The sequence below is a fragment of the Seriola aureovittata genome, chromosome 14 (assembly GCF_021018895.1).
Source record: "Seriola aureovittata isolate HTS-2021-v1 ecotype China chromosome 14, ASM2101889v1, whole genome shotgun sequence".
NCBI classification, from domain to species: Eukaryota; Metazoa; Chordata; class Actinopteri; order Carangiformes; family Carangidae; genus Seriola; species Seriola aureovittata.
The window spans coordinates 147,867-436,224 of NC_079377.1; the positions used below are offsets into that span (position 1 = coordinate 147,867).

General features: G+C 40.0%; 8 protein-coding genes and 1 long non-coding RNA gene across 12 annotated transcripts; 5 read left to right on the forward strand and 4 right to left on the reverse strand.

Annotated features, from left to right (window-relative positions):
* Positions 1-1,829: 1,829 nt before the first annotated feature.
* Positions 1,830-6,319, reverse strand: zic2b (zic family member 2 (odd-paired homolog, Drosophila) b). Its single transcript, XM_056394573.1, has 2 exons — positions 5,544-6,319; positions 1,830-3,296 (listed from the first exon to the last, which is right to left on the reverse strand). The coding sequence occupies exons 1-2, from the start codon at positions 6,064-6,066 to the stop codon at positions 2,665-2,667; spliced, it is 1,155 nt and encodes a 384-aa protein (XP_056250548.1). The 5' UTR covers positions 6,067-6,319; the 3' UTR covers positions 1,830-2,664.
* Positions 6,320-8,087: 1,768 nt separating this feature from the next.
* Positions 8,088-90,549, forward strand: vps8 (VPS8 subunit of CORVET complex). Of its 3 annotated transcripts, none has more exons than XM_056394569.1 (45): positions 8,088-8,209; positions 14,140-14,208; positions 18,266-18,396; positions 18,567-18,663; positions 18,808-18,840; positions 20,424-20,478; positions 28,012-28,136; positions 29,105-29,191; positions 29,385-29,452; positions 30,957-31,110; positions 31,199-31,258; positions 31,937-32,044; positions 38,922-39,002; positions 39,413-39,583; positions 40,364-40,438; positions 43,453-43,488; positions 45,977-46,067; positions 47,446-47,492; positions 47,581-47,670; positions 52,494-52,540; positions 55,398-55,620; positions 55,898-55,987; positions 56,304-56,355; positions 56,454-56,496; positions 57,197-57,269; positions 57,775-57,894; positions 58,934-59,005; positions 59,406-59,525; positions 60,337-60,393; positions 60,497-60,579; positions 61,351-61,435; positions 61,574-61,672; positions 62,064-62,153; positions 63,650-63,696; positions 63,823-63,967; positions 64,348-64,437; positions 72,948-73,124; positions 73,264-73,345; positions 73,476-73,558; positions 74,719-74,799; positions 75,257-75,426; positions 75,924-76,092; positions 82,966-83,019; positions 83,554-83,634; positions 87,171-90,549. In XM_056394569.1, the coding sequence occupies exons 1-45, from the start codon at positions 8,138-8,140 to the stop codon at positions 87,294-87,296; spliced, it is 4,209 nt and encodes a 1,402-aa protein (XP_056250544.1). In that variant the 5' UTR covers positions 8,088-8,137; the 3' UTR covers positions 87,297-90,549. The 3 variants fall into 3 exon arrangements, with proteins under 3 accessions (XP_056250544.1, XP_056250545.1, XP_056250546.1); XM_056394570.1 differs by having other exon boundaries at positions 39,413-39,514; XM_056394571.1 differs by lacking the exons at positions 8,088-8,209; positions 14,140-14,208; positions 18,266-18,396; ... (1 more) ...; positions 18,808-18,840; positions 20,424-20,478 and adding an exon at positions 24,308-26,330.
* Positions 21,190-24,152, reverse strand: LOC130180917 (DELTA-stichotoxin-Hmg2b-like). The gene is made up of 3 exons (XM_056394572.1): positions 24,022-24,152; positions 22,728-22,831; positions 21,190-21,800 (listed from the first exon to the last, which is right to left on the reverse strand). The coding sequence occupies exons 2-3, from the start codon at positions 22,793-22,795 to the stop codon at positions 21,374-21,376; spliced, it is 495 nt and encodes a 164-aa protein (XP_056250547.1). The 5' UTR covers positions 22,796-22,831; positions 24,022-24,152; the 3' UTR covers positions 21,190-21,373.
* LOC130180918 (uncharacterized) lies at positions 76,105-77,902 on the forward strand. The gene is made up of 3 exons (XR_008829495.1): positions 76,105-76,764; positions 77,176-77,230; positions 77,671-77,902. It is a non-coding gene; the product is annotated as an uncharacterized LOC130180918 (long non-coding RNA).
* A 16,923-nt stretch (positions 90,550-107,472) lies between the features above and the next one.
* On the forward strand, positions 107,473-109,373 carry LOC130181527 (heme-binding protein 2-like). The gene is made up of 4 exons (XM_056395789.1): positions 107,473-107,631; positions 107,718-107,844; positions 108,481-108,649; positions 108,977-109,373. Exons 1-4 carry the CDS (start codon positions 107,509-107,511, stop codon positions 109,146-109,148), a joined length of 591 nt encoding a protein of 196 aa, XP_056251764.1. The 5' UTR covers positions 107,473-107,508; the 3' UTR covers positions 109,149-109,373.
* A 2,996-nt stretch (positions 109,374-112,369) lies between these two features.
* On the forward strand, positions 112,370-116,655 carry LOC130181028 (uncharacterized). Of its 2 annotated transcripts, none has more exons than XM_056394759.1 (4): positions 112,370-112,530; positions 112,617-112,798; positions 113,380-113,548; positions 113,876-116,655. In XM_056394759.1, exon 4 carries the CDS (start codon positions 115,173-115,175, stop codon positions 116,634-116,636), a length of 1,464 nt encoding a protein of 487 aa, XP_056250734.1. In that variant the 5' UTR covers positions 112,370-112,530; positions 112,617-112,798; positions 113,380-113,548; positions 113,876-115,172; the 3' UTR covers positions 116,637-116,655. The 2 variants fall into 2 exon arrangements, with proteins under 2 accessions (XP_056250734.1, XP_056250733.1); XM_056394758.1 differs by having other exon boundaries at positions 112,617-112,743.
* On the forward strand, positions 112,408-114,047 carry LOC130181651 (heme-binding protein 2-like). Its single transcript, XM_056396015.1, has 4 exons — positions 112,408-112,530; positions 112,617-112,743; positions 113,380-113,548; positions 113,876-114,047. The coding sequence occupies exons 1-4, from the start codon at positions 112,408-112,410 to the stop codon at positions 114,045-114,047; spliced, it is 591 nt and encodes a 196-aa protein (XP_056251990.1).
* Positions 116,656-124,638: 7,983 nt separating the features above from the next.
* Positions 124,639-177,285, reverse strand: LOC130181137 (collagen alpha-1(XIII) chain-like). The gene is made up of 37 exons (XM_056394959.1): positions 177,264-177,285; positions 174,904-174,954; positions 172,769-172,804; positions 172,393-172,419; positions 172,173-172,199; positions 171,547-171,573; positions 171,440-171,466; positions 171,040-171,066; positions 169,598-169,669; positions 164,838-164,930; positions 164,364-164,405; positions 164,238-164,255; positions 163,825-163,851; positions 162,484-162,528; positions 159,393-159,419; positions 158,092-158,136; positions 154,179-154,214; positions 154,037-154,090; positions 152,791-152,877; positions 152,643-152,669; positions 151,712-151,747; positions 151,541-151,597; positions 151,439-151,462; positions 151,309-151,362; positions 149,921-149,965; positions 149,598-149,705; positions 147,060-147,101; positions 146,895-146,945; positions 146,630-146,656; positions 146,404-146,490; positions 142,311-142,346; positions 140,590-140,643; positions 140,339-140,392; positions 140,113-140,148; positions 134,027-134,113; positions 130,700-130,738; positions 124,639-127,697 (listed from the first exon to the last, which is right to left on the reverse strand). Exons 5-37 carry the CDS (start codon positions 172,173-172,175, stop codon positions 127,665-127,667), a joined length of 1,527 nt encoding a protein of 508 aa, XP_056250934.1. The 5' UTR covers positions 172,176-172,199; positions 172,393-172,419; positions 172,769-172,804; positions 174,904-174,954; positions 177,264-177,285; the 3' UTR covers positions 124,639-127,664.
* Positions 177,286-254,736: 77,451 nt separating this feature from the next.
* LOC130181652 (collagen alpha-1(XXIII) chain-like) lies at positions 254,737-269,954 on the reverse strand. The gene is made up of 3 exons (XM_056396016.1): positions 269,199-269,954; positions 261,059-261,128; positions 254,737-254,807 (listed from the first exon to the last, which is right to left on the reverse strand). The coding sequence occupies exons 1-3, from the start codon at positions 269,508-269,510 to the stop codon at positions 254,737-254,739; spliced, it is 453 nt and encodes a 150-aa protein (XP_056251991.1). The 5' UTR covers positions 269,511-269,954.
* Between the last annotated feature and the right edge of the window lie 18,404 nt (positions 269,955-288,358).

Here is a 288,358-nt window from a genome sequence, read left to right on the forward strand (position 1 = left end):
TTCATGTCTATTCATGTCACGTTCACGTGTGGATTTTTAGCTAAATAAACCTGCGTTCACCGTCTCCCAATAGTTGACTGCATTTGGGTCCAACTTACCTCGCAAATCCTGACAGAACGAACCAACCCAGACAAAGGGAAGCACAAGGACTATATAGACAAGGGAGGCAAGGGTGATTGAACACAGGTGAAACACATTAGGGCGGGGCAGACAATCACAGACACAGGACCAAGACAGGAAGCAAAAACACTGACACATGGAAACCAATTACAAAATAAAACAGGAAGTGCAAAAACTCCAAAACAAAACTAACAAAAAGTGTCTGCCATAGCAAACCATGACACTTATAACCTGATGTTAGAGTCATGTAGAAAAATAAAACCACAAAACTGAAAGTAAAATTAACAAAAAACGGTTGATAACATGATCAACGTGAAACTTCAGATGGTCTACTCATCTATTTTAATCACTCAATGACTGAGTTAGTGTAGCTTCATCAGGGTGTTAAAGGAAGGGGTTCATGTCAGCTGACGGTATCTCACACTTCATCTTTGTTTATTTAAAGTATTGTTTTCTCATCAGTGATAAACTACTCACCAAGCTAAAGTAATAACCACAGATAAAATGATTGTCTAAACTACTTTGTAAGAGTTTACAGACCCAGAACCAGATAAAGAGAAGGTCTATACCTTCTCTATATTGGAAAGTGCCTTGAGATAACGTATGTTGTGAATTGGCGCTATACAAATAAAAATTGACTTGACTTGACACTTCCTGTGTGAACTTTGTAAGATTTCAGCTCATTCAAAACTTTACAGCTTGGCTGTGAACCAGAACCAAGAGGAGAGACCACATCAGTCCAGTTTTAGCTGCTCTGCACTGGCTTCCTGTTACATTTAGAATTGATTTTAACATCCTCCTCCTTATATACAAAGGCCTTAATGAGCGAGGACCAATCTACACTGTAAACTCCATTGTCAGCTATATACCTCCAAGAACACTGAGTTCATACTGGTGGTTTATTGAAGCTTCCCAGTAACAGCCATAGGGAAATTGGGGATGCAGCCCTTGTCAGTTATGGCAATTAAGTATTTTTATAATGAAACTTCAAACTTATCTTATAGTTTGCACTTTGCTCAGCACTCCTTTTAAATGCTGTAATAATTACTGATGTCTTACTGATTTTATGGTTTCTATGTAATACATTTTTTACTTATTTCATTATTTATTTCATTTTTTCTGTTATTATTATTCCATCTCATTTTACATCAGTGTTTTAACATAAACATTTTATGTCTTCTCATGTGATGCACTTGTGGTGAATGTAATTTATTAGTTGTAAAGCACTGTGCTGCATTTCTTGTATGAAATGTGCATACAAATAAAGTTTATTATTATTATTACTGCACTTTCTGTAGATATGTGCCAGTGTAATGAGGTATCATTGAGACATTTCAGGTGCTCACCTTCAGTTTTACATGGTCTGTTAAGACCAAGGTGATAACACACTAATTTTAATCAGGTATCTCTGTACGTTCATCTTTTTCATTATTATTACTTCACTTTCTGTAGATATGTGCCATTGTAATGAGGGATCATTGAGACATTTCAGGTGCTCACCTTCAGTTTTACCTGGTCTATTAAGACCAAGGTGATAACACAGTAATTTAAATCAGGTATCTCTGTACGTTAATCTTTTTCAGGTTGGGTTCATCGTGTCCCAGGTTCACGTCTAGGTTGAAATGAACTACTAGTGGCTGGATATTGTACGAGTCACTAGTTAACCATTTTAGCACAGACACACACAAACTTCTCACACGACACATTGGACTGATTCATTGATTCATTGATTGGTTTGTGGATCATTTAATACACATTCGATGTTAAATGAATCTGTGTATGACAGAGGTCATTGTGGAAACCTGGGGTCTGAACTAAAGGTTAAATGGAGTGTAAACATTCACGGTTAACTTACTGACAGGTCCATAGAGTTGAAGAGGTTAAGGAGACACTTGATGATCAGTCCCATAGCTGACTGCTCTGTTGGATTAGACTGTGGTCACATCAACAAGTCCCTACCAGGGTTCATTAGTGAAGGCCTCAGTCTGCACCAAACACCTGAAACCCTCCGACAGCACAATCAGCTGATTCCAGTCATGATACTGAGGCCTTAACAGGCACACACTCACTGCTCTGTTACCATGTGTACAATATTACTGTGAGCTCAGCAACCACCTTCCTTCAGTGTCAGTTTAGCCCTTGAAATTGCTTCATTTAGGAGGAGCTCTCATATAAACTGTAATCATATGCACACCTCTTCATCTTTACAGGAGAGCAGTCACCAACATTCACTGGTCCATCTGTACAAAGTTATCCCTTCTGTTAGCTCAGGTTAGTGCGCTAACACTGATCAGATAACTGGCAGTTTTTTGTTTAGTTCAACAGAAATGAAATTCCTCTGATGCATCATGTGAGCTGTTGTTTTTGGTCCACAGATGGTGACAAGTGAAGTAGCCCTCCGTCTGAGCCCCATCTCAGAGGGACCACTGATGTTGAATCATACAACTGCTCGAACTATGATTCCACAGAGCATTGTCTGACCTGACCTGGTCTGATAATGTATGAGGTCTGTTGTTCACCTCCAGTTTCACCAAGCCCTCCATCCTACGTGACGTACTCCTCATCATCACTAGGTTCTGATTTAATGTGGTCTGGGTGAAGTAGAGGGAAGTGTGGTGCTGTAGTCCTGGTACAGACATACCACTCTTTAATGTTAGACAACTGAGGTAAGGCTGGGTTGACTGAACGCTGACTCCTCCGAGGGGTCCTGCTGCTCTGCTGCTTCTGGGCCAGCTGACTCTTCAGGCCTGACAGAGACAGATCTAGAGGCATCGCCATCGGAGATGAGCTCCGCAGCAGCAGCTTGTGGTCTACATCGCTCGCAGAGCTGATGTCCAACTCATGGTTAGACAGAAGTGGAAAATTAGTGTTTTTGTCGGCAAGTGAAGGAGAGAGGCGGTTCATTTTCAGGTCAAGGGGCTCAAGGAGTGCCAGGTGAGGTTGTTGGAGTTGATGAGGGATGGAGTCGTATGAGTCCTGGGGTTCAGAGGTAGGTGACGACTTGATGTGAACCTTCATATGTTTGCGCAGGGAGCTGGGGTGGGTGTAGGACTTGGTGCAGCCCAGGGCCTTGCAGTCATAGGGCTTTGAGGCCGTGTGGACCTGTGAGTGCTTCTTCCGGTCACTGCTGTTGGCAAAGCGTCGCTCGCAGAACTCACACTGGAACGGCTTCTCACCTGCAACACACACACAGCACTCACTATAATAAAAGTCATGAATGGGCCCTAACTGCTGCTTGTTAGTGATAATCCCATAATTTAATCTCACTGTGAAGGACTTGTTGTTTTAAATTATAGGGCACATTCTGTAAATGTGCTCTATGATTTACTTTCTTCTCCACAACCAATATATGTACACATCTGTAATCTGACCTAAACTGTCAGAAGGTTTACTGTATGAGGGGCTGTGTTCAGGTAAATGTTCCTGTGGCATAGTTTTTTCTTCAGACCAGTCAGATCTTAATCTAAGAAGAGTTTAATTTGTGAATAACAGTTATTTATTCCCTGATAACAGACATCTCAAAAAACAACACTGAGTGTTTATGAAGAAATTATACTGGGAACCTTCTCCTGTTGAATCACTGGGGGATGTTTAAACATAAATACAATGATTTACCTTGTAGGAAGTAGAAGTATTATTTTTTTATTTAGGTTAAAACTGGTCCATATCTGTTTCTGTTTTATTTCTGAACATAAAATGTTATTTTAAATGTAATTTCTATAATGTCACTGTAACAGGTGATATGAAATGTTTCTCTGATGTCTGAAAGTGGACGATGGAGGATTACATGTGTATAATGTATATTTTTTATATTATTAGATATTATATTATTATTATAAACCATAAGAAAATTTTTATTTCCCACATATATGTCTGTGTGTATACGCAATATGAGTGTTGTACCTTGGATCTAAAGTGGATTAGTTTTTTGTGGTCACTCTGCTTTGTTTGTATATTGGAAGTTGTTTTATGTCTTTTGTGTTTAAATACATAATAGAAATATTATCAAAAAGAACTCACTCTCAGACAGAGTAAGTTAAAAGTCGTGGGACCCTAAGGGGGATTTGGTGACTGATTAAAGGACAAACCATCATAAAGAGTCTCAGTCAGGTGTTCTTCCTCCAGAGCAGCTTCACTGCTCCAAGTCTCTGAACTCTACTGGAGGATGAACACCATTCTTCATAAACATATACCCTCATTAGTGTTTTGATGATGGTGGTGGAGGAGAGTTCTGTCAAACATGTAACTTTCAAATCTACCATAGTTCAACTGGACTGAGATCATGTGATTGTGAACATGATTCATATCACATCATCTTCATCCTGATCAAACCATCAGTGACCCCTGTGACCTGAGGATGGAAACAGTTGTCACATTCCTAAACTCATTGTTCAAAGTTTGCCTTTCTATTTGTCACATATGTGTATATATGTATGTGTGTCATTATTGTGCAATTACTGACTATATTTAAGCACTGTCCCTTTATGGTTTATTTGTGGTCCTTGTGACCTTGTGAGATCAACCAGGTAGTTCTGCCCCTGACTCATCTGATACTCATCCTCCTCCATGATTACATATGCTTTATCTTTTCAGTTGGATTTCTAGTTCAACTGATTTCTCACTTTGTGATAAACCACCTGTCCAGGTGTGAGTATGTCAACTGACATTAGATTGGTTGGGTCTTAAGATAATGAAGTCTTCAGTTGTTAATGAATGGATTTCAGTGAGAGGTTAACACTGAGCCTGATCAGAGACCATTCTGAGTATCATCTCGGTTCTCACACTAAATAATAGATAATGTAAAGCAATAATTGTTAACCAACCTGGCAACACAAGAGATGTTCTTATAAATATCCTATAACTGATTTATAAACAATTAGAAAAATGTTTATTAACCATTAATAAAGTCATTAGTTATGATTTATTATTATTTACCCTTCGTAAAGACTGTCTGAATACTGGGTCTCACTGATAAAACGGTTAGTTTAAACTGCTCATTATCTGATTATGGGTTAAAACAATTTAATTTCTGTAAACTCTATATTTATAAAATAATCAATAACCACGTGTGTCTGCTGTGTTCAACACGTTCATTCTGACTCTCCAGCTGCTATCTGCTGCTTCCTGTCACCTTACATGACTCCTGCAGCTCACAGCCGCGATCTTTCTAGGAAACAAGGGAGCAGTGAAGGACGGAGTGAACTGGAGCTGAACCAGGCCGACGTAAACATGGAGGGGATTCCTTGCAGACTGGGGACAGTCTGTGTGAACCTCTTTATTTTCAGTGTCAGGAAATGCTGTCTTGGTGGCTGACATGAGTTAAAGACTACAGTGACCGTGTTAAGCTGTGTGTGTGTGTGTGTGTGTGTGTGTGTGTGTGTGTGTGTGTGTGTGTATGTGTTCAGACAATCATGAAACCATACCAGTGTGCGTGCGTGTGTGAATCTTGAGGTTCTCGGAGCGTGCGAACATCTTGCCGCAGTTGGGAAATGCGCATGAAAAAGGCTTTTCCCCGGTGTGCACGCGAATGTGGTTGATGAGTTTGTATTTGGCTTTGAACGCCTTCCCGCCGCGCATGCACTCGTCCCACATGCAGACATGACTGAGGGTCTCGAGCCCCGCTGCTACATGCTCGGTGGTGACGTGGTCCACCAGCTCGTGCATGGAGCTGAAAGTTTGGTCGCAGACGGATGTCGCCGTCCGCCCCAGCCTATGTCTCGGTGAAATTCGGTCAATCCATTTGCAGACCAGTTCGGTTTTGACGACGGGGCCTTTGGAGAAATCCAGCAGGCCGTCCACCCCGCCGCCGGCACCACCGTCGGCAGAAGCGGAGATGCTAGTGGCTCTCGGCTGGGGCGGCGAGACGATGCTCGAAGCTCCAGAGTTGTTGTTCCCCAGCGGAGAGACGAGGCCATTGTGCCTGGCCACTACAGCCGTCCGCTTCATGCTCGGCACGGCGGGCTGCCCCGCTCCCGACGCGAACCACAGTCTTCCTTCCTCCCCAAAATCAGTTAAATCAAAGAGGCAGAGCGTCCCCACTTCCTTTCTGCGTGTTTTTGGTGGAAGGAAGAGCGCATGCGGCAGTGTCTTTACCCCCCGCTGCTCGGTGTTAGATCCCGAGAGTCGGAGCCTCCATGCTTTTATTTACTGTGTGAATGGAGGTGAACGGAGTCGAAGGAATACAGCCTGCCGCGACCCAACACTGTGCGTTGGTGTCCTTGTCTCCTTTCCTCTTTAACTCCTATCTTCACCCCTTGTTTTTCCAACAGACTCACACATACGTCTTTGGTCAAACACACATAAACATGACAGACTCATGCTCTTCTACAAACCGACTTCATGGACATCTGTGTTGAAATGACACATTTTAAAATAAATGTCATATTTACAGGAAAGATTCTGTCTAACATGAATTAAACTGGCTCCCACGTTTTTAGTGTCACTTAGAAAATAACAGATTTTTACCAAAGAGGTCTAAAATATTCTCATCAATTAGGAAAACAACTTACCTTGCTGTCATTGTAATTATTACTATAATAATAATAATAATGACAGCAATGTTAATAATAATAATGATAGTTCTCCTGAAGAGATGCCAATGAGTGTTTGGTTATACAGATAGAGAAAATTACTAAAAATAATTAATCAGCTATCAAAACAGTTGATGATTCCTTTACTATCAGTTGACTATTAATGTAGTAATTGTTTCAGCTGTTAAAACCACAGCTTAGAGTCACAGTATAAAAAGTCTGGGACCAGACTGAAGACCAAAGACAGAACAGTACAACACATCAAGACTGATCTCAAATCGAAGCAGGGGAAGAACTGGATTGTAATGGCTGCCATGAAATACTGTCCCTCATTAATTAATTACACTGTACTGAACTGTGTAATACCTGTCCCACCTGTACCTGAGTTGGGGTCTGCTGACTTTATCCTGAAGAAGACAATGTAATGAAACATCGACTTGTAGAACTAAAAATATAAATATAAATATTTATATAAATAATTTTCTACTCCTTTCTGTGATGTCTGTCTCTGAGCCAGTACCTCACCAGTGCAGGGTGTGTCTGTCAGCCGTTCCCATTTAAAACTTGGGGGAGAGATAACCCCAAGACAGTAAATTCAGTACTGATGTAATCACAACTTCGCTTATTGTCATCCACATTCACTTAACTTAAGATCTTAGGGTGTTTAAACGCAGTTTGTGTTACTGTCACAGAAAGTGTGGTTTGCACTGTTCTGATGAAAAGGAACGTTGTTTCTTTTGTGTTGACATATTTTCAATATCACTCAAGGGGCACATCAGGTTAGTTTGTTGGTATTTGCCAAAAGTGGAACCAAAAAGAGAAACATGGGGATGATGTAGAGGTGTGTGAATTAATAATTAGGAAAAATCAGTGGAGGAACAACTTTTGTCTTTGTCATATTTTATGTTGTTAAGTGCTTTGAGATCACAATCCATCTAACTTGGGTTGGGGTTAGGCACCAGACCAATATTATTCACCTCATTTACCCGAAGTGATGCTTCAGATGGAACTGACTCTCCCCAGCTGCCGCAGAATGTATGTCTGAACCCAACTCTCTTCCTCACATGTTTTCCTGTGGTCTGCTGGGATGTGAACTTTAATCATCCAGTTCCTGAGATGGTTTTGACACAGTTTTATTAAAGCATGTGCTCAACCCAGTAGTAAACCCAGAGTGCAGAGAGATGTATGGTTGTACATTAGTTTTAGTGATGACAAACAACAGTGTTTGAAATGAACAGATTATAATATCACTGAATGTAGCGTGAAACGGTACATTTTGTCATGTTTCAGGGACTGTCACGAGTTTTTTTTCTTTACTATTATGATCATCGTGCCGTCATCAACATAATACATTAACTTAATGTCGGTTCTCAGCCCGCTTAAGTATATTTAGAAACTTTACTCTGAAATTCAAACGGAAGCTGTGATTAACTGGTTCCTGCCACAAACGGACACAGACGATCTTCTCAGTCCGGGCAGACCCAGTCATGTCGGAGTCTCCGGACGCCCGCAGCCTGCTCTCTGCCTCCTCCCAACTCAACCTGATGGAGGTAGACGTGGTGAGAGAATCTACTTTTTCAAATGTGTTCTAATGTGGAGATTTGACTATTGTTTTCCCACCGTTGATACACCGTGAGATGTGGCTAAGCACACAGACGCACTGCTCCAGAGCCTGATCTTACTGAAACTTTCCTCAGCTACCAAAGGAAACACGTAATAACGTTAATGCGTGATCATCGAAGCTGGTCGTTGTAAGGAAAACAACATGTTATTAAAGTGTAAAACAGCCTGATGGATTCTGGCTTCAGCTGGACCCACTAGAGCTTCCTGTTTGAGGTTGAGCCTTATGTTTTACATCACACCACTTCAGAGTCTGGACTCTGTCACGTGATCCAGTATTCATCATGCAGCTCGGTGAACAGGAAGTGTTGGCTCTGTGCCTCAGACAGTGACCTAATTCCAACCCGGCCCCTAAACACTCCCCCTACCCACTCTCACTCAGTTTGCGCGTGCGTGTGAAGGGTCTGCCACATTGAGTGTCGTTCCAGCTAATGACCCTTAAGTGGGAGTGGGTTATAAAGCCCTCCAACACCTAGTCTGCATCGATGCAGATTTACAAGCCACACTCCCAGACGAGTGCAGCATCGCTTTGAGTCCGGGATGGATGAAATGCCATATACCCACAAATGTGAGTTCCGTGTATTTATTTCCAAAGGACAGGTCATAAATTACCTCGCCTCAAACAAACATTTGACGGACTATTTCACGCACACATGACGCAATAAGAGGTTACATTGTATTTTGGAATGGACATGGTGCTGTGTGCCCAATCAAACATTTTTTTATTTGACTTGATATTTGAAGATTAAACTGTAAAAAATTATAAATAGATTAAGACAGCAATCTTAACTACAATTAACTTGTTGATTTCGTTGCTGTTCTCACCTAGGAACTGATATATCTGGTAGCCTAAAGATGTCCTTTAATTTTATATTTTTATCATATATTATTATTATCACCCTATAACATGTTTGACCCCTCCATCCCCATAAGCAGTAACACCACCATAATGCGTTACGCATTAACACCTTTACTCAGAAACATTTTAACTGACTTACTTTCTTGTTTTATCTGAGAACATTTTTACACAGTGATTTACTTTTACTTTTGTCTTTTCACTTATAGTAGTGAGGACGTTCACGTGGTTACATGGTGACGTGCTGATGTCAGTTTGGTGTCCTATCTAAAGTCACTTTCTGTTACTGGTAGAGTTTATTGCTGCTCTATCTGAACACAGTTAATGTTGCTGTTTTCTTCATCACAGTGTCTAACTACCTGCTGTTCTGCTCCAGCACCCAGAGCTGTCTGCTTCTTTTAGTGACTTTCACTTATTCAGCAGTTGTTTACATGCTGTTCAGATCTGCTAGTTACCCTAGCTTAGCAGTTAGCACTAGCTTCTCATTCTCTCCCTCTTTCTCCCTTGCTTGGTTTGATGTTGTTGTAACTTCAGTGTAGATGATTGTGATATTTATAACATATTCAACGATGTCTGCTGTCTTTAGGCACAGCTCCACTCGCTAACTGGAGCTAACTGTGCAGTCTAACTGCCATCCCTGAACATTTTCCTCAAAAAAGTCAGACAATTCTAAATCCCGCAATTTTCAACCTTCATTAACAATTTTTATATGAAAAATGTAGAGATTTTTTGTCCTGTGTCACCCAGTTTTGCTCTCATTCTGATATCTTCTACTGTTTTTGAGGAGGTGATGGTACCCTCCACCTCTTCCATCGAGTGCAATACAAATTCAGGAGCAGGTGTTACTGGGCAGAAATGGGCAAAGCTGATTCTGACTGGCTAATTAAACTTATTGATTCTTAGACTTTTACATTGGGTATGAGAGCAACTCTAAGATAAATCAACATGGTGTATTTGCATGTACTTGTGTGTGTGCGTGTTGATGTGTGGTTCTTTGCATGTGTGTGCATGTCTTTCTATAATTTTGAGGACAAATTTGGTTAAAAACCATTACTGTGAGACAATTTTGGCCAGTCGTGACAACTTGAAAGGGCTGTTTGAAGGTTAGAAGACACATAAACTCTATCACCACGACTCAACCTGGTAACTAGCACAAGCTTTTTGGAGGCTCTATGGTAGACAGCTTTACTGCCACAAACAACAATATACACAAGCATTTTGACAGACACACACATAATACTATCTTACTTTTTTGATATTTGCCTTCAAAATAAGAATCTCAACCAGATAAAAAGAACTTACTGGAGTTTCTGTTGGACAGCTCTACCACTACATAAAAACAAACACACACACACACACACACACACACACACACACACACACACACACATATATTGACAGAAACGCACAAATACCATCTCCACCCATTGGATTAACCTTCAAAATAAAAGTCTCAACATGGTAAAAGGGAATTATTGGCTCTGTTGTACAAAACCTTATGCAATTTATACTGCCAAACACAGAAGCACAGACACTTTAAAATAAGAATCTCAAAAAGGTAAGAGGCAAGGTAGGTCATAAAAGTTAAATATTAGAAGCTATTGTCTATATGGGGATATAGCGGTAAAGCTTTATTGCAGAGCAACTTCTGTTAGGGCATGTACATGTGTGTATACATGTCTTGCTATGGTTGTGGGGACAAATTTGGGTTTGAAACCATCAGTGTGAGGTTATTTTGGCCAGTCATGACAGCTTTAAAAAGCTTTAAAAGACACCTGCAGTGACTGAGGTTAGTGTCAGGATAAGTCTCTACGACATGAATGAAACTGAAAGTAACGCCCTTCTTACAGATTGAAACGTGAGGAGTGAAGTACACAATTTCTCAAGAAATTTATTAGTTACTAAAAACCTCCCTTGACTCTTGTATCCCCTGCAGATCTTGAAAGCTGTTTCCCTAAAACATTGAAAATAATATCTTGCTTCTCCTACAAACGAAAAAAAGAGGAGTGAGTGTAGGGAGTATGATGATTAAAATAATTTGAGCCAGATTCAATGACATGTATTTCCCCTGAGATCTGGATTTTATTTGAAATATCAAAGTTTTAGTATTTTTTATGTTTACTGCCAGGGCCCAGATACGGCGGTCCTGTTCCAGCAGGTCCAGGTTCTGCTGTAGCCCCTGTTCAGTGAGAGACAGCAGAACCAGATCATCTACATAGAACAGGAGTTTGATGTCAGTGTCATGTAGAGTAAGACTGGGTACTATTGATCTCTAGGACAGTGGCCAGTTCATTGATATAGATGTTGGATAGAGTTGGACTCAAACAGCGGCCTTCTCTCACTCCATGTCTCTGAATGAAGAATTTTGTCCTTCAGTTGCAAATTTTTATCACACACTTGTTGTTTGTGTACATTGATTTAATAACATCATATGTTTTACCCCTTTATAAAGAGACCATTGTACCAAATAGAATCAAAAGAAATCTATGAAACAAGCAAATATTTTATTATTGTCTTGGTGGATGTGTTTGTTGATTAAGCGTGTAGGGTGTAGATATGATCTGAAGTGTGGCGTTTTGGTATGAATCCAATCCAAGACATTGTGTTTAGTAAGGAAGTTTATGAGTCTTGAATTTATAATGCTACAAAGAACCTTCCCCAGATTACTGTTTACACAGATACCTCTAATTATTTGGGTCAAATTTATCTTTTGAAAATTGGTGTGATGAGACCGTGATTTCAGATGTCGGGGAAGTAACCTACTCCCAGAATCAAATTGAATAGTTTCAGGATGGCCAATATTTCAGCAACTCATCCATGATGCAATCAAGAAGCCTGCTGGCTTTTTTGGGTTTTAGGGCTGAGAATTTTTCTCTCAGTTCCTGCTCAGTACTGGGGGGTCTAGGGGATTATGATTTTCTTTTATTGCCAGTTTGAGTTCATTTAATTTTTCTATTATTTGGATTTGGATTTGATTCTGAGTTGTTTGGTAATTTTTCATACAGTGTTTCGAAATGATCAACCCATATGTCTCAAATCTATTTTCAAATTTGGATTTCTTAATATTATTCATATTTTCCCCAAAACAGTGGTATTTATGGATTCCTCAATTAATGTAAGTTGTTTGTGTGTGTGTACTGTGCTTTTTTGATTGTGTGTATGTTTGTATTTTTCAAGTGTGTCACAGTAAAGAAGACGCTTCCGGGATCTCTGTTTTTGATTGGATAATCTACTAAACTTTTCTTCCTAATTTCTTTATATTAACCATATATATAACCAATTATCATATTTGGGCTTTCTAAATTTATTTTTTGATTGTTTCTATTGGATTTTTTTTGTAGTCTGCATGATAATGTGCTTGACGTGTCTATCTGCATCATTAATGGCTTCTTTGCTCTGAGTGTATGTGATGTCCAGAAAGGGGTCTAATAGTGTTTGGATTTTGGGGGTGCTTATTGCCTTCTGGACCTCTTCTGTGCTGTTTTCGGCCCATCTGTATAATTTCCTAATGTGATACAGCTTATTGGGCTGTAGAGGTGTGGTGTTGTTAGTTTCTGTCCTGTTCATAAACACGGCAATCTGGCTGTGGTCAGATAGAGGGGTCAATTGTTTAACTATGAATGCACTGAGAGAGAAAGGCTTTAGATCTATGTAATCAACTGTGCTGTTGCCAAGAGATGAGAAAAAAGTATGTCTTCCTGAAGAATCCCCTTGCAACCTACAGTTTACAATGTACAGACCCAGGCTTTGACAGCTGCAGGAGGTCTCTTCCATTCTTGTTGACCTGGATGTCAGAGTTCGCAAGGAAGATTAGTTATGCTTTGTGGGTAATTTAGTCCAAATACTGTATATGAATGTTACCTACTGTGGACTGTAGTCAGTACTGATACACAGCAGAGACACAATTGAGACATGATGAGACATGACTGCGACACAGCTAAGACAAAGCTGAGACACGTTTTGAGACATGACTGAGACAAAACAGAGACACAGCTAAGACAAAGCTGAGACACAGCAGAGAAAGCTGAGGCACAGCTGGTACACAACTGAATCAAAGCTTAGACACAATAGAGACAAAGCTGAAACAGCAGAGACAAGACTGAGACACAGCAGAGACACAGCAGAACTATTAAAGTTTAGATATTTTCTAATGAAGGTGTTACCTGTAAATAATTGAAGGGAACACGGATGAACTATTTCTGGCTTCTTACTTTTTACATTTGGAACTGTTGAAATCAAACCACACATTACTTGACATGAAATCATCTTGAGAAAAGGTTAAAAAGTGTGTAAAGTTTCAAAATAAAAAGCTGTTTCCCTAAAACATTGAAAATAATATCTTGCTTCTCCTACAAACGAAAAAAAGTGTGATCGCGATTGTGTGATGTTATTGGTGGTGTTGCCTTTGGTCTTTGAAACAGTTTTTCTGCTTTTTGACAAACTGTCCAAACAACAGACATGTCCTCTTTTAGGTTTAAGGTGCTCAGGTTCAGGCTCAGTGTGCTCGTCTCATCCACATCACCAGCTTCACTTTGTGTCAACACAGACTAACATTAGTTGGACAGGGCAGAGACACATGGGCGAACACCAACTAGTATTTTATTAAGGGGACAGATCATGAACGCAGCATTGAGTACATTATGAACTGAATGAACCGACATGAGAAGGATAAAGTCATGAGACGTTTTAAATGTTGGTTTGATAATTTTTCAGTTAACTGTGGAAGCTCTAGTTCCTACTCTCAACAATGGACTCTCAGTCTCATTAGGTCTCATTATGTTCCACTCAGGAGGGTCTGCTGAGCCAAGTGCGACGCTTAGTGGTGTAATTCTGTACACCTTTCTGGTCCAGTGTTTGGTTTAATATGAAACTATTTTTACATCTGCCCAAACCTGAAGGTTTCTTTGTTAATGTTAAAAGACCTGCTGTCTGCAGGAGGCAGGGAGGAGTGTCGGATATGACAATGAGAATAAATTCTGATTTCTAACTTTCTGTTTTCATTTTACTTCTCAGATCGATGATAAGGAGTTTGATATTCCCCAAGTGGACACACCCCCCACACTGGAGAGCATCCTCAATGAGGTCAAGTACATGTTACTCTTTGGCTTTGAATCTGATTTCATCTTTGAGAAATTGCTTCACTTCTCCACGGTCTAAACTGTACAGTGGTGTACTGAAGTTACCTCTGGACTAATGCTATGTTTAGTTGATTTTTGAGGTGACATGAATTTTCCTTATGAATTATCAGCTGACACTCAACAACTATGAGCTCCTCTCAGCAACCGACTGATGATCTGAAAATGAAGCTACAGGGTATCTGCCAGAGAAGTTTTTTGCCCCGGTGGCTGGACATTTACGTTAGGGGGTGGGGTTAAAAAGAAAGCTCACAATTTCCATTGTCTGACATGCAGAAATGGCAGTTAAGAGGAACTGTGGAGTCAACACAAGATCCAGAAAACCAAGAGAAGTTTCAGATAAAACAACACCAGGCCTGTGACTTGTTATTTTATTTATTTTTGAGTTCCTCCAGTCATGTTTTAAACTCTGTAAAGAATCCTCAGATATGATTTATGTTGTGTTTAATGTAGCGTGGTGCAGAATGAAGCTGCCCTCCACTACACATTTAATTTGAAGTCTTTTATTTACTCCTGTAAAGAGCAAACATATACTTTATTATCACCGTTCGCCACACACACGCACAGTGATTTCGGACTCAAGTGTGTGCTCTCGTTCTCGGAACGTGTTCGATTTGAACACAGAAAAATGATGAACATTTACACTAACATCCAAACGGTAAATCACGTCCGTTGTATGGCTAATCCGGACCATTTTCATCATGTACATTCAATATCAACTTGTTTTTCGAATACACAGTCAGCTAATCATGTATACCAAACATTGTCAAATTAATCAAATCAACCATGTATCTATTTTAAGTTATTTATGTACTCTCCATCCTCCCACTCGCTTGCGGTAACTAAGCAACCAGTCCCAACAGCCGTTTTCGGTACGTTACTTTCGCTGACCAATTAACGTTTATAAACAATACCACATATAACGGAACCGGGACCATAAACTACGACACAACATATTCACCCCTCACTTATACAATTCTAACTCTCCCTTCTTACCTGTAAAGAGCAAACATATACTTTATTATCACCATTCGCCACACACACGCACAGTGATTTCGGACTCAAGTGTGTGCTCTCGTTCTCGGAACGTGTTCACGCGAGACTTCCCTTGTCCCTGAACACACACAGTGTAGCGAACGCGCTCATCCTGCTGGTCGGAGTTAGACACATACTGCTACATTCATATACATTTTTCAAACAATAAACAAACCTTTTCTTACCATAAAACACAGACAATTTTAACCACACTCTGAACCTGAGCTGTACCAAACGGAAACCATGTCAAAGATGCAAACAATAACAATAATAATGTAAGTATATTAACCCACTGATGGCTCTGTATGCCACATTTAACATGGTTTTCACACATAAAAAGTGAAAGAAAAATTCAAAAACTGGTCTGAAGCTCATCCACTCTTACTTCCTGATTGAGAAATCTGGATCAGGCCTTGCCCACCACCTGTTTGCTCCAGGTTGACAGGTGAAAGAGCAGAAAGTATCAAGATGGTTAGAGGAGAAAACATCAGAGAGACTACATGTTTGAGCCTTAGTCAGATCTAGACTCAGATGAGGAGTCTGTTGAGACTAGCAGATGTATCTGTTAGTAACTGTTATTACCAATGAGCTACTGGACACATGAACTTCCCATAGTGGATAAATAAAGTATCTATCCATCTATCCATCCATCCATCCATCCATCCATCCATCCATCCATCCATCCACCCATCCATCCACCCATCCATCCATCAGCACGATTGTCGTATTTAGCATCTCTTACTTGTTTATGTTGTTTGTTAGCTTGTAACTGGCAGTGGCTGACACAGTGTTAGTGGTTATGCTAATGCTAACTCTGGCTCTCTGTACTGACAAGGTTTCATGTTTATTTAGCCCTGCCCCTCATCCCCACAAGTTGACAGGATTGGTTCCTTAAATACTCAGTCATGGTGTTGACTGATTATTTCACCCATCATATGTCTTGTATTATATAACTAGAATAACCACCTTGTGATTGTATGCCTCTACCACTGAGACTACTTTCAGTCAGTTTTAGTTTCAGTTTCATAATTTCTGTGTGACATCTTGAATAATGGCTAAAAAGTGTTTTCTGAGGTCACCATGACCTTAACCTTTGACCCTTGAACACCAAAGTCTAATCAGTTCGTTCTTTAGTCCAAGTAGACATTTTTGCAAAATTTGAAGGGATTCCCTTGAAGAGTTAAGGAGATGTTGCATTCACAAGATCAAGATCATGTTTTGTGAGGACACTATCACCTTGACCTTTGACTTTTAGCCACCAAAATCTAATCAGTTCATCCTTGAGTCTTGTGAATGTTTGTGCCAAATTTGAAAAGTTCCTTCAGAGCGTTATAGAGATATTGAGTGTTTTGTGAGGTCACCGTAGCCTTCAACTTTGACCTTTGACCTTTGATCAACAAAATCTAATCAGTTCATCCTTGAGTCCAAGTGAATATTTGTGCCAAATTTGAAGTTTCCTTCACTGCAACTGAGTGTCGGGGACCAAGCAGTCAAAAGACAAGCGAGCACAGGTTCACTTTTCAAAAGAAGAGTTTTATTTCACCAACAACACGTCCAAAAATACAAATGAATGAAAATACGCAACTTTAGTAAATAACTGGGCCCTTAAAAGAGGTCAACCAAACAGAAATATACTCAAAAAATACTGCAAACAAAACACAACCTTAACTCAACCAACGGACCTAACAAAATGAGACAGAAGGGAAACATATATTGTATACTGGCGGATCAGCCCATTAGAAACAAAAAGGGGGAAAACAACACAAGCAGTAACTAAACCTAATACCCAGAAATAACATTTCTCCCCCAGGGTCTAAATTTGGTTCCGGGGTAATTGATCGACCCTCAAAAAAGTCCCTGGTTGGGAGGTAGTACTTTCCAAAGGTTCAGGAACTTTGGGGGGTGTGGTCTGCAGTGCTGAACATTTCTGACTAGTGGAGTACTTGCTGCATTTTATTTCACCTGCGATGTTTAAAAGTCCGCAGTGAGCGAGTGAGCAAACACATTTTCCACACCGTATAACAGGTCTGGGAGAAGGTTAAAAAAAAAAACTGAAACAGGACTTCAAAAAAAATAAAGGACTACAACAACTGAAGTGGCTAGGGTTGCCACCCGTCACATATAGTACGGGATTGTCCCGTATTTGAAAATAAAATGCTGCCCACGACCATGACCTTTGACCTATGACCCCCTAATCGGTTCATCCTCGAGCCCTAGTGAATGTTGGTGCCAAATTTGATATTGTGTCCATGAGAATGGGAGGGACGGACAACCCGAAAACAATATGCCTCCGGCATAAAAACACCATATGGATGTTGACAAGGTTAAACACTCTATTTTCATCAGAGGGGTCTTTAAAAATTGAAAACCTTTAAAAGAATCGCACTGTCCACACAAAACCATACGTGCTGTAACGACACACCACTTCAGTCAGAAGTACTAAATGAGCCCTGAAAGATGGACCAGTCTATGCAGTTATAGCACCAGTGCATAACAAACACTACGCTCACTCCACGTGTTTACTCTTTGTCTTTTTGAAGCATAGTCCTGTATGTGGGGGCAGATGTAGACCCTTGAATGGGACTGTAGCAGAATCAGTGGTAGGAGCAGCAGGAAGTGATGGTGCTGTGCTGTGTTTATTGGATTTAACTTGTGGTTTGAAATACTTTGAGATGAAAAGATCAACAGGTAGAATATAACAGACGGGTTGGTGATCCCTGATTATTACTGTGTTTAAAAACTACAGATGATGCCTTTAACTTTGATGATCCTGTAAGACATTGATTTATTTTCTTGGTCATGTTATTGATGTGGTTATTGTCATACAGTCACACAGTATCACCGTGATACTACCCTCATCATCCTCACATCACTTCAATGTCAGTTTGAAAACAGCCGAAACTGACAAATTCAATGATCTGACATGAACCTTACAGCTGAGGTGTGTTTATAATCCTGTGTGTCTGCAGCTGGAGGATGAGGAGGAGCCATTCGTGTTGGAGGACACCTGTGTGCTCAGCACGGACAACATGGATGCTCACTCCTGTGACACGTCCTCTCTGGCCAGCTCTGACAGTGGAGACCCAACACACCTTAAACGGCATGCACACACACACACGCACGCACGCACGCACGCACGCACGCACGCACGCACAGTAACTGTGCAGACCTCATTGTCTTTGTATGTACAAGGTAGTAAAATGGAAAATCTCTTCTGTGTGTGTGTTTTGTGTGTGTGTTCATGTGTGTCTGTGTGTGTGACGTGTAAAGAAAACGGAGGACAGTGGATCTGAACACCACAGTTCATGGGTCTGTTCTTCGACACAGTCTTTTGAAAGGAATCTCTGCTCAGATCGTCTCTGCTGCTGTAAGTCTCTCTCGCTCACTCACTCACTCACACACACACACACACACACACACACACACACACACACACACACACACACACACACACACACACACACACACAGTTTGTGTTCCATCATAATGAAAATCTGTGTCTCCCTCTCAGGACAAAGTGGACGCAGGACTGCCGACTGCTATAGTGAGTATAATTTATTTAGCTAGAGTATTTATTTATTTAGCTGTGAATCAGCTGTGAATAAACTAAGCACAGAGAGGTGACATTACTCTGTATGTGATATAATGGCTGACCCTGTGTGACCTCATGATGCATGCAGTTCAATTTCTTTGCAGTTCATAAAAGTGTCTATAAACACTGAAGCTGCTGTTGTAATGTTGCTGTTATCAGCAGATGATAGTTGACATGCAGACAGGAACAGGAGGATGTTGCAGATATTAGATTAGATTAGATTAACTTTATTAATCCCACAACTGGGAAATTCATTTACCACAGCAGAAAAGTAAACATCTATAGAATAAACATCTATGGAAATATACAACAAAAATATACCAAATATACACTAATAAATACAATATACACAATACACACGATATGTACATGAAAAAGTGCAAGTTTGCACATGGTCAGGAAGAGCAGGAGTTGTGGAGTCTGACAGCTGCTGGAATGAAGGACGTTGTGATCTGAGTGTCCCAGCGGGGGAGGGGGATGAGGTGTATGCATTTCTGATATTAGCATACAACAAGTCCAAAGTTTTATTCCTGTCCGCCCGTACCAGTTGAAATCCGTCCAGTGTGACTTGTGAGTCGGGAGAAAGTTCACTCAGCCACGTCTCCGTGAAGCACATGATGCTACACTCGCGAAACTCTCTCTGAAGCCGGGTTAGCGCAGTAAGCTCTTCCATCTTGTTTGGGTGTAATCTCACGTTCCCCATGACGACAGACGGTAAACATGGTTTATACCGTTTTTTCCGCTGTCTGCGCTTCACTCCAGCTCTACAGCCTCTCCTCCTTCTCCGGATCTCCACAGGGATCTCTGGCCGCCCAGCATAGTGAAGGGGTGTGTGGGATATAGCTAACAGCTGGTCCCGAGTGTAAACAATGGGTCCGTGGTAGAGTGAGTCTCTCGACGTTGCATCAAAAAGTTCAAAAAATAGCAAGAGGCAAAAACACGACTGTAAAAGTATAAACACCCATAGTTACACTTGCTTAAAGTGGCGGTGTAGTACGAGAAGAAATCACAATAAGTAGTAAAAGAAAAAAAATCACACTAAAGAGTAAAAAAGAGTAAAAGAGTACAGAGCTGCTGTGGCAGGCTGCCACTCATGCGGCGCCATGGCAACAGATACAGGCCATAACCATTAGTTCACCTGTGTATTCTAAACTAATGGGTTTTAATTTTATCTCTATGATAACTTCTATCAACTACAAACAAAACTGCAGAGCTGTTTTATACAACAGAAAATTTAAGACATCATACATAGCTGCAACAGTGTTCACACCCAGCTTTATTCTTGGCTGTTAAAACAGGAAATATAGAGGAGAGAGAAGGTGAGGGTGCACACCTGTGTGAGAGGTCATCGCAGTTTATAAACTACCAACAGCTGCTGGTATTATTTAGTATCTGTTGTATGATGTTGACACACAGGTGTGTCTGTGGACACCTGTGTGGTGGAGACAGGAAGTGTGATGTGGTTTTCAGGTGTTTGTTTCTGTCCTCTCCTGACTTCCTCTAATCAAACTTAAGTTGTATATCTTTGTGTTCAGACAGTGTCTGGTGTGATTGCTGTGGGGACGTCTCATGGTCTGGCTCTGGTCTTTGGTGAGTCTGAACCTGATAACCATCTTTACATGTAAAGTGATGGAAAAGATATTTAAAACTTTTAAAGGTATAGATGAATCATAAACAGAGCAGCTTGAACTGAACTTGAAGTGTAATTATACTATGTTATATTACCAGTTACTTTGAATTAAAATAAGTTGTTATAGACTGCTGGTTTAACTAGTTACAGATAGAAACTGTTTCCTGTTCATACATTTTGCATCATCACACACACTCATCCACAGACTCAGACTGACCATAGACATGCTAACTCTTCTGCCCTCTACTGTTTGTCCCTCTCACATACACCTGAACACAGGTTTACTGTATCATTAATAACAAGAGAAAGGCCTCCCTTCAACATCAAGATTTTCACAGAGGGGTTTATTTTGGGACTGTGTGGTTCAACCGCTCACTTCATTACATATGAATCATGTCTAGTCATGAACTTGTATTTTGATAGAGGTTGAGAGCAGATCCAGTCTGACGTCCTCTGTCAAATGTTATAAGATACATCCCTGTAAAGAAGCAGGTTATGTTCTTAATGCAGAGATAAAACTGAACTGCTGCACTAATGTTAATGCAGACTATATGTGTGCTGTAAATAGTGGTTAGAAGTAAGATGAATGTTGGGTGGTAAAATGTGAGGACATTAGGGATGTGAAGGAGTCACAGATGTTTATCTGGAATAAATACTCTGGACAAAGAGGACATGATCTAATGGACACATCAGTCTTTATTTGTAGGACATCAGTTCACACTGTGATGACCAGTACCTATGGACATTGATTAATAAGCAGCATTCAGACTGTTACCAACTCTGTCAGTTGATTGAGCTTATTGATACTTTTAAAAGGCTTAGTGTGATCATGTACTAACAGTTGGACTGAATACATTAATACATGCCAGTGTCACTGATGTTTACCCTCAGGACCGCTTCCCCTGAGTCTGACATGGAGCCACTGACAATAACATAGTCTCCTTCATAAGAAATGCAGGAGCCGTCAGCTTTTGCTCTCACAAAGTTGTTTTCATTTCCGTTGTACATGATATCATAGAGGTTGTAGTCGCAGTTGTTCCCTCTGTCAAAGATTCCCACGGCAAACCAGTTGGAGTAGAGGTTCCGGTCATAGGGCACGGAGAACATGACAGCCATGACGTGGCTGTAGTCGTTCAGGTCGGCATTAAAGAGGTCATAGGTGAAGACGCCGACAGCTCCAGTCGCAGCACCAGTGGTCTTGTTGAACATCGCACTGACAAAGGAGCAGGGACCCACCATGGGTGGTAGAGGGACCTCACAGCAGCCACTCTCAGTGAAAACCCTAAGGACAGAGACAGCATATTAGAATCCAACCAGAGGGTTTACATTCACCAGGGGTCACCTGAATCCAACCACATGGAGTCAGAACATCAGTTACTAATATCACATGACTATTATAACACCACATGTCCAAAAGTATGTGGACACCTGAACAGTCCAGCCCCCTCATATGTGATGTGTTAACCTGCCCTTTTTGCCTACAAGAGCATCATTGATGTCAACCAGTCCCAATCCAGTTCACTCCAAGATCTTGGATGGGGTCTTCCAGACCACTGAACTCAAAGACCACTTAGTCTGACTGTTCCCTGAATCTGGCCCTGACCCTGAGCCTAACACATGTGGGTGTCCACTTTGTATCTTTCCAAACTTAACCTCTGTGTACATGTTTCTCATGTGGCCATTGATCTTTATATCAATTCTTCTTCTTCCCTGTCATAAAAACTAAATAGGTCTGTGAAGCTTCTCAGTATTCCAGGTCAGGGTTTTCTTAAATCTGAGGGCCCTCTTCAAGTTTCCTTTTCTTCAACTGGCATATTCTTCTTTAATGTTAACCTGGTCTGTCCAGACTGTAGATTCCTGCCTACACAGCTGGATACTACAGTTTGTGGGTTGTTGGCTTTATATTTATCTATGTACTGGAAGAAACGGTGAACAATGAGCAGACACATGTTCCTGACATTCTCCTTCTCTTTAATATCTGACTGTTGTGGTTTTAGTAAAAATGCAAATACAGGACAAATTCGTCAAAATGTGCTGTTTGCTTTTTTTTTTTTTTTGTGGTGATGCTTTCATCTTAATGGACTTCTCTCTCATGTCTTTTGTTGTTGTTGTTGTACTGGGCATGTTGGACATGATTATTCAAATTTCTAAACCATAACTATTGGGTTTAAAGCTGTAGAAGAAGATGAGTAGAAAAGCAACAGGTAACCTTGGGTTGGCCAGGGTGTAGCAGCTAGAGCTGTTGTTAATCTCAACAGAGCAGTTACGATGAGGCATTGTGGAGCGCTGTGGGGGAGGGGGGGCAGCTGTGAACTGGAGACAAGACAGAATCAGTTCAGTTAGTGCAGCATCAGTTACTGATGTGTGTCAGACCAGGCCTCACTGTGAGATCATCTGACTAAAGTCTGAGCTTTTCTACATCACTTCAGGATGTAGAGAAAAAAACATAGGTGTAAATCACAGTGAGTTTGTGTTGATCATCAGGCTGAGTACTAAACCACCAGTCTCTAATAAAAACATTGGACAAACAGTAGAGGTGGTTGGAATTACCTGTACTGTCATAGGTCACATGGTAAATGTATGTTCACACTAAACTAATTCATGAGTACACCAACAGAGTCCTGGCACCACCCAGTGACTCTTTAACACAAATACTATTCTCATTAGGTAGAAGGTGACTCTGCTACTAACCCATGTAACCACTGATAAGAACTAACTTGCCTATGTAGATCAATGTTATTACTGAGACTAGTGTACATCTACTCCTCATTTCCAACAGTGCAAAGGGTGGAAAATGACTTATTTTATTTTTCTTATGTGGCCTCTGGTGTCATACAGTGCATCATCTACACTGTAGATGATGCACTGTATGACACTATATGACACTGTATGACTCCTGTAGATTCTACAGGCACTTCAGAAACTAGGGGCCTCATTTATAACCTTTGATTACACACGAAACAGAACCTGTCAGACGTGTATCACCTCCCACACAAAAGTCATCTCCCAAGATCACATCAAACATCATTAAAGAACTGCAGAACAGGGTGTCAGTAGTTTTTATATTTTCTAATACAGTGCATTCACCAGAGTATGATTTTAGTTTTCATACAGTGTTTCTGTGTAAAACCGCTGCAGTGAACACAACTGTGCAGCTGTCAGTCACAGAGACACTGGAGACACAAAATAAAATTTGATGGTTTTCTGTGACTGAAATAAAAATGCTGAAGTTGACCAAGTGTGAGTTTTAATCACATTTAGTCAATTTCGTTATTTTTATTTCATTTTTATTTTTATTTTACTACAAATAAATCTGAAATTAGCCAACACAATTACAATAGATCGACTAATAGGTTGACTGATGAGAAGTGGTGTAGAAAATCTGCAGACGAGTAAAGAAAGAAAATATGTAAAACAGTTTAAACAGTATCAGCAGCATCAGCTTGCACTAGTAAAGACAAGCTGTGAACAGTCAGTAAGCATGTGAATATAGGAGAACTCACCTTCTTCTGCTCAGCAAAGGTAAAAAGTCTGAAGCTGTTTAAGCTGAGACTGCTGGTCCAGGTTTCAGATGTGGTTCTGAGTCACACTGCATATGAAACAGTGGGTTTTTATTGACTCAGGTAATCAAGACCTTTAGGCACCAGTTCACTCCCTCCTTATCTGTCCTGTATCAGTTGCTCACTCACCTTACCGGACCTGGCCACTGCCTTATCACCATGAAAGGAGTGGATTAGACTGATTACATCAGCCTATGCTTTTGTTTGGACTTTTTAAAATGGGCATCCATTCTTTGTACAGGGCAGGACATGAGGAGGGTAAGTACTCACTGGTGTGTCATGTTCACAGGGTAACACCAAAGCAGAGGGGATAAGGAGGATCAACACTGACCATGAATGAGACTGGTGAACAGTGGTTTTAGTAAAATGGCTACTTTTTAGAAATTAACAATCAAACCAACAGCAGGAATCTCAACAGTTCCTCATTTCAGAGACGTGCAAACAGTGAATGAGTGTTTACACAAGCACAGTTCAGAAATACATTACCTACTGTGTGCACAAGCGCAGACATTAGTGTATGTCAGATAATAAGGTTGATTTGATCCCTTCGGACTGTGGCCATATGCCAGTGGACTGAATTCAGTTAGTGTGCTGGTTTTAGTTTAACAGGAAGAAAAGTGTTAAATGAGCCTCTAAAGAGTTCAAACCTCTTAAAAGAGGAATTATTTTAAGTTTTAATCACTGCATAACGGACAGATGAACTGTATTTAGCAGGTGTTTGCAGCAGTCACAGTGGTAATATGATAAAATAACAGTTAATGTAGAAACAGTTTAAGAGGCAAAAGGAGCAGTACCAGTTACAGTAACAAGGACAGTAACTGCCGTGCCAACAGTAGTTTTATTACTTGTGTTAATGTTATGAGCTGTAAGCAGCAGTACTAACAATAACAACATAAGTCTGTGTAACAGAGTGTGTATCAGCAGTCATAACAGTCATGTGAGGAGTCTCTGCAGTAATAGTCTCACTGATTGTTTGAACTGGAACAGAGAAGGTGTCAGAGCTGTGAACCAGCAGCATGAATACAGTGGAGGTGAAGAAGGGGGGTGAACCAGGTCCTGAGGACCAGGATCTGTAATCAGAGAACCACACTGCAGCTTTGTGAGTGATCAACAGAGACACATACTTCATACCGCGTGTACCAGTCAGTCTAGACATGCATGATTCTGCTGTTATTCAACGGGTCCCTGTACTGATCCTGGATCAAGACTCGGTGAACAACCGTAAAATCTGTGATACAGTCAGAATAATTAAACGGCTAACAACATATGTTAGGTAAGAGTTTTCATCAGGCCAGCAGCTGAAAGTCATTTCAACAGAGAAATGTAGACAAAAAGTGTTTATAGGAGGGATGCCAGGGTGAAATTGGTCAGGGGGCCAGATTTTTTTCAAGTGAGACCTCAGCGGGCCGAATTACACTTTCGGATTGAAAAGACCAAACACTGACTCAACATCACTGTTTGAAATTATTCATTAAGGCCTACACATCAAAAAGAAATTGCATTGGCACCACAATAGCCTCACAATGAGGCCTACAATTACATAGAAGCCTAAAGCAAGTTACAGTACCCTCTCAAAACGTTACATTGTCCTATCCATGCTAGGGCTGTCAAAATTGCTCAAAAATGACGTTCGAATATTCCCTCTAAAAAACACACATATTCAAACTATTTGAATATCTATTTGCGCATTTTTCAATGACGCGCATCACATCAATACCAGGACAAACTAATACAACGAGACATAACTACTGTATAGGTAGGCTAGTTTATTTAAGTTTAAACATATTTGACAACATATTACCTTCATAAAAATAACATGAACTAATGGCCAAGACCGCAGAGCTCTCTCTCTCTCTCTCTCTCTCTCTATAAAACATAAAACATTAGATTTAAATAAAAATAAAACATTAGATTTAAAAAATTTAATAAAAAAAAATAAAAATAAAACATTAAATAAAAAAAAAAAAAAAGCTCTCCCATATCAACCCACGGGCCGGATGTGATGTTCAATCGGTCCGGGTCCAGCCCGCGGGCCATAACCATGGCATCCCTGGTTTATAGCATGTTTTATAGTATTACTGTAATTTCCAGGGGTAAATGTGAAAACATGCAAAGAACTGCTCATTTCCACAGATATAAAATGATTCTGAAGTTTTGACTGTGATGTGTTTGGGGTTTGACTGTGGTTTAACTGGGGCTGACCCATGTCTCTTTATACTGTACTGCTGACAATGATGCCCGGGCAGGAAAAGGTATGACCATCCTGTTGTTCATGTTGTGTTCAGCCTGACTCTGAGACGCCATGTCCATTTTGTTTTGGCTGAGCTGGTCTGGTGCATGCTTTGTTCTTTGATTTCTGCAGTTGTTAATGAAGGGTCCAAGCTCAATGGGGCTGCCGACCATGCACGCAAGGTAGCGTGGTTCCCAGTGAACCCTATAATATTTATAAAGATTTGTATTTATTTATTTATTTGTTTTTCCGTTGAAAAAGTTTTGGCTTCTAACTCCCACATAGTACATCACACATTCAAAAATATTTAAATATTTATATGGGTGTGTTCAGTGAAAGTAGCTGAATCTTGTGGTTTAGGCCACACCCATTTGTGTTTTAAAATGTTTTCACAAAATCATAAAATATGCAAAACCTACTTTTATGAACTCCTCCTAGGCCTCCAGCCCAATCGGCACGAAACTTTGCAGTTAGAATCTATAGACAATGATGACAAAAATTTATGAAAGGATTTTCATTTCTCCAAGAAATGCGAAAGTTACATCGGAACAACTTTGTGTAGCTAGCAGTCAAAATGGGATGCATATCTTTGGGAAAATACTTTCTACTGATGCAGAGGATAGCTACAAAATTTGGTGCTAATCGGCCACTAGGAGGTGCCACAATAAGAAAGTTTTATATCTCGCAATAGGCTGCATGAATTTGTACGAAATTTGGTGTGCTAGATCAATATTCTTTCCTTAGTCCATGAATTCGGTAATGATTGAATAAAGTTGCGTGGCCTATTATGGAAAATCAAAATTTGTCCATGTTCACCCTCCAAACTTCAAAAATTCATAATAAAACACCCTTAGGTACTACAGAGTTTTGTTCTGCTTATTCACTGAATTGTGACAAATGTTTGCCTAATTGCAACCTGTGGCCAATATTAAGTCTGTCACTCAACAATAATCAAAATACGCGGATCAATTCACATCAATATATCTATATGCTTTGTTTTAAATGCTGCTATTTTGGCCTATAACCCCCACATAGTACATTACACATACAAAAAGCTTATATGGACATGTTCAATAAAAGGAGCTGAATCTCGTGATTTAAGCCACACCCATTTGTGCCAATAAAATTTTTTCACAAAATCATCAAAGATGGACTAGGGGGCGCCACATACCTGATAAGTGCATGGATTCTTATTTAATTTGGTGGACATGATCTATGTTCGTTACTCCATGGTTAAAATTTGGTAATGATTCATTAAAGTGGTCATGGCCTATCACGGAAAATCATAATTCCTTCACATTTCACCTTCCAAACTCCTAAAATTCAACATTAATCACTTGTATATCCTATAGACCTAAACTCTTTCCAATATGCAGCTGAGTATGGCAAGAGTTTTCCTCAGACTTGCCTTGCACCATAGGACCTGCAGTGGTCTGACTTGCCTGGCCTCGACGGGTGGCAAGGGGCCATTTGGACCCTGTTCATACCTGCTTGCAGGTCAAATTTTTATTGTGTTTGCGTTGTTGCCGGTGTGTGGTGTTTTTGTATTGATGTTGTTTGATTCTGTTTTTCAACTCTTAAACTTGAGGACTGGGAAAACCTTGATCTCTTTTAAACTAATTTTACCCTCCATACTTTTTCTAAGTCTGTACCCCTGCATAGTTAACTGTCCTTTTCATCCTCCTCCTCCTCCTCCTCTTAAGATACCAACCAGGCCCTGCGGCTCTGTTTGGGTACCAAGATGACGGGGGCTGAGTTTGGAGCTGTGTCCGCTCTCAGCATCAACCACGACTGCTCACGACTTCTCTGTGGGTTTGCCAAAGGACAGGTACAGTCTACTGAGACACACACAAACACAAGCTCATTTATCCAGCAGGGTGGATACAGGACCCTGATTAATCTAACAAAGGTGAAAAGAAGCAAAACAAACAACAAACACCAGAAAGTATCATCATGTTGTGATGACTGTAGCTAATGTTACTACCCACCAACATCTTTATCAGGGGTTTGCAGTTAAAATTCAAAGAGATCCAGTTAGACAACATTTCAACACAGGGTTGGAGGTGGTGGAGGGGAGGTAGGGTGCAGAGGGTGGAGGGGGTGGAGTCGACGCTGCAGCTGCACATCAGTACAGTCTTGGTATCCACTGTGTTTATGATGAGTCTATGTGGTTGTAGTTGTTGGAATCTCACACTATGATGGCTGTATGTAGACAAACTAACTTATTGTCCTCATCTGAAACTCCTAAAGGAGTTTTAAATCGAAAAAAAAAAACAAACAAAAACAAAACAACTTGATTATTTGTCTGGGAAGACGTTTCACCTCTCATCCAAGAGGCTTCATCAGTTCATGTACGCATCTGACCAGGCTGGGACTGGTCCTGCCTGGTCAGATGCGTACATGAACTGATGAAGCCTCTTGGATGAGAGGTGAAACGTCTTCCCAGACAAATAATCAAGTCCAGGTGTTTTTTCGATTTAAAACTCCTTTAGGATACTATGACCTGGACAAATGAGAATATGCACAGCCTCATCTGAAACTGTAACTGTAGGTTGTTATGATTATGGTAGGAGCTTGTAGTTGAGCTCAAGTCACGTTAACTGAGCTGGATTCAACAGACTCATCCTCTCCTCACTGTATTTAAACTGTGATATGATTGTTTATGTAACTTGAGACAAATATAATGAACAAACCTATCAGCTGTCTGTCTGTCTGTCTCTCTTTCTCTGTCTGACTGTCTCTCTCTCTGTCTATCTCTGTCTGTCTGTCTGTCTCTCTCTTCCTCTCTCTCTATAGATTACCATGTGGGATCTAGCCAATGGGAAACTTCTGAGGACTATCAGTGATGCTCACCCTCCAGGGACAGCCATATTACATGTGAAGGTATACACACATACACACACACACACACACACACACACACACACACACACACACACACACACACACACACACACACACACACACACACAGCTGTATGGTGTACTCATACATGACCATAACAGACCTGATTCACTCTTTGTTACATCACTGATCATGTTCACCTGGGTTCTGTGCCTCTGTTGTTGTTGTGTAGTTCACAGATGACCCAACTCTTGCCGTGTGTAATGACAGTGGAGGATCAGTGTTCGAGTTGGCCTTCAGGTAAATGACTCACTTTACATCAACAATAATGAACCTAATAGATAAAAGATACATAGAAATATACCAAAGTCAATTTAGAGACAAGTTTGATGAGAGCAACTGTGTGATACATGACATTTACAGTGAGTATTGACAGATGAGTTCTCCTCTTAACTGGTTTACTTCCTGTTTAATAGTGACGATGTCTGATTGATCTGTGACTAAATACCTGAAACCTGACAGATAAAGTGTATTTAACCAGAGCAGTAACTAACATGAGACACACAGTGAGACAGTCCATAGTGAGCCAGTTCACAGTGAGTGAGACAGGGAGACAGTTCACAGTGAGACAGTCCAGTTCACAGTGAGACGTGAGACAGTTCACAGTGAAGTATATAATTTTCTAAATCTGTTCCAGTTTTATTTGGCTTGATGAACAGGCCTAGTGTCCACTACAAAGGACAATGTCCACAACAGAGGACTGTGTGTTTGAAAAGGTTTGACATGTTTTCCTGTGGTTCTTGTCTTTAACTTGAGCAGCAGCATCTAAAACATCAGCTTTGTTTTAAAGTATATATTTTTTGGGGGCTTTTGCACCTTTATTGGACAGTATAGTAGAGAGAGACAGGAAATGGGGAGGCAGAGAGAGGGGGAATGGCATGCAGCAAGGGCCGTCCGATGCGGGACTCGAACCGGGGCCAACTGCAGCGAGGAGTGTAGCCTCTACGCCTGCTTAGACCACTACGCCACACGACGCCCCCATCAGCTTTGTTTCAAACACTGTTTATGACTTGTCACCTGAACACTCTCCCCTTGACTTGTCATCTTGTCATGAAATGGGACACAGTTCCGTTCTCTCAAGTGGGCGCTGTCCCCCAACCCCTCCCTCGCAAGGCAACTGGAATGAAATATGACAGTAGCTAATATAAAAATCTATCCCTGTCTAGACTTACCTCTCTGCATCCTTTAGGAAAGAAAAGACAGATATTTTTTTCATGTTATTACAACACGGATACAGTACAAATCTGCACCTTTTTTGCCGCTGCTTTTATCTACTAACGGCATCTGATCAGCCCAGTACAAAGTCATGTCAGTTTAATAGGCTAATACTCTGTTTTAGCAATTGATAAGCAATGAAACAAGTTTAATCCATGGTTTCATGTATAAGTACCTCAATCCAAAAATAACTCTGGTCCATTTAAATATCTAGTTATTGGTTGGTTAAGGATGTCGGCAGTTGACAGATCTCACGGGAGTATGGCACTCAGACAGAGGTAGGTCTCAGATAAAGTAAATTTTTTCCTGATCTGCTCATCCGAAAAATGTCATTTTGATGTCAGAATGCTCTGAAGATGTATGGGTCCAATATTTTTCTTCAGTGACTGTGGAGCGAAAGAATCTGTTATGAAAATAATCAGAAATGAAGCGTTTCGGTTTGTCTACTGTCTCTGCTATGGCCTTCATATGTGAAGTTGAGTTGTTCCTTCCTCTGTGATTGTGTTAATGTTTTCGTCTTTGTTTCCAGGAGGGTGATGGGGATGCGATCCTGTGACTCTCGGTGTCTCTTCAGTGGCTCTAAAGGGGAGGTCTGCTGTATTGAACCACTGCGTGCTCCTCCAGACATCAGAGACCATCCCATCACACACTACTCATTGCTGGCTATGGCCTCTCTCACTAAAGTACACAAACACAGACAGCTCACAGTGCAGCCTCCACCAAACTCTGTGTAAAGTTTGTAAAATTTTTTCTTTTGGTTTGTTTCTCCAGATTCTGGTCATTGGACTAAAGCCCTCCCTGAAAGTCTGGATGACCTTTCCCCACAGTAAGGTCTGTACTGTTTGACTTGTTAAACAATGACAAGGTTCAGGTTGTGTTTGTTACTGTATCAGTTAGTTTAAAACCCTCTTATCAAAGCTGTGGCTAGAGAGTAAAACACTGATTCATAATGATGAGCAGTTAAAATATCAGACAGAAACATGTCAGTGTGTGTGGTCAGGTCAATAGTTTTAAATCTTCTTCAGCTGAGGTTATGGAGGATGGTGGAGGTCCTGTTGTGACACTGTCATTCACAACATGGAAGCAGGAGAGGATCAGGTCAAAAAACAACAAAACCCTTTTGTTGTGAATCAGTAAATAAACTGGACCAGTTTCTACCCTCTCACCACTCTGTCCTTACATCTAGTGACTTCTTCCTCACTAACAGCTGAACTTCTCTATGATGACTGAAAATGTCTGATACTGAGGTTTAACATGTGCGAGGCACAGTGGATATTTTCATTCATTAGACTCAGGTGAAGGTGGTTTCAGGTGAAGCTACCTTAGCAGTTACCTTAGTTTATGTTCATGTCAGCTGTCCAACAATGTAGTACCACACAGAAGCAGAGTGTTCAGCCTTAATAACAGTGAGCATTTGGGATATTGAGGTTAATTAAGAGGTTAATTATTCACCTGATGTAATGTGATGTAATATGATGTGATTTGATGTGCTATGTTCTCTCTTTCTAGTCTGACCCGTCCAGTGTTCCTCAGCTGGCCTGGCAGTTTGTTCCTGTCCAGAAGACAGTCAACCCAGTCCTGGCATTCTGTAAAGGAGACACAGTCCACTTCCTCCTGGTATCTTTCAGTTTGTTATAATGCTGCTGTCTGAACTTGGACATTGTTTTCAGTTGATATAAAACCAGTTGTATTTATGAGCGGTTTTCTGTCTTTACCACCGAGAACCTCATTCACGTGGGGGTGAATATAAGTAATATAAAATCATTTCTGCAGTTTAATCAGTTTCAGTATCAGTGTGCTCTCACTCACAGTCTTTAGCTTTAAGATCTGAAATGTGTGTCTGCAGCCTCACGTGTAAACACAGGTTTAATGACTGCCAGAATGAGGTGACAGGTGGTCATCATTATGTAGTCTGATTCTTGGTCCAGTTCAGGTCCCAGTTTACATCCCAGCCTCTCCACATGGCATTTCTCTACATGGAAAAAATTTTAATTTGTTGTATCACAGTTTAATACACAAACTGTGTTTGTTTATGTCACTGAGCTGAAATCAACCAGTTTAACAGAAACTGATACAGTACTGATGTCCAACATGACTGAAGCTCTGCCTGGTCTTTATCACTGTACTGACACATCCAGCTGCACGGATCACTAATACATACATGATGACAGAGGTTTTAATATTTTATTATAATATATGTTTAATATATTATTATCCTGCATACTTATTTGTGTTATTCATCTTCCGTAATGAAATTTCGTGGTGTAACTAGTCCCGCAGACAATATATATACAGTATATCTATGCGTGCGGCTCGATCGGGGATCGTGTGCTATAATTGTTCTTATCGATTTGAGTAATCATGCCGACGTAAATGCCTATAAAAGCTGCGTCATATTTCAGCGTAGAAAAATTTTTGAAACGTTAAACGGGTCACAAGACTTGAGACTGTTTTGGGTTAAATCGGTTTTTGGTAACTATTACGGTTTACACAAAATCAGTTTACGTTTTGTATAAGCTTTTGACCATTTCAGATTTTATAATGGGTGTGTATTGGACGGAAACTGACTTACTTTGTTCTTTTATCTGAGAACATTGTTACACAGTGATTTACTTCTACTGATGTCTTTTCACCAATAGTAGTGATGCCATTCACTTGTTGAAATGCTGACATCAGTGTGGTGTCCCATCACCAGTCAGTTTATTGCTGCTCTGTCTGAACACAATTTTGTTGCTGTTGGATCCATTTATTTGTTTATTGTTGTTTATAGGTTACGTCAGGCCATATCACGGGTGGTAGTGTCAGTGGTAGGTGGTAATGGTTGGTGGAGTCTATATGTGACATGGGTGCAACAGACCAGGTAATGGCATGGGTGACGATTGCACGGTTTTTTACCGCTTACACGCCAGACACAGGAAGCTAAGGCCAGCCATCACATCAAATTTCACCTTTGCAATAGAAAGTACTGTTACCCGAACTCTTTAATAAATGAGAACTTAATCTAACAGTAAACATTGCCTGGACCTCCATTCTTTGAAGCGCGTTAGACCAAGGTGTTCTCCCGCACCGAGCTGGGTCGCTTAAATCAGGTCGGGATAGTCACCACATAAACCGGCATCACTTGGAGCACACACACTTAAGGCCGTTTGTTGTCTTCTCAATTAATGTGGAAGCATCCCAACAGGAAAGAAAAGTTACGATCGCTGACACGATTAACATAAATCAAAAGACGTCCCCGGTTAGTGCATACACATGTGTTGATGTGTGATCGCTTGTTGGAAGCAGCGATGCCTTGTGTATGCGGCAGTGGGCCGCTTTTAGGATTGTGGTGTGTTGCATTAAAGTCCTTATCGGCTGTACCGACTTTCAATGGACTCATGAAAACCGAAAGTAAGAGATTATCGCTCAACCCTTGATGTGTCTACGAATGTATTGTTTGGAGAAGTTGCAAGTGCACAGGTTGTGCGCAAGCCCTCGACATGGCACAGCACCTGTGTCTTACTTACGGCTTCTCTTAAAATAACAACATAGATATGTGGAAAATGAATGATATGCACCATGTTACTGTTGAAACTCAGTCCACAGAAATGCAATGTCATGGCACTAAATTAAAAAACAATAAAACCTACTCTTCAAGCAGAAGAAGTCATTCTCATATATCATCTGCTTCTAGTATTTCCCCTGCACATGTAAAAGCAAAGGCAGTGAAAGCAGCTTTGATGGAACAAGCTGTTGCTCTGCAAAGGAGACGTGAACTACAGACACAAGAGGAGAAACTCAGACAAGAAAGAAACAAGCTGAGGAAAATAAAGGAGCAACTGGAGCTTGATACACAAATAGCTGCTGCTTCTACAAGACTGTCAGTCCTCGAAGGCAGTGATGTTGGAGGAAAAGCCAATTCAAATGGGATGAATTCCTATGTCAGCAAAGGACCTAAGGGGCAAAGACTTGAATTCAATCCAAATGCAAATGAGTTTGTGCCCAAAGGGAGCAACCCAACTTCGGATCAAGGCTCAAAAGTGTCACAGGTTTTATCTACACACAATGGGAATCCAAAAGTGAATACACAAGTACAACATCATGTGTAAATGATCAAGGGCAAAATGTCTTTAGAAAGAACACTTTGGCAATGAACACAGAATTGCAACAGCATATGTACAGTTGTGGTCAAAAGTTTACATACACTTGTAAAGAACATAATGTCATGGCTCTCTTGAGTTTCCTGTTATTTCTACAAGTCTGATTTTTCTCTGATAGAGTGATTGGAACAGATAATTCTTTGTCACAAAAAACATTCATGAAATTTGGTTCTTTTATGACTTTATTATGGGTTAACAGAAAAAGTGACAAAATCTGCTGGGTCAAAAATATACATACAGCAGTGCTAATATTTGGTTACATGTCCCTTGGCCATTTTCACTTCAATTAGGCGCTTTTGGTAGCCATCCACAAGTTTCTGGCAAGCTTCTCGTTGAATCTTTGACCACTCCTCTTGACAGAATTGGTGCAGTTCAGTTAAATTTGATGGCTTTATGACATGGACTTGTTTCTTCAGCATTGTCCACATGTTCTCAATGGGATTTAAGTCAGGACTTTGGGAAGGCCATTCTAAAACCCTAATTCTAGCCTGATTTATTCCATTACTACTTTTGATGTGTGTTTGGGGTCATTGTCCTGTTGGAACACCCAACTGCGCCCAAGATCCAAACTTCGGGCTGATGATTTTAGGTTATCTTGAAGAATTTGAAGGTAATCCTCCTTCTTCATTATCCCATTTACTCTCTGTAAAGCACCAGTTCCATTGGCAGCAAAACAGCCCCACAGCATAATACTACCACCACCGTGCTTGACGGTAGGCATGGTGTACTTGGGGTTAAAGGCCTCACCTTTTCTCCTCCAAACATATTGCTGGGCATTGTGGCCAAACAGCTCGACTTTTGTTTCATCTGACCACAGAACTTCCCTCCAGAAGGTCTTATCTTTGTCCATGTGATCAGCAGCAAACTTCAGTCGAGCCTTAAGGTGGCGCTTTTGGAGCAAGGGCTTCCTTCTTGCACGGCAGCCTCTCAGTCCATGGAGATGCAAAACACGCTTGACTGTGGACACTGGCACCTGTGTTCCAGCAGCTTCTAATTCTTGGCAGATCTGCTTTTTGGTGGTTCTCGGTTGACTCTTCACCCTCCTGACCAATTTTCTCTCAGCAGCAGGTGATAGCTTGCGTTTTCTTCCTGATCGTGGCAGTGACAAAACAGTGCCATGCACTTTATACTTACAAACAATTGTTTGCACTGTTGCTCTTGGGACCTGCAGCTGCTTTGAAATAGCTCCAAGTGACTTTCCTGACTTGTTCAAGTCAATGATTCGCTTTTTCAGCTCCATGCTGAGCTCCTTTGACTTTCCCATTGTAGCGTTTGTGGGCGTTTGTATCCAATGAGCCCTATTTATATGGCCTCAGAGAAGTCACCAGCTGTAGTGACTCATAATCACTCACAAGAAGTTAAGAGGCCATGCTATGAAGCTCATTTCATTGACACAACTTTCTAAGTCACCAAAATTGCTAATTCATATTGCTGTATGTATATTTTTGACCCAGCAGATTTTGTCACTTTTTCTGTTAACCCATAATAAAGTCACAAAAGAACCAAACTTCATGAATGTTTTTTGTGACAAAGAAGTATCTGTTCCAATCACTCTATCAGAGAAAAATCAGAGTTGTAGAAATAACTGGAAACTCAAGAGAGCCATGACATTATGTTCTTTACAAGTGTATGTAAACTTTTGACCACAAATGTAGATAAAGCATTTGGATGGCCTGTTATTAAAGCAGAGGATGTTCAGGCACTGCAGGAATTTGCATTATTTCTAAGAGGTTGCTGCAACGCTATGACAGAAATACAATACAGGAGGAGATGATTGTTCCATCAAATATGAGGCATGTTGTAATGAAGTGGCCATACAAGTTGCGGGAAAGATGGCGGTCTAAAGTCTGTGAGATACAAGAACAACGAGGCTACAGGGATACATTTCCAGATATGGTAAACTTTCTGGAGAATCAAGTCAAGATCCTGTCTCATCCACTTTTTGGTAATATATCAGATGCACGACCAAGCACATTAATAAAGGCTGTAAGTAGGAGCAAACTGCTACCTAGAAGTAACAACAAAGGAAGCAGCTTTGCAACAACCATTGCTGCTACCGACCATACTTTAACTCCTAAGCCCACAGTGCACGAGATGCTGAAGCAGCCCAAAGGGTCTAAAGAGTTGTCTTTAGAATCCTGTCTTTATTGTGAAGAATCACATCCTTTACTTAGATGTTCAAAGTTAAATAAAGTTTCTCAAAAGGGGAAAATTGAATTCCTGAAAGGAAAAGGAATTTGTTTTGGATGCTTGAAGCTTGGCCACATGAGCAAGGAATGCAGAAATTGTCTGACCTGTGATGAATGTAATTTAAAACATCCAACTGTTCTCCATGTCCATAACAAAGTGATCAAATCGCAGGAAATACAGGTCAATAGTGCATTTGTCTCTCTTCAAGCATGTGGTCTTACTGGGGCCAGAGACGAAGACCACCCGTTCTATTGTGCCAGTACATGTGAAATTTAAGAAAGGAAATAAGGTGCTGCAGACCTATGTCTTCTTAGACCTTGGAAGTACAGCAACCTTTTGTACCAACCATTTCACGAAGAAGCTGAATCTACAGGGTACAAAGACCAAAATTCTGCTGTGCACTATGGGCCAAATCCTTAAAGCACTGGAGGTATCCATATTGGAAGATCATCAATTCATGGAGCTCCCAGATACATTTACACAGGATTTTCCCTGTCTCAAAGCACAACATCCCTACTCAGCGAGATATTGTAAAATGTGAATATCTGAAAGATATCAGGATGCCAGAATTGGACGCTGATGTTGAAATTTTGATTGGGACTGATGCACCAAAACTCATGGAACCCTGGGAAATAATCAACAGCCAAGGTGATGGACCTTACACCATGAGGACTCTATTGGGGTGGGTCATCAACGGTCCTTTGAGGGGCAGTAGTGGTTGTTGTCAGAGAAGCTGCTCAACCGTCTATGCCAATAGGATATCCATCGTTAAACTAGAGGAGCTGTTGGTCTCTCAGTATAATCAAGATTTCAATGAGAAGTTATTGGAGGAGAAGCAGTACATGACAAGGGAGGATTTGAGGTTCATGGAGATGTTGGACAAGTCTACATAAAATAAAGATAAAATCCTAACGATACCCACCCATCCCTACAGCTGGTTAATGTCTGACTTTGGAAGGATGAGCACATCACAGTTCAAATCCCTTCACTCTAAGTCTTGTTTAACCAGTGTTATTTTGTGATTATTATTTTTTATAGCGCACAGTGAGATCAGTCACAAGCATGTGAAAGATTACTTGATGTAATTGTTGTCTATTCATTAGTAGACAGAGCTTTTTTTTAATATCTTTTGTCCTTGTAGCTGATAAATACTCTCAAAGTTGTAAAGTTGTCTGCTGCCACCTGAGAATTTACACTGAATAAGTGTTTGAGAAAATGTTTAGGCCTGAATCTGGGATTATTGATCATGCCAGCATGTCATTTAGATTTTCTGGAGGAAAATTAATTGTTTAGATTGTTTAGATAGATTGATGTAAAGATAGTCGTTAGTGACAGCCCTAGTTCTTTGCGTGTGTGTACATGTCTTTCTATAATTATGGGGACAGATTTAGTTAACAAACATTATTGTGAGGTCATTTTGGCTGGCCCTGACAACTTCAACCTTTTTAAAGGTTAAGCTTATGTAGTTTCTAACACCATGCACACACACACACATTGACAGACACACAAACCATCTCCACCTTTGGATATTAACTGTATATGTGTCTCAATGTGGTAACACAAGCTTTTTGGAGGCTCTATGGTAGACAGCTCTACTTCCACACACAACAATACACACATTGCAATACACGCACATTGACAGACACACACAAGTGCCCAAGTGCAGTTCCTGCCCAAACTTTCACACAACTGGCTAGTTAGACTGATTAACTCAGGGCATTTTTTACTGTTGTCCATGTTGGTCTGTTCTAGCAGGAGAAATCACAGTAGCTTTATTGCAGATCAACTTTTGTTAAGGCATGTACATGTGTGTATACATGTCTTGCTATGGTTGTGGGGACAAATTTAGGTTCAAAACCATCATTGTGAGGTCACTTTGGCCAGTCCTTGTAGTTTCAAAGAGCTTTTTGATGGATACCTGCAGAGACTGAGGTCAGAGTTAGGATAATTCTCTATAACATGAATGAAATTCAAAGTAACTTCCTCTGTAGAGATTGAAATATGTGTGATGGATACGCACAAAGCAGCAGACACAGAAAAATTTCTTCAGGAATTTTCTAGTTTTTAATTAATATTTCCCTGGTGCTTCACAGTGCATATTGGGAGAAATTATGTCAGCGGTCTGCAGTGTTTGAATGTTCTCCTCTGTTCTGCTGGTTATTCAGGTGAAGAAGGAGGAGTCGGGGACCATTCATGTCATCAAGCAAAGACAGCTCCACCTCAGCTGTGACATCATCAGCCTGAGTGTAAGTACCTGACTCTAGCAACCCCCCTTAAACACTAACTCTGTCCATTAGGGCTCAGGACTGTCCCACTGTATACTCAGCGTTTGAGGGCTCACCATCTCCCATGGTCCACCAACCAGACTGTGGATATTCTTCTCTGAGACTTTAAAATCGATCTGGAACTGGGATTTGGACAGGTAAACAGCAGGCCCTGAAGATTCCTAGTATTTAGCACCTTTCAACCTGAGCTGGTTGGAAAATGAGGCAAGTTCCTTAACCCTAACCCTAACCCTTTCAGTGTCTTGTGTTTTCTTTGATGTCTGCCATGCAGGCTTTTCTCAGTCCTACCTGGCCGAGGTGTGAAAAAATGCAAATATTTGCTGTAGTGCACAGTCGGTGACTTGTTCTTTCATGTCTCTGTGTCTCTGCAGTGGATTAACAGTCGCACACTGGTCCTGGTGGACAGCCATGAAAAACTGCACATTGTGGACCGTCCCAGTCAGGAGGTTTTGGAGACTCTGGACTTGGAGCAGGTGCAACTGGTCTATAACAGCCGACATTTCAAATCGCTGGCCACTGGAGGGAATGTCTCCCAGGCTCTGGTGAGGGATTAGCTGATCGGGGACAGGATCAGAGGTTGTGTAACAGTCTTCACTTTAAAGTGACAGTGATATTGAACTGGATGGAAAGATACGAGAAGATATGAAGATAAATTACTTGTGAGTTTGGCAGCAGTGTTGGGCTGAGATGACGAGTTGAAGCTTGAGTTTAGCCTTTTAGACAGTCCAGTCCAGGTCCTATACTGTGGTAAATTGTCCCTTGAAAAAGAAGCACGCGACACGTACTGTATATATTGAATCTGCACGATTAATACATTCACATACAGACTTGAGCATCCAACATGCCGCAGGGCAGATGGCTAAATCGGCTCACACATACACACCTGAGCCCAAGGCCCCGGAGGTACTCTTCCTCGCTCCTTGAAAGCTCATGAACACGTCAACTCTGTATCCACAGTGTCCCCTAGCGGTTCCATATGCTCAACACATTAACACATTTTAATGCTGTCCCATTACAACATATACTTTCCAAAAAAAGTCCAAAAAGTTCCAATAGCTGTGAGACCAGAGGATCTAAACTACGATCTGGGGCATCATTAATGAGACTGAAAACTCCAGTGTGACACTTTGCTGAGGTTGATTTCCATCCTGCACTCACTTATTCCCTCTTCACACTTTCTTTCTTCACCATGCTGTCTCTCCCATTCACTCACTACCTGGCTTGACCACCAGGCTCTGTCAGTCTATCTGATACTGAAACCTTCACGTATGAACTTGTTCCACTTGTCTTCCTGGAAGTTTAACAGTGTGTCTGTGTTTCAGGCTTTAGTTGGAGAAAAGGCCTGTTACCAGTCCGTCTCAAGCTACGCAGGACAGATCGTCTATCTGGGCACCAAGGTACTGTGTGCGTCTCCTCATTGACCAATCATCAATTACACAGACACATAGACAGAAAAAAAAGGTTGCTTTCCCACCCACCCAGAAAAGAGGGGAAAGAAAATTCTACAGTGCAGATAGTAAAACATAAGAGACAATAAGGCAGCAATGGCATCTCCTCAAGAGAGGTCTTTAGTTATTCACAGATGGTTTGTTATGGTGGTGTCAGTGATGTTCCTTTGTACTGTAGATAAGGCTGTCAGATTTTCATAAGGTTGTTGTATCCTTTTCTTAGGCTATATGTGATCTCAAGAGGAATACAACTATTCATGTCTGACATCCATCTATCAATGAGGAGAGGGGAATCAGAATTCCATGTCACTGCTATGCATTTCCTGGCCACACACAGAGCAATCTTCATAAATTTAATTTGGGGACCAGTTAAGAATTTGTTGATTTCTGTAAAATTCCCCAGTAAGCAAAGTTCAGGATCTAATGAGACGGTAACTCCAGTGATCTTGGTCAAGGTTTCACAGAAGTCATGCTAGAAGGGTCTCACCTTAGTACAGAGCCAGGTACAGTGTAGGAAAGAGCCAACCTCTATACCACATCTGAAGCATATTTCTGATAATTCCGGTTTGGATTTATGTAATTTCTGTAGGGTGAGGTATAGCTGATGAAGAAAGTTATAATGAACTAGTCTATACCTGGCATTAATAGGAGCTGAAAGACTATCTTGGCATAAATCTGACCAGAGCTCTTCATCAATCGTTATGTTCAAATCCGATTCACTGAGGTAGGTCATCTTCAGTTCTACTAAGCAACGGGAGGTGATTAAGTTTGTAAAAATTTTTAAGGTCATTATGTACAATTATTCCCAGGTATTTTATCCCATTCGGAACCCACTTAGTTTGTAGATATTCATTATAATCAAAACTTGTTAGTGGAATAATTTAACTTTTTTCCCAGTTTACCTTGTATCCTGAAATAATACCATAAGCATTTATAGAGTCTGTAATTGGGAGAGGGAGTTACTTGGATCTATTAAGTACAAAATTACATTATCTGCCAGGGGATTTATTTTATGATTTGTCTGACCCATTTTGAAGCCCTTTATATCAGGATCCTGTCTAATTGCTTCAGCTAAGGGCTCAGTAGCTAAGACAAAAAGTCCTGGAGACAATGGACAGCCCTGTCGACTCGATCTATTCAAGGGGAAATGCTCTTTGGTCTGTCCACCAGTGGTAATTTTGGCCTGTGGCTCTTGATAAAGAGTTTTTACCCAGTTAATGAACGACTGGCCAAACCCAAACCTGGCCAAGATTTAAATAAGTACTATACGGGATTCAGGGGAGAAGCCATCTTCCCTCGCTGATATATTAGATTTTAATGAGCCTAAGGCCTTTTCAATTTCTTTTTGAGTTAGGGAAAGGTCAAGATTCTTTTAGTCATCTTGATCAAGTTTGGGAAGTTCAATAGTGGACAGAAACTTGTCAATTTTAGTCACATCTTCTGGCAATTGTGATGTATATAAATCTGTAAGAAAACCTTTAGCGTGTCCCATAATATAAAACTATTGGGAGAGGAGGGACAATTTATCTCGCAGAATTAATCTGGTCCCTGACAAAAATCTGTTTTTTGAGGAAGGTTAGGGTTTAGACACCACGTGGGAGCTCAGCTTGTCTAGCATAGTTTTCAGTCCAGAGATAGACTGATTAATTTCTGCAGTTTTACAGTCAAGTTTGCTGGAGAGGGCTTGGGTACCATTTCTCTAAGAATGAGCGAATCGCTCCCGTCCAGGTGTTCCTGTGTCATTATACTTCTTGGTCGTTGCTCTTGAGAGTAGTTTTCTGTACAGTTGTTAATATTTGCTCCTTAGACAAATTTAGTTATTTGTTCCGGGATCTCAGGTCCATAATGCAGCTGTCCGACCAGAGTAGAAATAGGTTTGGGTATTTTTTAGAGGATTCACAATGGATTCATTTGGTCTAGTGCATGTTCAACTTGTCGCTTCAGAAGGTGGAGAAACATACGCTCCAGGGTCTTCATGATGTGTGATGTGAGGGGCCACCGGTCTGTAGTCATTTATCTCAGCTGGTCGTCCTGCTTTAGGTACCAGAACAAGACATGATGTTTTTCACAGGACCGGGACCCTCCCTGTTTGAAGGCTTAAGTTGAAGATCCTCTGGAGAGGCTCAGCCAGCTGGGCTGCACAGTCCTTTTAAAGCCTCGGAAACACACCATCCGGGCCTGTTGCCTTTGCAAGAAGTAGCCTCTTGAGCTTTGCCCTCACCTCCTCTGTTGTAAAGTACAGGAAACTTGACCCCAGTGTGGAGGGAGTTGCAGCTACAGTGTCAGGTTGTGGAGGAGATACCGTAGGAGAAGCTGCAGCTGAAGTAGTGGGAGAGAGAACAGGTGAGGCGGTGTCAAACCTGTTGTAGAACAGCTTGAACTCATTGGCCGTGTCCACATTACCTGATGTTGCCTGGTTGTTCTTCTCTTTATAGCCAGTGATGTTCCTCATCCCCTTCCACATCTCTCTGGTGTTGTTGTGCTTCAGCTTCCTCTTTACTTTCTTTTTGTAGTCCTCCTTCGCCTGCTTCAATCTCCTCTTCAGTTCATGTTGCACACACCTGAGTTTCTCCCTGTCTCCATCCCTGAAGGGCTCCTTTTTCTGGATGTGGAGGGTCTTGATGTTACTGGTGATCCAGGGTTTGTTGTTTGGAAAGCAGTGCACAGTCCTTGCTGGTATTAGCGTCCATACAGAAGTTAATGTTGTCTGTTGTACATTCAACCATTCTGTCAAGGTCAGGGTCCTTGCTGTTAACGTTTTCCTGTGACTCCAACAATACATTTCAATCAGTGCACTCAAAACAGTCCTTTAGAGACTCACTGGTCTCTGGAGTCCAGTGCCTGAATGACTGGGTGGTGAGTGACTGTGTGAAGACAAAGTTTCTGCTGTTGGATTTTATTCTGTAACATATATTTATTCTATAAATTATTCTTTAACAGTGTGATATTGTCTTGTCTTGCAGTCGGCTCACATCATGACTCTAAGGAACTGGAGAGAGGTATGAATGAATGATTCACTGTCTCATTGTGGTTACATAACACTGATGTCACAGGATGACTGCATCTTTGTTTAAGGAAGGATCTATAAACTAAATGTAAATCAAAGGAAGTAAAACACTGTTTACAGATCAAATCTGTCACTACAAGAACCAAGGGACATATATGAACATACAGTCTATCTATACGGTACATATACATACATATTACAGGTGATCTGAGGTATTCTGTCACACAAGCATCAGCAGATGAATAGCTTGAAGTCAGTAAGAAACATGATCAGAATTAACTTTTTATCCAGTAGCTACATGTTTGTGTTCAAACACAAAACACAGTTGGCTACATGGAGCAACAAGGATTGTGCTACAGAGACTATGTGCACCACAATGCACACACAGGTTTCAGAACTGTGTGTGTGTTTTGACAAACAACACAGTAAGAACTTGGTCAGATCACAGTTAAGTGACAAATCAATTACAGACTAGGGCTGAACAATTTGGGAAAACAATCTAATTGCGATTTATTTTACCAATATTGCGACTGCGATTTAATATGCGATTAAGTTCCTTATCTTCTGTATTATTCATCAAACACAAGCAATAAATCATTCTATATTATGACTAACACAATATTAGATAGATTAATAAATATAAACTGTTCTTTCCTGTAGGCCAGGCCTATATGCTATGGTGAAATAAGATGATGCATGAATTTATATGAATGACATATTTTTGTTTAACTACTAACTATTGACTGATTTGTTTAACTTTAACTTGTAAGCATGTAAAATTGTCCGTAGTTATGCAGACATGGTTCTCTTCATGGAGATCCCAGCTGGTCGAAGTCATTCATTAATGACATGAACCGTAAGACTCTGATAGGGCTCCATGTACGGCTTGACCACAGGTCAGTTGTAGTAGTGAAAAGCTACTCTGCTGCGACTCTCAGCTTGCATTGTTTATATAGCTCCGGTATGGCAACCTGGCTAAAATATGTGTGGGAGAGCATGCTGTACCACTTATCCAGTGTATATATCAAAGCCATAAACCCAGGCTTGGTCATTGTGCTGAGAGGCATTGTATCTTTCCCTATGAACTCTGTTATTATTTGAGTAATTTCCCCGTGCCCCGTGAATTACGTTCATTTGGAGTTATGCTTTATAACATTTCAGTCAGTCATTCTTGTCAGGTGGTATTTGGCTTACTTGACACGCTGGTGGTCGGCATTTTAGCCATGCAACTATCGTACATGGCTTTGTTGTGCTGATAGAGGTTTAGTAGTGTTTCCCCATGAGGTCACAACGGTAGCAAGGCAGATACTGCACAATACCTGACGCTGTGCAGCGTCTTCTTTTTTAAAGCCAAAATAGTTCCACATAGGGGTGGGCGATATGGCAAAAATATCATATCACGATTTTTTAAAAATAAAATCACGATTTTGATTTTATCACGATCTTAAATTGGAAAAAGAAAAACAGACAATTTAGACCAAAGAGCCTTTCTTAACAGATTTTATTTCAGATAGTCGCAGTTTTGCCTGCATGTGCAAACAACGTAAAGTTTAAGGTAAACAACAACAACAACATTCTAATAAAGTGCACTCAAAAGTAGTAACAGAAAGTAAAATATCAATCAAAGACATTACTGACAGTCATTTCTGTGCAAACTTTGTAAATTACATTTGCTCGCGCTTGATCAGTTGCGGAAAATCCAAACCAATTCCATATAATGGAGGTGGAATTTCTTTTAGCGATCAACTACGTTTGCGTTTCAGCCATCGCTCTTCCTGTGCTACCGCTACACACACAAACAAGGAGGCGGGTAGGTGAGGGTTGGATCAAGTGAGAGCCTTCAGGCTCAGCTCTCCCTTCACCACAGCGGTGAAGCCAACCAAGCCTGAAAGGCTTCCTACTTTAGCTAGATGGCCTCCCTCACCACTGATGTTGACCAACAGGGTCTCAGGTTGCTGCCACGAAAGACACCTATGACCGTAAACCCCAATTCAGAGTATCCACCTCCTCAATGGACTCTCGAAGCTATAGCTAGTTATACTACTTATAAATAAATACATTTTGTATATCAGTAAAGCAATAATGATGATATATCTTTTATGTGAAGAAATAAGGGACCCGTCAGTGTACTCCTCATAGATAAACTTCTCCAATCCACTTGTAGGCTATAACTGGTTTGGTTCTACTTGACATTACATTATTCACAGCACTTTGAGGACATGATATCTGCAAATATAAGGGACAAATTGCATCATGTATAGATTCAATGCAGGACGCAGCATTTAATTTTCACATACAGGACAGTCCCGTATTATACGGGACGGGTGGCATCCCTACTGGGTATACAATGTGTATTTGTTAAAAATCCATGAATATGAAGGAGGATTTTAATAGAAGAGTTTCTTGCTGAGCTCCTAACCCTAACCATAACTGAGCTGACTCAGTATGATCCAGATCCTCCTCCTTGTCTCTGTGTCCAGCGTATAGACTGTCTGCTGAAGCAGGAGCACTTCGTTGAGGCACTCTCTTTGGCCTGGTCCTTCCATGAGGGAACTGCTAAGGCTGTGGTTGGTGAGTATAAGGCACATCACACAGTTCACATTAAGACATGTAGTAATATGCTCTGTTTCTGACTGTGTTAGTCCACTGAAAACAAGAGTATTGTTGTAATTTCTGTTATGACGTATTGTTATAAAAACATAAAAAAAACCACAAATCCCAACACATTCTGACCATGACTATTCAGTTACATGACCAACTGAGATCGGGTCTAATTACCTGTAGTGTGTAGTGCTGGATGTTCCAGAGCAGCTCCTGCAGCCTGTGTTTTTTCTGTCAGATACACAGTCAAGCTCATAACCGGCAGCAGTCGTCCACCGGCTCTGAGCAACAAGTTAAGACAAACAGTTGAGTCACACATGAGGTCAATACAACCACCTGTTATTATGGGACCAAAGATCTATACTTCGGTCATTTCCATGGCAACGGAGTAACTCTCATCTGCTGATTAAGACCATAACATGTGGTTGTAAGTGTCCGAAAAGATTTGTCAATAATTTATTCATATTTCATATTCACATTTTAAGGATAAGTTATTCTCTTCATTAATGAAACCCTCTGATCTTCTGAGACTTTGAATTAGAAAAGTGAAACAAAACTTGGATTTTAGTGGCTCTTCAGCTGCTCACTGGACAGGCATGGCTGTGTTGGACTGAATATTGAATGATGAATATTTGATAATTATGCAATTGCAGTTTGATTGGTTACTTTTTTGTTTTGGAGTCTTTATGTAGCTTTGACTGATTAAACACAGAATTGTTTTTCATGAAATTTCAATACATGCTTCAGTATGTGCTTAAACAGAGATATTATGTATAGAGAAATATTGATGTTGTTGAAGAAAATTCACTCAAGTCCTTAGTTTGAAGTTTGCTGTAGAGAAGTGACTTTAATGGTATCCCAGGATACCGGGAGCCAACTGACACAGAGCGGGTCTGAGGCAGTAGACTGACCCAGAGTATAGGGCAGGGGGACAGTTATACAGTTCAAGACAATGGGATGGATGTTACAGACATTTGGTCAGACAGGAAAGGAAGTTACAACAAAAGGTAATGTTTATCAAGAGGTCTTGTAGTGTAGCACCTAGGTTCAAGTTATCAGGGGGTAGAAGGGGCTCTTAGGCTGGATCAGCATATGCATGGATAGGGCAGGCGGGGCCCCTAGACTGAATCAACATATGCACAGGTAAGATATTGCTATTAAGACGATAAAGCGTTGGTGATGTAAGGGGGAAGAAGGGGTGTTCTCCTTGATGAAAGGATCAAGGGGCCAACTCAGTAGGGTTATAGGGTTGTTCGTAGGTGTCAGCAAGTCTACACTGAATACACTGAAATCTGTGTATATTCTTCCTCAATGTAAACCAGTTATTGTTGATGTGTGTTTGTTTCAGGCCTTTTTGGAGATCCCATAAAAAGGAAGGGAGTGGTAGATGACAAGGTAAGAACAGGAGGCCACTGTCTCTTATATTAAATCTCTCTGCCCTGAATGTGCTCACCTTTGAACATGTACCTTTCTCTGTGTACAGATGGTAGAGATCCTTTGCCAATTTGCAGAGCATTCTTTGAAGAAATGTCCGGAACAAGGCAAGATCCAAGTGATGGAGCAACATTTCCACGTAAGCTAACACACCTGACATTATCCAGTCTCCTGCAGAGTGAGCACAGTAACAGACCAGTAACAACCATCAGCTGAAATACAGTGAATGGTGTGCTGATGACGTGCTATTACCCTCAGTAACCCAACTCGCTGCTGGTTACCTGGAGTGCTGCTGTGTCTCTCAAGGCTCTTGCCTGGCTTCTCTGTGATAGATGGAATCTGGACACCTCCAGGGAGAAGCCGGACTTTTCTGTCACTTTTCCCTTTCTCACAAGACTTAACTCGCTTGAACTCCATTCAGGCCCAGTTGAGTGGCTCAAGGCCTTCCATCTGCACCCCGGTATAGATGTTGTGGTCACTTTCAGACCATCCATAAATTCTCTTATGGGAGGCTGCCATGTACCTGACTTGGTAAGGAGCTCTCTGCATCATACTAGCATGGCCAATATGAACAAGATCACTGACACGGTGTATACGGTGATTGTGACCTTCTCCAGTGGATGCCATGCTGATGTTAATGTTCCAGAGGTGACTCTCAGACTGAAGCTGCTGTAATAGTCAGCAGAATGAGGTCCCCGATCTTCCTTGAAACATGATGTAGGTAGATTGAGGTTTCTACAAGTGGGATTTACTCTCAGGCACTGACAACATCAAGCCACAAGGCTGCTAGGTCTCCTTTCCCTTTCTTTGCTTCCCAGATCAGCTGGGTGACCACTCCTGCGTGCTCAGTGCATCCCAACACTCTTGGGACCCCCTTCTGCACAGATGTATCAATGTATGCATTCCTCAGGATGAACTCTGACATCTTTCGGCAACAATTCTGAAAAATGTCTTCAAAACTGAGGGGTGAGATGGTCCTGAACTGCTGGATTATACTTGAGCTCTCCTCCTTTGGACTCCAAATGCCCTCTGCACATGTCCACTGCCGGGCAACCTTTCCCCGTCTTCCAGATGACCTTGATGACTTTCCATAGTCACCGCAAGGGTTTCTGAAAACATATGACACTCCTCTGGGTCCAGGTGCTGAGCTGGGTCTTGTGGAAAGCCTCCTCAACCTCTTTCAGGTTGGGCTCCTTCCTTTCCTTAGGTCTTTTGTACATGTCTGTGTGTTAAGATGAAGATTCTGAGGGTGGTTATTTGGCTGTTACCTGGTGGATTGAGCAGCAAGCTGTCTATATTGACGTGGTTTTAGCTGGTTGTAGTTAGATAGCATGCTGTTAACTGGTAATATTTTAGACAAAAGGGAATATAACCTGTTACAGAGAATTTTGTGTTGAGCATGTGGGTGCAGTTAAACAGGGCGGTTGTTCCGGGACACTGGAACACTGCCCTCTGTGTCGTGGGCCTAACTCAACAAAATACCAGTAACTCAGAGGGTGCCCACCTGATGACCCTATTGACCTGCTAGTGCTCCTACATTCACACGCACATTAATTTTTAAACATGTTCCTTTATCTAGTAAGATAAATCTGGTCAAAGAACATAATTCATACCAGAGGGGTTGCTAATTAGTGGCTACTGGTAAGACGAGTGGAACCAGTTATACTGTGATGGACAATTGAGCGGTGGATGAGTAGTGTTAAAGTAGGAGTTAAAGATGCCTTAAAGGTATGTTAGTTCAGGGTCAAGAATGGGGTTGCCTGTCAATGGGCCCAGTACATATATCTCAGCACAGACTGATACCCACTGCAGGGCCTAATGATAGGCCATTGAACATGAAAAGTGGGCTTCCAGTGGAATGCTCACCCAACTTGTAGTTCATATATAATCATATATAATATGAATATAAGTAGCAAACAAAGTATAAGTATTTCAAATCTAATAATATAATATAATATAATATAATTAATATAATATAATATATATAAAAAATAAAATACCTCCTTAGGCCAAATTATATGCTAACATGGCTTCTCATATCACTACTATACAGAGGACACGCAACTATGCCTGTTGTTCCCACTAGACACCCCCAGAGTCTCTGTGTGGATCTGTGCCTGTTTCTCTGACATATCCATAATGATGAAGGAGCACCGTCTTCAGCTAAATCTCTCTAAGACTGAACTTCTAGTCATCCTGCCAATCAGTCTCTTCATGACGATATCTATATCAAAATCTCCTCTTCACCTATTCATCTCCTCCATCACATCCTTCTCCACCGACCGTCTGCCTTGACTGGTGGGACTGGTATTATATCTATTGGTAATGGTGTTATTGTATCTGCTGGTAATTGTTAATTGCTGTAGTGGAAATCATACTAACACCTATAGGTACTAGTGTTATCAATACTACTACTACCACTACTACTGCCACTACTAATACTACTACTACTATTACTACTAATAATAATAATAAATGGTAACAATTAATTTTGTAGTGGCACATCTGGATCCTGCTGCTCCAAAACAGAGATACATGCAGAATGAAGACAGAGAGAGAGACACACAGAGAAGCACAAACTACGTTTGTGATGTAGTACCATATAAATGGAGAAAGAGAGAGAATGCGCTCAATGCATCATGGGAATCCCCTAGCAGTCTATTTCTATAGCAGCATAACCAATGGAGCCCACCCTAACTATTAGCCCTATCAAAGAGGACAGTTTTCAGTCTGATCCTAAATGTAGAGAAGTGTGTCTGCCTCCCAAACCCAGACTGGGAGCTGGTTCCACAGGAGAGGAGCACGGTAGCTGAAGGCTTTACCTCCCATTCTAGTCTTAGAAGCTCTAGGAACCACAAGTAGGCAGGCATTTTGCAGAGTGTTCTGTTGGGATAACAGGTCAGCTCTTTAAGATATGATGGTGCCTGACCATCAATGGCTTTGTAGGCGAGGAGGCGGATTTTGAATTCTATTCTGGATTTTACCAGGAGTGAATGCAGAGAAGCCATCACAGGAGAGATGTGGTCTCTTTTCCTAGTTCCTGTCAGTACTTGCGCTGCAGCATTTTGAATCAGGTACAGGCTTTTCACTGAGTTATTTGGACATCATGACAATAAAGAATTACAGTAGTCCAGTCTAGAGGTAACAAATGCATGGACTAGTTTTTCAGCATCCTTTTGAGACAGGATGTTTCTAATTTTCATAATGTTGTGCAGGTGGAAAAAGGCTGTCCTAGAGACTTGTTTTTTGTGTGAAGTACAAGACATGTCCTTGTCAAAAATGACCCCAAGGTTTCTTACTGCCATCCAGACTAAGTATATTATCAGATAATGTGTTTCTGATGTGTTTAGGGCCAAGTACAATAACTTCAGTTTTGTCTGAGTTGGGAGGTAAGAAATTGCTGGTCATCCTGATCTCTATGTCTTTAAGACACGCCTGAAGTTTGACCAACTGGTTAGACTCACCTGGCTTCATAGATAAGTACAGCTGGGTGTCATTTGTGTAACAATGGAAATTTATCTGGTTCTTTCTGATAATATTCCCTAAAGGAAGCATATATGGGGTGAAAAGTATTGGTCCTAGCACAGAACCTTGTGGAACTCCATGACTAACTCTTGTGTGCATAGAAGAGTCTTAATTAACATGACCTAATGTATATATCTGATAAGTATGACTTAAATCCGCCTAGTGTTGTTCCTTTAATGCCAATGACATGTTCTAGTCTCTGCAGTTAGATTCTGTGATCAATGGTGTCAAATGCAGCGCTAAGAACTAGTAGGACAAGTATAGATACGAGTACATTGTCTGAGCCCATGAGGAGATCATTACTAACCTTAACCAGAACTGTTTCTGTGCTATGATGGACTCAAAATCCTGACTGAAAATCTTCAAGCAGACCATTCCAATACAAATAATCACTGAACTCAAATGTTAATAGGAAATTGTCAGATAAAAGAGATAGATAGATAGATAGATAGATAGATAGATAGATAGATAGATAGATAGATAGATAGATAGATAGATAGATACTTTATTTATCTCCTAGGGGAAATTCATGTGTCCATTAGCTCATTGTTGATATAATAATAATAATAATAAAAACAGTTAATAATAAATAGATAATAATTAGATTAGTCCACTTCCTTTGGCTGAGGTGTTGTATAGCCTGATGGCAGTGGGAACAAAGGATCTCCTGGACCTCTCTGTTCTGAAGTGCAGTGAGATGAGATGTTTGCTGGAGCTGCTTCTCTGTCCTGTCACAATGTTGTGGAGAGGATGGTTGGTATTGTCCAAGATGGCCTCCATCTTACATTGCATGCATCTCTCCACAACAGTCCTGAGTGAGTCCAGACTCCTGCCAAGCACAGACCCAGCCTTTTTTACCAGCTTGTCCAGTCTCTTTGTGTTCATATCGGACATGCTGCTGCCCCAGCATCATCACAGTATTGACTTTGCCACTGAGGCAAATATGCCTCAGGCTGTCAGCAATTGCTCGAGGAGGCACTGTGTGTAAATAAAGGTTAATAATTATGTTCTAGTTTGTGTTGCAGTGAAGTGTCAGTTTATTTCAATGTAATACCTTTTTTTATTCAGTCGGACCACTGATGTAGGTAATATGTTTAATATGTAATGTCTGCCCCTGCTGCTAAAAAAAAAATTCTAGAGGAAACACTGCGCATGTTACCACCTGGCTCATCCAAGTAAGAATGGGCCCAGGGGGCATGTAAAGGACAGCATCATCAATTCTAGTGCTAGTCTAGTGCCTGTTCAACCTGTGGCTTCAGAAGGCAGAGAAGCAGCTGCTGCAGGGTCTTCATGATGTGTGATGTGAGGTTGAGAGTTATGAGACATATAGGTTACTTGAATTAATCTTACAGGACTGTTGGAGTATGTTAGACAAATTTGGAGGGTGAGGATTACAAATCAATGTCTCCTCTCTCTCTCTCTCTCTGGTGTGTTCAGGATGTGGTTCCAGTCATGGTGGATTACTGCCTCCTGCTACAGAGAGAGTAAGTATGTACATTTGTACGTAAAAGTTTGTCCATTCATTCTGATTGAAAGTTTCATCATTCATCAGCCAAATGCCACGTGACTGAGTCAGGAAGTTACACCATTGGTTGGCCAGCCAAGTATCGGAATTCCCCTGTTGGCTGTTGCTCTTTCAAAATGTATTCTATGTATATATAAAATCCTTCGTATATACATTATATTGTGATTACCACAATTTAAAATTTGCTGTTGTTGAAAGGGGGCACCAGTCCTCAGCCTTTTTTAATTTATTTTATTGGTTCATTTGATCAATCTCATATTAGAAGCTGTGACTTCCTGGTTCAATCTCCAGTCTCTCCTTCCAAAGAACACAACAGGACTGTGTGTAAATAAAGAAATTTGTTAGCAAGACTACTATCTACAGAGTAAATGCAATGTCTAATAATCATCAAGATTAAAATTATAATGAGATACCAGTGTACATATGTAATACAGTTATACCCATAGGTAATGGTATTATCGTATCTGCTGTTAATCATTAATTGTTATAGTGGAAATAACCATACTATACTACATATAGGTACTAGTGTTATCAATAATACTAATAAATAATGGTTAACTGATCAAACAACATAATAAACATTCCCTAAACCTAATAGTAGGGGTGGGCGATATGACGATATTAGATCGTGAAGGATTACAATGTGAAGACGATCTTTCAAACTGCAGAGATCGTGGGATCGTCTAGGGCACATTCTATAAATTGCAGTTCTATGCTGATGCACCGACGCACCAGACGTATTGACATCGTCAACCTGACCGACCAATCATAGCAAATTACGGGCAGTGACACGTGTGTAGCGGTAGCAAAAAATTCCACCTCCATTATATGGAATTGGTTTGGATTTTCCGCAACTGATCAAGCGCAAGCAAATGTAATTTGCAAAGTTTGCACAGAAATGACTGTCAGTAATGTCTTCGATTGATATTTTACTTTCTGTTACTACTTTTGCAAGAGTGCACTTTATTAGAATGTTGTTGTTGTTTACCTTAAACTTTACGTTGTTTGCACATACAGGCAAAACTGCGACTATCTGAAATAAAATCTGTTAAGAAAGGTTCTTTGGTCTAAATTGTCTGTTTTTTTTTTTCCAATTTAAGATCGTGATAATATCGAAATCGTGATTTTATTTTTAAAAAATCGTGATATGATATTTTTGCCATATCGCCAGCCCCTAGCTAATAGTAAATAAATAATGGTTACACAGCAGTCCTTTGACTATAATAGTAATAATAAAGACATTCTGTATCTCTGTAATGCCTGTTACCTTGTGTGAAGGATGCTGACAGTATGGTCACATGAAAGACATTGTCATAAACCTATACGTTACAAATCAGCCATTCTTGAGGATAAAAATCTGAGATTGATAGAGATAGAAGCATCACATGGGTTACAGAACAGTTAGATATTTAATTTTATATTTTTCTCAGATATGTGTCTGTGAGTCTGTTCTGCTGGTCACTACTCAGGATTGGAATGTGGGTTGTAGTTTATGACTCTTTTTAAAGATGGACAGAGGGACAAGGGGAAAGACTAGTTTGTGTGTGTGCATTCATGCATGCCACAGAGAGTTTAGGAATCACACCTTAGTGATAATCAGTCCCTTTGATGTTACTTGTTCTATATAAGAAACAATCAAATATTAATATACAGAGTCCTATTGTTACAAACTGGAGATCTTGTCGACACTCTCCAGTTTGCCTGGTATCCATTTAAATGATCCTGTGGACCCTTTGACCCAAGATCTGGTTGTGGATCTCTCTGACTGGTCTGTTTGTGAGAACGAATGATCCTTTGTCTCCGTTTCCTATCAATTTGATAGTTTCATGGTGGGAAGAGTAACAAAGGGTCAATTCTGGGTCTATAGCTCTGTCTGTCCTTACAATTAACTTCTTTAATGCCTTGCCTGATGCCAGACCCCAGGTACAATATGTCCGCTACAAAATACATATATGCAGTTGAGTGTAAAAGTTTGCATCCCCCTCAGACCCTGGGTGAAATATCAAAAAATCCATCTATATAGTACAGTTAAGCTTCAAAATAGCATTCCATAATCATTTATAGTTTTTCACTATTGCAAAAACACAGTTCCTGAAACTAGGGCCCTGTTTGTTAAAGCTCCACACACACAAACCAAATCATGTACACAAAATACAAAACGTCTTACATCTCTTGCAAAAGCAAGCACTACATCAAAAACTAAATATACTCTTCTAAAAATGATATTTTAGTTTCCAAACTTTACACACAAACACCAAATATATAGATCTTTCTACTGCCAAGTGCACACGACTGTGATAAATCTAAAACACTTTTCACATTTCTACTTTTCTAATGATATATGATAAGTATAAAAAAACTGTTACTGTATGTTTTCTGTCGAGTTTCATAATCTTTGTATTATTTTTAAGTTTTGTGTGTAAGCAATCGTAAAAAACTGTAAATGTTACCCTCTAAAGACCACTTTATGGTATGACCTCGTAATGGAGAGTATAACATTTCATAAAGGGGGATGCAAACTTTTGGACTGATATATTGTCACTATTTGAACATGCGTTAAATATTGTGTTAATGAAAACAAATTTCTTTGTTTTACTCTTTTTGTCATTTAAAAGTAAGGGGATGCAAACTTTTGCATTAAACTGTATATGTGTGTGTGAATATATACTGTCTATATAGATGTGTATAAGTGAGTGAAATATGAAACTGGACTGTTAATTCTCATAGTAGCCCAGTAGGTATAGGAAACGTTGTAAAGCACAGATTTTATCGTTTTAGCACTGATAAAATGTAATGTAAAGTGTGTGTGTGCATAGAGACCTGCTGTTCAACCAGCTGTATGCTCGGCTTGTGGAGAACATGGTTGCTAAGGGTGTTTTTCTGGAGGCGCTGGAGTCATACATTGTGGCGGACCGCCTTGGTCACCTCACCACACCCATCATGAGGGACCTCCTGGCTCATTACCATGGCAATGGTATGATGGACAGCCTGGAGAGATGCATTGTCCATCTGGATGTCACCAGCCTGGACATACAGCAGGTGTGTGTGTGTGTGTGTGTGTGTGTGTGTGTGTGTGTGTGTGTGTGTGTGTGTGTGTGTGTGTGTGTGTGTGTGTGTGTGTGTGTGCGTGTGCGTGTGCGTGCGTGCGTGCGTGCGTGCGTGCGTGAGACAGTAAGGACAGTGTGATAGGTAAATAATGGCATTGCAACAATCAGCCAAAATGAATAAAGACACCTTAGAAAACATCCATTAGTTTCTACAGTTCCTATATATATCATTTTAACTATAGGTCCTGTTTGTGTGTGTGTGTTTGAAGGTTGTTCAAGTGTGTTGGGAGAACCAACTCTATGATGCAATGATCTACGTTTTCAACAGCGGCATGAATGATTACATCACACCTATGGAGGTAAGTCCTCCACCTGAAGGTTGTGTCATCACTGTCATATTTCTACATCAACAACATTCATTATAATTTATAGACTTATAATGTAGACTGATCAACAGTGCTAATGTCTTATGAACATAATACGAGTCTTTACAAAAAAGTGATGGAAAACAAGGTCAGGTGATGGAGCAGGTGACAGCAGACAGATACACAATCTGTTTTCAATCATGTTTTTTTTAATTATATAAACATTTTTTGTTAATAAATGCTTTTACTAGGAACTGTACATCAATAATTGATTACATACCTCTCTATGTACTTAATGTTTATATTTCAGAAACTCTTTGCAGTCATTGGACCACCTCTTAGGGAGGGGAGGAGCCTAACAGGTAAGGCTGAAAAACACCCCCCCAGAGCACCACTTGTTCTAAGTATCTGAATGAAAAGGAAATGTAAGTTTTTGACTGATGTTTTTCTTCTTGGACAGATGAGGAAGTGGTGATGGGAAACAAACTTCTGGTGTACATTAGGTAAGTTCATCCAGTTTATTCCATTGTCCATTTGTCTGTGCAGCTGTGGTTTGTTTCCATATGTAGCTGCTACGACATGTTCACTGTCAAACAGGCAACATTCATGTGATTGTAAGGAGTTCCATGGGTACTATAAAATAAAATACTCAGCTGAGTCAGATGTCACTTGCTGTCTGTTGGGTGGGTTGTGTAAAGTTGAGATACAGAGTTGGCTGCAAATGTTAGGGGTGGCAGGATGGAGAGAGAGACAGTAGAGAGAGAAAGAAACAACTTAGTGATACATGAAAACTGTGAAAAGAAATGCCCACAAGAGGTTAAATACCTGGGTCTCCACACCAGAAAGTTGGACCAGTCTCAGCCTGGTCAGATGCGTACATGAACTGATGAAGCCTCTTGGATGAGAGGTGAAACGTCTTCCCAGACAATAATCAAGTCCAGTTGTTTTTTCGATTTAAAACTCCTTTAGGATACTATGACCTGGACAAATGAGAATATGCACAGGCTGTGAAAAGAAATACATGTCAGTGTTTAGTAAAAAAAAACATGTCTCATTTCAACCCTTCAATTGAGTTTTTACACTTTGACAGGCCGATGATTCTTAACGATAATGTCACTCACAACTGCTTGTAGAATACCGTATCCTTAATGTGTGTGTGTGTATGTGTGTGTGTCTATGTATGTATGTATGCTGTGTACATAGCTGCTGTCTTGCAGGAAGAGCGTATCCACTGGGAGACATCCCCGAAGACCTTGTGGTTCAAGTCAAGAACCAGGTATGTGGATGCTGTATATCTGCCGAACATCAAAGGATGGGTTGTGTGTTTCCTGTACTCATATAATTGCAAAGGTTTGCAGGTTCCAAAGTCATTCCATTTTACTGGTTCAGTTTTTTGCAGAATCTATAGAGTTTGGATTAGTTGTAATAGTTAAAGCTGAGAAACTTGATTGTGTCAGGGGTCAGTGTGGAAGTGGGACAGGATTTAGTCTTTCTATTCTCTCTCTCTTGGCCTTAATGGAGTGGGGAGAAATGGAAAATTGTAGTCACTGTAAAATAACCAGTCCACTAGGGATGTCACGAGAACCAATACTAAACAACCAGAAGCCAGTATGTAAACGGTGTTACAGGAGGAAACAGCTCAGCAGCTCAGAAACGGACATCAGATCTGTACACAGAGTTCAGGCTGAGTGAGTTTCAGTTGTTGACTTTATATTGGCAACATGAGATGAACATGTTGACGAACGTGTGTGTGTGTGTGTGTGTGTGTGTGTGTGTTTCAGGTATTTGAGTTCCTGATTCGTCTCCATTCAGCTGAGTCATCAGAGGAGGAGGAGGTTTTCCCATTCATTCGTACACTCCTCCACTTTGACACCCGGGAGTTCCTCAATGTCCTTGCAATGGTGAGATATCTTAACATAATTTGAACCTGTTGTCATACAGGTAAATATGTGTTTACCATGGTGAAAGACTGAATGACTGTATCTTGAATAGTATATTACAGTAGACCATTCATCTGGTTAACACCACCCACATCTCCTGTAGAAGGGCCAGTTCACTTGCTTTTAATTTGTCAGGCAAATAAATGGCCGGTCACAGCAGGCTGCATGAGTCTTTTTCTGACAGTCATCATAAATCATCATACATAGTTCCTTCTTAGGTGGGCTCTCCACCTATTGGGAACAATGGGAACAATGGTGTCCAGCCCCAAGTGGCAATTCCCCAAACCAGGGATGCCAGGGTAAAGTAGTAGTCCCAGGTGTCCAGAAGTCTCTTATCTATCCTCAACCTCAGTCTCCTATCCATCCACAACTTGGGCCTTGCTACAACTGCTACTCCAACACAATTGTTCTCAGGGCCCTTCAGACCATTTTTAAAAACTTTAGTCCCTCCAGGTTCCATTTTATAACATTCTTACTTCAGCAAAGGCTGGTTCACTTGTTCATTGGATATATAAGTTCAACATTCAGTATATTTATAATGCATAGTATATTTTAGCAGAAATTTACTACAACAATTAACACCGCCATCTTTGTTCAGTAGAGCCCAGCTGAGCTGATAGTGGCACTGCTGAGGAAAGGTGAATGGAGGCCATGTTTCTTTCTGCTCTGCTTTTTTTCTAGCTTCAAATTCAAGTGTTTATTTCAAGTTTACTTTGCACATTTGCATACAGGGGTTTCTTGTTACATTTGACCATCCTTGCATCACAGGAGGCTTGTGTCTCATGGCAATATAACATTGTTCCTCATCACTTCCTGTCATGGCCACCTACAACAATATACAGATGTTTAGTTTAGGCAGAGTCAGTATTTTTATAATGACAATGTGTTTCATGCATATTGAACTGAACTGCTCTCAGCCTCTGTTTTCTTCTCCTTTGAAAGGTGAGCTCTGCTTCCATAGTTTTCTGTTGTTTAAGATTTGATTCTTACTTCATTTTAGACATTTGAAGACTTTAAGAATGACAAGCAGGCCCTTGAGTACCAGCAGAGGATAGTGGACATCTTACTTCAGGTAAAATAATTCATCATGCTGCTGTATTTGTTTATGTGGTGATAGTAAAGATCACATGGAGCATGAAGAGGGGTGAAATCCAGTCCTTTTCAAACAAAGTGATCACATTTCTTGTTTGTTTCTGCTTTCCACTGTAAATCAGTCAAACTGGTACTAAACACAGTGACGTGTTCACCCTCTATAGTTGGAGTATAACAAATTATTTTTTCGTATAGTATACAGTATCTCTGTGTTCAAACCCAACAACACACTCACAGTATTTAGCTCACCTGGACGGCTGCATGTCAGAAGGGGGCCAGCGTCATTTTATGCTATTAATATCGTCAACTACTATGACAGCTGTTATTGTCTGTGTCTTTTTATTTGCCTTGATCATTAATATCTCTCTCTGGTTACTTAGGTGATGGTGGACAACCCAGACTTTACTCCGTCCCAGGTGGGCGGGCTCTTCACCTTTTTGGCTCGACAGTTGGCCAAGCCAGACAACACGCTTTTTGTGAACAGGAAGCTCTTTGATCAGGTAACCAATCAGATCTCCTGAGTTCATCAGATGATCATCAGCTGATCTGTAGATGATCATCAGCTGATCTGCTGTTGATCTTCCTAGTGTGTTGGCAGATTTACTGAGACGCAAATTTTAAACTGTTCTACAAGGATAGTCTCTCTCCTTTGTCCTTGTCATGACCCTCCTCCAGTGTGTCATGAAAAGGACAAAGTCCTTATCCCATCCCCTCCCCACAAGAGTGCCCCAAAGATCAGTACTGGGACCCCTCCTCTTTAGAGTATACACAACTTCTTAGGTCCAGTTATCTGCTCACATGGCTTCCCTGCTCACATGGCTTCCCTGCTATGCAGACAACACCCAACTATGCCTGTTCCCACCGGACAATGGATGATGATGGTCTCTGTGTGCATCTGTGCCTGTCTCTCTGACATATCCACATGGATGAAGGACCGCCACCTTCTACTAAACCTCTCTAAGACTGAATTCCTAGTAATCCAGCCAATCAGTCTCTTCATCATGATATCAAGATCAAAATCACTTATTCATCTCTTACCCCAACCAAGGTCACAAGCCACCTGGGTGTCATGTTTGATTACCAGCTATCCTTCTCTTGTGCCGCTTAGCTCTATACAACATAGGCCTCAGGCCTCACCTGATTCAATTTTATTAAATTGATATTGTTTAATATGGCAATTAATTGTATTTATACCATACACAGTACCTGTCAAAAGTTTGGACACATGACTTATTGCCGTTATTGTTCTGTTACATCACTTTAGAGCAGAACCTCCAGCACCAGTAACCTCCATCTTCACTGTCTCTGCAGGTTCTGGAGTTCCTGTGCTGCCCAGACGACGACTCTCGACACACTGAGAGGCAGCAGGTTGGTTAACACACCAGTTTCACACACACTGTGCCCACAGTCTGTGCTGTGCTAGATGACTTCATCCTCTCATGTGACTGGTCTTACTGTAACTGGCTTGTAGGTCCTGCTGGAGCTGCTACAGGTCGGGGGTGCGGTCCAGTTTAATGAAGGCAGGCTGTTGGCTTTGGCAGAGAAGGCCAAGTTGTGAGTATCTGACTGTTCTGGCTTGAGGAAAAAATGGTGCTTATTCCTTTTTTCTGTAATATGTCCCTCATTGCTTACCATTGCTTACCACATTTTTGTTTTTCCTTGACACCTTTTTGGAGAGCATATTGTGGATTCGGGTAGTCAAAGCATCTACATCCATCCTTTTTTAGAATCACTTATAGAAGCATCATCTTTTTACTCTGTTCACATACTGTCTATATAAAGCGGTGGTGCTCAATAAATCCATCATTCATTTTCTATGGTGTGTTGAAGGAGCAATGTGTCTGTCTAGTAAAGGAAGGGGACTTTTTAACAAGGGCAGAACACTGACCAAAGATTGGAACAAAAGACTGGAACCAAAGACTGAGACCAAAGACTGGAACCAAAGACGGGAACTCTGTAAATTCCACAGCTGGTCTCTTCCTGAGTCTGTCTGCTGCTTTATTTTTTTGGGTTCTGAGCAGGTAGAGTTCAGTAGGTTTATCAGAGATGAAAACAGCTGGAAACAGGGTTAGCTTGGAAACAAATGTTGAGACTGAACCAAACAGTTACTTTGTCATAAAACCAAAAAAAAAACTTAAAAGAGGCTAAAGGCTCAGCAGTGAGGTGCAGAGATAATTCCCTGTGAGCAATACACATTTAATGTTATTTGATCCATAATTCATATAAATATTTATTTTTTCTGTGGAACACCAGGGATAACAGTGGATATAAGTTACACTAAGTTACTGTCGTTAATAACATACCCCCCTTCTTTTTCACCTCCAGCTACCAGATCTGTGAATGTTTGTATGAGAAGCAACATTTGTATGACAGGATCGTTGACTGCTACCTGAGAGACCCACTGAGAAAGGTAACACACATTTCATTAAGCTAACATGCGTCTGGTGAACATGTGGATATGTGTTCAGTTTACATGTATGATGATGGTGTGGGCGTGTGTGTGTGTGTGTGTGTGTGTGTGTGTGTGTGTGTGTGTGTGTGTATGTAGGTGGAGATCTTCAGCTACATCCACAACCTGCTGTCCATGCCCGGTTACAGTCCTGAGGAGCAACAAACAGTCAAGGACAAAGTACTACAGCATGTTCAGGTCAGAACACACACACATACAAACCTTTTCTCCATCAGGTTCTGGTGCTGATCCATACTGGGCCACAGTCTGGGAGGAAAGAGGTCTTTCTCTCCACACATCTCCAGGCTACTCATGGGGGATCCCGAGGCAGTTCCAGGTTAGATGGGATGTGTAATCAAGTATGTCCAGGAAGCTTCTGGATACTACGGGGGATATTTTCTTTCATCATTTCTGTGAACCAGCCTTTTAACATCAGGAAAACCTGAACTCCCTGCAGAAAGGGAGACATGACTTGATTTTAATCTAGAAGTTTTACAAATAACAGGACACAGCTGAAGGAAGATGTTGTCCGAGTAACAACATGTCTGTCACTGCCTTTGCATTAACATACTCCAACATATGTGCACAGGAGCTGGTGACCCTTGACCCCAGCAGGTCAGCTGACATGGTGGTGTTTCACTTCACTGAAGAGGTGCAGCAAATCATCTCTGAGCTTAAGGTAATGATGTTATTAATTATTTGGGTGGCTGTGGCTCAGGAGGTAAAGCGGGTCGTCCACTTATTAGAAGGTCGGTGGTTCGATCCATGGCTCTCCAGGCCGCATGTCGAAGTATCCTTGGGCAAGATACTGAATCCCACATTGCCCCTGATGGCTGTTCCATCAGTGTATGAATGTGATGTATGAATGTGAATGAATGGGTGAATGTGGCAAGTACTATAAAACACTTTGAGTGGTCAGGAAGACTAGAAAAGCGCTGTATAAGTGCAAGTCCATTTACGCTTAAATATCTTTAGCTGGTGGCATTAGTCCTGACAGTTACTAACACTCACTGACAAGCATCTGCATCAACAATGCTGAAGGCCATTTTCACTTTCACTTTTACTGGTGACTGTCACAGATTCTTTACCCAGGAAAACACAGGAGAGAAAGCTGTTCAGTGGAAAATATATAAGATGTGACTTGCTTGATGGTGTCTGAGGAAGAGTGTAGGTAAAGGTATTAAAACCTGAGTCACTGCTGTCCAATCAGTATCTGCATTTACAGAAATTGAGTGGGTTGGATTTCACAGCTCCTGTTCACCTCTTTTCTTTAAACAGCTGTTTTCTACTGACTACCAGTACTGCAGCGCAATTCAGAAGGGGAAAAAGCTTCAGCTGTGTATTTAATATAAATATTTTTTAAACCCACAGCACAGAGGAAAAACAGTCTGGCTAGTTCAAAAGAGAACTTGTCCAGCTAACCACACATGTGAACCCTCACAGTGCTGCAGCTGCAGGTGGGATGACAAAAAGGAAAGTTTAATTTGTCCCTGATGTTCATCCTTAAAGATGACTGCAACAGTTTAGCTCTGCGCCACTTAATCACTGCTCCAGTTTAGCACTGCACCAGTCTAGCACTGCGTTCTGTAACATTGTTGGACAGACAATGTCCAGTTTAACAAAAACATGTTGTTGCCAAAGCAGTTTACAGATGATTAAAATTTTGTTATCCTCTGGGGTTAACTTCTGGAGGCTTGGGTATCTTCTGGGGTTAACATCTGGAAGTTCAATGTCTTCTGGGGTTAACAAATCTAGTAGTTTGGTGTCTTCTGGGGTTAACATCTGGAGGTTTGGTGTCTTCTGGGGTTAACATCTAGTAATTTGGTGTCTTCTGGGGTTAACATCTAGAGGTTTGGTGTCTTCTGGGGTTAACATCTGGAGGTTTGGTATCTTCTTGGTTATTTCTATGTTGTGGATGTCTCTTACTGGAGAGAACTTGTGGAACAGTGGAGGAGGAAGTGCATCTCTGTCTCCTCCCATGTCGAGCTGTGACCACCTCTGGGCAGCCGTGTTTATCTGTGCCTTCCTGTTTCTACTGCTTGTTGGTCACTGAGGCTGTGTTTGGTCAGGATCCGTCTCTGCTTCGTATCTCTGATAGAGTGGAGATACTCAAACAATTCATATTCTCTGTTTAGGGTCAGATAACAATGTAGTCTACTGTCCCTGTGTTTTTAGGATGACCAGCTGCTTTTCCACTTCCTCAGCTGTCTCCTGGAGCCTCGGTATGTTCTTCATATGATTCTAGTATTAACTCTGCTACCTCAAACCTGCAGTTTGCCTGAATTTACATCCAGTCCTCCTTGGTCATATCTATCTACTATTCCTCACCTCCCTTTTCTGTCTCTCAGGGAAGGCCATCATTCAGGGACCGTCCTGCCTCTGGAACGTGACCTCCACAAGCTTCTGCTGGACTTACTGTGCCGCTTTGCACCCCAGCAGCTGCTGAGCTTCCTCCAGACCTCCCAGTACTACAGACTAGAGGAGGCCATACAAGTACTGTGTGCTTTACTTTGTTATGCTGTGTTCACGTGCAATGTGTGTGTTTGTGTACAGGAGTTAAATAACTGTAAAATTCATGTCACAGGAAGAGCAGGGGTCACTGTCACAAAGCTGCTATGATTTTATAATGCAGCAGCGGATGTCTGTCTACTTACCTACCTACTATCCTACTACCATCAGGCTCCCCCTCTAATCAGCCAGAGTCCAAGTCCAAGAAATTCCATCAAGGTGTTCGTGAGCTATCACAGTCACAAGAATCAGACAGTCAGACACAAACAGACACAGACGAATGGATGGATGTACAGAGTTATACCTGCACAGTTTACCTGAACAGTTTACCTGCAGTTGTGAAACAAATGTTTGTCTCTTTGCAGACGACAGAGAAGTACCACCACAGTGAGGCCACAGCCTATCTGCTGGAGAAGAAGGGGGATGTTCATGGAGCTTTCTCTGTCCTGTTGGAGGTAGACACACCACACATACTACACACGCTACACACAACACAACTCATCATTCATAACTCACCAGTTTGATACAGTGCCTTGCAAAAGTATTCACCCTCCTTGGCATTTTACCTGTTTTGTTGCCTTACAACCTGGAATTCAATTGGATTTTGGGGGGTTCATATCATTTGATTTACACAACATGCCCACCAGTGGGCACAAGATACAGAACATTTTAGAGTGGTGTGACAGATGGTATCAAAGGCTGCGCTCAGGTCGAGGAGGATGAGGATGGTGAGGAGTCCAGAATCAGCTGCCATCAGGAGGTCGTTGGTGATTTTGATGAGTGCTGTTTCAGTGCTGTGGAGTGGACGGAAACTGGACTGGAACTGTTCATACAGGTTATTGTGGGATAGGTGAGAATGGAGTTGGGAAGCAACTGTTTTTTCGAGGATTTTGGAGATGAAGGGTAGATTGGAGATAGGACGGAAGTTGTTGAAGTTGGAGGGGTCGGCGCCAGGTTTTTTCAGAATTGGAATAATGGCAGCAGTTTTGAGAGATGTAGGGACAGTTCCATTGGTGAGAGAGGAGTGGATGATGGCAGAAATGAGGGGGACCAGAGAGGGAAGGCAGGCTTTAACAAGTTGTGTGGGGAGGGGGTCCAGTTGACAAGTGGATGGCTTGGATTTCTGAATGAGTTCTTTGATTTCTGAGAGAGTGGGGAGCAGGAAGGATGAGAATGAGTGTGTGGATGGATGAAAGTTGGCTGAGATGCTGAGGTGAGGATTTGGACCTAGGTGCTGGTGGATATATAATAGGTGAAAGGTTCTAATCCAAGAGAACTGCCAACTGTTATTCAAATATTTATTGATGCTTACTACTCAGGAAACAATAAAGGTCTCATAAGCAAGCTATACTATGGCATCACATCACTGAACAAGGATACTACAGACTAAAACAATGATGGGAAAAAGAGCTGGACATTGAAATAACTGGACTTGTAGCTACGTGCTTGGGAAATACAGTCATTCCCCATCAACTCCCAAACCTGGAGAGACTTCTGTTGGAAAAACTTAGCTTTTTTATCACTCCCAAACAGTCCGATAGGTACATAGCTATCCTTGTTGTTGACCACACTCATGTCTTCTGGTCTTGTCCTTCTATCCAGTCTTTTTTGAAGATGTAGCAACAATTATCTCAAAAACCCTGGGTTTTAATATCAATATAACATTCACGTCCCTCTATCTCGGACACATTCCTGATGGACTAAGCAAAGATGATACCTATCTCTTAAAGATCATGCTGGCTTCAGAAGAGCTGTCCTACTCTTTATCAATATTGTCATACATCTGCATCTTCTAGAACAGATGACCATATGACTCCAAAAAGAATTGGGAGTAGAATGATGGAAAAAATTGTGTGTTTCATTAGCCAATGGGACAGATTCTTTATAAGTATTGTATGTAACTCGATACTTCTGTTTAAATAACATGAGTAAGTCTCCTGGGGTATTTCTCTAGAATCTTAGCACATCTAGCCACTGGGATTTTTATCCATTCTTCAAGGCAAAACTACTCCAGCCCCTTCAAGTTGGATGGGTTCTGCTGGTATACAGCAATCTTTAAATCATATGCTTAGGATAATTGTCCTGCTGGAAGGTGAGCCTCTGTCCCAGTCTCAAATATCCAGAAAACTGAAACAGGTTTTCCTCAAGAATTTCCCTGTATTTAGCACCATCCAACAGTCCTTCAATTCTGACCAGTTTCCCAGTCCCTGCCGATGTATAACCCACCATGCTTCACTGTGGGGATGGTGTTCTTGGGGTGATGAGAGATGTTGAAGTTGCGCAAGACATAGCGTTTTCTCTGATGGCCAAAAAGTTCAGTTTTAGTCTCATCTGACCAGAGTACCTTTTTACATACGCTTGGGGAGTCTCCCATATGCCTTTTGGTGAACTCCAAATGTGTTTTCTCATTATTTTCTTTAAGCAATGTTTTTTTTCTGGCCACTTTTCCATAAAGCCCAGCTCTGTTGCTTAATGCGGTCCTATGGACAGATACTTTAGGGTGAGTTTTAGTTTCTTTGTAGGCTCTTTGATTAATGTTCTCCTTGCCTGGTCCCTGAGTTTTGATGGGCGACCCTTTCTTGGCAGGTTTGTTGTGGTGGCATATTCTTTCCATTTTTAAATAATGGATTTAATGGTGCTCCGTGGAATGGTAAATGTTTGGGATTTTTTTTATAACCCAACTCTAATCCGTACTTCTCCACAACTTTGTCCCTGGCCTGTTTAGAGAGCTCCTTGGTCTTCATGGTGCTGCTTTCTTACAGTAGTGGTGTTTCAGACTCTGGGGCCTTTCAGAACAGGTGTATATACTGAGATGATGTCACTGATCATTAAGATTGCACACAGCTGGACTTTATTTAACTAATTATGTGGAAAGGTAGTTAGTGCCACGGGTGCTCAGCTCCGAGGCATCTATTAATATTCTGTTTCGGGTTTATTATTCTTCCGCCAAATTTCGGCGCGTAACTCGTCCCGCAGCTTTGAGAAAACCCCGGTAATATATACATCAAAACGTGTGTCTTGATCCCGAAAGGGGTGCTATGACTTTTGGTGTTAAAATTCCAATTTTTCCCAAAGTTATTCCCAAAAAACTGGGAATAAATAATGCATTAGAAATGCATTGGAATTTTCTTAAGAAACCCACCTTTTTTCTACAAAATTGCACCTTTTTTCTGAGTCACCCAGCTCTCTCATACCTGCACGTAGAAATGTGATTCAAACTATAAAACGGAGGAAAACTTCTGCTCTCAAAAAGACGGGAACTGTTTTTACATAACATGTAAACTTTTCAAACTATGAGCACTCAAAGGAGGAGTGCAAATCACTTTTTCTTCAAAGTTAGAGTGAAAGCGTCAGTTGGCTAGAGTGCGTGAAGCAGTAAAAAATAACCTTTATTTTTATTTTTAACTCGAGCTCGCGGCCAAACCGTAAAAAGGAGACAAATAATTCTTTCTGAAAATGTAGACATAGTTGTTGGGATTCATAAAATGTAACTTTGACAGGCAGGGTCTGCACAAAATTTAAACGGGGGTGCCGAGTCCGGCAGCAATACCTGTCTCACTCTCATTGACACCTAATGTAATCGTCTTTTTTTTTCAAAAGAATCTCTCTCTGTCTTCGCACTGAGCTTACTCACTCATTTTAAGGAATATCTGAATAAAATAGAGACTGTAGAAACTTCTGGCTTCAGTGCCTGGCACTGTCTTTTCAGTTTTTGAAAAGAAGTAACGGTTTTCTCATAATTTGCAGTTGTTTTGAAGCCATGTAGAAGCCAAATTCTGGGCAGATTTTCACATTGCCATGGCAACGGCAGCTCCTGACCTGTGTGCGTGTGTGTGCGTGCGTGCGTGCGTGCGTGCGTGCGTGCGTGCGTGCGTGCGCCTAGCAACCAGATAGACAACTCTCTGAGCTCTGCTAGCTTTACATTAGCCGCATGTTAGGTCTTAAATTACGTTTAGTTAGGTCTTAAATATGTAAGTCCATTTACTGCTTCCTTCGTAGCTTTTTTTTTTGTTTTGTTAAATGAGTGAATGAAGTTGTGACGGTCTCCGCTGAGACAGAGGAGAGGAGAAGCTACTAGCCCTCTCTCGCTGTCACTTCTAGTCGCGTTGCTCTGCTCCCCAGTAATGTTAAATTTAGCACAGAAAAAAACATAATAGTGGTAATTTAAATAGCGGTTCATGGGATTTATTAACCGTCAGGGGTCCCTCTGTCCTTTTTTGGACATTTTCTTCACATTTCTTTTTTGATTTGCTGATCATTTTGGCTGTGTTACAGCTGAAGGTATGGATTTCTGCAAGAAAATGTCTTTTTTGACATATTTTTTAAAATCTAATGTCAGTTACTGTTACAGGTCTATTATACGCTGGTAACACATTTTGTACCCTCTGGGGTTCCTCGTGTCCAAAAAAGGACACACAAAGATAATGATATAAAATCATCATATATCAATATTTTTTTCTGCTTTTTTTTTGCATACATCTCTTAAACCACTTCAGTTCTGCTCAAACCTACCAAATGTTTATTAGTTTTCAGGATTTTAACCCTTTAAATGCCCGTTTGAAGACATGTTGCCTCTTGTTTTATTGTGTTTATATAACACAGAATATGAGATATTTCCCACATAATACATGGTGGAGGGATGTGACATTGTTTTATGTCAGAGTCTTTTATATCAAGACATTTCTCAAAACCAGAATATGATCAGGGTGACTTTTGAACACTGGAAATAAATCATGTACTCATCCCGGCAGTAGCCCCCGTGGCACTCAAAATTTCCCTGGAATTTTCTAGTTACTAATGTAATTGTTAGGGGTTTCATAGCAAAGGATGTGAATACATATGCACACACTACTTTTCAGTTTTTAATTTTTTTAGAATTTTTTTAAACAAGTTTTTTTTTCACTTCACTTCAGCAATTTGGATTTTCTGTAGGCCCATTACTTAAAATCCAAATAGAAATCAATTAAAAATATAGTCGCCACCACCAATTATTTAGATACATTTGTTAGATATTTAGATATGACTCTTTCAATCACACAATGAAATCACTTGTAAAACACAGGTATTTTTGCTTGTTTCACTTTAAAACACTTAAAATGGTCAAAATGTTGGTGTGAAAGTTCTGAAAAAAATTACACATCATTCTACTGGTTTCAGAAGTATCATCAAGTACTTTGGTGACTTTGAATCCAACACTGTTGTGGATACAGTAAAAACTATAACAAGATAATTCTCCGTTTCTCATCCAAACACCATTTAAAACACTTAATACCTACCATCTAGAGCAGGGGTGTCAAACTCATTTTAGCTCAGGGGCCACATGGAGGAAAATTTATTCCCAAGTGGGCCGGACCGGTAAAATCATGGCATAATAACTTAAAAATAACGACAACTTCAGATTTGTTTCCTTTGTTTTATTACAAAGTCTACAATTTCAAGAACACAATGCCTCAGTGATTGGAACTTAGACTTCATCTCAGTGTAACTACAAAGGCATACAACTTTAAGTCACAGCCTATGTGGGATTGAACAAAATACTCTTCTAGGTATCAAATACCGCATTTATGATTTCCACATCTTAATCCTGAGCTAACTCACCACACCATACAAACTGAGATAGAAACTATTCAAGAGGGTTGAGTTACTCCCTGCCTTGCAGGCTACTCTATTTATTGATAGAAAAATAAAAGCTGTGCATGATGCATGAACAATGCATGAACAATTTCAACAAACCAAACTTATGAACTGAAGTGACTGACATTATTACAGTAAATCACACACTGTTCACTTTCTTTAAATTTCCACAGAAGACATTCATTTTCACAGAACTCAGAACTATATCAAGCTTCATAAAGTGTCTCATGCAGCATTTTAAGTGGGGTTACCCACTGTTTATATTACTCCTGAAACCTGGCATCTTTTAGCTTTCACAAGTGCATCAATATCAGGTGTCACATCCTGAGTGGCAGCCAATTTCAGGATGTCATTCAAGTGCTTGTGCGTGAGCCTTGAGCGCAGCTTGGTTTTATTGATGCTCATTACTGAGAAAACTTGCTCACAAAGATATGTGGTTCCAAACATGCACAACACTTTTGCAGCAAGGGCTGTCAAGTTGGGGTAACCTGGAAAGAGATGCTGGTAAAATTTGTCCAAGCCAGCTGTGGCAAATTTGCCCTTCAAATCTGAGTCACATTGCAAATCTATTATTTCTAGTTGGATATTGACGGGCAGATCAGAGGCATTCACGATGAATGGCGAGCAAAAAACTTTGAAGTCTTTCTCCAGTTCACCAAAAATCTGAAAGCCTTGCTCAAACTCCCGCACTAGTCCCGTTATTTTATCTTTGAACCGCTTCATGTCTGCGGCACGTTGGGTCGTGAACACATCTTTCAGACAAGGAAAGTGAGCAGCATCACCACCCGCGAGTTGCGTCTCCCACAATGACAGCTTCAACTTGAACGCGCATATGCTGTCATAGTACTGTGTGACAACTTTGGTGCGCCCTTGCAGCATTTTATTCAAGTTATTCAGATGCTCTGTAACATCCACCATAAATGCAAGATCCTGCATCCATTCTGTGGACTGAAATTCTAAGACTGGCTTGCCCTTTTTTTCCATGAACTGTTTGATTTCCTCACGTAAATCAAAGAAGCGCCTCAGCACAGCACCTCGGCTTAACCATCTTACCTCGGTGTGGTATGGCAGGCCATAGTTGTGGTCTTTCTCTCTGAGAAGGCTGTCAAACTGGCGGTGATTCAGGCCTCTGGATCGGATGAAATTCACGGTTCGGACGACCACCTCCATGACGTTATCCATCTTCAATGATTTGCAACACAATGCCTCCTGATGCAAAATACAATGAAAAGTCCAAAAATCAAGTCCTCCATTTGCAGTCGGCACCTTCTCCCTGAATTTTGTGACAACACCTGCTTTTTTCCCAGTCATTGAAGGTGCACCATCTGTTGCCAGGCTGACAGCGTGGGACCAGTCCACTCCGACCCTGTCCAGCGCTCCGACGAGGGCAGTGAAAATATCAGCTGCTGTTGTGGTGTCCGTCATTGGCACCAACTCCACGAACTCCTCTGTGACGGTCAAAGTGTCATCAACTCCGCGGATGAATATGGCCAGTTGTGCAACATCTGTAATGTCCGTGCTTTCATCAATTGCAACTGAAAATGCAATAAATGACTTTACTTTGCGCTTCAATTGGCTGTCCAAATCCTCTGAAAGATCAGAAATCCTGTCTGCAACTGTGTTTCTTGTCAGGCTGATATCTGCAAAAGCCTGACGCTTTTCAGGGCACACAATCTCTGCAGCCTTCAGCATACATGTCTTCACAAATTCACCCTCACTAAATGGTTTTGAAGCCAGTGCAATTTCATTAGCAATAATGTAGCTGGCTTTCACTGCAGCATCACTTATTTCTCGTCTACGAGAAAACACAGACTGCTGTTTCTTCAGACCTGCCAACAATTCATTCACCTTCTCTATTCTCTTTTGTCCTTGCAAGTTTTTGTATTTTTCGGCATGAAGAGTCTCATAGTGGCGTCGCAGGTTGTATTCTTTCAGCACTGAAACCTGCTGTGAACATACCAAACACACAGGTTTCCCATTCACTTCCGTAAATAAATAGGACGATGACCATTTTTCTTGGAAAACTCTGCACTCTGTGTCCACTTTTCTCTTTTTTGACAGAGACATTTTGGGCCACTGAAAGCGAAGACGTAATAAGCAGAACGACAAGGCAGCTCCGGGCTAGCTGTTAAGTATAAGCCTACTTGCTCGGCCCGGTATAAACAGTTTGCTTGCGTAACAGAATTGCTATTGCGACATCCAGTGGACACATTTAGAACAGCAGTTTCTTTCATTGAAAAATTGCAACTGTTTTTATATTTTGGAAATCATCTCGCGGGCCGGATTAAACCCGTTCGTGGGCCTAAGTTTGACACCCCTGATCTACAGAATGTCTGTGTCAATTGTGGTGACATTTGAATTAAGACTTGTGAAGATATAGATGTTAATTGATTTTTTTGACTTCTGAATTGACCATATGTTACAGTGACGCAAACTTTAATCATCATTCAGTGGATGTGCTAAAAATAAACCCCAGCGCTGTAGAATTTCCTAGTGATTCCTTGTGATTTTTTAAACGTTTTGACTAGTTCATTTTGGGTTTATGTTCGATTATTTGAAAATGGCTGAAAAATTAAGCATTTTTATAACAGAAGACCATAAGAGCAAAGATGCAGAAGATTTCAGAGATCAAAATGGCAAAAGAATTTTGACTGTAGCCCAAGCTGTTTTCGAGAAACTACACAAATGTATACTTCATTATTATAGCACCACCTAGTTCCATTTTTGTGCCTAAGTAGTGGGAGGAAGTTCTTCTCCAGCAGTTTTGCTGCACAAACAATTTTAACGGAGAAAAATAATAATAACAATAATAATGATAATGAAAACAAAAACAGTAGGGTTCCCAGCAGTAAATACTGCTAGGACACCTAATGAGAACAAAAACAATAGGGATTCAGCAGCATTCGCTGCTTGGAACCCTAATAAAGAGAACAAAAGCAATAGGGTTCCCAGCAGCATTCTCTGCTTGGACCCCTAATAAAGAGAACAAAAGCAATAGGGTTCCCAGCAGCATTCTCTGCTTGGACCCCTAATAAAGAGAACAAAAGCAATAGGGTTCCCAGCAGCATTCTCTGCTTGGACCCCTTATAGAAAACAAAAACAATAGTACCTAACCTACAGGTTTTAGGCAACAAAATAGGAAAAACACGTAGGGAGTGAATACTTTTGCAAGGCACTGTATATGGATACTGAGGCGCTGTCACATTGATATCCACACTCAGTGGTGTCATCAGAGTCAGCTGTGAAGAAATAAATTCATATAACATATTAAACAGTTTGAATTACATTAAGTACATGAACCTTCAACACTGAGGTGTTTCTGTCTCTGCAGACACTGAAGGATGAACTGTGTCTCCTCACTGCTGAGAAAGAAACAGGAACTGAAGGAGGACATGGTGAAGACGAGAATCCCAGAGACTCAACTCTGACCAGAGTGAAGGACTCACTCAGTGACATTATCGCCCTGTGTCACCGCAACTCTCACAACCTCTACCAGCAACAGAGAGAGGTGTGAGTGTGTGTGTGTGTGTGTGAGAGTGTGTGTGTGTGTGAGAGTTTGTGTGTGTGTGTGTGTGTGTGTGTGCGCGCGTGCGTGTGCGTGTGTGTGTGTGTGGCACTCTCTTCTCATCCATGGCTCTCCTCCTCAGGCTCTGTGGTTTCCTCTTCTGGAGACCATGATGGCTTCTCAGAAACTAGTGAAGGGGTTTGATTCCAAATACACCTCTGAGGGTAAACTCGCACGCACGCACGCACGCACGCACGCACGCACGCACGCGTTTCTGCATTCTGGTGTATACTACCCACTGGACCACACTAGAACATAGTTGTTCTCTGTATTGTGTTTGATTGTATGTTTCAGTGCTGAAGGAGCTGACGATGAAGGTTCTCAACTGTATGAGCTGCTTCATCTCTCTGCCTGCCATCATCCAACGAATACTGCAGGTCTGTGTGTATATGAAACGCCTCATTGGGGGTCCAGACATTACTCCCTGGACGTATTGACGTCAATATGTCTCTTGGTGCTGCCCAACTGCAAGCTGGACACCCCCTGCTAGCTTGGCACGCCCCCATACAAGGCACAGCACATAACTACTTATAATGAAGAGTTTTCTTTAGTTTTGTAGCCATGACAAAAAGACATTGTGTTCTCAACTGCCTGGAGAAATCTACTTTTTCCACAGTTCCCTCCACTGCTCCAAACATTATAGTGTGAGCCCGGCAATTCTAGGAGGACTGCCTCCGAAACCACACACAGTTAGACACCTTATTTTCACAACGGTTATTTCTCTGTTCACACTGGCTGAATGGGAGACTCAGGCTCACAGCCGGTCAGTCTGCATTATCATTGTCAAGCTGTGAAGTTTAACTGTGTTTCCAGCGACCTTATCGTCTTAGTAAGAAGCAGCGTAGCCAAGATATAAATGCTTAAACATTTTTAAATATTGACATGCTATATCTAGTTAGCTCAGATAAGTGATCCATAATTTAACTGCTCTGTTCGTTTTTCAGTAACTATGCGCACTAAAGTTGAATTAATTCAGATTTACTGGCATCGTAAACCAGCAGGAGGTAAAGCACTGGAGATTCCCTACCTGTCGACTGTAAATGATGTTCCTCCATTATTTACATTCCTTTAGTCTGGAAGTGTCCACACATAAAAAATCAAAAGGGTTTCTCATAAAAGTATTCCAAGTTTTGAGTATTGTCATTAGATTAGATTAGATTAGATTAACTTTATTTATCCCACAACTGAGAAATTCATTTACCACAGCAGAAAAATAAACATCTATAGAATAAACATCTATGGAAATATACAACAAAAATATACCAATATACACTAATAAATACAATATACACAATACACACGATATGTACATGAAAAAGTGCAAGTTTGTACATGGTCAGGAAGAGCAGGAGTTGTGGAGTCTGACAGCTGCTGGAATGAAGGACCTGCGGAACCTCTCCTTCTTACAGCGAGGATGTAAAAGTCTGCTGCTGAAGAAGCTACTAATTCTGACTGTGTGTTTGAAGAGAGACCATTAATGTGTGATTCAACACATGGATGTCATTGTTGTTAACACTGTGACATGTGACCTTGTCAGGACCCTGTCTATGGGAAAGGAAAACTGGCAGAGATCCAAGGCCTCATTCTGGGTATGCTGGACACCTTTAACTATGAACAGGTAAACCTGTGTGTGTGTGTGCTTGTGTGTGTGTGTGTGTGTGTATGTGTGTGTGTGTGTGTGTGTGTGTGTGTGTGCGAGAGTGGTCTTCAGCAGTTTGTTAAGGCTTATTGTGACTCAATAATTATTGATATTCTATGTATAATATTTCATGTCTTGTGTGTATTGTGCCTCAGTCTGTGATTCATCATTAAACAAAGCAGGTCTCTAGAAGCTGCATCTGTCCCTTACTGACACACACCGTCAACGCACACACTATGATGAACCACAACCATAAATACTGTATGATTCATGCTGTTAGAGTTTTGTTCATATCATTAATATTTGTGAGCAACAGTAAAACAGAAAAACACTGTTGCTTATCTGTAGTTCAAACTCATGTACATGTGAACAGACATGTAATTCACATGTAAAAACACAGACCTTTAGTAATGCTGTTTTTTCTTTTCTGTTGTAGACTTTACTTGAAACAACAACCAGTCTGTTGAACCATGATCTCCACTGGTCCTTGGCTCACCTGCGCGCTGCTGTCACAAGGGGACTCCACCCACGACAAGACTACTGTAATATCTGCCTCCAGCAGTACAAGAGGAGGCAGGACTCAGCTGAGGAGATCATTGTGTTTAGGTAACACACCTGAGGTGACAGGCCGTCTGCAACTCTCTGTTTGTCTGCGGCTCGGACAGACAACCTATCTGTTGCTACCAGCTCATTTGCACTATTGTATGTTGTACATGTTGTATTTTAATGATGTTTTTGTTATGGGGATTGTATGTATTTTTTATTGTACTTCCTTTGGAGGAGGCCGAAGACAAATTTCCTCTAAGGTTAACAATAAAGTCAATCAATCAGTAGATGAAGCAGTAAGGTCTGCACACTGACTCGGATGTGGCAGTGGACACACTGACTGTTGATCAGTCTAATTCTGCGGTAGACTGTCCACTGAATAATTTGACAGTCAGTGTGTCCTATTGTATACCGTGTGAAACGCCACTGACACAAATGATTGTGAAAGTTTCCACTGACAACTGAAGTTAAAGGGTGTAAACTTGTGTGTGTGTGTGTGTGTGTTGTGTGTGTGTGTGTGTGTGTGTGTGTGCGTGTGTGCGCGTGTATTTCGTCAGCTGTGGCCACCTGTACCATTTCCAGTGCCTGCAGCAGAAGGACTGTGGGTGGGGCATTTCTTTAGAGCTGCAGCAGCGGTGGAGCTGCTACAAGTGTTCGTCTAGCCAAGGAGGAAGAGGCGGGGCTTCCACCGAACCAAAGAAAGGCCGCAGCACGTCCCTGGCTCAGGTGTGTGTTTGGAAAGAAAGATAGAACGAGATAGACTTGAGTGAATAAATATACCTTCAAGAAAAAGATAGTTTTCCATTAAATCTTTGACTTCGGTGTTAGAATAATCAGTGTCTGTTCGGGTCGTGCAGTTCAAAGCTGGAGTAGGTAATCTGTTTCATAAACACTTTTTGTGATATTTCTTTAAATTCTCTTAATATCCCAATAGCAATGAACGAATTAAATGCTCTGACAATAAACAAAAAAAAATCCGTCAGTCAGTCTGGGCTGTAAAAACTCCAGCCAATCAGTACATTCGGCCCAGATGCAATGATTGGCTGGCCGACCTGTTTATCAACCTCACTAGCTAGCCTGTGCATACTCTGGCCGTGCACTTGCTGCTTACTGCTGCATGACTGCTGCTTCCGTGTCATACAAGCGACAGTCGCGGGTGAAGAAGAGGATGAAGACGCACAGGAATTTCAGCCAGTTCCACCCAAGGCTTTGACTTCAGCAGCAGCTTCATTCATAAAAGGAAGAAGGTAGCAGAAAAAGCTGCTACGAAAATAAAATTGGACAATTCCAGAGGCCGAACAAGTGTCAACATTGATGTTGCTTTTCAACAATGGCAACAACTGAGGAAAAAGAGGAGCTAAAAAGCGATGCGATGGTGGCTGTATTTCTGTTAGACAGGTAATTATCTTGTTTGTTTTATTTTGGGAAGTGGAGGGGAGAGAGGGGAGGGAGTTATTTTATTATATTATTTTAATAAAAATAATATAATAATTGTTATTTTATTTTATATTATATATATATTTATATAAATATATATATATACATGTTACGTATATAGCTGCTTCATAAGCTGTTTCAGCTGTTTAATCATAAACCAACGTATGTTTTATGTATTAGCCAAAACTAAAGTTGGATAACACCGGGTGTAAGCAACATCAGCTATGCTAGTAGACAGTGTAGTTGAGATTACACATAACATTGCCTTGTATGTAATCTGTGCAGCCTATATGTTTGGCGATGTCGGCATTGTAGTTGTGGGCAGATGTTATTTGACAGATTGACTTCTTTACTTCCACACCTTTCAAACAGGCATTGATGAAACCACCACCCCTGCTCCACCATTTCATTGATATCGCTCCCACCGGTGAGTGCAACTTAATGTGATAGAAACATTGCTTAGCTCTTCAAACTTCTAAAAATCAGGTTGTTGGCAACCCATTTACAAATGTACAAAGTGTAATTGCTTAGACCACTGTTATTCATATAAATGCATCCTTCTTGTATGTGTAGCTGTTTTGTTTTACGTACATGAGGGTGCGATTCACAATATTGGTTCTAGCAGTTGAGACCATTTTTCATATTAGAAAAATATTCTTGAATTTAATGTTTGTGTACAAACCAACCATCTAAAATACGTATTTTATACCCATAAAACCATCTTCCCCTCAGCAAAATAACCTGAGACTTGTATTTCTATGTAGCAATAGTCTTGTGTTGTTATACGTCCAATAAAGACATTCACATCTAATAATCTAAATGTCATTTTTGTAGAGATGATGGCTAATTGTGATATTCTTTCTAAAGGACAGGTGCTGCCATAGCAGAAGAAGATTGCCACAGTGCCCACATGACGCCACATGCAGAGCCTGACCTGTCAGCAGACACTCCCCTCTGCCTATAATCAACAGTAAATTATGTATTATGTATGTCAGAGATACATTGTGTATATATCTTATATTGTTAATAGTATTTCAGTAATGTTGTATGTATATATATATTTAGGTCCATAAAAATACAATAAACAAATTACATACCACATTGGGTTATTTTGTGTAGCATACAAAGAGATACTAAATGAAACAACTTCATTGTTTATTCTGTAAGTGTAAGGAAAAGGCACGTATCATTTGACAGATTTTATTTAAAAAAAGTCAGAACAGATTGTGCATATAAATAAGAATTCAAAATAATAAAACTTAAGATAATACCAGTCAAAAGTTTGGACACACTTTCCTGAACTTCTTACTGGTACTGTATATGATTGCATGTGTGACTGCATGGAAGGAGTTGTGATGTTGTAATGTCCCTTCCACATCTGTGGACATTTCTGGCTAATGCACCGTGTAGAATGACCTGTAACCGCAGGGCCTGGTTGAGGAGCATCTGCTGATGTAATTTGTAACATATCAAACACCAGTCTCTGGTCACAGAGCTCAGACAGAACTGCAGCAGGTGATGCCACTTTTCCAAGCCCAGTTCTCGAATTCTGGCCTGTGCAGCAACAGATAACAAACATATTAGATATTATTATAGAACAGAGCTTTATTGAATTTTGTATTGGTGGTGTTGGTCAGAAAAAAAACAAAAACAAACAATTTGCTACTATAGATACCTGCTCATCTAGACATGCTCTTCCACGACCTCCTCACCCTCACCCCCAAGCCTGAGCCTGGCCTCTGTGATGAGATGAAAGCAGAGCTAGCAATGCTCTCATCCTGGAAGCTCTAACATGCAAAACAACGTAATATGTGTGACGTTAAAACGTTGTGTTGTGTTGTGTGTGAAATGTTAGCTGTACTAGTAGTATAGCTAACTTAGTAGTGTAGCTTGTTTGATGTTTGTTGATGTTTCTAGCTTGGCTTGATATACAACCTTATCGCAGGTGGCTACTAGCTAGCCAGTGATATGTTATTGCATCTAACTGTATTTCCAACAAAAAATTATTATTATTATTAAGCATACTAGCTTGATAGCATTGACTACGAGCAACAGTCATGTTGGTTGTTTACATTCATTATGGTAATCTTAAATGTTTTCTTACTTGTGAATGAGTTACTCTGTATTGGGATATCACAACAACAATTACCGCTACGTTGTGCTCCGCTCTCTCTCTCGTCCACTTGAGCACTGCGTGTGTTTTAGGGGAGTGGCCTTGGAGGGGGATGCCTGAAGGGAGGGGGTGGGAGCTTTTTATTTTGGATGCTTTCAAAATCTAGCAAACTCAGGCTAACATCTCCCATAGTACCTATTCCAGCTTTAAAGGATAATACTTATTATCATTATTATTATTATTTTACATTGTTTTTATTTATATGTTATTATACAGGACGTTGACCTCCCATCTTCCTACGTTCAACCTACTAAATACGTTAACACACAGCGACCCAGAACACTGAAACACTGATGTTGTGTTGGGTTTCAGATCTTTATTATTAAACCTGTGGTCCTCACACATCCGGCAGAACTGATTGAACAGCAGCAGTGTGTAGTTTTTAACATGGATGGAGAACGATAACTGTTCTGCACAAATTGATCAAAGATTAACAATAAAGCCACTGTACAAGTTATTAATTCACTAAAGTGGATCCAGCATTGTTACATTTTTACACCAGAAAAGGGAGGTATCTACTATATCTCCATCCCAATACTCAGAGAGCTGCTATAATAAAGATTTAAAGTGAAGGGGGGTCCAGTAACGTGGTTCCACCTGCCTCCCTACATGTGTCATCATGAGTGAGCCTCTCTCATCTTTCGGAGGAGACATGAAGCATCTTCCATCTATTACCTGGGATCTATGTCTAATACATTATCAGGATGATGACATCTGATCACATTCTGACTGGGTCTCATCAGGTGGGCAGACCCAGCTGATGGTGAAAAGAACTGATATGGGGTACACTCATGGACCACTCCCACATGCAGGGTGAGGGTTATGTGTCAGAAAGAAAGAGCTGAAAGCAGAGGCTACTTTGCATTTGTCTTGCTAATGAGGCTAACATTATACTATAACAAGGTCACCAAAGCCAGTGGAGAAATTTGTTAGCACTTTTGCTACCTCGGCTTTGGTCATGTGATGAGTTTTGCACTTTGTGCTTCTACTGTCCGCTGAAGTGATGCTGTTGTTTGCAGTGTAGGAGAATTAAAGGCCAAAGATGTATGATCTGATATCAGCTGGTTGTACGCCAATAGGAGTTCAAGAGCCAGTGTGGGAACAATAACAAAAGATATGGTTTGGCGGTCAACTGAGCAGGTCAAGACATTGGTTGGCTTGGTGGGAAACACCTGGAAAATAGGAGATTGGGTAACTAGGAATAGATACAACGCCAAGGCATACTGCAAATAAGAGAACAGTGACCTGGGAGAGTATCATGGTGTTCTGCCAGAAAAGAACACCATGACCTGGGTGTGTGCCAGGAATAACAGGATGCAGGAGCTGGTCAACAGTTAGGCAAGAATAGCACTACGAAGCCAAAACGATTGGAAAACAGGATGCACATACACACACATAGCCATCTGAGGTATAAAAGATCATGTCTGGTTCTGTGTTGGTTGGTTGTTGTCTCCGTCTATGACTGCAAGTAGGCCGCATTGAATAAAGAGACTCCCCGCTCTGACACCTGTGTCTTGACTGTCTGATTCCTTTTTGATCCACCACTTCTCGCCACAACATAATTGATGACCCTGGCGTGGTCACCACACATGTTCAACTTAATGTTAAAAAATGACCTGGAAGGTCTAATGTTGAACAGTACATTGCTACAATATGTAGATGATTTGTTGATCTCCTCAGCCACTTTGGAAGAATGCCATCGTGATTCGATGAAAGTTTTACAAAGATTGGCTGAAGGACGATCCAAAACAAAACTCCAATATTGTCAGACCAACTAAAAGGTGTAAGCAAAGCTCCATGGCCACAGACTGTTGGACAAATGATGACATTTTTGGGGATTTCATGCTTCAACTTCTCATCATTTTAAAATAATAGTGGTAAAAAACCATGAGGGCAGGTGAAACCTGTGGCTGCCTTCAAATGTAGCTAAGACCAGTGATGACATCAGTGACAAGACCAGTAACGAGGCCAGTGACGGGATCAATGACGAGACCAGTGACAAGACCAGTGATGAGGCCAGTGATGAGACCAATGACGAGACCAATGACGAGACCAAGAACGAGACCAGTGTTTGGACCAGTGATGAGGCCAGTGACAAGACCAGTGATGAGACCAATAACAAGACCAGTAATGAGAACAATAATTAGACCAGTGACAACCAGTGATGAGGCCAGTGACGAGACCAATGATGAGGCCACTGACAAAACCAGTGATGAGACCAGTGACGAGACCAATGACAAGGGCTGAGATGAGACAAGGGATGAAACCAGTGATGAGGCCAGTGACGAGACCAGGGATGAGGCCTGAGATTAAACCAGTGATGACGCCAGTGACGAGACCTGTGATAAGACCAGTGATCAGGCCTGAGATCAGACCAGTGATGAGACCAGAGATGAAAACAATAATGAGACCAGTGATGAGACCAGTGATGAGATCAATAACGAGACCAGTAATGAAAACAATAATGAGACCAGTGATGAGACCAGTGATGAAGTCAGTGATGAGACCAATGATGAGGCAACTGACAAAACCAGTGATGAGACCAGTGATGAGATATGTGATGTGGCCAGTGACGAGACAAGTGATGAGGCCAGTGATGAGGCCAGAGATCAGACCAGTGATGAGGCCAGTGACAAGGCCTGAGATGAGACGAGGGATGAAATTAGTGATGAGGCCAGTGACGAGACCAGTGATGAGACCAATACCGAGACCAATAACGAGACCAGTGTTGAGACCAGTGATGAGCTCAATAAGGAGACCAGTGACAAGACCAGTTATGAGGCCAATAACGAGACCAGTAATGAGAACAATAATTAGACCAGTGACAACCAGTGATGAGGCCAGTGACTTGACCATTGATGAGGCCACTGACAAAACCAGTGATGAGACCAGTGACGTGACCAATGACAAGGCCTGAGATGAGACGAAGGATGAAATTAGTGATGAGGCCAGTGACGAGACCAATACCAAGACCAATAACGAGACCAGTGTTGAGACCAGTGATGAGCTCAATAAGGAGACTAGTGACAAGACCAGTTATGAGGCCAGTGACAAGACCAGTGATGAGACCAATAACGAGACCAGTAATGAGAACAATAATTAGACCAGTGACAACCAGTGATGAGGCCAGTGACGAGACCATTGATGAGGCCACTGACAAAACCAGTGATGAGACCAGTGACGAGACCAATGACGAGGCCTGAGATGAGACAAGGGATGAAACCAGTGATGAGGCCTGAGACCAGTCCAGGGATGATGCCAGTGATCAGACCAGTGATGAGGCCAGTGATCAGACCAGTGATGAGGCCAGTGAAGAGATTAGTGATGAGACCATTGACAAGACCAGTGACAAGGCCTGAGATGAGACGAGGGCCAGTGATGAGGCCAGTGATGAGGCCTGAAATCAGACCAGTTACAAGGCCAGTTATGAGACCAGTGACGAAACCAGTGATAAGGCCAGTGATGAGACCAGTGATGAGGCCAGTGACCTGCCTGAGATCACACCAGTGACAAGGCACGTGATGAGACGAGTGATGAGGCCAGTGACGAGACCAGTGATGAGGCCAGTGACGAGACCGGTGATGAGACCAATGATCATGCCTGAGATCAGACCAGTGATGAGATCAATAACTACACCAGTGATGAGGCCAGTCATGAGACCAGTGACAAGACCCGTGATGGACCATTCCATTCCATGGACCATTTTCACACAGTGCTGCTGAACAGACATAATTTAGACAGACAACACTCAGTACCTTATGCTGGTCATTGTGCCATTAAAGATGGTCTCACAGTTCACCTGCATGCTTTGGGTTTTTCATGAGGCAGCAGGGAGTGTGGGGACATCAAGGACACTCATGCCACAACAGCTGTAAAAGATTAGCCTTGTATAACACGGAACAGCAGATTCATGTTGGTGTTAATGTGACAGATGTGAAAGATTGTCTTACAGTAGTTAACATGAGCCTGTCCTCATCTCTCCCTCTCAGACTCGTGTCACATCGATGCATCATGATGCAGGAGCAGAGGTTCACAGGAAGAAGGTAAGGGTTATCTGATCTCCAATGTTTATTGTGTACACACACACCACAGGAGGCCCTCCATCTGCACCTCTGCTGTACATTATTATTGTGTTAGATTTTCACTCTTAAAACTTGGGATACTTCCAATTTAATACAACCAGTAGATTAATTGTTAAAAAACCAGTGATCACCAAAACTGGTCTTGTACAAATGCAGTTCTCATAATGTGGAAAAACCCTTTAAGATTCATTGTACTCATTTGTAAAGATGTAACATGTCCAGCTGCAGGACAGCAAGTCTGATAACAGCTCTCTGAGCTAACTAGTCCAACAAGTCTAATCGACTTGATGTTCACTGCAGAGCTGCTGGATTTCTGAATTTGTCCCTTAAAAATCATCAAAAATGAGGCACAAGACGACTCAAAGCCCTTCTATACAAACTATATAAACTGTTATCATTTCGCTGTTTGCACTCTTTTTGCACGAATTAACAAAGTATTGTTTAATATTTATACTTTATATTTTGTATTTTTTTTGGTTCTTTGTTGTGGTCCAGGTGTTTGTTGAGGTGACACTGGACCTTCAGCAGGAGCAGTCCTGGGATCAGCTACGCTCTTTGTACCGAGGACCATCCAGGGTACGGACTCTGTATCTGTCTAACAAATATAGATATATATTAATAATTTTTGAAAGAAAAGGTCAAGCTGAAGAAGGAGGCCTGGCTAAATGGCCTTAATCGCCTGGCTGGCCCAGGGGGCTCCAGGAACAGCAGATGGGTATTGGGCGGCCAAAAGGGCAGCAGCTTTGGCAGTTGCGGAAGCAAAAACTCGAGTGTGGGAGTAGTTCAGGGAGGTTTTGGAGGAGGACTTTCAGTTGGCCTCAAGGAAATTCTGGCAAACCGTTCGGTGACTCAGGAAAGGGAACCCAGGCTGTGCTAATCTACATATCCTTTTTACACTTGTGCTACGAACCATTCGGTCCTTGTATAACCAATGTGATAGCTGTGTCCACATTCTCGGCACAAAGTCAAACACGTTTTTAGTGAATGTTGGACTCCGCCGACCTCAGAATTGCATCTGTGCAGCTAATGTGGTTCTGTTGGCCTAATCAGAGCATGACCTACAGCATTTGCTGGGACGGTTTGCAGCTGAGTGCGAAGCGGCTAGGATGAGAGTCAGCACCTCCAAGTCTGAGGCCATGGTTCTCAGCCAGAAAATGGTGGACTGCTCCCCCCAGGTTGGGGCTGATTTACTGCCCCAAGTGAAGGAGTTCAAGTATCTCAGGGTCTTATTCACGAGTAAGATGGAGTGGGAGATTGACAGGCGGGTCGGGGCGGTGTCAGCACCAAAGCAGACGTTGTACTGCACCATTGTGAATAAGAGTGAGCTCAGCCGGAAGGCATAGCTCTTGATTTACCAGTCGATATGGTAGTGACCAAAAGAATAAGAATGCGGATGCAAGCGTCAAAATGGGTTTCTGCCATAGGGTGGCTGGGCTCAGCCTTAGAGGAGCTTGGACAACCGGAAGGGAGCTTGGAGTAGAGTCGCTGCTCCTTCGTGTGGAAAGGAGCCAGCTGAGGCGGTTCAGGCATCTGATAAGGGGAGGTTTTCTGGGCATGTCCGATTGGGAGAAGACCCCAGGGTAGACCCAGAACTCGCTAGAGGGATTATAGATCCCATCTGGCCTGGGAACACCTTGGATCCCCCAGGAAGAACTGGAAAGCATTGCCGGAGAGAGGGATGTCTGGGACCTCCTGCTTAGCCTGTTGCCACCACAACCCAACCCTGGAAGATAATGGATGGATGGAAGTTCTGAAAATAAATATCCCACCTTATAACCCAAAAATTAGTCAGTGTCTCCTTAGATAGGCTAAGGGAGTTTAGCAAGGGTGGTAGGTCAGAGAGACAGGTCCATGACCCTGTTTGACCCAGGCAGGTCAGAGAGAGGGGTCTCTTGGGTCCTAGCGCTACCTCATGAGCTGGACACCAAATAGGTTGGATTTCAGATGTCTATCAATTTATTGGCTATCATAAATTAAGAAAAATATTAATATTAAATAATAACTTTAAAATTAATTAAAGTCCTCGGGGAACCAGCCTAAACTAATAGGTAAAATAGCCAATATGGTTTCAGTCTCAATTTATTACCATTAATCTGGAACTCTGACTAACAATTAGAGTTTACTAACTATAACCAAATTACCATATCAACAGTAAGTTAAGTTGAAGGATTGGAATTCTACTAAGTAAAGGTTGGCAATATTCACGCTTGTGCTACATTAAACACACCAGTAGTTATACTTAAAGACATTTATTTACAATGGAGCAGAGTAAAAACACAATGTCTAATCTAGTATATACAGGTGTGTGTATGTGTGTGTGTCTGTGGGAACACAGACAAAGGCAGGATGGCCGATTCAAAGTGATCACTGTGACCACATGACCTGAACAAAGAAGACTACACAAGATGGCGGTAAACAAAGAAACTACTCAAAATGGCTGCTGAGTCCACCTGGTGTGTGTGGGAGGGAAGGTGTGAGTTTCTTTGTTAGCCTAGCTCATGTAATCTAAAGGTACCAGGTTAGAGGGAGGTGGTTAGCTTCATGCAGGTTCTAGAACTGGGACGTACTACTATGTGTGCTAACATACGAGTACCCGATTAACTGTACAACAACAAGACATCAATCAACAAGTATATTAACAAACTTAAGACTTCTGCTGCTTAGCTATGCTGTGCTGTGCAATGCTGTGCTGGGAAAGGTTAGGCCCAGTGAATTAATGTTACCCAGTCCTTGGAACAAACAAAGAGGTCCTTTCCAGTGTTGTTGTAAAGTCCATTGAGTTGGGAGGCTTCCTGGTGGGGTAAAGTCCTGTCTGGCTGTGTTGCTTTGCGGTTATCTCCTTTGTTCTCCTCACAGAGTTAGCTGTTCCACGCTAACGCTCTGATTCTGAAGAGAACTTGGTTCACTCTCAGTTAATCCAAAGCAGGTCGCTGCTGTTGAGGAGAAGAGTGTTTGCAGGCTGCTGTGAGCAGGCCGGCGAGAGAGCTGGTTTCTCAGGTAGCAGAGCTGACCTGGGCTGGGGCCTTGTTGCCCTTTGAAGAGTCGAGAGGAGAGAGCAGGAGCTGCTCTCCAGAGTAAGCCAAAAAAAGAGAGAGAGAGAAGAGGAACAAGAGATCTGGTTTTGTTTGGTGACACCCGAGGGGGTCACATGTCACATGTTACCCTAACTGGCTGGCCAGTGAGGTCTGTAGGGGGGGGGTCGTCCCCTAGGTGTGAACAGTGAGGAACTGCGGGGTGTGAGTTCCTTTGTCCAGTGGAGCAAAGAAACATCTTGTCTCTTGAATGATGAGTCCCAACAGGTCCATGACCCTGTTTACCCAGGCAGTTCAGAGAGACGAGTCCTCATGAAACTGCAGCATCAGGAGCACTTTGGATCGTGATGCTGTGACTAATACAATTAGCCTTCATTTGAACAAGCAGAAGTGATGATAAACATGACCACCTGTATGTCAGTTTAACATAGTCCTACACCATTACAGTGAGACAGCTGAATACTACTCAGACACTGTAGCTACCAATATTAGTTCCCGTGAGCGACCTTGATCATTTAAAATCTCCAGAAGTCGACATCTAGATTCTGACTTCAATCCTTCAGAAATTCACAGCTAAGGCTGAGAAAGCCCAAGGCCTCAGCTGTCTAAAACCTTCTGCTTTGTAATTGGTTCATTTAGACCCTGTTTTTACAGTATTTGTTTGTTAATGTAGGTAGAGAAAGTTTCCAAATGAATCTGTCAATTTACGCTATAAAACTGTATTCATGTGGTTTATAGAAGTTCCTCTGTCCATTTTTAAAAAGAACAGCCTTCACATGAAGATCACACAGATATTAACACGTCTTGTACTTGTACATGTACTTGTGTCAGAGATTAACGTTGTTCACTTCTGACACAGCTGATAATCATGGTCATAGATTGAGCAACAGAAAGAGAGTATGGAGTTAATTTACTGAGTAAAACATTTTACCTCCTGAGTTCAGTTTGAATAAATAATTCAGAGTAAATGTAATCTGAACCTTTATGAGTTGGTAAAGCACTGAGCTGATATCAGAAACACTTGTGTTTTACAAAGGTGAAGTGACCTTTGTTTTGTCTTTCTCTCTCTCTTCCTGGCAGCTGTCCATCCTCTCAGACCTTTCCCTCTGCCACAGCTCTGAGATGTCAGGATTTCTTCTCCCAGTTCACCCAGGAACAGAGACATTCCAGCTCAAACTCTCTCCTCCACCTCTGCTGGAGGAGTAGCTCTGTGGCTGGTTCAGGATCAGTTTTTCCTTATTTTGTCAGAGTCAAGTAGAATTGATTAAAAACTGATTGATGTTTCATCTGGTTTAATATTTATGACTATGTTAAAATGTTTATTTCAAAACAAACTGTTTAGTATTGATAACGTTGAGTCATCCTGATAATCTACTGAATGTGCAGTTGACTGCATAGGGAAGTGATGCTAGATGTTTGTTTACCAGCTCATTTCAGTTTGTGTTAGAAACATCTGTACTTTGAATCAAACTTAAACTTCCGGTTTTCATTGTCATTAAGAGCAGAGTCAACCTCTAACTAAATTCATCTCACAGTAAGAATGTTAGAAACTTCTATCTTTTGGATGGAGGGAAAACAGAGCTGAAAATATTCTCTAAATGTTTGCTCTCTTCAGGTCAGCCTCTCTCTGCAGGATAATTAATGATTCAGCTGGTCACAGATGAGGCTCTTGTGAATGCAGTGGGTATGAGAAATTAACTGGTGAATGCAGTTAATCATGATGAAGGTGAACTGGTGAATGCAGTGGGTCTTGAGGGTGAACTGGTGAATGCAATGGATCATGATGAGGGTGAACTGGTGAATGCAGTGGGTCATGATGAGGTTGAATTGGTGATTGCAGTGGGTCATAATGAGTGTGAACTGGTGAACCAGACTTGATGATAAATGATGCTAATGCTAAATGTAAAATTGACTCACTGAAGCTTGTGGTAGCTCAAATATTATTCTTGAGACAGTCTTGCTAGTTCAGAGTATATTTTATTTGTGCTCGGTGGCAGACTAATATCTGCAGAGTCGCAAACAACTCCCCATATCCTACCTCTTATAAAGAAGTACAAACAATCTCACATCCCTTGTGATACAGTTATGCACTAAGTTCTTGAGAAAACAATCTCCCTTCCAGTAACTCTATTTTACAATCTCTTGCCCCTCTTCCAGAACACTTGTCCTGGTCATGCTGACATGAGTTCAGGTCAGCAGTTCAGTTTAATTACGCACTAATGTTGTCCACAGATGTTGACAAAAATACATGAGTACATACTGAAATACTGAATACATGAGTGCATGAGATGTAGATAGATTATTACAATTTAGATATGACTTTTGCCACCACATAGTCCTCCCTTCCAGGATCTGCCAGGCCCTGGACAATCCCTTTCCCCTTACAGGATTACCTGAAATCATTCATTCATATCATATTAAGACAGTTTCAATGCAGCACTAATATCATCTGATTTGCACACTTGCAAATAGAGACGAAAAAACCTGAAGTTGGAATACAGGTAAAAAACCCTATGACCCTCCTACTGAACGATCACCTTTCACCGGCTTTCAACAAATGAACGTAGCAATGAATTCGATGTTACATACTTAAGTAAAATTATAGTAGTATAATCAAAACTCATTGTATAAGTGTAATGTGGTTAGACAGTATAAATAACTTCAACGCTACATTGGAATATGCTGCATAAATGAAATACACTCCCCTCCAAAAGTATTGGAACAGTGAGGCCAATTCCTTTACTTTTGCTGTAGACTGAAAACATTTGTGTTTGACATCAAAAAATGAATATGAGAAAAGAGATCAACATTTCAGCTTTTATTTACAGGTATTTACATCTGGATCTGATACACAACTTAGAAGATAGCATTATTTGTAACGGAACACCAAATTTTTAGGTGAGCAAAAGTATTGGAACATGTGACTGACAGTTGTGTTTTGTTGCCCAGGTGTTTCCCATTACATAGATTATTCAAACAATAAATAGCGCTGAATGTCTACGCTCAGTTTCAGATTTGGGTTTTGCCTGGGCAGACTGCATTTATAGTTAGAGGTGTAACCAACATGAAAACCAGAGAGCTGTCTATGGGTGAAAAAAAGCAATTGTGAAGCTGAGAGAAGATGGAAAATCAATCAGAGCCATTGCACAAACATTGGCCATAGCCAGTACAACCATTTGGAATGTCCTGAATAAGAAAGAAACCACTGGTGTACTAAGTAACAGACGTCAAACGGGTAGACCAAGGAAAACAGCAGCACTTGATGACAGAAACATTATGAGAGCTGTAAAGAAAGACCCTAAAACAACTGTTAGTGACATCAGCAACAACCTCCAGAGAGCAGGAGTGAAGGTATCAGAATCTACTGTTCGCATAAGACTTCATGAACAAAAGTACAGAGGCTACATCAGAAGATGCAAACCACTCATTAGTAAGAAGAATTGGAAGGCCAGGCTGGAATTTGCCCAAAAGTACAGACGAGCCTCAAAGACTCCGGGACAAAGTTTTATGGACTGATGAGACAAAGATTAACCTTTACCAAAGTGATGGAAAGGCTAAAGTTTGGAGAAAGAAAAGGATTTGCTCATGATCCCAAACATAGAAGCTCATCTGTGAAACACGGTTGAGGTAATGTCATGGCTTGGGCTTGCATGGCTTCTTCTGGGATGGGCTCATTCAGCTTCAGTGATGATGTAACACATGATGGCAGCAGCAAAATGAACTCAGAAGTCTACAGAAACATTTTGTCTGCCAATTTAAAGAAAGATGCAACCAAATTGATTGGGAGATCCTTCATCATGTAGCAAGATAATGACCCAAAACACACTGCAAAAACAACAAAGGAGTTCATCAGGGGCAAGAAGTGGAAGGTTTTAGACTGGCCAGGTCTATCTCCAGACCTAAACCCTATAGAGCATGCATTTTACCTGCTAAAGACGAGACTGAAGGGAGTAACCCACCCAGAATACATAACAACTGAAAGAGGCTCCGGTGAAAGCCTGGAAAAGCATCACAAAAGAAGAATGCAAAAGTTTGGTGATGTCAGTGGGTCACAGGCTTGATGCAGTTATTGCAAGCAAAGGATTTGCAACTAAATATTAAGTCTTATTCACGCCAATACTTTTGCTCACCTAAAAATTTGGTGTTCCATTACACATAATGCGATCTTCTAAGTTGTGTATCCGATCCAGATGTAAATACCTGGAAATAAAAGCTAAAATGTTGATCTCTTGTCTCATATTCATCTTTTGATGTCAAACCCAAATGTTTTCAGTCTACAGCAAAAAGGAATTGTCCTCACTTTTCCAATACTTTTGGAGGGGGGTATATAATCAAGAGTGCATATGTCAAGAAATATTATTGAACACGTTACATTCTGACTGTAAACTGCTGTTGTACTCTTGTACTGCACTTGCATTGTGTGCATACTGTATGACTAGATTAAATGCATGATACTATATCAGTAAGGCACTTTGTGTAAATATCAATCAATTAATACACAGCATCTATTCTCTTAGTGTCTTTGGAGTCTGTGGTCCACCGTAGATCTAACGGAATTGGCACAGACTGTCTGCACGCCACTTTGTTGTGAGCCAACGTGCCAGCTCCAGTTGTGTGGGCCCTGACCTGAAACTTACTTGTGCCTACTACTACTTCCCATTCTATCTTCTTCTCTGTCATATTCAATGTGGTTCCAGTGTTTCAGACCATCATGTACTCTGGATGTGTCTCAGTGACCAATCAGCCATGCACCTAAGATAGAATAGAACTACTCACAATCTTGGCCCACAACACAGTGGATGACTGGGAACTCCGCAGCATCTGGGTCGAGCTCACCAGTGGGATGAGGATCAGCAGCAGACATACTGCTCTCACTCTCCACCTTCCCCCGGGGCTCATCTTCCCGAACTCCAGAATCTTCGTCCTCCTTTTTCACTTCTTCACCAGCAGCTGGTTCTGTTGTAGCTCTCACACAGTGATTTAAATGATACCAAGTAGGCGATCCTTTCATGTGTACTGCCGTAGAAGTGGCCCTGACCACTTCGTATGGCCCTTCCCTTCGAGGGACGTTCCACTTTTTGTACACCAGATCTCCTGGCTTCACTGTGGGTTGTGGCTCTTCTCGGGCCTCCTTTTCCTGCAAAAAACGACATGAGCAGAAATACTCCTATACAAGAGGTTGGCAATCCGCAGCTCTGGAGCCACATGCGGCTCTTCAGCCCTTCTACAGTGGCTTTGAAAAAAATAAAATAATATGAAAATTAATAACGTCTATTTTTTCTTTTCTTTTTTCTTTTAAAGAGAACACCTCATATTTTGGTGATCGAGGTGATACTGCTAATATTTCGTCGACTAAAATATACGTCATATCTTACAATATCTCCATAGCAACATTTACAGCCTATCGCCTCTTCCTGCCACCGTTTGGTGGCTAATCTTGCGTTTCAGACCCCCGGTAAGCTAACCATGGATAAATCCAAAAAAAGAAAAGTCCCAGAGTAAAATAAAGTTTAATTCTGAATTTCTCGACGGTTGAATGTTGTACTTCCTGAGGATAAAAACAGAAGAGGATGATTGCACACTGAAATGGACTTGAGTCATAATTAAATACAAACTGGCCTGTTCTTATGTTTACTCTTCTTAAAGCTATTAGGCTGCAGCTATATGTTTTATTCATTTCAAAGTGGGTTACTTTTTATTCTTTTAACCCTTCCCAAATAAGAGAAGGACTCAAATAGGCCTGCATAGTTCTGTGTTATTTAAAAGTAGGCATACACATGCCATTTTCTCCTATTCATAAGAGTTTGGGGGTTTCCTTTGTTATAAACAGGTAAAAACAGCAATAAAATGTCAACAGTTTTTTTGTAGTTCTATAATTTCATTACACTATACATTGTTTAAACAAAATCTGTATTCATTTTGTGTTCCTTTTTAAATTTAACAAATCTACATTGAAGTCCCCACATATGAACATCATCTTGTTGTTATTCCTCTTCATTCCATCAACCATCTTGTCATTGAATGTATTAACCTCCTAAGACCCGAACTCTTGCATGGCGTGCATTTTTAATTTCTCTTTGCTATTTAGGCTGATTGGGACCTGAGAAAAATGATGTCCACATATGAGGACATTAGTTTTAAATTTTGATTACTGAGTGGCAGTATAATATCCTCATATGTGGTCACCAGGCCCTTGTTGAGAAAAAGTTAGTATTGTGGTCTAGAGAACCCAAAATGTGAGGTCCACATATGTGGACGCCAGGTCCTAGGAGGTTAAGACAAGATGCTTGCTTTCTATAGATACAACTTATCATTATATTCTTTTTTTTCTCCACATCTATTTCTACAGTAACACGTTCCATGATATTTTCTATTGTTGTTGACATTTTTTCTACAATTTTACATTTAACCCTGTAAGACCCACTGTTTCAATATTACAACGTCACATTTAACCATCCTAAAAAAAGATATCTGAATGTTTTTTTTTTCTTCTAAAAACCACATAGTCATAGTCAATGGGTCCTATTGTTTGTCCTCACAATGCTATTGGATGGAGTACGTGTTTATAGGTCCGGTCATCTGACCATGAACTCACACTACATGCAAACTTTTCTCCGAGCTCATCTCCTTATTTCACTGGAATGGATTTGGCAAGATTCAAGTAAGTAAATTACCTTAATATTTTTTTTTGTGTTTATTACAATGTCTACAACATGTAGATGTTAAGTTATTGTGGAAAACATTCATCAAATTTGATTTTGAGCTTGTTGTGTCTATGTTGCAGTTTCACAACACTGGGTCTTTGTGCTAGTTACAATGGCCTGTGCACCTGTCACATTACACATTTGAACTTCTCACTTGTTCACATAGGGAAATAAATACCTTTAGAAGTATAATATATGCATTGATTCACTGTTACTTAGTTCTTTATGTTTTTTGTGAATTGTATAATGTAGTTATCTGTCATGCCTCCTTAGATATACTTTTACAGTCTATGAAAATGTTTGTTGTCTAAGGACTGCTACAGATGTTCAATGTCAATACTAGTCAGATATTTTAATAGATGCTGACAAAGTAAATCATTTTGATTTTTATTAATTTTTCTCCATGTTTTGAGCAGAGATGCTCATCTTAACATCACCCTTTATGTAGTAAATTTATTTTGTGCATTACAATAAAAGCTGTAAATCAGCATAAACATGTCTGATAGCAACATTAATCTTTAGTTAAAGACTAAACTGTGCAGTTTTCTACACCACACTGTTGTCAAGCTCCACAGTATATAATAATAATAATAACTAGAAAATTCCAGGGAAATTTTGAGTGCCACGGGGGCTACTGCCGGGATGAGTACATGATTTATTTCCAGTGTTCAAAAGTCACCCTGATCATATTCTGGTTTTGAGAAATGTCTTGATATAAAAGACTCTGATACAAAACAATGTCACATCCCTCCACCATGTATTATGTGGGAAATATCTCATATTCTGTGTTGTTTTTTTTAATAAAACAAGAGGCAACATGTCTTCAAACGGGCATTTAAAGGGTTTAAATCCTGAAAACTAATAAACATTTGATAGGTTTGAGCAGAACTGAAGTGGTTTAAGAGATGTATGCAAAAAAAAAAAGCAGAAAAAAATATTGATATATGATGATCTTATAGCATTTTCTTTGTGTGTCCTTTTTTGGACGCGAGGAACCCCAGAGGGTTCAAAATGTGTTACCAGTGTATAATAGACCTGTAACAGTAACTGACATTAGATTTTAAAAATATGTCAAAAAAGACACTTTCTTGTAGAAATCCATACATTCAGCTGTAACAGCCAAAATGATCAGCAAATCAAAAAAGAAAAGTGAAGAAAATGTCCAAAAAAGGACAGAGGGACCCCTGAGGGTTAATAAATCCCATGAACCGCTATTTAAATTACCACTATTATGTTTTTTTCTGTGCTAAATTTAGCATTACTGGGGAGCAGAGCAACGCGACTAGAAGTGACAGTGAGAGAGGGCTAGTAGCTTCTCCTCTCCTCTGTCTCAGCGGAGACCGTCACAACTTCATTCACTCTTTTAACAAAACAAAAAAAAGCAACGAAGGAAGCAGTAAATGGACTTACATATTTAAGACCTAACTAAATGTAATTTAAGACCTAACATGCGGCTAATGTAAAGCTAGCAGAGCTTGGAGAGTTGTCAAATTATGAGAAAATCTTTTCAGTTTATGAAAAAACCGAAAAGACACTGCCAGACACTGAAGCCAGAAGTTTCTACAATCTCTATTTTATTCAGATATTCCTTAAAATGAGTGAGTAAGCTCAGTGCGAAGACAGAGTGAGATTCTTTTGAAAAAAGACGATTACATTAGATGTCAATGAGAGTGAGACAGGTATTGCTGCCGGACTCGGCACCCCCGTTTAAATTTTGTGCAGACCCTGCCTGTCAAAGTTACATTTTATGAATCCTAACAACTATGTGTACATTTTGAGAAAGAATTATTTGTCTCCTTTTTACGGTTTGGCCGTGAGCTCGAGTTAAAAATAAAAATAAAGGTTATTTTTTACTGCTTCACGCACTCTAGCCAACTGACGCTTTCACTCTAACTTGACTCTGAAGAAAAAGTGATTTGTACTCCTCCTTTGAGTGCTTAGATGGAAAGTTTACATGTTATGTAAAAACAGTTCCTTCTTTTTGAGAGAGCAGAAGTTTTCCTCCGTTTTATAGTTTGAATCACATTTCTACGTGCAGGTATGAGAGAGCTGGGTGACTCAGAAAAAAGGTGAAATTTTGTAGAAAAAAGGTGAAATTTTGTGGGTTTTTAAAGAAAATTCCAATGCAAAAATTGGAATTTTAACACCAAAGGTCATAGCACCTCTTTCGGGATCAAGACGCACGTTTTGATGTATATATTACCGGGGTTTTCTCAAAGCTGCGGGACGAGCTATGCGCCAAAATTTGGCGGAAGAATAATAATAAGTCTGAGAATGAGGAATATTAATAGAGGGCACCATGTACTACACAAGGCACTCCTCTCAGCTATTCTAGCTGTAGAGGAGTGCCTCGGAGCTGAGCACCCGTGGCACTAATAAACCATAGCATTTACCATTTGCTGTGGGAGATCGAGGAAGATTGACCATGTATGGTAGGCCGTCCTGGGTTGGAGCCGCTCTGCCTCAATGTGTACTCCCTCCAGAATCCCTGCATGATGTACAGCGCTGACTACGGTACTTTACGGTTTAGAGGAATACACCAGTATGTTTTGCTTCTTTGTAAAAACATAGTTTCAATCTAAATAAAAGATGTTAGGCAGTCTTGTTTTACTTCACTGCACATAATTTTACAATGGTAATAACACACCACAAATGGAGTAACACACCCTCAAATAAATTAGTTTAGCTGCTCTTTGATTTGTAAAGTTTTTCTATCAGCCGATAGTGTGCATATAATATATGAATTCAGAGGAGTCATTTCTTTAGTAACGATCAAGCATTTATTTACATTAAATGAGGCACTTATAATCAGTGATAAAAAAAAAGCTGTAGGATTCACTGGATCCATAAAAAAAATTGTGAGACACAACATAGATATGTTTGCAAGACTAAATGCCCTGTCCAGTTGTTTTAGTCGGTACAGGTATCTAGCCTACAGGAGCTTTATGGGCTGGTGCTGGGGCTTCCTTGGTTGCAGAATCTGGTTCGTCATTCCAGCCTGCCTGGTCCTACGCATCAGTGTCGAGTTTCCTGACACCACAGGCCCCAGTACGTGGGTTTAAGACTGGCCCATGATAGGACCGGGACACATACCTGGATATGACCTCCTCCTTCTCAGGCCGCTCGAACTGTGCAGTGAGGTCCTCTGGGATGGAGATGGCCAAAGCACCTTCTGTGTATGGTCCCAGGTCAACAAAGACTTTTTCAAATATGAGGTCCACCACATTCCCTGTTTGATAAAACACAAAAGATTTTTTTTACATTTTTCACTTTTTTTTGTTGTTTTTTTTACAAAACAATGACTGAAAGTCTGTTTCTAAATACCTCCTGACATTTTCTTTACTGTATTTTGTTGTTGGTGGAACTGTATTAACATTATACGTGCAATACTTAATACAATGTGTACAAAACATTTTTTGGTTGAAAAATAAAATAATATAATACTTATAGAATGTCGGCTCCTCAATGTGTAGTTATGGCAGCAGCTGCAAGCAGTGCAAAAATGATAACAAATGCACTCAATTATGTGTAAATTGGGTTGTCAATAGCTTGTAAATGCTGCAAATAGCTCACTATATGTGCAAAACGCAAGAAATGTGTATTACAGACTATCCCCTTTCACATATTCCCTGTAACTGGTGCGCTCTAGATATTCCCCACAGGCACTGTATCTGTAAACATGATATAAATGTTAAAACGGACATCAATACTAACTTTCACAGCACTAACAAACAAGCCCAGAGACCTATGATAATTGCTGCAAAGCCTGTTTAGTCTGAATTTTACCGGCTTGACTTTGCAGACAGCTAAAACGCCTTTCAAGTTTGATAAAGTTAGCTGGTTGGCTCTAATCAACGTCACACAGCGATAACAAGCAGAAGAATTGCATACAATCTGTACCCGGCTGTGTGGACGAGGCAAAACGTTAGCCACATTAGCTGCCATGCTAACAACACACGCAACAGTGTGTACATACAGTAAAGCAACATAAAATGGTAAAACTTACAGCTCCCAAGTTTGAAGTTGGGTCTCAGACAGTCGGTGCTGATCCATGCTTTATCTTCAGAATGTAGCGAATCCCGCATTGTACTGGCTCTCGTTGAGAAAGCAGTCCGACGTGAAATGGTTAGCCCGCTACAACTCCTAAAGTGTCCATCAAAAATAAAATAAAACAAATCCACTGGGTCTTCAGATCCTCGGGCGTATGGGGTAAAAAGACTTCTGTGTTGGTTTGTACAGTCAACAACCGAGCAACTAGCGTGCATCGCTCGTACCTTTGACACAATTTTACCGGAGCCGGTGATGCGAGGGAATAAACGATAGCGGCTGCAAGGCGGACTCAGAGGGCGGAACACACAACTAGCTTGGTGAGTGTCACCCACCTGGGGGGAGGTGTCATCTCCCTTCATGACGACATCAAGGGAAAATCTCCAATTGGCCTGTGTGAGAACACATTTTCTGAAAGGTGGCGCAAGTAAAAGATGGAGAGGATGGACTTTTCTCATGTTTGGGGGTTTGTAGACAAGCCGGGGACACATATTACTGATAGAAAACCATGGAAAAGTGCATTTTGCATAATATGTCCCCTTTAAAGGATAGCCTTGAAAAAACCTTAACCAATCCTAATACTAAGACTAAGACTAAGACTCACCAGCCATATGTCCATGTAAATATTTTTGGTGAGTATAATCATTCCTCCTGTTCATACTGGCTGTGAAGAGATCCCTTCATAACATGACAACACTAAGAGATGGAGGACTAAATCCAGTCATCATTCTATGTGAAACTGACTTATAAAGTTCAGCCAAAGTAAATATGAGGCTTCAGCAATCTGAGTTACACTAATCAACTGGGTATCTTCCAAAGTTGTTCCTTTTAGTACAAAATTCCTTGTCTTTCCGGTCACATGTAGGTTTATTGTGACGAGGTGGAGGAACTGAACCCAAAAGCAGCCAGACAGGGAAACGATTTAACAGGGTTTATTGTAATATATGCAGGAACGAAGGAAATCCGGAGTCCAGAGATAAACCAAATGTTGAGAGAGTGTGCTGATCTGTGGGCTGGTGTGAGTCACGGAGGGAGACACTGGAAAAAACAGACAAACAGGAGGATGAGAACCAAGGTAGTTTTACGAACAATCTTTCTTTCAAAAATACTTCTTTCACTGGAGATTGAGCCGTGTACCACTGCGTTGAGGCGATAATAGTCTGGCACTGAGGCTGAAGTCTGCAGCGGTCTTATAGGCCAGGAGATGCTGATTGGCAGCAGGTGAGTGCAATCAGCCTCAGCGCCACAGGCAGGGAAGGGGAGCAGCCTCTGGGGAAAGGTAAGCAGCCAAACACAGCACAAACAGAAAAGGGAACTCCGGCAACAATCTTTCAAAATAAAACCATGAGTCCATGATCACCACATTTATTGTTGGGACAAAACACTGACGACAAAGCTACAAGTGACTGCCAAGATGAATATCCTCTATTGTTAGGAAAGGATCTCTTTAGAGCCCATATGGACATGAGGATGAAAAAAATGAAATACTTGACATATTTTTAGAAAAATATTATCTTTTTGTAAAACATTTTTTACATAGCATTTTGAATACTTGAGAAAATATTGTTACATATCAACAGAGATTACCTAATTTCTTAATGAATATCATGTTGCAATGGAATTACTTTTTTTTCCCCCACCAGAGGCACTAGCCTGTACTATCCTTTAAATATCAAAAGATAAAATGTAATGGGAGGATGAAAACATATGATAGGACTTAATTACGGAAAGAACATAAACATTAATAGCTACATATTGTAAGATATGTCGATATTGTTCAAGTTGTGCCCTCAAGAAGTACTGATGTGGTTCTCCTTGAGTATCACTGTAGTTGTTCTTCATTTGCTAGAATTCTTCATCAATTTTGGTGTAACTCTCTTAAATCTAATTTAATGTAATTTATTCAATGAGTATCTCTTCATTTGTAATAAAGTTTTATAACTTTACCATTTGATACAACCATATACAGTATATAATTGACTTATACAATTTAGAAGCAGTATATCTCTGCCTGACTGTAAATTATATAGTTTTGACAACAGGGGTACCCAGTAGAAGGTAGAAGGCAATTTTTATATTCATCAGTGATTTCTCTTTGCAAAATGGATGAAGGCATTGAGCTATGGATATGGGAAAAGGAGAACACAAAAATACCTTGCAAGTTTTGAAGAGCTCTGATGAATCCTCCTTTAAGTACAGCGGTAGGCCGGCCAAGGCTGCTGTTCTAGCACTGATGTTGTTCTTGTCCTGCTGCACAAACAAAGACAAGGTATGCATAGGGGGATGTCAGGGTCCACTGTTCACATTCAACATGAATGCATTTTAATGCATTAAAAATATTTTTACCTGTTCCTCATATGCCATCAAAACTTCTTCCATCTTCTCACCAAAACTTCCAATTTTCCTCTTTTTGTAGAGCTTTAGCAGGGGAGGTGTATATTTGTCAAGTGCAGCAAAGAAGGAAATGGTAGATTTTGATTGGTGGTCCTGTGGAATTCACTGTAGAGCTGCATGGAAAACAAAAGCAATGTAAGATTGTAAAACTGGATTTTTCAGACTAATAGACATACCATATTAAACAACTCAATTTTAAGCTCTATATCCAGATCAAGCACTCCTAAAATGGTGACTTTGACAATATGTGAGTCTTGTCAACTTTTTAAGTGTCCCTTTTAAGTTTTTACTCACTTGGGCTTCACAAAAGAGTCCATCTGTCTTTTAGTTTGGCAATGGGAGGAGCTGAATTCCCAATTTCTTCACGCCTGAGTTCAAAGGTGTGCTGCATATATTGATAGATGAGAATCATGTCTCTTTCTATCGATATCCTCTTGAACTGCTCAACCATCTCAAGCCTCTTGGTCTCCAGTGTGTCCTTAGTTTCTCCATGGGGATAATTGGGAAGGAAGTTGGCTTCCCCTTCTCTAGGTCTTTTGATGTTGGCCCTGGATGCTGCAGCATCTGGATTGGTCCTGTTACGCTTTCCTGCATTCACAGCCACATCCTTTATGCCAGCCCTGCTCAGTTTGGTCCTGTAGTTGCCCATCTTGAAGCGCAGGCTGTTCTGCCAACCCTCATACCCTGTTTTGGAACTGTTTTCTTTCAGTCAGGGGTGAGTGCTCACCAGAGCCTCTGCAGCCTGGCCAATCAGTTTGGTGCTAGGATATGCTTTATGCTTATATATTTCAGCAGCCAATACATCCAGTATGTTGTGTTTTTGATTCCAGGTCAACCCGACAGTTTTCCCCTCTCTCACAAATGCAGAGTTTCCCTCTCTTAGAGCATACTCCTGTCAGGCTCAGGACACAAAGGTTGAACCCAAAAGCACGACCAGAGAGGCAGTTAACAATAAGGCAGTTTATTGATCTAAATCAATGAATCCTGACAACAGTATTCCAGAAAAACTGGCAAGCCCAAAGGAAACAGGCGAGGAATCCAATGGGGGGAAAAACTGAGAGACGTGGTCAGGCGGGCAGGGTCGAAACACAGACAGGCAGAAGAAGGCAACGGTATCGACAGGGAACAGGCAGATCTCAGGAAACGGGTAACAGAAACGGTCTCTCTCTGAATGGTAGTCAGGAAAACACTGGTAAGTAACTCACTGGGGAAGAAAACAAACTGGCAAAGTGAAAAGGGACACACAGGGCATAAATACTGTTGGGAATAACGAGACACAGGTGAAACACATTAGGGAGAAGGCAGGTAATCACACGGGAGGAAGTAAAGACACAAGAGGGAAGCTACCAAAATAAAACAGGAAATGACAAGACAGACATAAAACACTAAGGCCTGGGGACCGTTTTGACAACTCGTATGAGAATGTTGGAACAACAAAGATCTCTGGCCATCGGCAAAGACGCTCTGGTGAATCTGTGTTATCGGACAATAACACTGTGTCATTAGTGCTGGTTGAACTCAGATCTATCTCAGCAAATCTAACTATCTTAATGGTTGCCTTGGATGGTAGGGCCTCTATGTTAACTAAATTGCATAGGGCATTGTCAAGCTCTGGGTCTTGAAACTGAAAGCGAAACTCATAGGCCAGGTTCAGGTTCTTATTTTTCACCTCTAATATTTGGGCATTTACAGTCTCTGGACGAGAGCCTCTCAGCGTTGACATCATCAAGGACAACCCTTAGTTTCAGAACATCAGTCGCTTCCATTTACACTATGTTAGGGAAACCTGTAACATAAAAGACAAAGTTACTCCAGGTGATGGCTCTGTTTTTCACTGATGCACATAAAGCACATGCACCTATAACACATGGGTCATAGCAGAAAATGGACATTACCTTTAAATATATTGTCCAGTGCGCCCAGGGAGGTGATCACTAGTGTTCATAGAAAGCTCCAGAAAAAGGCTGAGGTAAAAGGCTGAGGATGGCTGCTTGGTCTGATGCTGCTCTTTTACTCAGACACTGGAATGAAATGTTTAGTTATGAGAATTAGCTTACTTGAAACTTTGTAGGCAAACTGTGGCATTTGGTCAGTTAGCTGACATGGCGCTTGCTTTTATGATCTGTTAGCTCACTAAGAAGCTAAGAAGAAAGACTAGAACTGGGCAGAATAGTTTTCAGGGTGACGTGAGGGTAGCTGGAGAGAATAAAAATGTTAGGCCAGAGGGAAATAAGCTCCAGATTTGTCCTTGTGGCTGGCAGAAAGTAACGTCAGTTAGGGGCCTTAGAATGCATCAGGGAAGAAAGAGATGTGTTGCAAAGGAAAGGCAGTGTGGCCGCATCGATCGATACTTTTTAAGAAGTCAATCGAATAAGTCGGATGAAGTCCAGCGACAGGTAGAAAACCACAGTTCGAAGGATATCAATAACACAGCTACAGAGGGGGAAGAGGAGAGTACAAGAGGGGATGCAGCTGAGACTGAGGTGAATAGGCCAGTCAAGGAGAGAAATATGGAGCAGAAAACTAGAGTAAAATGGCCGAGGGCAAATAGCAAGAAAGAATGGGAGTCAGTCAATAGAGATTTGTCAGCAATTCTAAGCAGACTAAGAGGAAATGCAAGCGATAGACTAGAGAAGATGGGGGATATAATTTACTCCTATGGTGCAGAAAGATTTGGGGTGCAAGACAGAAAGAGGGTTGAAAGAGCACAGTTAGTTAAGTCTAGACAGCAAAGGGAAATGGAGAAATTAGTTAAGGAAAGAAGACAATTAAGAAAGCAGTGGAAAAGGGCAACAGAGGAAGAGAGGGGGGGAATTAATGTGTTGCAAGAAGATTTGAGAGGCAGACTAGCAGTACTTAGAAGGGCTGAATATCTTAGGAAAAAGAGAAAGAATAAAGAGTATGTAAGGACAGCGTTTTACAGGGACCCGTTCAAGTTTGCTAAAGGATTGTTTAACCAGGAAAAGGGAGGGCAGCTTAAGGCAACAAAGTTAGAAGTAGAAAAATATCTAAGAAACACATATTCAGATTTTGAGCAGAATAGAGTAATAGGCCTTCCACCTGACATGCCGCCAGTAGGAAAGATAGATCATGAGATGGATGTTAGACCACCCAGGTGGAAGGAGGTTGAGGAGGTAGTCAGGCGTGCAAAGGCTTCTTCGGCCCCAGGGCCAAATGGAGTCCCCTACCGGGTTTATAAAAGCGCACCTGATAGTCTAAAGTTTTTGTGGAGGCAATTAAGAATAGTTTGGGAGAAACAGGTTATTCCTAGAGCATGGCGTAGGGCAGGAGGGGTTTTTATCCCAAAGGAGAAGGAATCCTCAGACCTGAGTCAGTTTCGAATGATCTCTCTCCTAAATGTAGAGGGGAAGATCTTCTTTAGCGTAGTCGCACGGAGATTAACTAGTTATTTAGAAAGGAATAGCTTAATTGATACTGCAGTACAGAAGGCAGGAATACCAGGGTTCGCAGGATGTTTAGAGCACACTAGCATGATTTGGCATCAGATTCAGGCAGCCAAGACAGAGAAAAGAGACTTGAATGTCATATTTTTGGATTTAGCAAATGCGTTTGGTTCAGTGCCACATAGCCTTATTTGGGAGGCATTTGATTATTTTAAAGTGCCTGGAGTAGTGGTTAATTTAGTAAAATTGTATTTCCAAGATATTAGGCTGTGCTTAAGCACAGCAGGCTTCACAACAGGATGGCAGAGGCTAGAAATAGGCATTATGGCAGGGTGCACGATTTCTCCATTGGCATTCACAATGGCGATGGAGGTAATCATTAGAGCTTCTAAGTGGGTTGTAGGTGGAGAGAGGCGGCAGGATGGGATGCGCCTTACACCAATTAGGGCCTACATGGATGACATGACGTTGATAACTACAACTGTGCCATGTATGAAAAGAATACTTGAGAGACTTAATAAAAACTTAAAGTGGGCTAGTAAGTCTAGAAGTATCTCAATAAGCAGAGGGAAGTTAAGTGATAGGAAGTTTGTAATAGATGAAGAGGAAATTCCAATAATTAGGGAAAAATCTGTAAAGAGTCTAGGTAGGTGGTACAAGGCAGACTTGAATGACGGAGAACAGGTAGTGCAGTTTCGGAAGGATGTTGCTGAGGGACTGGATAGAATAGATAAATCAGGGCTGCCAGGAAAGTTGAAACTGTGGTGTCTGCAGTTTGGGTTATTTCCCAGGCTGATGTGGCCACTGTCTGTATATGAGATTCCAATATCCACTGCAGAAAAAATGGAAAAATTAGTTAGCTTTTACATTAGGAAGTGGCTAGGTGTTCCTAGACGTTTAAGCACAGTGGCACTGTATGGGAAAGGCATACTTCAGCTCCCAGTAACTAGTCTAGTGGAGGAGTTTAAATGTACCAAGGTTAGGACAGAGCTCCTGTTATCTGGGAGCAAAGATGCGGTAGTTAGTAAGGTGGTTCCAAACCCAATCAAGGGGAGAAAGTGGAATCCAAGAATCGCAGTGCAGGAGGCAGAAGCAACGCTTAGGCATACAGAGATTGTGGGTAATGTCCAAATAGGCCGGGGAGGCTTGGGGCTTGGCCCAAGCAAACCGGTGTGGAGTAGAGCAGGTCCCAAGGAGAAGAGAAAGCTAGTCGTGGAGCAGGTTCGTAGACAGGAGGAATTATTAAGGGGTGCTAAGGCAGTGGCCCAGGCTAAGCAGGGACAGTGGGTGAATTGGGAAGGTCTAGACAAGAAAAAGCTTAGCTGGAAAGAACTCTGGAGCATGGAGGAAAGTAGTATTAGATTCTTGATAGGGGCAACTTATGATGTACTGCCAACTCCCCAGAACCTAAAACTCTGGGTAAATGGAGACCCACTATGTTCATTGTGTTCAGGTACTGCAACTTTAAAGCACATTCTGTCAGGGTGTAAGGTTAGTCTGTCGCAAGGCAGGTATACGTGACGACATAACCAGGTTCTAAAAAGCTTAGCTGCAGGAATTGAAGAGTTACGGAGGCAGGCAAATTTAGGAGGACCTAAAACAAAGAAAGGTGCAATCAAGTTTGTTCAAGAGGGAGAGAAAGTTGGTAAGACAACAAGAAGGCAAGGCAGCTTAGAAGGTGCTTGTGATTGGGAAATGCAGGTAGATTTAGGAGGAAAGCTTCTTGTTCCCCAGGAAATAGCCATTACAAAGCTAAGGCCTGATATAGTCTTGTGGTCTAGGAGTAGAATGAAAGTATATTTCATAGAGCTGACTGTTCCGTGGGAGGCCTTAGTTGAGGAAGCATATGAAAGGAAAAAGCTCAGGTATGCAGAGTTAGGGGCAGAAGCAGAGCAGCGAGGATGGAAAGTTAGGATTTGTCCAGTGGAAGTAGGATGTAGAGGATTTGTAGCAAGGTCTGTTGTCTCTTTGGTAAGGGAGTTAGGAGCAAGTGGACAGAGTGTGAGGAAAATTGTAAAGGACATGTCAGATGAGGCATCAAGATCCAGTCAGTGGATTTGGATGAGAAGGAGTAATGGTAGCTGGGGGCCCAGCAGGGGGAGCACTTAGGATAGATAGACTCTTAGGAGAAGCAAGGAAGAAATCCAGGAAGAGGAAGTGTTTTTAAGTGGGGGTGTAGCCTGTGTGAGCCTCTTTGAGACCATGCGGTTAGTCCAGGTGAGATGGCCTGTATTGTTTGCTTGTATTGAATTGGTTTGTAGTGTGTCTTTGGCTGTTTAGGTGAGTTTGATTGTTTGTTTGTTTGTTTGTTTGTTTGATGTCTTGGAGAGTGGGGGAGTAGGGGGAGGTAAAGCACAGCCTAACCCGGCGGGGGAGAGTTTAGCTCAAAAGGCATCTCTCCTTGACTCTACCTCCCTCATTCAAAATGGCCGCCACTTTCTCCAACTGTTTAGGGGATTTTGTTTGCTGAATCTGCTTAATCTGTTAGTGTGTTTTGTCAGAGTTGATGATGGTGTTGTTTGTGGTAGCATAGGCAAGATAAAGAAAATAGTCGTGGTGTGAGGAGCAGTGATGGCTGGCATTAGGGGAGTGACTCTGGGACGCCAGTGATCACTGTCTAGCCTCCTGGAGGTGTCGTGGGACCAACTAGACGAAACACTGGTGAAAGGAGGTTCCCACCTGATGACCCCAAAGACATGTTAGTTATCACTGCTCATTAGTCTGTATAGCTAAATTAATAGTTATCATAGGACATGTTAAGCTTAGGGAGCTATTCACTGAGTCTGGTCCATTTTCTGTAGCACAAGCTTTGTGTTTATCTTAAATAAATACGACCGCAAATGCTCAACATACCGGATCTCATAGTCATTTGTTTTAAACTTGCAAGTCCTAAATGGACATGGCACCATTTCTTTCCATCTTAAATGCCCCCTTAGATGAACATATATGTCCCTCTCAAAAAATGGCTGCTTAAAATAACAAACAGGGCAATGACATGCCCGATTAATAGTCAAATCATGACCGTCTCCACCTACCACTCTTTTGTCAGAATGTATTCTCAACAAATGTACCTTTAGTGAATTAAAATGTGCACATGCAGTTGTTATACAGGCATGGTAAAGGTGAAACTGGAATACTGGCCATGGTACAGTCTGCAATGTCTCAACAACTGTATTTTTAAGGCACTAGAAAAACCACACAATTTACATTTCCACATGATTTAATTAAAACAACAATAAAACAATGAAAGTTTGTCAAAATCTAGGCAGCATTGTTGATTCCTCGTCATTTTATGCTGCATGCGTCATGAAAATGACGAGGAATCAACAATGCTGGCTGCTTCACTTTTCCGGATTTTCTTGTAAAACCCAGACGCATGCCTTCCCTTCTTCAGAGGTTTTGGCCATGTGACCGGGATCTCCTCCTCCCCAGCTCGAGCTTGAGCAAGCCTTGTCAGCTCCGCTGATGGGTAAAGTTAATTCTTTTCAGAGTTCAGAAAGTAATCACCTACTATCGTGAGTTTCCTCACTGGCATTTGGCTTGCATATGGAGGAGGAGGTGTTGGCTGGGGATTAGCTCATCCTCTCATGGTCACCACAGCTTTCACATGCTTCTTCATGGCTTCCCCCAGCCGTTTGACCTGCTCCTGAAACAAGGCCAGCACTGCTAACTCTCTTTTTCTCTTCTGCAACAGCTTTGCTATCTTATCTCTAACTTTATAGGTCCTAATCAACATCTCCATTTCATTACATTGGTCTACATCAAACCTGCCGTCCAAAGGCCACGGTGATGGATTGTATTTAGTTAGCTTATTTCACTTATGTGAATACTGTTTGATTTCAGGTGCCAATATTGGATGTTTGTTTCTTACAACACAAACCTAAATGTCCACCAGCAATGAGATGTTGTTAGGAACCAACCCTCAGACATGGCCAACTGCTAGCACGTTCCTGTTGCCGCTGATGGCTTAAAGCCTGTTCACCTTAGTCTGACTCTCCGTCTGTCCTGGATAACCTGTTCATATGGAGGAGGAAAACCATGAATGAAGTGATTAATATGTTGTGAAATGAAAGAGTAAAATGTAAAGAACATGATCACACTTTCCTAATAAAGTGCTCAGTGAGTGTATGTGACTGTCCTAAATCTCATCTGGATACGAGACACTTGAAATGATTGACAGTTGTGAATGTGGCTTTAGTCAGACTAAAGCCTGATCAAATTAAACTGAACAACTACTGTGGATGTTGTCCCTTCACTTCCATTTAAAACAGGAACATTTACAGTGACCAGTGACTCTGTCAATGAACATGGTGACATGACAACAGTGTTTTAACACAGACACAAAGTATTATTCCTGCTGCTATTCACTGACATGTTGTGAACTAATAAAGACACAACACATATCATAACAGCCGGAGTACATGAGCTTCACTTCACCGAACACTGTGTACATGTGCACACTCTTATCATATGATAAAATTAGCCTCATCTGATTAGCAGTTAGCATGGCCCAGCTGAATCCCTGTTGATGCTGTGAAAACCTCAGACTTCTCCTCAGTGTAACAGTAACCTCATAACTATTCTCACTGAACTGATGTGTCAAGAAAACATTCATATATATATATATATATATATATATATATATATATATATATATATATATGTATACATAATATCTCAAACATTTGTCATATATCTAAGTTTTTCCATAAAGACCTATGTGTTAAACTATGTGCAGCAGTGACTGTGATAAAGTGAACTCCTCGTTCTGCCTCCTGGAGGAGGAACAATGTGGGCATGTGTGTGGCCTGATTAACATGTAACTGGAGCTGTGACATCATTCAGCCTGAAGCAGCAGGTGTGAGGAGAATGGAACAGTCTCTGTCCGTGCTCATAGTTCTGGTCCTGGTGTGGTCCTGCAGAGGCTGGGAGGCTCCAGACTTCTGTCATCAGCAACAATGTCCTCAGTACCAGGTGGTTGGTTCACATCAGGTATGTTTCAGAGCCATCCGCACTCTGGTCAGTGGTCTGCTCTTTTTCTATGTGGAGAGACAGCTCTGTGGTTCTGCTTTGTACAGGGTTTTGAGGAGCGTCTGTATGTTGCCACTGACTGGATCACCACCAAGGTAGACAGCCCTGAGGACAGTGACGTGATGGCTGCTTACTCCAGACTGAAACATTTCTGCCAGAGACAGAAGGAAGCAGGTACGTCAGGGTCCAGAACCAGTTTCACTTTGCAGTGGTTTGGTGATGCTAATAGGTAATGTGAACATATAACTCATGTTAAGTAAGTAAAACTGGGATAATAACACTGTTCTTGTCCCTGTGTCTCCAACTGAAGCAAATCAATCAAGACTTGATTAAATGGAGAGATACAGAAAATTATTAATTAACAATCCACACAAATAAAGAACTGTTGTAGTACACCAATTTACACACAAATAGGTGTGAGAAGCTCAAAACTACACTTTATTTCAGTGACAGGTAGTATTACAGTTGTGTTGTGTCAGAGAAATCTCTGAATTAGTTCAACTTTTACTTCTAAGAAATGTGCTGAAGGTTCTTCAGGTTTAGAAGTTTAAAGCTTTGAATTCATCAAATCTTTAAAAAGGTTTTGTCCCAAGGAAATCTGAAAAACATAAAGTATAGTCTGACTTCAATTCAAAGAAATCTTTGAATGTGCACAACTTTTTAGAAACTCTTTAATTTCTTACAGGTTTTGTAACAGTTGCAAGACAAACTACTGTGTGGTTCTCTGAAAACGTCTTTAGTCTTCTTTTAGTGTTGTATAGTTGTGTACAGCTCCTCAGCACTGTGTTGTTTCATGTTGGTCTCTCTCAGGTAATGAGATCCCCACTAACACCTGGCCGGCACTGATCACTGTCTCAGAGGGTGAGAACGGTCCTGATCTGTCAATGTCCTGGTTTGTTCCGCCGGGTACGACAAAGCCTGAAAACACTGATCCATCAGTCACAGTGCAGAGTAGACCTGAGGCCACCGTCTACGTCAGGTGACCAGTGGCTTTGATTATCTCTCAGATCAATGTCTCTATGTTTTTGATAAAATCTACCCATGAAGAAAATGCATAAGTGAGGTGAGATGAGGTGGGGGTGGGGGAGTCAGCCCCAGGAGGGGGATTACAGATTGTATGAAACTAACCAGCCACCAGCCACTGGTTAGACATATCTACCAGAATGTCCTGTAACATCAGAGACATAGAGACAGAGGGAGTGGACACACCAGCTCAGATCTCTCAGTGAATAATGGTTTTGATTTTCATCTGACACTAACTGTCGTTCTACTGTTATTATGTCATTGTTTCCTTGTCATATTAAAGGATATTTGCAGGAACTCCAAGTATCAGCAGCGGTGAAACCAACGCGAAGATGCTCCAAGAAGCTTTGGACAAAGCTGGGAAAACCTTTGATCCCCACACTTACACTGGAGCTGGCTATGACTCCTATTTATCTATTACTCACCACAATGAGATCTGGATCTACCCTGCCTGACGACAGCACACATCACCACCTGAACCAGTTCATCATATGATCACTGTTTTTTTCTGTATCCTCTGAAGCAAGTTCCACTGTTTTATTAGAAAGTTTGAATTAGTTCAACTTTTACTTCTAAGAAATGTGAGAAGTTCTACATGTGTAGATATGTGAAGCTTTGTATTCAACAAATCTTTAAAATGAAAAATAAGCTTGAATTTCTATAAAATCTCACTTTAAGAAGAGTGTGTCACTGTGTTTTCTCTGAATCCTGTTTTATTAAAAAGTTAAATGTAGCTGGCAAACTCTGTATTCTACGACAGTGTTGATGAAATGAAGGCTGGGACATCACTGTCACTGATGTGTGGCCAGCAGTCAGACATGGTTTGATTCCACTGTTGTGTGATAGAAACCGGTTGCAGGAATGTTGTGGTTTTTACCAGCAGACACTTTTTACTTTGGTGATGATTCATGTCTCACAGAAATGTCACGACTGTTTTCTTGACTGGTTAGACTGGTTTGTGCAAAAGAATTCAGCAGTCTCACAGCGAGCATGTTTCAGTTGTTCTGTTTACATAGCTACGACTATGCACCTGATACATGGCTGTATTGCTGTACAGCTGCCACACTGTCATTATTGGTGTCCTAACACAGTATTTCAGAGGGAAGTTCATCTCAGAAATCTTATTTGTGAATTTTTATTTCAGTTACTGGATCTTATTGTGAGAGTATAAAGTTATAGACATATATGTAAAAGTGATGAGCCAAACACTGATCTCTAGGTTAAAGGTTAGATCTCTAGGTCACTGTATCACAGTGTAAAGAAACCTTCAGTCTGTACATAAGATGCATCAATCAAGAGCAGAGTCTCAACATGAGTCATTTATTTAGTTTAGGTTTAAACTTAACTTTTCGTGTGGACAACAGGAGGGAGCAGTTCTTGTTTCTTTTTTTGCCACACAGAACCTTTATGTTTATTAGAAAATTTAATACAAAAAACTTTTCCAGATGAAGAAAAATAGATTGTAGTGCAGCCAGGCTCAGTTGGCATGTGATGTCGGATATTTAACACTAGATGGTGCTGTAGACCTGACTGAAAAAGACTGTAATGCTGAGTTAGACTTTTAACATCCGTCCTGTATGTTTGCAATGGAGCTGAATGACATTTATTAAGCCATGAATAATAACTTGTTTGAAAATGTATGAAGCTTTACAGATCAACAGTCTCATTAGTTTTACAGACACTGATCTACAACTGATTACCAGCTGTTTACCAGCAAACAATTTACTCTGGTGATGATACTTGTTGACTGATAATGCTCCAAACAGATCTGCTGTAAATTTAAAAATTCACACATGTCCTCAGCTCAGATAATAAAGACTTTATCTTGTTTGACTGTGTGGTTAAAGCCATGTTGAACAGTTCAGGTTGGCCCTCCTTCTTCCTGACTGAACAAAGATTTCTCTCACAAAAATGTGACGACTGTCTTCTTCACAGGTTAGACTGGTTTGTGCAAAAGCATTCAGCAGTCTCACAGCGAGCATGTTTCAGCTTTAAGCCATCATACAGATCATACATCATACAGATACAGACAGATACATATGCACACAGATACAGACATTGAGGTACATACAGACACAGGTACAGATAAAGATACATACTGATGCAGACACAGATACATGCAGATACAGATATACATATACATAGACAAACATACAGATACATATAGATACATATACATACAGATACAGACTTACAGATACACAGAGATACATGCAGAAACATACATATACATAGAAATACAGATTCATAGAAATACACTACTCAAAAAAATTAAAGGAACATTTGAATCACACATCGGCTCTTGATTAAGTAATTGCCGAGTTGAAAATCTTTACTGATGTACATTGTATAATTTGTTGAGAACAAAATGATGCAACAAAGGTCAATGGAAACCAAAATCCTCAACCCATTGAGGGCTGGATTCGCAATCATAAGGAGCCCCTAAGGGGACATGGGGACAGGACAGGATGATGTGGTTTCTATTTCCGTGAACTTGGCGCGTTTGTCTCTACGGTTTTCAGGAGCTTGGCATAATTGCCCATGCGCGACATCCACCTCTAGATTCCAATGGGCAGCGGCACAGTGGACCATCAGCTCCTTGGAGAAAGTAGGTAAAGTGTATATCTTGTCAAAACTTTGTAGTCAATCTCTTCCAAAGTGATTACTGATGCATTTAAATAGGAATAAACAGAGGATTGTGTCTGAAAACAAAATTATTCCAACTTTATGGGCAACAGTGTATATATCTGTATGTATCTGTATATATGTATCTTTATCTGTATGTATCTTTATGTATCTATATGTATCTCTGTATTTGTACATCTGTATATTTATTCACCTTAGTCTGACTCTCTGTCTGTCCTGGATAACCTGTTCATGTGGAGGAGGAAAACCATGAATGAAGTGATTAATATGTTGTGAGATGAAAGAGTAAAATGTAAAGAACATGATTACACTTTCCTAATAAAGTGCTCAGTGAGTGTATGTGACTGTCCTAAATCTCATCTGGATACGAGACACTTGAAATGATTGACAGTTGTGAATGTGGCTTTAGTCAGACTAAAGCCTGATCAAATTAAACTGAACAACTACTGTGGATGTTGTCCCTTCACTTCCATTTAAAACAGGAACATTTACAGTGACCAGTGACTCTGTCAATGAACATGGTGACATGACAACAGTGTTTTAACACAGACACAAAGTATTATTCCTGCTGCTATTCACTGACATGTTGTGAACTAATAAAGACACAACACATATCATAACAGCCGGAGTACATGAGCTTCACTTCACCGAACACTGTGTACATGTGCACACTCTTATCATATGATAAAATTAGCCTCATCTGATTAGCAGTTAGCATGGCCCAGCTGAATCCCTGTTGATGCTGTGAAAACCTCAGACTTCTCCTCAGTGTAACAGTAACCTCATAACTATTCTCACTGAACTGATGTGTCAAGAAAACATTCATATATATATATATATATATATATATATATATATATATGTATACATAATATCTCAAACATTTGTCATATATCTAAGTTTTTCCATAAAGACCTATGTGTTAAACTATGTGCAGCAGTGACTGTGATAAAGTGAACTCCTCGTTCTGCCTCCTGGAGGAGGAACAATGTGGGCATATGTGTGGCCTGATTAACATGTAACTGGAGCTGTGACATCATTCAGCCTGAAGCAGCAGGTGTGAGGAGAATGGAACAGTCTCTGTCCGTGCTCATAGTTCTGGTCCTGGTGTGGTCCTGCAGAGGCTGGGAGGCTCCAGACTTCTGTCATCAGCAACAATGTCCTCAGTACCAGGTGGTTGGTTCACATCAGGTATGTTTCAGAGCCATCCGCACTCTGGTCAGTGATCTGCTCTTTTTCTATGTGGAGAGACAACTCTGTGGTTCTGCTTTGTACAGGGTTTTGAGGAGCGTCTGTATGTTGCCACTGACTGGATCACCACCAAGGTAGACAGCCCTGAGGACAGTGACGTGATGGCTGCTTACTCCAGACTGAAACATTTCTGCCAGAGACAGAAGGAAGCCGGTACGTCAGGGTCCAGAACCAGTTTCACTTTGCAGTGGTTTGGTGATGCTAATAGGTAATGTGAACATATAACTCATGTTAAGTAAGTAAAACTGGGATAATAACACTGTTCTTGTCCCTGTGTCTCCAACTGAAGCAAATCAATCAAGACTTGATTAAATGGAGAGATACAGAAAATTATTAATTAACAATCCACACAAATAAAGAACTGTTGTAGTACACCAATTTACACACAAATAGGTGTGAGAAGCTCAAAACTACACTTTATTTCAGTGACAGGTAGTATTACAGTTGTGTTGTGTCAGAGAAATCTCTGAATTAGTTCAACTTTTACTTCTAAGAAATGTGCTGAAAGTTCTTCCGGTTTAGAAGTTTAAAGCTTTGAATTCATCGAATCTTTAAAAAGGTTTTGTCCCCAGGAAATCTGAAAAACATAAAGTATAGTCTGACTTCAATTCAAAGAAATCTTTGAATGTGCACAACTTTTTAGAAACTCTTTTATTTCTTACAGGTTTTGTAACAGTTGCAAGACAAACTACTGTGTGGTTCTCTGAAAACGTCTTTAGTCTTCTTTTAGTGTTGTATAGTTGTGTACAGCTCCTCAGCACTGTGTTGTTTCATGTTGGTCTCTCTCAGGTAATGAGATCCCCACTAACACCTGGCCGGCACTGATCACTGTCTCAGAGGGTGAGAACGGTCCTGATCTGTCAATGTCCTGGTTTGTTCCGCCGGGTACGACAAAGCCTGAAAACACTGATCCATCAGTCACAGTGCAGAGTAGACCTGAGGCCACCGTCTACGTCAGGTGACCAGTGGCTTTGATTATCTCTCAGATCAATGTCTCTATGTTTTTGATAAAATCTACCCATTAAGAAAATGCATAAGTGAGGTGAGGTGAGGTGGGGGTGGGGGAGTCAGCCCCAGGAGGGGGATTACAGATTGTATGAAACTAACCAGCCACCAGCCACTGGTTAGACATATCTACCAGAATGTCCTGTAACATCAGAGACATAGAGACAGAGGGAGTGGACACACCAGCTCAGATCTCTCAGTGAATAATGGTTTTGATTTTCATCTGACACTAACTGTCGTTCTACTGTTATTATGTCATTGTTTCCTTGTCATATTAAAGGATATTTGCAGGAACTCCAAGTATCAGCAGCGGTGAAACCAACGCGAAGATGCTCCAAGAAGCTTTGGACAAAGCTGGGAAAACCTTTGATCCCCACACTTACACTGGAGCTGGCTATGACTCCTATTTATCTATTACTCACCACAATGAGATCTGGATCTACCCTGCCTGACGACAGCACACATCACCACCTGAACCAGTTCATCATATGATCACTGTTTTTTTCTGTATCCTCTGAAGCAAGTTCCACTGTTTTATTAGAAAGTTTGAATTAGTTCAACTTTTACTTCTAAGAAATGTGAGAAGTTCTACATGTGTAGATATGTGAAGCTTTGTATTCAACAAATCTTTAAAATGAAAAATAAGCTTGAATTTCTATAAAATCTCACTTTAAGAAGAGTGTGTCACTGTGTTTTCTCTGAATCCTGTTTTATTAAAAAGTTAAATGTAGCTGGCAAACTCTGTATTCTACGACAGTGTTGATGAAATGAAGGCTGGGACATCACTGTCACTGATGTGTGGCCAGCAGTCAGACATGGTTTGATTCCACTGTTGTGTGATAGAAACCGGTTGCAGGAATGTTGTGGTTTTTACCAGCAGACACTTTTTACTTTGGTGATGATTCATGTCTCACAGAAATGCCACGACTGTTTTCTTGACTGGTTAGACTGGTTTGTGCAAAAGAATTCAGCAATCTCACAGCGAGCATGTTTCAGCTGTTCTGTTTACCTAGCTACGACTATGCACCTGATACATGGCTGTATTGCTGTACAGCTGCCACACTGTCATTATTGGTGTCCTAACACAGTATTTCAGAGGGAAGTTCATCTCAGAAATCTTATTTGTGAATTTTTATTTCAGTTACTGGATCTTATTGTGAGAGTATAAAGTTATAGACATATATGTCATGGTTTGCTATGGCAGACACTTTTTGTTAGTTTTGTTTTGGAGTTTTTGCACTTCCCGTTTTATTTTGTAATTGGTTTCCTTGTGTATCTCAGTGTTTTTGCTTCCTGTCTTGGGCCTGTGTCTGTGGTGATTGTCTGCCCCGCCCTAATGTGTTTACCTGTGTTCAATTACCCTTGCCCCCCTTGTCTATATAGTCCTTGTGCTTCCCTTTGTCTGTGTCGGTTCGTCTGTTTAGTTCTGGGTTTGTTCACGTCCTGTTGTTCTCTGGGTATGTCCTCGATCTGTTCATGTCTGTGGTTAATAAACCTGTCTGCACTGTTCCCCAAGTTTTGGCTGCATTTGGGTCCTACTTACCCCTCAAACTTGTGACAGAACGAACCGACCAGAAATGTACCCAGCAATCTACGCCAGCCTCATGGCCTTTCTGAGGGTGCATCCATCCTGTCAGCAAGTGCCCTCGTCGGGCATCAGGTCTCTGTTCACACTGGCTGACTCCTTCTCAGACTCTGATCTGGAGGACTCTGACCTGGAGGACCCTGACGAGTCCCCTTTCAGTGGAACTCGCCTTGCTATTTTCAGGGGATCTCGTGGAGGCCATAGTAGGCGAGATAATCATGGCTCCCGTTGCCATGGGGAGACTCGGCCTCGGCACCAGCCCCAGGTTCCTCGCTTCCGGCCCAGGCCAAAGTCCAAGGTCCCCCGCTTCCAGCCCAAGCCCCAGCTAACCCAGTGTCCAGAGCCTCTACTCCCCTGTGGGCAGGAGCCTTCGCCTACTACCCTGGCTGACGCATCAGCTGTTCCAGCGTTGGGGGTTCCAGTTGGCGTTTCGTCGGCTCCTGCCCCACTTCCCGGGTCGACCATCCCGGCCTTTGCATCAGCTGTCTCAGCGTCGGGGGTCCCGGTCGATTCCTCCATGGTTCCTGAATTGAGTGGGCTGGACAAAGTCTCCCCTGCTCCTCGTGTCCAGTCGGCGGTCCAGCTGACTCCTACCTCTGGTTCCCGGTCAGTGGTCCCGCCGATCCCTGCTCCTCGTTCCCTATCGTCGGTCCGGCCGAATCCTGTCCTGTCGGCGGTCCAGCTGGCTCCAGGTTCTTGTTCCCTGCCGGCAGTCCGGCCAAATCCTGTCCCTCCTGTGGTGTCGGCGGCCGTTGCTCCGTGTTCTCCAGCGGCATCGACGATTGTTCCTGTCCCTCCTGTGGTGTCGGCGGCCGCTGCTCCGTGTTCCCCGGCGGCGTCGATGACTGTTCCCGTCTTTCCTGTGGTGTCTACGGCCGCTGCTCCATGTTCCCCAGCGGCGTCGATGACTGTTCCCATTTTTCCTGTGGTGTCTACGGCCGCTGCTTCATGCTCTCCAGCGGCGTCGACGATGGCTACTGGTGTGACGTCACCACCTCTCCTAGTTCCTGATGTGACGTCACCGCCTCTCCTGGTTCCTGATGTGACGTCACCTCCACTCGTGGTTCCTGCCGGGGCGCCGCCTCCGGTGGTCCCTGACTCTGTGCCGCCTCCGGTGGGCCTTGACTCTGTGCCGCCTCCAGGGTTCCCTGACTTTGTGCCACCTCCGGTGGTCCCTGACTCTGTGCCGCCTCCTGTGGTCCGGCCGATCTATGTTCCTCGTGTCCTGACGGTGGTCCAGCTGACTACTGCCCCTAGTACCAGGTCGGATCCTGCTTGCCCTCCAGAGGGGCGTCGCCGTACTCCTGTTCGCCCTCCAGAGGGGCGACGCCATCATCCGGAGAGACCTCCGGAGAGACCCCGTCTTCGCCACCGTCCTCCTGCTCGCCCTCCAGAGGGGCGACGCCATCCTCCGGCTCGACCTCCCGAGAAACCCCGTCTTGTGCCTGTTTTTTGAAGTTCTTTTTGTTAATTAAACATTCTGCACCCCATCCCCCTGTGTTGGCTGCATTTGGGTCCTACCTACCACTAAACCCGTGAAACCCTAAGCTTAACATCCTAAGTCCTATAACTATTAATTTAGCTGTACAGACTAATGAGCAGTGATGACTAACATGTCTTTGGAGTCATCAGGTGGGAACCTCCTTTCACCAGTGTTTCGTCTAGTTGGTCCCACGACACCTCCAGGAGGCTAGACAGTGATCACTGGCGTCCCAGAGTCACTCCCCTAATGCCAGCCATCACTGCTCCTCACACCACAACTATTTTCTCCTTTATCTTGCCTATGCTACCACAAACAACACTATCATCAACTAGGACAAAACACACTAACAGATTCAGCAAACAAAAACTCCCCTAAACAGTTCTGTTCTGTAGGACTAGATGTTTTTTTTCCAGAAAGTGGCTGCCAGTTTGAATGAGGGAGGTAGAGTCAGGGAGAGATGCCTTGTTAGGCTAAACACTCCCCCGCCGGATTAGGCTGTGCTCTACCTCCCCCTAATCCCCCACTCTCCAAGACAATACAACTCACCATACAACTCACCTAAAACAAACAACCTCACCTAAACAGTCAAAGACACACTACAAACCAATTCAAAGCAATACAAACAAACAATACAGGCCAACTCAACTGGAATAACTGCATGGTCTCAAAGACCATGCGGTTAGTCTTGGTCATTGAGACCATGCCGTTAGTCCAGGTGAGTTGGCCTGTATTGTTTGTTTGTGTCAACATGAGTCATTTATTTAGTTTAGGTTTAAACTTAACTTTTTGTGTGGACAACAGGAGGGAGCAGCTTTTGTTTCTTTTTTTTGCCGCAAAGGACCTTTATGTTTATTAGAAAATTGAATACAAAAAACCTTTCCAGATGAAAAAATATAGATTGTAGTGCCAGGCTCAATTGGCATCTGATGTCGGATATTTAACACTAGATGGTGCTGTAGACCTGACTGAAAAAGACTGACTGTAATTTACAGATCTGCTGTAAATTTAAAAATTCACACATGTCCTCAGCTCAGATAATAAAGACTTTATCTTGTTTGACTGTGTGGTTAAAGCCATGTTAAACAGTTCAGGTTGGCCCCTCCATCTTCCTGACTGAACAAAGATTTCTCTCACAAAAATGTGACGACTGTCTTCTTCAAAGGTTAGACTGGTTTGTGCAAAAGCATTCAGCAGTCTCACAGCGAGCATGTTTCAGCTGTAAGCCATCATACAGATACATACAGATACAGACATAACGATACAGATACAGACAGATACATATGCACACAGATACAGACACTGTGGTACATACAGACACAGGTACAGATAAAGATACATACTGATGCAGACACAGATACATGCAGATACAGATATACATATACATAGACAAACATACAGATACATATACATACATATACATACAGATACAGACTTACAGATACACAGAGATACATGCAGAAACATACATATACATAGAAATACAGATTCATAGAAATACACTACTCCCAAAAAATTAAAAAAACACTTGAATCACACATTGGATCTTGATTAAATAATTGCTGAGTTGAAAATCTTTACTGATGTACATTGTATAATTTGTTGAGAACAAAATGATGCAACAAAGGTCAATGGAAACCAAAATCCTCAACCCATTGAGGGCTGGATTCGCAATCATAAGGAGCCCCTAAGGGGACATGGGGACAGGACAGGATGCAGTGGTTTCTATTTCCGTGAACTTGGCGCGTTTGTCTCTACGGTTTTCAGGAGCTTGGCATAATTGCCCATGCGCGACATCCACCTCTAGATTCCAATGGGCAGCGGCACAGTGGACCATCAGCTCCTTGGAGAAAGTAGGTAAAGTGTATATCTTGTCAAAACTTTGTAGTCAATCTCTTCCAAAGTGATTACTGATGCATTTAAATAGGGGAGGGTCATGTTTTTTGACTTCTCTAGTGCTTCCAACACGATCCTACCACCACTGCTCAGAGTGAAGTTGGAAAGTGTGGGAGTGGACCATTACCTGGCTGCATGGATGATAGACTACCTCACCAACAGACCACAGTACGTGAGGCTTCGTCACAGTGTGTCTGATGTGGTGCTCTGCAGTACAGGTGCCCCCCAGGGTACAGTGCTCTCCCCTTTTCTCTTCACCCTGTACACCTCGGACTTCACACACAACACCACACACTGCCACGTCCAGAAGTTCTCTGACGACACAACCATTGTTGGGTGTGTTTCGGAGGGAAATGAACTGGAATACAGGACAGTCATCAGGGACTTTGTCAGCTGGTGCAAGATCAACCAGCTTCAGTTTAATGCCAGCAAAACAAAGGAGATGATTGTGAACCCCAGGCGGAACACATCCCACTTCACACCAGTGAACATCCAGGGATTGGACATCGAGGTGGTGGAGAACTACAAGTTCCTGGGGGTTCACCTAAACAACAAACTGGACTGGTCCACCAACACCCACGCTCTCTACAAGAAGGGTCAGAGTCGCCTTCACCTGCTGAGGAGACTGAGGTCCTCCTGTGTGGGGCTCTCCTCAGGACCTTCTAAGACTCTGTGGTGGCCTCAGCCATCTACTTCCTGTGGTCTGCTGGAGAGGGGGCAGCACTGACAGGGATAGACAGAGGCTCAACAAACTGATCCGGAAAGCGAGCTCTGTCCTGGGCTGCCCCCTAGACTCCATTGAGGAAGTAGGTGACAGGAGGATGTTAGCTAAGCTGACATCCATCATGAACAATACCTCTCACCCTCTGCATGACACTGTAGGGTCTCTGAGTAGCTTCTTTAGCAGCAGACTTTTACATCCTCGCTGTAAGAAGGAGAGGTTCTGCAGGTCCTTCATTCCAGCAGCTGTCAGACTCCACAACTCCTGCTCTTCCTGACCATTTGCAAACTTGCACTTTTTCATGTACATATCGTGTGTATTGTGTATATTGTATTTATTAGTGTATATTTGGTGTATTTTTGATGCATATTTCCATAGATGTTTATTCTATACATGTTTATTTTTCTGCTGTGGTAAATGAATTTCCCAGTTGTGGGATTAATAAAGTTAATCTAATCTAATCTAATCTATCTGTATGTAACTGTATATATGTATCTTTATCTGTATGTATCTTTATGTATCTATATGTATCTGTGTATTTGTATATCTGTATATTTATTTGTCTGTATCTGTATATCTGTATGTATCTTTATCTGTATGTGTATATGTATGTGTCTGTGTATATGTATTTATATGTATCTGTATCTGTATGTATCTAGATAGATAGATAGATAGATAGATAGATACTTTATTTATCCCCTAGGTGAAATTTGTCATCCGCCAGGTGGTTGGTATTTACATTGCATGCATCTCAACAACAGTCTTGTGTGTTTCAAGACTCCTGCCAAGCACATACACAGCTTTTTTGACCAGTTTGTCCAGTCTCCTTGTGTTCACGCCTGAGATATTGCTGCCCTAGCAGACTGCATATACAGAATAAAAAAGAACACTGGCTGATAAAACATGTGTAGCATTTCAGTGCAGATGTCAACAGACCTGAGTCTTCTAAGGAAAAAGAGGTGTGGCCTTTGATTGGTGGAAAAATATCAAATGTTAAAAGCCGTTGTAAAGCTAAGTTAGACTTTTTCCTTTGGAAAGGTAAGCTATATTTTACTCTGCAGTAGCTATATATCCATTTAGCTACTGCAGAGTAAAATTTGTTAGCCAAGTAGGTTTGTTGTTTTTTTTTACCTTGCTAGCTAATTTTAGTTTACAACTGCCTGTACACTAATTGTTTGTGTTGCCGCAGCTTGGTTTGCTGTGTAACAATAGCAGAGAAATTTGTTGATAGCTCGGTTGCTGGTAGGTAACTCAGTAACTTCAGCTAATACAACCCACAAGGCTAACGGTTATTACTGCTTGGACAGTCGTCAGTTGTGGCAGATTTCTGCTTGGTTTGCTGTGTAACAATAGTGGAGAAGCTTGTTGTTAGCTCTTAAGTAATGCTAACTAACTTTACAGCCAAGTGAATGACAGAGAAATGATGCATTAGATAATAATGTTCATCTGTTCTTTCATAACTTAGTTATTAGAGAGACTACTCCATATGAACACCGTCCAAGATCGATGGAAAGCGACCCCTGCCCCCACCATTGTTGTTGAGCATTTCCAGGAGTTCATCTGTAAGGTAACAATAGCAGGATAGTTAGTTTCGCATAGGTGGTCGCTTTATAGATAATTTCACATCTACAACTATGTACTCATTTATTATATTGATGAACAATTGCAGATCACAATAAGTGTGAATATTTATTGAAATTATATTTATTTAATAACATCCAAAGTGTCACTATCCACAACTTTAGTTTGCCACGACTAACTAGACCTTTAATAATATTATATTTAAAATATTCCTAAGTGTATTATTTTTATGAAGCTCTTTCCTCCAAATCTATAGCCGCTTTATTCTGATTGTGTGATTCATTGATGTCATGAGTGGTACATTGTGACCACTACCTTCAAGTGTTCATAACATGTGATATCCGTAGTCTGACACATGAGTTCAACAGCCTCCATAACGCAACGTAATAACGTCAACCTTGCTGTTTCTGTATCACAAAACAAACCAAGCTGAGAATGGGGTGAATGTAAAAAAAAAAAAAAAAAAATGTATATATATATATATATATATATATATATATTATATATATATATATATATATATGTATTCTATACATGTTAAAATGTTACAATATACACAATTAAATAATTATTTTTTTAAAATAAATACAACAGTGTAAATGCAGGTGTAAAGTGTTACTTAGGCCTAAACCCTACTTGGGCAAAAGACTACATATTGGCCGTGAGGATCTTCAAAACACAATCTTCAGGACAAAGTAACTGGGGATCACAATCCTGCTGCAACCCCCTGCTGCAAAACCCCTTCTTGAAGAATGTACACATCTATGTAAGGCAGCATGGATATGCATCTCTGCATCTATTGGCATCTCCAAGCACTTCTGACAAACACACCAATGTGGCTGTCCAGGGAAAGGATGGTCTGGACCTGAGGCCTGCCTAGTGTTGTGACACATGTGTAAAGAAGATCCAGCGAGGGTTCCTGTTGAGGCAGAACAGAATTGTTTCCAACAGCTCCTTCCAACTAAGTGCTTTCTGAAAGGACAGTTATGAAATATTAATACATAGTCATATTAAGCTTTGCTGTGGCCAAATTACATTACATGATGACTGCGTTTCGACCAAAAAGTACCTGGAATTTTAAGTTCTTTTTTAGTACTTTTCTTCAGGAACTAAAAGGTTCCTGTGGTCCATTGCCGTCTGCGTTTCCACCGCAGACTAAAGTCCCAGGAAGATTATGCAAAATTATTACTTGACATTACATTATTCACAGCACTTTGAGGACAAAACATGAACGAAAATACGGAACAAATTGCGTCCCGTATATATTCAATAGTCTACAGGACGCAGCATTTTATTATTTTCAAACACGTGACGATCCTGTATTATATGTGACAGGTGGCAACCCTAGCCACTCCGGTTGTTGTGGTCCTTTATTTTTTTGTTCAGCAATGCAGACCACACCCCCCAAAGTTCCTGAACCTTTGGAAAGTACTACCCCCTGACCATGTACCTTTTTGGGGGTCCATGAATTCCGTCTCAACCCTGGCAGTTTGAAGTTCTTGCACACGTACTGCTTCATCCACAGGCAGATCAAAGGCGCCAGCACCTCTCCCTCATCTGCCGCAATAGAGCCCCGGCCTGCAAATCTCACTTTTCCCTGACCACGTCCAGTTGTTTCGTCTGCCTGATGTGAACTGTAATAGAATTTTATGTTACACCAAATCAGATTAAAACAAAATTCTGACTGGCAACTGCAGCTTCATAGCTTTGGTGATTGAAAAGATGATTTCTCATGACCAAAAGATAAAAAAATGTACACAATCAGAACAACAAGTCAACACTTCAGTTTTGCTGGTTTATTCGTACATGAAGGACAGATCTGGTGCAGGGTACAACAAGTCTCTCAGTTAATGAAAAAACTTTAACTGCTTATATAGTGTTTTGCTCTGGAGGATGTAACCAACATCTGTTGACCTGGAGACCTTCACCACTGTGTGTAACTTTTATTACTTCCAACCCCACAAAGGGATGCATCACTAAAGTCTCTGGCAGATGTAGATATACAACAAACAACAATATAGCAATAAAACCCAGACATGTAATGGATCTTTTGGCAACCTGTTCACCCTGTACTCATTCTAAAGTTACAGGTGTAATGTTTTGTTAGAACCTGACTTCAGTAGATGGCTGGAAAGCTACATTTATTGTCAGTATTTGATTTTACTGTGCTTAGCTTTTTGGGGTAGATGAGCCACTGCTCTCCGTTGCTGTGATGGCTAATATTGTAAAGTATTAGGACAAAAAACGATGCGTGTTTATGTGGTGACGTGGGGAGGAGGTGGGAAGAGGGAGGGGCATGCTAACTGCAAAAACTGACAGGAAGTTAGCCAAAATGACCTGGTCGCTTACCTCTGCTTTAAGTTGAAGATCCTCTGAAGAGATTCAGCCAGCTGGGCTGCACACTCCTTTAACAGCCTCAGACACAAACCATGTAGACCTGTTGCTTTTCCAGGACGTAGCCTCTTGAGCTCTGCCCATCACCTCCTCCACTGTAAAGGACAGGACACTTGACCCCCATGTGGAGGGAGATGCAGCTGCAGTGTCAGGTTGTGAAGCAGATGGCGTAGGAGAAGCTGCAGCTGAGGCAGTGGAAGAGAGAACAGGCGAGGCTGTGTCAAACCTGTTGTACAGGTTGAACTCATTGGCCTTGTCCACAAACCTCTTGCCTGTCCAGTGATGGTCCTCATCCCCTTCCACACCTCTTCCTTTTGTAGTCCGCCTGATGTATGTACTGTATCTGTATGTATCTATATGTGTCTGTATCTGTATTTCTATGTATCTATATGTAGGCAAATCTGTATATATATATATATATCTGTATGTATCTGTATCTGAAGCATAGAGTGGGTTGTTCCACTGCAGCGAAACTAGACGGTCATTGGATAAATGCTGGGCTTTGTCCCGCCCATCGGACGCTCAGCGTCTCTGGGGGTCTATGGGGCAGTGGGCTGGCCCGGACGCTCGGCTTCTGCATGATGATTGGATGATCTGTCGGAGGCTGAGTCCCTTTTTGATTGACAGCGAAATGAGCAAATCAGCGATCTTGAAGTATAAGCATCCACCGGAGCAGTTTTCAAGTTTTTCATTCCGTTGTTCGGAGTTGATCTGGAGACGTTACTGATCCTCAGTGACTTTGTCTTTGTTAAAAACGACTGGCGTTGTGATTGGCGACTCTCTTCTGTCACTCCAATTTCACGTGAATTTACATATAAATAAACGGACACATTTTATGATGTAGGCCGAAAATGAGCTTCCCCTCATTATAAGACCAGCAGCCACCACTGATGTAGACTTATCTATATATATCTGTATGTATCTGTGTCTGTATGTATCTGTATTTATCTGAATGTATATGTATCTCTACAAGCCATTCTTTTCGACCAGAGGAAAACACAAGAATTTGATATGGAGTCTGCTCACTATAACACATACACTGCAGACTGTCATTGCAGTGAGAGGCCTTGTTGAAAATTGTACTAATAAAGTTAACTGAAAGCCTTCACCTTACTATGGCTGTACTAGTGTGCTTTGTCTGCTGCTATAACAGTATATTTCTCTCACTAAATAAGTAACAATAAACATTATCCTACATTTCTTTTTCACAATAGCCAAACCGTCTCTCAGCTGTTTTGTTATCTTGTTAATTTATCACTAGCTTTAAAACTGCTGTGGTTTAAAACTTTACTTCTCACCGCATTAATAATATTCAAAAATACTGTAAAAATCCAATAGCAAACATGTATGCATGCAGCAAACTAATGAAAAGAAAAAATCAAAAAGTAGCTTCACATCCATTGAAAATGGGTTTCTTTATTCTGAGTCAACGACAAAAAGCTTAAAAACTTTACTTGTAATTAGCAGTCAATCTGATTGGCAATCAGTAACAACAGCTGCCATGTTTGGATTAAAAAAAGGAAAAATAAATTATTTTGGAAAGCAAAAAACCATTACCTTACAAAATATCATTACCTTATTGGTTGGAAGTCATATTGAATCTTAAACAAACTTATACATGTCGGTTTGAGATTGTGGTAGCACAGAATTGGTAGACAAAGGTCACTCAGCTGTCAGATTTATTTTGACTATGCAGAAAAAATATCAAATGTTCAGCATATGCAAAGTTCCATAACCAATATAAGAAAAAAAATGAAAACAAACTTCAGTAGTGCTTCGTACAGGGTAAACAATAACATGCAAAATCTGTATAATGCCCACTTACAGTTATTGTTGTTATTTGACACCTACAGAATTTCAAATCAAAACAAATTATACATCTATATTTCTTTTTGAAATACATAAATAAAGAAGGTTAACTAAATATTTTCCACCTAAACATTGTCACATTCCAAATATGATGCAAAACCAAAGAAAATATTTTGAAAACTGACACTGTACATATAATGAAGATGGTGTTAACGTTTCGTTTGAATTTTGTTTGAGTCTTTTTCCCCAATGTGAGGGATATCCATACCAAGGATGTCCCTGCATCATTAAGGATGCAAGCAACATTGAGGCAGATCATTACAGAAAAAATCTGAAATTTTCACATGGGGAAAATCACTTTTGGAAATAGCTTTATGTTGTTGTCACCAGTTTGAATTATTGACATATTGATATGTATTGAACATAATTTCTGAGAAACTATAATGTGCATGTACCAGTTTAACATGGCTCTATAATAACAATGAGCCTAGGCCACTGTTGGTATGTAGAACAACCAATCAGTGGCATGAATCAGAGTTGATGAATAATACCCAAGTTATGAATTTCCATCCACAGTGGCAATATAATGCACTCTGGGGTGCTCCAATGCAGGAAGTAATGGCCTTAGACCTAAGAATAAGGAAATTGTCTTTCTAGTTATAAGCAAGCTACCGAACTAAAACCATGACAAATAGCTAGAAAATTGGATAGATAGTTGATCAAAACTTACATTTCTTCCTTGTTTGCATAAACGCAAGCCAAGTAAATAAGGCAAATGAAGAACTTGCTTTCTTTGTATAAAAAATGTGTTTGTTCCATATTTGTGCAAAAAAGAAATGTAAAATTTCAGGCAGAAACTAAACTGACACTTTCAGATACAAAATGTTACAAGATGTAGGCCCAAATTTTTTTCATATCAACCAACTGTCCAACTTTCCTCTCAATTCACTTTTGATGTTTGGAAGATGATATGAACAGTCCAAACACATCAACAGCTTCAGACAGAAGCTGAAGGGAGAATTGGGAGAGTGAAAGAAAAATCAGGGACAGTATCTGTAAAGTAAATTACCAGATGAATGTTTTGATAAGTTATTTTTTCAATGAAAAACAAACAACAACAAACAAAATAAAATTGTTTGGTAATTGCTGTTATGACACCATTTGCATATTGCTGAAAGAGCTCAGGTCATCTGCAGTCACATTTACAGACAAAATACAAGGAGATTGATACAATTAAACCAAAACACAATTAAATACACAAATCAATAGTAAGCAAGTGGACAAAACATTTAAAATGTCTAATTGTTCGTGTTTTGTCTTTTTCCTGTGATTTTCATTTATGTGTCAAACTCTTGACTTAAATTTAAAAATGAATAAGTGGAGCTCACCCACTAAATAGGTTTTGTAAGTACACTTGCACCTGTTGAAACAAGGAAACATTTATTTCAATTTCAAAGTACTAAACTGAAAAACTGGAAAACCAACAAATAAATAAAACTGGAACACAATTTTGACAACACCTGTCAATATGACATAAGGAATGCTTCTGTACATTTGATCTGAAACAGGAAAGTCATTATTATTACTAGTTTGTGTTCAACACATGGACAAAAGGCATTTCTCTCAGGGTATTTGAATGTTCTAACAGCCAATTGTGGTGGGTGTTTTATCTTTAACGAAGAATTTATACTTTGAGTGACAAAGCAATAAATAATTTAAAAAATGCCCTGGTGAAAGTGTTTGAGTCAAAAGGAAAAAAAAAATCTGTATTTACATGCAGCAGTAATCGTATAGCATGTTATAGAGCCTGAATATGCAGCATGCAATTTCTGAAACTAGTAAAGAAAGTGTTGATTTACAAGAGGAAGTTTTTAAAAACTATAAATGTATGAAGGAACAACTATTAATCACCCTTTGTTTTTCCCCTGTATGTTTTTCATCTATGCAATCTATTTACAGACTGTAGACTGTATTTCTATACATACAATACATACAATTTCTCTTATATTGTACAATACTTACAATTTACATCATTCAATTGTGATGTCATTTGTATTTTATTATATTTCATATATGACATATTATAGTATTTCCACAGTCATTCAAATGTAATGTAATATGATGTAATAGCTGCAAGTAAAAGTATTTTTAAAAAGGCAGTATCAAGAAGGAATCATCAAGAGGGTCTCCCTTTGTTTTTTAGTTTTTCATGGAAACACATGGCATCTATCTGCGCTGTGAGCTGCTCTGAATTTTTAATCACAGTTGCAGTATTGATGTCACATTAAACACAACAAATAGCATGTGCTAAGTGTCCATGACTCATTCTCAAGAGTTTATAGATCAAAGTGTGCGCAGTCATCATTAATACGTCAGTAGGGTAGGTACACATACGTAGGTACATTGTCTCCCTGTGGCTGTGATGGTTGTACTTCTCAGTTTTATTGAGTTTAATCTGCTCACTATACCACTGGAGCCTTCAACACTACGGGCCCTGGGTCCAGCCACCTGGAAAAATGTTGAAGTGCCAACTCCAACTCACAGAGATCTCCAAATGTCTTCAGCTTCTGTATGCACCTTCTTGGAGACAGTCTTGGGTTGCCCTACTTCTTGGCCAGTTGGAAAGGATGTTGACCCTTTAAATGTATGTGTGAATACAATTTAATCAATTCAGAAACACAAGCAAAAGAAATAAGGGAATTGAAATTTGGAATCAATAAAAGGTTATTTATCATTAGTCTTTGATGTCCAGTGCATTTTACAGATACTTATTTACACTGTATCAGACAGAGAAACAGATAAGACCAGAGAATAAGCAGACTGAGGACTACTGGTTCAAATCCTGGTCAGCTGGTGGACTGTCACATCTATAAACATCTTTAAAATTTTAAAAGTAAAGTAAAGTTTTTTTTTTGTTTTTTTTTACCAGTCCCCTCATTGGCTTCAAGGCCCCCCTGTGTGTGCCTGTCTTTCATGTGAGCTAGTCCCAGTGAATAAGTCCAAGGTTGAATTTCTTTTTCATGTCTGACTGTGGACAAGAGCCATCATTGGTCTGGCTTTTCCGAGTAGGAGAGCCCGAGCCCTAGCTGCTAAAGGGTCCAACTTGACTCAGGACTGGGTTTTATAATGTTACATGTCTGTTTTCATTAGTGACGGCTACAGTAGACAATAACCTTTGCTAACTTGCTGTTACAAATATTATGAATTTGTTCAACAATATTGCTATTGCTAGCTAGCTAACTATCAGCAATGCTGTGGAGCATATCACAGCAATGCTAGCGTGGGCTAATGTTTGTGTCTGGATTGTTTTTGTTGGCTCTCGTGTTCACACTGTGGTGAGAGGACGAAGGGAGAGGTGCGGTGTGGCTGAATGGGGGCCTGGAGGTGTGGCAGGCAAATCATATTGGTGCTCTATGAGACATCTAGTTGCAGTGATGATTGCATACAGAATATTTAAACTGTATGATGTTAAAGCTCATGTAAAGATTTTATGTTTTGTAAAATTATGTGTCTTGTACATCATGACCACAGTGTTCAGTACATTAGATAAAACAATAATTAATAACACAAGATGTATATATTACTTAATGTAATTAATCGCATGGGAATCTCTGCTTCTCTCCATAAGTGTAGGTTTAAAACGTTTCTGAAAACAAAAACAAAAGCCTCAGTAATGTATATTTAATTATGATATTCACTTTGCAGGGCAATCAACATTCTGAACATTTCAGAACATATCTGCAGTTATGTATCTACAAATATATGTCAAACTGACAGCCAGCTGGTGACTAAGGCATGAGATAATGTGGGGTACTGTGCATCAAAAGCACATTGTTATTTATTACGTTATTATTTATTTCTGTCAAGGATCCAATAACAATCTCTCATGGTTGTCAACATCAAATCCAGGCAGAACAGGAACAAAGGTTTGTCAAATATCAGCATCATATAATGGATCAAGCTTCACTCTGGTCAGTCCATCCATTTCTTTAACACTAAGTCACTTCATAAGGTTAATGAGGTTAACTAAATTAGTACAGTTACACCATGGATAAAATGTACTATTCTTCTTGATTTAAAAAGATCTCCACTGTCCAAGCAGGTTATAGCTTTCTTAATAAAATGAACAAGACAATGTGAGGGCTCTATACTAGAAGGCAATCCACAAACACTTCAGTCAATACGCAGAACCTGACAGCCATTAAGCAGGAAGTGGTTGCCCATACAATTTGGCAAAACTATTTACAGTGAATTGAAACAAGTGGGAATATACAAGAAGCTAAAAAAGAGCAGTCCTGCTGTACAATGAAACATTTAGTTTTGAGGATCTTTCATGCCAGAAGTTTAAAGCTTCAAATGGTTAAGACATCTTGGTTGACACCCTTCTCCATGACACAAGTTTTGACACAAATTTTATCAGTAAACTGTGATCGTCAGGACTACTTTCCTTGTTAACAATCAGACCTCAAATAATTTAAGGCTGTCCCATAATTAACCCACCACTTGACCACTTTGTGTTGTAAAATGTTGAGTACATAATGTAAAACAACGTAACAACCTGTACAGTTATATAAATTTATATTTTTGTTTTATAAAGAAGCATTTTATGGAGCTAATCTATTCCCTCATTCTGGGAAACGTACTGGTGTGGGCGTAGTGGTGTTTGTTTAGTGTGTACAATGTAGTAATATGTAAATCTTGCTGTGCCAGCTCATCCAAACCACTTTCCCCAGCTATAGATAAAGTTCCTGGTGCAAAAACCAGGATACTATCCCTCACTAACCTTTTTATTACTTTTTAAATTACAGTATCTGCAGTTATTATGTTATGCACACTTATTACATTATTAGTTTTTACAATACCCATACTTTGTGTCAATCTGGCCATTACATATCAAAATATCTGTCTCTGGACCAAGGCTGCCCACCTTAGCTACTATATCTATATTACATCTTTTAGTATGGTGACAGCCCTAAATCTGGTATTTTAAGTCTGTATATTCAAGATGAGCATGTGACCAAAACCAAAATGCAGACTTAAAAGAGTCATAACTGTGTTAACATTTAGTGAATTTGAAACTCATTTAGATTCACTGCTTGTCCATCTTTTACTTTATCAAAAAGAGGAGGGTTCAACTAAGACTTTCTAAATACCAACACATAATCTTCCCAGCCCCACAACTCAGTGCAGCATGGTCTATGACAACCGAACAAAATAACATAATGCAATAAGTTAATAAGCATTATCCACGTCAAATTATGCACAAATATCATGCATATGCAGCAACATTATACTTTTTGCTTAACCAGTCATATTAAAATAATGCATAGATATAAAAGTCAAATATGTAAACACTATCATTATTAAATGATCTGTACATACATTTTGCCATATCCTTTGGGGATTTTTATTTTTCCCCCCAAGTATAACAGAATAGGAAAAAGGATTTTTAAAAAAAAAATAAATATTCTATGTACAATCACATCAGCCATTCCAAAGTTATTGTCACTGCAAAAAAAGCAAAAGGCAAAAAGATATCAAATGTTAGTTCAAACAACATTGTGAAGTTTGCATACAGTATGTGAGCTACTACAGCGATGAGCAGCAAAACAAGACATTGTCACACTCTCCAACTTACTTTATTCCAACATCCTGGTACAGGTAAGCCATCGTCCCCCTGGAAAAGGAAAAATCAGATGTGAAACACCAAATACTGTGCACTGCAGAGATTAACAAAATTATCATGCAAGTGTGAAGCAACAATGCAAACAAAAGTAGTTCACAATTCTCTTTATAAATAAATAAATAAAAAAAAAACATTTGAAACCAGCATTTTACTTTCTAGAGTAGTGAAGTGGTATTTTGGCTAATTCAGGCTTCTGGAAGTAAAAATCACATTTTATTTCTGTGTAAGCAAATTAATGACAGATGTTTTTCTTCTTTTTACACTGGTGCAAGGAAGTGTTATTTTCCCTGTACTTATATAGATAAGTACTATGAATTATTATTATTCATAGGAATAATAATAATTATTGTAAACTGCAGATAATTATTATTATTATTACTATTACTATTATTGCTGCTGTTATTATTGATAGCACCATTGGGTATGGTTATTATTATTGATATTTTTAGTACAATCAGTCTTTGCTTAAATACAACAGTATGTATACAGCTATTCCTGGTCTCTTTCTCGCTGTGCTATACAAATCAATTTGAAATGAAATTGAATTGACTGAATTTCAGCAGCAAGCGCATACATTTACTTAAACCTGAAGGGAAAAATCCAGTTATATTTTACTCATACACCATTTAGGGTTGAAACACTTTCATTTGTATGGCTGACCATTTGGTAACATATAAAAGCAGTGAGAGGTTTCGCAGAGGCATATAAGTTGCTGAATGAGACTTTGGATTAAAACATTAATTAAGTTGTCTATTATTCTTTTTTAATTTCTGTCAATGTAATGCATTTCATCATAATTCTTATTTTCAATGGTTATATTTTTTGTTGTGAAATAAATTGTCATCAACAGACAACAGTGTAGAATGCTTCATTGATTGACACAAAATTCAATTTGCAGAAACCACATAACACATTCATCAGTTCACTTTCAGATTCATTTGGTAACGATTTGATAACGTATTTTGTTTGTAATTGCAAACACAAACATCCTAAAATTGCTACACTCGCCACTGATATCTTCTATCGCATCAGTCATGATTATTGTAGTATTCATCTATTTGCTATAACAAACTGACATCATAAAACAGATTATCATTTATTTTCAGGTTATCATCAGTTAAACAGAATACCGTATTTCTATGTTAGGGAGCATGAAGGATATTGTTAAAAGAAACTTTTACTTCCCAACCCATATTATATTATACTGTATATTAAACACACAATTCATAATTTTGGATTGTGGTCTTAATTAATACACAAATAGTCCACAGTGAAACAAGGTGAACATTAAACCAAAAATATTGATCTTTTCCTGACGTCAACTAAACCCCAGACAAGATGTGAACCTCGGGCTCTGGTGTCATATTCATGCACTTGGTACCTGGACCATCCACTCTGACCACATCCCCACGGCTCTGAATGTTGTGCTTCATCCATTCACTCCTGCCATATTTGCCAGTACATAAATGGGAAACCAATTTATCAATATTTGAACCTAATTTGTGGGAGACAGGGTTGCTACATCTCACAAACTCTGTTTTTAATATGAATTTGGAGATGCTTTGAGAATTGACTGTAGATGTAAAGATGTATGTTCGACTGTTCGAATGTTCAGATAATGACATAACTCCCGAAACTGCCAACAACTGTTTAAAGTAACATTGAGTTGTCTGTTGTTGTGTGCACATTTAATTCTACAAACTCATCTCCAAACCAGTCGGCAAACAGTGGAAACAAAAGCAGAAACCATGACAATGTACTTGTTGCTTTGCTAAACTTAGAAGTGAGAAGCAAAGTACTTGGTGAGGCTAATGAAGTCTGAAAATGGAAATGTAACCTTCCATGCAAATACCAGGACTCTGCTTTGACCAAGTAAATTCATCTGTGGTATACTGTTGCCTTGAGGGTTGAATAAATTCATGCTCCATGCAAAAGATGGTGTGGAAAACTATGGAAAAGCTCTAATATGATAAATATTACAATTTCAAGGCTTTATTAGAAAAATGATTATACTGATTATGTAATTGGTAATATTAGTCACAATCTACTGTACATCTGAAGTTAATATAGAAAGTTTTACTTGTAATGATGGAAAGGTTGAGTTAAAGGAGTATTTGTTCTCAGGGGGAAATGCTTGTTCATGTTAGTTCTATGTGAGATCAGTTGGAAAAATTCTGACTTATTACATGATTCAACTACAGTAAGCATTTTTAAACTTTCATGCAAACATGCATGTTTAATGTGTGTAAACTGCAACATCTGAGCGCCCACAGGCAGGTGTGTGGTTAGAGATAGCTAAAGACATGCTAGGAAAAGTCAAGGGAAAGAAAGAGCACCATACCACAGGGCAAGGGGCATCCAGCCCGTCCAGGCCTGGCAAGCCTGGTTCACCTTTCTCCCCTTTAAAGCCACGGAAACCCTGTTTGTGAAATCAACCATTTAAAAAACGATGTTGCAGCTCATGTGCAGCAGAGGAGTGTGTCCTCCACTCCTTGATGGTAGGAGGATCTCCACCTCTGTCCACTGGGTGACTGGATGCAGGTTTCCTAAGCATGCAGGCAACCTGGGACTGACAGGAATGGGACTCACTGTGATGAGTTTGAAAGATTTATAAAGCTTTCAGTGTGGGGTGTGATGACCAAGAGTTTCTTTCATAACAACTTAAGAGTTACTACACTATGAGAATGAGTTTAATGTAAAGATCTGCTGAACCTGAATACCAACAAAGTATTGGGTGTGGGATCAGGCTTGGATCATTTTGTGATGTAATTTGGGCTTGGGTCAAGTTTGAGCTCAGTCATTACTTTGTGTTGAAAGGAGTAAGCTGAGAACAGCACTCTTTAGCGAGGCAGCAAGACAAAATGCTTTGGAAATATTTTAATACTCATCAGCAGAGGCTACCTGATTCCTGTCTGTCTCATTCCTGAAAAAAAGGCTCCTCAGGCAGAGTTCTGGTCCATTCAAGGATTTTTTCTCCCTGATAAATCTATTTTAAAATGTCCCCTGTGGTATTTCCTTTGCTCAAATTAAATCTTTTTGTTGAATCGTAGCATCAGCTACATATATCACATACAGTATCTCCCCATATGTCTGTCAGGCTGCAGAAAGCAACTGGACCAAACCCTTCCTGAGTTTGATTAGAACCACTGAGTACCAGAGCCAAAGGGAAGCTGCCTACAGAATACAAATCTTCAGCTGAAGCTCTATGGAATTATGTTGTATTCTAAAATAGGGCTCCTTCCCTTTGACTCTTGGCTATACATTAGACTACTGACATACCAAAGGACAGGGGGCATCTAATCCAGGTGCTCCTTGGTCTCCCTTATCCCCTTTGGCCCCCCTGTTGCCTTTCTTGCCCCTCTCTCCCTGCAAACAACAGCGTATTAAAAAAAGACAAACTTTAGTCCTCCTCATGAAACCACACATGAAGCAAATCTTTGTTTTTTTGTTTTTTTTTTTTAAAATGTAATTTAGATAATATTAAAAATAAGTTATTTAGATTTACTAATGGTGTGTGATTTACTATTTTCAAAAGACAATATGATTTTTAATGTAATTTAGTGTAAAAGGAAGGTTAAGTACAGGGGGTTAGGGAGGAGAGATTAAAGCCAGTGCTCTTGGTAAGCAGGTTTCATCCAAGCATCCCAAAGACTACTACTACCTACTGTACGTAAGAGCAGCTTTTGGAAGACTTGCGAAAGAGTGAGAAAGCTCAGTGAAAAGGCAGTTACATATACTCTCTTATTTTCTTCATGGAAGATATGCTGAACAAAACATTAAGTATGAAAATCAACATATGAGGGAAACAGGATAATGTCCAAAAATAACAATAACAATATTGTTAATTTTCTGGTTTCCTACCAACAGTCAGTGCTGCTTTAAGATATTACAGTGTTCTGTTTCTTATTTGTTCTTGGGTTCATGAGGATGAAGGTTCCTTACCTTGACACAGTAGTTGTTTTAAACCCACCATGATTGTTCCCTAACCCTGAAACAATGATTTATCTTATCTCTTTAAAGGGGAACGCTTTTTACACATTGAGTTCTATTCTAATGATCCAACGCTAGGGCATTTAGGGTGTGCCATGTCTTTTTTGCTATCACTATTATTTTTCATTATAATTTTGGGCATTTTGCCTTTATTCAGACAGTACAGTGAGAGATAGACAGGAAATCCAGGAAGAGAGAGAGAGGGGATGACATGCAGCAAAGGGCTGCGGGTTGGACTCGAACCGATGGCCGCTCAGGTTAGGACTAGGACTCAGCCTTAATGGCTCACCGAGGCGCCCCATCTTTTTTGCTATTTTATCAGTGGAAAAAACTCCCTGCGCCAGGCACATGGTTCAGAAGGGTTGTACTCTAAATTATTCATGGGAGTATTTTGGGCGTAAAATCCAATAAATCAATCACAGTGCCATGTCCCATTCCCTTTATAAGCCAGGTGCACTTGCACCTTAGCGAATTTCTATTATAATGGCGCAATGTCTCACACTGAGATTTTGATGGCAGTCAGTTGATTACATAGTGAGTCCAGTCCTGACATAGGCAGCAGCTCTGTGACTGAGGGGCAAAGAATGGCTGAGCGAATCAACGTGCTGCTCACAGCTCTAAAGTGAAGTAACAGCACAAATCACAATGTTAGAAATATTTTGTTATATGATGAGAAGTGAGAATAAATCTTCAGTTCATTATGAAACTGTTATTATATTATAATATAAACACGCCCATGGGTGCACAGATAGGCACAAGTGTATTTGCTATTTAAACAACTTGGGCACTGGACGGGAAAATGACAAACGTGTCAGTATGAAACTGGCAAAGACAGTTGTGTTACGCTTTGTGCCAGGTGTAAGATTGGGCCCATTGACTGTTTACAGGTGTTGGCTACTGTATGTGAAGAAAGTAGTATGAAAAATTTTGTGGCTCCAGGGGGAGCTGTGCGAAGTCTGATAAATTGTATTGATTTTGCTTGAGTCACTGTCACTCACATTTCAGCTGCTACTATCATAACGTGTGACTGAACTGGTGGCAGCCAAGCTGCATTGTGGGTAATGAGGCACCAGGTTTTGACAAGGTAGATGAATGCATGGAAAAAAACAGACAGTAGCTCTGATTCTGTTATATCAGTCTTTTCTTTTGCTGTGTCGATTGTATAGCAGTACAATCTGTGGTGTTCATTTCAAGTTTGCAGTACTTGGTAAGACTTCATTTCTTACTGTAGTTTACAAGATGAGACTGAGCAACAGCCTGATCAACAACAGAATACCTGCCCATGAAGGTCAAAAGCTGGAAGGGGTCAGATAAAGAAATGACTACACTGGACTATATGATAAAACTTGCTGCAGTGTTCTCCCACTGCTGTCTTAGCATCACCTGCACAACTGAAACCTCATGTTTTAGACTGTTGTGGTGTGAGGCTACAGTATGAAATGGCTCAAATACTCAAAGTGAATTAATGTTCCTCACAATCAGAGATCAGATAATCACTATCACTGCAGTCTTGCTACTCATTGACAGAGCTGTTTTGCCACTAGGTAAATTATTAAGCTTCCATTTGCTATTTTTTTTTCAAATCATAACAAGGCTACAGAAATGGCAAATTAATTAGTGGAACCTATTGTAAAGGTAATGATTATATGTTGATAACCTGACAATCTGATTACTGTGTGGAATCTAGACTAACAAATAGATAGGCAGAGGCTCAACAAACTGATCCGGAAAGCGAGCTCTGTCCTGGGCTGCCCCCCTAGACTCCATTGAGGAAGTAGGTGACAGGAGGATGTTAGCTAAGCTGACATCCATCATGAACAATAACTCTCACCCTCTGCATGACACTGTAGGGTCTCTGAGTAGCTTCTTCAGCAGCAGACTTTTACATCCTCGCTGTAAGAAGGAGAGGTTCCGCAGGTCCTTCATTCTAGCAGCTGTCAGACTCCACAACTCCTGCTCTTCCTGACCATGTGCAAACTTGCACTTTTTCATGTACATATCGTGTGTATTGTGTATATTGTATATTGTATTTATTGGTGTATATTGGGTGTATATTGGTGTATATTTGGTGTATTTTTGATGTATATTTCCATAGATGTTTATTCCATAGATGTTTATTTTCTGCTGTGGTGAGTGAATTTCCCAGTTGTGGGATTAATAAAGTTAATCTAATCTAATCTAAATTAAAATGATCATCTCAGATTAGCTCAGAAACATGCTAAACTTTTGGTGTGCTAACAGCTGAGTATAGCATACAATTTGACAGTGATGTGAGCACTGCTTGCCAATTTGGGGTATGGGTCATGGGGTCAGGGGTTGGAGGGACTACATGAAAGCTTGCAAGGAAGAGGGATTGTTAAGTAGGAGCAGGAAGAGTAAAGAGGATGTGTAAGAGCAGAAAGATTAACCAAGGTCAAGGTTTGTGAGAGGGAGAGAGGGCAACCCGGCAATAAACAGAACCACGGGCCACAGAGCAAGGTGGAGGGAAGGAAAAGGGGATAGGAGGACCTGTGGAAACAAGAAAAAGACAGGACAAAGAGTAAAAGCACCAACACTATCCCATAGCTTTGTCTTCAACACCTTCAACTGGACAGGCACATTGAGGTTTGTTTACATCCTGTACATTGAAAATAATAATTTCTTTTGACCTGAGGCCAGTTGAATGTGCTGAAAGGGCTTATGAAATGTGAATACTAAAAAGATGGGAGTGGAAATATTAAGAGTCACAGGTTAATGGGAAGGAAACAGACATTCTCTTAGAGGAGGGGTATGTTGACATTTAGAAACAGATTGTCTGATATAATGCAGACTGGAAATGAAATACAGTTTTCATATTGAGTGCAATTTAAAGGAATAGTTCGATATTTAGGTATACATGCCTATTTGTTTCATTTCCAAGAGTAAGAAAGTAGATATCAGTCTCATTTTTGTGTGATAAGCACAGAGCTAGAGTCTTTAAAGTAGCTAAAGGCTAGAAGAAGGGGAAAACAGCTAGTGTGACAGTGCAGCATCTCTAGGGTAAAGCATGTCACCTCACTGTGCCCCAAGAACTTAGAAAGCTGCTCACACTCACTGCACCCAACCAGCAATAACTACAGCATGTAGCTCCCCCTACAAAGCACAAATTGTGATCTGTACATTGATGTGTGGATTTAAAAAAATGTGACATAATATATTAATTAGTGAGTTAAGGAATACAGCAATGAGGCATAAACTTTTGAGATTATTCTTTTAAGAGATCTGGCGTAGACCATGACATTTTACAATTCTGTCAGTTTCAAGCAGAACCTGTTCTTCCCTAAAAGACACTATAAAATGACAAATATTTGAAAAAAAAATGAGAGGAATATTGAAAATCAGTTCTAATTTGACTTGGAGTTGGAGAAAGTTGGAGATCAACAGGCCTGCAAAATCTGATCGTCCCTTAATAGATCCGCATGTTCAATAAATACTCTTGATCTGTGCCAGAACATCAGGTTTTCGATATCAGGGCAGCCTGAGGGATTATTTACAAATCAGGTGAGTTAATCCAAAAAATGTAGGTAATGAATGGGAAACAGTGGGGAGGATTTACCAGGTTTGAAGAAAGAATACTGCTCTGCAGAGTCTCATGCAAGAGACATCCATGACACATGACAACGTTATACAACACACATGTCACAAAGAAGCTCCAACCTTCTGAAGCTGTATTGTAATGTTCCCCCTGACTTATCCCAACATCTAAAAGCATTTTAAGCTCACTCTGCTTGTATGTAACAGACAGAGTGTATGAGCTCTGTGCACCTGTTGGCACATATTACTCTCTTGACAATGAGCCCTTAAAATAACAGTAAACTGCACCACTGACTTAAGACCAGGTTTTTCCTGGTCAATAGTGCAATCACTTTCTGCTGCCTCAAGATCAATGCACTTATCCCAACTTATCCCAACTTCTAAGAGCTTTGCCAACCTACCTGCAAAATGTTGGGGTCAAGTAGCATGCAAGCATGCAAATAAGGTTGAGTGTAAGGTTGAGTGTAGAAAACTGGTTGAAGTGAAAAATGCAATGTAGACATAAGAGCCTGAGTTCCAGTTAACTGGCACAACAAAATAAAGTCTTCAAAAAGTCAGTTTTGAAGCCATTACTCTCCCCTATGCTGTCCCAAAACAACAGGTTAAAAAAATCCATCTTAACATTAACAGACAGTAACAGCTGAGACACCTGAGACAACATCCAAACTCCAGGATAAGTAGTAAACATCACTGTGAGTCTTCAGTCTCATCTTAGAAAGGACATAGACTAAAGTCAGAAATTTGACAATTTTAGGATTTTTGCAAGGACTGCTATTTTGCAGGTCATTAACTTTCAGTCGGAACAACTCCACAGCCATCCTCTGAGCAGAGACTCTGTCCTGCTCCATAAGCTTCTCTAAGAGCCACTAATTTGGAAAGGTTGGAAAGAGCACCCTTGGCTGAGGAGACAGATGTTTTATTTCCTACAGGGCTCCGTCAATAACATCTAAACAAGCACCAACAGACTCAACCATACCATTTGCAAGACAGGCCACAGACTTTACCTTGGCCAAGATTTGCTCCATAGTTGCTAAGCCAGTTAGCTCTGTGGTACTAGCTTTATCACATTGGTCCTTGTTGGATGCGTGTTGAGCACCTTTCTTCTTCTTAGCGTGTGGACCAATAGGTGCAAAAATAGGACAGGCTTTGTTGTATTGCTGATTAGTGATCTCTACAGTAAAATATGACTGCTATTTCCAAGTCAGCTTGGAGGAAGTTAAGACTGCATCCAAAATGTAGAGCAGAGCACAATCTCAAATTAACATCTCTATAACTATAATACTATAACTGTTGACATGAGACTGATATCCACCTTCTCTCAAAAGGTCTAAGTGAATCTGCATTAGGATGTCACACAGAGGAAAAAAAACAGGAGGATTGCTTGAGGAAAACAGCTGTCTCAAGATCAAGATAATTTCTCACAATTACCACACTTTATATATTTTATTTTACATACATATATAATATATATCTATATATATATATATATAATTTTTTTTAAATACAAATGCACAACAAACAAATACATTTGACATCTTGATCTTAAATTATTCAGAATCATAAATCAAATTATAAAAGTGAACTATCTGACTCATCTGGTTATCTTTTAATATGTGATATTTATTGATATTCAGCTCTTTGTTTCACATGTCTTATTTGAGAGCATGTTTGAGGTAATTACAACTCTAAATAAACAATGCAAATACCACCCTGACCTGAAATATATCTCACAAACACACTAAAGTGTCTATGAAATCTAATGTGTATCCATTAGCTGTTCTGCTATGTTTCAAAATGGTTAAACATTACAGGTAATATCTTACCCTGTTCCCTTTGACTCCTTGTGGTCCTACTAAACCCTGCAAAAACAAATGACAAATAGCATTAGTGGCTTTGCATATTTCTTACACTTTGGGAAAATATCCTTGTTTGATAGTTTTTTTGTGAGTGCTCTGATACTCTCTCAGATGTTTAGCAGAATGTTTTATAAACATGTTGCTTTCCATGACGTTGTTGTAATGACTATTTAAAATGGAAATACAGGCTTACAGGGATGCCTTGAGGCCCAGTTGGTCCTGGTAATCCTGCATCTCCCTTTTCACCCTGCAGTGAGAAAGAGAGAGAAAATCCAAAGTGTATATTCTTCTAAAAGTGAATTCATGACAATGGGATGGACGAACGGATGTCCATCTTTGGCATTGTTCTGGATGGAAGGACAGACCATGGAACAACATAATGTCTCCAGCCATGGCTGTCACTGGCACAGAGGCATAAAAACACACACATACACAGACACTCACTCTGTCTCCCTTTGGTCCTGCTGGCCCTGGCACACCTGCTGGTCCTATTAGACCCTTTGAAACAAAAAATAGAAAGTAAATACCTCTCAGCAGATACACACAGAAAAGCACTAGGGAAATTGTTAAATCAGTAAATCAACAAGCTGTCCGGTGGACATGGATATAATAATATGTCATTTTCAGATCCATTTTCCCTCACTTGGAGGGAAAGGGTTACATCTTCATTTTTGGCCCTGACACATGTACATTAAAACACCAAGCTTGTTGAACTACTGTCCAAACTGTTAAAAAAGCAGGAAAAATGAATAAAATGTCAACAGCTGCATTTCTCTATCTGAGTAGCAGTCAGGATTGGAGAAAAAGATGTTGCATCTCAGGCATATCCAGTGCGTACAGTGTTGTATGCATACAGCTGTGTGAATGTATTATGCATGCAGTACGAGCATCCCTGCATGCTCCTTATAGATTCTGAGCAATAGCAGCTTTACAGCCAGCTGATGGAAGTGGGTCAGGATGCAGGGAACTGTGGAGGCAGGATTGAGGACTGAGGATTTACATTATTATGGTGTCTGTATTAGACAAGATGGAAGTTCAAAGCAATACTAGACAACATTCCACTTTAATTGTCCCAGGTAGCACTGAGAGATAATACATAGATTTGAGGACAATTTGAAAGACTATTAGTGATGTAATGTAATGCATACAACTAAAACTCAAGAGAGGCCATGGTTGCTCATGATTTGTTTGGGCCAATGTTTGGGCCAAGGTTATGATGTTTTCACATAATCACAATTTGCGGTGCTAGAATATTATTACTCCTTTTTGTGACTGAAGGATAAGTGGACATTTTTGTTCTTGTTGTAGGCCTTTTCTTGTTTATGAATTTCCACTCACATTGATTGCCCTGAGAGCTGCTTTAAAGATCGGTAAGGTGACAGTTTACATTTTTTTGCCTGAAACAGGCATTGTGGTTAAACATCTATCCTTGAAATAAAATATTACATATGACTTAGGTGGGAAGGATGCTTAACTGTGATTGAAAAAATGAAAATATGGATATAACTATGATCACTGAGTGAGTGGTAATGTAAAATATATATTATTAAGAATTTATCAATAAAGCTGTGTGAGCCTATTAATCGTAGGATGTGTGGTTTGACCAGTATTGAGCTTTTTAGACCTGTACTCATCATGGAGCGTTAAATCATTTTATAACCATTTTTTACAACTTTTTTTTTTTTTTTTACCTACAACACAAGCAAGGATCCCATAAATCTATTTTTGGAGAATTGTGACTAAGATATGTTGTGAGTGGCACGTTTTACAACGAAAATTTAATTCTTTTAGTGATCTTTGCTGGCCCACCTTTATAAACGACTGTTTCTACATGACCTCAAACATATCCTTGGCATTTGCATTTTCTATACAAGTGATCCTTGCTTTTCATTTTTTATAAATATACACATTTACAAATATATACAGTTGCATTGTCGCCATGAAACTAGATTCTTCATGCCAGTGCATCCTCAGAACCCAACCCTGAACAGTTCTGTCCTAACAGAGCTACTTTATGAAGGAGAAAAGACAGGACAAGCATGGGAAGCAGGAAAGGAAGTGAACATGACAAGCAGACTTGGCAGACATCAAGCAAGCTGTAGCAGGGGGGTGGAGGAGGAAGATGAGAAGGGTGAGGGGACCGGAACAGGACTTGCGCCACTCACCACTGGGCCTGGTCTGCCATCTAACCCATGAGCCCCCTGTATAGTGTTGTACACAGTTAGAGCAGAGATGATGGGGGAGAGGGTGGGAGGAGGTTGGGTAATGGGTTTGGTATGGGGAGGTGGGAGGTGGAGGGGTGGGGGGGGGTGAGGGGGTGAGTGAAGCTGTGACTCAAGTGACTTCAAAAACTCATTCAGATGATGACAAATGAAGGGTGATGGAAGTAGTGGAGGTAAAGTGAGTGACAGTAATAGTGAGTAACTTCTTTTTCTGGTCAAGTCTATGACTATGTTGTTGCTCATGGTAATACAATGTACTTGGTTTTCACATTCATTGTCATGATATAACATCATGTTTGTAGATGTACAGTAGGCACTAATCCTAGATGAGAGGAGAAACATCTTCAAGCATCTACAACCAAGTCCAGTTGCCCTCGATTCAACTTGTCTTGAATACCCATGGCCTGGATAACTCACATTATTCACTAACACTGCCTTCTTGTTAGCTGCTCTCTGTCTGGTTCTGTTTCATCCTTCCTGACTGCTAGAGACGTTGCTTTAAGCACTGAATGTTCTGTTCCGCATATGCGCAGGCCGAGTATTTAATATCAACAATGTCACCTGTGACCCCAGAGGACCCGAGAGAGGGTATATCTTCCGGTGTCATCAGGGAATCAGTTCCTTTTCATCTTCTCGCTTCGCAGGTTCACTACTTCACTAATTTTATCAATCTTAAAATACACTTGTTGCAGGTAGCCTTGCAACCATGTCGGTCAGAGCTGTGGAATACTCGCCCCCCCCCCCGAGAGGCTCCAACGAGCTGTCCCTCTGTCGTGAGGGAACGTGGCTGTCTGTCGTTTGTGTTCAGCAGGGTATAGACGTTGGTCCTCCTGCTGTTGGTATCAGCCTGTAAAGCTTGCTTTCGATTGTGTACCGCCATTTGATAAGTATTTGCTGGTGTTGAGCTGTGTTTATTGGAATGCTATGGAGGAGAGCAGTGCTCCTGCCACTGCTCCTTGTGTATGATAATATTTAGTTTGTTTTTGTGGAGGTTTAGCAGCGCTTTCGCGCCAGCTGATTTAAGTGTAATGTAAGATGTAAGCTATAAGCTGTGGTAATTTGTGTTTGTTGGTGAGGGCTGTGTCTTTGCTCCCCAACCCCAACTCACTCTGGTTTTGAGCCTACTGTTAGTAATAGTGCTTTCACTGGAGTTGACCTGTTCAGCCATTTCAGCCATTCAGCGATTTTCACCTCAAGAAGATCCAGCGCTTTAAGCACCACCTCTGGCGGTCGTTCAGGATTCATAGAACTGTAGTTACCTTCGTAACTTTCGCTCTATGCTGTATTCTACTGTCAACAAATCCTATGGTAAGATCAAATCCAACAACGTCTCTCAGTACTTCCCTACCCTGTCTGTGGCTCTGAGCCCTAAGCCTATTGCTACCTACTGTAGATGTCACTTTTTGAAAACAGCTCACAAATATATACACTGTTGCCCATAAAGTTGGAATAATTTTGTTTTCAGACACAATCCTCTGTTTATTCGTATTTAAATGCATCAGTAATCACTTTCGACCAGGTGCAATGATTACATTATGTGTCCCAATTACCCAGGTGAAATGAAATAAATCACATTGTCACAATCATTTCATGGAAAGAGGTAAAAAATATTTTATTCCAACTTTATGAGCAACAGTGTAGTTTCATTTCTCCAAAAAAGATCCACAATCTCCTACAACAGCTGGCCGATGGAGGACTGCATTTATTGAGAACTATTTTCAGTAAATTTCAGTTTGGTGTAGCAGAACGGATGAATTGATTTGAATGATTTGCCAACATACTGTTAAATGCCCTGTTAAAGCTGCACCAAGGGGAGAAACGCTGCCTAAGGCCAAACTCTGGGAACAAATAACAAATATGAAGCAATTTTATATAATAATTTGACAGAGGGAAACAATGAAACATAATGTGAGATAACAATATTATAAAGAGGAAGAATATGTTGATGTGCTGTAGGTACTTAAACTATCAAAAGTAAAAGTAGGCAATTCATAATTCAGACCCCTGTGCCCCCTGTGACTGACATACTATTATAGGCTTTACTACACTATTGAATTATTATTACTGATACATACATGTATAAGCAGTATTTCACTGTTGTAATTGGTCAAGCTGGAGTTAGTTTGAACTATCTAATATAGTGCTGGACAGTGTCATCTATCACATTTTATCAGCTCATCATTTGTTTTGCATGTTAAACTTTAATCTGTGAAAGAAATAGCAACTAAAGCTGTCAAAAAATATAGTGGAATAAAAAATCTAATATTTGCCTCTGGATTGCTGTAGAGGTATAAAGTTGGCCAAATTGGAAACTCTCGATTAAAATTGCCTTTGATTTATACTTAGGTAAATGTACATTCTTTGATTCCACATTACACTACATTACTTTCAAATTAAACAAGTTATCTAGTGAACAGGGGCCAGGGAAAGTGGGGTGTCGGGTGGTTACATCCAATGAAGCTACAGAACCCACCTACCCAGGCATTAAACCACTGCTCAGGATGACCTGTGTTATATACCAACATCCATATGTATATGTGTTATATCTGTAAAAAATAAAAAGCCTAGCTTAAGGTCCACAGTTTTATGTTCTCCAGAGCTTTTATCCAATCTCATGGCCCTTATTATTTAGTAAACTAAGCAAACTTCATCCATTGATGATGACAGTTAGATGAGGAGAAAATGACTGATTGCATCAGAAAGAGATTATGTGTTTCAAACTGATGAATATGTTTCTTATTTTGCTGTGACACTGAATAAAGAAGCATTCTGCAAATACAGAAAAACTGCAAGACATAACATAACATATTTACAACTTTCCAGGTCACACACTAAAAGTCTGATGAACCAAATTGTACCAAAATGTTAATGTTAAGAGTATGACATGAATCTGTAACTGTATCTGCTAGCTCATTTTCCATCACTATCGATTCCACAATTTTTATTCTCCCCCGAGCAATTCCTCTTAATTTGCTTCTACTTTATTCATTTGCAGAATTTGCAGAAGTGGTGGCAATGTGCTGTCAAAGTGGTGATTTTCTTTTTCATTTTTCTCTATTTGCATGACTTTTGTAAAACTGCAATGCACTGAATTCTCCTGGCCACTGTGTATAACACTGAGCTAAGTAAATATTCTTTACGCCCTGTTCAGCGGGTTAGAGTATACTAGCTCAATTTTGGAGCCAATGAAGCTGACATTGAGTGAGGGCAGGGTTCACCCTAGACAGGTTGCCAGTCTATCACAGGGCTGACATACAAAGACTAAATTGCCAATAGGTGTGAATGTGCACATTCGTGTCGTGGGAGAAAGCCAGTAACCCGGAGAGTAACCACGCAGGCACAGGGAGAAGTCTACACAGAAATGGCCCCACGCCCAGGGTTCGAACCCAGAACCTTTTCACAGTGTTGACAGTGCTACCCACTGCACAACCGTGCCGCCCGAACATGTAACACATATCGCTGTACCGCATGTCAATACCATGGTCCTTTACACATAATTCAATAATTGTGAATATATGGTGTATGGTTATGTGATAACTTTTCATCAGCATTGTCTGTAGATGATGTAGACCAAATTTCATAAGAATTAGATGCCTCAGATTAATTCATTTTGGGTTTATGTTCCTTTTTTTTGAAAATAATCACCATTAGCGCAAAAATGCAGATGATTTCAGAGATCAAAATGGTGAAAGAATTTTTAACTATCATCCAAACTGTTTTGAGAAAATAGCACAAACTTGTACTTTATTGTTATAGCGCCACCTATCAGACAATTGGTGTCATTTTTTTGTGCATAAGTAGTGGGTGCAATTTGCAACCAATCTATTAATTTTCATGAGTTTTTGTCCAGTAGTTTTCTGCACAAACACTTTGAGCGGTGAAAAATAAGACAGAATAATAATTTGATAATAATAATAATTAGAGAACAAAAACAATAGGGTTCCTAGCAGCAAATGCTCTCAAAAAACTTAACAATAGGCTAGAACACAAATGTACCCCAAAGAAATACAAAGATTTCTGATAATTGTGAACTTACAGGGAGTCCAAGATGGCCTCTGTCTCCCTTTTCGCCCTTCTGACCTGTTGCTCCCTTTTCTCCTCTGATGCCTATGCCTGGCTCTCCCTGAGAGACAGGGTGAGATAGAATCCCAACGTTACACTTTAATGCATTGAATTGCTTTGATGCAGACAACATATAACTGGATGAAGATTTAATAAAACAAGGGGCTGGTAGATCCTGTTTTATAGAAATAATGTCTCACCTTAGGCCCTGAAGGTCCTTGAGATCCCTGGATGAAACAGAAACAGTGAAATTACTGAGACAATCTATACTCTTTTCCAGTTGTTGCCACTGCATACCACTGGTGAAGCTGAGTAATGTCAGGAAATAAAAAATACAAATACAAATTTGGCATCTGAATGCCACCTCGATAATGAAACTAGTGTTATTTGAACTGAGGCCTAATCAGTTAAATTAACTGAAAATAGCTTTTGGAGTGTGGAGGCCTTTAAGCATATTTGACTCACTGCTGGGCCAACTGGTCCTGGAGGTCCTGGGGGCCCTGAAGGACCATAGATCTAAATACGGACGCACACAGACACAAGCAACAGGTTTCAAATCAGAAAATATGGCTCAAACATGCTTTTCTGCAATGCGCTAATCAGACCTGTGGGTAAATGACTAACACTTACTATTTCTGACCTAGCTCCTTCTCCAGATTCGCCTTTAGGACCCTGTCATAACAAGACACAGCAGGACACAAAGTTCTTCAGACAAACTATTAATGAATAAAAATTAAGCAATACAACAGTTTTTCACACAGAACTTAAAGTGAATACAAGATGTGTTCTACTATTCCTCCTTCGTCAGGGTTAGGGCCTGAAGGGGCAACAATGTGTACCATTGCGCCAGGTAATCCAATAGGGTTACAGGGGGGCTAGGGGGCTAGGGTGCTCTAAACCCTAGAACAAATGAGGTGAGCACTTCAATTCAGGGACTAATGATTAAAATCAAAGCATAAAATAGAAATTTGAATGTTTTGTTTAAATCCTGTCTTAGTGCTCATCATCATACCAATCAGTACCTGGGCAGTATACCTGTTGTTTTATATTTGAAACGAATAATTGTTCTGTTTTTTTTTTTTTTTTTTTGCTTCTGTGTCAGCCACTATTAGACACCAACTAAACACTCCAATGTATTATATTTTAATGGTGTTGAAGCAGAGCATTTTAATTTTACCTAAATCATATGATTTGAAAAATGTTCTTCAAAAATCAATTGTTTGCTCAGTTTTCATACTCTGTTCTGAACTGTTTCCATAGGCCCATCCCATATGGTCCCATTAAATACTTGCATAGCACCTATTTTGCCTATTTTGTGTTTTGTGGATAGCTAACATCTGTATTAATTAGCTGCTAGTTCTGGGGCAAATTCTGGGGCTGGTTCTTGTGTTGTGGGACATTACATGTTTTCTGGTTTCCACATGTAGAGAACAGCATCCAGGCACCAAACTTTACCCAGCCCCTTCCTTTCACAGCAATTAATCATTGAATTAGTTGCAAAGCAATTTGAGTAGTTCTTCCATCATTGACATTCCTACAAAAGAGCAAGTAATAAGTGTCTATAAAACTTGCTAATATATTGATAAAGCCTGATTTAGGGATTGTGCAATCCAAGTCCATGATGAGACATGGACATTTCTGACATTAAAAAACTGAGCATCCAGCTGAATAGTCATGAGCATTAAAATGATGTAACTGCTGTGTGAAGGCATACAGTATGTTATAATCCACTGTGTTTGCTGAAAACAATCACACTATCGAGATCCCTAGTCTTTATTACTTTATCTTGTATATGTTTGTTGACATGAATGTACTATATGCCTATATGCTTGCAGCTGGAGACATGGTTTGAAAGAAAAATTGTTAAGCATGTTTCAGTACTTTGAGTTGACAGCTGATTTTATATGAGTTTTTTTTAATTATTGTATTTTGAATGGTTTTCTATGGGGAATGGGTGAAACATGTTGAAACACGATTAATCTTCACAAATATCTCAAAAACTATAAAGGCTACAAGCCTGAAGCTTCCCCATTTTTCAGTGCTTCACTTACATGAAAATGATAGTGATAGCATCACCATGTGGTGAGAAATGACCTGACAAGCTGTAGAAGCTGTAGCTGACAAGCTGTAGAAGTGGAATCCATAGGGATTCAGTGGATGATGCTGAAGTGATCAATCTCAGCTATACCCATTTGCATGTTTTGCATTTTGAAGATAGCGATTCATAATAAAAGATAAAAGTCTCAATCGGGTAAGAGGAGCATAGGCTGTGTGGCAGAAAGCTTGTGCAGTTTTCATCGCCACACACACACACACACAAACACACACTGACAGTCACACACACCGTCTCAACCTTGTGGATTCACCTGCAACATAAGATTCTCAACCAGGTAAGAAGAGCTGACTGGAGGCTCTGTGGTAGAACGATTAAGTAGTTTCTATTGCGACACACACACACACACACACACACACACACACACACACACACACACACACAGTAATATCACCAGCAATTCTTCAGGTACTCCTGGCTGAATGCTACCATCACATCTGGTGTCGGGCTACCTTGCAGTGCTCCCTCACATCCATTTGCACAAATGCTTCTTTTTATGAAGCACATGGAGCAGGTATAATACAAAGGCATTCACTTATTGATTGCTTTGCATTTTTTCATTTAAAATACAAAAACAAGAAAAAGAAATTGATCAAACATATACATATATACTGTATATATATATATATGTGTGTGTGTATATATATATATATATATATATATATATATATATATACATATAAAGTTGTATGGAAATGCTGTAGTCAGGGACTCAATGTTGCCTGTCCTGTGTCAAAAAAGTAAATAAAATTAAATAAATAACTAAGCAATAGCAAACTAAGTGTCTCCCTTTCCTAACTGTCAAACATACACATATATAAAACTAACAGCTCTAAATGTAACGCCAGGCTACAAATAGCATCACCACATGTGGGGGCATATAAACTCAGTTTCGTTCCTGGGGTCTCTTCTAAGCTTGTGAGTCTTTAATTAGATAATAAGAGGACAGATGCAAAAAAACAAGGCCTTTCCCATAGGTAATTACAGATGTGGGCATCTGGCTTTAGTCAGGAAACCCTAGGCAATGATGTCATGTGGTTAATGTAGTCACTTACAGGTGATCCAGCTGGACCCATGTCCCCCTTGGGTCCTGGGAAGCCTTCGACACCGTCCTCCCCTCTGGGACCTGCAGGGCCAGGCTCTCCAGGCTTTCCTCTGGGCCCCTAAAACACAAGGTCAAAGTTACCTTGTTTAATTTAACCTGAATAAGAGGAAGATATGTTGAGACAGATTCTTTTACATAAAAGAGATTCATCATCACCCACACACATTTTGTCACCACAATGAATAGATTCTATCACAATATACAGTACATTCATGTAACAATGCAACTGCCTGGAAAATTATATGGATTACTGATGTAGTATTGTAGTATTACCTTCTCACCGTCCAGTCCTGGTGGACCTGGTAGTCCAACTTCACCCTGAAGACACACCAAGGCTGGATTACCAACTAGGCAAAGGAGGCAACTGCCCCATGACAGACCCACAGGGGCCCCTGATAAGCTGTATGTTAGTTGGCTTCTGGTAACTTGATCAAGTGCAGATTTGTTAACTGTACCGTGTTGCTTCAGGTACTGGTGAGACATGACTTACAAGGAAGTCCACTTTAAGAAACAAATTCATGAACATTATAGTTTAGTTTTATATTACTATCATTAGTTTAAACTGATCAGCCATAACATTATGACCAACCGTCTAATATTGTGTAGGTCCCCCTTTTGCTGCCAAAACATCTCTGACTCGCGAGGCATAGACTTCACAAGACCTCTGAAGGTGTGCTGTGGTATCTTGCACCAAGATCTGAGCAGCAGATACATAAGTCCTGTAAGCTGTGAGGTGGGGCCTCCATGAATTGGTCTTGTTGGTCCAGCATATCCCACAGATGCTCGATTGGATTGATATCTGGGGAATTTAAAGGCCAGGTCAACATCTTGAATCGTTGTTGTGTTACTCAAACCATTCCTGAAACATTGTTGCAGTGTGCAACTGCAACTGCCATTAGGGAATACCGTTTCCATGAAGGAGTGGACTTGGTCTGCAACAATGTTTAGGTGGTACGTGTCAAAGTAACATCCACATGAATGGCAGGACCCAGTGTTTCCCAGCAGAACATGGCAAAAAGCATCACACTGCCTCCACCAGCTTGCCTTCTTCCCATAGTGCATCCTGGTGCCATCTCTTCCTAGATAAGCAACGCACACGCAGCCAACACATCAACTTCAAGGACTAAATGTTCACTTGCTGTCTAATATATCCCATCCACTGAAAGGTACCATTGTAACAAGATAATCAATGTTAATCACTTCACCTGTCATTGGTCATAATGTTAAGGCTGATCGATGTATATTACTGATAAAGTACTGACTGAAAGTAATCACAGCAGCAATTTATTTTATCGTTTGTTGCAGCAACTGTGAGGTAAACGGTAGACAAATTCAAATTATTAAGTAATCAGGAATGTATGCTTGCATGTATTGTTGTTGCTGTTGTATATTTTGCTGTAGCCCCGTTTTGGCAATCACAATGATGATATAATAAATGATACAATGATAATGAATGAGAGGACTTTGTACAATATGGACCAAGGCAGGCAATATTATTGCCTAATTCTTTGGCCATGTCTTGTATTTTCATGTAGTCAAATAACCTCAACCAAATGATGTGAAAAGCCTCATACAGTACACACCAAACAATCTACATGTTTATTTTCTGAATGTGGAAATTGTGGCTCATCTTTGAAATACTGTCATTCTAAAATGACTACCTTCGCACCAGTGAGGCCAGGGGACCCTGGAGGTCCAGGTAATCCAGGGGGACCCTGTAGGGGGAAGAGATCACGTGATTAAATAGAATTTTGAGTACTGTGTTTGTGATAAACCCTAGAAAGTACTTACCATCAGGGGTATGTTGTGAATATCCTGTGGAGGAATATACTTAATGTCATTCTTTAGTTTCTCTACATCTGAGAAAAGTGCAACTAAATTAGAGTAACATACATTTTCATTATTGTGGATTTCAGCCTTTCCCGGCTCCCCAGTTGGGCCCTGAGGACCCTATATGATGAAAATGAAAATCATTAACATAATGAAATAAGACATTTTGTGTATATGTGTATATTTTGTCAATATTTCCAATAAGTTGTCATGAGTCTGGCAGCCATGACTTACTCTTGTTCCAGCTGGGCCTTCGGGACCTACTTCCCCCTAGAGGTTAAATTGAGGTATAACATTTAGATTCTCCATAAATATTCTGTCTATTTATTTGTGAGGGTTGCGCAATTAACTTGGTGGAGGAATGTGGCATGAACCAGAACCTGTTTTATTTTGCGGCAGATCTGGATCATGTACTATGAATTTGAATTATTCTCTCTGCAGTCTCTGTTGTTTGACATTGGCCTTGGTGTTCTCTGTGTGCCTTAGTTGGTCTGTTTGTGTAATTGTCAGCAGTATTACACAGAAAGTACTGAACTGATTTGTACCACACTTGGTGGAGGGATGGGCATTGGCTAGGGAAGAACTCATATATCCTGGTGCAGATCCGGTTAAACGGGCAGATCATCATGTTTACTTAGTTTAGAGATAGGGTTTTTTGTTTAACATTTTCAGTTTCTCAGGAAATGATTAATCTAGATGTAAACCGATCAGATCAATATATATTGAAATGACATCTATGAGTTCGTACATTTTAGTGCACATCCAGAAAATAATGCAGATGTGGTGGAAGATACTGCATCCACATTACATGTATAGTACTTATTTTTGATATTAACAGTGCATATGGCACAAGCAGCATCTAGGAAAGTTTACATAAGTGTTTCACTCAACACACAACTAATAAAATTACACAAAATCAGTAGCAGGGGAAACATAGCAATGAGACAATTCATACAGCTGTATGAATCATGTAATGCTGGCATCATTATTTAACAAAATAACTGGTAAAACCATACAGCGGAAGGATTTAATACAACAAATAAAAAAAGCTACACTTGAGAACAACAGACAGGACATTGAGTGCCATTCTAGTGTGAGTATTTGAAAAGTAGTCTGAATATTACAATGTTGTGTTTCAATCCCTTCCTAATGCTATGTATCCTACCTTGTCTCCGTGGTCACCTTTTTCACCCTGTAAAAAGAATGTCAAACAGTGACTTACATGAGCAGTGGTTTTTGTTGAAGTGTTAATTAATAATCTATGATGGTGTACAAGCAGGTATCTGTCCAATAACTAAACTATTAATCTTTACCTTGGGCCCCATTAGGCCTGGCAGTCCCAATGAACCTGGTTCTCCTTTTATTCCTTGGGCAGCAATGCTTGGCTCTCCCTTCTCACCCTGTCATACAAACAGAAGAAGAATTAATTGAATGGAGTACAATTTATTATTAATATTGACCAATTAACCAGACAAGCACAATAACCAATAGGATTTCATAGTGTATATATATATATATATATATATATATATATATATATATATACTATATCAGACATTTATGAGACACTGCAGACAAAATAAATCATAACAATTATTTATAATTCCTGTCTCTGTTCAAAGATGATCTCTGGTGTCAGATGTGAATATCCTCCTTGATTCTTTTCCTGCTGCCCACTGACTCCTTCTCCTGACCTTTGACCTGGTATATCTGGCTGTTTTTACTGTTGATACAGTCTCTTGTCAGTAGAGTCGTCACGTAGCGTCATGATCTTATATATCAGTGTTATACACCACTTCAGTCTTTCTCGCAGACAGGGACCTATTTTAAGGGTGTACCAGCAGAGCTCTTAAGGTGTTGAATGGTTTGTGGTAAGTTCTGACTTGTAGGGGAGATGTTTCTCATGGTCTCTGTTGAGTTAATAGTTTTTGCCCTGGTCTGAAGTCATAGTGGGATTATTAGTACCTGCACCAGCACCTCCCATTATCTACCCTTTTCTTCTGATAAGAAGCTTTTCTCTGTGAGGAAGAGGTCTCACTGAGGACAAGTGAAAATATCTTGTCACCTCCACGACAACTGAGCAAAGTGAATCTGAGATGTAGTTCAAAAGCTAGTAAGTGGACTTCAATAAAGATTGTTTTATCAGTACAGCATTTCAGTACAATCTGTGAGATCACAGCACATTCAAGATTGGTTTCCAACAATCAATTCTTCTCTGAATGGAATGAATGACTGCATGTGTGATTGTTATTAGAAATGAATGACAATGGATATGATAAGGTTTGTACAGTAAAACAAAAGAGTTAGCAAGCCAAATTCTGAATTAAATTAGTCAATAAATGTCTAATTATACCATCTACTATAAAGACCAAAGCACCTCAACAAACACCAAGTGAGACACAGCTCACAGCACAGTTATGTTAAACAAAACAAAGCTTTAACTGGAGTTTTGACAATCACAAACACAAAACAGTGATGTGAGGAATCTCTCCAGTTAGTAGAGGAATAAGGATGACTGACATTAACAGACAGTGAATGCTCATTCCATTCCAGGCCTACCCTGTAGCCCCTCTTGCCAGGGATGCCAGGGGTACCAGAGATGCCAGCCTGGCCCTTTCCAATGGAAGAAAGACAGTCATGACCCACTGATCTGATTGGGTATATAGAAACTGCCACACACACTGCTCAGAATTAATGTTACCTTTAACCCAGGAGTGCCTGGGAAACCTGGTTCTCCCTACAATGGCCAAGATGCCATAGCAGATAAGGAAAAAAAGGAAAACAGTTATGAATTATTTTTTTTCAAGATGTTAAAAATTACAAGCAGACACATCAACAGAGCAATCATTCATGCAATTACATGGATGGTCTACTGAACAAGTGAACCTGGAACAGGATAAGACCTTGCACCTAAGCCCCCGCATGAAGTGACAATATTTCTTATGGGAAAGTTGTTGGAAAGTCAATCAAATGACACAAAACAACTACATAACATGTCTCAGTAAGATTTTTGGTCAGAGCAGCTTCAGTTCTCCTTGGCATTGATTCTCCAAGTGTCTGAACTCTACTGGGGGATCAACACAATTCTTCCATAAGATATTCCCTCATGTGGTGTCTTGATGATGGTTGTGGAGAGTGCTGTCAAAAGGGGCCCATATTCTCATAATCTGTCCATAGTATAAAGTGAAATATAAAACATGATTAGCATCTGTCAAGAGCCACCCACAGCATGATGGACCCTCAGAAATTGGTTGTTAAAAATAGAAAGGAAAACACACCCATGTAAGTCATCTGTGTTCTTGCTCCCCTTTTCAGATTAATGAGTAGTTGGCTTAAAGTTGATGTACAGTCACAGCTGTAACCACACAAGTACAGACATAGCTGGTTGGAAGAGAGAGTTCCTACATTCCTGTGCCCCAGTGGAATATGTGTCAACTTTGTGTCCTGATGCTTTCATATAATTTGTCATAGTTGTAGACAGAATACAGTAACAAGTTATGAGTGCAAGTGTTATCTAAGATGTAAAAAGTTTTGTATAGCAATATGCAACAGGAATAGAGATGATACAAAAATGATTTCAACATGCTGCTTCACATTAGCACATAAAGACAAAAAGAAAGAAAGAAAAAACTATGAATATTTCATGTGTCTCAATTAAGTTCTGTTGACTTACTTTCTTCCATGTCTCAATGGTCTCCAGTGCCAGAGAGTTTAAATCATTTGTTGACTACATACCCCACATGTATCAAATATTCTAGTTTTTGGGTTTCCCTAAATAAGCGTTCTACACCTTTTGGGCAACTAGAGAGCAGGGCAACACTGTTCAAGATAATGATGCTTTAATTGCTGGCACTTAGTTTTGTAGAATCTTTGAACAGCAGGCTATAGTCACCAAAGGGCATACTAGTTACTAGTATTAGTATACATTTGTTAATATGCATTAGTATACAGGTACGATTGTTACCACTAGTGGTCACATGACACACTTCTACATGCTGGAACATTCTTCTCTGAGATGCACATAAACTAATGTTTATGGGTGTCAGAGATTTTCACGTGACTGTGACTTTTCATCTGTCAGTTGGAAGATGGAGGTGGAGGAAGGTGGAGAATATCTCTGTTTCTGTCAAATACACTACTGATCTGTAACACTGGCCTGCCATGTCATGATTTATCAATATACTAATCTTTTTACTGAAGCATGCAATCAGCGTATTTCCACTTCATAGGAAAAGTACAACGCTCTTATAGGAACTGTAATCATCTTCCAGTGATGCTACAGGATCATTTGTTTTCAATTTGTTTGTTTGTGCTTCTCACTTAACACTGGAATATTATGAACAGACAAAATAACAGTGTACTTAATCCAGGAAGCCTTAAGGTGCTGTTGAGAATGAAAAACTGATCAAAGCGAAGAAAATAAAAAATTAAAAGCCAAAAAACAAAAAACACAAAAACAAGAAACAACAACAACAACAACAACAACAACAACAACAACAACAACAAAAACAGTTTCAACCTCATTGGGTCTTGGTCAGGGCAGTACAAGTAAAAGGAGGTTGTTTACACCAGGTACTCTTTATAGAAAACACTACACAGAGACTCTTATTATTTTTCTCTGTTATAAATGTTCATGCAGCAACAAATGCAAGAGCCAAACTCACCAAAATGGGCAGGTAGGTTGCAAATTCCATCAACTATTCAGGCACAAATAATGACACCAATTGCCCACAAGGTAACGCTGTAAAGTTTACGTTTTCACAATTTTCTCAAAAATTGGTTTTGCTATTGTAATCTCAAATCATCTGCATCTTTTGGTCTTCTGCTCTAAAAATCCCTGCTTTTCAAGCCATTAAATCAAAACAAACTAGTCTGAGGCTGTTTTGGTCAGCATCATCTCATCATCTCACACAATGCTGACAAAAAGGAATTTTCATCCATTTTGAAATTGTATAGTTTTAAATCTGTGTAATTCAGATAAGCTTTAGATAAACACTCATAAATTAAAATTGGCTAAATCTATTGTAACCAACACTGTATACCTTCACACATCTTAGCTATGCAATCTTGTAAGATTCTGTCAGTGTTTTCCAGCCACTTCTGCCCACATCTGTACCTGTAGCTGCCTGCCTGTAGCCTGGACCTGACCTGCCTGTGCTACTTGTGTTTAGACCTGTTGCCAGTTTGTGACCTGCCTTTTGGCCTTTGTCTTTTCATACTTTCACACTCCACACCTGTTCAGACTGGTATTTACTGCCAACCATCGCCCATTTCACTGACCATTCAATAAGGTTCCTGCTGTAAATAAACTGTGACATTGGATTGCATTACTACCAGAGAGTGCTTCTAGAGGAAAGCTCTGCGGATGTCCCAAAGGGAAATAGTTCAAGGAATCATCCTTAGGGGAACATGAATATAATATTTTGACAAAACATTGGTCCATTCAATGAAAGCAATCACTTTTGTTTTCAATTTGCTCATAGAGAGCCAAAAACAGGAAATGTTGCATACAGATGTATGCTGGGTAGCTCATTGCTTCTCATTTGCAGTGAAAGGAAAACAGCTGAGATACCTTTTAATTCAGTCAAGGAAGTGAAACTGTTGGCTTACATTCTCCTCTGTCTCTGTCATTGTCTGTTACTCCTCTCAGTTCTCAGAGGGAAAGTAGAATTAAAGCTGTTTTCAAAGACAGAGCTTATTAGATCAGTCTAAAGAGAAGTAGTGGAGTACGCTGCCTGCTGGGAGCTTTGGAACTGAAGCGGTTGAGTCTTGAAAAGTCATTATTTATGGTCTGCACCATGCAGATATCAATGGTCATTGTGTAAACCACAAAATTCTACCTGGCCCACTTTATTTCACTCACAAGGCACTGGCAGCCGGCTCTCTGAGATTATATATAGAACAGATTTCCCCTGGGAGGATGGAAGCCCATAGCCTAACACTGAAGGAGCAGCCTGCAAAAGCACTTTCTCTTTACTATTAACAATAAAGGCCTTTTCCAGATCACCATTTCCTGTGGATACCAACAAGTATGCACTTTCCTTGAAGTTTTTTCCGCTTTTGACTTTTTCTTCCTCTTTCCCCCATCTGTGAGGCTTAATGGAGAAAACACACATCCGTGTGGCTGCGATTGCTACTGCCATGATAGCATGACCAAGGAGAGCTGCTGTAGGTGTAGGTCAACTTGGTGTCTTGAGGTACTGGTGTCCACCAGAGAATTAATAGAGAACCGAGTAGATGACATTAACCAAAAAGTCAACTACAAGAAAAGATCCTCAGCACAAATGCTTAGTATTCATTCTTGCAGGGTAATGCTCACACAGCACAACTGAACTCTAAAACTCTGTTAATACCCATGTTGATAAAATTTTCATTAGAGTATAATTTTATGTGCCCACAGATGGATTTAAATTCATGAATGTTTTCAGGTTGTTTGTGTTCAAAAAAAGACATCAGCTTTTCAGTTCAAACTTCTGAAGTGCTTTTCCACTAAGAGATAAATCTAAACAGAGTTTCACTAATCCAGACTCAAGTGGGGACATCTGTGATCTCACAATGCATAAATAAATCTTGACATGCTGCACACACAACTCCATGCTTGCCTGTCACTCTACCTTCTCTCCCCTCTCTCCTGGGAAACCCCACTTTCCTTCATCTCCCTATAGAGTGTATGAAAAAAGCAGCTCAGATGAGCAGCAGGGTCGTAAAAGCAGACACACTCTTTCAACCAGGGGGAAATCAAAGATGAGCAAAGGCTCAGTGGGAGAAGCAGTGCTCCTTCGTGACATGGAGCCTGACTGGGGGAGATATATGTTTTTAGCGCTGACATCAGAGGCCTTCTATGAGGTTGGTCCCTAATCCAAAGCAGCAAGTGGTTGCCTTGGAAAAAATATTAAAGTAGAGAGGTGGTTACTGTGTGAATGGTGAATGTATTGTGAAACACTGATTAACATTAAGATCTATGGTTAATTCTAGTTTATCATTTTTTCAGTGAAAGGCTACTCATATAGAATTAGGGTTAACTCTTTACTGAATGAAGTTGTTCGTCACAATAAACTATAAAGCAAAACTTCCAAACCTAGATCATGAATTAGTAAACAAGAGGATTCTTTGTTAGCAAAGAGGGTAGTTGAGATTTACAGACAGACAAGGTAACACACAAGCAATGCCCCTTACTCTCATATTCTCTTTTGGCACCCACAAGTCTAAAACAGAAGGTACAGCTAAAACAAAATCAGGGCTGTAGATTCTACTGATGACACTGAGGCCCCTAAAGTGATGTTTACTTTTTATAACCAATAGATAAACATCTTGACTTAAAATTTGACAAAACAATTCCAACTCAAGGCCAACTAAGCATTTCTGACACTTTAGAACAGAGTATTCAAGAGGTCACAGTATGGTATAGTCTAAGGTTACAGAGAACGCTAGTAGGTAAAACTGAGATGTAAATTCCTCTGTCAAACTACCATTTTCATCAGCATTATTTAAATCAGACTTTTTTGGAGGGACTAGCGCACAACTAAAAATTGGCACAACACACAACATTGCTGCTGTCCAAACATTGCTGTACTTTCAAAATTACTGTAGATAATTTTGAAACTTTCAGATAAAATACAGGATTGATACTGATATATTGATATTGATCCTGCATGTGTTCAGAAAATGATCATACTTGTCAAGTGGAATATATTATTTGAATCAGATTAGATTGGATAATCTGGAAAAATTACAAAAATGAAAACTCAAAAGGCATATATATACATGAGCTTATACAATAGACTAGTGTGATCAAAAACCCTTATGCTTGGTCAGGTTTAGATTTAGGTCTTGGACTCAGGACCTCAGCATTTTTAAAGTCTTGTCCCTAATATTGTGTTACACAAAAGAAAATTGAAAAACTAAAAAATCTTACCTTCATTCCTTGGTCACCTTTAACTCCCTGTGAAGCAAAGCAGAGAGAAATATTTTAATTATGAAAACTGATAACAATCAGAGCAGTCCACTAGATGGAGCACAAGATCCTCTATAAGCATTAGAATAACTGTGTCCAAAGTAGGGCTAGATAAAATAATACATTTTCTAATTAATTTGAATGATCCATTATCGATTCTTAAAATCCCAAGATTGATCTTTGTAGTTGTGGTTAGGGTTGCATGGTTTTCATTTATTACAACATACACAACGAGGTAAGTTTAAGTTAAAAATGAAATAGATAATAGGAGCTACCTTGAGCCACACTGAGTCACAACAATCCTGTCAACTGTGACATGAATAATTATAGTGTGTGTGGACCCACCACAGTTTTCAGGACTGTTGTGACGCTGGCTAAGATTAAATAAAGACATGATAGACTGAAAAAAAAGATTTTGCAAACTAACCTGAGGTCTGGCTTTGTGTCTGTTGACGAGATATAACCTCTGGGATGTGAGGCTGTGGAAACTGATTTAACATTGTGTGCATTCTACATTATTCAGTTTGTTCCTGACAGGGAGCTAACGTTAGGTAGCCAGCTGTATGCAGATATCAGGCTGATGTCAACACAAACAGAGCAGAGATTAGTGAGCAGACTTTCAGTTCATGACCTGACTGTGCCGAAAGTGCATGAGCTGCACATGGTTGAAGCATCTGCTGCTGACGATCCATGTGTAGATGGACTATGTAGTTTTTAAAATATGCATAATGATGACGTCCGTTAAAAGTGGTGCAGGGTTTTTTTTTTTTAATTATTCTTACTAAACTGTTTTGCATGCGTAGAAAAAAATATGGATGGATCGTGTTTTAGTTGGAAAATAAATCCTGGGTCCACACTTTTATAACTAGGGGATATGTTTAAAATTTAGCCTATAATATGCACTTGAGGGTTAATTCTGAGAAATGCCTCACACAACATGGTATCTGATGAAACTGAATCATAAAGAATTGAACTAAATTGCACTGAATCAAATGAAAATAATTGATTAAGGACTTCGCAAATCAAATTGAAGTAGGAAATTGCTGTGATGCGAAGCCGCTTAGAGTGGATGAGAAAGGAGCAGTTCACATTTTATCTAAGAGGTTATCTATCAATGTTGTAGAACCTCAGGAAAAAAGCTGCATAAACAGTCCCTGTGCAAACCGTTTTTCTGTCCTCTTAGTGACCTTCAAATCATGTGCTCATAGCAGAAAACAGAAACAGGATTCTGGGTTGATTTCAAAGAAAGCAAGGAAGGAAGAATGGTTTAAATATAATTAATATATAATTATAATATATATATATATATATATATATATTATAATTAATTAATAATCTGAAGCTGAATCAGAAGCTTACAACTATAAGGTGTTCAGCAGTCTGAGCCCCAGAAAAGCTGCTGTGTAAAATTCAGAGGGGCAATGTTCAGTGTGACCTTTACAGTTCATTCAATCTGAGCTTATGTTTCCTGCTTCAGATGAAATTACTTTCAAAAAGAGTCACATTATTGATGTACTCTGTGGCAGCTGAGCTGTTTGACGATACACACATGATTAAAGTTTGGAATTTAGTGTACAGTTATATTCTTATTCTCCATTATTGACTTACAAATTGCATTTTTACACTAAATTAATTACTTGGTCTTTAACGCAACATGTAAAATGTCTGCTAACATGTTAACAATAGCAGCTTCATAAGGTGATAATATGTCAGATTATCAATTTGCCCTAAACCATTCAACTAAAATGGAGGAATCATTCATGTTCCTTCCTTTCTTGAATAACTTCACACCTACTCAAGTGAAATTTGAGCTGAGCAAGAGTTCCTTCAGCATGAGTGAGAGACTTTCCAACCTTCCACCTTCAGCCTGCCACAGATAGTATGTTGAATGAAATATTTAAAAGATTCTAAGTTAATCTTTACTAGTACTTTCTTTTTCTTTCTTTCTTTCTTTCTTTCTTTCTTTCTTTCTTTCTTTCTTTCTTTCTTTCTTTCTTTCTTTCTTTCTTTCTGTCATATCTAAAGCCAAAAACTCTGATCTCTCGTAATGCCATTTAATGGCTTGGATTAGTGTAGAACATTTGCTGTATGTGTGTATGTCTCTGTGTGTGTTCTCTAGAGGAAGTCAGTTAAGCCATGGAAAAGTACGTGGACCAGCACATGGAGACCGTAGTGGGTACAACTCACTTTGACCCCCACACAACCTCAAAGCCAAGGTTAGATCTCTCAAACTGCCAACCACACAATGTGTGTGCATTTTGTGTCAATGTGTGCGTGTGTGTATGCATGCTGTGTTTGTCCCTGTCTATTCAATACTAAGGAGAATATTATGCAATAATCTAGGAAACACTTTCCATTAAATAAATGTCCAAACCTTAAATGTAGCAACAGATGCTGCTTGCATCATTCTGTGAGGTCAGGGCCTCAGTATTTTTATGATATCAGCTCTAGAGATCCCTCAAAGCTTCAGTTAATACATCTTTACCATTTAATGTATATAAAAAGAAGTGTGGTACTTGCTGGCCAAATGATGCCACTAAGATGGGGGACAAAATGCATGGTCCTCATGCAAAAGTTTATTTTATAATTAAACTAATATGGAACTTGAATTACCCTCTTTGTGTTTCCACAGACAGTGTTTGGAAGTAGGTTTGTTTCCAGGACCAAACACCGACCTACACCAAAAAACTAATATGAAAATGCCCACTCTGTTTGACTATAGCTAAAATTAAACTTCTGTATGTGCTGTTAAATAAATGTTTCGCTGAATAAATTTGTGTACGGAATATGGACTGTGGATTTTGTTTGCTATTTCTTAATCAGGAAAAGGTTTACTTCACAGCCAGTAATGGGAAGAGGAATGAAAGCAAAAACCCGCAACCCATGTAAATGTGGCATTCACATATGGTATGTGAACGCCACATATTTTAAGACAGCTAAGTGTCCTATGGAGTTTAATTTCAAACTTTTTTCCTGAACCTTTAAGTGAAAACCAAACACCACAGTCAAACATGAAAAGGTTAGGCTATAAAACATGCTCAAAGTTAAACACCTTTGGGCCATCAGGACCTGGTGGGCCTACATCGCCTTGATCACCCTATAGAGACACAAAGATATAAATATTATGTAATATATATGATATATTATATATAACTACACAGATTCTCAAAAAATTGACAAACAGCAAATTGCTGGCAAATGGACACAGCAATGGCAAAGTGGCACCTGATTTATTAAAACCGTCTTTTCCTGCTTAAACGCCCTGAACCCCCAGTTTGACTCCCAGCTGACCGGACCATTTTCTGCATTCTCTTACTCTGGTTCTCCACATTTCTTGCCCATATTCATTGTCATGTGCTGAGAAAATAAAGGCATAAAAATTTCCAAAAGTAAAAAGAATTGAAAAAAGAAAAAAACATCTTCTAAGTAGCTCTAAAGTCCTACTATGATCTGTCACTCACCAGCACTCACCAGCACTTTAACAGGAACACCATACCCAAAACTGGGTATTAACCTCCGCCTCAGTTTTTTGTGTCATAGATTTCACAAAATGTTGCAAAAATTCCTTTGAGATTGTGCTCCATGAACATTTCTGCAGATTTGTCAGCTGCACATTCATGTTGCCAATCTCCTTGCTAAACTCTGACCCTACCATCTGCTGTCTCAGCAAAAAAACAGATCCATCAGACCAGGTCTTTAACTGTCAAGTGGTGGTGAGTGTGTCCACTGCAGCCTCAAGTTTCTGGTCTTTTTGACAAGAAGTATAACCTCACGTTTTCCTACTGCTGTTGTAGTCCATCTACTTTAAGGTTGGACTTGTTGTTCACTCTGAAGCTTTTGTGCTCAGCACAAAAGAGTGGTTATCTGAGTGACTGTAGCCTTTCTGTCAGCTCCAACCAGTCTGTCCATTCTCCTCTGACCTCTCTCATCAACACAGAGCTGCTGCTTACTGGATGCTTTTGTTGTGACTGTTGTGAGTGAAAATCCAGGAGATCAGCAGTTTGAGAAACACTCAAACCAACAATGATATTATACTGAATCACTATTTTCTCAATAACTAAAGCTCCTTACCTGGATCTGCAGGATTTTATATACTTCACTGCTGCCACATGATTGGCTGATTGAATCACTGAATAAGCAGGTGTTCATTAAGGAGTGCTCAGTGAGTGTATGTTTTTCAACAAGAAGGAAATCTACCTCCTTCTGTGTCTGCATTAATCCCTGCACATATTTGAAGCACATCATAAATAAAAGTCAACTATAACCTGGGAAAATTGATTGATTTCTGTTCACAATGTAAAATATTATCAGGTATTTTCTGGCAAATCCAACCACATCCTGGATTCTACAAACTATAAGATTTTTCAAAAGAGAAATACAGAAGGGAGCTCACCTTTTGTCCTGGCACACCTGGCTCACCCTGGAGAGATAAAACAGTGTGTGTACAGACAAAGTACATATCTAGCCAGTGTAACAAATGCAGATTTACATTGACAGATGTACAAGGCTGAGCCTTGCTTTGTGGGCTACAAAGTCATGCCTCTGATCGTGCTGCAGCCGAGCTGATGCTAAAGCCTAATACAGTGAGATTCAGTCTGACCTAGAAGTCTCAGTCACAGACTTTGTCAGTTTATCTGTGTTTGTTCTCTCATGTTCCTCACTGGATTTGCTACCTGTATTTGAATAATGTTTTGCTTCTGATTGTCAACCTTTGGTTCCTTTCCAGTGTTCTTGGCTTCTGCCTTCATAATCAAGTTTTTCAGAATTTTAATTTTGCTGTTTGGCCAAAAAGAAAAAGTAGTTTACCTTGAGTCCTGGTAAAAGCTGCAGAAACAATGCAGAAATCCAAGGAAGGTAAATGTCACACCAACAAACTTTCACTAATGAGAATATTCTGTAAAAATAAACATGGAATCACTGAAACAAACTTACCCGTAGGTCTTTTCCTGGTTTTCCTGGCTCACCAGGCTTACCCTAAAATTGGAAAAATTCCTCATATAACATCTCCAAAATATCTGTCGCACAAGCTCTATGATTCCGTTTCAACTACTCGTTTGCCTGACAATAAATGACGTCAAACAAAACTTAACACAAGACAACACATATTTTCTTAAAAACTGAACAACCCAGTGGTTGTCAAAGTGAAGTTTTATGTTTTTAGGTGGCAACATGGAATCAATGTCAGTTTCGAAACAGCTGAGTTATTGAGAGCAGCATGTCCAGGTTCTAATGGTCCCTAAGCAAAGTGAACTTGTGACTCTATTTCCAGTCCAGACTGATATTGTATTCATAATATTCTCACTATGTTTTCACCTCTCTGGAGCAGTCTGAGTTTATTAAGCACAGGTGGCAAATTAACAGGTGCATAGGATTTTAATTTCTGACTGAAGTAAGACTGGGACTCACCGGGGAGCCACTGGCTCCATTCAAGCCTGGTGTTCCTGGCAGTCCAGGGGGTCCTGGAGGTCCCGGGGGTCCCTGCGCTCCAGGCTCGCCCTGCTGAGAGACCTTGAGTTACAACCTGCCATGCTGGAGCATGTCTTGCCACACTGGCCATGCCAACACAATATCTCAGACTACATCTCAAATAAATGCGGGGGGGGGGGGGGGGGGGGGGGTGCTGAGAGGAAGGTTAGATGGGGAGCAAAGCAAGAGGTTTAATGCAAAGATTTATTCTTGAGGTTCACTTATTAGCTTTTCCTGGGCTTTTACCACATCCCATGGACTTCAGGGAATATAACTTAACCATGTGTCAGGACATGATCAAGGACCCTTGAGACATGGTCCTAGCAAATACCCTTAGTAAGAGAACACCGGCAAATATCAGGTGTCTATGAATATGAGACCGAGACAAGTCCCAGTAGCAGCTAGCAATGATGTGATGAAACAGAGAACTAATGAACTAGTGAATATTAGACCAAAAGAGTTACAGAACTTGCCTCACGTAGTTAAGACTGGTTGTATAGTGTCTCACTCAAGGAGACACTGATGGTGAATGGCAACCTTGATCTTTCTCCAGCCATTTACTGGCTTTGATGCTTTTTTCTTTTGCAAAGGAAGTTATGTTTTCACACGTCTGTTTGTTGGTTTGTTTGTTTGGCACCAGGATTATATAAAAACTAGTGATCTCATAAAATTTTGGTGCCAATTCAGTTAAAGGGGTGGATCCTGGAATTTTTTAACCATTTCCTAAGCATTGCGTGCATTTTTAGACACTTGTAAGTGATCTATGGAAAAAATCTAAAATATTTATGGTGTTCAGATTATTATTATTATTATTATTATTATTATTATTATTATTTTATTTAAAAAATATATTTGATAGGAATGGATATAATTTTGATTTTGATCTTTCCTTTAGCTTGTTTGTAATATACAGCTAATCTATGAGTAGTTATTCTGAACACTGCCCATTGACAGCCAGAGGCCTGGGAATGATCTCAAACCACAGCTTCTTCAGACTGAGACATGTTTCCATTCAGTATCTGGGTATACAAAATGCCATCTTTAAATGCCATCTCCCCTTTGCACTTATGCAGCCCCATATCAGTACAATCCATGTTTCAAAGTCAGTACTATGCAGGTTTATGCCAAACACACTGGACCCCATTTGAGCCAAACACATTTTTTTTGGTTTCTTCTGGCCAAAGAATGTTCTGCCAATATTCATTTAGCTTTTTTCAAATTCTTCGGCAAATGTTAATTTTATTTTTGCACTTTTCTACTGTTATGCTAGGAATGGTTTTCTTCTTGGGCAGTGTCTGATCAGTGACTGAAAAACCAATTTCCACAGATAATCTTTGTCCCGAGTCAGAAACACACATCTGTTTTTGGCTGGACTGCAACAGCACTGCGAGTGCTATTATCACAAATGTCTGTGACTGAGTGATACAGTTAAGTGATCATAGTTCCACCATTGGTCAGACGAATGACTGAACGTGACTGAGTTGGAGTTTCCTATTGGCTGTTGCTCTTTCAAAATAAAGATGGGGCATTTACAGTCTGCAGTGTTGTCAATTTAGCACGAATCAGTAGATTTAGTGAGTTTTTTTCAAAAAAAGCACCTGGCGACAAATCAAATGACTTTTTTGACAAACCTAGCAGCTTAGAAGAGAGTCTCCAGTTCTACCTTCTCTCTGTGTATCATTACCCAAACTGTGCTTTGTGTGAGAGACTAAATAAGAAAGATATTGAAAGATATCTTCCAACTTTCTCTGTGAATGATCATGTACAACAAATCCAACTGAAATCACAATTCAGTCTTTGTCTTTAACTGATGTCTTTGGTGATGTTGTCAGACATTGTGGTTATAAAATCGGGATTTTAGAAGTGAATGCTGGTTAACATGTAGTCACTGTTTCAAATTTGTTTTGTTGCCATGACAAATGAAACAGAAAGACATATGAATGAAAACTTCAGCTGTATTAAAATAGTGTGTATGTGAGCACAGAAGGGCAAATACAGCACAATGATGTCCATTGTCTACAGCGGTTCCACAACAGTTTTCAACTATGTCCTAAATTTCATACATTCACTATATTTTTTATGCAAGATTGTGTGAATCAAGAAGTGTGCTTCTCGTCAGTATGTGACTCATGTAACAATCAACAATTAATGTTTGCCTTTTTTTCTTTTTACTGTAACAAGGGTCTTTCCCTGACTCTGACTGAAACTTTTCTATTAATATTTTGGTTGTCTTATCTTCACCATCTTTTCTTTGTCATTATTTGGAATATGCGGATAGTGTAGACAGAAAGACTGAGAGGATGTAAATTGGAGTTTTGGAGAATCACCTATATCAAAGTTTTTGAATGGCAATAATCAATTTCCAAAGTCCACTTACAAGACAAGACAAGAACTTTTCACCTGAGTATGACTAACCATTCAGAAGTAGTAGCAGCCAGAACTTGGTTAATTATAGCATCATGGCGGTTGGGGGTGGGGGGAAGTAGGGGCAGAGAGAATTGTACCTTGAGGCGTTTTAAGATTAGAGGGCTTATTGAGGGCATGTTTCGCACGGTGATGGGCAACATCTGCCAGGGGATGTCACAAAGCACAGGTGGCCACCGATGAAAAAAGGTCACAGGGCAAGGACCAGGAGGCCAAAGAAAGGAAATGGGGTAGAACCAAGAGAGTGAAGGGGGGGGGGAGGGGTGTGGAGGAAAAGAGAAATAGAAACATGAGAGTGAAAAGCAGGGACATGGTAAAGGAGAGAAAAAGGAAACAAGGTTGAAGAAAGGAACGACAAAAAAGAGGCACCAGCACAACACTCTTTGGGCCTGGAGTAGAAAAGGGGATGATTGATGTTCTGTGATAAAATTTTATATCCAAAGAATGTGAATACATTCAAACTTCATTCAAAGGTCTGTTGGTCAAATCAAGCATCCCCTGTTCAGGATTTGTGCGCAGCCAGGCCCATAGATTGCAGTGGAGCAGAGGTGGGTGCTAGTCTTGCCACAAAGAGAGTATAGCAGTATAGTTACAATGCACATCCAGACTTACTGTGGCCAACTGTCCAACACAGGGCTGTACAATACGTCGCTTCTGTTGAGATGACCAGCATAATCAGGTACAAGTTTAGCAGAGGGCAGTGCAGGTGAGATCCCGCTGATAGCTACATTTTCCCACTGACACCAAGTAGAACCAGCTGCATGCAACTTGCCTACTTTTTACATAGCATACATATTTCCACAATTTTTATTATGCAGCAACCTCTACAGTAAAGACTACCCTGACCCAATATGTGAAAATACTTATACATATTTCTACCTTTAGGTCAGTTTTGAACATATTTCTTTTCATTGTGTGATCAGTCACACTATTTTTAAGTAGATCAGTTGAAAAAAATAACAACAGAACTATATCTATGGAAATATATACAGCATGTTATAAGTCAATATAGTGTAAGTATGGGTATACATTTAGTAAAAGTAGGCAGGTGTGCTGCTTTGTCCCTCACCATTTCCAGCTATCCACCACAAAACTGGACACAGGTTTGGTCCACAGGTCAAGTCAAAGGATGCCAATATTAAAGTGAAATAGAAATGTCACTTCCAATTTGAGTTAAATTTTTATGTACCTAACATATAAATAAAAGACTAGATACTTTTTTTTCTGTTTAGTTTTTTTATTTGTTTCTTTTATCATAATTAATTATATATAATTACAGAACAAAATGCATTTCTATTTAAAATTTCATAACACTGACATAATTATAATTACCTTGAATTAGACTTCATTTTCAAAATGGCAGGCCCAGTGCAATTGAAAACTGAAAAAATTGTCATCTTTCAGTCATTATGACTCCACTCTGGCATCAGAGCAAGAGGCATATTGTTTTTGGGTTGTCTGCCTGTCTGTCCCATTCTTGTGGACACAATGTCTCAGTAATGCCTTCACAGAACTTCTTCAAATTTGGCAAAAACATTCACTAAGACTCAAGGATGAACTGATTAGATTTTGGGGGTCAAAGGTAAAAGGTCAAAGTTACTGTGACCTCACAAAACACAGTGTTGGCCTTGTGAAAGCAATATCTCTGTAACACCTTTAGGGAATTTCTTGGTAAAAAACTTTCACCTGGACTCAAAGACAAACTGATAAGATTTTGGTGGCTAAAGGTCAAAGGTTAAAGGTCACGGTGACCTCACAAAACACTTTTTAGTTATTACTCAAGACTTCATACAGCACTTATGACAAAATCTAACACAAATGGTTCATATTTTATATGAGTCTGGATAAACAGGGATGTAATCTGAAACTAGTCTGAGGGTGTGAGGGTGGAGGCAGACAACCACGAGAAGGTAATTCTAATTTTTATTTTTGTAATTTAATTTTTTTATACATCATGTGTACAAATATGGAATTTTTTAATTGAGTGATCTATTCTTAATATTGGCATCACTGTGCCTGTGCAGTATGTGCAATTCGTCTTAATTCCAGTAACAAATTTAAGAGTTACAAACTGTATATTATGTTGATTTATCTTTTATGAAACAGGAAAAACTTGTTCTGAAAACCTTGCTACCAAATCTTTATTTTTTCTTTTGGGTGGAGAGCATAGGGCTAAGGAGAGCCTGAGGTCTGGGACACTGGCTCTCTTTGCGGCATGACTTGATGACACCTCAGCTGAAGGTAATCTTTTAGGGTGTTTTGAGGCACCCACAAACCTTCAACATCACAGCCTGATTGTAGCGCAAGGCGGCCAGGGTTTTCAATGGAAGATCCTGTGCAAAGAGGCCCTACACACCAAGGAAGTGGTTATTTCAATCAGTACTGGTAATGGCTGTAACGAGCCAGAATCCAGCTACAGAAAAGATGAGGCATGTCTTTTGAAGTCTGATTTTAAGATGAGTTCAGTTTAAAAGAAAAGCTCAAAAGGTTTCTTTTCTTTCACAGAGCTGGAGTCAGAATGTGCTCATCCTAGCTTAGCATAAAGACTGGAAGCAGGAGAAAGCAGCTAGCCTGCCTGTGTAAATAGTGGAAAAAATGCCTACCAACACCTCTAATTACATGTGTCGTTTTAATTTCTTTTATGGGTATAGAACTGTAAAATAACAATTTTTAATTTGGACATGTTCATTTATGAACCTGCACCATAGAGACAAATACACCATGGTTCCAGTCTCCAGGCTTCCAGTCTCTGTGCTAAACTAAGCTGATCACATCCTGACTCCAGCTATGTGCTTACTGCATATATAAGAGATCCTCACATCTCACACTCATAGAGAAAGCAAGTAAGTGTATTCCCAAAATATTGAATTTTTCTTGTAACAATGAGGCTGCTGCTGAAATACACACTTACATAAGACAAAAGAAATGTTCGCTGATCTAGTTGGCTTTGTTTTCAAAGGTAAAATTTCTAAACACTGAACATTTAACTTAATCAACAGTAACCCCCCAAACCCCCATGGGTTCCACTATATGATTGAGGCCTTGAATGTCAGCAGACACTGGGAATGCACCTCCCAGTCAAACTGCTTCAGTGGGCTGAGCAAAGTGTATGACAAACAAATTCAGCAGCCATATAGTTGGTTTGGAGCTTCTTTTCTTTCAGCCTCAAAACATCACACCTCAAGTTCTCTCTGGGTCCTTCTTTCTTTAAACTGCCCATTCTGAAATTACCCTGAAGCATTTGCTGTCCAGAGATGTATATCACAACATGATGCATTACTGATAAAAAAAAAAAACATATAAACATTTAAACATGTATCATACTGCTATTTTGAGGGGCTTTTAAACAAGGTAGCAAATGTTTATGTCCTTCCACCCCCAGCTTTGGCAGGAGTGGTTTAGAGGTTGAATTAGCTATCTGAATCCCCCTTTACACACGAGACTCTCTTTCTTGGCACGCCAAAACCAGGCTCTTATCATGTCTGTCTGTATACTGTAGCAAGCTGCCGGTAATTGTTTTCTCTCAACAAGCCAAACCCTGCTACCTGCCATTTGTCTGGCCAACTCAGGCAGTAGTTTGTCCAACTTCACTTTTCTATTCTGTTCTCACATCACACAAAACAATAAAGAGTAAAATCATGTTAAACCCTGTAGCAGGAACAACAGCACAGATTCAATGTGCGTCATGATAATAGCATTTAAAATAATGCTGTCTTACCCTGTGTGTGTAATCTCCACAGACGCCCTGGAGAGAAATAAGAGGAATGAACCACAACAAATTTTTCCACATATTTTTTCACTAATCATAGTCAGTTTCAGTTTAATGGGGAGATCCACAGATGTTATATGTGAAGATCAGTTATGATGAGTGCAGTTCAGCCAGTGGAAACAGTGGCTAAGGAAAAGCTTTGCCAAATCTTTGACAACATCCTGATGATGTCATAGTGATAGTCATAGTAATTTTGAACTTTTTCTTTCTTGTGAGTTCCAACTTTATGGAAGTGTGATGCTAATTTGTTGGAGTACCCTTTTCAGTAAAGGATCTGAATAGGTTTTCCACCACTGCTGGCTGGGAAACTACAGAGTGTATTACTCACTCACTGCAAACCATGTCTCACCTTCTCCCCTTTAGATCCAGGTTCCCCCTAGAAGTCAAAACACATGAGTGGTTATACAGTTAGCCTAAAAGACCAGCAGGTCAATATTTTAGACTTCAGAAACTTACTGGCTGTCCTTTAGGACCACGCTGACCCTGAAAGACACCAGCAATGCAGTCAGTCTTGAATGTGATTTAGCCACTGATTTTCAATTCAACTTGACTAAACACACATTCCTCCAATTTATATGAGTGCAATGAGAAAACATGCAAAGTATTAATCAGACAGATGAATAAGTTGTTACAGGGGTCTATTCTAATTGTTATGAGTGATGGCACTCTATGATTTCCCATCAGGCCTTTGGTGTGCCCAGGCATCAGAGCTCAGTGATTAATGAACCACATAGATATGACATACATCTGACCCCATTGGCTGACTAAACAGCTTATTTTCCACCTTGAAGGAAAATGAAGCTGAATGGTGAACATTAATTTAAATAGCCTGTGGAAGCTGGAGGTGCACATTCTTGCTTTGATTCTGTAATAGCTGAGAATCAATCATAATAAGTTGTCTTTCATTCCAAAATCCTAATCCTACTTTATCTGCAGCATGATGTTCATTGTACAGCTATGGCTACGGCTGTGCTCAAAATAAACAGACACCTAAAGTTTATTACATGAACACAAAATGCACATTTAAGTTTTAATAGTATTACAGTGCAACTATGTTTATGACAAATTCAAGGAATACTTACCATGTCTCCCTTCAGTCCATTCTGTCCCTGCATAAAGATTTAAACAGTGAATGCAGGTGATAAAAATAACTATATCAATCTAGCAAATTTAATGTATAAATATATATATATACATACATACATGTATGTATGTATGTATACAATAAAAATATATTATAAAAAATATATTATATATGTATATATGTATATTCAGTTTCTGACATGACATGGGGAGACTCACAGGCTTGCCATCCAACCCAATTGGCCCCTAGGAAAAAAGAAGAAAGGGAGGTGTATGATTACATATGGAGATCAGCAATTGCAAAACAAAGTTGTACAACAACAGCTGGCACTCATTTCTCAATCAACTCACAATCTACTATTACTATGTTATCACTACATGTTAAATAATTATTCACAAACTACCAGTCAACAATTTTTTGATTAGAGGTCAGGCTATGATTTATCCTTCACTCATACCTTGGTAACTCCTCATTGTTTTGTGTACTGTAATTAAGCTTTGCTGTCTTTTGTTCATTAAAGTAAAATCTAGAATTTCCAGCATTTACACAAATCATCAAAGCATCAACCAGAGAGACAGCAAGTTCAAGACTTACTGGAAAGCCTGGAAATCCTCTTGTTCCAGGTTGGCCCTATAAGCAGAAAAACAGTCAGTCAGTGTGTTTGTTGTACTTCTGAAAGCCTGAAAGAAAATACGGTTCTCTTTCCAGGGGATGTTCAGCCAGCATGGCCTCATTGTTTTTTTTATACAAGATTTTGTATTATGGGAAAAAAATCTTAACAATTTATTTAATTTGAAGCTTATCATAGTCTTCTGAGCAATCTCCAACATCCATGTGGTTAAAGGTTCAGGTCATGGGATGGTGACTCAGGATCTTTTTACTCATTAAAACTGTGATATGCAGTTGAAAGATCTGCAAAAATCTTACATCAAGTTTAAGGCAAATATTAAAAAATAGTCTGCTAAGTGCTTAAAAAATGGAAAATATCTCTCCACTGATGATGACATTGAGATGCAGCTGAAAGCTCTTGAAAAATTTACTCATTGAACTTTGAGTTAAGTTTTGTTTGGTGATTTGTGGTTTTGCAGGATGCTATTTCGTAGGTCAAGAATTGACCTAAACCAAGTCAAATAATTTCTCAGAGAAATGGGAAAAATCCATTCACCGATGAAGACCTTGAGATGTGGTTAAAAGCTCCTGCAAAAACTCAAAAGTTAAGTATATTTTGGCAAAATAGTACTTACAATGTCAAGAGTCACCATTCAAAGTGGCATGTAAATATATGCATCCAAAATGAAATTCATCATTATTTCCCTTAAAACTGTCTCCTGCATGTATGTAAGACATAATTGTACATGTTCTATAACACATTATACACACAGCTCTAAAAATATCTTCCATCATCCCCAAAGTTGTATGGGTCCTTCGCTGGCCCATGTCAAATTCCTCAACCAAGTTTGGGTCAAATCACTTCATTACTTTTTATGTAATGCTGCTGACAAATGAACACGTGTGGTTGAAAACATAACCTACCTTTGATGAGTGCTCTCACTCACTCAGAGAGAGAGAGAGAGAGAGAGAGAGAGAGAGAGAGAGTACCAGTAAAGTATTTCCCTTCATCTAATGTTCTGTTAACTTATTGACATATTATGATTATAGTCTCCATTTGGTTTCTGCTGTGGTTATATAGGACATAGCCTCTACTTTCTCTTCTAATAACATGCAGCTGTTAAAATGGTTTAAAAAAAGGAAAACAATATTTTTTTTTCATGTCATATTCAGATTCAGCCTGGACATTGAAACTATAGTGAAAGGTGTCAGTTCTATGTAATGCTGCTGGTATGATGTCAATATGACATCAACAGAGCTTTGCCTTGGGCTGTGTGGATGCTCTAACCTATTAACATGGCTGCCAAAATGAAAAGCAAGAGGCAACCGTCATGCGCAGGTGAAGTATGCAGTGTGGCTGGGGCCCAAGTGTTTCTGACTGACTTATTCTCTAAGTTCAGGACTGGGCTCCTACTGTGCAGAGCTTCTTCCACGGCCTGTTATTCATTAGAAATGCCTATTACCATCCAGGAAGCGCGGGCACACACAGGTATACATTGTAATAACCATCAACTGGAAAAACAGATGTGTGCTCCACTTCAGTTGGCTAGACTCTTGGTTATTCTATGTTTTTCATGTTTTCATGTTATGAAACTTATGATTGTCCTCCTGAAAACTAAAAAGGAGAAAAAAAAGAAACACTAAACTCATTTGTCGTCCCAAGGATTTGGGTTAGAGGAACCATTAAGGTCTGATGCCTGGATAACTAACACTGACCCAAGTTGGACCAGGATGAAGTTTCTTGCTTCGCTTCCTAATAAAACAAGCATGACTAATGAGCCAAGTTATGGCCAAAGCATATTAGAGTCCTCATGAACAATGCTGCTGTTTTCACACTGTCTGTAGAAAAGTATTATTCTGTCATTTGTGGTGCATTCACCCAGTCTTGCATAAAGACAGTTTTGCAGGGCTAACTTAAACCTGAGATAAGTACCCCACAATTCTCCAAAGAACAAGACTCTCTCTCTCTGTAGTTTAATCAACAGAAGTGAAAAGTCTATGAGTGTCTTCAGCAGAGATCTACTAAAATGGTAGATAATAAAAAAGTGTGGCATGTAGGTATGCAGCAGTAATTGAAAATAAGAGCTGTATTAAGTGTATGAACAGGTGAAGACACTTACAGGAGGTCCTCTTGGTCCAATGATAGACAGACCTGGCTCGCCTGGTGCTCCCTATGAACACATACAAAGACAGGAAAAAAACATAACTAGGATATTCCAGCTTCTCAGTCACCTCCAAAGATCAGTGAAATTCAGCACATCGATGCATTCCTCCGAAAGTAAAAAGCTGTAGTGGGGGAAAATCAATCCACTAGCACATACATATAATGTGTCTAATTCTAACACATAAATACCACCTCTCAGACAGCCATGGTGGACATGCATAGAAAGGTAAAGCTCTGGTAACACTAGAAAGTTCCACAGCAAAGTTAATCTTTGTGTTCTTGTGAAATAGGTGTAGAAGCTTAGCGATGTAATGAGTGTTGGTAGTGCTAGAAGTGAGATGGGAGAAAGTGATCTCATTCACTTTGACTATGACATGATTGTTGGTGTCAGACGGCTGGTTTGAGTGTTTCTCAAACTGAGTTTTTATTCAGAATGTAGCAACAACAAAATCATCCAGTGAGCAGCAGCTCTGTGTTGATTAGAGATGTCAGAGGTCAGAGGAGAATGGACAGACTGCTGGGAGCTGACAGAAAGGCTACGGTCACTCAGATAACCACTCTTTACAGCTGTGTGCTGAGCACAAAAACTTCAGAGTGACTAACACGTTCAACCTTGAGGTGGATGGACTACAACTGCAGAAGACCACGTCAGGTTCCACATCCTGTCACCTAGAACAGAAACCTGAGGCTGCAGTGGACACAAGCTGCAAGCAACTTCTTAGAAAATCATCTGACTCATTAGCTGCTAAATGTTGTGCCTTCTGCACCAGCTAGCTATTAACTTTGTCTGACTGCTATTTGGTTCTGGGCAGGTGATGTTGCAAGACACAAAGTTGCTAAGAAAAGAAATTTGCCAACTGGGAAACCAAAGCATTTCGGATAAAGAGGCTAAAAAGATGTGTAGAGTGGAGGAGGACAACAGAGTAGTGTTCATCAAAATGAGCTACTTGGTCAATTTAGTGTTAATATGAAAAGTATTTATAAGTAGAGGTGAAAACAAAGAAATCTTTGGGGAAAATGGTCAGCCAGCTTAACGGATGGAGAAGGTTTATTTCCAAAAATATTACTAAATGTTATAGCTAGTACTTCTGCATTGAGTGTTTCACAAAATGCACTGTGTGTATATCCTTGAGGCCCAATAAATGTGTTCAATATATTTTCTTCCTTGTGTTTATTGGTTACCATGTTTTCCATCCCTCCTTCCCTTCTTTGCTTCATTTCATGGCCTGTTACTGTCACCTGCTGATCTGTGGAATGGGGTGAAACCACTGCTATGCATCATGCACACAAATCTGCATCATTGTAGACATGCACAAGAACAGAAAAGAATGTGGACCCTTCAAAACATTGCCTTATAGCACTAACAGTAATCAAAACCTCCACAGTGTACATTGGTTAAAGTTTAGGTCTGAGTTTTACTAAGCTGTTATCTATGCATTGAACTCGATGCAATGATGACCTAAAAAAATCAACATTCAACAAAATGCAGGAGACAAGCTTTGTGGGCAGAGTTCATTACACTGATGTAAATAAAAGTGATCATTTAGATTTTTCTGTCTCTGTAGTAATGACAGTGGAAAATGAATCTACGTTTACTATCTCTGTTGATGTACTTTTGCAATTCCTGAGCCCAAATGTTGGAGACTACAGTAAAATTTAACTGTAACTGTAACGTCCACCTTGACACCAAATCAATCTTTTCTATCCCAGGTGGCAGCTCCATATTTAGGGTAACTTCAAAATGACAGAGAGCTAAGATTTAACTGTGGTACCAGAAACAATATCATTTGTCTCAATATACTGTATAACTCTATTCAAGTTCTATTTGAGAATCTCCTTGTGCACTGTGGCCTCTATAAATGTCTCTCCACTTTCTTTGCGGAGTCTTAAATTAGAACTCTCAGAAGCTTATGTGACAAATTGTTACTATTGTGTTTCAAAGTGTAAAGAGTGCAGGTAACCCAACCAGAGTGGGAAACCATTTACAGAATGTGATCCTGATGCTGTTTTAAAATACAGATTTGAGTTCCTGATATAAATCACATGCTATCTGTACACACAATACAGCTCTGCACTTCTAACCACCAACACCACCACCCACTAAACCATGTCTTAGCAATGTCTCAAATGACAGCCTGTTTATATTTCATCATTTTTCTACCACTCATCCTACTTGCGCAGACTGGATTGACTATAGGCGACCAAAGTACCAAAGGACATCAAGCCAAAGCCAGAAACTTACAGGACAGTTGCAGTTTGTCTTTGACTGGTGATAAATTACATATTTCTGCTAAAAGCACATGCTCCTAAACTTACCTTCACCCCTGCTTGTCCTTTTAAGCCCTGGGATCAGTTACAGCAGACACAGTAGCATGCAAAAAGGTGTGAAGGGAGGAGAGAGACACAAGAGAGAGAGGGACCAGTGTTAGAGTCATGGAGATGGTTCAGGGCATGCAGCATCCTCCAGGACTAGCAATTGGGAATGGGATGGGGAGGGCTAAGGGGAGCTATTATATGTGTAAGTTTAATGCCTCAATAGTCAAACATTATCTGAACCATCCTTTCTGATATTGGAATCAGGTCCAACTAATCCTTCAACAATTTTTGTAACATCAACATTCACGCTTATTTCACACTGCTTTTTTCATTATTCACACATCAGTTAATATGTGTTCAACTGCGTACCATCAATGTTTTCAAAGAGAGACAGTTCAAAGTGGTAGGATTCATAACAACGATATTACATGATATGTAGTTCTTGGGAAGATGTTTGCTATTAGATGTGGTGTGATGGTATTTTGCACAGCCACATTCTTTTACTGAGACATTAAGGATTGCTTTGTGGTAGAGAGCTACATGTAACCAAATGAGATATACAGCAAGTGACTATTTCATTAGACACCATGATACAACAAATCTGATTAATGGTTAAACATGTCTTTAAGAGGGGGCATGAGGGAAACACAACTCTATTCTGGAAGCAGAATTAGACAAACATGTCAGTCCACTAACTCGTTCACAGCCTTTCATGTAAAATTGGACCTTCGATGTATTAAATATAATACATTTTGGGTAATTACATATTTATTGTCAAAATCACCTTCGGACTGAATTGATTTGAATGCTTGTAATTCATAGTATCCTATATTTAATATAAATATAGAACATCTGTTACTAACAACAACTAACTATTTAAGCATTCTGACTTGATTTTATGCTGTGAAAATTCCTTATCTAGGCAAGAAACCTGTTACCTATGGAGACGTGTTAGAAGTGTTAAATATAATCCACATGTGGTAATGCTGAAATTGTTTGAAATAAGGCTATATCCAAAAGAAGTGTTTCAAACTAACAAAGTGAATTGTGTGGTAACCCTATAAAAGTGTGTGAATGACTGGGAGTAATACTTAAGTAAAAGAGATTTTGTAATAATACAATAAGGTTAGATCTTGGGATTCAAGATAGCAAAATCAGGGAATGTATGTTGAAACAAGATTACAGGTATGGTTAAACTATAAAACAGACTGCTAATGCTGTAATTAGTAATCACATTTACTTTATGAAATTCCAATTGAATATTTCCAGACACACACAAATTAAAAGGCCAGCAAACTGAAAACAAGACTGTAAATGTGGGACTAATTCAACTATGAATACACAGAACATAACATATCATTAGAGCAGTGGTTCTTAACCTTGTTGGAGGTACCGAACCCCACCAGTTTCATATGCGCATTCACCGAACCCCTCTTTAGTGAAAAATAAAATATGATTTTTTTCAAATTCAAGACATAGATATGTTTTTGTAGTCTGCCGGTGCGAGACTAGAGTTGCTCAACTTGGCGTTGCAAATCATGCAGATAGGACGCTCACTCCCATCACGTTCCGTGATACATGAGAATCCATGTTGTACATATTCGTCCGACCACTTTCTTCTTTTGCCCGACATAGTTAGTATGGATAAAATATTAAAGAAATCACACGACGTACTACAACGACAGTCACACGTTGACTACTGAGCGCGCACTAAATTCCCCGCAACGCTGATTGGCCAAGCAGTGTAGCATGATCATCTGCAGCCAGTGATGGCCAAGTGGGGCGTGTGTGTCATCACGAATTTACACGATAATTCAAGTGTGTCCGGACCTCCGCGGCGGAGGCTCTGCCGAACCCCTGAGACCGACTCACCGAACCCCTAGGGTTCGATCGAACCCAGGTTAAGAACCACTGCATTAGAGTATCTGTAGTAGTGGTGATAGCTGACTTTCCTATTTGTATCGTATTGCCACAATTTACAAACTATGATTTAAAAGTTTTGGGTTATTATGTTAAATTATCATGATACACTCAGTTGAAGGCCCCACACGTCTCCACAGGTGTTCCCAAGATTCTTTGAACTTATTAGAATGCAGACAGATGGTTGTACCATAGGTGTGCAGAGCCTTTAAGAGTAAATACATTTTAGTCTAGCAGCCTCAGTCTGAACTCACTGCTTTCCTTACAGCTGATATATGAAGTCATATCAACACAACCATTGTGCTGGATACACAAACCCAAGTCACTCACCATTTTCCCAGGAATTCCCATATTTCCTTTGTCACCCTATTGACCAGTGCAGATTCAGAAGAAACAGGGGTCATTAGGAACATTAGACTGAAGTGAGCTATAGGGATACCTTGCCATTTAGACTTATGGGCTGGTTGTCATTTTCAAGGCTCATGTAATCTCATTTAATGAACCAGAATTTAATTTAAACAAATTCAGCTGAGACAGTATAAGAAGAATAGCTGCTCACATCACTAACACTGTTTTTTCAGCACCTTTATAATCAATCATTAAACGTAATGGCTCCTACTTTTGGGAAAGGGAAAATAACAATGGGTATACACAGTTTGTAAAAGTCGTAATGCCATGGTATCCATTTAAAGAATAATAGTGTTGAGAGGACTTAGTAGGTTCACCATGCCATGCCTAATGTTAAGACTAGAGGCAAGCATTTCATTATACTGTGACTGAAAAAGGAATCTGGTGCAGTCATGCCCAACCCAAGACTCCTGATCTGCGATCTGAGATAATATTAAATGAGTCTGAGATATTCCTCTCATCAAGTGGCCATAACAACAACAACTGTACTCTGACACATACTCAGTTCAAGTCCTGCAACACTTGTTCACCCTGTATTTTCTTTCACATTACTTGAGAGAACACTCAACTTGACTTAAATGAGGGTATTTATTTCTGAAGCCTTTTAATGTGCCTGCCACTGTCAGGAGGGACAAGGCAGCTAAGTCATAATGTTGGGCTGCGGAGATACAGGGCATGACTCAGCAACCTGTAATAAACTTTTGCAAGAATTGGGGTATAGGCGCTTGATGGCCTGCATGAAATGACCTATTCAAGTCTGAGAGATATTCACAGGTTTTCCTTTAAATTATAAACTTCAACATCTTTTCAAAATTGCTTTGAGGATCAGTTTTATCAAGTATTCACTGCTTAATAAAATATATCTGAAACATCCAGGACTGAAAGCCAGTTCAAATAAAGAAATCTTCATTATAAATGTAATTCTAAATACAAATCTGCTCATGGTTCTGCTCAAAGTGACACATATCGGCCGCTAGGGGCAGCTGGTTCTGGCTCAGAAAAGCAAACTGGTTGTCATATGGATTCACCATGCATGGTCTGTCCCATCTGTTCCTATCCTGTGTTCCTGAGGTTTGTACCTTTGATAGTTTTTCGATATCTGAACTGAGTATTTAAGGATAGATAGATAGGGCGCCTCATGTTTCACAGACTGTAAAGCCATCTATGCTTTATATTTCAACAATGTTGTGTAACACTAGCCTTTATCCTCTGTATCACATACATCTTTTGTGTGTACACAGTTTGAATCCTGTGTGGGAAAGGTGAATTCCACAAATGGAAACCACTAAGTGCAGAGGCAAACAAATAAAAACACTGAAGAGCTATTTCTGTAGAAATGCTGGTCATAAAAAGTAGCCTGGTCAAAACTGGTCTGATATAAAGAAAAACTTAAAGATTATGATTTTAAAGAATTAAAGGATGTTTTGATATTAATCCTGGAAGTATTTTGGTGAGACAATCATGAAAAGGAGTTGGATTTGGCATCTTACAATCAGGCTGGCTTTGGTCAATGCATGCATGAGTATAAATGCCATAAAGCCACTGCACTACTAAACCACAAAACCATGGCATGTTATTTGTCTCTGTTCTGACATAATGGCAACCCTCATCCCTGTCAAGGCCAGAGCAAATGGCTACTGTATGAACGGCTCTAAGAAAATGAACTGAACACTCACATCTCTTTCATTTTAACTGCACTGCAATCTGATCACCAATCACCATTCTGACTATGCCACGAGCAACCACATGGTCAACTTTTCACCTTATATTTGATCAGAAATGATTTTAAATAGGGCTGTTGTTGGCCAAAATGAAGGTCCAGGAAATGTCCAGTGAGTGCTGCATTTGTCCAATCAGATGATGGAACATTTAAATGAAGGTATTTAACCAAGTTCATACCACTCCTCATCTCTTCTGTGAGTGTGGACATAGATTCAGATATTCAGATACTCAGTCTTGGCACATCACATTCTCTGGTATCTCTGTCATGTATGTGGCATAGTACTTAAAATAAAAATATTTAAATGCTATCAGGCTACAGCTGGGTTCTTTGAAGGCCTATTTGGCACCACGGAGAGCTTGAGGTTAACGTACCTATCATGATTATTTGATGTAGCCACAAAATAAAACCTTCACTAAAAGCAGAGTTTTATAACCACTAGACAAAATAGGTGTTTTGTAAATCCTCATTCAGTTCATGTGTTGCACTTCAGTCAATCAATCCCGATCACTGCTGCACTTCCTTCTGCTCTATTTACTGAGCATGTTTATATAAATTATTCCTGCCTTACAACACATAGGTCAGGTAGGCTATTTTGCCTGTACATCATTCCCTTGTAGTGCCTGTCATTGTATCGGTCAGTTTTCAGACTTATTAGGGCCTCGGAAGTCTCATAACACACACACAGCCTAAAATAAAAGGATTATTGCAGGTCCTTAGAAGTCGAATATCAAGGTGTCTGAGGCATATTTACAGCCCTTATTAGCCTCAGCTGGGTTAGATTCAGCTAGATTCAGATGTGCATGTTTGTGCTATGTTAGTTGCATGGACACTCATATATATAATAAATACCTTATCCTAACCTAAACCTAAACCTAAACCTCACCTGAACCCTAAAACCAAGTCTTAACCCTCAAACAGCCCTTTGAAGTTCTGAGGACCAGCCAGAATGTTCTCACAATGATGCTTTCAAACTGTGGTCTGTACAAACAACGATTGAAAGCAACACACACACGCACGCATGCACGCACACACAAAATGTTTATGATCCATCCATCCTATCAGTGGGGTCTCCCTCCATTGGTTAATAAAGACCTATAATCTCACATTCTGACATAAACACCTTCTATGGAAAACACTGCTCCCTTATTTTGTCCACTTTCAAAAAAACCACATCCTCCTGCCATCATTCAGTCTGCTTGTGACCTTGTTTCCTGCTGGTTTACGGATGTAATCAATCACAAATATCAAAAAGGATCTCATCCTGTCAACAGTTTGCTGTTTGTAATTGGCAACACAGGGCAAAGGTCAGATACAAGATGGCCACCTGTTTTCATTATTTCATTAAAGGAAACATGTGGGTTTGACATGCTGACATGACATGCCAGGTCAGCAGAAAGAGGAGAGTGTTAGACTGAGATTATAAAACAGAAGCAGTCTGACATGACTGTCCCACTTAATATATACATATAAATGCAGTATATGTATATACATACATACACACATATATATATATATATATATATATATATATATATATGTGTGTGTGTGTGTGTGTGTGTGTGTGTGTGTGTGTGTGTGTGTGTGTGTGTGTGTGTGTGTGTGTGTGTGTGTGTGTGTGTGTGTGTGTAGCAACCCATATTAAAACAGCCAAGAGGCCATGATCTTTTAAAGCTATAAGCATTTAGCTCCACTGCTGTACTGACATCTCTGAGGTTTCTAATGTGATCACAGAAATAAAATAGAATCAGATTGTTGAATTATTTCTAATTCAATTTTTAAAATCCTTTGATGCAGAGGGTTCAAGTTTAATGCAACCCTGTTTCCTTAAAAATACACTCATGCACAATTATTTTGCAGTAGAACATGTTTTTGAGGAAACATAATCCGGCCTAGACGACATTTTTATCTACATAATGAAGAAAGATCTATTACATATCTACATATCTACAAAATATGTACAAAATCCTGTCTGACAATGAGCACAGAGAGATAGGAAGCAATGAAGAGGAGGAGGAAGAGAGGAATGGAGAAACGGTCTGAGTAGAAGTGAATAAAATGTATCACTCCTTTGGTTGTTACAGCTGAAGCTTCAGTTATCTATTTGTTATCAATGGAAAATAACTTTTTGTATATTTTTTATAGAAATGAAGAAGAAACCAAGTAAGGATGAAGATCAAGACAAAAACAACATGACAATCCCTGACCATTTTTGAAACTGATACTGGGAAACCTGTCCTGACCTGAGCTTCCAGATGTAGGATCAAGTGGGAATGTAGTACTGCCCCTGGCAGAACCAATATCCAAGAAAAGGAATTTCAATCTGTTCTATGACAACTGGCTTAGCTCAGCCCAACTGATGCTTATGTGGGTCCAAATGTGTTGGAGTTTTCCCTGCATGCAGAAAATAAACACAGCAGTCACCCTCCTCAGTATGTATGTAGGTGCTCACCTTGTATCCCATGTACCCTGCAGCAGTATCACATAAGATCAGCACATGGGAAGTGTCACCTTGTTCGATTTACTGGTTGCTTAATACCGCACCAACATCAGGTCAAAGTAATGGTAGCATCACGCTGTCTTTAGTTTGATAGATATGGCAGTGGTGAGATGTTGGCTCATTTACAGGATTGTGGAAACGATGGAATGACAAAAAGCACATGTGTCTTTACACCTTCAAGTCAAAAAAGAAGAGAGAGCGAAGCAGTGGTTGGATTTCCCATCAGTATGAGGAGAAGAGGAGTATGTAAATATTATGTTTCAGTTGTTTTATTCTTTTTGTTAAATGATTTTTTGACGTTTTTTTAAAGATTTTGAAGTGAAGTTGCAAAACCTTATTTTGATTAATGCAGCAATTATGTTTCCTCCATAGCAAGTTTAACGAAGCAAATGATGTGATATATACTACAGGTTGTTTAATATATATATATATATATATATATTTTTTTTTACTGTAACTCATTTGAAAATCCAAATGAAAACAGTAGAGTAGGCAGAGAGATCAATACAGCAGTGATCACATATGTATTACTGTATATAGAGACACACAAAAACACCAGTTAAAAAGAAGTTACCGGAAAGCCTGCTCGTCCAGGTGGACCCTGAAAAAGGGGTGAGAGAGAATTGGTACAAAAAGGAAAGAATACATTTTTTTCAGATAAAGTCCACATAATGAAAGATAGCTGCACTGTACCAGGCCAGAATAAAGTGCATAGAAGAGACTCCAGGTAGTTACTCGTAGGGATGTCACCACACCAGTTGTATGGTACAAATACCACAATTACACAATTCACAATAGCAAGGTAAAAAGAGGCTACAGCACACACAATGTGCTAACACACGCACATACACAAACACACATCCCTCTACATAGTCAGTATGCAAGCAGTAGTTTAAATGGACTAACATGGTGATAGACTGATACTGTGAAAATATTCCTTTAAAGGGATAGTTTGGGTTTTTTGACGGGGGGTTGTGTGAGGTAGTCACATATAGTTGGTACATTAGCAGCAGTAGATTATGATGAGTGCGGTCCCAGTTAGGACAGCTGACAGGGGCTCCAGCAAAGTGGCAGAGGGATGTGTTGGTGTGCATGGGGCATATTGGATTGTTTCAGTGGGTGTCTTTTAAAAGTGACTAAAATACATTTTTCTAGCTTTCTTAACTGGGACGCTCATCATAATCTACTGCAGGTAATGTACCAACTATATATGATTACCGCAAACAACCCCACATCAAAAAAAACAAACTATCACTTTATCCAGAATTCCTGCCTCGCAGTTGTTTGCCTCCGCCAACCAATCAACTTACAACCTCTCCTGCTGTTCCTGAGTCACAGTGTTGAACTATGGTGACACAGTAACATTGACCTTTGGCCTGTTGGACATAAAATGTTTTATCTTATTAGACATTTGTGTCATAATAAGCATACAAATTCTTCACTGACAGCAAAAATAACTACAAAAAAACTTTAACAACATGTATAGTATAATAACTTATACTGTACAGTACTGTGAGGGTTGTAGTCCTCCCTCTCTTCAAGTTCTCATCAACATCACATTTTATGTCTTCTGGCAATCTTGGAAAGTATCTCCTAAAATGTCTAATCCAACCCTGGCAGCCTTCAGGAGAACTGTCTCCACAACCCGCATTCATGGTATCAAGTAAGGACTGGATGGGTTAGGGTTATCTGGTCATAAACCTTCCACTTCCACACTGAGAAAAACTTCTCTGTGGGGTTTAGGAAGAGGGAGTGTGGAGGCAGGAACAGTACCGACATCCTGGGATTTGTAGCAAACTGCAGCAGGATGGTGGAATGCCACATTATCCCACACAACAACGAAGGTAAGGAAGTTTCTTGCCCCTCGACTTCTCTCCTCCACTGACACAAGTCAATTTTGCAGGTCATCCAGAAAAGAAATGAGCCTCTCTGTATTATAGGGGCCAATGAGTGATTTGTGTGACAGCAAACCATCATTTTGTCAGGTTGAATCCAGCTTCTTCCACAAAGATAAATGCATGTGCAGTTTGCCTGCCTCCATCTCCATTACTCTCTAAAATACAGTAAATCCTCAGTTTTACAATACTCTACATTATGAATAGCTGTGTATGTACCCTGTTTGGTTATTGAACGGACATCTTTCCTGGACATATTGATACCAGAGTTTTTTCACACATTCACTGTTTCTCTCAATGGGTACAGTGTGCAACTGCTTCAAATTTAAATTGCAATTAGCTGGGTTTGGAATTTTTATTATTTCATTTTACTGTAAATATTCTCCTAATATTTTCTATATATTTCAATATGGTTACTGCATAAATGTATGAAAGTTGCCACCATTCTGTTTTGCATGTGTTTTTAACAGTTTTGAAGTGTTAGCGTTTGGAAAATGTGCTGTAAAATAGTGTTTTGCTGGTTGTGGAGTATGAATGAAAAAAGAGTGGAGTGGGTCTGACATGTCGTGCTTGTCTATAACTTGTCCCTGATGATCCTGGTGATATCTCCATACACAACTCTTTCTGTTTTGTTTTTTCTGCAGTGGACCTGTTGCTGCAGCTGCACTTGTCACCACCATTCCACATGTTGTTTATATCATTTACCATGTCTGCCTTCCTTCTTCTTCCCATTGCACTTGACATCAGACAAGAGCACTTTATCATGCTTCCCTCATGTATTCAGAATTTTGGCATTGACTTGGTACTGTGACATTCCTACTATAATGTATGTTTCGTTTTGTCCTTTTCAAGTCAGTGACTGCACACACAAAAAACACAGCTGGGCGGTAACATGCTGCTTCAAGTTCTGGTCAAAAGGCGTTAGTTTAATAATATTTTAAGATTTTTCAATTTTTTTTCAACTGTTTTTTAAGACTCATGCAAAGGTTGGTTTTGGGAGAACACACTGCTGAATTTTGCTGTTTAACAAACACTCAAAACTTCTAACCCCACTTGAATACCTCGCTAATGCAGAATTGTTCCTTTTATCAAAAACAAATCACAAGGAGCTAGAATATAATGGCGCTTCAGTTCTGTCAGGGTTCTAAGAACAATAAAAAGCACATTGTTAAAAGTCCAGTGTGTTGTGTTTCATTAAGTGGGCGGAACACAAATCACTGCTCCTTGTGTAAGCAGCACTTGAGTAAAGCATGGAATGCTAATTGGTTAACTGCCTGCTCTTGAATGCCTGCATATCATCAATATTCCTTCATGAGGAGTCCTGTGAGAGGACCACACTTCCCAGAGAGAGAGAGGGACAGAGAGAGAGAGAGAGAGAGAGAGAGAGAGAGAGAGAGAGAGAGAGAGAGAGTACCAGTAAATTATTTCCCGTCATCTAATGTTCTGTTAACTTATTCACATATTATGATTATAGTCTCCATTTGGTTTCTGCTGTGGTTATATAGGACATAGCCTCTACTTCCTCTTCTAATAACATGCAGCTGTTAAAATGGTTTAAAAAAAGGAAAACAATATTTTTTTTTCATGTCATATTCAGACACAGCCTGGACATTGAAACTATAGTGAAAGGTGTCAGTTCTATGTAATGCTGCTGGTATGATGTCAATATGACATCAACAGAGCTTTGCCTTGGGCTGTGTGGATGCTCTAACCTATTAACATGGCTGCCAAAATGAAAAGCAAGAGGCAACCGTCATGCGCAGGTGAAGTATGCAGTGTGGCTGGGGCCCAAGTGTTTCTGACTGACTTATTCTCTAAGTTCAGGACTGGGCTCCTACTGTGCAGAGCTTCTTCCACGGCCTGTTATTCATTAGAAATGCCTATTACCATCCAGGAAGCGGGCACACACAGGTATAGAGCAAATAGATATAGAGAGTGTGTGACTGTGTGTTAGCCAGCAGCACAAGAGATCAAATCATCCTCCTCACATCAGTAATCCTGGATCGAGGGAACTTGAAACATTAAACTGAACTATAATTGGTGTTTGAATATACATATAAATTAAATGCTGTTGTGCTGTACATTTACTTTTGTCAATTTTTAATGTGTCTCATAACCTTTGAGTACTATAAAATCCTTTGATGCAGAGGGTTCAAGTTTCATGTAACCCTGTGTGCTTAAAAATACACTCATGCACAATTAATTTGCAGTAGAACGTGTTTTTGAGGAAACATAATCCGGCCCAGATGACATTTTTATCTACATAATGAGGAAAGATCTATTAAACATATCTACAAAATATGTACACATTCCTGTCTGACAGTGAGGACCGTGATAGGAAGCAATAAAGAGGAGGAGGAAGAGAGGAATGGAGAAGCGGTCTGAGTAGAATTGAAAAAAAATTGAGGGGCGCAGCCGAGCAGCAACATGTGAAGACGTGTTTTTTGGGCTCTGCTTAGATTGAACATTTATTTAATATTCCTCCTCTCCTTCTCGTCCTTCCCGGTGCGAACGTGTCTCTAAAGTGCCAAGTCCCTCGAATTAGTCGTGTCTTTTAATTCAAAGCAACTCAAAATGCCTAAATCTCAAAAGCTGAAGCCAGGGCCGGACGCCTCAGACTCGCTTGATGTGGATCCGGCCACGGAAGCGGGGGCAAGGTCGGATCTCGACGCAGTCATGGCTGCCATAAAGCAAACGGAGCAGAGTGTGCTAACCAAGATCGACTTGTCTGTGATGGCGGCTGCAGATAAACTGCACAAGAAAATAGACAACTTGGCGAGTGACTTAAGGACAGAAATCCTGAATGTGCGCGCAGAGTTTGCGATGGTAATTGAAGAAGTGCAGAAAGAAAACACCACATTCTCAACCCGCATTGATGATCTCGAGGAGGAAGCTAATGACCACGCTAACCGGGTTGTAGCACTTGAAGCTAAATTTACAGTTTTTCTCAGTCGCTTTGGTACATTTCTCGAATCATCCTTGACATTTGCAAAACAGTAAGTGAATTTCTCAAAACAATTCGTACAAATAGCAAAACACCATGGATTACCTGCAAAAGCCAGTCTCTTGCTCAAAATCCTTAGTTCATCTCTCAAAAGTAAATATCTGTGTCAATGAACATGTCCTTGTGTTATTGCGTACGGATAAGACAGTCAAATTGCTTAGTCATGTTGTCAATATAACAGTTTACTCTGGAGGGATGTTCTGATGTAAACTATGGCTAAAGTTTTGATGACAATTATTGTAAATTGTAAGTTACACCTTAGTGTATGTGGGCGATTGATTGCAAGAGACTGGACAAGATTCACATTTACGCTTTTACTGTTTGTACTGTAATTTGTTGACAGACCATGTCATTGCGATACAGAAAGGCCTCGTCTGCCTCTTCCTCTGTTTTGCCTCCCAACTCCTCCTCCACGCAGCCTCACTCCTCTTCCTCTTCTTCTTCTCTCTGGCTGTTGACCCCGTCCAATTCCTTGTCCTTCCATTGTCATATATTGGAAGGACAAGGAATTTTTTTTTTTTTTTTTTTTTTTTGTCATATATATACATATATATATATATGTATATATATATATATATATATATATATATATATATATATATATATACTTGCCAGTTGATGGTTCATGAGATGCAGCTTTGAGCTATTTCAGAAAACTGGTTGATCATTTGTTGATCTATTGCTTCACACATTTCCCTTCGTTAGAGAAAGTCAAGATTCACCTGGGAGCAATTTACCAATTCAGGACAGATTTAGAAAAAAAAGTCTAATGGAAATGTATAGAGATATGTTTGACATATTATGACAACTTTTTCAACTATTTTGCATGTAAAGACTTATGCGATGAACTAATGCCTAAATGTTGTGGGGGGTGAGACTATTTAACAGGGAGAGACCCATTATAATACATTTTGATCAACATGACATAAGCAATTGATAATGTAGGAAACAGCAGAGAATTGTACATAATCATTTGCATGGATGTACCAAAGCATTTGCAACTTCGCAACTGCTTTTTTGATTTGAAAAAATGATGTGAAGATTGAACAAGTAATTTTGAGAATTTCAATTCTGATCTGAGAAATGTACCAAAGCGACAGAGAAAAACTGTAATACGCTGTCTACACAAGTCACCCGGTTGGCAGATAAGACAGAAGATTTGGAATCCCGGCAGCGGCGAGATAACTGCAGACTAGTTGGAGTGGAAGAGGGATTTGGAAATATACGACCGGAGAGAGCCGTGGCTGAATTGTTGAAGGAAGCACTGGCCCTCGACTATACGCCGCTTGATCAGGCGCATAGGAGCCTGCAGCCGAGGCCAAAGGACGTGGACGCCCCGAGGCCAATAATCGTCAAGTTCTGCTACTTTCAGGAGAAAGTGGATGTTCTTTGAAAGGCCACGGGTGCAGGTCCCATCACCCACAAAGGCAAGCATTTCTACATCTACCCAGATTACTCGGCCGCCGTCAGAAAAAAGAGAGCAGCCTTCACCGAGGTGAGAGGATTGCTTCGCCGATGTACGAGCGTGAAATACGGTCTCCTGTATCCAGCCACACTGAAGATCACGGCCTCAGCTGGCGAGCAGGTATCTTTCGTAGATCCGATCAAGGCAAAGCACTACATCGAGAACAATCTGCGCCCGGAGGAGACGGAGGGAGAGTAACAACTAACTCATATATTTAGTCATCTGAAATCATTAAAACCTGATGTAATATTGCTACAGGAGACACATTTAAATATTAATTCCCAAAAAAAACTAAGTTGTAAATGGATTGGACATATATATCATTCACGTTTTAACTATAAAGCCAGGGGAACAGCAATTCTAATTAGGAAGGGGATTCCATTTGAACACTCTGAAGTAATATCAGATGCTAACGGCAGATATATTGTTTTAGTGGGCAAGCTATTTAATACACCATCAATATTGGCTAACATTTATGGACCAAATTGGGACAATGCACAATTCTTCCTTAATTTTTCTTCAACTCTCCCGGACCTTAATTCCTATTAACTGATTCTAGGTCGGAGACTTAAACTGCGTCCTTCATGCCCAGCTAGACAGCTGAAGTGTAAGGTCAAACAACACTCTCTCGACAGCAGCAGTGGCTATTAATTCCCTCCTTCGCTCTTATGGCTTATCAGACCCCTGGCGGATAAAAAATCCAACTACAAAGCAATTTTCCTTCTTCTCCCCCGTTCATCATAGTTACTCCAGGATTGATTATTTTATTTTCGATAACCAGCTACTCTCCCTTAATTTCCAGCAGCAAATATCACAGTATAGTGCTATCAGATCACAGCCCAGTGCAGATGGATCTAATTTTTCCAGCCAATGTAGCGTCCCAACGAACATGGCGGCTAGATCCCCAATTACTTTTATGTAAACATTTTAGAACATCTCTCAACAATCAGATTGACGTTCTTTTTGGAAATGAATAACACTCAGGATGTGTCAAGGGGAGTTTTGTGGGAGTCTATGAAAGCCTACATTAGGGGCCAAGTTATCTCTTATGTGGCACATAGGGATAAGGACAACAAACAACTTAAAGAGCTTGCTGACAAAATTGCAGATATTGACAGGCGCTATGCTCTTTTGCCTACGCCAGATCTTTTTAAGGAGAAACTACTGTTGCAAACTGAATTTAATACATTTATGACATGGAAAGGCGAAAAAAATATTTTAAAATCCAGACAGGTATATTATGAACATGGAGATAAAGTGGGGAGGCTTCTTGCACTTCAACTTAAACAGCAGTCAGCTGAACAAATTATCCCAGGAATTGATACAGGCACTGACTCAATATCTCGCAGCCCCCGAGTCATTAATGACCAGTTTAAACAATATTATTCTACTCTATATCAATCAGAGGTAGATAGTAGCTCATCTGAGATTTACTCGTTTCTTGATTCGCTGGATATCCCAAGGCCTTCTCCAGATTCTCAATCATTTCTGGAGCAGCCATTATCACTTGAGGAAATAGCGGGTGCTATCAGGTCGTTTCAAACAGGAAGGGCGCCAGGTCCGGACGGATTCCTCATGGAGTTTTACAAGGAATTCTCTTCAAAACTCGCACCCATCCTTAAATCAGTCTATGATGAATCTTTGGCCAATGGAAAATTGCCACAAATGCTTACCCAGGCCACATTTTCAGTTTTACTAAAAAAAGATAAGGATCCTGTACAGTGTGTAATGAGGACCAAACAGGCTTCATTCCCGGACGGCAATCATTTTTTAATGTGAGAAGATTATTTAATGTGTTATTTTCCCTCCATTCAACAGTACAACCTGAAGTTATTCTAAGCCTTGATGCTGAAAAGGCGTTTGATAGAATCGGATGGACCTATCTTTTAGCAGCTTTAGAAAAATTTGGAATGGGGCCCACTTTCTGTAGGTGGATCAAAGTCCTATATTCAATGCCTATGGCTGCAGTCAGGACAAATGGCCTGATCTCTGAATATTTTTCACTCTACAGAGGTAGAACGCAGGGTTGCTGTCTGTCGCCCTTCCTGTTTGACATTGCGATCGAACCACTGGCAATTGCTATTAGATCGGATGGCAGGATTAAGAATATATCCAGGGGTGAAACAAACCATAAAACTTTGCTTTATGCTGATGATCTGCTTTTGCAAATATCAGACCCAATTGAGAGCATGCCCTACCTTCTCCACTGGCTGCAAAAATTCAGTAGCATATCAGGGTATAAAGTTAATTCGTCAAACTCTTTATTATTTCCATTGAATAATTGCATCTTGCAAAACAGATCACTGCAAAACAGATCACTTATGAAAATGTGCCTTTTAAAATTGAAAATGACAAATTTACTTATCTGGGAATAGAAATAGCAGGTTCAATTAAGGCAATTTTTCAGTATAACTACAGGTCTATTTTAGACCGTACCAAAACTGATTTGGATAGGTGGTCGAAACCTCCATTCTCACTGGCAGGACAGATAAATGCAGTGAAGATGACTGTCATGCCCAGGTTTCTTTATTTATTCCAAATGATTCCCATTTTTCTCCCAAAATCCTATTTTGCTCAGCTGGATCGCTTTATCTCTTCGTTCATATGGAATAAAAAACCTGCACGTATAAAGAAGGCAAGCCTGGAGAGTTAAATCTGATGGTGGTTTGGGTTTACTTAATTTTTTATTTTACTATTGGGCAGCTAATATTGTCAAGCTGACATATTGGATCACCATGTTCGCAGATAAGGAGGGTCCGGTCTGGGCTGATATGGAACTGGGAGCTACACTCCCAGTTTCTCCGATTTCAATCTTAACCGCTCCTCTCCCACTAAATATCAAAGCACCTGAACTGAACTCAAATTTGGTGGTCCAAAATTCGATTAAGATCTGGGGTCAGTTCAGAAAACATTTAAATTTGACAAATATATGCAGCTTCTCTCCAATAATGTTTAATCATCTTTTTGCACCATCTCAAAAAGATCAGGCATTTGCAGTTTGGCACAGAAGTGGCTTGGTCTACTTTCAAGATCTCTTCACCGATGATGGCTTTGCATCATTTAAATTTCTATGTGAAGATCATAATTTACCAAAGTCCCATTACTTCAGATATCTTCAGGTTTGGAGTTTTGCCTCTAAACTTTTCCCAGGGTATCCATCTTCACCCTCTAAAGACCTACTGTATTTAGTCCTTAATGTAAATCCACTCAATAAAAGAGCAATATCAAAAATATATGCATTAATTCTGGATAGCTGCCCTCATAAAAACAAAATCAAGGCAGCATGGGAAGGAGAAGTTGGAGAAATAATACCAGAAGACACCTGGAAAAATACCATACAGCGTATACACACATCTTCTCTCTGTATCAGACATGGCTTGATTCAGTTTAAGGTTGTCCACAGGTTGCATTATTCTAATGACAGACTGTCTAAATTATACCCTAATGTTGCACCAAACTGTCCTAGATGTCAATATTCTCCTGTTTCTTTGGGACACATGTTTTGGTCATGTCCGTCTTTGTATGATTTCTGGTCTTCAATCTTCCGGTTGCTCTCAGCGATACCTGGAAAAACACTGCAGCCTGACCCTTTGATAGCTATCTTTGGTGTAGTTAGTGATGAGCTAAAGTTGTCCCGCCTCCACAAAAATGCAATTGCCTTTGCATCGTTGCATGCCCGCCGTCTGATACTGCTGAATTGGAAGGGGTAGAACCCTCCTTCCTATGTTCATTGGATTATAGAGGTGATGTTGGGATTGGCTCTGGAAAAAATTAGGTATACAGTACACGGGTTGGAGGATAAATATGACAGAACCTGGTAACAGTTCATAACTCATATCAACCTGGATGGGGTGAGGGGCGGGTTCACAACTTTTGTAAGAAATGCTTTACTAATGATGTCAATGTTTTCGATATGGAAAAATTATCAATAAAGTTGTAAAAAAAGGAAAAAAAATTAAATATCACTCCTCTGGTTGTTACAGCTCAACCTTTGGTTAGCTATTTTGTTGGCAATGGAAAATTACTTTTTTTATATTTTTTTAGACACTAAAGAAAGCCAGTGAGGATGAAGATCAAGACAAAAACAAAGATGACAATCTCTGACTATTTTTAAAATTAATACTGATCCATACACCTGAGCTTCCAGATGTAGGATCAAGTGGGAATGTAGTATTGCCCTGGTAGAACCAATATCCAAGAAAAGGAATTTCAAGCTGTTCTTTGACAAAAGTCCAGTGTGTTGTGTTTCATTAAGTGGATGGAACACAAATCACTGCTCCTTGTGTAAGCAGCACTTGAGGAAAGCATGGAATGCTAATTGGTTGGAAGTGAAAATAGGAACTCTTGACATTTTCCAAAAAGCTGCTAAGGCATTGACTCTTCACTGAGGAGAATGATAACTGCCTGCTCTTGAATGCCTGCATATCATCAATATTCTTCCATGAAGAGTCCAGTGAGAGGACCACACTTCCCAGAGAGAGATTGTGTGTGAGTGTGTGTGTTGTGAGAGGGCCACACTTCCCAGAGAGAGAGAGAGTGTGTGAGTGTGTGTGTTGTGAGAGGGCCACACTTCCCAGAGAGACAGAGAGTGTGTGAGTATGTGTTGGCAAGCAGCACGAGAGATCAAGTCATCCTCCTCACATCAGTAATCCTGGATCGAGGGAACTTGAAACATTAAACTGAGCTTTAACTGTCTTTGGTGTTTGAATATAAATATAAATTAAAGGCTGTTGTGTTGTACATTCCTTTTTGTAGCGCAGCTTGATGGTGCATTGTGACAAATGTCATCTAAGTTAAAGGAAAATTTGGCTTGTGTGCACATTATGCATTTAGTTATGTTATAGGAAAACTATAACTTTATGTAACATACAGGGCAGCAGAAATCATTTGAGTTTCTAGGGATTTGTTTTTATATTATTTGACACATTGACACTGCAATAGTCTGATTGTGTCTTGTCTCTTTTTCTTTGCTATATAAAAGTCATTTTATTACCCGTTATTCTCATCATATTATGTGCTTGATCTCAGTATGTTGTGAACCAATAGTAGAGAAACAGAAGTGTTGTCTAAATTCTACACCACATACTAACGCAGTAGGTGCTATATACAAATTGTCATCATATACTTTTAATTAACACTTACTCTTACTTTTGTAAGAGTGGCAAAATGTGGGCCAACTATCCAAAAGATATGAATTACTGAAGAAAATGTCAATCATGCTGCACCTGCAGCTGCCTCCATCCTGCTCTGTCCACCTCAGCTCTCATGAGCCATGACTGAGGAGAAGGAAACGCCAGCGAATAACAAATACAAAAAGACAAGACTACTGAAGAAGCCCTTCTAAAACAGAGGGAGTAATTGTTAAAATATACTGAAGGAGGACCTGAAATTGAATTATTTGAAAAACAGCTGCTGTCCTGATTCTGCTGTAAAGAATTTAAAATCAGGTTATAGGATTTATTATGCAGACCTTTTTGGTATTTGTAAATGGATCCGCAAAATTCTTGTATACTGCGTCATTCATAGTTTAATATTTTTGACACTTGGAGCACACTACCATTGCATTCAACTATTTGTGCTATCTGTATTGGCAGAGAGCAGGAGGGGAGGGGCTGTTTTGTTGCTGTTATGGTACATTGCAAATAGAGGGGTAGCATAATTGTTTTTCACCTGGAGGAGCAGAAGTGCATGTGCTGGTCCTGCTTTTAATCTACGATGTATGAAATCAATACATTTTAGTTTTGTAGCAGGAAATGAATAAAGGATGTTAATCAAACTGCAGCTTTGGAATGACAATTAAGAATTAAATTAAGAAAGTAAAGACAAGAATTCAGACAAATGGAAAGGTATAATCCTTCACTTTGTCAACTGTTTTTTCTTTTTTCTTTCCTAATCTTCTTCGCCAATACTTTTATACCCAATATAGCAACTAGTAGGGACAGGAGAAGAAAAGTACAACTGCCATTGTGTTGGCAACACTATCATACTAATCACAATCTTCTAGCTTGTGGGTCCTTTTGCTGGGTGTTCATTTTATACTGTGCTCTCATCCATAGAAATGTACTTGCACTTCAGTGTTGAGGGCTCTGGCTGAGTGTGACTAGTGTTTGACTGGTTGGATTTTTACTGTATCAGAGGGCAGTGCTTAAAGGTGTATGGCCAGGTGATGAGTGACAACATGCTGTACTTAGGTGTCTGCCCATTAGCTACTGGGTCTCCAGGGGTTGTCTGGAGGGGGCAAAGGTCACCCACTGCCGGAAGGAACCTTTGACTTGAATTACACAGTAACCCTCCAACATGTGGCTCCCATTTGGTAAGTGATGCTGAATGAATGGGTAGGCAGGAAGGGGGTGGTCGGAGAAGGATATATTTGACCATGGTGCGTGGGAAATGTGGTCTCCTAGGCACTTTTCAACTCAATAAGAAGTGCGATGGGAGCAAAGAGTTTTGATTTACTCCATGGTTATTGATATTTTTTAGCCAGAATTTGACTGAACACACACCCACAAAAAAGAAAACATTAGCAAATAATCTTCAGTTAATGATGCCACCTCCTTTTGTGTAAATTAAATATTTCTTTCATAAGGACATCATAAACATCATAGAGTCAGAGGGAGTTTCCTATCATCTCTGATTATTGTTAAGTGTGTTACATGCACAATGCCCATGGCCAACGGTGCCAAGACTATGATATGTGTCCTGTGAACAGTCATGATCTATTATGTTTTACCAAGGATGCTATTCATGGAGAATATATTAGCACTGTGATGGAAAAGCAACCTGGACAAGAATCAGTCTCTTGTCAACGAGAGCAGGAATACACCATGATGTAGTGTATATTTACACAACCATGAAACATTTACCCTGACCTGAGACTGTCCTCACCATTACTTCTCAGAAATCAGATGGAATGGATGTGTTCTTGGCAAAATTGTGGAAAGCCAGATTTTTCAAAATTTCTCAATAGGTAAGAACTGAGAACAGAGAGCTTAATTTACAAGGTTGTCACAGTAATGTCAATCAGGCTTTAAAAACATCTAATAACAATCTCATACTGGCAACTGTAACTATTAACATGCTTCATCTGTGAAACATAAAAGAGAGGAAGGGTCAGTTCAGACCAGGATTTATATCAGATAAAGCTTGGCAATGAAATTAATTAATTTCAGTAGAAAGGCTGCAAACAGTGGACTCACTCGTGAAGGTGAAGTGACTTTGCTTTTCTAGTGACAATCAGAGCGTCGCTCAAAGACTCAGACAGGACTGAGAGAGACTTAGGGGTTGGACTGAAATGAGGAGGGTATGAAATTTGCACTGTTCATTAAATTGTTGGGGTTGAGAACTTTTGCACTGTATATATTGCACTGTCCAGAATTTTTCACTGCTCATGTTCAATACATTAGGGAATTTGGGTCTGAGTTGATGTGTGTTGAGTGTTGCTTGAATATTATTTTGTGTGTTCAGCCTGTGTATACATAGGTAATGAGGGTTTATCATATCCTCTGTAGGGTTTTGCTGGTTTTCCTTATCTTTTGTCGGACTAAGACTCACCCAACTTCCCCAGAAAACCACTACAACCTTGACTCCAGAATTAGTGCTGTTGAGCAAACTGCAAACTGTCTTGACCATGTTGACCTTTCAGAGGACACTACCATATTACTATTAATTGTGTTGATATACTTTTATACAATCAAGCTTTGTATGTATCAGAGTATATATATTACTGCAAAAAGAACTTCTTTTGGCATCCTTTGTCGAGTTGTTACATACAGTCTAAAGTGCTCTGTATATCCTTTACTGTTAGGCTCTCCTGCTAATTTCATACATCTTTTTTGTTACAAGACACAAAATTTTAGGAAAGCGGTAAGTTTACATCTGAAACATTCTGTAGTTAAACCATCAGTTTTTTGTTTTCTTTTTGTTCGCCTTTTAATAAGCTGAGCTTATTGCAAATTAATTTCAGAAGAAAATGACTTTCATTTATACAATTTTTTGTATTTTTTGGTGACTTAAAACCTAAAGTATCCAGCTTTACCTAAGTTATGGCACAGTAACTGTATGTCAAGCAAGAAATAATAGACATATGAGACATATGAGACATGTGGAATGTGACGATGAGTTGGAGCTCGGATCCTGTGGAGATGGAAGTGTATGAAAATGGAAAATCAGTTTTGTTCTCTGACCTCATGTACCTTAACCTCCTAGGACCTGGCGTCCACATATGTGGACCTCACATTTTTGGGTTCTCTAGACCACAATACTAACTTTTTCTCAACAAGGGCCTGGTGACCACATATGAGGATATTATACTGCCACTCAGTAATCGAAATTTAAAACTAATGTCCTCATATGTGGACATCATTTTTCTCAGGTCCCAATCAGCCTAAATAGCAAAGAATAGAGCTCGGGTCTTAGGAGGTTAAAATCTCCTTTTGTAGGATCTATCCCTCAAATTTTCCAGGGAGTGATATTTGACAGAGGAGAATTTAGAAGTGCCACTGTACAAACTCATAGGGCTCTATGTTAAAGTTCATGTTCTAAAGTGCATGGAGCACTTAAGGTATGTCGAAATCCACTTTTGCTAGTTTAACGGCGTAAAAAGTTGCCGCAGTGCTAGGCACATCGTTCAAAAGGGTTGTACTAATCATGGGTGTGTTTTGGGTGCCAAATGCAATAAACCAATCAAAGTACCATTGCCCATTTCCTTTAAAAGCCAGATACACCCGCAATTCAATGTGTTGTGCACCCACCTATGTAGGTGCTTTTTACTCTCTAGACAATGCCCCCTTAAAATAACAGTGAAATACTGAAACAATGACTTCAGATCAGGTTTCTGTTGGTCAATCACTTTCCTCAGTCACATTGTTGCAACCCGCCAACAATACACCTGGCCACAACTTATTTTATCAACATGCCCCTGGTTGCTCAGATGTGCGTAGAAATCCATTTGTTATTTAAACAACATGGGTGCTGGACAGGAAAATTACTATGCTGGTCTGAAATTATCAAAAACACTTGTGTTGTGCCTGGCACCACTTTGTGCCGGGTATAAGATAGAACCCATAGTGTCCGGATGCTTGGAGCAATGTTCTTCTTGTGCCTCTGAGGCAAAGGAGTCAGGAGGTTTTACAAATGCTTTAACCAAATGTTTGATTTCAACGATTTGCATGCATTCAAGCAAAGATGCGCTTATTCTGCGCAGATTTGCATGAGGCTGAAGCCTTTCTCAGCATTCAGTCAGCAAGATGCTGGGTACACCTTAGACCACTGGTTGTTAAAGCATAGTTTAGATCCATAAAATATACAAACATCTGGTTCATGACATAAAAAAGAGCCATGACACAGACTACCACTGTAGTCTGACTCCCAGTTCCCAGTATGATGCAAGGCATTATACTGACATCATACTGGGAACTGGGAGTCATAAAGGGAACTTTCCAGTTCATTTACTTCACACTAAAATACAAAATTAACCATAGTCACTTTACCACATGAAGGTCACTCACAGCACTGGTCTACTTACTGGAGGTCCTGCAAGACAAGAGAAAGAGAAAAAGAGTGACACATTAACATTAATAGCTTATGACAGCATACTTTACGCACAGACAGTCTGAATACCTCAAATGTTCATTATGTGCCTGCAATGCAATAGCATTGAAGGCATATGTTATTATTCTGCATACTTATTAATGTGAATGCAGAGGCATTGCCCTTTAAAAAAGAAAATATATATATATTTGTCTTACTTCTTCTGCGCTTCCACGATCTCTAACTACTCCATACTTTGTCCTACAGAAACCATTCAACTTTTTTTTAAAACGTTCAGCTTGTTCTGAAGCTTATTGGATGTATTCAACTTTTTTCTGCTATTAATAATTTCCAAAATATTAGGCTATTTCTGCAATTTTTTTGCCATTCAAATGAATGGAGAGAAGGTTTAAATCCTTGAAAACTTAAGCCTCTTTGATTTTCAACTACTTCAGCATACTTTCAGCTACAGACTTCTTTTTCTCTCTAAAATGTTAACAAGACTTTCAGCTATTAAACATGTATTCAACTTTGATATCTTGTACAGTTTTTGAATTATCACAGTTTTAGTTTCATGCTTTTTGCAGATCACTTTTGAGTTTATGATGGGTGTGTTTTGCACAGAATGTTCAGGGCTAGAGTGAATCACATCATCACTAGAGTGGGAGAAGCTGTAAAATTTGTCTGAAAAAAATCTGTGTAACTCGTCCTTACGGCCACATATTTCGATTTTGGCACATCATTTCTTCCTAATTTGTCCTGTTTCATACAAAGTGTCTACCTTAGCACAGAGGCTCATAGAATTTGAAATGTGACCCTCCAAGTGATAAAAGCACCCTTCAACTCTCCCACTGACAGCAATACAAATTCAGGAGCGAACTTCATTAGAAAACCAGAACTATATAAATAGTTACTCTTTGTAACTCACTTCTATTTTCACATTTTTGGATCTAGAAACACAAGAAAACCACATAGAGGTGTTCAGGAGAGTCTTGCGGCGCTGACCATGTGATCATTTTTCTGATATAATGTACCATTTTGTATTAAATGGCAGGAGTTTGAGAGGTTGGCTGACCCCTTTCTCCCATAGATTTGCATGAGCTCTGTGTCTTCAACAGCCAGACTCTCTCTCTTACACACACACACACAAACACACACACACACACACACACACACACACACACACACACACACACACACAAACGGACACATAGAAAGGTAGACAGGTAGACAGACAGACGGGCAGGAAGACAGGTAGATAGACACAGTTTCATTCAGGAAACAATTGGCTGTTAATTTCAGTTTGAAATCTAACTGACTCCACATTACATATATTCTAATTGGTGGATTGCTTTTGGAGCTCATTGTGATTGGTCAAATACCTTTGGAGTGTATTCTGTTTGGTGGATTACCTTTAATGTGTGTTTTCCAGTTGCTACTTTTTTCAAAGAGAAAAGCAGGTGGGCAGCCAGACAGATAGAGAGCATTGTCAGCATGGCAAACTCTAAGTTGAGGGAGGGGGCACACAGCTGTTTACAAGTAGAGCAGACATATTGAATTTAAAATGCTCAACTTGTGTTATACTCCTGATCCTCCTTTTATTATCCCTCATTTGTTAACTTCTATTGCATACTTTGTGCTACATAAACTGTCCCGTTTGAAATTTAACTACTTGAGCATACTTTCAGCTACAGATATTATTCAAACTTTAAACTGTTCACAACACTTCCAGCTATTAAGCGATTATTCAGCTCATTGATAAATAAAATTAAAATTTCTACTGTTGAGGATACAGGTCATCTTTCTTTGATTAATGCAAATGATTACTTCTTCACATTTTTAAGGCATTTCATTCTTACTTCCACCTATGGCGGTAAATAATTTGGCTTTCAATTGTTTCAACAACATGTTTCAGTTCTCATCTTTTGCAGCTAATGGACTTCAGCTCTTCCAGTTTAACATTTTGGCATCTAATTTTTCAAAGCACTGTACATCAGTTAATATGAGCAGCTTTATCAACTATTTTAGCTTTGTCTAAGTAATCTTCTTCAGGTGTTTAATTACAAGTTTTGATTGTAAGGTTCTTATTTCTCAGTTTTGCAGCCAATTTAGGCCATCTTTTTCTGTTTTTACATTTTATATATTTTCTCCAATTTTGTGCTGTTTGTCACACCTTCCATCAAGAACTTCAGGCCTTTTTCAACCATTTCAAGACATTCAACCTCCAGCTTACAAGTTGTGCTTTTAATCTTCAGCTATTGCTCGAGCTACTTCAGCATTGCTTCAGCAGTTGCTTCACCTTCTTCAGCATTGCTTCAGCTACTTCAGCATTGCTTCAGGAAACTCATTCAGCTCTCAGCATTCACACGCATTTTCAGCAGGAAATGCATTTTCTAGATTCAAATTGTCATTCTAACTGACACAGAAACACAAAAATACAGACAAGCAGAGAGGCAGAAATGCTCACAAACACACGCACACAGACAACTGTCTCCAGGTTAGTGCTCATAGAGGACGATGACAGTTCAGAATGGACAGAACAACAGTAAATACAGCAGCAGACATGCCAAATTTAACCTGCATCACTGGTGTTATACTCCAGATTTATGAGCTGCTTTTTTAAAACTATTTTAGCAATATGTCAGTAATTTCTTCAGCTGTGAAATTACATGTTTTGATTGTACATTTCTTCTTTCTTTGTTTTTTTTCCAAACAATTTAAGCCATTTAGCTTTCAACTAACCTATTTTTCTGTTTTTTAAATTTTGTATATTGTGTACATTTTTGTGCTGTTTGTTACACATTCCATCAACAACTCAGGCCTTTTTCAACCATTTCAGGACATTAAACCTCCAGCTTACAGGTTGTACTTTTAATTGTCAGCTATACTTTCAGCTACTTCAACATTGCTTCAGCTTTTGTTTTAGCTTCTTCAGCATTCAGATTTTTTTTACCATTCAAATGAATGGAGATCATGTTCAAATCCTTGAAATCTTCAGCCTCTTTAAACTTTAACTACTTCCACATACTTTCAGCTACAGACTTCATTAAACCTTTAAACTGTAGACAAGCATTTCAGCTATTAAGCTTGTATTCAATTTTTTTTTGAGTGATCACAGTTTTAGTTTGAACCTAATTTTTGAGTTTATAATGGGTGTGTATTGCACAGAATGTTTGAGTCTAGCGTGGATGACATCATCGCTACAGTGGGAGAAGCTCTAGAAAGCCTCTGAAAACATTCAGTTTAACTCGTCCTCACAGCCACATATTTCAATCTACACACATCACAGCTTCCTTGATAGTAGAAAAATTTGTCCTGTTTCATACAATATGTGGGAGTACCCACCACCTCTCCATTTGACTGCAATACAAATTCAAGAGCTGATTTCCCCAGAAATGCAAAAGTGACATTTTTCTGTAACTCGCCCCTGTGTCCATATTTTAAGCTCTAGAAACACCAAAGCCACATATGCAGTGCATGAAGTTCTTGTGCCAGGCATGATCTGCTTCTTTTTTCACAAGTAGCAGTTGTTTGAGAGTCTCACCGAGCCAAAATCTCACCCAGATCTGTGTCAGCTCTGGCTTCCAGCTACACACAGGTGTTGGAACCAGCTCATTAAGAGACTCTTTGAGCTCTATGATGTTCACAAACACAGCCACACAGACATACATACATACACACACAAACACACACAGGCAAGTTCTACAAACGCAGTATCCGTGCAGAAATGAATAAAGCTGATTCTTATTGGCTAATTATGCTCATTAAATCTTACCCTTATTACTCTAAAGTATAAGAGCATGTATGTTTGTTTTCATGTCACATGTTCACCTGAGCTCTGATGCTGGTTAACAGACTGATTGATGTCTATGAGGGTTGCAAACACAGCCACACAGATAAACACACACACGCACACGCACACACACACACACACACACACACACACACACACACACACACACACACACACACACACACACACATAAAGCTGTTTACAAATTAGTGCTCATAGAGAGAGATTACAGTTCAGACTGGACAGTACAACAGTAAATACAGCAGCAGACATTGAATTTAATTTGAGCCTTGAGCTACAGGAACTGTTCAACCATCGTTGTAGCTCTCCCATAGACTGCAATACACATACACAGACACTAACACCACCACCCCCACCCTTCACCCCAACCACCCCATTTTTATCACTGAAGGTAGGCTAAATAACAGATACACCTCTGTATAATGTAATATACACTACATCCTCCACTGTGATCAATTGAATCAACAACTGTCTAAAACTATTTTAATAATAAATTGCCAACTAAGTATATGAGTAATTATCTGGTGTATGCTCAGGTTCCAAAGTGCCTAACTGCAATGAATTGGTTGATTTCATTGCATTTCTCACCTGGGAACTGATATATCTGGTAACCGAAAGATATAATATTACATATTATTATTATCACCCGATAACATGTTTTACCCCTCTCTTCCCATTTTCACATGTATTAACACGTTTACACTTTAACTGACTTTGTACTTTTATTTGAGAACATGTTTATACAGTAATTTACTGATTTCTTTTCACTTATACTAATGACACTGTTCACATGTTGACGTGCTGACATGCTGATGTCAGTTTGATGTCCCATCTACAGTCAGTTTCTGTTACTGGTAGAGTTTATTGCTGCTCTGTCTGAACACAGCTAATGCTGCTGTTTTCTTAATCACAGTTTCTAACTACCTGCTGTACATTCAAACTTGCAGTAGTTCTGCTCCAGCACTTAGGAGCTCCCTGCTCCTTTAAGCGTCTTTCACTGACTCAGCTGTTGTTTACATACTGTTCAGATCTGCTAGTTACTTTAGCCAGTTAGCACTAGCTTCTCTCTCTCTCCCTCTCTCTCTCGCTTGCTCAGTGTGGTGTTGTTGTAACTTCAGTGTAGAGGATGGTGATATTTATTACATCTTCAGTGATGTCTGCTGGTTTTAGGCACAGCTCCACTCGCTAACTGGAGCTAACTGTGAACTGCCATCTCTGAAAATTTTCCTCAAAAAAGTCAGACAAGCTCTTTTAAATCCAACAATTTCCAACCTTCATTGACAATTCTTATATCAAAAATGTAGAGATTTCTTTTGTCCTATATCTTTACAGTTTTTGAGGAAGTGATGGGAGTACCCTCCACCTCTCCCACTGACTGCAATACAAATTCGAGAGCAGGTGTTACTGGGCAGAAATGGACAAAGCTGATTCTGATTGGCTAATTGAACTTGTTGATTCTTAGCCTTTTTTGGGCTCATTTGGGATCAGAAACAGATTAAAGACATCAGTGACTTACGTTCTGGTTGTTAAATGTGGAGGAGGTTTGTTCAGTGTCTACATTCCTGATTTAAAACAAACAATAACATAAGTTTCATTAATGTCATAGAGACTTATCCTGACACTGACCTCAGTCACTGCAGGTGTCCCTCAAAAAGTCTTTTGAAGCTGTTACGACTGTCCAAAATAACCTCACACTGATGGTTTCAAACCCAAATTTGCCCCTACAACCGTAGCAAGACATGTATACACACATGTACATGCCCTAACAGAAGTTGATCTGCAATAAAGCCATACCACTTTATCTCCATATACACAATAGCTTTTAAAATCGAACTTTTTGAGACTCTTAGAGACTTTTATTTTGGAGATTAACCCATTTCGTGCAGATGGTGTTTGTGTTTTTCTGTCAATAAGATATTCCTTTTTCTAGTCCCACAGTGGGGAAATTTCCAAATTTCCATATATATATGTGTGTGTTTGTGTGTAGCGGTAGAGTTGCCCAACAAAACCTCCAGTAAGTTTTTTTTACCTGGTTGACACTCTTATTTTGAAGGTGAATATCAAAAAAGTAAGATGGTATTTGTTTGTCTGCCAATCTGCATGATTGAATGATTTGATATTTTTTATCTACATTGACTTGATTCTATTAAGTCTTCATTATCTACATGGAGGTTTGTTTTATCATTCCTGTCTTGATGTGTTTCTGTGGAGAGTTTCAGTTTCTCATTATGATCTAAATCACAACTTCTCATTTAAAACCTTACCTGCGATATCGATATACTCAGCTCCTATTGGGCAGTTATTTTATCACGTTGCCAACGTATTGGCACATGCATAATAGTGCATTACTTGAACAATGTGCTTCCACTTATAATTTTCCATATTCGAATTCTGAAGCTGGAACTGTACAAACAAGCTCTGATAAAACACAAGTTCTTCCTTTTCGCCAAACTGGACCTAAAGATGATGAAATATCTTGGTTCTCTTTCCTCTTCTGTTCAACCTACCCTCAGAAATCTAGACGTCACTTTGATTATGAGATCACAAGGTAACCAGTAGAGTTACAAGTTGTTACAAAGCAATCAACTTCAAATGTGCTCTTGAATGTACATTTGATTGGCCAAAGCAATCCAATTTGATTGGTCATGTAGCATTGCAGAACAGGCTAGCACCCCTGCTATGTATTTGGACTGGCTGTTGGTCTGAAGAAATCAATGGATTATCCACGAGTGGTCCAGAAAATTGCTCTTCAGAATGTTTTATGATGTTGCTTCTCTATGTATTTTATTCTGAGCCAGCTAGAGACATCTACTCTAGATGCTATATAAGTGAACCATGCTTATTTGATTTTTTGATCCCTTTAAACACAACACTGTGTGCTTGTTCCTGGCCTTAGTGACTTACAGAAACTGCAACTCAAGGACACTGACATCATCTTCTCTGTATTTTATATCCTACACCCACACACACGCACGCACTCACACGTCCTTGTGGGGACCTGTCATTGAAATAATGCATTTCCCAGCCCTTTACCTTAACATTCATGACTGAATGCCTAAATCCTAAACCTAAACCTAACCCCAACCGTGAAACCAAGTCTAAACCCAAAAAACAATATGTACAGTAACATTATCGGTATCGTTTATAGTTGAGCCCTTAGATTATGTGAAACCTTATGTAAAAAAAATACTCAAAAATGAATATATTGAATAGCTGCGTTTATTAATATCCCCAGACGGGGAAACAAAAACACTTCCTGTTTGGTAGTTTAGATTGCACCCAGCTCAAAAAAGCTCATCACAAACATGGAAGGGACAGACGGCCAGGCCCAGTCCATGACTCACACTCCTCCGTAAAATAGACCTTTCATAAAAACCAATATACTGCCCCTTGACTTTTCCACAAGCTCAATGAGAGAGAATAAATTATTTATGAATCAAGACAGAGGTCACTGAAGATGTTGCTACGTCAATCACAGCAAGGTGGGGAAAATCACTAATGACAAATTTCTCTGTGAAATGTCAAATCAAATCCCCATCCATTCCAGCCTGAAAGCTCAAAAAAAATAAGCTCATAAAATGAAAAACAGTTGGGACAACGAACAGACAGACTTTTATGGACAACCCAAAGTAACTGTTAGAATAAGAACGGTAAGAATAAGAATGAAGTAGAGGTTCAGAGCTTTAGTGTCAAAAGATGTAATATACATTTCACATCAATTTCCTCAAACTGAGGAAAAGACAGTTTAAAGACAGGCTCAACATGAATGATATAACAAAAGTGACTGGGAGTGCAGAGTATTTACTTCTTCAACCCTGAAGCCTGACATGAGTAACCATGTCAGGCTAACCAATGACACAGTCAAGGTGACACATTCTACCCTTGTGGGCCTGGAGTAGTTCCTCAGGTGTAGTTCTTGTAATTCAAGCAGTCATGTTGTGTTGTTTGTGCTGTTTTCAACAGATGTGGGGCAAACAAATGTCAAAGTACAACTTGGAAAATATTCATGCAGACAGTGATAAAGTTCATACACTTTGTTTGTATGAATTTCTCCTGATTATGGTCTGAGGACGGAGTGAGTTCAGTTAGATGGACAGTGTGTGGACTTTGTAGTGTTTAACAACCTGGAACTACTGGCCAGATTGCAATGATGGATAATGTCCTAAGAAGGTACATCCTTGTTGGGTCTGAGCTTTGCCTCACGAGCGGGACACCATAACGTTGGGCTGGCAGACATGGGGCAACATATGTTGAACCTTCGGTTGTCTATGAATTTTTTGGCTATCATAAATTAAAAAAATATTAATATTAAAAATATTAATATTAAATAATAACTTTAAAATGGATTAAAGTCCTCTGGGGCACCAGCCTAAAAACTAACAGGCAAAATAGCCAATATTGGTTCAGTCTCAAATTATTACCATTAATCTGGAACTCTGGAAAATAATAATCATATAATATATAACCAAATTACCATATCAACAGTAAGTGAAGGTTGAAGGATTGGAGTTCTACTGAGTAGAGGTTGGCAATACTCACACTTGTGCAACATTAAAAACACCAGTTATTATACTTAAAGACATTTGGGACAAAGTAAAACACAATTTCTAATCTAAAGTATATGCAGGTGTGTGTGTGTGTGTGTGTGTGGGGACACAGACAAAGGCAAGATGGCCGATTCAAAATGGTTGCTGTGACCACATGACCTAAACAATGAAGACTGGGGGGGGGGCCTGAGTTTCTTTGTTACGATAGTTCATGTAGTCTAAAGGTTCCTGAGCAAGCCAAAAAGAGAAGAGGAAGAACAGAGTAGGAGATCTGGTTTTGTCTGGTGACACCCTGGGGGTCACATGTCATACACTGACCAACACTGACTGGTCAGTGAGGTCCCTGGGGGAGGGTTGTCCCCAGGTGTGAACAGTGAGGAACTGCGGGGAAGTGAGTTCTATTCTCTGTAGAACAAAGATCTGAGGGCTCCATCAACTTACAATGTACTGAGCCCCAACCTTATCTTCACTTCCCATGACATTAAAAGTAAATGCATTTTCTTTGAAAAGAGAAAAATGATTTTGATGTAAATTGCAGCCAGTGGGTCCAAAGAACCTTAGCTGACTCCATGAGCTGTGTGATAGCTAGTGCAACTGTGTTGATAAGTGGCCAAATCATCATGCCGAACTGCAATAACCAACTTCCTGTTGTTTTTAGAACACCAGTGTGCACCTGTCCCTTTCACTTCACCTCTATATTTGCCTCACGTCTCCCCCTCAGAACCCCCCACCCCCTTCAATGCTCCTGTGCCCCCTGTGGAAAACCGCTGCCATTGTGCTACTGTCAAACAGAGGAACTATAAAATTCTGATGTGCAGATGTCCTAGACATTTGCTATTTGTAAGCACATGTGAGAGTAAAAAGAAATTTGTTGCATTTCTGATCAGACATGTTTGCTGTTCCAGTAGTAAGTATATGAGTCATTTAAAGCAGCACTATGTGGCCTATATTACTTAAACACACTTTCCATTACCAGATACACTGACAATAACTTTGAAGTGCTCACCTGTGACACATGAAACAATCTTAGAATTTGTGAACTTTCTGTTATAAGAATGGATCTGCAAAATTAACTCTCTGTTACAGCAGAGCATGGTAACTCTAGTCATTTCTGCAGTTGTGATCCAGTACCTACAGGGTAAGCTCAAACCTTTTCTGCATGGAGGAGAGGGAAAGCAAACATGTAAGCAAGATTCCTGTCGCATTCTGGGCCTGCCATCACATCCTGTTGGCTGGAGCCGCTCACCCAGGGGACATACTGTAAAGCACCTTGATCCAAAGGCACTTTGGGGGGCCTGGGGGAAGGGAGTTCAAATATAGCACATGGACTGGCGCCTGACAAGGGGACACTGAAGCAACAGCTTTATGCACAACAAGCAGTAGGCACAACATGAAACAAATTTTACACTAATAAACGCACACGCACACACTAAAAGGGAATTTGCTTGACTACATTGATACCATCTATTCCAAGCCTTCTCCTCTGCTGGGCTTAATTCTGTCTAACTATTGCTAACACCTGTTGTTTCTGCTTATGTAAGGGTACTTGGACAGATGCAGCCGGAAATGGAGATCTGCATTTCATTCCAACATGCAAAGTCATGGGCGTTCCCCCTTTCCTGTTCCTATTAGATTTAGTTATTTACTCACACTAGCTATTGCATATATTCAAAGCAATTAGACAACCAAATGTGTGGCACACTTTGCTGTACCATCAAATGATATACAGTATACAAAGAGTATGCCAACAAGTCTAGGTGCCCAAATGTTCTGCTAGAATATTGCAGCTAGTGGCTTTCACCTCTGCATCTGCAATCATCAAATCATCAAATCAATCTTGGTAATATCCTCTTTATTCCCAGTTTACTTGACCTTTTATGTCACAAAGAGTAAAATGGTGTGGTGGGCAGGTGGGCTGTCACCTTCAGACTATCTTTGTCCCAGCATGTGGATCCAGGAATAACCTGTGGAATTTCTGAGAATATCTCAACACAGCCTCCCACAATCCCCTGCTCTCTCAGATTGCCTGCTTCTCCAGTTGCCCTTGTAAACACTGCAGTGGTCAGTGCAAATGTTTCCTCCTGCTTCCAGACTATGATTGAAAGATGGGACATCAGAAAGCACACATAGCCAGAAACAGTAAGGTTATGGTTAGAGGAATATCATCTTCATGGTTAAAAGAAACAACGCAGACTAAGTAAGATGGCCCAAATGTCAGACATGCCCAGGCATCATCCAAAGGCAACATACCAGCATCATGTTGCCTGAACCACCTCAAACAGATAGTGAATACATCAGCATCAAATCAAATCAAATTTATTTATAAAGCACATTTAAAACAACAGCTGTTGACCAAAGTGCTGTACAATCAATAACATAAAAACAACACAGCAAGAACACAAACTGGTGAAAACAGAGTCAGAGTCATACTGAGTCAAAGGCCAAAGAATAAAAATGTGTTTTAAGACGTGATTTAAAAACAGGCAGTGAGGGGGACAGTCTGACATGTAGAGGCAGCTCGTTCCAGAGTTTGGGAGCTGCAACTGAAAAAGCCCGGTCTCCTCTGAGCTTTAGCCTGGATCTGGGCACAACTAAAAGGGACTGGTCGGCAGACCTGAGAGTGCGTAGAGGTACATGTGCCACTAAAAGATCCGACAGGTTAAATGGAGCTAGTTCATGTAATGATTTATAAACTAAAGTTAAATTTTTAAATCAATCCTAAAACGTACAGGGAGCCAGTGAAGGGAGGCCAGTATGGGGGAAATGTGCTCTTGCTTGCCTGTTCCTGTTAAAAGATAAGCTGCTGCATTTTGGACCAACTGTAGTCGTGAGAGGGAGTTCTGGTTAACACCAACATAAAGAGCATTACAGTAGTCAAGGCGGGGCGAAATAAAAGCATGGATGACTCTTTCAAAATCATTAAAAGACAGACAGGACTTGACCTTTGATAAAAGCCTAGATTTCAAAAATCTATCTAAAATCTAGATCTAGTGTTTGTCCAATTTAAAATCACTGTCCATAATCACACCCAGATTTCCAACAGTGGATTTTACGTATGGACTTACAGAGCTCAGGTCTATGTGGGGGCCAACACTGACACTACTGGTTCCGAATAACAGAATCTCTGTTTTTTTTTCATTAAAATTTAAAAAGTTTAAGGCCATCCAAATGCAGAATGCTTCAAATAAAGTTGATAAAAAGTATATATGTTCTGCAGTGGCGTATGCTGGTCTTATAAGGAGGGGAAGCTCATTTTCGGCCTACATCATAAAATGTGTCCGTTTATTTATATGTAAATTCGCAGAGTGACAGAAGAGAGTCGCCAAACACAACGCTAGTCGTTCTTAACAAAGACAAAGTCGCTGAGGATCAGTAACGTCTCCAGATCAACTCCGAACAACGGAATGAAAAACTTGAAAACTGCTTCGGTGGATGCTTATACTTCAAGATCGCTGATTCGCTCATTTAGCTGTCAATCAAAAAGGGACTCAGCCTCAGACAGATCATCCAATCATCATGCAGAAGGCCAGCCCACTGCCCCATAGACCCCCAGAGACACTGAGCGTCCGATGGGCGGGACAAAGCCCAGCATTTATCCAATGACCGTCTTGTTTCACTGCAATGGAACAACCCACTCTTTGCTTCCCCATTGAAGTCAGTAGAAGCTCAGCATCTACACTGTGTAAAGCACTTTGGCGAATGAGAAGGAAGTCATGTCGGTTACCTGTGATAAGTAGCTGATTCTGAACAAAAGATGAACGTGTTCTAGCGCATATTTAGTCAATGAAATGTTCACACAACAGTACATATTTGACCAATTATTTTGTTGACATTTTAGGGGAAGCTGAGCTCCCCTTGCAGTCTTAGAGCAATCGCCACTGATGTTCTGAATATACACAATTTCAAATTGGAGGTGGGACAAAAACAGTGCTATCAGAGCATCCACCTGCTTCCCCAGTCTTATAGAATGATTAGCCTATAGTGCATCTTTGTAGTTGTTGATAGTTTGAGGCACACTGCATAAAGAAGAATGATCTACCAGTTTCTTTATTCTACCAAACAAACAGGGGACAACTGGGGACATCCTTTTTAAAGCCTAAATGCTGATATAAACTGCTGGTCACAGTTGTCATTTGAATTGTTAATTGTGATTCAGGCAGCTTGGAACAATAAGTGGTCTAACTAGAAAATTCTCGGAGAAAGTTTGAATGTGCCTGCTCTTTGGTGCGTGTACTTCACTCCTCTCGTTTCAATCTGTACAAAGGACGTTACTTTCAGTTTCATTCATGTCATAAAGACTTATCCTGACACTGACCTCAATCACTGCAAGTGTCCCTCAAAAAGCCTTTATGAGACTGTCACGACTAGCCAAAATAACCTCACACTGATGGTTTCAAACCAAAATTTGTCCCCACAACCATAGCAAGACATGTATACACACATGTATATGCCATAACAGAAGTTGATCTGCAATAAAGCTATACCACTGCATCCCTATATAGACGATAGCATCTAAATTCGAACTTTTATGACCTACCTTACCTCTTACCTTTTTGAGACTCTTATTTTGAAAGTGTCTGTGCTTCTGTGTTCGGCAGTATAAATTGCATAAGGTTTTGTACAACAGAGCCAATAATTCCCTCTTACCATATTGAGACTTTTATTTTGAAGGTTAATCCAATTCATGGAGATGGTGTTTGTGTGTTTCTGTCTATATATATATATATATATATATATGTATATGTATATTACTAGTTACTTTAGCTTAGCAATTAGCACTATCTTCTCCCTCTCTCTCGCTCACTTGGTAAGGTGTTGTTGTAACTGCAGCAGACATCACATACACCCACACACACAAACACACATACACACACTACTAAAGCAGTGTCAGGGGAGAAATGGACAAAGCTGATTCTTATTGGCTAATTACACTCATTACCAATTAATTGGTTGATTTTGTTGCTGTTCTCACCTGGGAACTGATACATCTGGTAGCCTCAAGATGTTTTTTAATTTTATAGTTATGTGCGTAGACACATTCTATGAAACAGATCAATATGTGGTCATGAGGACGAGTTAAACAGAATTTTTCGAAGGAGTTCTAGAGCTTCTCCCACTCTAGCGATGATGTCATTCACTCTCGCTCTGAAAATTCCGTGCAATACACACCCATTATAAAGTCTGAAACAGTCTAAAAGTGACACAAAAAGTAAACTATAGTTGTCAAAATACCCATTTAACACTTCTCGTCACCCGTTTAACGTTTTAACCATTTTTCTATGTTAAAGTATGAGGCAGTAGTAGAGCTCCAAAGTTAGTCATTTTAAAGGCACCCTCACATTCTCTATGGGAATTTTTTTGCCTTTTATTGCCATTCACATGGCCATGGTTACTTGAATTGCTGAGATAAGTCATGGCACACCATTTCCGATCGAGCCGCACGCATTGATATGTATATATATTGTCTGGGTTTTCTCAAAGCTGTGGGACTAGTTACGCGCTGAAAATTTCGATACGGAAGATGAATAAGAAGATAAAGAAGAGATAGCTGAAGCAATGCTGAAGAAGTTGAAGCAACTGCTGAATCAATGCTAAAGTAGCTCAAGCAAAGCGAAAGCAGAAATTGTAAGCTGGATGTTGAATGGTATGAAATGGTTGAAAAAGGCCGAAGTTGTTATTGGAAAGTGTAACCAACAACACAAAACTGTACAAAACATACAAAATGTAAAAAAAAACTAAAAACATGTTAGTTGAAAGATAAATGTCATACATTTGACTGAAAAAAATATATAGTAAAGTAGTTCAAATGAGATATGAAAATGTAAAACTGGAGGACCTGATGTTAGGTGCAAAATTTTAGAACGGAAACATGTTGTTGAAACAGTTGAAAGCCAAATGAATTACTGCCAAAAGTATAAGTGTCTTAAATATATGAAGAAGTAATCATTTGTATTAGTAACTGAAAGATGAACTGCATCCTAAACAGTAGAAACCTCAATGCAGGAAAAACTTATTATTTAAAAAACTTGTAAACAGCTTTCTCTGGAGTCAGTTAGCAAACTGAAATTAACAGCCAAATGTTTCCTGAATGAAATTGTGTCTATCTGTCTGTCAGTCACTGTCTGTTTATCTGCTTGACAAACTGAAATTAACTGCCGAATGCTTCCTGATTAAAACTGGACTGCAACATATTTCCAGTGAAACCAGTTGATATGTGTGTAAATCATTGCAGAAATGTCAGTAAAGTGGTAAACACCACAGATATCAGAATAGTCTCTAATTAGTCAATTTGTGTGTGTGTTTGTGTGCGTGTTTGTCTGTATATGTGTGTGTCTCTGTTTTGTGTGCGTGTTTGTCTGTATATGTGTGTGTCTCTGTTTTGTGTGTGTATGTGTGTGTGTGTGTGTGTGTGTGTGTGTGTGTGTGTGTGTGTGTGTGTGTAAGAGAGAGAGTCTGGCTGTTGAAGACACGGCTCATACAAATCTATGGGAGAAAGGGGTCAGCGAACCTCTCAAACTCCTGCCATTTAATACAAAGGTGGGTATTTAGGTGGGAAGGTATGCTGAAGTAGTTGAAGCCAAAGAGGCAGAAGCTTTCAAGGATTTGAACAGTCCTCCATTCATTTGAATGGCATAAAAAACTGCAGAAAAAGCTAAATATTTTGAAAATTTTAAATAGTAGAAAAAGTTGTATACATCCTATAATCTACAGAACAAGCTGAACGTTTTGATAGTCGAATGGTTTGTGTATGAATCCCAACAACTATGTCTACATTTTCAGAAAGAATTATTTGTCTCCTTTTTACGGTTTGGCCGCGAGCTCGAGTTAAAAATAAAAATAAAGGTTATTTTTTACTGCTTCACGCACTCTAGCCAACTGACGCTGTCACTCTAACTTTGAAGAAAAAGTGATTTGCACTCCTCCTTTGAGTGCTCACAGTTTGAAAAGTTTACATGTTATGTAAAAACAGTTCCTGTCTTTTTGAGAGAGCAGAAGTTTTCCTCCGTTTTATAGTTTGAATCACATTTCTACGTGCAGGTATGAGAGAGCTGGGTGACTCAGAAAAAAGGTGAAATTTTGTAGAAAAAAGGTGGGTTTCTAAAGAAAATTCCAATGCATTTCTAATGCATTATTTATTCCCAGTTTTTTGGGAATAACTTTGGGAAAAATTGGAATTTTAACACCAAAAGTCATAGCACCCCTTTCGGGATCAAGACGCACGTTTTGATGAGTTACGCGCCGAAATTTGGCGGAAGAATAATAAACCCGAAACAGAATATTAATAGATGCCTCGGGGCTCTGCTCCTCTCAGCTACTCTAGCTGTAGAGGAGTGCCTCGGAGCTGAGCACCCGTGGCACTAATAAAGATTTGAAGAACAATAGTGTCACTGCTGAGGTGTATGAAAGCTCTGAGGCCAAAACCATTCTACTTGTTTAGGGGAAAGAATGGAACACTATGTAAATTCACTTTCACACACATTTTCAGTTGCCGTTGTCTAAACAGTGGAGGGGATTTACTGAGAGGTGTGTATCTATCAAAGGATAAAACTGAGTGAACTTTTGCACTTCTCTCTGTCATATGAAGGGAAAACGCCTACAGCTCTTATTGAGAGCTGGAAAAATAATTTTTCTGACTTAATGACTTTTCAGCATTTGTTGCAAAAATCTCCCCTCAAACACAAGGCTCATTAGTTACCAAATGAAAATGTGGATAGATAGCAACATTGATGATGGGTTCAGAGCCCTCCACAAAAATAAAAAAGACTAACTGAGACAAAGTTTTTGAAACAACCTTTTCAGCATGTCCAGTAAAAAGATGAAATGTCCTGAGTAGCAGGCAGCTAAACAGTGGAGTCTGGACAAAAATTCCCATTCTTCATCCTCATCCTCTGAATACTAACTATAAACAAGAAAGCTCCGCCATTCCCTTGGACCCCTTATAGCTTTGCTCCCTTGTTAAACATGTCATAGGGCTCTATTTTAATGATCTAAAGCACATTGTCTGACGCATATGGCACAAGTGCATTTAGGGCATGTCCAAGTCACTTTTGCTATTATAATGGCCCAGTGTTTCTTCTGAGGCTGTATTGTAATGTTCCACCTGACTTATCCCAACATCTAAGACCATTTCAGCTCACTCTGCTTGTGTGTAACAGGCAAAGTGTATGAGCTTGGTGCACTTGTGTATGTTGGCACATGTTACTCTCTTGACAGTCCGTCCCTTAAAATAACAGTAAACTGTACCACTGACTTAAGACCAAGTTTTTGCTGGTCAATAGCACAATCACTTTCAGGTGCCTCAAAATAGCAGTGTGTCAACAATACTCCTAAACACACCTCATTTTAAGACCAACACGCCCATAGACGCACAGATAGGCACAAGTGTATTTGCTATTTAAAAAATGGGAGCACTGGATTGAAAAATGACAACTGTGTCGGTTGGAAACTAACAAAGACAGTTGTGTTACGCTTTGCGCTGCGTTGCGCTGGGTTTAAGATAGGGCCCATAGTTTTTAAGCTGCCTGTGATTTCTTTGGCTCCATGCTAACCTGATGTCATGCAATGAGGAAATTTTAAATGTAAAGAAACGATAGCATGCTAATATAAAAAGATGCTTTCTAATACTGCCTAACTTGGAAACTTTAAGGGTAATATAACTTTGGGGGTCAGACAAAGGATGAACCTGCACATTTGGCCAAATTTATTTTGAAGAGGAAATTCATGAATGTTTGCATCTATAGCCTCCTTGGAGACAATACGCATTAAGCTTCAGAACAACATGCCATTTGTGCTAATGAAATATCTAAGTGTAAAATTACTGTTTATTGCCACTCAAAGTACTATGTGATATCTAACTCATCATTCATCATTCCATTAGAGGCCAAATAACTTAAAAAATACAACAACAAAATACAAACAGTATCTCACTCAGGAGGGGTCACGTGATGCGGTAAACGTGAGAGGTGCTTTTTACCAACCTCCCGTTGCCACCAGTTACAAATTTACTTAGTTAGTTTTTGCTTTTGTCTGGACTTTTCAATGTTGGCTATCGACTTACTAACAAGTCCACTTCAGACCTGAACTAAACTCAACATGATTCTATGACAGCTAACCGATATGGCACTGCTATGTGCAGGAAAGAGGACCTGGCTACTCACCTCACACAAGATGTCACACAGAAAATCAGCGCTTTAATGGGTGTAAAGACTGAACCACAGCTGACTGTGGAAGGGATTAACAACCGCACTGAAGGTAACACCAAGTGCATAACGGAGGGAGAATCACATATTTCAGAGTTGCTTCCTGATGCGCTTTCCAGCCAGCCTGTGCTTTACGCACAACAACAAGGACTACACCTTCAAGTCTCCATGCAAGGCCCGAGAGTTTATGCAAGACTGGGACAAATGAAAAAACTTAGGCATGTACAACTCCGCTGTTTTATGTTTATTATTATGTTTTGCCTTTTTTTAAAAAGAGGACATTGAGAAGTATTTTTGGCTCCCATATCTTTTGTATGTCTATGCGTCACGCATTCCAAATCCAACTAGTGGGCGCATCTGCTCACAGATGGTTGTGAAAGGTGTATGTGTATGAATATCTGCCATAACTGTTAAATTGGTTGTTGGAACCAAACTGACTTTTTTCCACACTTTGCTTCATTACCTAGCACTCGTGTTGTTACTGTTTTCTGATTTGATCTGGACGATTATTTGTGTTAAATAAGGTCTTTGACTTCTGTTTCCTCCCCTTTTTCTATGTGATTTATTTGACTGAATAAGTCAAGGCCGTCCTCAATTTAATAAGATGCTGAGGATACTTAGTCTCATGTGGTGTTTTTGTTATTCCTCTACTATTTGCTCCTGCTTGCTGAAATAAGCTTCTGTATATTACCTTATTAGTAGATATAAATAGGAGTGATCTTAAAATTACCTCACTGAACATTAAAGGTTTAAATCATGCCGTCAAGCCCGCAAAGATTCTCACACTTTTAAAGAAGGAAAAATGCCACATTGCCTTTTCTCAAGAGACCCACCTGACCGATCTGGAACATATTTAGCAGTGTAGGAATTGGGTTGGGAAGGTTTTATATTCCTCTTTTAAATCCAATAGCCGGGGTGTGGCTATTCGTTTACATCGCAGCCTTTCTTCTACATTGGATAGAGCTATAAGTGACAAAGAAGGCAGTTATGTGCTCATTTCTGGATACATCTTTGGAGAACACATTTTACTGGGCTACATCTATACCCCCAATACATATAAATCTGTCTTTTTTCCTAAATTGTTGGAAGACATATCTACCTCTGATTTCTCTACCTCTAAGAGGTAAACTGTAACAAATTCATGTTAATTTAAGGGGAAATTTCAACAGTACAATCCTGTTATCTTTAAATGCAGTATAATACTGATCATTTTTCTCGTGAAACACTGTTAAAACATAATTTTACAGTATTATTGCTTGGAGGAAAGAAAACAGTAATTTACAGTATTTTTTGCAATGCATTTTGGGAAAACAGAGAGTGAGACGTTTGACTGGACAATGCAGTTTGAATTTTTTCACCCATCTTCATCCCTCAAATGAATAGGTGAGTGACTTTTTGCCTTGCTTGTTAACATAGGCAAAATACATCACATTTCCAATCAAGTGGTATTGATTATGTAGTAGAATACCATTTAACAAGACGAGTTATTTTACTACTTTTACCTAATGTTAGTCTTTAAGCTACTTTAAGCTTATCTTTATGTTTAGGATTATTTCGCTAAAATGAACTGCATTCTGAATGAATGTAAAGAGCATTGGACTTGAATTCAGTTTAAGTCATTTGAGATCGGAGTCTGAGCTGACAGACGAACAAAAGCAAACAGTGAGTACTTTGCCAGCTAACGTTAGCTACTTCGATGTATAGCTGTACAGTTGCTAAGTGGTAAAAATCCTTCTGTTGCGATCTGAAAACGTTGGTAACACTGTAATGGAAACTTTCTATCACCCATTTCACTAGCAGTTTTACTGTGTGACAGAGAGAGGAGCTGGACTCTGATCCTGATCCTCCAAACTACAGGGTGAGTTTCATCTTAGCTTAACTTTGTGTTAGCATCTGCTAAGTGCAGGTCTCCAAAGGACGCTGCTGATTTTATTTACATAACGTTACTTACTGTCAGGACTGAATTGACGGAGAGCTTGTTTGCTAATGTTCGCTGCAGTCTTTTCTACTCACTACAACTTCAATCTTCAGTCCCAAGATGATGCTGCATGCACACTGGAATTCATTCAGAGGTGAGATGCTTACATCTTTCAGCTGGTACTGTGTGCTCACAGCAGCTTTGATCATTTTGACCTTGTGTTTGTTGAGTTTTGTCTCACGTTACATACAAGCTGCCTAAAACATCTGATTACTGGAGCATATTAAGGAATCTTTTCTGACACTAATCAAGGCAACAATATTACTTCCAAAACTACTATTACTTAATCTGCAGCATGAAAGTACACATTTCTATTTCCCCACCTGAATACACACTCTTGTTTTTCAGGACATTCATGGGGATAAATCCTGACAGAGGCACCAAGGCTGGACGGGTCAAAGTCTAGGGAAGGTCAGAGAAGATGGCATCAGTCAACCCTTGTGTCTCCAGTCTACTACAGAAATTAAGGACTTTGAGTGAGACTCTACATAAGTCAGTTCACACACTCATTCACACACAGTTAGCATCTTAGCCACACTCTTTTTTAAGTTCACACAGTTCACTTTAAGCTGTTCCGTCATACAATCCTTATAAATATACACATACTGTCAGGTCCCGTTAAGTTGTTTAGTTTTTCCACTTCCTGTTTTATTTTATTTGGATCCCCTCACTTCCTGTATGTGTTTCTTCTCAGTGTCTTGACTCCCTGTGTGTGTGATTGTTCATTGTCTTCACCTGTGTCTCATTATCCCCTCTCCCTGTGTGTATTTATACCCCTCCTCTCCCAGTGTGTCTTTGTCAGAGTGTCTGTGTTTCTAGTCACAGCGGTCCGGCTCGTTTTCCGTGTGTTTTGACCCCTCGTGCATTCTTGAAGATTCTGATTCCTGGTTCCTGTTTTTGCCTAGTGATTTTGTACTTCTGCCTGGTTTGACTGACCGACCCTTTTTCTGGAATGAACTGTCTTTCGCTAACCGTCTGCCTCAGCTCTGCTTTGTGGGTCCACAGCCTGTCTGCTCAGTTCTTGACACATACAGTACAACAGCTTATGTTAGAGAACCACTTGATTATTTTTGATAATATTTCTTGAGTTTATTTGCGTTCAGTGTTTAATGTTCATGCAAACTACAAAACTTGTTAGAGATCTTTTTTTAAATGACTGAAATTTTGGTTTATTTGCGTGTTGTGTTTTCACAAGCTTAATAAAGAGAGACATGGTTTGAAAAGACACTTTGAGTATTTTAGTATTTGTCTTAAAATTTTAAGTTGCAATTTCAAAGACCATGTTTATTCAATGTTTTAAAATATAGTTTTATAGCTTGACTACCAAGGAATAATTTATCAACTCAAAGTTTAGGGAAAAAAATGTAGTTCTTTTTGTTAGTAGTTATACTGCGGCATGTTTTATATATGTACTACATTTAACGGTAAAAATCTGCAAATATAGCTCCTGTGAAAAAAGTGTAAATAAACAGTAATAAACTGCCAATCCTTCATCAGTATTTTACTGTAAAAGTAGAAAATAACAGCTTTTTGCTGTATTTACAAAAACAGTAGCAAACTGTAAATACCAGCAAAAGCATGGTACTGTTAATTTTACAGTAAAATAATGACAACCCTGCTTCCAGTTGTTCACTGTTTTTTAACAGCGAAAACATTTTACAGTGTAGACAAATTTCTCTGATTTCTCCAATTTTTTCAACATCTGTGCTCGAAGCGACCAACTGAGTCAGATGTCATAAATCTACAGAAATAAATAGCATTATGAAGGCTTTTTACCAGAAGCTATACCCAACAGAATATCATAATTCAGAGGAGACAAGGTAAAAATTCCTTGATAAAATGAAATTACCAAATCTCTCAGATGACCAAAAGAGGGACTTATACAAAACAATCGCAGAGAAACAGGTTCTGGAAACTATTCAGGTACTTAAAGGGGGGAAAGCAGCAGGGTCTGCTGGGTTCTGCCCTGAATTTTATAAAAAAAATTGGGAAAACTTCAGTTGGCCCCCTGACAGATATGTATATTGACTCTTTTGCAATTGGCTGCCTCCCCACAACTCTCAATCTAGCTAATCTCTCCCTTATTCTGAAAAAGGGCAAACCATATTTTATATTTTTGCCTCACCTGAAATCTGTATTCTGGCTGTTTTAGCAATAATCAACGAATTTGGCCTCTTCGGCACATTGGTGAATTTTCCTTTCAAATGGTCCACAGCTGGCTTCACGTACCTGGGTCTAAAAATTTCTCTAGATGTAAACAAAATTTATGGAAACTCAGTTTTGCCCCTGTACTTACTACAGTGAAACAAGATCTGATTAGGTGGCACAATCTACAGCTTACATTTTTCTTTTTTTTTTTTATATATATATTTTTGGGTTTTTTTTATGCCTTTATTTGATAGTACAGTAGAGAGACAGGAAATGGGGAGGCAGAGAGAGGGGGAATGACATGCAGCAAAGGCTGTCCGATGCAGGACTTAAACCAGGGCCATCTGCAGCGAGGACTGTAGCCTCTACACATGGGGCGCCTGCTTAGACCACTACGCCACACGACGCCCCTACAGCTTACATTTTTCAGGCGTATCAGTTTGATAAAGATGAATGTTCTCCCTCGACTTCTATACCATTTAAAATATTGCCACTACACATCCCCAAAAGAATTAACAAAGACTTGGAGAGATCCCTCTCAAAATTGATCTAGCATGTTAAGTGACCAAGACTAAGGTTTAGTTCTCTACAGTTGCCTAAAGACAAAGGTGGTTTAGTAGTACCTAGCCTGTCATATTCGTACTCTTTGGGCTTGGTTACATTCATATTTTAGATCTGAAATTCGTGTTAACTCCTGGGGTTGTTCTCCTGGGTCTCTTTGGAGCTTGGTGACATGTGAGCCCGAAAAAATTAACATAAACATTAAGAATAACTCACTGATTATGACTTCCATTAAAGTGTGGCAGGATATCTCTGGATATATGGACAGATGAGGTATAAAATCCATGTTGTCACCCATCTGTATTAACCCAGAATTTGTACCTTGAGGTCCTCAATATTTGAATCATGGCATGACAGAGGAATTCATGTGATAGGGGACCCGTTTGAGAATAACATCCTGATGTACTTCCAGCAGCTACAAAACAAATTTAATATCTCAAGGGATAACTTTTTTGGCTATTTACAATTGAGGCATTTTATTAATTCACTTGTAAAACCTGCAGAGGACCTACCCATCTACAGTGATGCAGAAAAGTTTATCCTCGAACAGAAGGATCTGAATCACGTTATATCCCGTTTCTACTCAGTACTGTACTCTTATGATAAATATGACACAAGGAAATTCTCAAGAAAATGGGAGGGTGACCTCAGTAATGAACATAAAGAAGAAGATTGGCAGGAGGCAGTGCGTCTTGTGCCTTCTCCAACAATAGGCTCGTTCAGATACAATATAAAATATTACATAGGCTTCATATTACCCCTCGAACCATCTCCCCTATCTGCTGTAAGTGTAAAACAGACAAACAGTAGTCTGATTGCCAGATACTGGAGCCACATAGCTGGAGAACTGAGTGGGATCTTTAAGACTACAAAAAGAAAGGATCCAGGTCTATTTTTACTGGGTTTTCTCTTTAAAGAAATTGCTTTCTCTCATAACCATTACATATTACGCAAATGCATTTTGTTGAAATGGATTAAAGACACTTCATCCACAGTTACAGTCTGGTACAGGGAGATTTTCAGTGTCCTACCCCATGAAAGGATAAGTGCAGTCCTTAAGGGTAATGAGGTCTTATTTCTTAAGATTTAATCCGGTCCTAGATTATTTACCAGAGTTTAAATGTACTCTGCTGAAAGGCAAATACCCTTCAGAGTGGAAGCAAACTATGCCTCATGAAGGATCACCCAGTATCTCTCAGATCACTTCCGGCCAGTTCTTTGGGAGTTTGAGGACAAGCTACTTTACTTAATGATATACCAGGAGAATTCTTTAAATGTTATTTTATTTTTTATTTTTATTATTTATTTATTTGTATTTATTTATGTATTTTTTTCTTTCCTAATTTTGTTTATGTATTTCCTTTTGTGTGTATGTGGGTATACATGGGGGGGTAATAACTGTTTTGTCTACACTTGATGTAGACTTTGAGCCTCTTGTTTTTGTCCTGAAAATAATTATTATAAATAAAAATATTTAAAAAAAAAAGAAGTCAAAAAAAGTCAACCCATTCTTGTCAATCCAGGGGAAAAATGGGGAAAATTAATGAATTTTGCTGTTTTACTCTCAATGCCAAATCCTCTTTTAGGAGAGGAAGGAGGAAGGAGACTAGAATATTTTCCAACAGGCCTTAAACAACAAAAAAAAAAAAAGGGGGGGGGGGGGGACTCATGGCTGAGCCTGGGTTTAAATACTCACAGCTCTTAAAGCAGGTCATCACAAAGACAACACTATAAACAGAAAGGCTACAATAAATCTGTAAATCTGAACAATTATTCTCTGAGAGTCATTTCAGGAGGAAGAAAAGGCAGGTACTAACAAACATCCACCTGTCCAGGTCTGGACAGAAAAACAGCTTCCTGATGCAAACCATTTAAAAATAAGAATTGAATGCAAAGAACAAACTCTATTCTACAAATGAGTTGAAATGAGTTGAGTTAGCTCCAGAGTCTGTTCGAAACCACTCTGTGGGTGAAAGGTAGTAAAGCTTTCTAAGGAATGTGCTGCATATACAAGAGCAGACTCTGTGGAGTGATGAAAGACAGTACATCTACTACATACAGTATATGTGTGTCCTCTACAACACATTTCACTGCATTAGTTCCATGCTCCCATGCAACAAACACTTTACTATTGAGCTTGAGAAGCTAATAAAGCCCTGAGTCTATCATTAAGAAATTAGGCTAAACAGCAGTGCCCCAGGATACAGGCTTATATTTCCCTGACTCATTAATTCAGCTAACCACTAGAAATGCACAGCCAGGGCCTTTTAGCAAGAGTACCAGAGATTTTAATGGGCCTGTGGCCCCGGTGCCTTCAGTGACTTAATGGTAGGGTTGCATTCAGGCAGTTTATTCAAGCTTTCCTTTGTACACAGTGACCAGTTGTTATACCTTAAGGTATAATTAGCAGGAAACAAAAGATCTATGGAATGAGAAGAGTCATCTGAATTCCAGCAAAAACTCAACTTCAAGCTGAAAAGAAAACAATATAAGCTGCCAATTGATAATTCCTGTGAACATGCCAAGGAGAATAAGAAAGTCTTTCTCTTTAAATTGTGAATGATGATGTGTGAGGAAACACAATGGAAAAAGGAAGATGTAAAGGATAACATCAACAGAGCCACTGCAAAAAGACTTCTTTTCAATGCCTTTGGCTAGGATGAACCCCCTTCCCACACTGTAATCCAAGAGGGGCCCCTTTTCTGTTAAATCACCTTCAAAAGTTTACAGCGCTGTCATTAAAACCAATATGTTAACCATCTCACACTTCCTCTGCTCAATGCCACCAACTATGGTAAGTGTCGGAGCTATGGGAAGTCAAAAAAGACAGAGGAGTGTGTGGAAACACAGAGACCGTTGAAATTTATCTATTGGAGCTATAAAGTCATCAAGATTGATTCAAATGTATCCTGTGGATTTTGGAGCCACTCCAGAGAAGCTGTGGCTGGTTGGGTGAATGTCTGAGCTTTTCACATCAAATCACACCTCAATGGGCGGAGAGACAAAACAGCCAGAGGATGTTCCAAAGGAAGAGCTACTAAAGGTACAGCGATTTGATTCAGATGCTATATACTGTAGTATGCAAAGTAAAGGTAGCAAAATGTAAACAGACTTCAGATAGTTGGGAAATTGATGCCAAGTGTTTCCTATTAATTTCCTATCTCCTGTGGGTTTTAAGCATGGAGCAAGAGCCAGGAAAAATACTTAAATTTCCCTCAAACCATGTTAGCTTTAGGCGTGTTGTTGCACTTTTGAACTTTGTACAGAGCCAGGTTAACTTATTCCTAATATATGGTAATCTAGAGTCTAGAACAGTAATAGCTTCCTGCGTCTTGCTCTCTACATAACACAGCAACGTGAAACTGGGATCAATGTATTCATTGCATTCTTGGTAAGAGAGAGAATATATAAAAAAAACAGAACTATGTCTTTAACAAATGGAAACTTCCTTTAGACCAAACACACCTGAGGAACTCATTGACAAATCCTTGCAGACTTCCTGCAGTATCAGTTTCACAAGTCACTCCTTTTCCCAGACTTTAATTTTTTTGATTTATAGATTTTACTGTATTTAGTATAATTGATTTCCACAGTCAATCTTGTCCTGACTGACTCATACCACATCTACAAGTCTTGGAAAAAAATTAAATGACAGGGGTCCAATTACTTTTCTCATATATTTCCAGACATTCACTGAGTAGGAATCAGGTAGGAATCCTGCCCTTGAAACCTATCAATCTATCTTAAACACATGATAACATTATTATCAATTACCTGTTGAGTGCACTTTCTAATAGGCTGAGGAAGTTGCAGCCCTAATGTGAGCAGTATCCAGGCACCACCTTCTTCCTCTCAGCCAGATATTTACAACAGTCTGTGGGCATTCTGGAGGGGAAACCGCACCTTGGCTTGACCTTTGACCATTTGCTAGAAAATGTTAAAAAAAACCAAATTGACCAAGGTAAACCCACTGAGTGTTTTATGCACGTTAAGACAGCAGTGTCTGCATTGGGCTTTTGGTTTTGCCCCACTGGACATTGTTGTAGCAAAATAAACAAGTAATAATTAAATATGGTAGTGTAAGGATTGTAGAGCAGAAATCTCAGAACACAAGACAAATAAATCTGAGGTGTGATGCATTCCAGGCAACCCCCAAAAATTCAGCCCAGTTTTACATTTGCTGCTCTAACCAGAACACTGAACCTGGACTGATGATTGAAGAAAGATGGAAGGTTTTTGAAGAAGGCAGAATATCAGATGTAGAAACAACAGCTAAGGACATGGAGCTACATACATAAGAACAATTTCCAAGATGGGATTAATTCAGCAAACCAGTCCGATATCACTGTTCTAGAAACATAATCAAAGAAAGAACGGTGAAAGAACTATGGGAAGGGAGCAAGATCTTGTTTATTGAGCTTACAAAATGGTTTTTAATACACCTCTAGCAAAGTATGAGCTGCAGGAATTTTTATGAGCTAACATTTTTCAGCTTGTGAGTCTGTTTCTCAGTGTTATTCAGTACAGGGCTATTCACATACATCATAATTTTCTAAAGGAATGTAATTACTGTAATCACAGCATGAATTTTAAATAGCAATTAGTTACTATACACTTACACCCTGTGGTCTTAAAACAACCAAAACAGACTAGTTTGGTCTCCTCAGATTCCCCGATGTGTACTCTGTTCTCAGATCTCCCTGAGGACCAGCAGGGCTGGAATCTGTCCCCCATGTTACTTCATAAGTCAGTCTTCTGCCAAGTTTAAGAATGTGGTTCTGTGAGGACTTAAAACAGTGAGTCATTCTTAAATTGAGTTACCAGGCAAGAGAAAAGGTAGCCGGCACACCACGCTATGCACACTATTAAAACAGAAGCTAGACTGAAAGAGAAGGAGAGTGATTGCTAAAATAAATGGAGCTAACGTCAATGCTTTTACCATGTGTGCTCTAGGAGTTTGGCATTTGTCCAGCATCACACACCACGCTATTCTTGGTGTTAAACCAGAGGGTCTCGCTCAAATGGCTCTCACCTGTTTGGTTAATAATAAGACATAAACATCACAAGTCTTATATGTTAGAGGGGACCAAAAGGGTCTGGCTCTAACCAGAGAGGTCCAACTGTAGAAGGAAGTTAAAGAAAAAATAGGAAGAAATCACAGAAAAAAACAATAATATTTGACCTTGTCTATATGGTATCATGAAATCCCTTCATATGTGAGCAGAAACAATTTGTTTTGGCCCCAGCACGTACAACCAATCATTTTTATCTTTACTTTTTAAACATCTTTTATAAACATCTTAAACATCTTTCACAATTCCACTGAAGGACTTTTAAACATGGATTTTTTGACATCTTTATTACACTGCACCAAAAATTCTTTGATGTGTATAGGTGGCTGATGTCTGTTGAAAGGAATCAACGTAGTTCTTTCTGTACCTGTAGCTTTGACCGGTGAAGGAGATTAGCACTTTCATAGCCTTTTTGGAGAGGTGGGGGAACTCAGTCTCCACAGACAGCTGGGAGTGTGCAAGTGACACTTGAGATCAGCTCGATTAAGGCCTCTTCCTCTTGCATGGTCAGTCCATCATTGCAGATCAAAGGGAAAGAGAATGGTTTTCTCACCCACTGATTTCATCCTCTCTTCAAAAAACTCTCCAAACTGCTCATGCAACCAGTTCAAACACGTAGCACTCTTTGTTCTGCAAGGTTCATTATGTTTATGCCAACATTGCAACCCAGTACATGTCCTCCATGTGCCCTCACTGGGGAGTTGATTTCAGTGAGGAAGAGGAGGAGTTCCTCATGCAAATCACACAAGCGGATGAGGACCTTGCCCCAAGACAGTCACTGGACTTCAGAATGCTGGAGCAGCTGCTGGAAGTGAGCGCCCATCTTATTGAAGAGGATGGAGAAGAGATGGGCATTCACGGTGGGTGATTGAATCAGGTTTACACTATTTACTTGTTTGGCCATACTGTACAGAGATCTTTGGGTATCTTCTTGGTTGCCGAGGCCTGGCAATGGATGATACAGTGCTTCCAAACAGCGGGCAACTACTTGCACCTGTTGTTTGGCAACCTGTCATTGCCCTTGTGCCATCAGTACACATTCCCCAACAGTGGCCTTTAAATTATGTAAATCAGTTGAAGCCATAAAGATTTCTTCTGCTGTAGTGCGAGGTGGCAGCGAATGACAAAACAAAAACTCCTCCTGGACATGTCCAGCTGAATGGAGAAGATCGGCCTCTCACAAACACTATCCAGCACCTCTTCCTTCACATCAGACGGTGCTGGATGGTACTGTCAGACACTGGGATGCCTGGCAGCAGCAGCAGCTTGTCTCATCAACAGGGAGGAGTAACGTTTCACCAATGTTGTGGGGTTTACCTGCTTCAGCTATGTGTAATGTCAAACGATATGATGCTTCAGTTGCCTTGACAACATTAAATATCTCAATTACTTTCTTCTGTGACTGCACTTCCTTTAGCTTCCTCCTCTTGTGGCTTGGTCACTAAACTTGCTTGCTCTCAATATCCCACCAAAGTTCACTTGGACTGATACTGTCATTAGCTAGCAACTCTTTGCTGCAATGGAGCATCATCAGGACCAGTGCAGTCATTCCTGCTTGTGCCAGACTCCTCTCAGGTACTAATGAAATCCATCAATGTTGCTATAGCTCAGGTTAGCTAACCAGATGTTTACAGTTATTTTTTATTGTTTCTGAGGGCCAGTGTGGTTGCTGAAATATCTGGAGCAAAACCAGTAGAATATAGTTTCAGAGAACTGTATTCCCATCAGGTTGGAAAAGGCTCTGCAGTTGTAACAAAGCTCCAGCAGCTACCTCTTCTTCCATTCACTATTGGTTGATTCCACAGTTCTATATTCGGCTTTATTGGAGTAGAGCAAATTATAAGACACAACATTATATCAACAAACCACTTTTCTTTCAAATATTTTTTTAGTGTCAGAGAACAACATGATGGAGGGATTGTTTTGTTACTGAGTTGGGACATGCCTTATGACCATCTTTTGAAGCAGACCTACAAAGAAGTGGAAAGTGCATCTTGTAGTCTGAGCAGGTTGCAAAATTCCTCTAAATGACATATTGTGGATGTCATAGACATGCACTCCCCAAACTACAACCATAGGAAAGTAGAAGCAATGAAAATGGTTGGAAAAGTAATCCTTTAAGAGGTCAATGTGGTGCTAATGATAAAGTTATTGAAGAGAACAGTGGTAACACTAGTGTTAACAGCTAACGCCTCAATACATCAGACCCAATCTCTATCTTGCTGAAGGTTGTTGTTCAGAAAAATAAATGCTATACATGTTGTTAAAGGACTAGCTTCAAGGTTAGCGTGTGTACCACTGCCTATGTTTACTGTTGTTGGTGTGGCAGCCATCAATTTCTGGGGATTTTCTCATTCAGCACTTATATATAAAATTGAGGAAATGTGGATGTTTGTGTTTAATATGTAGTTTCTTTAAACCAAAACATTTTCATTGAGGAACAAAAAAATCAACTCTTGCCCACATTAAACTTGAGCTGAAATAATTTGGCACTGAGTTACCATTAAAAATATATCTGTATTGTTGTGTCATATCATGGACCATATATGTAGATATCTATTAAATCAAAAGAGACAGGTTGATACACACCCCTATGATCTTCATGTTTGTCCTATTTTTAAGGCTAAACATTTCAAAGCATTTAGAGTCTTAACCAGTATTTTTCAAGACAATAAGGCTACTGCTAAATGTAAAGCTCACATTTTCTCACATACTTACTTGCGTGGAATCTAAACAAGATGCAATGTAAGAATCTTCAATAGTCCAATTAAGCCACCTACTTATCCACTAGGGGATAAATAAAGTATCTATCTATCTATCTATCTATCTATCTATCTATCTATCTATCTATCTATCTATCTACTTAAGTTTGAGTTAGTAAAGAGGCCAGCTGGACTATCCTATGATGCAAATGATTCAAGAACACATGGAGAGAGGATCAGTTTAAACAATCTCTTCAAAATAGCACACAGCAACTCTCCATGTATGTGTTGGTGACATAATGTTTACACTGGATATAATGGAAATATTTATGGGGAACAGAAAATGCTGCAGTTTTAGTGCTCAGCTAATTGATAGTTAGACAACACAGATGTCTGGTTACACATATAGTATATATAGTACAATATATAGTAATAGTACAATAGTCAAAATAAATCATTACCCTGTGGTCATAAAGCTGATAGTTGATAGTTTTGGTAGTGTTTGTTCATAGTGAAGCCTAAGATTTTCCTTATTTCAGATTATAATATTGTAATAACCCTGGTCATTGATAAAACAAACATGCTGAACATGCTGGACCCAGCTTCTATAGCGTGAGGATTTACTGCATTTCATTTTTTCTTTTCTTTTCTTCTTTTCTTTTCTTCTTTCCTTTTTCCTTTCTTATATCATTTCAAACTTAATATCTCTGGTACAGCATAGATGAAGAAAAATCATAAAATAAAATGAAGAAAACTTCAAAGCTGAAATTACACTCAAACAAAGTGATGATTAATTAGGCCTATACTGTATGACATTTCCATTATTTGCTTGTTAACAACACAAAGTCTATTGTCTGTTGTTATCCAGGGTGACTGAGCTATATCACTAGCAGGCATATCTAACTCACACAGAGGGCCATTGTAATTTCTGTAGTAAAACTTTAGGTCAGTGCTCAGTGGATTGCCTCAGTCTCCATCCCAAACCACCTAACAAAATAAACAGTGATGGTTGATGAGAGATGGCATGTCCACTGCAAAGACAAACAAAATGAAAAGCTCAATCACTCGATGGGATCAGGTTTCGTATGGAGCAACCCCAAATGAGAAAAGCAGGCCTCACCGCAAAAACTGCATTTTCCCTCCAGCTTGGCAGCGTTATGACTGACAAGACACACATTCCTGCAGCTCACCACTACCAACCCCTTCTGCACTTCCTCATTTCCTTCCTCTCTACCATCAAGAAAAAAATAACCTCATAACAAAATAGAAGCAGAAAAGCAAAAATATTCTCATGTGGACCATGCATGAGGCTTGTAAAGCTGACACCAAAAACTTTTCAGTGCTCTGTACCACCACACTGTGTGCATACACTGTTGTGTTGGTCAAAGGGAAATGCAGACCTGACAGGGCTGAAAGAGGAAAAGTAAGGGTGGGTCACCGCTACACAAACTATCCTCTGGGAAACATGAATGTCCACAGCAGCAGCCATCAAACGTTCTCTGTGACCAATTGTTTACAAACTAAAAATGTCATCCTAATGTTCTTCTGACAGTGGAGTAGAATCTGCAAAAGCCCGGTCAGAATTACTGAGTGACGTAATTTGAATGGCAACAACTGTTTCAATGAGTTTTAATTTCCAATATCTCGTGTATATGTAGTATATTAATAATATTTTGGTCACTTTATATGGTGAAGGCACACCTATAAACAACCCTTTCATGTTTTGTTGGTGTTTAACACAAGCAGTTAAACCATCAACATCAACCATACAGACTAATGATGAATACGTGATCATCTGTTTTGTAGGCTGATGGCTTTCCTTACCCTGCTGTCTCTCTTTAAAGATATCTGAAGGCAGCATCTGTTCCATCTGCACTCTCTACCCACAGTGATGTTGCACACTGTCAAGCCACAATTACTCACAGAAAATCTGCTGGTTACATTTTTTGAAACAAGCATCAAACTTACAAAATAACCATAGAAACTAACCAGTAAATAATCTGCTCTGAGATGCATTTTTCAGGCTGTTCTGCCTTTGTTTGTTTAGGTGGTGCAGATGTGAGATTTAGAGGTATGAGATGATGAGAGGGATGACATACAAAAAAAGGCCCCAGCTGATACATTCTGGTGATGTTGCAATTACATGGTCAGCATCTTAAACCCCTTGTTCACGAGGATGCCCTAGATGTGTTTTCCTTGCAGTCTCCCTTCATCTCCATCTGTTTTTCTATCTGTCCATCTTTTCTTGCCCCCTTCTCTTTCTACCTTTCTCTGTGAATTCTCTGTGCATCTGTTATGTCACATAATGAGACATTTTTGTTATGATAATGAGAGAGAATGTTTGGTGTGTTGATATAACCTTCTAATTAACTTGTTATCTTTAAATAATAAGCTTTGATTGTACAAGTGAACACTATTTGTTATCATCATTGTTATAAAAAATATGCCTAGGGGCAGTGGGCAGAGTTCGAAACTATTGTAAGCAAAAAAATCATATTGTGATTATTTTGGCAGATAATGGACATTTTTTCATTTCTTGTTCATTGGACAAATATAAAAATGATGATGATGGGATTTTTATTGGTCCTGTAAAAAACTGCATACTGTAAACAAATCCCTTTACATCTGGAGAATATGATCTGTAGGCAATAGCCTGTGGTACCTCCAACATTGCGCCTGCAGGCGGTGGAGCTGTGGTCCCCATTTCAACTCGCTGGAGCTAGACTGAGCCACTGCAGCAATACATTGGTGGGCCAAACCCCTTTTAGTGGCATCAAACTTCATAATCTGACATACCCGTGTTAACACATGAACAGGGCACAACAGGGTCAACCGTGACGAGCGGACAACATTTACAGTTCTCATTCACAGAAGCATTCACAATTCAGTGGAAGCAGTGGTTGAGGTCTGCTTTGACAGGCAGCAGGTTAGTAAGAGAGGATTCCTGTTACAGGACAGGGTCTGACAGGGATCTTAAAACTCCAAATGCTTCAGAGCCAGGCCCTTGCCCCTGTGTAAGTACAGTGATGCAGTCAAAATAAAAAAAAGGTGACAGATACACTGTAGACATTGTAGTAGTGGTGATGAATGATTTTTATATTTGTGAAAGTTTTTACTTAGCTCTTAGTTTTTTTAAAGGAACATTTGAAAACTTTCCTTAAAAATGCAACATTCTTGTCAGTTTTTCAGGGAATAATGTCTGAATCAGACAAATATATCAGATTTTTTTTTACATCTGGTGTTGAGATCTATGAGTTTGTTCAATTTGTTGCAAATCCAGATTGCAATCTGGATCCAAATAATAATCTGGATCTGGTGGAATAAAATGTTGGCCTTGGTGGAGTGATGCACTTGAGTGCCATTCTAGTTTTCTAGTCTAGTGTGTGGTGCGGCCTGGGGGCCTCAAATAACGTGGTACAATGCAACACAGCTGGTGTGTCATGGACTTGGACTAGTAGCAACTTTTTTGCTGTGTTGATGTTGGAATATATCCAGCCCAAAGCCCTTATTAGATCTTTCAAAGTCCTGACTGAAACACAAAGTGCTGTAGGTGAGGTCTCTAACAAGTGGATCAACCTGTCTGAGGAGCTGACACTACATCAAGATGCACCACCAGCAGCTGACAAAACAGAAAGGTTTTCCTTTTTGTTTTGTTTCGATTCAATTTCAAATGAGAGTCGATATGATTTGTATTTTTCTGTGTTTCTGCCTTTCTGTAAGGCATCCCCTCCTTTATATCATTTTCTATTAGGCTGTTTTCTTGCCTTGCATCTTTTCTGAATTTTGTTTTCTGCTGTTTAATGATACTTGTTTCATCTCTGAGCTGCTGGAGACAAGCAGTACAGCAGTGTGGTTGTACTGGACAGGTCCCTGTGTCAATGTGAAGCACACTGCTGCTGGAAAACGGTATGGTGCACCGTCCACTTTCCCTGAGTAAACACAGTGCCAAATGACTAAAACACACAATGTAAATAAGCCTGTTTATGTTAGGAACATCAAACAGCTGCTTAAAAGCTAAATGAGAAAACCAACTGGCCTCCCCCCTCAGCAGGGCATCACTCATACCCCCCCCCCCCCCCCACACACACACACACACACACACACAGTCACACAGAGGGACACAGTGCTCCCTCATTTCACAGCTACACAGATCCATGTTGTCATCATCTGCCTTCACACACAAACACAGGAGTATAGATAAGAGGCCTGCTAACTACAGATATGATAACTTCACCTCCAGTCAATAAGCTGCACAGGGATCTTCTGCACAGATAATGGCATGTTGATAAACAGCATATCCCTAACTCTCTCCAAACTTTGTACATTATACTAAACTATTCACACTGATTGTCAGGACTTGATGTTTTTTCTATTGGTATGTATTAATACACAACAAGAATAGTAAATGTTTTTTCAAAAGATTTGTTATTTTTCTTCCAAGCAGTTTCTCCATTTCCCACTGTAGGACAGGAGTGTCCATCATCATGATCATGTTTATGTGTAGTGTCTCATTCTTGTTTTTAACTTGGTGCTGTAACCCTGAAATTTCCCTTTGTGGGGTCAATAAAGTTTCACTGTCAAAAACAAGTGTTTTTTCAGTCTACATACTAACTAACAATCTAGCTGGTCAAAAATTCTGAGTCTGCTTGGCAGGAGTCTGGACTCACTCAGGACTGTTGTGGAGAGACACATGCAATGTAAGATGGAGGCCATCTTAGACAATACCAACCATCATCTCCACAACATTCAGGCAGGACAGAGAAGCAGCTGCAGCTGCAGCAAACGTCTCAACTCACTGCGCTGCAGAACAGAGAGGTTCAGCAGATCCTTTGTTCCCACTGTCATCAGGCTGTACAATTACTCAGCCAAAGGAAGTGGACTAATTTAACTATTATTGTTTATTTGTTATTAACTGTTATTATTATTATCAACAATGAGCTAATGGACACATGGATTCCCCCAAGAGGATAAATAAAGTTCAGTTCTGAATCGTCACTTATTAAAATGAATCCTAAAACATCAAAGTTGAAAACATTTAATCATGAAAATTAACATATACAAACATCCTTCATGTCAATAATAACAGTAAGGATGTTTAAATTGTCAAAATTACCTGGTAACTCATTGACATGGGACCTACGTATGCACATATGCAATGTGAGTTGAGTGAAAAGTCTTTGTTATGATAAACACAATATCGAACATATTTGCCTTAACACGTGTTAATTCTGTGTTGTGGTGAAACAGAACTGTGTTCATTCTGCTGACCAGCACAGTCTGACAGTCTGATAGGCACATGCTTTAGCATGCTGTGCCTGGGTGCAAGATATTCTTATTGAAAGTTCTCAGTTATTATTAACATCAGCATGTCGTGGATTGGTTTACATGACTTCCCCACCATGGTCCTTTTAAAAGCTGACCCCAGTCTGGCAGGCATTCTGTCTATCTTCTGAAGGGGATTTGATGGTAGGACTCTGGGAAGACTTCAGTCACTTCACAGCTGCACAGTCTGACTGATGCGCTGCATAGCAAAAACACCTAACTATTCTTAAGCAAATGCAATTTAGAAGTGTGTGTTGAGGTTTGGGAGGGGTTTTGAGTCAGTTCTGGAGAAAAGCTTAACTTGACTGTAGCCTCATTCTCTTGTGACATGGGTTCCAAGATCTCACCCATAGCAGAGCCAACTTTTTAAGCCTCTCAGATACGTTGCTTTAGCGTTTGTGACCAGGAAACCAGAAAGAAGGATGGATGAACTGGTTTGTAGTGGACCACACCAGAGATGGCTTTTACACGTTTTCACAATGGGGGATTGACAAACTGTTCACTGTGTAGGAGCCCAGCTTAACTTTCCATTTGCAGCCATAGTTGGATTCAATCTGTGCAGGTACTAGAGTGTCACATGACGTTGGAATTTAAGTGCTTCAATGGAGCCTCTTTCACTTCTCACTTTTTCACTATAAAATGCTCCAGTCATCCTAAGTTCCAGCGCTTTGGGCAAAGAAGTAGCTCCTGCTTGGGTGCACATTCTTGGGCTAGTGAGAGGAATCTCAGGCACTTTGGGTTAAAAGTATTCTTTTAAAGGGGAAGATACGATTGTCTCTGTAAGAAGAAGAAGAATAGCCCAGGAGTTGTATTTGTTGTAAAACTGTCAATATTTATTATTCATATAAAAATGAAGCAAAGCATCCTGAAAACAGAAATGACCCCTGCAGCACTGAACTTTCAGAGGGAAGTGTAGCCAGTAGCTAATGCTAATAGCAATGAATAAAACCTGGGGACAAGAATAGGGTTTTCCGTGTTATAGACCAGTGATTAGGTGATAGAGGGTCATGGGACTGGGGTCGAAGTGGCGGGAGGGAGAGTTCCATCAAATTTGTTCCATCACTGTTTATCCTTCAAGACTGTGTGAGCAGCTTATAAATACTAAGTGAAGGCTGAACACATTGACCACGACAGCATGCAACACATGGAACTGTGATGAAGTTAAAGAGCACAAATGATAACTATCAGCATCAATGAAAACAGAATTTTCCAGGCTGCAAATAGGTGTATTTCACATCCAGAGTTTTATAGAATTCCAATAGTGCACCTTTAGCTAATGTTCATACTGGATGAAACACTGTCAGACCTCTAGCCCTCTTCTTACTCATGGTATTCATCAATAATTTTGCTGTTTGAAAACCTATTCTTAAAGAGACTTCATGTTTATTTGTCCAAGCATTAACAGCAGCAGTAATGCTGTCAGGACCTAAGAGAAGCATGATATCTACCCTGGAAAGAGCATGATGTAAATGAAAACAAATTTTAAAGAATGAAAGAAGTTATGTGTCTCCTACTCCTGAACTCAGCCGACATATACACAGTTAACTCTAACACAGACCCAGGCATACACAGAAATATATGTAAGATATATGTAAGCTTGATGTCTAAAAAAAACACATTTGTTTGTTTCAGCATCCTGATGAAGGCAATATGTCACAGTACACATGATCAAAATCTATACAATTAAAACATCGGCATCATAATGTATCAATGGTGGCTCTTTGCTTAGCCAAAATGAAGCAGGTTTTTAAATGTGGGTAAACCTGCTAAAAAAGCCACAAGAGAATGGGACGGACGGACAGACTCAGGCATCTGTACGACTGTCCGTCCTTCACATTCTCTTGGACACAATATCTCAGTAATGCCTTGATAGAACTTCTTCAGATTTGGCACAAATAATAATTTGGACTCAAAGATGAACTTAAAATTATTTTGCTTCCAGTGAAGATCTTGTCACGCAGTTGCTTCACCTAGATCTAGCCAGATCCAGATATTTTCATGTCAACTTCTTACACACATGATGTGTAAGAAGTTTTTTTTTTCCCCCTCCAAGTCTAAAAACTGTGTTCTCGCCGCTATTTTTGGAATTAGCTCAGAGTAAATGCTACAGATGTAGGAGCTCAGACAACATACATGGACAGTAAAAGAACATAATGGCAACAGTGGGTCGGAGCCAGTTCAGATAAATTGGCACTGAGAGAAAAGGTGAGGGTCGTGAGTGAAGCCCTACTGTTACAATACCATAAACATGAAAAAACACCTCAAGGTCCACCACACAGAAACTGAGGTAATATCAAGATGTTAAATAAAGTCATGTCACTTTTACAGGTGTATTCAGCCAACTTCTAAATGCAGTGGTGTAATATTGTGTTATCATCTCACAACAAGACAAGTTTGTTTGTTTCAGTGCATTAAATATGATTTTCAAACTATACACAACTTAATTGCCAGACACATTTAAGTCTGTGACAGTTAAATTTTGCTAAATGTAATGTGACATCTGCTGGTTATCAAAATGCACAGAATATTACATTGACGATTGGTTTGGGCAGAAACAGCTTGTGCAAAAAGGTCCCAAACAATTTCTTTATAAATGTATTAAAGTTATGATATGTAACTTTTCCAAATTAAAATGTCTAAAAATGACTAGACCTGTGTTCTATATTTTTTTGAGTTGTGTACTTGCATTTTCCCAAATGTTTCCAGTAATTAGCAAACTTAGAGAAATACATTATTTTAACATGGCAACAGTCTGTGTCATTTAGTCATTAGTCTGATATCGTATCCCCTATGAGCTGGGTCTGCAATGAAGCTCAAAAATTACTTTTTTCTATTTTTATGCTACATACATACTCACTTTTTACACCTTGGGCATTTTCAATTATATATTTTAACCACATAAAGGTTGTTTTTTATCGTCTGGATCTGAAGTTATCAGAGAAAAAAAGCCAGGCAAATGAGAAAAAGTGAATACGTGAAACTGCTTTATTCGTTTACTGGTTTTAATCCCCTGGTCTGTTTGTTATGGAGAGGATGGCTCTTTGCGGATCATTCAGATCAGGTCAAGTCAGGGAGGGAGAGAGAGAGAGAGAGGGGATGACATGCAGATCACAAGGCGGACTGGATGCAGATAGGACTATGCCTTTGTAGTATGCGCTCTACCAGGTGAGCAGCTCAGGGTGCCCTGAATTACTGATTTTTTAAAGTGAAACTGCTTCATTCAGTGTTTCTACTGGTTTTAATCCTCTGGTGTGTTTGTTATGGAGAGGACACCTCTGTGGATAATTCAGCTGCTGGTAAAAACCTGCTGAACATCTGGTTCATAAGTTATCACAGAAACAATCACAATAAAGCTTAGCATCAATGTCAGATCCAACTCTTCCCTGAGTCTCTGTCCTCCGTACAGCGTCGCTCAAACACTGACTCTAAATGTGAAACTGCTTTATTCAGTGTTTGTAACAGTTATGATTACTGGGTCTGTTTGATTTCCTGAACCACTGACACTGAAGGAGTCCAAACCGGGAGGAGCTTACGGTAATGGTGGTGAAGACAACAACTCCCATGATCCCATGCTATTTTATGACATAACCAAACGCCATTTTTTCTCATTGTTTTGATTGAGAGACCCCTAGAGGCAGAAGTTACAGACTGTGCATTTAAAATATCCTAAAATAATATATAAACACTATATATGAGTATGTTTTTAAACAAGTTAAAAGTTTTTTCTTTTTTGTCAACTGATATACTGGTAAATAAAACTGTAAAAAACATCAAATTAAACTTGACTAAAACTTTAATTACTAAATTAAACTAAAATGAAAAAAGCTGACTAAAATAAACTTGTTTAAAAAAAAAAGGATGAGGTTGACTAAAGTAGTATGACTAAAAATAACACAGCCGAGTCTTTCAAGTGCCCCTAATTACAACTGAACTCTGAATGCGATATGTGACCTTTTGCAAATGAGCTACTTCAATTTTAACAACTACTCCCCCTTCCCCACTGCAGCCAGCTAAAAATCTGATTCTCAACTGCACTCCTAAGAATGCCTCTGAAAAGTGCTGTTGTTGGCCAGTAGCCCAGGTCTGTTAACATAAGAGCATGTTCCCTGTGGATTTACTAAATTGCTCCAATACCCACAAGATGTCTGGAGCAAAGCAACAAAGACCTCATAGACACAGTTTTGCCTGTATTTTGTTTCCTGTAAACAGCCATTATACAATAAATGTATCTTAATGACTCACATTAGCTTAGCTTTCAAAGCAGACCAGGGCTATGACCGTGGTCACAAGGGCTGAAGAGCAGTAAACTTTTTATTTTGGGTGCATTACTTTTGGGCTTGTGTCAAAAATGGGGGTTTATGGTAACAGGTTAACAGAGCTGATCTGGTGACACAGAAGCAGTGTATATGCCAAAGAAAGAACTGCTGGTCATTACATAATGTGCTTTTGGTTGATGCGATTCACTCATCAGAAAAACAATCAAACAATCTCTAAACAATCAAAACCTTGTTTATGTGTCAAAACATGAAAAGTCAGTCACTAATGAATTAAACCTTTTCACCGGTGCTTCAAGACTTAGATGCCAAATGTTTTGATGTTTTGATAAAAACCTGAACGACTTTAGAGAAACTGCAGAAAATATACACTTAAAAATGACACAACACTGTACTACAGTTACAACAGTAACATTTTGGAAAAATAACAATATTCTGTTTCAACATACCATTGGTGTTTATTGTACTGTGTACATTTCAACCTCACAGCAGATTACTGTACTGTCACTTTAGAACGCTGTATGGAGATATACAAGCCTATGAAAAACAGAGATTCAGAACATGGTAAATCCAAAATATTACTATACTGAAAAAAGCGTTTGGCATTTGATGCAAATACTTGATTTTTAGATATTTTTACTGTGTGATATTTTCAATGCAGTGTTTCATTTTGCAGCAAATTTGTGGTACTTTGCATTTTGTGTGCAATTTATGGACTGGTGTGCAGAGTTTTGAAAAAATAAGAAAATATGTGAAAGCAGTTGAAAAAAAAACTGTATTTGTACATTCATAAAAATCACCTGCTGTAGCTAGGGGAGACAAATAACGAATGTACAAACTCGGATGAGAAATGCATCATCACAATGAGAAAATGTCTTTAGTAGTAGACTATGTGCGGACACGAAGAAGGAGGCTTGTACAAATACAATGAAAAATGCTTATTTGTGTGGGAAATGATGAACTGTTTTGAGAACTGCATTTAGATGTGTGAGAATGATTTTTCTGAGAAAAACTGTAATAAGACACTTGTGTGTTTCTGATCATTCAGACTCTATAACCTCACAGGTCGTCTGTGCAGCAGCTTAGATGGATTCATTTGCTGTGTGAAACCATCACTGTTGTTTATTTTATCAATTACAGTTCTGTCTGACAACCTTAACCAAATGTTTATTATTGTAACCATGATGACCAAGGTCCTCCCCTTATTTGAACCCAAACCACACCCTTTGCTTCCACCTAACTGAGTAGTTTTTTTGCCTAAATCTAACCAAACTGACTGCTCCACAACCCATAAGTAAAAAACAATGGGGAAATGCCATAAAGTTTTCTTTAATGGTGATGGAATGATCAAACTGTAGACACAGAATGAGAGACTGAATGTGTAGAGGAGCAGTGGACCTTAGTGAATGCTGTGATGCAGAATTTGTTCATTGAGTGTTAAACGAGGGCTCCTAGGCTGTTGCTACAGCAGTAACAGTGTGAAACTGAAAGTGAGATATTCACATTGAAACAGGAAGCATTTTGTTTGGAATGATTCATTTTGTCTAAAGCTGTAAACTTTTCCATCTCTAGCTGCAGATTTGTGCTAATTACCAGTAGAAATTTACTTAACACCATAATGTGAACAATCATACTGAGACATCAGCTCAGCCAGTGGTTAAAGATAATACTGATGCCTGTAAGCTGTAAGTTGTTTTGCTGCAAATTTAAGCACCATCTGGAAAACAACTCAGCTGTCCATGAGAATAACATCTGACTTTGAAAATGAAGCTGAGGTGCATGTGTGTTTGGTGGTCTTCATCCAATGCAAACAAATGTTTTGCATTCTCATACTTCAGTATCTAACCCCCAGTTCCTCTGCTTTAAGTGTATGAAGAAGCTTTCTGCCCATGCATCACAGACCAGTGCTGGTTGACACTAGAACAGGATTAACTGATCCATATGTTGTGAATTGATCACATACGAACATGAGACTAACATAAAATGAGATAAAACTTTATACATTTCTTTTTCTTTTTAAATGACAATTAGTTAGATGTTAACTGTAGAGATTTGACAGGTCAAAAAAACATGATCAGCCAGACATTCAGCTTGTAAACCTCCAGGTTAGCAAAACTTATTTGGAAAACAAAATCAACGCACACAGAACAATTATGACCCAAACTCTGTGTTGTAAATATCAACCACAGTTTACAGACCCACTTCTTGCTGCAGTTTTGACTGGCTGTAATTATAGTAGTTGTATGGAGTTTAGATATAGTGCTTTAGATGATCTGACTAAACTAAAACAGGTCTGATTGACGTCTGCTGGGAAAACAAATCAGAGCCTGTTTGAACAAAAATGGCCACAAGCCTCGATTAGTTTAGTTTGCTTGTTTGTCTTTTGTTGTTGTTTCTGAAATAGCATTAAAAGAGTCGTGACTCAGGGGGAGTGACAGATTCTATTTGAATAAACAGCAATGTTATACATTTACTTTTGCTTTTGCATCTAACCTTATTAAATTCTGACTAACCATTCACATTTAAAAAAAAACGTCAGTTTATTTGAATAATGCCTGTTTGTGTTTGTCTGTTCTTTCAGAGATGTGCAGTCCATGTATTGAAACACAACAAAACACAGAAAAGTCTTATTCATGTAAATTTTAAACCCTGTTTAACCCTGTGTGGCTGCAGAACTGTGCCAATACAGCTACACTCAATTTGGAACCCCTTTTTCCTATAAGAAGCAGCTAAGCAGTAATTGGAGTTGGGTGGTTGGGGTACACTTGGGGAAGGTCAGATTCAATTACATCTAATTTCACCTTGCCGTATTCACTATCATACTTTTATTTGGAAATCCTGCTGGATTGCAGTCAGTTCTAGTCCGATTCACACAAATATGCACTGAATGTGCCAACATGAAACAAGACACACTGGAGCCTCACTCTGGAAAATATATCTTTGTGCCATCATGCAAAAGACAAGTAAAAAAATTTTTCTTGACGGTTTTTTGTTTGATTTGAAATCAACTTCTTTTGTTCACAGATGTTCATGAGCTGAATTGTAAATCTGAACATGCTGAGTAAATGCCGTCTGCACACACAAATGCACACTCTATCTTTATTTGCATTTCTCAAATTCAATCCTCAAGAAACAGTTGGCTGTGAAAACTTTCCAAGCAATATGCTAACAAGTTTAGGATGTGATTGGTGCTGAGAGTGTATGTTGTGTTCAAGCTGGAACAGTGGGGGCGAGAGGAGATCAGGTGGCTGAACACTCACTACAACGCTAGCTATGAGGAAACCAGATGGTGTATTTTCCTCATTCATCCACTGCAATCACCTCCTTCAGACGTACTTTCTCCCGACTGTAAAATGTGATCATAACCAAATGGAACCAGGAGCGGTTTGAGGGTCTGTCGAGATCTGGGGCTTAACCCTGAAATCTCTTAACCCTCTAACTCTAAGAGAATACTTTGATTAATAAATATTTTAATATTCTACATTAAATTATTATCATCATTATTATTTTAACTTCAAACACACACTTAACTATCAAAACACAACTTTTGAAAAACTGGTAAGTGATTGTAGCCTGATAATCTGACTGAACTGCTATTTTATTTAATCTAATTGATTTAATGTGGTTTACCATTCGGAACAAAAAATTCTGTATGAAAAATCTGCATAATTTAAAATGCCACCACATTGCACATTACAACAAGTAAAATTTGCAACTGCCAAACTTTTCTGAAAGAAAAGCTGATAAATGAACCGTGATTCAGCTGCCACTTATTGTCTAGACTTCATGCAGCATCCTTACGCCACCGTCATCCACACCTCTCTCTAACGTCACACCACACACCACAACATGCTCATGTTAGCACTTCTCTGAGGGAAGTTGTATGGTTGCATGGTTCGCTGATGATCACCCTATGCTAGCATAGTGATCATAAAATACAATACGTCTGTATCTTTTGTGTTTTTCTCTTCTTTTAATCATTGCTCTTCCTCCTCTTTAACTGACAGTATCTGTCTCTCTGCCTCTGGCTGCCACATTGCTCCAAGTATGGCCACACACTGGCAGCTGCACTGTAAACTTATCACCAACGAAGAAAGGGGATCTGCTGTGCTCTCTTCCTGTCAGCACAGATGTCAAGGTGAACTTGGGGGACTCCTTAAATAACCGGCTCCAAGACCCTGGGAGCCCCCACCCCACTCCCTCACCCCCCGTCAGCTGCACAGATTACAGGAAGCCTCTTGTTTACAAGGGTATCATAGGGTTTCTTTTTTTGCTACAACCATATATACAGCAAAAGGAATACTTATACAGGGTATTTTCTGGATCACCTGCATGGATAATGTCAATTTCATTTCTGTTTAATTTTAGCATGAAAAGATCTGGGACCTCTTATTAAAAATCAGTATGGGTATATCGCTCTCAGAAATAATTCAATATGGACCATAATCAGATAATGAGGACCATGACGTGGTTAAAGATTTCAAATTACTATTCACACAGTGAAGAATGAACTTTCTTGCTCATGATACGGATACATTTTTTACATTAAAGCTGCAAGCAGTGATGAACGGGCCCTTGCACTCCTGCTCACCTCCTGGTGGGCTTGCAGTGTGCCATCTAAAGCAGTCGCACATCGTAAGGACCGACGGACACTGTGTTCACGGGGTAAGATTTATTGCACAGACTGTTCGACAGCAGAAAAGATTTAAAGCATTTTATATGCATTCTTAATTGTGTGTACTAGGTGGAGGCAGAGACCTCGCAATAGGCACACTTCAGGCCCTGTATCAGACCTTACACTGAAAATGTCACATAAATTAAATGATTGTCACACAAGAGATAATTTCTGTTTCCAGTAGGTGGCGCTGTGAATGTCTACAGTGTGAGACTGTACCCTGACCACATTTGGAGAAGATTGGACAAAGTATGCCAGAATTATAACCACTTCCTTTTTCAGAATTCTGCATATTGAGGTGGTGCTATGAGTATTTCTAAATATGAGCATGTATATGTGTTTCGGGTGGGTCTCTTGTCTAACCTATAAGGTTTGGGGGCGGTTTGGAACATTCATCCATCCATTTTCTACCGCTTATCCTCTAGTAGGGTCGCGGGGGGGCTGGAGCCGATCCCAGCATCTTTTCGGGCGAGAGGTGGGGTACACCCTGGACAGGTCACCAGTCCATCACAGGGCAAACACATAGAGACAGACAACCATTCACACTCACAGCCACGCCTATGGTCAATTTAGAGTATCCCATTAGCCTAGTCCCCATTTGCATGTCTTTGGACTGTGGGAGGAAGCCGGAGTACCCGGAGAGAACCCACACAGGCACGGGGAGAACATGCAAACTCCACACAGAAAGATCCCATCGCCGAGCCGGGACTCGAACCCGGAACTTTCTTGCTGTGAGGCGACGGCGCTAACCACTGCACCACCGTGCAGACCAGTTTGGAACATGTGTGTTGGAATGAGAGCGAGTGAAATTTTCCTGGTGAAGGATATCAGATGTAAATTTACACCAGGTCTGACACGTGTGCAAAGTGTCCTGACTTTTCGAGCATGGGAAAGCCCTCTAAAAGGCGATTTACTTTAGGTAAGGAAAATAATAATAAGAATAATAATAAACAGCGAGGTTTCAATAGGGTCCTCGCACGGCTTGTCAGTACTCGGGCCCTAAACTGTGCTTCAATTACAATTACGCATGATTCAAATCAGTTGCTATTCAACAAGAATAAACTCAGATTTACTTTTAGTTTTTAGTATAAAGCCGAACCAACACAAGTTAACGTGGGCAGTGACACACTTAAGGCTCAAATGATGTTGGATGTCCTGGTGGCTTCAGGGTTTAAGGCGTTGTCTGTGTAATAATAACATCCCCTTTGATGCATGTCTTCCCACATCTCTGTCTTGGCAACACTATCCACAAAATTAAAAGGCAAATAATCCCATCAAAATCCCATGCCTGTGTACACCATGTTCAAGTCAGATCATCACCCCATCATATATATGGAAGGTACTGCAGTAATTTCAGCTCTTAGAGTTTAAGTCTGTTTCCAAGGAGAATGTTTTCTACATGAAAATGCTCAGTATTGTTTACCTCACCTCGTAGGTCATTGTCACCCATCTAAATTAGGTATTTTCAACAATAGTAAATAATGACTTCAGGTACTGACTTCAACTAGGAAAAGTTTGTGGAAAATCTACTTTGGAAGGTTAGATGTTATAGGAATAGGTAGAAAGATAACAAAGATAAGAAAAGATGACTTTTTGCAAGTTTCACTTGGTTTGGATCTGTGCTAATGTATCATTGTCTCACATCATAATTTTTCAATATGTACCAGTTCATCTTTACACCCCTAGAAATCAAATGTGGTCTAATATGTTTTATAGGGACATGTAGTTCAACAGGTATCTCTTTCTGTGCTGCTACTCTACCTCACCCATTAAATACAGTACACACACACACACACACACACACACTGACACACACACACACACACACACACACTGACACACACACACACACACACACACACACACACACACACAAACTAGCTTGCAGCTCTCTTTGATCCCAGGCTGTGGTCTGTCAGCTGGCAGACTGCTGGGAATACTCTGAGTGCCCAGAGATCCAGCTCGTCTGCAGCAGCAGCACCACCTCTCAGTTCAGGGTTTGTACCATGACCAATAAAAAGTCACATTGTTCTTGCATAGCACTGTCTACACAGGTTGTCCTCCTGTCCTAACCACTGCGCTATTTGCTATTTACATCACACACAAGTACAGCTAAGCTCCTCTGGCTTTATCATGAAATAGCTGAGAACAGAGTCTGTTCTGTTGTAAGAAGACAGTTTTAAAAATTTTTTGATGGAGATTGTGAGAAAAAAATACTATGGATCAGCTATAGTCTGTTTGTCTGTTTCTCCATCTATCCTGTCAACCTATCCTGTTTGGCACCTGTGATCAGGTTTTCATGTCATGTCTGGTAATTTTGCATAAAGTAAACTGAGTCATTTAAAGGGGGGACTGGGGCTCTACCTGAATCTTAATTTTCCACAACAAATCTGATTCCCCAGTTTCGGGTTGGGGGTGTAATGTCCATGGTCTGTTACAGTTAGGTCTGTAGTTATAATCAATAATATAATAATTAATTATTATAATATAATTTTGAGAAAGGCACTCCATGCTATTATATTCTTAGTGTACAGTGACGCATCTTTGATGTTTCAACTCACAATATAATACAATATAATGTATACGTGTGAGATGTTTGAATCACTGATGTTTAGGGAAGAGCCCCAAGGGGACTTCCCTTATTCTTGGGGCAAACATAACCCTAACCCTTTGCCCATATTTCAGGTAATGTTAAATTCAATCTAAATGACTACAAGGCAGTGGACATATAGTGAGCCTAGGTCTGTTGGCCTCCTGGGGCAAGTGGCCATTTTTGGCCTGGTAGGTGATCCATTTTAGATACTGACAGAAGTGAAGCTGACCATACAGAAGGAATCAGTGGTGTGTTACTTAAAGAGGAAGCGTCACTTGCCCCTGCTGCAGTCCTGACAAATTAATAAACATTCAATATCAAGCTGAATGTCAGTCACCTGAAACTATAACCACAACAATCAATGACTCTTTTGTCGCCCAGATAATGTGGGTAAATGCTGTCCTATCGTGACATGCATGATGGCCAAACACAACCTACACCTGTGTGTGTGTGTGTGTGTGTGTGTGTGTGTGTGTGTGTGTGTGTGTGTGTGTGTGTGTCGTGCGTGTGTGTCTCCTGGGTGTGTGTCTCGTGGGTGGGTCACAGTTCTGAATGGGATGGGAAATGAACTATGCCAGCCATGCCAGGCTGCCAAACTGCCAAACTGCCCATCTGACAGGGAGTGGATGGAAGGGATTGGGGGGTTAGAGCGGTGGGGTCAGATTACATGCTTCTGTTCTCCCCCATTGCTTCCCCTGGTATCCCAGCCAGGTAAACTGTCAAAGCCCACTTCCTCCCTCAGAAGCTGCAGTCTTTAAGAGGCCTTAGAGACTTTATAATGGGTGTGTATTGCATAGAATGTTCAGAGCTAGAGTAGATTACATCATTATGGGAGAAGCTCTAGAACTCTGAAAAAATTCTGTGTATCTCATCCTTACTTCCACATATTTCAGTCTTCACACATCACGGTTTCCTCAAAGGTAGTTTGTGCTTTGTAGAAAATATCTACATAAGCACAGAGACTCACAGAATTTGAATAGTGAGCCTCAAAGTGATGGGAGTCAGTCAGTCTCTATTTTATTCAGATATTCCTTAAAATGAGTGAGTAAGCTCAGTGCGAAGACAGAGTGAGATTCTTTTGAAAAAAAAAGACGATTACATTAGGTGTCAATGAGAGTGAGACAGGTATTGCTGCCGGACTCGGCACCCCCGTTTAAATTTTGTGCAGACCCTGCCTGTCAAAGTTACATTTTATGAATCCCAACAACTATGTTTACATTTTCAGAAAGAATTATTTGTCTCCTTTTTACGGGTTGGCCGTGAGCTCGAGTTAAAAATAAAAATAAAGGTTATTTATTACTGCTTCACGCACTCTAGCCAACTTTCACTCTAACTTTAAAGAAAAAGTGATTTGCACTCCTCCTTTGAGTGCTCCCAGTTTGAAAAGTTTACATGTTATGTGAAAACAGTTCCCGTCTTTTTGAGAGAGCAGAGGTTTTCCTCCGTTTTATAGTTTGAATCACATTTCTACGTGCAGGTATGAGAGAGCTGGGTGACTCAGAAAAAAGGTGCAATTTTGGAGAAAAAAGGTGAAATTTTGTAGGTTTCTAAAGAAAATTCCAATGCATTCCTAATGCATTATTTATTCCCAGTTTTTTGGGAATAACTTTGGGAAAAATTGGAATTTTAACACCAAAAGTCATAGCACCTCTTTCGGGATCAAGACGCACGTTTTGATGTATATATTACCGGGGTTTTCTCAAAGCTGCGGGACGAGTTCCGCGCCAAAATTTGGCGGAAGAATAATAAACCCGAAGGAGAATATTAATAGTGGCACTCCTCTCAGCTATTCTAGCTGTAGAGGAGTGCCTCGGACCTGAGCACCCGTGGCACTAATTACAGTTCAGACTAGACAGTACAACAGTAAATACAGCAGCAGACATTTGTATTTACTTTAAGCTTTGAGCTACAGGAAATGTTCAACCATCATAGTAGTTCTCCCATAGATTGCAATATAAATTCAGAAGCTGATAGCAAACAGCAGGTCTCAGGTCTCAGCAGGTGGTACTAACGCAATATCCGGGCAGAAATGGACAAACCTGATTCTTATTGGCTAATTGGACTCATGCTTGAGAGTAAGTGGTAAGAGTTAATGAGAGCATGTATAAGGCAAATCAGCACTGTGTATGTGTGTGTGCTTGTATGTGCATGTGCCCCCCCCCCACCACACACACACACCACCATTTTTATCACTGAAGGTAGGCTAAATAACAGATACACCTCTGTATAATGTAATATACACTACATCCTCCACAGTGATCAATTGAATCAACAACTGTCGATAACTATTTTAATAATAAATTACCAACTGAGTATATTAGTAATTATCAGGTGTATGCTCAGGCTCCAAAGTGCCTAACTACGATTAATTGGTTGATTTTGTTGCTGTTCTCACCTGGGAACTGATATTTCTGGTAACCTGAAGATGTTCTTTAATTTTATAATTTTATTATATATTATTATTATCACCCTATAACCTGTTTTACCCCTCCCTCCCCATTTTCAAATGTAACACAGTAACACGTTTACTCAGAAACATTTTAACTGACTTTGTTTTTTTATCTGAGAACATTTTTACACAGTGATTTACTTCTATTGATGTCTTTTCACCAATACTAGTGACGCTGTTCACATGGTGACGTGCTGACGTCAGTGTGGTGTCTCATCTCCTCGTCAGTTTCTGTTACTGGAAGGGGGTTTATTGCTGCTCTGTCTGAACACAGTTAATGTTGCTGTTTTCTTCATTTCATCATTTTATTTTGTCCTGTATCACCCAGTTTTGGTCTCATTCTGATATCTTTTAAGGTTTTTGAGGATATCCCCACAAAGTGCAGACTGGGCTGTCCAAAACTCATGTTAAACTGAGCTCTGAGCTCTGAAGCTCTTGCCCTCAACAGAGTTGAAGGGAGTTTCAAAACTGCAATAAAACTTCAGCTCTTAACTGTAGGTAAGATATCAATCTCTTTATTGAAACCTTGGGACAACCGTGGTGAGGTGATCTTTTCAATAGGACTTTTAGTTTTCCCTCTGATCCAATTTTTGGACACAACTTTCATCTTAAAAGCTGTTGTCTGCCTAGGGAGACAGAGGGGGGATTGTGTGTGCCCCCCTGGTGGTCACAGTCACCATAGCAACCAGTGTCTCAGCAGATGCTACTGACAATTATTGGGCAGAAATGGACAAAGCTGATACTGATTGGCTAATTAGACTCATTAACTATAAGCCTTTTAAGTCAGGTGTCACACCGTGGTGAGGTTGTCTTGTCCTGTCATTTCCTGTTTTATTTTGAAAAGTAACTCTCCTCTCATTTCAGGTCACTTGCCCTTCCTCATGTGTCTCAGTCTGATTGCCCTAAGTGTTTCCACCTGTGCCCTATTTCCCTCCATTTGTTTAAGTAGTCTGTGTCTCCCTTTGTCTTGTGCCAGTGTGTTTCGTCTGCGTGCGTGCACCCCAGCTCTTCGTCACAGCCCTTGTCACAGCATTCCTGAAAGTTTTTGTGTTCTTCTTCCTCCAAGTGAGAGTTTTTGAGTTGAAAGTTTATTTCCTAGTTTTGTGTCATAGTTAAAGGTTGCATAGCCTTTTGTTTCCTCTGTGTGAAGTGATCTTTTGTTTACTTACCTTTTCTAGAGTAGAGCCTCCAGTTTGCTGGAGAGTTTTTATTTACAGATAATAGTTTAATAATCCATCGTGTTTTCCTCCTTAGTGGAGTGATTATTATTTTGATAGTTTTCATAGCCTCGTATATAGTGAGGGTTAGGTTGATAGCCTATTCATTTCTCCACTTGGAGGCGCCCTGAAGAAACAAATAAAACTGTCTATTGAACCCTGCATCTGTGTCCTGAGTCCTTGCCTGGTCGTGACAGTACACACTGGCCAGTATGGATGCAGCAGGGTCCGAGCAGCTATCCGCGGCTCTTCGCTCACAGGGAGCTTGCCTCACCATGCAGGAGGAGCAAATGGCTGCACTAGGCCAGGGAATTAAGGGCCTCGCCCATAGCGAGGAAGAATTCAAGACTGTTGTGGCTGCCCAGGTGGGGCAGCTCGCTGAACAGGTGCAACAGCTTCTCAGTCACCTTGTGAAAGCAGTTACTGCATCTGCTGCACCTCAGCCCCAGCCCGTCCGGACGGATCAGGCTCCCACCATTTCCTACGCCAGAGCTGGAGCCCGGCTTGCAGCCCCTGAGCGTTTCTCAGGTTAACCAGGACAATCTAAGTCGTTTATTATAGACTGTGAAATGGACTTTGAACTTTCCCACCACGCATTTCCCATGACCGAGCCAAGGTCGCCTTCATGATTTTGATCCGTAAGACCGTTGATGCGGTCTCTTCAGAACGGGAAAAGGCAAGGGAACTGAGTGGGCTGAGGCAGGGTAGAGAATCTGCCTGTGACTATGCCATACGCTTCCGGACCTTGGCAGCAGAGAGTGGGTGGAACGCCAGGGCTCTCTACGACGTCTTCCTGAAGGGGCTGGCTGCTCCCATTCAAGAGCGACTGATGCCTTTGGACCTACCTCCGGACCTAGACTCTCATCGCCCTTGCTGTCCGAACGGATAACCAACTTCGGGAGTTCAAGGCACTCCAAGGGGGCCACCAGCAGAAGCTAGACTGCCTGCAGCAATCCCCAGCTTTCGTCGGGTCTGCTCCCTGTCAATCACCGTCAGAACGGCGCCACCGTTCTCTTCCTGCATGGGATGAGGAACCCATGCAGTTGGGCAGGACCCAGCTCACTCAGGCAGAACAACAACGTTGCCTCAAGGAGGGGCGGTGCTTCTACTGTGGGGAAGCTGGACATCTTGTGGCCGCCTGCCCAGCCAAGCAGCTCAGGGGGGTGAGCCAGTTCTCAACCTCAGGTTCTCTTTCACGCAGTTTGACCACCATCAAGGTAACACACAACACCACAGTCATGGAAATGAACATTTTAATTGACTCGGGGGGCTGATGAGAGCTTAATGGACTGGGGGTTAGCCAAGAAACTGGGGTTGAAAACTGAAGCCATCTCACAACCCATCATGGCAAGGGCCCTAAATGGGAATGCACTGTTCACGATCACACACGTCACAGAACCCATAGCCATTACCATATATAACCACAGTGAACTGATGAAGTTTTACCTGTTTAATTGACCTGCACGCACCCTGGTACTGGGACATCCGTGGCTCACTTGCCACAACCCCCACATAGACTGGCCTACAGGCAAAATCTTGGGGTGGGGGGAGATCTGTGAGTGTCTGTGGGACAAGACTCAGGGGAAGGTTACCACGGTCATAAATTCTGTTTCTGCTCACCCTGTTACAGACTCCCAGTACCCCGATTTGAATTCTGTACCCACCTGTTACCACCACCTCAAGGAGGTTATTAATAAAGTCAAGACCACGTCTCTTCCACCACATCAACCGTATGACTGCGCCATTGACCTCATCCCCGGATCCACCATTCCCAAGGGGCGGCTGTACTCCGTGTACTCAGGCCCGAACGACAAGCCATGAAGGACTACATTGAGTCGTCACTGAAGGCGGGGCTCATTCGCCCGTCTTCGTCACCTGCTGGAGCCGGTTTCTTCTTTGTAGACAAGAAAGACGGGTCCTTAAGACCATGTCTCGACTACAGCCCCCTCAATGACATTACTATAAAGAATCGCTATCCACTCTCTTTAATGTCATCTGTGTTCGATCAGTTCCAGCAAGCCACAGTATTCACAAAGCTTGATTTGCGCAATGCCTATTATCTTATCCGGATTAGGGAGGGGGATGAGTGGAAGACTGGATTCAATACGCCTAGTGGTCACTGAGTACCTAGTCATGCCCTTTGGTCTCACGAATGCCCCTGCCGTCTTCCAAGCCATAATCGATGATGTGCTTAGACTTTCTTGACCAGTTTGTCTAATTTATTCAGCAAATCTAGACACTCACAAACATCATGTTAGCCAAGTTCTTAAGCGGCTTCTTGACAATCATCTCTGTCAAAGCAGAAAAGAGTGAGTTTCACACCGACACTATCTCCTTCCTGGGCTTCATCGTAGCCCCTGGGAAGGTGCAAATGGATCCAGCTAAAGTAAGTGCTGTGGCCGTAAGAAAGTCCAGCAGTCCTGGGGTTTGCAAACTTTTACAGGAGGTTCATCAGGGGTTTTAGCGCTATAGCTGCTCCTTTCCATGCTCTGACTTCTCCCCAGGTTCCATTCCACTGGTCCCCGGAAGCAGAGGAGGCATTCCAGACGCTTTACTTCTGCGACCTTCTCACTCTGCCAGATCCCCGGCGTCAATTTGTGGTGGAGGTTGATGCATCCGAGGGGATTGGGGCGGTCTTATCTCAACGGTCTGAGGTGGATGACAAGATGCACCCCTGCACCTTTCTGTCCCGTCGTCTGAGTTCCGCGGAGAGGAACTATGACGTTGGCAACCGGGAGCTGCTGGCGGTCAAGGTGGCATTGAAGGAGTGGAGACACTGGCTGGAGGGGGCACAGCATCCATTCATTGTGTGGACCGATCACAAGAATCTTGAATATATTAAACAAGCCAAGAGACTGAATTCACGCCAGGCCAGATGAGCCTTGTTTTTTTTTTTTTTAACCGTTTTTGCTTCACGTTGTCTTACAGGCCGGCGTCCCGCAACGTCAAAACAGATGCCCTGTCACGCCTCTACGACCCCAAGCCTGTTGCCAAGGAACTGGAACCCATCCTCCCACTGAATCATGTGGTTGGAGTGGTTGCTTGGCAGATTGAACAAGACGTGAGGCAAGCGAATGGTGAGACACCCCCACCCAGTGGCTGCCCAGATAATCGTTTGTTTGTCCCTGTTAATCTGTGCCCACAGGTGATTCATTGGGCTCATGCCTCGCTGCTCACCTGCCATCCGGGAGTCCGGAGATCTATGTTTGCCATCTCAACGGTTCTGGTGGCTGTCTATGGAGGCGGGGGTCCGGGAGTACATCAAGGCATGTCCGGTCTGCGCTCGCAACAAGATGTCGTTGGGGTTGCGAATGGGACTCCTGCAACCTCTGCCCATCCTCTCCAGACCATGGTTGGACATATCTATGGACTTCGTCACAGGGCTTCCGGTTTCGAAAGGTAACACCACGGTTCTGACCGTGGTGGATCGGTTTTCCAAAATGGCACATTTTATTGCATTACCCAAACTGCCCTCAGCCAAATAAACTGCTCAAATTATGATGCAAAATATTTTCAAGATCCATGGATTTCCAAAGGACATCATGTCAGACCAGGGGCCCCAATTCATCTCACGGTTCTGGAGGGAGTTGTGTCGGCTCATCGGCGCCACTGCAAGCCTGACATCAGGGTATCACCCAGAGGCCAACGGCCAGACCGAGCGCCTTAACCAACAGCTGGAAACCGGTCTCCGATGCCTCGTGTCTCAGAACCCGGCTACGTGGAGCACCCACCTGGTCTGGGTAGAATATGCCCACAATTCGCTGCCCACCTCTGCCACAGACTTCTCCCCCTTCAGGTGTGTCCATGGCTACCAGCCTCCAGTGTTTGCCGACTCGGAGACAGAAGCGCCAGTTCCCACGCCCTGGTACGGTGGCACCGCCACCGCTGCATCTGGGCCGCCGCCTGCCAAGTGCTCATCCAGGAAGGGGACAGAGTCAAAAGGGTGGCACTATTTCCTAGTTTTGTGTCATAGTTAAAGGTTGCATAGCCTTTTGTTTCCTCTGTGTGGAGTGATCTTTTGTTTAATTACTTTTTATAGAGTAGAGCCTCCAGTTTGCTGGAGTTTTATCTACAGATAATAGTTTAATAATCCATTGTGTTTTCCTCCTTAGTGGAGTGATTTATTATTTTGATAGTTTTCATAGCCTCATATATAGTGAGGCTTAGGTTGATAGCCTATTTATTTCTCCACTTGGAGGCGCCCTGAAGAAACAAATAAAACTGTCTATTGAACCCTGCATCTGTGTCCTGAGTCCTTGCCTGGTCGTGACATCAGGTATGAGAGCAACTCTAAGGTAAACCAATACAGTGTATGTGCGGAAACGTGTGTGTTGTGTGGTTCTTTATAAGGCTGCCGGGATTAGTCGCTATAATCGACAATGTCGACATCAATATTTTGCTGCAACATATCGTTTCGCATACATACATACATTGATTTAATTATGGTGGCAAGTCACTATTAACCACCATATATTTATTCTTTATTTGTCTTTTATGGTCACACTGCTTCTGTCATCTGGCCTGCTTTCTCTGCTCTCCGGGAGAGGCGGGGCTGCAGGTACGCAAGCACGCACATGCACACATGGAGCAAAAAGCACAGCAGAGGCTGCACCGGGCACAGAACCAAGTGAAATAAAGATAACTGAAGATTACTGGAGTTGACGACAACTATCACTGAACTTTATAAGTGCAACTAGACAATGCAATTTCCCAAGAAATTGCGGTGGGATTGCTGCTTCAGCCCAAGCTGAAGCTAAACTGTGTTGCTGGCTGCTGAGAAAAATCTGAAACTGAGCTTCACTGTAAAATGCCTGGAACTAACATTTAAAATGGAGTTGCCACTAACTCTGTCTGTGTTAGTCTTGAGTAATGGCTAAAAAGTGTAAGCAGAGGTGACCTTGACCTTTGAAGTTTGACCACCAAAGTCTAATTGCTTCATCTGGGAGTCCATGTGGACATTTGTGCAAAATTTGAAGGGTCTCCCTCACACATGGCCTGTCTAAATCCTCACAGCACATTATTGCATTTTCTTCCTTACTTGCTCGAAGGCTTATCCTCCTTAAGTGGACTCATGCCTCCCCTCCCACTCACAATAAATGGATCCATGAAATGCTGCAATGTATCACCCTGGAGAAGATAGGGTTCTCCCTCAAGGGTTCCTTATGTACATTCTATGAGACGTGGCAACCTTTTGTAAACCATGTTGACTCCCTAACTATTGATGCTGAAAATGTCTAACTGAGCACTGCACCCCCCCCGCTTTTTATTTATTTATCTATTTTTATTTATTTTATTTTATTTTTTTATTTCATTCTTCCCTCTCCCTTTGAGTACCTATGTATTTGTTTACCTTACCTCAATTGTTAACCTGCTTACTTACTCTTGTTTGCATGTGCCTGGGTGTGAGTGTGTTGTCCTTCTGTGGGTTCTTTTTCAATTTTGGGTGGGTGAATTTAGGGTGTTCTGGTGGGTGGGAATTAAGCTGAAACCTTCCTTCAGTACTCTGTTACTGTTGCTGTACCTAAACTACGCATCTGAATGTATTACGGGACCACTCCAGTGTTAAAATCAATAAAGGAATTTTTGAAAGAAAATTTGAAGGGACTGCCTCGAGGAGATCTGGAGATATTGTGTTCACGAGACCAAAATTATGATTTGTGAGGTGACTGTGACCTTGACCTTTGACCACCAAAATCTAATATCCATCCCTACAGCTGGTTAATGTCTGACTTTGGGAGGATGAGCGCATCAGAGTTCAAATCCATTCACTCTAAATCTTGTTTAATCAGTGTTATTTTGTGATTTTTTTTTTTATAGCGCACAGTGAGATCAGTCACAAGCATGTGAAGGATTACTTCATGTAAATGTCGTCTGTTCATTAGTAGACAGAGCATTTGTCTTTGTAGCTAAATAAATACTCTCATGAAGTCTGTTGCTGCCTGAGAATTTACACTGAAAAAGTGTTTGAGAAAATGTTTATGCCTAAATCTGGGATTATTGATCATGCCAGCATGTCATTTAGATTTTCTGGAGGATTAATTGTTAGAAAAATAGTTGTTAGTGGCAGTTCTTTGCATGTGTGTACATGTCTTTCTATAATTGTGATGACAAATTTCGTTAAAAACCATTATCGTGATGTCATTTTGGCCAACAATACACGCGCGCACATTGACAGACACACACAAGTGCACAAGTGCAGTTGATGCCCAAACTTTCACACAACAGTTTTTCTTTGCTATTGTCGCCTTGTGCTTGTTCATGGTTTATGTTGGATCTCTGAAAATACCATTATGACGAGTACAGTCCTAGACCCGTTCTATATGAGATAGCTTCTGTAATGATTTGACACTGACTTGGCTTGAATACAATTCAGCAGCAGCATATAGTGCACCCTGTAAGATGACCAACATGTTGAATCAACACCACAAAAAACTTTCTCTATTATCATTGTCATGGTCAAACTCTAACACAGCCATGAGGTGATTGCACATACAAAACATACCCAGACATTGATATAAATTCAAAAGAAAAACAAATAAAACAGTAAAGATAATTTTAATAGATAGATGTGTGTCCTCAGTCTTAACAGAAGGCAAACTCGACTGGTAGTGGAAAAGGAGTCTTTTATTTGTGGGTTGACCGCTTTTAAAAAACCTGTTTATACCCACTAATGCTGATGGACAAAGGGTATAAGTTAAAAATGTGAGTGTGGGATAGAAGTCAAACAGGGCATGGTCTCTTCCGACTATAAAGTCTCTGAACCGGCAAACTGGTCAAGATGACACACTTCTACCTACGTTGCTGAATGGCACAATAATCGTTTTGTCTCAATTATCTTGATTTCATAATCGTTGGACACTCATAGGTTCTTATTCTTGCAATTATCCAATCGTCCAATCATGTGGTAGCACTGTAATACATAAAATCATGCAGATACAGTTCCTTTAATCAACATGAGTCTGTGCGTCACCAACTAGGCATCAGCTCCTGCCCTCTCAGTCACCTGGCACTGTAAAGAATTAACAGCATGGCAACCATGTGAACATAGTGTGTGGTTGGTACTGGGGGGGGGGGGGGCCCTGTAGCTATCTGTACATGAATACATGCTGCAGCACAAGAGCCAGGGCAAACTGAACTGACAACAGCTACAACAAAGTTATTCAACACAGGGACTAATTCTAATGAAGAATTTTAGTATCCAGTGAATATATATTAAAATCCTGTGTTTTGTAGAGTTTCATTGTTCCAGCTTTTTGAAACTATTTTGGATACTTTCTATAGGGACCCCAGGTGTTAAAGAAAATATGAAATTGTGAAATAATCTAAAACATTTTTAAACTCAGCTCAGTAATATAAAATGTAGCTTTTTATTTGTCTTTTGTTGACAGAAAAAGACACAAAGGGGCAGAGAAAGAGAGAAAAGATGGCACTGTGAAACAGAAACAGACATTTTATCATCCAACTGCTTGAAATGAATATAAATGAAAGAAAGAAGCCCGATGGAATTGTCACATTTTCACAACCTCAATGCAGCCACACACAAAAGCTGGAGAATTAAGGTGTCTTAGTAAGCAGGAAACAGGCTTCCATATAAAGAGGTGGAAAAAATGAAGAACAGGTAAACTGGCAAACTGAACTTAGGGAGTCCAAACCCCAAAAGTCACAAAAAAACTCAAGAACAAACAGCACATGAGGAACATAAGGAAAGTCAGGTTAGAGATATACGACACAGACAAACTGACAGAGGTTTGGGAGCACATAGACTAAGTACACAAGGGAGGCAGGGATAATTGGACACGTGTGAAACACATCAGGGAGGGCAGACAATCACAGGAGTGGAAAAACAAGACAAAGACAGTAGAAAAGTAAGTAGTAAAGCAACCAACAGACACACAAGACACACAATCATAAAATAAAACAGGAAATAATCAACAGAGTTCAAATTAAGAGTCACTAACAGGGGCAGCAATGACAGAAATAACATTTCAGAGTAATGAGCTGAGTTTTTAAATAAGTATTGCATTATTTCACAATGTTATTGTGCCTATTTTGTGTGTATTAATGTATAATTATTTATTTCATAATGTCTTATTTATTTAATATTGGACACTGCATTTATTATTGGACATCTCCATCTCTATAGTGTTCAGGTCATTACCATGAGGACACTGAGGTCATGTTCTCAGTATTCTGTCTGAAAGTGGAGATTGATTTTATTGACCTTGGGAAGATTATTAAGAACAGTCTAAACTTAAAAGTATGTTATCTAAATCAGTATGTCTAGACTCTGAATATCTAAAATGAATTGGATTTAAAACATATAAAGAACAACAATATACATCAGTGTATTCCTGGCATTTTGCAGAAGGCTTTGGAAGTAACCTACAGTAAAACTGAAAGTGAAATATTCTACATTTTAAACAACAGTGCTTTTAGATGGTCTGTCAGTTTTGCCAGACAAGTAACTTGACAATACAAACACCTCCTTCTACCAGACTCCCATTCTAGCTTTTGTGAGACACAGAAAGTCACAAGAAGCTGTAAAAGTGTCAGACCATCTGGAAACTCTGGGATGAAAGGCTTCCACACCTGGTGAATATCCTCTGAAGCTCCACCTTAGCAGGCGTTTATGGGCCACCCCACAGACACTTATCAGCATGTTACAACACTAACATCCTATTGTCAAGACAAATTAACACTGGTGTGGTGAGCCTGTTCTCACACGGCCCTCTCTCTCTCTCTCTCTCTCTCTCTCTCTCTCTCTCACACACACACACTCACACACACACACACACACACACACACACACACACACACACACACACACAAGAAAATGTTTTCTGTTCATAGAAAGTAAATGGCATTAGACATTAACATTTGAGTAACCCCCTCATTTTGAAGCACAATTAAAACAACTATAGCAGCTATGAACTGAGCTGCAGACATGGTTCCAAACCCTCAGTAGAGCTGGAGCTGTTAAATCTTTTTCATTTGATGAACACTGTGAACCAAACCCATTTCACTTTGAATCTTCATGTTTTAGCTTTAGACTGGAACACTAGGGACACCCAGGACTGTTGACCTAATCTTGTTATCCATACCAAGAGTGCCGTCTTTGCCTCTTCCAGTTGACACACAACTTCATACAGCAGCACTGCAGACAGGCAGGCACACAGCCCCTCCCCTCACTAGCAGCTGAACACATGAACGCTAGTTGACATTTACAACACTGACCTGGTGTCGCCAGCATAAAACTAAATTAACATGGCAGGTGCTGCTGCCGAAGGGCATTCGCAACCTGTTTCAGTTGAAATTAGAAGTAATGCTGTTTGGAATTATTTTGCATTATTATTTTACCTGGCCAAAAGCACACGTTAACGTTAGCTGTTTAACTGTTAGCAATTAGCTGATTGCCACATTAGCTGTCTGTTATCATTAAGCTAGCAGCTATGGCTAATCCAGTCCTGTCTGTCTGTAACGTTAATAGACAATGTTGATTTAACAGGATAACACAATTATTTGTGTCTGAAAAGGGTTATATTTATTATTAAGTCCCAGATTTAAGCTCAGAAAAGTCGACCAGCAACTAGACAGAAACAGCAGCAGCCTACCCCACAAACTCTATTTGATCAGACAACCTGAAAATAGCGTTGTCATTGATGTTATTGTTTGTATTATTCTAATCTTTATTAAAAAGTAGGGTTAGGGTTAGGGTAATTTTTTCTCCTCATGATATCCAAAATGGTATAGAGTATCAAGTATCTTCCTAGGTATTGGTATCCGGTTTGAAATTCTAGTATCATGACAACCTTATTAGTTACATAAATCTCCTGGATTTCTGGGGCTGATTTCATCATGTCACAAGCAGTGAATCCAGAAAAAGTCTAAGGCCTTCACAGGTAAAGTGACAGCTAGTAAACTGTTGAGTAGAACACAGTCTATCAGCTAGTTACACAGCAATACCTCAATGATGCCTCCACATCACACCAGCCTCCATCATAACTTCATATGACACAAAATGGCTGTGGCTGCCAGCTGGAAATACACCTGAGTTTGTCATCATGTCTGAGCGAGCTGAAGGGCACAACCCCAACTGGTATGTTGGGAACACAAACTGCACGACTTTCATTTGATTCTTCACATGAAAGCATTATTATAAACATATTGTGATCAATAGTTATTCAAAGGTGAGGCATTGTCAGCTGCCTCTTCCCTTTCAATGACACATTTTATTTATTGTCTCACTTTGTTTCTATATGTAGTTGCTGTTGTTAGCTAAACAGCAAAAGCTGAGAAGAACATTCTCAGTAATCTTCTGTTACCACAGCTTTCAGTCATCAAAGTGTAAACTCCCACTAACTGCACAGATCAACAGATGTTAAAACTATGCCATTCACTGGACAACAAGATAAAACACAACAGTGCAAAACATTATGTCTACAGATGACTGTAATGGTTGGTGAAGATCTCTACCTGAGCTCAGCTCTCACCACAGGTGTGTCTACTGATATAGACATACTTGAACTTGATGGTAAAGTAACACAAAACTTTTCATAAGGAGGCCAAATCTAAATCACCATACATTGAATAAAAATTGTATATTACATATCCAGTGAAAAAGCCGCATTATAATGTAAAAAACAACCTGTAGCACATCAAGTATAATGGTACACTTGCAGACCTGCATCTTGCATTGAATGGTAATGATCTTATATTTGACAAACAGTTTAAATGAAGTTTAAATCTTTATGTGTGAAGTCAATGTGTCAGTAAGAAAAAATTGATTGAAGGTGAGGAACTTACCTGGGGGACAGAGGCAACTGTGGGGAGCTTCCCTCACCTCCCGAGTCTTCGGTAGTTTTACTGCAAGTTTCTGAACAAGAGAGGGAATAGAAGAAGAGAGTTAGAATGCATTTTAACATCACGGTGTACCTAACGTGAAATGTTGATTGTCAAAAAACAATTTACAAATCTCCATAATACCCCTAACTTTCAATCAATCAAATGTCTTTAATGACTGTAGATGTCAATGTGATGATGGACTGAAAGCTTTTACTGATGGGTTTTAATGACTGATATTTTGTGGCTGATTCTGCTAAAACTCTGTAGTTACTGTTGATATTCAATAAATTTATTATGAACCATATCACATCCTTGTTAAAAGTCTCACTGAAAACCAGGATGAGAACAACAGTTATATGTCCAGTACAGAGTATCACATTGAAGCTGACAGTGCACATCCAATAGGTCAGTAGCAGCAAGAGCCACTAACTTGTTCCAGAGTTTTAAACTGTAATAGTTGGTCTTCAGCCGATGACATATGCATGAAGCTGTACGCATTATTGGCTGTGAGCACATTTAGGATTTCCCTCCATGTTGAGAGTGAACTTTGGGGCTAAACTGTTAAGCTATCATGGACAAGAGGTCCAGTTACAGTGACAGACAAACTCACAGTTCAACTGTGATCTGCAAACGTGTGACAGTTGATCTCATTAGACCAACAACAGCCTGCGTGTGATTTGACCCTGAGCAGAAAACAAAGCCAACACATTCTCCACTGCATAACAGTCAGTGTCACTGCTGGAGGGTACGAGCAGGAGAATGGCAGAGCAGGCTGTTTAGAGGGCTGCAACAGGTGCTGAAGGGAATGTTATGAAGATACTGTCATTCTGAGCACTGCTGCAGTATTCTGGGTACTGCCTGTTATGTCAATATGCCTGTTACCATGCTTTGTGGGATCACAGCCATGGACTGAATCAGGGTTGGAAATGTGCAACATTTCAATGGACAAATATGTACAAAGAGTCATTTGAACACATCTAAATCTTAAAGTCTTAGAGTAGGGAAAAATACATCTCCCCAAAAACATCCTTTATGTTGCACAGTAAGAATCCCAAACCCTCCTGAAATCTGGACAATCACAGCTACTAAAGTATTTCCAGGAACTTCTTTGGCTGAAACTTGCAGACTCGACTCACAACTGGAGAAGTCTTTAGTAAGACTAACCCAGGGAGCTGTCCAGCCAGAGCTCTGCCTGCTCCAGCTTCAACTGAAAAATTCATTTTCAAACTAGATAACACAGATTAGTGCAGAGTGGAGATTTAGTTCAACTGCAGCAGGCATTTACTCCTATACAACTATAATCACATCAAATGTCACAAGAGTAGCAGAATCAGATTGTCATTAATCTTTAGTTTCTCATGTTCATTGGTTTCAGTACAGACAGGAGCAAAATGACTGGAACCTTCCACTTATAAAAAACAAACCAAACTAATTGTCATACATTATTCTCTACTCACTGTTTAGACACATGCTTTTGATTTTAACATGTTCATTTAAATAGTACAACAAATGACACTATAAAACAGCGGTACCCTGAACCTGAATATTTTGTAGAGAAGCTTTGTGGCAATGCAGTATTAGAGTAAACTCAGTTTTCTTTATGTTTCTCTTTCAGAAGTGGACTTCCTGGCTCTTCTTCCATGGAGCCCACTTGCATTCAGAGAGCGACTGGACTGTTGTATCTTGATCTTGGAGGTCAGCTTGTATCTGTTTTTTCCCTGGTTCCTTTCCTACCATTCTAACGGTCCTTCTGTTCAATCTGAGGTAAATTTTCCTCTTGTGGCCATATCCAGGGATGTTGGCTGCAGTCTCATGGTCCTTTACTTCTTAATATTATTAGCAGCTGTGGTCACAGGAACATCAAGCTGCTTGGAGGTCTTGTTGCCTTTACCCTAACCATGCTTGGCAATTTTTTTTCAGCACAACGGGAACTTTTTTCCGTTTATATAGGTTGAATAACTGATTAAGATTAAGATTAAGATTAAAGACACCTATCATACTAATTGAAGACAACCAACAGCTTGTAATATCACTCTGTCTTATTTATTTATCACCACTTCATTTTGTCCAGGCCATTATAGAAGATTGAACTAACAATTCGTTTTTGACATGGCTTTAGTCTCCTATTTTAAAAGGATAACAAACCCTTTTACTATCCTCTAGTCTGATTAACTTTAAGACCTATTACTGCTACTACAAACAGTACAAGTCCTCCACTTCACCTCTTTCTCATTTTCCTAAAGAAAGCGAAAGTGATAATACTAAAATAAAATAATTTACTGAAGTTAAAATTAAATTTTCCATTTGTGTGTGATTGATGTACAACACATTCAAAATTAAAACATTTTTCACACACAATTGTGATGAAAAATAAAACTTTCTCAATACATTTTCCCGTCTGAAACCTCTCTGGAATCAACCTTTATGACCATCAAAAATGTAATTTGAATTTTATTGTTATTTGAATGAGCTACAGTCTGGACATAATTCAAATGCGAAATGTACAGTTTGAACAGTACAGGTGAAATCAATTTCACATTCAGTTTAATATATCATTATAGCACTGCTTTACTACACTGAAATATATTTGTCACTGGAAGATTCCAATTTAAATTTGGCAGTAATGATGCATTTTGTGAAATACAAATGAAAATTGGTGTTAAAAATTGTATTGTTAATTTTGATGATGCAGTGCAAGTGGAAAATTCCATTTCCTCTTGATGATTTCATTCAATTGTGTTTATGTGATTTAATGTAATCATTTTGATATGTTTGAGATAATTTCAGCCAGAGACTTCCACAGCACACTGATGAGACTGTGAGCTAAAAATGAACAAAACTTACATTAAAGGAGTAACAATAATGACACATATACTGCCTCAGCCAAAAGGTGTTTTTTTTATGCTGACAAATTAGTTTCACATAGTGCTCAAATTCTATTAGTGCTTTAGCAGACAGTCATTTATGGATGACTACAGCTCTCTATTGGGGGGTTTGAGGCCTCTTGTAAGCATGCAAGTCTGCAACCCTTTTTGACACCAGCTAATTTATCCAGCAGGCACACTATTAGCACATAGGCATCATGAATCACACAGTCTAAGAATTTAATACTGTGTCATAGAAAGTCGTATTGATTCTTTTCTTCCTGACAGAAATCTCGTTTTCAATATGACTTCCATTAGCTCACTGTAAATCCTCACTGTAACTTATCAATGTATCAATCAGTTCACTGTGTGTGTGTGTGTGTGTGTGTGTGTGGTGTGTGTGTGTGTGTGTGTGTGTGTGTGTGTGTGTGTGTGTGTGTTCTGATGAAATCTAGAGGTAGCTTGAGCACTTCTGCTGTGTGTGTAGTCCAAAACAGACATACATCATAGAGCTGTATGTGCATGTTTTAGTGTTTGCTTTTTGTGTGTATGTGTAGACCTCACGGAATAATGAATGACAGCTCTGTGAGGAACAAGTGAGGGAGTGAGTGAGGGAACAAGAGAAGTGGGAGACTAAATTATTGACATTTCTACAACTGGCAATTGGGCCTCCAGCTCCATCGTGTCTCTGCACTCATTATGTGCACCAGGGTTCTACCAGGTCTGCAGAGAGCAGTTTGTGGTTAGTTGTAAATGTTAAAGGGGCCATGTTTGGGGCAAGATAGCGACAGAGAGAGGGGGAGGTCAGGGGGGTCAGGCTGTTTTCACTGGTGTTGTTAAGGGTATGACAATTATTTTGGGGGAGGAACAACTCAATTCAAGGACTCCAGTAAGCTTTTTAACTTCAACACCTGTTGACAATTTGCAGTTATGAGGGGCTGTGAACCCTTAAAACCGGAACCTATGTTTTGCTTCTGCAGAGAAGATTATTTTTTCAGTTTTTTCCTGTGGAAAACTATTTTGTTAAACCTGCAGTGACACCTGACTCACTCTGCTTTAAAGCTGTTAATTCACCATTAAATGTTATAAACCACACAATCTCATGTGTATGCATTAAATATATGGATCTAGGACCTGGTAAAAACTGGAAGCCTGCAGACAGCAAGCCTGGCTCTGTCTGAAGTTCAACACTACTGCTACCAAAACCTCCTCAATGATGAATACATTGTTTCTCATTTGTTGAATCTGAACAAAAACAATTCATGATTTTAAAGAGAGTTACATGTCACCAGCACTTCTTTAAATGTTGTTCTTTTTCTCAGGCTGTAGGTTGTTGGTAAGCACAGGTTTTGATCTCTGTATAGGCACCATGGTACCAAACCTGCTCTAATAACCAGACTCCCAGATGATGTGCTCAGTCACTGCACTGACTGTTTAACAGTAGTGAAGGAAATATGTTATTTATTAGATAAAGTGAGAAGACAAAAGCTTTACATGGCCCCAAACCCAGGAACAATAACTGCAAACAAAATTTACTAGAAACACCACTCAGTGAACCGGTGGATTCTGCTGCAATCAAACTCTGACTGGAATAATAATGAGGACCAACTCTGTCCTGCTGGATCCAGGCACATTTTCCATAACAGAGGAAACTGGTCATCATTGAAGGAGACAGGGTGGTGGATTCTGGATAGTGTTGGGTGAAAGTACCACAGGTTTCCTGCCCTCTTTCTACAGAAGACTACATCTGTACTTGTGTCCCATTAATAATGACACACCAAGCTAAACAAAGAGACAGGCTGCATTGCCCGAGGTCCATCTGGAGATGAAGACTAAGATAGGACAGCATGTGGACCAACATTTGAAAACATTTTGTAGCCTCCTACTGCAGCTGTCATCTGCTACAGCTCTCTTCTTATTGTACAAAGTGTGTTCCTATCCCTGTCTGATCTCCCAACATACATTCATTCACTGTGTGTGTGTGTGTGTGTGTGTGTGTGTGTGTGTGTGTGCGTGCATGCACTTGTGCGCCATGTGATATCTTCACTGCCGTAGCTCATTGAGTTATGTTGCCTCTGTTCCTGCTCTGCCTGCGTTCTGGGACTTACTACAGTGTGTAATTATGGTCCCTGTGCTCTCACAGCAGCTGTATGTTTCATGAGTGGAGTTGATTCTTTCATCCTGACCATTCAGATTGGGGGCAGCACAGTCTGTTATTTTATCCTTACACCAGTAAATATCCAAGTTGTCCGTTTCATTACTTTATATGAATGTAATAAATATACAAATGGAAGTTAAAAGGTATTTGGCATGAGAAAAATAAAGGTCATCCACTTATAGTGATCAATTTGATGTAGACAGATGTCTTCACTATTCACAATTTCCAAAGTATGTGACATTCTTCTGGCAACTCCACTTTATTCTGTGTGCCCCATGTATTTATTGCACTTTATTTCTTGTGCTGCCTTCTCATTGACAATTATTGAGAGGAACCGGGAGGGTGTTCAGGAGACTTACATGACAACATACTCCTGAATGACTTCAGTAATTCTGAAAAAAGGGGCTATGGCCCTGAAAACACTCTGACCTCAGCTCTGAGACCGAATCAATATTCTCATCTTAAAAGAATGCATGTGTTTCCCAAAATGTTGAACTGTTCATTGTCTGCAATAAATCATCATGCAGCTCATCAAACTATCACCTTATGTTGGCTCCCAAAAATACACTATCTTGTTTTTTTCTTGATATTTGCTTTGATAAACTTTTGACTCAAGCTAACGTATGGAGAGTGCAGTAGCGCTGCCATCCCTAGCAGAAGGCTCCCTCTGCTCTCTCTTCTCCTGGTAAGTGCATTATACTGTTCCTAGTGAAGTGGGTCAGGGTGGAGGGGGATGATAAAAGTTAGGTCAAAGCCAAAGGAAGAAGGGAAAACAGGGCTGCTGTGGGATTTCAATCACTGTGGAAGAGCTTATTAGTGTAGCTGTGGAAGTGGTCAATGAAAGGGCAGCACAGAGGCCAGAGCCAGGATGACCTCCTCACATATGTCATGAGACTTATAACACATATACAATTCACTTGGTAAAATCCACAAATGTGCAGGAACATTGTGTATTCATCAGTCTTTGATTAAAATATTCTGGTAACACTTTCTAATAAACCAGCGTTTATAAAGGCATTGCAAGTAGAACCTAATGGACCTTATTAATGGTTAATAAAACATTTAATAACGCTTTGTAGTTAGAACTTAGCTAGAAATCATTAATAAAGAGCTGGAGTTGACTTGCCCGGTTGATGTTTACCATTTCACTAACACTTTCTAATAAGGCATCATTTAGTAAGTGTCAATTAGTTGTTGGTTAATGACAAATATACTAATGTGTTATAAAATAGTTACAGGCCGTAATAAAAACAAGTTTGGGTTTGCCAAGTCTAGAAAAATGTTATTTGATTTATCTACAAAATCAGTCACAGACAGTTTCTTAAGAAAACTTTAATTTAATTTAATTACTACTTATAAATAGATATATGAACATTACACATAAAAACAAAAGCTAATTAACTAATAAATATATTTAAATCAATTAAAATTCTTTCTCCATCAAGACAAGTGCATTATTATCCTTCTTTCCTTTGGACACTATCCAGCATCCACTTAAAGTGACATGAACTAAAGCTAGAGTCTCATCTGAAGTTGAAGGATTGTTCTATGTTGACGTATTCTAATGCTGTAGCTGCAGAGTTTAAGGGCTTTATAAGGCTAAAAAAAACCTTAAAATTGATCAAATACAGTAACGTTAAAAATCCATTAAAGTGCAGACAATCCCTTAAAACCATATCACAGTCCATTTGTTATCCCCAAATCTGGGATGAACCCAACAGACACCTGTACTTATTTAGAATTCCTCAAATATAATTAATTTGCGCCTGAAATTATTTCAGAACCCAAACATAAACCTTCATCTCAACCAACAGTTATTTTCAGGGTGGCTTTACACTTTGGCCGCCCAGGCGGTTGCCTAGGATGCCACCAGCAGGAATGGCACCAAAGTGATAGAGGACATGTTTAGTAATTCCTTATCAACATCTAAAGTCTGTCACTGATGTCCAGTGCATCTCTGACACTTAAAAAAACAGTTTTCACACTGCACTAAGAGCAGACCACAGATAGACTGTAGTATGTTATGATGCTGACACTCGCTGCTGTTCACTTGCTTGCACTGCTGAATCACATGAATAACCAGGTCACTTATGTTCCATGTAAAGATTATATGATTCACAGCTGGATTAATCTCATTCGGGATGTAGACAGTACTGTACTGTACTTTATTGTAGAGCTCTGCACATTAACCTAACATTTACCGCTCTCTCTGTGTGCCCAACATTCAGGGTGCATAGAGTGTACCAGGACTGGACTCACTGGTCAATCACAATATCTGTTTGATACAACCTGAAGCAATAGAGCTGTATAAATTATATATGTGAAATTGCCCTGAGCTGGAATGAGCTAGAAACAATAACTGGAAACCAAAGCATCTTTAGCCCAACCTGTAGGGGGCACCACAAACACCACAAACGTGTATCTGAAAACCCAGGGGACAGAATATCACTAAAATTGGTGTATGCTCTGGGGGCAAGTGTTAACCAAAATCTGAAATGCCACATTGATTTATGCAAGTGGGTGTGGCCTATCACATATTTGCTCTTAACTGAAGATGCCCTTGAGCAATTCTGATTAAAGTCACTGGACTGCAATGTCACCAAAACGCAAACACTGCACTAAAAGTTGTATCGTTTAGGAAAAATCTAGGATTGAAATAAATATCACATTATAAAACGTGTTCCACACAGCCATAAGTAAAATCTGCTCCTTAATACAGAACTAGTCTGCCTGTCTGTCTGGAATTAAGAGGCATTAAAGACAGAGATGAACAGTAACCTGAGACTCATACACTGACCTGTATGATCAGGTTATGTTCCATATCATATCCTGGATATGGTTAAAACCAGGATAACACATAACTGTGTTCATGTGAAGACACTAACTGACAGATGGTGTTGGCGGCATGACACAGAAGTTGAATCGAAGTTGCATTAGTAAAATTAATATATGTGTCAAAATATTGCAATGAATCATGATAAAACCAAACCAGCCTGCTCCTCTTTTTTTTAACACCCAGCGAGATGATGTATTGCTGCTCAGAAAACGTCCAGGTTTAGATTTTAGGTAAAACACTCACCTCCTCCAGGATCTGGTCCAGTCGGTCAAGGATTATTGGCTCCACCTGCTCCAGAGACAACCTCCACGCGGAGAGCTGCGCGTCCCGCTGCTGCTGCTCCAGACTTACAATCCTGGACTGCAATTCCGAGGTCCGCACAAAAACCAAGATGCAAACTCCAAGGCAAAGGACAGATAGTACGATGCAAATCGTTATGCCAGACAAATCTCTCCAGTTTCTCCAAAGCGGCGGTTTCTGCTGCTGCTGCTCGCCGTGGCTCCTCCACTCCTCACCCGGTTTTCCAGTGTCTCCCCACTTCCGATCCTGCTCCATTTCAGAAAGCTAATTATGGTTTTATCCACGATATTGTCCTCTATTCATCTGGTGAAGGGCAGCACAAAAGTTTTCCTGACGACCAGCAACTTTGGCGCTTGTGAGAGGCTCTTTCTCTCTTTTCGGGAAAAGTTTTGCAGATGTCCTTTTCCTTCTTCAAACCGTCTCCAAACTGCCTTGGTGCGCTCAGATCAGCGACTACATTAATGTTAAATTGTCATCAGTGATGTTCCTGACTCACAGGGACGGACTCTTATTCTTTAGCGTTCCACTCAGTTTGTCCCATTCGCTGCTTCTCCTCTGAGCTTTCACACTCAGTGCCGCAGGTCCGTCGCTAGTGCGCGTCTCTGAAACCCGAACCAGCCTCTCTCTCTCGGCACAGCTCTAGATTAGCCTTTGCTCCTCCTCTGAGAGGCTTTAGGTTAAATACCGGGGAGGGAGTCGTGGCGGTGTTGCTGCCCCCTTTGATCCGCATACTTGGTGAGGGATATTTTTAGGGTGCCCAAAGCCAGGGCACAGTCACACTGCCGGTACACTGACGGCCTGCTGACCCAGCAAACATCTCGACGGTGAACACAGTTGAAACGACGTCTGATCCTAGACGTCGTCAACCTTCAACTTTTGATAATTATTAAACAGCTATATCCCAACTTGTTTTGAGAAAAGCTGACTTACAAGAATTTCACTTATTCAAGACATCTGTTCAGATCAGTTTTCAATGTAAAATAATCAATTACAGTATACATTGTAGGATACACAAAGTACATTGGAGTTGAGATGGAGGACTAAAACTGACAAAATCAAATAAACGACTCAATTAATTAATTTGTAATATATGCACCAACAATATATAATAGAAATGCAGGCATTAATGGAGTAATAAAGTAACATAAAGTGACATTACTGCTTTGCTTCTGTATTGATCAATTCCCATATTTAGTATTTAGTCCCATTTAAATTCCCATTATATTTAATTATTTACTTGTATGTATGTATTTTCTTTTTAGATTTTTTAAAATGAATTTCTACTTCATTATGCAAATGATGGGGGCTGTCATTCATAGGGTCAACTTTTTTCCTAATGACATCAGTGCATAGATCAGGGGTGTCCAAACTACGGCCCGCAGGCCAACTGCAGCCCGCGGTCCAGGTTTTATTGGCCCGCAGCAAATTCTGAAAATATGATTGAATATGGCCCGCACAAGAAGCTTGAGCTCAACTCTTTTAAACTTCTCAGTTTCAACACTATACGGAGCCAGCCACGGATCGTACACCGGTGCCGAACGAACACAGAAAGTCAAGCAAATGGCAGCTAGCCTGCAAGCTCAACAACTGTTTTTTTTTTTTGTGCTAACAAAATACAGAATAGAATGACTGATAGCCATCTCTGTGAAGTCCTTCGTGTCTCAACCACCAAACTTTCTCCTGACATGTCAGCCATCCTTCAATCCAAAGGACAGCATCACTGCTCCCACTGAGTGCAATGTTCTTCACATTATAGGTGAGTTAGAAATACACACAGTATTCATGTGTCAATATGTCACCTCTAGTGTGTGGCCCGGCCCTTTGTTTATGTTTCTGTATTTGGCCCTCACTAAAAAAACTTTGGACACCCCTGGCAAAGATCAAGTACCTTTCACCTAGCTAGGCCCACAAAAGACATGTGTACCAGTCTGTACCAGTACCTCCAGTCAGGGGATCGTTAGACAACTGAAGCACTTAGCTAATGCAGCTGAAAATAATACTGTCAATCAGGACTATGTACTTTTAAATGTGGGCACTAACTTACAGTGTGCTCCAGTCAGCAGCATACATGGACAGATGTTGACCATTTTGAATTCAGTAATGTGGACACTGGTCCATCCGGGTCAGTGGCTGTCTGCTTATGAAAAGACAGTGCTCTTCTTTAAGAACAGAGTGGACGTCTCATAGAGCAGTCTAATGTTAGCCTTATGAGACACTTTGCTGAGATACTTGTGCCTTGCTAGCCATTAGCAAGTTGCATTGAGCTAAAGAGCTATATCAGTTTAAGTCACATTTATTACTTAATTAATGCCTGTATTTATTTATAATATTATTTTTGGGTGCATTTAATAGCATATGAATTTATTTATTCAGTCATTTATTTATTGATGTATTTTTGATTTTGTCAGTTTCAGTCCTCCATACACCCCTCTGAGCATAAAGCAATATTTTTGGTAATCATTTTTTCTAAATGATCATCATAAAAATTTTAAGACGATGACATAATTTATCAAACATATATTTAATAACAACATAGAAAGATATGACATCAATGTATGTAAAGTAAATTTGGCAACTTTGCTTAAATCTAGGGGTTGCAAAGGAGTACATCCTTGATTAATTCCAACAAGTATATAATATTCCAGTACTTAGTACATCCTCCCTTATTTTTAAGCATTTCTTGGCATTGAGTGTACAAGTTCACAACTTATTGTCCTGTCTATCCTGTTTCACTCTTGGAGGATGACCTCCTTGAGTGCCATAATGTTTCATGGGGAGTGCTGTTCAACTTGTGTTTACAAAATTCCACACAGGTGCTCAACAACTTTGGTCTGATGACATACTTGGCCAGTGCAGCACTTTCACCTTATTCTTCCTTCAGAATGCAGCAGTGGAGAGTGTAGCATCTTCTCTTTTCTCTCTTCAGATTTTGTCTGTGAAACTGCAAATTCATGATGAAGTACAGCTCCCACACAACATCAGCACTCATATAGCCCCTTGTAAGAACTTTACTACTGCCATATTTCACTGTTGGAACCATGTCCTTGTCACTTGTGCAGTGCCATACATTTGGATGCTATCAGATTCAAGATGATTGACTTTGGTCTCATCACACCAGAGTATGGATTCCCAAAAGTCTTCACCTTTGTCAATATGGACCTTGACAAAGGCTAAACAAGCTTTCTTGTACTTTGGCTTCAGTAGTGGCTGCCTGCGTGGATGACATATAATCCTAGTATTCCAATTAAGGAATTGGAGCTCTTCAGTAAAGGAGTAGATTGAAATCCGTACCTCAAAGGAACAATAATTCTACATTGTTAATGTCATTTACTATGCAAACATAACTTTCAGGTTGCATATAATAGTAATCTATAAGAATGTTGTGTGAAATTCTACTCAATAACATTTTTTGTAAGTCTGGTTATTTGGTAATTTAGGTGCAACCTGTTTCACAGGAGAGGTTGTGCCATATACCTGCCCTCAACTCCCAGGTTGATGAAATGTTTGGAAGGGGCAGATCGCAACAACACAGCATTCTGCTTACCTTAGTCCAGATGTATTGTAGATTTGTTAGCAGGGTCTTGGTGGATTCAGGGAACCCGATGTGTCCTGCTGAGCAGAACGAATAAAACCCCATTCCCACCAGAAATTTTGATCTACTGTTTGTATCCAGTGTCTTGATGACTTTATTTGAGTATTTTCATGTAATGCTACTTTATACTTTAACTTCATTTATCTGATTGCAGTAGGCTAGTTATGATGTTACATTAAAAAACACTTATAAATCCCAGTACAATAGTTGGCAACTGGCGGCCTGCGGACCAAAACTGGCTCGCCAGCAATAATACCAGGCCTGCACGATTATTTTGATAATATGATTTTTTTAAGCTTACAATATCAGACTAACAGTCCCATATTTAGTTATAATGTCCAAAGAGAGGATCTACCCCCACCTGAAGGTGATTATTATACTTTTATCCATGTCAGTCATGCATCAGGCTGCACTCTAGTCAGTGCACAGTGCCTGGTGCTAACATAGATCTACGTTAAAATAGATCTCCGTCTTGACGACAACAGTTACCCACAGAATCACTTCCTCTTCAGTTTACCTACAAAATAAAATCAACAACAATGTTTTATTTCAAGCTAGTTGAGCTTTCATTCTGAAAAGTTCTGACTAAACATTCCAATTGTTCTGTTGCTTGCTTGACAAACCTCTGAAATAGCGGACATACGATATGTGATATGAAAAAAAATCAGGGGGCCGCCTCGGTGGGCTTAGTCCCAACTGTAGTGGCCATGGGTTGGACTCAAACTCATGGCCCTTTGCTGCATGTTATCCCTGACTTTCCTGTCTGTCTCTAACTTCACTATCTGATTAAAGGCAAAAATACCCCAAAAAATAACTTGGTTGCGATTCTACTCAAAAAGATTGTCATATCTTTGCCCACCCCTATCTGTGACTGTGGGCCACAGCCCCACACGTGGACAGTACTAAAACAAAATTCCAGTTGCATTTTTAATCAATTTCTTAAATTAAACTAAATTAAATTAAACTTTGAATATGTTCTGGCTCCCATCCAATGGATTACAAAACTTTCTTACCGACCTCTGACCTAGTATATTGCTGGACCGTGTTGTAGGCTATTTTGCACCAATGGTGTAACTTGATCAATCAGTCACTCACTCACTTAGTCAGCTGTTGTGGTCCAGCCTAAAAACTGTATTTAGTTATGGCCCCTTGTCACATTTCAAATATCTATACCAGTAGGTGCTTTTAAAAACCAAAAAAGTCCAAAGACTATCTCTAGTATTTGTGTACCAGAACTTTCCTCCTCTTTCCTCTTCTATTAATTATCTAACAAACATCTGCTTTATCTTTTGACACTTTGGAGATACCTGACCCAAAAGTTGGGAACCACTGGACTAAACAAGTTATTGTATATACAGTAGTAAAAACTAGCCTCACTTTGAGATGCTACGATGCTACACATCCAGTACACATCAGTATTAATAATCTAATAATGTCATATACATATGATATTATGTGTAAGATATATGTCTGCAGAATGAGTACTTTTACTGATAACACTTGAGTAGGTTTTTAAATAGGACATTTACTTGTAACAGAATATTTTCAATGTATTGATCCTTTTACTTCAGTTTAAGATATGAGTACTTCTTTAACCACTTGTTGAGCCCCTATTGACCCCTTGTATTTACCCCGCATATACACCCCCTATTACATTTGTATAAAACAAATTTGCAATACATTTCAAGGGAAACCTTATTGGACATTTTACATTAACATAATGAGGAAATATTGTTAATTAACATATAGCAAAAATGTCAAATGTTCACTGACAATATATTTGTTTTGTTCACTAAAAATCTTGCAGCACATTATTCACTTGCAGTGATAACAGATTTATAATTATTCTTATGGTAACATTCAGGCTCTGGCAGTACTTGGTTATGGTCAGGGGAAAGATCCTGGTGTGGTTTGATACAGGTTAAGTTCACAGTGACTTGAAGCACTAACCTTAATCAAATAACCTACCACAGATGGGACCAAGAATGTGTACCCGCATCTCTGGTGTCACAGCCCTGCACTTCAATAGTAAAATAATGTAGTACTTCATTCATTAAAAAAATGATGAACATAATCACCCAGGTATTGCAAAAAACTTGCTTTGAATGTGTCTCATTTGAGTACAGTGCCACTTAAGCTGAAACCTATGCTGACTTTAGGCCCCACCATGGTTCAAGCTACAACACCCTGGATCCTTAATTTCCCATAATGCAACCCCATAATGCCTTTTAATACATATGGCCTGGTAAACACCCCCAACAGTCCTCCAACCTGAACAACCATACAGGTTGTCTTTTTTCAACCGTCTGACATTGCCCTGACAGTGTCTCCTGAAATAGTGTACCAGCATATGGGAGGGCATATTGGTCTGTCTAATACTCGACCTCGTTCCCTTCTGACTCTTCCATTAATGGAGTCCAGTGTGCCAGTGCTCCCATCATGCAGCATTACACACTAGTGTCACTGCGGTATTATGTATTATGTTTACAGTGATCAGACTGATTGATTCAAAGCTTGCCAAATTGATTGCCACAATTAATGGTAGCCCATCACACACCCTGGGATAAAATTTGAAATGTGAAATTTCATAGGTGAACACAATTTATTTATTTATTTAAGTGGTGTCTCCAGTGGCTCTGTGCGCAGAGCACAGTTGTGTTCACTGCAGCAACTTTACACACAAAACAATATGAAAACTAAAATCGTACATGCTGATATATGCACAGTTAATTCAATATTTATGTATATTTATGTAGATTAAATATGTGAGGGCTCTCACATTTAATTTCAATAATCTGGCTTCAATTCCCCATTTGCATTTCCCCTATCCCCAAAATGTTTGTACACATGGGTCAGACTTGGCATACGCATCTTTCAGGCCCCGTTTTCTGCATATGCAATGGTTATAAATGAGTCCCCTGGGCTTCATGTCAGAGAGTCCAGACGAAGCCTCTCCTCAGTAACAGTTTGTAAAGAAGCAGCTAAAGGATTCTGAGACTGAGAGAAACCAGATTCTCTGGTCTGATGAGACCATGACTGCCATGACTGAAGTGTTTGGTCTTAGCTCTAAGGGTCATGTCTGGAGAAAACCAGGCACCGCTCATCACCTGAACACCATCCCAACACTGAAGCATGATGGAGGCAGCATCAGGCTTGTGGGGGGACAGGCAGACTGGTTAATGAAAACCTGCTCCAGAACACAGGACCTCAGACTGGGCCAACAGGACATTGATCTGAAGCTAAAAGCCAAAACAACACAGGAGTGTTTTAGAGACAACTGTGAATGTCCTTGAGTGGACCAGTCCTGACTTGAACCCAGTCCAAAATCTGGAGAGATCTGAAAATGTCTGTCCACTGACATCCCCATAAACCGGACAGAGCCTGAGAGGATCTGCAGAGAAGAAAAGCAGAAAATGAACAAACCCAGGTGTGAAAAGTTGTAGCTTAAGACTCAAAAATACTGGAGGCTGTATTCACTGACAAAGCTGCTTGAACTAAGAACTGAGGAAAGGGTCTGAATACTGATGTATTTCATATATGACATTATAGGGGATTGATTGTCAGCTGATTAGGGAAAATTAATTTAAACAATTGGAGCATAAGGCTGCAACATAACAAAATGTGAAAAAATGAATGCTCTTTGTTGAGGAGGCATGAACAGAAAACCAAGTCCCATGAACGGCAGCTGGAATGCTAAAGCAGCAAAGCACAACAACAGATTTAGCAGATGACTGAGGAAAGAGGACCACTTGTTCAGCTCTATTTGTTAATACTTCAGCACATCACATTCCTTATGCAAAACAGAAGATCTTATCATTTTCAACATGTCTATTTCTGTAGAGACTTTTCAGCGAGTTGATAGTTTGAGCACTTGTTCATGGTCTGCAGGACCCTGTACACATACAGATTTTATACTTGCACACTGACCACAAAAGGCAGAATTAAAGGTGCGGAGTGCACTAATAAATCAGTTTACTCTTCTTCTGCAGCTTGGTCATAAGATGATTGAACAGCCAGTCACATCAAGGAGGTTGAGTGTCTAATTGTATTAGTAAAAAAGCACACAAATGGTTTTCTTCATGGTTTCAGGCCACCACAGAAGGCTTTTTAAAACGCTAATAAAGAATTTCCTGTCTTGTGGCTTTGCACTGTCATTGTATAATTGTAGTCAGACCAAGAGATGTCCCTTTGACTGTCAGCCACATCTTAGAACACCCTGCTACTGCAGAGGTTTATGACGATGGCCAAAATCACTATGTAATTACTGTATGTGCTCCAAATCCTTGTAATTACAGTGAGGCTCGGTATGGCCAGCTGGCTTTGTGATTCTCTGAGCTGAAAAAGACTTTGCAATAAATGTACCTATCATTTTGAGGATAATTTTCAATCATGGGATTCTTTCAAATTAAAAGTGACTCATCATGTTGTTATAACAGCTGTGATAGAGATTTGCATTTTAAACTAACTTGAGAATTAGTTTACCACCACCTTGTTTTCATGTATTTCATCACATGAGGTCGTTGCTTCAGTTTTATTGTATTCATTTTATCTTCACTGGCCTATTTCATTTTTGCTAATAATGTCTGCCATGGCTTTGTTGGTCTCCAAACTAACTCTTACAACTATAGTACAACACTGTATACAAATATGTCAACTTCTGATATGTTCTTTAAGATGTTGCTGACTTCAGTGGGTCAGTACAGTCACAGCACTGGTACATCACATCATTCCCTTTGTTCCAGACTGGCCTTTTACGTACTAAAGAGCTTTGTAGGTATATTGTATTTGGTTTACTGTTGATTAAGGATAGACAATGTATGTATGCACAATGGATAAAATCATTGTTTGTCTGAATGAGTTAAAGGTTCTATAAATGAGATTTTAAACATTAATACAGCAGCAAACAACCATGTTCTATGCATGTGAGTCTCCACTTGTTTATAAAGACACAGTGACCGCCCACAAATGAGATGGGACGCAGTGTTCAGGTGAGAGTGACCTTCCAGAGTTTTCTCCACTTCAGAAACCACATTTTTCCAAGAAAAAAAAAGATAGACATGACGGACACAGACGGACTGGACATGGGGGCTACTGGGATTTTCACTGCCTTCGTCAGTGTCATTCACGCAGTCCAACCATGGAGCCTTTACTGAGAGGAGATTCCAGCTGGACTCAAAAATTATTTTTCTTCGACACAAGTCAGTTACTTAATGGTTCATAATGTTACATGTCTGTTTTCATTAGTGACGGCTTTAGTAGATAATGTTAGCTAACTTGTGTTTACCCTTATTATTAATCTGTTCAGCAAATGTTGTTATCGCTGGCTGGCTAAATGTCAGCATTGCTGTGATATTGTTTTTGTTGGCTCGCATGTTCACAGGGAAACCTTATTCAGTTGTGCTTCTTGTTGAGTGTTTAGTGGACATTTTCACTGTGCTCTGTAACACCTGGCTGAGAACATGAATTTGTGTTGGTCTGAGATGCTGGTGGTGTAGTGCAACATCTAGTGGCAGTGACGATTGTTGACAGAACCTTTAATGATATTAATAAATATAAAGATTTTAACAAGATTTTAAAGAATTTACCTTTATCCTAGGGTGAAGATCATTTAGATCCTTCAGTGTTCCCTCACTTGCTGCAACATTAACATATCTCTATCATTTGTGTCTGGTTTAATCTCCAAAACCTGGAAAACTGCACACGTTATTCTGTGACATATATGTGGTTATACCAGTGATTTGAATAACTAATGTCCAATTTCAAAATTTTACTGCTTGGTAAAACCCTGAGTCCCTTGTAAACTCTCAACTACAATTAAAGCTTCAGCAGTTAAGATTTAGATCATGCCACTGGCCGATAACAGCTGCATTATGTGTAGTAAATGATACTGTTAAAGCCCTTGACAATCATCAACACTGTGCTGCACTCAAGACTTATTTAAAGCATTGATTTGATACTGTTGACCATAATATTTTACTAGAAAAACTGCCCTTGTTAGGGCTAGATGACCAGTCCATTAAAATGTTTCTTGACTATCTCTTTGATAGGATGAGACAGTAGTTTCAAATGGTTTTAATATGTGTCCCACAGGGGTCAATCATTGGTCCTCATTTATTCTAAGAATAGGAAGTATGAAAGATTACAGTCCTTAACCCTGCTGCCACTGTCTGTCCTCTGCCATCCATGGTCAGTTGTGATAATTTTTCAAACTTTTTCATAACCAAACTTGAAAGCATCCGATCCGGTATTTCAACTCCCTATGACCCCTCCATTCTTCCTCCTTGCTCTGCGGACCTAAGTTACTTTGAGCCGCTGTGCCTTGCACACATTACATAGCTGACATTGTTCTACATGCCAAACCAACTACTTACCCCAGGATATTTTTCCCACTTGACTCGCTAATGACTAATCCTAACCCTAAATTTGCTTATTTATCCTACTAGACCTTAGCTCCGCCTTCAATATAGTGGACCATACTATCCTCCTGAACCATCTTGAGCAACAGGTTGGCATCCAGGGCAGGGCTCTGCAGTGGTTTGCCTCATATCTGACAGATAGATCTTTTTCTGTCAAATCTGGAAACCTTTTATCCTCATGTGCCCCCATCACATGTAAAGTACCTCAAGGCCATTTTATTATTATTATTATTAGGGTCCTAACCCTAAGGCAGTATACCGAACTTGGTATTGATGAAGTAAAAATTTGAAAAGTTCTGTTAATTTTACTGTTTTTAGCGTATGCTAATTAGCTCAAAAGCCATAATGGTAGTCGTTATTATCACAGAGCCTTTTTGTAGAGAATATTGACCTGTATCTCAGAGGTACATGTGAAGTAGATTGGATTCTCAGTGTGGTGGGGGCAGCAGTTCAAATTTTGTACAATTTTGATTTTTAAATATAGCGCCACCATATGGCCGAATGGGATCATTTTTTTTATGATGCATTTACACACCATTTGGGGTTACAATACCAATTTTCGTGTGTGCAAATTGAGCAAAGGCTTAAGATGGCACATATTGATGAATAAGCCCCGCCCACTTTCATCAATCATGTATGTATTTTTGGCATTTATGGTGCCCCCTAGAGGTCAAGCTAAAAATGCTTATGTAGGCCTACTCCCTGGCCTGGCCCAAAGATATGGACCAAGTTTTATGATGATCGGACCAATGGTTGATGAGTTATCGCTAATATTAGCTAAGCCCTGACCATTGCAAAGATATTTTTGTTGATGGCGGCCATGTTTTTTGACCGATATTGCTCATTTGTAATGGAAATTTGTTTATTCATCTCTCAAGGCTGTATACCAAATTTGGTGTTTCTAATCTCAAAATTCTTTAAATTCTATCAATTTGACTGTTTTTCAAATTATGCAAATTGGCAAATAAATTATCCAGAAAGACTTTTATAGTGTAATTGGTGTGAGGGGTGTGGCCTTTCCAAAATTTTATTTTAAATCCTTGATTAAAGCTCCACCATGTGGCCAATTGTGCTCATACTTCTTGGGCCAGTGGCGCACATAATTTCCAGTTATTTGGCAACGATTCTTGTTTCTGGCTCATTCTAGCTCACGGCAATTTGAGAGGACAAATAATAATAAGTCTACGCAAAGGGACGTAAGCAAGGGGGTTCTACCCCTTCAGGGTTAGAACTCTAATTATACGAATATAATAATAAAGAATTTGAACATCCTATTTTTTAAAGAAAAAGTTGGCATTAGAAGATAAAAGGAAGAACCCCTCTCTGAACAGCAGTGTAAAAGCTTTCAGAACTGAACTGATGCTGAGCCCATTAAGTGTTGATGTGCTGATGTTCTATCTTAAAAGAACTGTAGGCCGACATCAGAATCATTGATGCAAATGATAAATTAGCTCTCACATTTGGTATTTATTAGCTGTTGTTTTCTTACAGTACTCCATCTACTGATGTTGGTTTGAAAAGTAAAACCCATAGCTTGAAAGATCAAGTGCCTCTTTTTTCATGCAACTCTACTGTCGTGTCTACTGTAACATGAAGTTTAAAGCTACACAAAAATTTGAGTGGACCATGACTGACGCTTACAAACAACACAAACAAAAATATGAACAATTGCATCTCCTGTGCAGTTCAGACACTGTGATCCTACTCAGTGTACAGATGAGCGACACCAGCAGCACTAGCCAAGAAGGATGCAGCCTAAGAGGAAACCAACACCTTCCACAATGTCCTTGAACTGACCATGCAAAGTAATCATCTTATTGTACTCTAACAGAAGAGCGGTTGCCACCTTTTGTGGTCACAAACAGCTCATGTCTTAAAATTGTCACAATATCAGAAGTGGACAAAGACTGATAACTTTGCGCCAGAAAAGAATCCATCATAGACTGCATGTGACGCACTGAAACACAATAAAACCGTGGTGGTACAAAAGCAGCGAACAAACATTGGATTTCCTCAGTGCTTATGTTGATAATGGGGATATCCTGCTGATATAAATACCATAAACATCTTTCACCTGAGGTCAGATCCCCTTCTATTTACATCCACAATCAACCATCCTGAGGCGGCGTCAGCAGCTTCTAGCTACATATCATTTCCTTTCAAACTAAAAATATTCATTTATATCTGACAATTTGAAATAAATGTTGCTTTCTTGTTTCTACCCATAATCTGTCATCCTGACACATCCTAAAATTCCCTCAGCCTTAAAACCATAAAGGATGTGTCCATTTAGTATTAGTCTTAGTGTTTTGAAGAAAATGCGGATTGGTTTCAGTCACATTTTAGTCATTCGATTATTCTTATTTTATCACAGTGCTATTAACAACAACAACAATTAACAACATTATTAACAGAAGCTTTTAGTCAGCTAAATGTTTGTCTCATGTTCATCATGCATGTTTAATGTTAATGTCTTCTAAGTGTTCTGAGACTACAGCTGATGACTACCTCTGATGTGTACATACAGTAAGTAGTAATAGGCAACTGACCAGGCACAAATTTCAAAATAAAATTGGAAGCAGCACTGTTTTGAGGTAATTGCATTTTATCACCATTTTATGATACATTATACCTCCACTACATTATTGAGTGAAATCTTGCACTTTTTACTCGACTCATTTATTTAACTGATATAATTACTAGCAGGGATGGTATTTGTTGTACTACTTTTACCAATACTGCTTATTGATCTCTCTATTTTAATGGTACTCTTATTGATCCAGGACTTTAACAGTACTCTTACTGACCAATTGGTTCTATTAACGATCCGAACGGAAACTTTTCCATGCCAAGGCCCCCCAAATAGCATTAGCTTCTGGCCGGAGACCCCTTTTGCAAACCCATAACCAAAACTATGGCAAATGTAAAAAAAACAAAAATTTTTTAAATATATTTTCTTACTTGGGGATGTTAATAATTAACCGTTCGACTGTTAACTGACAACAACAATTTTGACCGATTAATCAGTTAAACAATAAAAATAAATAAATCAATCCCCTGTCATTGGATACCAATCCGTTTAACTGGTGGAAAGATGTGCTTCCCAAGGCTGGCCACTCTAGTGAGGCGCTATCTCTGCATTCCTGGGACATCGGTACCATCTGAGTGGGTATTCTCCGCCGAGGGTCTCACAGTGAACAGACTGACTCAAGACTGACCCCACAGCCTGTCGACATGTTTCTATTTCTGAAGAAAAAGCCAATAGACAAGCTCTCCGTTATGCTGAGGACTGAGGTAGGCCTGGCCTTTTTATTTTATTTTGAGGTCTGAAAATTGCGACCACAAGTTAACGTTTTGTTCACTGTTGGCTGTTTTTGATAATTAATCAGCTGAGATCAGAGGAGGAGGAGGAGAAGGAGAAGGAGGAGGAGGACTAGGAGGTTTTCCTTACAGCGTTCTCTGGCACTGGAGGATTCAATGTGTGTTTTCATTTTGTTGAACTGTTCATGCATTAGAAAGTTTGGCTACTATTTGCTATTTATTATAAGTTATAAAATATTTTCCTACACAGGAGATCTAAGCTATTATGCTGGTTCTGCACGTGTAAAAATAAACCCCTTCTTATTAAAAACTTAATAAGAATAAAAGACTAAAATGTTTTGATATGGTATTGACATTTTTTTAATTGGTCACAGACATTCATCCATTCTAAATAGTACATTCTAATTTTATTATCATTTCATGAACCACAGTTTCTTCAGTTTATATTAGAAACATTAGAGCATGCAGTGTGTGGCAACTACATCCGGGGCTCAATGAGAGTGGTCACTCCACTGGTCTTCCCTGACATGGCCGCAGCCCCATCCAAACACCCCCCACACAACGAGTCCAGTCAAGTCCATTTAGATTCAATGTAATCGTCCAAAACGTGAAAAATGTCTCTCCGAGTGGTTTTACTTTCAAGTGCTTTACAACACAGTATTTCCTCAACAAACCTTTCCTGGGAAATTAATCTGATGTCCACAAGCAGTTGGGCAGGTTTGGATAAATCTGTGCTCTCATCCAGCTAAAGTGAAGTATTCGCAATCACTGGCTCTCTGGGTGTTCTTGTGTCAAGTGATGCTAAAGTTTTGACAATTTTAAACACTCGAGAGGGACACGAGGCAGAGGACACATTTCGGACAATCAATGCCTTTACATTGTATTTTTATGTGTGCAGGTAAAGCCATACTTAATGTATGCTGCCTCATACTTGTGAGTTTTAGTTGGCCAGGATTTTTTGCAGCTGTGGTCTGTTCATCTGGTCTTTTTGCCTTTTCAAAAATGTGTCCATTTTTGTAGCACTACTTAGCTACATGCTAGCAAGCAAGCTATTTCAGGAGCAGGCATGGACCCCAGGTCAACACTACCAGTTTATGACATGATGAATGATGTTTTGACTGGAAGGCTTTTAGACAGATGATAAATATAACACTGAATGGTGCTTTCAGGCTGTTTTTGACAGTAAGTTTAGTTTGAAGCTAATACTTCAGTATGTTTTTTAATGTAGGACTTTTATTTTGTGATGGATTATCTTCATACTGTGGTATTGCTAAGTAAGTAAGCAAGAGATCAATATTTTCTATCTATATCTTACATCACTGGACTTAGATAGAAAAATAAAATCCCCTGAAAGTGAAGTAACAGTGACTTAGTTTAAACACCATAGTTAAGAATATGAATACATATTGGCGTAGACTTGTTAATGGGAGGGAAACTGCAGATAAAAGTGACCGATAAATCTGTTCAGCTGGGAAAAGTTTGTGTTGATGATAGTTGAGTTTTTCAAGGTAAACTCAAGTGTTTTCCATGTATCTCAGAGTTAGAAACACATGGGGAAACCATTAGCCCTTAATGCTCTCTACTTTAGTAATTCTCTTGTGTACAAGTTCAAGTCTTCTCTGCTTCCTGAGTAATCATCAGTAGCTTTGTTTTTGTAGATGTGCAACATCAAAGTAGGCATCCCCATGTCCCACAAAAGACCTGTACAATCTGGAGCACGATGATCTTTGACCTCAGCACCAGCTGGCATCAGAGCAACAGGCTATTACAAATCCTCATACAATTACAGTTGAGAGAATCATGCAGAACACAAAAAGCAAACAGAGAAACACTGAATTTTACAGTGTGTTATGCTTAATTCTTACCAACTTATGAAGCTGAAAAGATAATAGACATGGGGTATCCTACTAGGGGGTCCTTAACTTGACACAGTTCTCAAATGATGGCGATAAAATATGAGCTTCAAGCAGACTGAACTTGCCAGACAATGTCATACAAATACTATCCGCACTGACTGGAAGCAGAATATAAGCTGACGTTTGTAAATATCAGTTGCAAAAAAGTTTGAAGTTGCTCATAACGAAGTCAAATAAAACAGGAGCATCAACAAACTGTCAGTAAAGAATTCTGACCAGGGGGAATAATTAAAAAGTGTAAAAACTATTAAAAGTGGGTTCACTGGCAGCACTATAGTGTCTGAAGATTTTTAACAGAAAGTAGAGGGCAACCACACCAAGAACGGTAACTATACAGATAACTAGAAGAATATGGTTAGAAGAAGTGGATGGCGGAGTCCACACCACAACTACAAAGAAAACAACAGTCATGAATGATATAGTTGGGATCACTGTCAGAGCAATTTGTTGAAGAACAATCACAGCCAATCAGTTAATTTACAGGGCGTCACGTTCAGAAAATAAATGAACATCTCTCTCTGTGATGCAACACATCAGCAGCAGCAACTTTTACACAGTTTTCTTATTCTTATTTTTCATATTCTTATTAATAAGAAAATTAATTCATAATTCATATTATAATAAGAATGATATAAGAATGATGATAAATCAAAACTCAATCAAGTGCTTTATCAATGCTGTAACTGCTATTTCTACTAGCTCTTTTATGAAAGCTTGTTTATTGCGTAGAAATACATCATAACAGGTCATCAATATCCACATGCTGGGTGCAACTGTTTACAGAACATCGTCCATCAGTGTGGATGCTCACATCATATCATTATCATTATAATTATCTTTCTTGGTGTGAATGGCCTTTAAACACATAGCTACATTGTTTTTCAACGCTTTTATACCTTGTGGACATGTTATAACCTAATAGGTGAGTCACTTGATTCAACCATAGGTGATAAAAATATGAGATCTTTGGCCAGACTGCAACAGTGGCCAGCCAGCCCTATAATCTCGAATATCACTGACTGACTGACTGACTGACTGACTGACTGACTGATGATAGTCTACCAAGCTGGTCTGGTTAAAAAAAGACAGATATTCTGTATCTTCTTACTTTCTCTCTGAGTGATCATGTGACAGTAAATCATACTGAAATCACAGTCCTCAGTCTTTGTCTTTCATTTGTGTGTTTGGTGATTTTGTCAGATGACATCGCAGTTATAACTTCAGGATTTGACCATTGGTGGTCCAGACTAATACTAGGTTTTGACATGGTCTTGTTTCCAGAAATTCTTAACAAATGCCTAAAGCCATTCTAGTGGCTCTGGGAGGCTGGACTTAGGCACGCTTGAGCTGAGTGCTTACGCCAGCATGCTAAAATGTGCCCAATGATAATGCTAAAATGCTGATAATACTTATCAGCATACTTGCCACATCTTAGATTTGAATGTTGGCATGCTAGAATTCGCTATAACAAACAACAGCTCAGCCTGATCGGAATATCATTAGTTTTGCTTAATTTAACATTTGACCTGATGACTCAGTTAAGGGATAAGTCACCAAAGTTATTACAAGTGATCCTATGGGTCACATTAATGTGTGAAACAGTTTCATGACAATCCATTCAGCAGTTGTTGAGATGTTTAACTGAACCTGCCGGTGGCATAAGAGCAAAAGTCAGGGGATTGCCACAGCCATTATGAACCACCAAATCAATAGATCCTCAAGATATTCCAGTTTGAACCAATCGATGGACTGATCTACTGACATTGCCCTGCATTAAGCTATGCCTCTAGTAGCTAACGGTGTGCATAGACAGACAGACAGATAGATAGATAGATAGATAGATAGATAGATAGATAGATAGATAGATAGATAGATAGATAGATAGATAGATAGATAGATAGTTTATCCTTGAGACACAGTTACTCAGCCTGACGTACTGTGGTCATCTTGTCAGGTAATCCACAATCCAGGATGTGAAGAAGGGATCCACCCCCATCCCTTCCAGCTTATCTTTAAGAATGGGGGGTTGGAGGTGTTAAATGCACTTGAGAAATAAGAGAACGTAATCCTTATTTAAACCACATCTCTCATCCAAGTAAGAATGGGCCTAATCCTAACCCTAACCCTAACCCTTGTAATGGCTCCAGGGTGAGGGCCACTGATCTGTAGTCATTTATCTCAGCTGGTCGTCCTGTACTGGAACAAGACATGATGTTTTCCACAGGACCGGGACCCTCCCTGTTTGTAGACCTAAGTTGAAGATCCTCTGGAGAGGCTCAGCCAGCTGGGCTGCACAGTCCTTTAACAGCCTCAGACACACATCATCTGGGCCTGTTGCTTTTCCAGGATGTAGCTTCTTGGGCTTGGTCCTCACCTCCTTGACTGTAAAAAAACAGGAAACCTGACCCCAGTGTGGAGGGAGTTGCATCTGTGTCAGGTTGTGAAGGAGATAACGTAGGAGATGCTACAGCTGAAGGCGTGGGAGAGAGAACAGGTGAGGCTGTGTCAAACCTGTTGTAGAACAGGTTGAACTCATTGGTCACATCTGTACAGCTGTTCTTCTCTTTATAGCCAGTGATGGTCCTCATCCCCTTCCACACTCTGGTGTTGTTGTGCTGCAGCTTCCTGTCTACTTTCTTTTTGTAGTCCTCCTTCGCCTTCTTTAATCTCCTATTCAGCTCATGTTGCACACGTCTCCTTTTTCTGATTGAGGAAGGTCTTGATGTTACTGGTGATCCAGGGTTTGTTGTTTGGAAAGCAGGGTACAGTCCATGCTGCTATTACAGTGTCCATACAGAAATTACTGTAGTCTGTGGTAAATTCAACCATTGTATTGTTACGTGCTTCTGTGTGTAGTGTGTGAGTGTGTATTGGTATGCCCTGCTCTGCCCTCCCCTCTCCTCCAGCAGGTGATTTGGCACAGCTGTCCCTGTTCCCCAATCAGGAGCTGGAGCTTCAAATGCCGTAGGAAGAGGCTTGGCCAGGGCCACTGTGGGCCATTTGTACCAAGAGATAGGTGGCGTTTGTGTTAAACGAATTTGTGGTTAATCCCACGCTAGGTCAGTTTGACAGATGCAGCAAAGCCAACTTGTGTGAGATTGCTGAACATTATGATGTCCCTGTTTCTAGCGCTCTTACTAAAAAGGAGTTGAGAGCAGTTCTGTTAGAGAGCTTAGTAAACAAAGACATTTTGAGTTTACCAGTTTCTCCTTGTGGCATGGCTGGGAGTGTGACAGCAGTGTCCTCAGCTGAGGAGCTGGCTGTTTCTCCAGTGAAGGAGGCGGCTGGGGAGCAACCTGCTATTCATACTCCTGGTGTAGCAAATGGTAGGGCAGACTAGAAGCCGGTCACATTTCCACAGTTTGTCCCATTCTCTGCGGAGTCATCTCCTGGCTCCAAATTAGATGCCCGGTTGAAGGTGCGTTTGGTTCACCTTCAGATGGAGAGGGAAGAGATGGAGCATGAGTTCCAACTCCAGATGGAGCTGGAGTTCAAGAGACTGGAGAGCGAGGCAGAGAGTCATTCGGTTGCACCAGTTAGAGCTGCAGTCAAATTCAGTTACTTCTTCTAGTGCGCGGTTGCCATCTGTTTCCACCACAGCGTTTGATGTGATCAAGAGTATTTCCCTGGTGCCTGTTTTCCATGAGGCTCAGATTGAGTTCTATTTTGGGGCGTTTGAACGGATTGCTTCTGCGTTACAGTGGCCAAAAGATGTGTGGGCCATACTGTTGCAATGTAAGCTTTCCGGTAAAGCTCAGGAGGCGTGTGCTTCTCTCTCTGTGGAGGATAGCCGGGTCTATGATAAAGTTAAGGATGCTATTTTGAAAGCATATGAGCTGGTGCTGGAGGCATAGCGAC

Excerpts from the sequence above, each read along its gene's own strand:
- zic2b (XM_056394573.1), bottom strand. The coding sequence starts at position 6,066 with ATGAAGCGGACGGCTGTAGTGGCCAGGCACAATGGCCTCGTCTCTCCG. Across the intron at positions 3,297-5,543 it reads TCACACACGCACGCACACTG|GTGAGAAGCCGTTCCAGTGT; the intron begins GTATGGTTTCAT and ends TGTGTGTTGCAG.
- vps8 (XM_056394569.1), top strand. The coding sequence starts at position 8,138 with ATGTCGGAGTCTCCGGACGCCCGCAGCCTGCTCTCTGCCTCCTCCCAA. Across the intron at positions 39,003-39,412 it reads GTGACATCATCAGCCTGAGT|TGGATTAACAGTCGCACACT; the intron begins GTAAGTACCTGA and ends GTGTCTCTGCAG. Across the intron at positions 63,697-63,822 it reads AGCTGTCTCCTGGAGCCTCG|GGAAGGCCATCATTCAGGGA; the intron begins GTATGTTCTTCA and ends TCTGTCTCTCAG.
- LOC130180917 (XM_056394572.1), bottom strand. The coding sequence starts at position 22,795 with ATGCCTCATCGTAACTGCTCTGTTGAGATTAACAACAGCTCTAGCTGC. Across the intron at positions 21,801-22,727 it reads TACACCCTGGCCAACCCAAG|GGTTTTCACTGAGAGTGGCT; the intron begins GTTACCTGTTGC and ends CTCTGTCCTTAG.
- LOC130181527 (XM_056395789.1), top strand. The coding sequence starts at position 107,509 with ATGGAACAGTCTCTGTCCGTGCTCATAGTTCTGGTCCTGGTGTGGTCC. Across the intron at positions 107,632-107,717 it reads AGGTGGTTGGTTCACATCAG|GGTTTTGAGGAGCGTCTGTA; the intron begins GTATGTTTCAGA and ends TGCTTTGTACAG. Across the intron at positions 108,650-108,976 it reads GAGGCCACCGTCTACGTCAG|GATATTTGCAGGAACTCCAA; the intron begins GTGACCAGTGGC and ends GTCATATTAAAG.
- LOC130181651 (XM_056396015.1), top strand. The coding sequence starts at position 112,408 with ATGGAACAGTCTCTGTCCGTGCTCATAGTTCTGGTCCTGGTGTGGTCC. Across the intron at positions 112,744-113,379 it reads CCAGAGACAGAAGGAAGCCG|GTAATGAGATCCCCACTAAC; the intron begins GTACGTCAGGGT and ends GGTCTCTCTCAG. Across the intron at positions 113,549-113,875 it reads GAGGCCACCGTCTACGTCAG|GATATTTGCAGGAACTCCAA; the intron begins GTGACCAGTGGC and ends GTCATATTAAAG.
- LOC130181028 (XM_056394759.1), top strand. The coding sequence starts at position 115,173 with ATGTACCCAGCAATCTACGCCAGCCTCATGGCCTTTCTGAGGGTGCAT.
- LOC130181137 (XM_056394959.1), bottom strand. Across the intron at positions 158,137-159,392 it reads AAGGTGACCAAGGAATGAAG|GGAGATGAAGGAAAGTGGGG; the intron begins GTAAGATTTTTT and ends TACACTCTATAG. Across the intron at positions 130,739-134,026 it reads TAGATGCCCCCTGTCCTTTG|GGGGACGATGGCTTACCTGT; the intron begins GTATGTCAGTAG and ends TTCCTTTTCCAG.
- LOC130181652 (XM_056396016.1), bottom strand. The coding sequence starts at position 269,510 with ATGGAGCAGGATCGGAAGTGGGGAGACACTGGAAAACCGGGTGAGGAG. Across the intron at positions 261,129-269,198 it reads TGGACCAGATCCTGGAGGAG|AAACTTGCAGTAAAACTACC; the intron begins GTGAGTGTTTTA and ends TCTCTTGTTCAG. Across the intron at positions 254,808-261,058 it reads CAGTTGCCTCTGTCCCCCAG|CCCCGCCTCTCCCGGAGAGC; the intron begins GTAAGTTCCTCA and ends GCGTACCTGCAG.